Source organism: Dermacentor variabilis, chromosome 1 (assembly GCF_050947875.1).
Source record: "Dermacentor variabilis isolate Ectoservices chromosome 1, ASM5094787v1, whole genome shotgun sequence".
NCBI lineage: Eukaryota > Metazoa > Arthropoda > Arachnida > Ixodida > Ixodidae > Dermacentor > Dermacentor variabilis.
In genome coordinates, this window is record NC_134568.1 from 12,146,358 (window position 1) to 12,434,715 (window position 288,358).

At 45.0% G+C, this 288,358-nt stretch overlaps 3 protein-coding genes across 8 annotated transcripts; 1 reads left to right on the forward strand and 2 right to left on the reverse strand.

Moving 5' to 3' along the window:
• Window positions 1-7,815: 7,815 nt before the first annotated feature.
• LOC142575437 (serine/threonine-protein kinase Nek7-like) lies at window positions 7,816-52,989 on the reverse strand. 5 transcript variants are annotated; one of them, XM_075684832.1, is made up of 9 exons: window positions 52,788-52,989; window positions 52,507-52,708; window positions 52,137-52,199; window positions 49,492-49,602; window positions 38,503-38,611; window positions 36,415-36,522; window positions 22,283-22,377; window positions 16,405-16,518; window positions 10,409-13,537 (listed from the first exon to the last, which is right to left on the reverse strand). In XM_075684832.1, exons 2-9 carry the CDS (start codon window positions 52,681-52,683, stop codon window positions 13,337-13,339), a joined length of 978 nt encoding a protein of 325 aa, XP_075540947.1. In that variant the 5' UTR covers window positions 52,684-52,708; window positions 52,788-52,989; the 3' UTR covers window positions 10,409-13,336. The 5 variants fall into 5 exon arrangements, with proteins under 5 accessions (XP_075540954.1, XP_075540947.1, XP_075540939.1 ...); XM_075684824.1 differs by having other exon boundaries at window positions 10,410-13,537; window positions 52,808-52,988; XM_075684839.1 differs by lacking the exon at window positions 10,409-13,537 and adding an exon at window positions 7,816-10,383 and having other exon boundaries at window positions 52,507-52,979.
• A 2,192-nt stretch (window positions 52,990-55,181) lies between these two features.
• On the forward strand, window positions 55,182-163,867 carry ValRS (Valyl-tRNA synthetase). Its single transcript, XM_075684804.1, has 26 exons — window positions 55,182-55,620; window positions 58,055-58,127; window positions 59,427-59,527; window positions 69,409-69,536; window positions 76,701-76,865; window positions 80,804-80,885; window positions 86,136-86,255; window positions 93,497-93,605; window positions 96,624-96,809; window positions 102,983-103,107; window positions 103,711-103,814; window positions 104,771-104,852; window positions 109,392-109,468; window positions 117,720-117,810; window positions 122,185-122,290; window positions 128,557-128,627; window positions 129,184-129,309; window positions 130,354-130,458; window positions 134,344-134,491; window positions 139,259-139,386; window positions 147,436-147,591; window positions 148,715-148,924; window positions 151,582-151,693; window positions 152,408-152,583; window positions 155,947-156,096; window positions 163,674-163,867. Exons 1-26 carry the CDS (start codon window positions 55,456-55,458, stop codon window positions 163,740-163,742), a joined length of 3,165 nt encoding a protein of 1,054 aa, XP_075540919.1. The 5' UTR covers window positions 55,182-55,455; the 3' UTR covers window positions 163,743-163,867.
• Window positions 163,868-216,388: 52,521 nt separating this feature from the next.
• Window positions 216,389-237,766, reverse strand: LOC142575483 (DNA-binding transcriptional regulator BolA). 2 transcript variants are annotated; one of them, XM_075684891.1, is made up of 6 exons: window positions 237,401-237,766; window positions 228,830-228,880; window positions 227,419-227,470; window positions 225,606-225,670; window positions 221,154-221,222; window positions 216,389-217,654 (listed from the first exon to the last, which is right to left on the reverse strand). In XM_075684891.1, the coding sequence occupies exons 1-6, from the start codon at window positions 237,476-237,478 to the stop codon at window positions 217,565-217,567; spliced, it is 405 nt and encodes a 134-aa protein (XP_075541006.1). In that variant the 5' UTR covers window positions 237,479-237,766; the 3' UTR covers window positions 216,389-217,564. The 2 variants fall into 2 exon arrangements, with proteins under 2 accessions (XP_075541006.1, XP_075541012.1); XM_075684897.1 differs by lacking the exon at window positions 221,154-221,222.
• Between the last annotated feature and the right edge of the window lie 50,592 nt (window positions 237,767-288,358).

The following is a 288,358-nucleotide window of genomic DNA, read 5'->3' on the forward strand; positions in this document are numbered from 1 at the left end:
TTCAGCTTGAAGTTTGTTTTGCAGCCAACGATTAATTATTTTTATTTCTTTTTTAAATATCCAAAGTAACGAGTGCACAACACAACTCCCAATTCAGCACAACATCACATCGAAAGTGCATATTTATGTGATTGTTTTGTATAGGCTGAAACTGTATAGGCTGAACAGGCTGAAAAACGGGAGTGCATTTTTTTAATGCAAGAAAGAACAATTATAAAAAAATAAACAGGCAAACAGTTTTCATTTGATGGATGTCCAGATTAACATTGCCAAAATTAATGTGCACATAAAACACAAGAAATACTAACTTTGGGCATGCATAAAGACCTCTAGCAATATGTATATGCATGTGTATCCGTAGCCATGTGCGCGGTGTGTATTACATGGCCACGTGTGCAATGAAAAGGAAGTGAGTTGAAAGAAGCACCTTCGAAGGAAGGAGAAAATTTGAAAGGAGAGGAAAATGAAGATGGAGCCAGGTATGGTGGCCGACTAGGTGAACAATAGTCTCAGTAGAATGTGTGGTATATTAAAGAAGCTTTTGTAAGAAAATTAAAGCACAACTTTATGCTAATGTCTCACTGTCCGCTAGCACAGTGAGCCCCTGTGTGGAAATATTTCTACAGAAGTTAAAATTAGCGCTACACAGGTGTGTCTGCATAGCAATTTGTGTGCCTGACGTCTCCTAATGTTTACTTCACTTTAACTCCACATCCTAAAGCACCCTAAGTCATTAAGCTTTGCTAAGAGCACCCTCCTACGAATTTCCATTCTTTTCTCTTTCTGTATATGTAGTTCTGTGCCACTGAACAGAGCAAAAGGTTCCTGGCGCCTGTTTGCATTTTCGTTGATTTCCAGTTCACGTAGCATGAAGCTGTGCACATAATTGTATTTTCAATGTACCTCTGTGCATATCTGCTTGGATTTTTTTTATGGTAACGTCGTACTGTGCCTGTACTAAAGTGTGATACACAAACAAACAGAATCAGCTTATGTCCTAGCCCATAATTGCCGCTCACCGTAATATATGCTACCAAGTGACTGGTGGGGCTATTTGTGGCCTTTGTAGTGCAATTGAAGTGGTCCCATGTCTTGAAACTAAATTTGCAGTCCCTCTGAGGGCCCATATAGGTATGTCTTGCCTTGGCAGTGCATAGTTGTCAAAGATGGACTAAGGAAGCAGGTAACATCTGCCACTTATATGTGAAGTAAACATAAAATATATTGTAATGCACTGTTAAAGGTAGTAGTGACACATAATAAAGTATTGACCTTCATGAGAGCCATCTTGGTTTTTATTCTCTAAGACCCTTTGTGGCATGTAAGCTGAGTTGTAAGCGACTTTCACTTTCAGCACTAGCACTTTCTTTACTGTACGCCATATGAAGTCTCAGAACACAGGTTTCACATCCGATCTTTGTAGGAGTGCAGTTGCAGAACTGTCTGTGACCTCATTGTTGGCAACAGAACACTATATCTTGTAATGGCTTATACAGAATATCCACAACTTGTACGTAAGCAAAAGGAAGTCTATTGAAGAGAGATGAAAAGCACCACCTTAAATATTCCCAAGAAATTTTACTGGTATATTACTACACTTCGGAATTCATCATCATCATCATCAGCCTGGCTGCACACACTGCAGGGCAAAGGCCTCTCCCATACTTCTCCAACTACCCCGGTCATGTGCCAATTGTGGCCATGTTGTCTCTGCAAACTTCTTAATCTCATTCGCCCACCTAATGACCCTCGGTTATCTTCCCTCCTCACTTTGGAATTAAGTTGAAGCAAAGCACGTTCCCAACTTATATTCTTGCAGTTGTCTCCCATAAGTACAAAAGCATTTCATGGTCTCATTTTTGCTCACAAAAAGCTTCGTGTTCTTGCATTTAGTTATCTCATATGCACGTCTCTCAACTGCACATTTATGAAGCTGCATGCTTTGGTTTGGCCGCTGCAGATTTCTGAGCTACCTGCTTTCTTGTCATCTTTTCATGTAGGACTTATTCACCTCTGCTTCATTCACTTGCAATTTGCTGATTTGCTTTGATAGGCACTGTAGCAATCATTGCCAACATTAACGTGACCTCTTATTGTCAATATTCTGAACATGTTGCCCTTCATTCTCACATTTAAGCTACTTGTTAAGCTATGCAACTACCTCTGAAACTATCAGCTGATCAAAGGGCCCTGCACTACATAGACTTATCAGGTCTATGATGGCAGGAAACTATTTGAGGGGCGTCTGCGCAGACCGAATCCTTGCATGGGGAAAATGGCATCTGCCTTCCTTGATAGAACCTCGATATAACGAAATTCTCGATATAACTAAGTATTGAACTTTTAAAACCTCTCCTTCATAGAACATGTATTTACAACCTAAATTTAACGAAGTGTGTTTGTATGCGATTTCAATATAACGAAATTTCACTGCCGCCGCAAGGGAATGCCGAGACAATAAATGGAAACTTCCGCCGACGCAGATGGTCAGATAATTGAATTACAAGCGGCTGCTTGCAAACGCACCTCTCAAATCGCGCGCCGCGAGACAAAATGGACGGCCGAAGTGGAGCCGTATCGTGTTCCGTATAAAGTCCAAGTGCGATAAGATCATATCGCGCCCCGCGCACTGTGTGCTTTATGTGCGAGGGTGAGACAAGAAAAATGGTGGCTTCACGAGTGCCGCCTTCCGGCGCGAGCAAAAGGAAAGGGGGGAGAGGTGCGAGCAGTGGCGTAGCTAGGTCGTCTGGCACCCGGGGCCCATAGGTCTTCTGTCACCCCCCTCCCCGGAAGTAGCCGGCGGAAAGAGGGGTGTCTTCAGACGTATTTGACACCCCCCCCCCCCTCACTGGCCCCTTGCACCCGGGGCCCACGGCCCCCCGGCCCCCCCTGTTGCTACGCCACTGGGTGCGAGCTCGCGGTAACGCGACACAGTGCGCGCGAGGGGTGGGGTAAGATGGCGCGCATCGCAATTTCTCGCTCCGCGTCTCGGCCGTGGCTGCGTATGGCTGCAAGTGCGGCTGAGCGCATACGCATCCGCGCGCCCTGCTTTAGAGGTAAAGAGTGGGCGTGCCGAGACGACGTGGCATCATGTAAGATGTCTTACCGCGCGATTGATATTGGAGGTTGCGTAATGTCGAGTTTCAGCGACCCGTTGGAGTGGTAGGCAGACGAAGCATTCGCTCCCCGCTGCCGGCGCTTTTCACGATAGCAGTGTCTCAGTGCGGGCGACGTTATCAACCGCGGGGGCGGAGTGCACATGGCTGGCTTCGCTTAATCCGTACCGCCGATGCGAAGATATCGTCGACATGGCACGATACCGTATCTCTCGTCGCCGTCTACCAAATTCATCAAAATGAATTGTTTTCTCATTCATATTTGCTTTCTTCGACTGCCCGATAATTCGGAAAATTCTGTGGCCCCTTTCTGTACGTGTAGGAAAAATTGATTGGCGGCTGTACTTACAATTAAGCATAAAAGGTCGAAGTTCAATATAACGAAATTTCGATATAACGAAACAAATAGCCGATTTTATCTACTTCGTTATATCGAGGTTTAACTGTACTTCATTAATACTTTCCAAGATGGCAGTGGGGATTAGGAGACCCTTAGTCCAGGGCCTGTGCTGCATTGCTTTAGATGTTTTCCTTTGCCACTTAGCACATGTGGCACCACATTCAGTTCATGATCTCACACCTAACGAAGGGCCTCTCTGAAGAATGAGGCAAGAAAATGCTGGGATTCTGGGCTAGGATAATGTAATGATTCTATTCAAATTATTTTTTTTCCTACTTCGTTAGTGATGCGAGTGTTGCTCCGCCTGTTATCACTAGCATTGACCTGTCATTAAGCAGTAAAGCCCCTCCATGATATTAATTGCCAGAAACACTTCAATCAAAGGGCTTTAGCTATAGTAGTGGATAAGAGAGGAATATCATTGAGTGAAAGGAATCGTTGCATTATACTAGCCCAGATGCAGATTGTGAATCTAAAAGATGACGCTCAAGAAACTATCATACCCAGCAGCTCGTCCACTTTAGAAGTGCAAGGGTTTAAAAGAAAACTGCAGTATGCCCTGTAGTCTGCCAATTGACAGACTATCTTCTAGATGAAGTGTGTTTTGATTTCACAAAGGTTTTTTTGGAAGCTTCAATTCATGACACCATAGCACTACTGTGTTTCATTGCACAGGGTCTTGGGCATATGACATTGTCAACATTTGCAAAACTATGGAGTATCAGTATGCCAGTGAAATCATCAGTACTATGTCATATTTGTCAATAGCTGGCATTGATGGAGGCTGTTGCTCTCAGTGATTCTCATGGAATCCTTAACCAGTTGTCTGGTGCCAACACTGATGACACTTCCGTTATTATGAGAGATGCTCATGGCAGCTCATACAATCACATCTCAGGGAGCAACATAAGTGTCTTAGCAAATGGCACAGACAATATTCTTGGGACTTCAGCACACAACCTTGGTATTAAAGTAATAATACCTGTTGCAAACTTAGCAGCACACAGCTGCTTATATGCCATTGCCTACAATGCTCTTACCTGGATGAATTTGTTGCCAGGGGATTGTACCATATACCAACCTGTGGTTGTTTTTCAACCTACCATACAAGTAATCTTCTACTCAAGTTTTGCACACGGGGCACGTTAGTGTGGAAGGTCATCTACATTGGCAACAATAGGCCCTTTATGTCTGGTTTGGGAAAGCTGCAGCGAAACACTTCAGCACTTGTTTTTACAGTGCCCAGGCTTTAGCTGGGCAATGCCCAGCTGCTTATAGCTGCTCAGTCCTTGCTTTGTGCTGCTGAGATAGTTTCAAAAGCATGGTCTTCCATGATCTTCACTCAATTTACATCACATCTTCATCTTGTTTCAAGTCAATACAAGGCCCACGAAGTTGCTGTAGAATTCCTCTCAGTCGAAGGATTCCGACAATTTTATGTACTATCCTTCCTCTGTGCTTCTTCTTTCTTTCCTCTTCTTCGAGTGGGCAGACATGGTGTTCATTTCTAGAGACAGTTTTCCTGCTTTCCTCTGTCTTGAGTGGTTGTGTTTATACATTTCCATGCAAATAATAATAATTAACTCCAAATGACTTGTGGCCAGACAGTACGTGTTGTAGAGTAGTATAAACACTGGATGCAACAGATTAGACTAGAAAGTTCTAAGAGGTATTGGGTTATTACTGGTCTCAAGTACAAGCTAAAGCTTAGAATCCCAAAAAGAGAGAAAAGAAGTGCATTGTTTTGCAAGGCCACATAAGTGGTGGCAATGACTGACTATCTGGCAGAGAATTCATCTTTAAAGGGATACTGAACAAAACTTTTGCCGCCGAAATTTTTAGCCAAAATGAAAGCTTGGGTGCTGAAATTGGTTGACACAACCTTGTTTTCAAGCAGAAGCTAACGGAAAATAATGAATTTAATGAATTTTTTGCACAATACCGCATCTACCGGCTGCACCGTGAACTAGAGGAAGTGATACTTCCATGACATTGTCTGTGCCGGATACCGGCGTGCCACCCATCGCCCGTGTCTCTCCACCTGCATGGATGACGCAGGACGGCAGTGAATGATGTCCCAACTGCGCAGTTTCTCATGGCCGCATACTTGTTTACGCAAACGGAGCTTGTGCCCAAGTCTTCGAAATCGCCGTTCGTGTTGTGTGCTGCTTTGTAATGTGATCAGTGAAAGACGTGACCCAATGCAGGAGAACGCCTCTTCGCTGATGCGCGCAAGGGTGTGAGAAAAGTATCGTCGGGCGAGACACGCCATGTCATACCTTTCTGGCAGAGCCGAAGCTTTGAAGGATATGGATTCAACAATACCTTGGTTTGGGCGAGTTGATTCATCTTTACAGTTTTCATAAAAATGTGCTAAACACGAAGACAAAAGGAACACATACTTGTTTTGATTTGCAGGTTACACACTGCTGACAATTAACCTGCAAAACAAAAAGCACCAGAAATGCATGCAATGCCATACTAATCACCGGACCAATTACACCAAAGGTACTTCAGATGTTGTGCATCAGATACCCTTAGATTGTAGAGGTGTTTATATAGGACAAACTGGCTAGTGCTTCGACTACAGGGTTAGACAGCACAGCAATGATGTTAGAAAAGGATAAGGTAGTCACTTGACTGAACACTGCAAAAAGTGCACATGCACACTCACGTTTGGCAACACAACTTTCTTGAGGGAAGAAAAAAAAAGAAATGTGAAATAGTTGAAGCGTATTCTATAAGGAAGGCTGGTGGCAAGTCCATCAACTGTCCATCTTTGGCGTTGCAGGAAAAAAGTGTCATTTCTTTCAAGGTATCTAGTAACGTAAACTGATTGACCACACGTATGAACTCTATGATTTATGCAATCTTATGTACGATGATGCATGCATGATGTACAGGCGCCCAAATCTTTAACTGGCGTGCGCGAGCGGCGACTTTTCCGTGCGTCAGCGCCGTATGACGGCGCGCGGCTGGAAAGAGTCTGAGGCTAAGCGCATGCAGACAAAGCGCGCTCAGCTGGGCCCATCGTCTGCTAAGCTGTTTCCAGCCTCGCCTCGTCATACGGCGCTGACACACGGAAAAGTCGCCGCTCGCGCACGCCAGTTAAAGATTTGGGCGCCTGTACCTGATGCACAGTGCACAGACGAGTGTTTGAAATAAACGCCAGTTGGAGGTTCAGCGCTCGTTTTGTCATACGTGTTCCTTTCGTCTTCGTGTTTCGCACATCTTTATGGAAATTGTCAATATGGATTCGCACTGCATGCCCATCGCAGCCAACATGGGTGCTAACAGGAAAGTGCGCAGACTGCAAGCAAGCACTTGCTACCCACCTCTGTTGCTGCCACAGTTTCGCACAATAATTACTAGAGGAAACTCTGGCGCTAGTGCCTATAGGAGGTGCAACGGGGTCATTCAGCCAGCACGGGAATTATGGGAAGTACATTGATTTGCTTAATTACCTCGTCCTTCTGGCTTCAAATGGGTTCGTGACCTTGTAAACTCGTCATTTTCAACAAACTACTACGTAATAAGTAATTAAATAAACATTATCAAAATTGTCCAGCAGCAGGATTCGAACACAGGACTTCTAGCGCATAAGCCTGATATTGAAACAAGCATGCCACGGATGCATGTATCGACAAGAGACATAAAAGACCCATATAAATTTATCGTGGGCAAGCCAATGTCTTGAGACGCTTGGTGCAATTCAATTGGCCACCTTGACAAGTTTAATTGTCGCAATTAGTAGAATTTGTGCATGTTCGCAGCATCTTCTGCGCTTCGAACAATATAGATTGCTCTGAAATTTATGACAATGAAGGCATAAAAATACTAATAAAGCCACAAGAACGTCTGAATCCACAAGCATGATCAGACAAATCAATGTAGTTCTCATCGTTCCCGTGGTGGCTGAACGGTTGCAACACCAGAGGAGACTCTATGGTTGCTGCTGCTGCTGCTGCTGCTGCAAGCTTGCACAGATGATGTCACAGTGGTTAGCGTGCAGCTCTGGGCGTGCCGGCGTGCAGCTGCCATGTGCTCACAATCCTCCAAAAATACAGCCATCTGTTTAAAGATATGTGAAATAAACTGCGTATTGGAACAGCCACGTCTTCAGTGTCGAATTTTGATGCTTCCCTCATTTTTTCATATTTTTCTTCAGTATCCCTCTAATGAGTGGGTCTAGCTTTTGCAGGCTTTGAATGCTCACCCTCAACCAAAGGGGCTGTTTCTTCTCTGGAAACTAGCTGCACCTGCAACTCACCGCATACTGTGACAAAATGCAGCCAAATATGTATGTAAAACACTTTATTCATAAACTTCCAGAAAATATATTCTATAATGTCACTGTCGACAAAGAGCTGCTGAACAGTTCTACATGCTCCTGTGACTTCCTCAAGCAGGTACAGCCTCCTTAAAGATACACAATCAACATGTGCACATAAAAAAATGTATACTTCAAAAAATATATGTGCTATTTAAAGGCCCCTTCAATCTAGCTTGCATTAATATATCATACACAACATAAATTCACGGCACAATATCATAACAGTCGACTTGAGCAAATAATCATCATCTGGTATTTGGCTGGCAGATGGCAAATACATTCAGTTCATCACAAGTACAAATGTGACCATGCCATTGTAACAAATCTGCAGGGCATGGCCCCTGCAGCAAATGCAAATAAACACTTTCATATACTATTTGGGAGGTGTTGCAAGCATGCACTGAAACTGCCAGCTGTAGCATGTTTGTTGTTGTGCAGTGATACATATCTTTTTTTTTTTAACTAGGCACTGATGTGACATTTCCTGCCACCAAGTGACCTTGTCGTATTAGCATTAGACTGTCATATGTTAATACTGGCGATCGCAATCATCACTATGCTGGTAGCAACACCATCAGAAATTACCACTTTTCGACATTAACTTGCAATGCAACCTAGTGTCACTAGTGCAAACTAGTGCCATATTTATACACTAAAACGAAGGTTTTGCATGACTCCTTGACGCTCAACACAACAAGGTTCACAGAAGGGGGACTCATTGCCAACATGAAACACATTTTGCAAGCTTAACTTGCAGTCATGACATGGTGCCATTTCCTTTTCCATTGTTCCTTAGCCACATGAGGCTTGAAGACATCTGCCTTCTGTCTATTTTTGAAACACTTTCACTCAACATTTCTCATGTAGACACCAAGTGTAGCTTACTCCTAATCGCAGAGAACTTGCTGGCTCTGAAATGTGGCCAAATACAAGAGACATGCACTGCTAAAAAATTACAAGCAATACAAATGGTGGTCATGGCATCTATCGTTTCTGAATTTCTCCCCTCAAACAAATCTATGCACAAGATGAACCTCTTTGTGAGAGGTGGTCTCCAAAAGACCCATGTTTATTCTGTATCAGTGCTCAATGCACTTTTCTCACCAGCCCTCACCACTCAGTTTATTACTACGAATTTGCAACAACTGGTCCAGTGCAACACCACTTCAGCTGGTGTAGACTGTTTTAGTGCATGGTGCAACACCCCATGACCTAATTAAATGTCCTCAGGGAGTCAACTATGTAGAAGCTGTTCCCTATTAGATTGACTAGGAATGCTAGCACCAGACTGAACAAGGGCACAGTGAATAAGATGCACAGCTCATACAACTGAAAAATGACATCTCAGAAAGTTCAGACAATGCTAAAGCAAAAGTATTTCCAATATAACCAATAGCAAAACCAAGCTGCCAGCAGTTGCACATTTTCACAACAGGCAAGTACTCAGTGCTACACAATTTGCTTTTAAGAACAACACTTGACAGTTTCATCAGCATCTGCCACATTTGTGTAAAGCAGCTCTTGAGCAGCTGTTTAAACATAAGCTTCAAAATGGCATGGTGCAATTTTAGACTAACAAAGTAGATTTCTGTAGTCAGGAAAGTGACATGGTATAGCACAAAGCATTAAAACTTATCAACCCAACAGCACCTTAGATATGGCCAGGAACAAAAATAAAGAGTACAGGACCATTTGTTCAGCAAACAAAATGGATGAAGCTCCAAAAAACAATTTTGTTGTGGCTAGGTGTGTTGCCTGGAACTGCGACGCTTAACCATGTAGGCTGCATGTGTGTTCCATCTACGTGCCCAGGCTGCAAGAAAACACTGCGTTTTCATGGCTTCAGTATTAATCTTATATTGTTGAATCTACTTTTCCCATGCATTGCCTTGGTTTGTATGAAGGATACTAGCTTCACTGGCTGACCAAGTGAAGGTCGTCTTTACTAAAATGAAACAGCACTGGATGCTGTACAACAGAGATATGTGCACTGCATGTGTTCTACTAAAAATGTTTCATGCAAGAAAGCCTATCCTTCATTGTATCTTAATGCAGTTCCTGGATATCTGAAAAATGGTGTACCAAGACATCACCAGTCAGTGTTCTCTTGCATATTTTCAGAAGCAACAGTCACCCTTACAGCACCATGCTGCAAGGCACTGCAGTCGCTTCTTAGTGGCTAAAGATCCAGCTTCTAGCCATAACACATTTTATCACAAAGACAGCAATGAAACATTCTTCAGCACGCCATCTTCCATTCACTGTGCCCTTTCTGATTCCAGTCAATCAAGCAAATTCCATTGACAAGCTTATTTTGTACTCATACACATCAAACCATGAGTGTACAGTGCAAAAGACTTGCGCTGCTGCCGGTCAGCGAGATCACCATGTCACGTAGAGGCCAGTGCTTTTGCCCTGCATGCAGATGCCTGTACGAAGCGCTCGTACATTTGTGTGGCCACGGTGCAAGCGTAGCTTATATCCCGGCGCTTCATGGGGTTTGGATCCATGCAGACAGCAACCAGGGCACGTAGCTGTTGGGGGGGGGGGGGGCAACAGGAAGGGATGTGCTGTATATTTATTATTAAAAGAATGCCAGTGGCTCAGCACAGCAGTGGGTTACAAGCCACTTCTGTTATTCAGTGTCCACATGCAGCCTGATAGCTCAATCAGATGGCAAATCCAGTGCCACTTTGAATGAGTGCACTTCACTTCATAAGGTGCCATTTTGACAGCTTGGTGATACAAAAAAAAAAATCGATGTGATTATTAGTATTTGGAAAGGGGTCATTAATGTTGTTTCCTGATTATGAGAAACATGTCTTAAATGGAATTCCAAAAACGGTTAAGCATCACCATACCTGTGCAGCTAACCAATATTCGAATTTGCTGTAATACATGTAGGACAACAATACGACAGCAGCAGCAGCTGAAATTGAGCATAGGAAGTGGAAGATTATTCTTGATCTTTAGTCAATTGAAACAAACACAGGTGGAATCATCATCATCATAATCATCATCATCATCATACTTTATGTCCACTGCAGGTCAAAGACTTCCCCCAGAGATCTCCAATTACCCCCATCTTGTGACAGCTGACACAGTGGAATAATCACTGTGCAAAGATACTGCACCTTTTTGTGCATGCTGTTTTTGTTTACTCTTACAACTTATGTTGTCAAGATTGTTCACTTTGAAGGAGGGAGAAGGAGTCAAGAAAGTTCACCAAATGCGCTCAATCAGTTTCTTTCATAGTTTCACTTATCTTTGCTATCGTAATACTACCCGATTTTTGGCCTATCCCCCACAGTATATTTGTGCCATTCTTGAAGGAAATCATCATCAGCAAGCACCACTGAATGCACTCTGCAGTGAGTAGCACTACACTTTGTCGTGTGACAACCTCTGAATGACACTATAACGCCAAACGGCTCTCACATAAGGTGACACTTGTTCACAGTGACACTAAATTTGCCTGTCAGACAGGAATAACAAGTCACCATTCACATGCTGCTCGCTGCGTAGTGTTGCACCTTCCACACCACAGATTATGTTAGGGTCACACTTACTTTGTGTCTAAAGGACACACAAAAAAAGACATGCTATCATTGTTAAAAAACATAATAATAATAATACTCCAAAGTGGGCTTACACGGGTAAATACCCTATAAAATAAATAAATAAATAAATAAATAAATAAATAAATAAATAAATAAATAAATAAATAAATCCAAAGTTCATGGTTTCAGCAGTGCCAGAAATCTTGTATGTTATCATAGCAACTTTGTTGGCTAACATACTGCAAACCATCACTGTCAGCCTATGTTCATTGCAGGACGAAGACCTCTCCCAGTAACGTACTGTGACTGAGCATTTCTTTTTATTTATCGGGTTTTACTAAGAATTTAGGCTATAATTATATGACTGAAATATAATATTCTGATTCAATCTGTGCATGTGTGAGCTGAGGAACTGTAATCTAAGTATCGTTGTGCACATTAGCATGCACCAAGTGCCAGAAAAATGAGTCTCGACAACCATGCCAAGCACATGGTTACTATGCCAGCTATATTGTCACTAATAACAAATTCTTGACAAAAACAATATAGCATAAGCATGAAACTAAGATATTTTGTGCACAGAAGAGTTGGTTTTGCTACAGCTGGAAAGAAGTATGTATGTTTAATTATTGCAACACTAGACCTAAAAGACCAGGAAGCTCTGCCGCAATGCTTTTTGCAGAAGTTTTGGATGGTGATTGATTGGGGTGCTGCATAGGAGGTTGCTGATTGCATCCTCTCATGAAGCAAAGGCAGACAAAAGTAGCAGGTGATGTGTCCTTGCAGTGCCTGGGGATCTCCATCACGTAGCACAAAGTGCCGGTCCTTCGTGATTTATTTTTGGGCCGAATTGATAGGATTTTTGCCATATGGTTGCAGCGCACTAAGGTCATCAGGGTTTTCTGGTATGTTGACGACTTTCTTATTCTAATGAAAACAGGTACATAATGCTTCGAGCAAGAAGTCGTGCAGGTGCTATGCAATTTTGAAGACACTCTGAAATCTCCTGAGTAACTTATGAGCTTTCCGAGTATGACATGATTAGGAATCTGGACCTAAGGTTCTACCTTTTGTAGTGGTAGGTTTGCTAGTGCTAGTATGAGCCTCGTGCTCAGAAGCCTCTGCTGCTGTTTGGGACACTCAAAACTGGTGAAAAGAGGGATTGTGCACTTGGCCCCAAACAACACAAGGTTTCAGTCTTGTCACCATGACATGAACATAGAGTTTCAAATGCAAGTGTTGAGGCTGAAGAGGGCAGGGTTCTCTCAGGACATTGTCAAATCTATCACTGAAGGCTTGCTAAGGGAGGTTAAAAGCCCTCACGACAAGGAACTGAGTCTGTTGGAAAAGAGATTGGCAGGAATGAAGACAGCTGTTATTCTGCACCTGTACGAAGTATATCTTATAGGCTCAGAAAGATCACAAAGAGTACTAGGGTGTGGGTTGTTTTTAGCCCTGGAGAAACCGTCATGGCCTTGCAGACCTTCCTCAACGCTCCTCTAAATAGGGTGCATGATCAAACATAGGCACAAGTTTGTGGGCTGTGTGAAAGGCATGCATTCAATTCCTTTGTCATGCAGTAAGAGGTATGATGGTCAAGCTAGGTTCGGCCTTCCTTTGGAAGCATAATTATGATGTATGCAACTGTGTATCTGGTCACTTAGGCATTCCTGTGAGTGATTGTGAGTGTAAACCTAAGTTGAAAGCTTGTGCCTTGTTTTGGGAGAAAGTGCGAACCAAACTACTCAGAAGATCTTGGAAGCAGCAGGAATAGTGTCTAGGCAATAGTTGTATAAGTAAGGCAGATACAATTGACATACATAAAGAGCTGACACTCCTGTCACGGTCACAAGTAGGGTGTGGTTTGTGATAATGATTCTTCATCACGTGCTACCACACGCATTCTTTTCGTTTTCTTTTATTTCGCCTAGTTGACTTGATGTCTGTTGTCTAGATAACACAATGAGTGTATATATGTTTGCATGTGTATAAATAAGGTCAGTTGGAAGACAACACTCAGTCTCCTGGTTAGCCTAGAACAATGTCCACAAGTATTCGATGGGTCTTGTGGTGAGCCTTTTTGTCCGCAAGCCAGGACTGTAGCACTGTGGTGTGTCCTGAGTAAACCCTTAAGGACGGCAAAAAATGAAAAAAATTTGCAAATAAGATGGATTATTTTTTCCATGCAAATGGTTTTGATGATCATATAAAAGCAAGATCATGTGAAAAATTTCTGTCACAAAAGTGAATTTTACTAGGAAAAAAAAAAGCTTGCACTGCAACGAAGGTGCGCTTCACTGTACACAGGTAGAGTTAAACCTCAATATAATGAACTTCAATATAACAAAATTCTCAAAACAACGAAGTACTTAACTTTTTATAGCAATATAACAAAGTATACTTATCTTCCTGCCCATAAAACACTATATATTTAGCACCCCAATATAATGAAGTGTGTTTATACAAGATATTAATATAATGAAATTTCACTGCCACTGCAAAGGAATACAGAGACTATAGATGGAACCTTTCACAGATGCAGACGGTCAAATGGCTGAATTAAAAGTGGCTGCTTGCAAATGCACCCCTCAAATGGCAAACTGAGCGACCAAGACCAACCACCGAAGTGGAACAGCGTCATGTTCCATATATAAAGTCCAAGTCCATATGCGACAAGATGTTATTGCACCCTGCGCACTGTATGCCTTGCGAGCGAGCGAAAGTGTGCGAGGGTGAGCCAAAAAGGGTCATGGCTTAGTAAGCGCCATGTTCCTACATGAGCAAGGGGAAATGGAGGAAGGAAGTGAGCTCGCAGTAATGCGATCAAGCACACGCGAGGGGATGGGAGGGAGTAAGTGGAGTGAAGGTTTAGTGCACATCTCCATTTTTAGCACAACAATGGCTGTCAGCATGCCCGAGGCATATGCAGCCTGCGTGTCCTTTTTTAGATGTAATTTGCTGCGTTTGTAAAGAGTGGGCATGCCGAGATGTCAAACTATAATGTGCATTGTCTTCCCGCGTATTTAGCACTGGAGGTTGCGTAATCTCTAATTTCGGAGACGCGTTGAAGAGATAGGTAGACGAAGCATTCACACCCTGCTGCCGGTGCTTTTCATGATAGTGTCGCTCCACTGCGAGTGACACTATGAGTCGTGGGGTCGGAGTGGCCGCAAAGGCGTGGCTGGCTTCACTTTGTACCACCGATGTCAAGACATTGTTGACATGGCATGAAACCGTATCTTTTGTCGCTGACTCTCAAATTCAACAAAATTAATTTTCTCATTAAAATTTGCTTTTTTTTTTACTGCCCAATAATTAAGAAACTTTTGCGGCCCCTGCCATGAAAGAAAAATTTATCGGCAACTGTACTTATTTACATAAAAGGTCTAATTTCTAAGTAAAAAAATTTCAATATAATGAAGCAAATTGCCAATTTCACCGACTTCGTTATATAGAGACTTAACTGTATGTCTATGCTCTCAACTTCACTCTTCAACGGCTCCTTGTGCCATCTTATGTTATTTATAACAAACACAAAATAATTCGTGCCATCTGGAAGAAGCACGGAGCAACAAAGGAGCTTAAATTGTCTTCAGGCTTCCAGGAAAAACAAGGAAGGTGCTGGACGAGCTAGTCCCGTCGTTCATCTTATTTACAAGCTTGTGCTTGACAAGCTGAGCTCGTCTTCTATCCTTGAAGGGTTATTAAACCCAAGTTTATTGATGATCCGACTCTGCAGCCTTCTCTGCATCGTGTCTGAGAGTCGACGAACCCTGCCATAGTGTCCTTTGTGCACTGCGGTGCAGAGGAGTGTCATGCACATTCCTGACCATCACCCGTGGGGTAAGCCTTGTACAAACACATCTCCACAGTCTATGTTCTGCCCATTTTTGTTAATGTGTGTGTATGCTGCATTGAAAGCTACTGTGGATTTACAATTCCAACCTACCAAGATGAACACCTTTTAAGTTACTACCTACTGAGCTAATCAAGCAGCTACCAAACAAAAGCATGAAGGCAAGTGCATCAAGAAGATGAAGCACTGAAACACTGGCTAGCCAATTGAGTTGTGCAGAAATCCAGCGAGGTAGAGTTACAAATAACAGAAAGTCGCCAGCATCCACTTGAACGCAGCACGAAACTAGCACATGAAGCTGATAGTATGTGCCTGCCCCGGAAAGTCAATGGTACCAGGTTCAGTTCTTGGACTAGGAAAACATTATCTCCTCCTTGCCCTCCTCCCTTGCACATATGATATCAAGCCACCATTCCAGTCAGATCACATCCGCACACTCACCCTTGTACCTACAGCATAGGGCACGTGGCCACAATATAATCGCAGTTGGACTTTATACGGAACATAACGACAACGCTGACGGTGACAGAGACACTGCCGGTAGAAATTTGCCTGGGGTGTCCATATAATTGTTATTGCACCAAAAAAAAAAATTTCATCAAGAATCAAGAAAACCATTTGTTGCCAAGGGGCCTCACAATGATTAAGGTCAAGTCAATTACACAGTTTTGCAGCTAGAAACAGTTGTTATCACAAAGTCTCATAACTGGAAAGACTACAAGCCAAGTCAAATGCAGTGCTTGCAATTTTTATTATTGCTGTGATGTACGAATTGGCGACAATAGAACTGATGTAAGCACTCGTGCGACATCTTTCTTCTACATGCTTTCCTTTTTTCTTCTTGGAGGTCTGCGCACTTCTAAGTTCTCACTTTGCTCAGGGACCAAATGTATCCCATTATGTCCACTATAAAAAGCAAGTGCAACAAAATTCGATTATTTGCCAATGTGCACACTGTGGTGGTAATCAGCCTATGAGAGAAAGGCATGAAGTGTATCGGAAGGAAGCAGCAGTGCAATAGTTATTACCGCTTGTACACAATGGACTGTGGACAATATTCTATTGTGTTTGCTTCACCAATGTGATTCAGAGGCCCTCTCATGTCCCTGGACTGAGCAAAAAGACGGCTTAGTACTCACCTCATCCGAGTAGAGGTTACTTGGAATAGGCGGGTATTCACTTGCCACAACCTTCTTCACAAGAGAGTAAAGGTTCTTGGTCTCATTGGCGAATGGGGACTGCAGAGCTGCCATCTGGAATCATTAAACAGGACAACACATAACTTGAGTGACAAAACAAAGGCAAATTTTAAAAATTGCACACTTCTTGAAATCTAAGCCAACACTGAGACACGGATGGTAGAAAGAGAAAATAAGAGTATCGTTAAATGTGAGCCACAAGAAGTAGCAAAAGCAAGAATGTTTGACATAAAAAAGAGTATCTATTGGTGTTAGCACCTATGCCAGTATCAAGCATTGGTGCTAGCTAGATTGTTTGCCCACACACAATCACTCGTCTCGTTTGTCAGCACTCAATAGCTCACAACCAGCACTGTGTGCTCTGTCAGAGAGTTCATACGCACACAGCATGTGGAAGCACTTGTGCTGTTAGACAAAATGCTGTAATATGGCTTCTGATGGCTACAGCAGTAGCTCATATTAGTTACGACAGGCACTAAAAGGGCTGGTGATGTACGGTTTGCTGTGTGTGCTGCATTTCTTAACTTAAGCTAAGCTATGAATTTAATGCTGCTGCCGATCCTTATATATATATATATATATATATATATATATATATATATATATATATATATATATATATATATATATATATATATATATATATATATATATATGATGAGAAGCCAACAAACACTGACACCAAGGACAACATAGGGAAAATTACTTGTGCTTAATAAATGGAATGAAGAAACGATAAGTTAATGGAAATTAAAGTGGATGAAAAAACAACTTGCTGCAGGTGGGAACTGAACCCACAACCTTTGCATTTCGTGTGCGATGCTCTACCAATTAAGCTACCGCGGCGCTGTTTCCCCATCCACTTTCTTGGGTATTTATGTGTACTAGTAGAACCCTGGGCCCCTCGGTTAACCCCCTTTCTTCTTGTTTATATATATATATATATATATATATATATATATATATATATATATATATATATATATATATATATATATATATATATATATGTTCACCATGTTCATGGTACGAAGGACAAGCTGCACAACCGTCGACAAAGGGGAACAAATAGATTTCATTTGCAGGAAAACAAGCTTTGAGTACATATTAGGGGGCATGATGGACAGCAACATCATCACGTGTGCTGGAAAAGTTTATTACCATGACAGACATGGACATACAGCATGTCTAGATGACTTCGATTTGTTCTGTGCATATTACAAGCAGCAGTTCTGCCAGACTTTTTTTTCCCTAGTAAACGGGTGTCGAGTTCTGTCTGGCTCTTGAGACAGATGATTCATATTGTGTCCAATTTAAGTGCTTAACGGCAGCATCGACAGCATTTTGGGACGGCCCCAAAATGGTCTTCAGGTGGTCTTAGAGAAGCCTTGCAAGGAGAGGCTCTAAATCATGCAAGCAGGTAATGTTTTGGAAGAAAAAAAAATTACTAACTCTTTAAAATATTGTTACGAAGAGGAATCCCGATGCACAAACCTATGTACAAATATTTACATGGGGAAATGTTAGTAGTAATCGCGCAGGCTGCTACAAAGGTCACAGCTCAGGAGACAGTCCACTACTTCCTCTTCATCTCCTTTTTAAGCGCATGGACCTGTCTAAATGCACCGTAACATAACCCCCAGGGCCTGGAGTGCCATCCAGGTGCTTGTTAGAATGATAGCGAACTAGATGAACCGTACGGTTTTAAATGGGACACATGGACGACGTCAGTTCATAGCTGGGACGAGGACAGCATGTCTTCAACAGGGGCAATTTTGGAATTTAAGTGACCTAATCGTTGCAATACCCAGCAGGGCCCGGTATAGTGTGACAGCAGCTACCCTGGCAAGTCGCGGCCTGTGACATTATGGGACTCTTTCCCAGAAGCCGGCGAGGCTACCTCCACCACCTGGAGGACGTCCTCGAAAGGTTGTGTGTCGCCGGGTTGACTCTAAACCCGAAGAAAGCCCAAATAGCTGTGACTCGCATTTCCCTATTGGGCTTTACCATCAACAGGGGTCATGTTCTGCCATGCGAAGAGAAGGTGCGAGCTATCCTCGAATACCCAACGCCGGCGAACATTCAGGGCCTTAGCCACTTTTTGGGAATGGTGAACTATTACAGACAGTTCATGCCGAATTGCGCCACTCTCCAAGCGCCCTTGACCACACTGTTGAAAAAGTCGGCATGATGGAACTGGGGTCCTGAGCAGGAGGGTGCCTTTCATGCACTATCCCGAGCTCTAGTGGCCACAGCCGAATTGAAGCTGCCCGACCTCAACAGGGAGTTCATTGTCCAAGCTGACGCGAGCAACCTGGGCATTGAAGCCGTGCTACTTCAGGGTCACGACGCCGTTCTCCAACCAGTTGCCTTTGCCAGCCACTTAACGCTGCCGGGCGCAACTACAGCATGACTGAAAGGGAGTGTCTCGCTATAGTTTTTGCTCTCTGGAAGTTCGACTGCTATGTCGGCGGAGTGCCGTTTGTGGTGGAGACTGACCACATGGCACTCACCTGGTTTAAGCGCTTGCACGAGCCCTCAGGCTGCCTCGTGCGCTGGGCGTTGTCACTGCAGCGGTACAACTTTGCTGTGCGCTACAGGAAAGGGAGTTCAGACGTGGTGGCTGATGCCCTGTCGTGCACCCCCGTTTCGGCATCTGACCGTTTGGTCTGTCACTCCCATGAGCATTCGCACCATGTAGAGACCGGAGCCTCAGTCTCCCATGACTCGAATGGTGCGAATTCGCACTCAGTAGAGACCGGAGCCTGTGTCTCCAATGGCTCAAACGGCGCGACCCCCGATGGCGAAACGATCCTCAGTTTGCCAGCCTCGGGAGAGGACGTTTACCTGGTGTATTTCATTAGTTCCTCTGGTATCGTCTTCAGCAGGCAAGAACTTCTTAAGGCACAGCAGAACAATCCATTTTGTCGACAAATCGTTGACGGGCTCACAGAGACGGGCTCTCAAGAGGAATGGGCAGCAAAGCCGTCGGGAACACACGGGCAGCTGGTACTGCTGTTTGCACCGAGTGCGATACAGCTGGTATTGTTGCGGGCACGTTGGATACATATCTGCTTGACGATGATGCAGTTCTCCTGCGCTATATCCCATCTGAGGAGGCTCCCCAGGAGTCTTGCAAGGTGGTGATAGCCCGCAGTCTAAGGAAATCCACCCTGAGCTATTTCCACAACTCGTGGTTCGCCGGACATGCGAGTGGTCTTAAGAGAGTGCCAACACGTCTTGTATATAGGCGACGCAGTCTTCAGTGGACATCTGAACTCGTGATGCCAACTCTTTCCTGGAGAGGACCTTCCGACCCAGTGGTTTTCCAAAGAGATCCGGCAGCTCCTGCTTGCAAGTATCCCAATCATGGAGTTCTTCGTGGTTTTCAAACCATGCTCGTGCAGTTCAAACCAAGTAAAAAATTATATTTGTCAGCATCACTGTGGAATCCCATTTGTTGTGGCAGCTCAACCACTCATATATCTCCAGCCAGTCGTTGACATCGGCACCATTGGTGCCACAGAAGGTTCCTGGATCATGCGGATGCGTGAGTACGATAGTCGATGCAGTCAATGCAGGTGTTACAAACTAGGCACCCATCTCCTGCGACACCAGTGAAGAACCAAAGTGGTGGCCACTGAAAAGCTCCGTTCTGAGTCGTTACCCCGCACCTCCACCAAATATTAAGAAGAGGAAGCCCGATGCACAAATGTATGTACAACTATTTACATGGGAAAAAGTTAGTGGTAATTGCGCAGGCTGGTACAAAGGTCACACCTACCACTTCCTCTTCGTCTCCCTTTTGTATGCACCGTCGTGTCTAAATGCACCGTAACAATATAAATAGATTCCATCTGAATGCAACGAGCCTCTTTCTAGAAAGACAGTGTCACTACATAGTGTGGTGGTAGGCAACAATTCCATGTGGATTCACTGCAATCTTACTGTGCAAACAGCCATTTTCCTATTTGCTCAGTAAGGCATGGCGGCTGCATTTCTGAAGTTTGGGAAAGTAATGGTTGATGTGGGGGGGGGGGGGGGGGGGGGGGGGGGGGGGGGGCAAACGCCAAAAAATAAGGTCAAAGTGTGCCATACTGCTTCAATCATGTGTTTGTTTACGAGCACCTTGAGTGCATGACTCTATTGAGGCCAGTATATATGGCTTGCACAAAGAGATGCATGCACTTTTCATCTAGGAAAATGGTTAATTACTGTTTGCAAACAAGGTTTTATTTTTGTGTGTGTGTGTTGTGTGCGTGTATGCATGTGAAAGCTACTTTTACTTCCATCATATTACAAAAATGCGTAAGACCATGAAGTAGATTAGAAAGGTTGCAAGTGTGCTTCCATAAGCATAGAGCTTGTTGTTGCATGGACTATTAAGCCTTCTAGACTGGCTTCCAAGCTTGCCAAAGAACAGGGTGGAAGAATATGACAATAAGCACGATAATATATATGTTCTTCCTGCATCAAGTATAACCAAGTTCTCCACAACTTCACAGCTCCACAAGCTACATTATCATTAAGCCCAACGTTAAAGATAAGGCAAAACATCGATTTATTTTTATGGAAAAGTGCTCAGATTTGCATGCTTTGCTGTAGGGGATGGGAACATCTGTGATTGTACAAAACAATAATGCACTCTGCTTATGATTTGTAGCACTCCCTGAATAACCTGAAGAGTACCTATAAATATGTGTACATGGCACAGAATACTCAATTCTTTTTTACTTCACATTATGTAAGCTCATAAGAGTTGATTAATATATAGTCCCATATGCGTAGCCTCCAATAATGGACAAAAATGGTTATATGACAGCAGGGGTAAAAGGTCTAACCAGACTGCAAGTTTCACTGAGGCAATTTCACCAGTTACCTCTTTTGGGTACCTGATTGCTAGTAAGCACATGTGGCACATTCATAGCTTTCAAAAGATGAAGCATCAACAGAGACAGCACACCAATGAAGAAACATCAGTGACAGGACAAGGTGCTCCAAGCACCAATGCACCAGGCGCCTTGTCCTGTCATTGATGTTTCTTCATTGATGTGCTGTCTCTGTTGGTGCTTCATCTTTTGAAAGAAATGAACCAACTAGCCCCACAACGTGTTTACTGCTATTCGCATATTCAGACAGCACCCTGTTTACAGCTGTGAGCTAAAGTCAGTTTTGAGGACTACACTAGTCTTTAATTAGTTTCTCAGAGGATTCCATTATACACCTAAAATAAAAGTATAAATCACTGTACATTGCAGAGGACACAAGCAATGCAGTGCTATGAATCATTTGCATATACCAGCATTACCTTACACAACAACTTTTTGACCTGCCCATCAGTGGTACCATCGAGCTGCTACCAGAGATTTGCATACAAGGACAAGGACTTTGTGTGCAATACACGATTAGGGACTTCTCAATTATTAATCGCAACAAGAACCAACAGCTTCAGCAGGTGCTGTTTTTCTGGAACAGCGCATTATGTCCAAGTGTAACAGAGCAACCTGTGTGTGGCCAGCTATGCAAGTCTTGTCACACAAAACATTCTCCAGAGTCCTTAAATGTGATATCCTAACTTCTTAACTCAATGACTGTACAACTACTCTTTAATGCAACCTGCTTTCTACTATTTGACATAGTCATAGTTCTTAAGAGTAGCTGCTGGACTAAAAATAATCTACCTTAACTTGCATTCGACATTCCCATTTGCAACTCACAAATTCCAATGACATAGCTGGTTTGTGCTGTGAGCATCAGTGCACTCCATATGGTTTTGGAAGCCTACAAGTGACACTCAGCATCATACAGCTTGGCTTACCTCATAGAGAAGGCAACCGGCTGACCATACGTCTGAACGAAAGTCATACTCCAGCTCCTGAATGCGTTCAGGTGACATATAGAACGGTGTTCCCACTGGAGAGAAAGCATGCGGTAAATGCAGTGCAAACTGGATGGACCTCTGAGCCCTACACCACACATGAGGGGACAGAAAAAGATATGTGCAAGGCTGGCAGATCACACTTTTAAGATTTCTGGCATTTTTGTTAAAGAAAAAGCTGGCTCTACAACATATGAAATCACAGATGACAGCTAAACTACCTTTACTCAATTCCACTCACACTCAAGCCTCAGCATTGAAAATGCGAGCGCGTGAAATTACAAATTTTTGCAACCTTTTTATGGATGCAGGTTCTTTTTCTGCCTGGAGTCTACACAAGTTGCCTGGTTAAAGTGTTTTTTTTTTAAATACAATTTAGTATGCCCTGAAATAAAAAAAAATTAACTTTAACTACAATTTCAGCCACTTACTGCCACAGTATCTGTCATTCCACAGAGCTACTCCAGGAATTGGACAGTAATAACGACATCTGCCTTGCCCTTTTACATGATTTGGTATTGCACAAATCTCTGACGTTATAAAAGGTAAAGTTTTGACTTTTTTTAGAACTGCAACCTAGTCAGTATGGCTTCAATTGACATGTTCATATACCATATTAAAGGGGCCCAGCTGCAACAGTCTGAATATGGCAAAAAATAAAACTGTGTAACCATGAGATGATGCTGTCATGAACATTTGTCACAAACCAAATTAGCATTCTTGTACATGTAGCTGGGAGCCCATGATTTCTCTCAAAAGGCCTGCCCTGGGTTTTCCTTCAACTTTTTGAAACCACCGCCAGTTTTCTTTCCTTACTGTTATGCAAGAGTAAACATGACTGCTACTGGGTGGATTACTTGAAATGTCGCAACTAAAGAGTGCCTGCAGAAAAGGCAAAAGCCAGCAAACCTCATCACTGATAGGGTGCTGGCACCATCTAGTGGCAGAGAATACTATATTGTGCCAATACACATTTCAGACTATAAGAGTTACGGCTAATTAGCACAAAATCGAAACAGAAAGGGGGAGGGGACGAGGTGAGTGCCATGAATACTATGGTCTGAAATTGTTCAGTATGCGCTGTCTAGCCCAGCAACCCATACTAGTAAGTATGACCTCTGAGATGGACAGAATGTCAGAGGGTCACACCACACAATCTTAAGGTCATGCCTATATAAAAACCTTGTTGCAATGATCGGCAAACCATGGTGGGCATTGTTCTACATGGGTGCAGTGGCACACAGCTTTGAATTCAGTAGGAACTATGCAAATGAAGGAAAGACCATAGATTCTCTATGGAAAGACTGTGGATGTAGCAGTAGCAGCATTTGACTGCCAGTAACTACATTCATACAAGGTGCATCCAAAAACTTTGTCCTGGAAGACATTCATGAGCATGCCCTTTAATACTACCATGCAACTTTGACACCTCCAATATAAAATGTGTTGCAGCCCCCCCCCCCCCCCCCCCTAAAACAACTCTCCGAAAATGCTGTCAATACTGTACACATAGTTTCAGACTTGCCAACCTTAGGTCTTGAAATATACTGCAGTTGTAGCCCAAAAATATTAAAATTTGGTGAAAAATAAAAAAAAAGACAGTTTGACTACTCAAGTTGTTAGCTGTTTATTAAAGGTTCGCTGGGTTTGCTCTGTAGAAATGCTGTCAACATACGTCTGCTCTATACGTTTGCAGCTAGAATGATCTACACCACAAATGTTTATCAAGTGTTTTCATGAAATAGTCACCTAATGGAAGCCGAAATTGCAGTTGCTTTTATAATACACAGACTCTATAAGATGGTGTTGTTGCACACGTAAGTCTGTATAACTCAAAGGTATAAAAAATCAGGTTATGAGAAATCAGTCAGTGACTGCATTTGCATTCTTTCAGAATAAATTTTGCCCTATCATCATCATCATCATCATCATCATCAGCCTAGTTACGCCCACTGCAGGGCAAAGGCCTCTCCCATACTTCTCCAACTACCCCGGTCATGTACTAATTGTGGCCATGTTGTCCCTGCAAACGTCTTAATGTCATCCGCCCACCTAACTTTCTGCCGCCCCCTGCTACGCATCCCTTCCCTTGGAATCCAGTCCGTAACCCTTAGTGACCATCGGTTATCTTCCCTCCTCATTACATGTCCGGCCCATGCCCATTTCTTTTTCTTGATTTCAACTAAGATGTCGTTTACCCGCGTTTGTTGCCTCACCCAATCTGCTCTTTTCTTATCCCTTAATGTCACACCCATCATTCTTCTTTCCATAGCTCGTTGCGTCGTCCTCAATTTCAGCAGAACCCTTTTTGTAAGTCTCCAGGTTTCTGCCCCATATGTGAGTACTGGTAACACACAGCTGTTATACACTTTCCTTTTGAGGGATAGTGGCATCCTGCTGTTCATGATTTGGGAATGCCTGCCAAACGCACCCCAGCCCATTCTTATTCTTCTGGTTATTTCAGTCTCATGATCCGGATCCGTGGTCACTACCTGCCCTAAGTAGATGTAGTCCCTTACCCCTTCCAGTGCTTCGCTACGTATCGTAAACTGCTGTTCTTTTCCGAGCCTAGCCTGTTAAACATTACTTTAGTTTTCTGCAGATTAATTTTCAGACCCGCCCTTCTGCTTTGCCTCTCCAGGTCAGTGAGCATGCATTGCAATTGGTCTCCTGAGTTACTAAGCAAGGCAATATCATCAGCGAATCGCAAGTTGCTAAGGTATTCTCCATCAACTTTTATCCCCAATTCTTCCCACTCCAGGCCTCTGAATACCTCCTGTAAACATGCTGTGAATAGCATTGGAGATATCGTATCTCCCTGTCTGACGCCTTTCTTTATAGGGATTTTTATAGGGATTTTCTTTATAGGGATTCTTTATAGGGATAGCTAGGTACAAATAAAGAATATAGTAAAATTATTGGTGTAAATATCAAAACTGTAAGCAAGCTCTAAACTTCTGACATTTTTGGATAAAATCATAACAGTTAGCAGGTATGTAGTTTGCACACCATGACCCCCCTATCTTGAGAGAAAGCCAGACACAACTCAACATGACCAGCTTAACTTAAAAAACAATGGCCAAACACTCCTTTTCTGTAACGCTGTAATTCATCTCCGCCTTGGTTAACATGCGACTCGCGTATGCGACGACGTATTCTGTGTGGCCAGGTTGAGGCCTACACCGCTTGCATCGGTATGGATTTCAGTTGGCGCTTGAGGGTCAAAATGGCGAAGAATGGGTGGCGTCGTGAGAAGGCGGCGCAAGGTTTTGAAGGCGTCGTCACACGCTGGAGACCATGATTAGAGATCTCTAGCGCCGCCAAGGAGCTGTGTGAGAGGCGATATAATTGAAGCAAAATTTCGAATGAATCGCCGGAAGTAAGAGCAGAGGCTGATAAAACTGCGTAGCTCTTTCATAGTGGTAGGTTTTGGGAACGCAGTAACAGCACGTAGTTTCTCGGGATCTGGGCGAATGCCCTCCTTTGACACGACATGGCCTAAAATTGTGAGCTGACGAACAGCAAATCGACACTTCTTCAGGTTAAGTTGCAACCCGGCGTTGGTCAAGCAAGTGAGTACGTGCTGTAGGCGGAGCAGGTGCGTTGCGAAATCAGGGGCGAACACCACAATGTCGTCAAGATAGCAAAGACAGATTTTCCATTTGAGGCCATGCAGAACATTATCTATCATTCTTTCGAACGTAGCAGGTGCGTTGCAAAGTCCGAAAGGCATGACGGTGAATTCATACAAGCCGTCTGGTGTAACAAAGGCAGTTTTTGGGCGATCGGCCTCTGCCATCTGAACCTGCCAATAGCCTGATCGCAAATCCAGCGAAGAAAAGAACTCGGCTCCCTGCAAACAGTCCAGAGCATCATCGATGTGTGGTAAGGGGTAGACGTCCTTCAGCGTGATCTTGTTCAACCGTTGAAAATCGACACAGAAGCGGATGGAACTGTCTTTTTTTGTGACGAGGACCATACGGGAGAGGCCCATGGGCTTCGGGAAGGTTGAATGACGCCTCGAGGGAGCATGTCATCGACCTGGTCTGCAATGACGCAACGTTCCATAGCGGACATGCGATATGGTCTTTCTCGCAGCGGTGAGTGAGAGCCAGTGTCAATGTAATGCTCGACCGTCGATGCACGGCCAAGAGATGTTTGCGCAACGTCGAAAGAATGGCAGAAGTGCTGAAGGACTGTGAGAAGTTGAGATCGCTGCGAGTGCGTCAGATCTTCGGCGATGAATGGGCTGCAGACACCAGTCTATGTTGAGTCGGGTACGGAGAGGGCACTCAGTTCATGGTCGGCAGTAGAAGGCACTTCGTCGAGGACGGAGACAATTCGTGTTGAATCGACCGACTCGACGTAACCAAGGCATTCGCGGTGGAGCAGTGATAGCGGCGACAAAAGATGATTGGAAATGGGCATCGTGCTGACACCGGCGGCAAGGTCAAGAGCTGCAAAGGGCAAAGGAAGCGCTTTTCTGGTAACAAAGTGATGAGAGGGCATGAAGAAGACCGTCCCGTCGGATATGGTACTACAGAAGACTGGTACGAATGCTGAAGAGCACGGGGGAATACAGGTGTCTTCTTTCACAAGAATTTTAGCGGCAGGATGAGCATCGACGGAGGCCAGGTTACCAAAGTGGAAAAGTTCAATCTGAGCCCGAACGCAATTGATGATGGCATTGTGGCGTGAGAGAAAATCCCATCCTAGAATAACGGCGTGGGAGCACGATGAAAGAACTATGAATTTAATCGTGTACAAAACGTCCTGTATGGTCACACGGGCAGTACAAGCAGCGGTAGGACAAATGGGTTGAGCACTCGCTGTTCGCAGCGACAATCCAGACAGAGACGTCGTCACTTTACGAAGCAAACAGCAAAACCTGGCCTCCATAACTGAAATAGCGGCACCGGTATCGACGAGGGCGACTGTGGCGACATTTTCGATAAACGCATCAATTACATTGGCAGGTAAAGGAGGAGGACTTTGGCATGTCGACACTTGCGCAGTTCTTGCCTCAGGAACTGCGTCGTCTAGTTTCCCTCTTCGTTAGAGACGGGTCGTCGACACATAGGGGAAAGCGATCGGTGACGTGGAGAGGGTGAGCGGAGGCGTTCGAAGCAAGGACGGCGATCAGTCTGGGAGCGAGCTGGTGATGGGTCAAAGGGTCCGTAAGGCGCATTTGAATCAGGCGGCACATAGGGCGCTCGGCAATCGTCATCGAACGCCTGCGATCGGCGGCGGCAGAACCGTGCGACATGACCGGGACATCTACATGCGAAGCATATAGGGCGATTGTCCGGCGTACGCCACGGGTTAGCGATGGCAGTGGTGTTCCAGGGGTTGGGAGGGGGAGGGCGGTGCACAGGCTGCTGGAAGCTACGCACGGGCACAGTGCGAGGGGCCATTGCAGCAACTGTAGCATAAGTGACTGGTGTAGTCACGACATCTTGCTCGTGAACAGCCGGCAGCGCTTCTGTGACCTCTTCATGGATCACGTTACGGAGATGAAACGGTAAAGTGCTAGCAGACTACTGAGTGACGGACACCAGAGACTGCTGTCGTGCGACTTCTTCGCGGACAAAGTCCTTGATTTGGGTTATCAGGGAGGCTTGTTCTGGGCTGGTGGTCAGGCTGCAGAGTGACGCCGCATTTGGTGTGGGATGACGCCTTGTCAGAGCTCGCTGCTTACGTAATTCATCATAGCTCTGGCACAAGCTGATGACGTCGCCAACAGTGCGCGGGTCCTTGGCCAGAAGCATCTGGAACGCGTCATCATTGATTCCCTTCATGACGTGCTTGATCTTTTCCACTTCCGTCATGGCAGCGTTCATGCGCCTGCACAAATCTAGCACGTCTTCCATATAGCTGGTGAAGGTCTCACCCGTGTCCTGTGCCCGTGTACGCAAACACTGCTCGGCTCGTAGTTTCCTGATGGCGGGTCGGTCAAATACTTCCGTAATCGATGTCTTGAACGCCGACCACGTTTGGATATCCTTCTCATGATTTATGAACCAGAGACTGGCCAGGCCCGCCAGGTAGAATGATACGTAAGCCAGTTTGTCTGAGTCATTCCATTTGTTGTGAACGCTCACCCGTTCGTAGGACGACAGCCACTCTTCAACGTCGTTGTTGTCGGTTTCGCTGAAGATAGGAGGCTCCCGCTGGCGAACGGTGCCAGCGCAAGGGGCGGGTGGCGATGGAAGAGTCTGCTGGTCGGCGTCCGGCATGGCGGAGGGTAGCATCCGAGAACGGAGTTCCAGGATGGTAGAATGGAACGTTACCCCGCACCTCCACCACTTATAACGGAGATTTATTGGGGTTCCTAGCGACCGCCGGTCCTGGGATGCACCGAGCAGTTCCCGAGCTCTAGCCTCTGCTGCGCACTCGATGCTGCCGATGCTGCTGACTCTGTGCGCAAGTTCGTCATCTTCCTTACAATATTTCCGGTGACACTGCTACTCGAATTATTTTCACAGAACAAGCCAAGCTGCTGGATATGTGTGCGAGTCCGAATAAGTAACTCTGTCAGTGCATATGATAATGATGTTGCTGTGCAAAGTGTCCTTTGAAAAGCACTTGTGGTTCTAAGCTTAAAGAGGTCTTTAAAAGCATAAGACCACCTGCAATGCATCTGTACCCAATCAACAACAACTTTCGGTCCCAAACCATTTCTTTAGTGCTGCAAAAATGTGCTGCGTGACAATCTAAGACAGTGGAGGAGGCCAGAGGAGATAAAGCCAGTCGAGAGCTAAGAATTTAGAAAAAGCACCTGCTACAAAAGCATGCTGTCCCCACTCCGCTGGGTACTGTCACTCCGCTGTTAGTGTTCAGTGCGAAGGTCGGGTTGTATTATCTTGTGGCTTCTTTAAATAGAAGTTGTCATCGGTCAGTAGAGTTTGAGTAGAGACAGTTGTCCCCAAACTGTCACATACATGCGCACCTTCACGGCGCTGCTTGATTACTTGGGAGCAGCCGACTGTTGCACATGTCCGTACCACTGCGCCCCCTCTCTCCAATACCGCAGGCAAACTGAAGCCGACCGATAGGCGCAGCAGCTCCCCTGTTGGAACGCCTCCTCCTGCAGCACGTACCTCACGCTGGGCGCAAAGCGGCCTTCTTCCATTCATTTCATGAGCACTGCGACCCCGATCGCATGAGAGTGAGCATGCGGTGCCTCGGTTTCTTTTGGCACGCTGGCAATTGGCCGCGCTGGCTGAGCGAAGAAGCCCAACAGCATGGCGAAAGCGGGATGTCATGCATAATGGCAATCCACCTTTTGTGACACCTAACTGCGCATGCGCAGCGCCCTAGCAGCTGAGGACCGAGGTGATTTGGCAGGCACACGGCCGGACTCGACTCCCTTCCTCCGAGTAAGCCGAGTCCGGCCGGCCGTGGCAGGCGTTGCACTTGCCAATCGAATAGGGCGCAAGTCGTTTCTCTTAGACTGTTACAAACCGGCACATATACGTGTCTGGCCGTTCTACACAAAGTTTACCCTGACGTATATCATGACGACGCCTGCCCGTCCTGTGGGCAGACTTCCATTTTAGCACACATGCCCTGGGAGTGCAGGCCAAGATACCCCAAGTTTAGCAAGGAGGAGTGGGACTCGCTTCTGCGTAGCCCTGCTCTAGACAAGCAAATCTTGGCTGTCCGGCGTGCTCGCGACCGGGCCGGTGGGCTAGACCTACCGGTTCCGACGTGGGACTAGCCGGGTGCGCGACAAGTTCATGCCCTCGCCGGACCTCTAATAAAGTTCTTTCACTTGCTTGTCAGCCTTACCATTATCGCTGCCGCGCGCACGGAACGCCTTTCGAACATTAGTGCCATGGAAATTTGGCACAATGCCAATGTCGTGTGTCGCTTACGGCTGCACCTCCCGTGACCATCCCAGCAGAACAGTGCGATTTTTCCGATTTCCGTAGGTAAAATGCGACGAACAGCGCCGTGAAGCCTGGATTACGGCTGTGAAGTGGCAAGATGCGCAAGAACGTCTATGGCAGCTGTAAGCAGCATCTTGACTGTGCGAGAAGCACTTTGTGACAGGTATGCATTGGCATATGTAGTTTACCTCTCTGTTTTTGTCGTTATTGACTCATACGAATAATCTCAACAAAGACACAAATATATGTTTGAGCTAGCGAAACAAACGATCTCTGAGATTGTGCAAGCCAGCTGAGTGAAACATGTAGTGTGTGTGTTTTCCTTTCCTTTGCTATCGTCTCTGAGCGGCCACCACTAGAACGCCGTCATTTCGCAACTCCACACCCCGCACACTTACAGCTTTACAAACGCCCAGCGAATGCTTGTGATGTCGGTGTAGTTATCTGTCGGAGCCAAGCACACCTGCATTGCTGGGCTGATGTGGGAAACAGCTTGCACTGTGGAAGTAGCTGATGGTGCTAGCTAGCGATGGTTGATAGTTGTCCTTTCGTCATTCTTGTCGGCACTAAGTAATATTTACTTGAAGAAGGCTTATGTTCGTTTAGCGAATCATGTAGTAGTACGGTATGTACTAAGGCTCATTTTCCCATTGGCGTCTTCTGGAGTCGAGTGGCATGTCTTATTGCGTAACTGACACATTTCAGGGGCGCCTTCGCTGTCACCCAAACATATGGACTTCATACCGATGTTGTTTGTGAACATGGACCAGTTTTAAAAAATGATACCGTCGACCGCTATGTTCGTACCGCGGCACGTTCTAAGAGGAAGACAGGCACCCCACAAACAGGAGGTGTCACCGATTTTGGGCATTCTGACCATTTTCGGTCATTTTTGTAATGTACATACACTTCACGTGGGTAAATAGCATATGCAAATTGCCATTATGTTGGCCTCCCCACTGCCTGTGTATGTATGTATGCCTAGCACTATGGCACACCATAAAGCAAGACATGCACTCAGTGGTGAAACATGATATTTGCCCTAAGAACTACACCTCACGCCCCATTTGAGTCATGCGTTTTTGTGCATGCTCATACTATTTTATTGTGTATGCACTTTACGCCACAGATGCTGCGGTTTCAGGTCAAGAAGGAGCTTGTAAAGCGTTGCTGAAGCACTTTTTCCAGCTGTTCGTCACGCTGAAGAAACCTCCGGGTACAAAGCATTCACCATCAGGTTCCACGGCTAGCTGACGATGAAAAAATATGACGGTGTGTACACATTGTTTCGGTCTTGTCTCCCACGCAGCTTGTTTGGTTGCAAGTCTCACGTGGGGCGGCTGTGGCGGCGTGCAGCGGCACCTACCAAATTGTTTTTCGTGGCCATTGCACCATGGTGCCACAATGCATTGCAAAAGAAGGATTGTCCACAGCCATTCCACCAGTAGTTCCACTAAACTGCCAACCCATTTCCTGAAGTCGAATTGAGGAATCCGGTGGCGCGCTGCACCAAGACTGTTACCACGACGAATGGGAAATTAACGCGGGTGACCTCAGCAGCCCTGCCCCACCTTGTTGCTGCCGATGATGGATTGCCAAAGGGATTTAAGGTGGAACTGGCACATTGTTAATAGAGAGGGTTGCCACCAGCTGCCCCGTTGGTCTGGTGTGCTCTTCAGCACCACTACTTGTATGCTATTACCTGCTATATACGTACACAGTGTATAAAGCTTTCCGCCTCCTCTTTGTCGACTCCAAGAGTCCGTCTCTCATCCTCGACCCCAAGTCGCAATAATGTCTACAGCCAAAATGCTGGTTATTAACTCATTATAGTGCATTATATTGGAATTCTAGTATAGTTCCACACACCTGCCAGGGGTGGGAGATCTGCATCCTTGTCTGTTGACCTTTACTTCTTTTAATTATGTGTTTATGCAGGACCATATACCAGAACAAAAGATTAAGCTGTCAGCTAAGTGATATGTCCCAACACATTTCTCCAGGCTTGTGTTCATCTGGTCATGCCGTGCATGTGTGCTAGAGACCATGCACATTTAAGGTGTGCAGAATGTTTGTATGAACTACAATAGTCAAAACATAAGAAAAGTACTGTGCCTACAGCTTGTGTATGCACCATTTCTGAAGGCTGCGATTAGCTTCGCAGTACCACTTGCACGACAAGATTACTATTAAAAACGGCTGGATATAGAGCTCGGTAACGAGGATAAAGAGCCCAGTAACTGGCGACGTGCTCAGCTTCAGGAGTGCGAGAAGCACAGTTCGTAGTGTGCACACAGTAATTGCAAATAGGTTGTGCTTCCCGGTGGTGTGTCTCTCATTGGTCCAATGCGGTCAGTTTCATGACATTTGCCTGTCGACACCGCAGCCTTTCTGAAGCACTTAATGCCACAGGCATTGTTATTTGGCGCCATTGCAAGTAAAGCAATAGGCAACTTGTAAACACTGCTGCTACGTGTTTAAACTGCACTCCAGAGGCAACTAGTAGTCATAGGCTGATCCTACATGGAATAGAAGCCATGTGATGAAACTGCGTTGTTACCACAGACCGTCAGAGCACAAAGATAGAAGAATGGCAAAATATTGCCATCTTGTGGGGATGCTAGAAAGCTAGCGTGCTCTTTTCCTAACATAATTTCCACCATGTAGGTACACGCAAGAAATTCTTGCAGGAGCTCAACATATAACAGTTTAATGTTAGTGGCACCATCTGGCGTGGATGCTAGAAAACTAGCATGCTCTTTTAGCCACATAATTTACCTGATGTACGTACTAGCGAGAATTCTTGATTGAGCCTGGCATAAAACACTTTTGTGTTAAAATACTGGTTTGAGTTTGTGCTCAACTGCTTGCATTTCATTTTGGTTCATTTCTGGCTCCGAAAAATTTTGATTATAACGGCTCATGAACCAATTTTGTGGAATCCACTTACTCCTCCGCCTCGGCAAAACATTGCACAATGCTACCAACTCGTCCACATGCGCAAATTTTGTCAGAAGGAAGTAGAGATGGACTCTCTGGCACACATGAGAAAGCAATTGGTGTTTTTGCATGAATATCAGTTAAAGAAACTTAATAGAGCATGCAGCACACAGGGTAGCATCTCCAATGAGGTCGCTTTTTTTTTCTTCCTATGTTTGTTTTTATCTAACATCATCCATACTGAGTATAAGATCAATGAATTATACCAATTAAGTACTTGTAAAATGTAAAGAAAAGGTAACAGTTTTGCCCCAAAGGCAAAGCACTGATTGCGATAGCGAATTATTAGACAGCTATACAAAGCAAGATTAGTCCTCTTATCAGCTGCATAAACTGCTATAAACATCCGCTTACTGACTAAATTAACAACCATGTCGTCATGTCTGCACAGGCAAGTACGAGCATATCTCACTCAATGATCGTGGACACTCACTGTCAGAACACTGGCGTGATGAACAGCGGCAGCAGCAGCGAGCGAATTCCCCTTCGTGCTGCCTCTCGTTTCAATGTGAACACAGTGCACATGAAGCCATCAGCTACCTCAGGTCTGCTAGCCTCCGAAGCTGCTGCAGATTGTCTCCAAGATAGGACGCATGTGGCCACACTCAGCCCCAACAGCTGGAGTAGAAGAGGAAATGCCCACTAACCAGCCCCCATCTCCCCCCCCCCCATCTCAGCCAGCTTGTGCACATCTCCCTGCTCTTTCCCGTGCACATCTCCCTGCTCTTTCCCTTGCACACGCGAGAAGACACCGTGCACCCTCCCCACCTTCCTCTCTTGCAAGCACGAGAAGACACCACCACATCAAGCCAACATCCTTCTCGGCTCATCCTCGCAAGCTTTTGCTGGCGCCTACAGCATATTGCATGCGGTGGTGATGTTATTGCACATGTACTTCATATGGAACGCAGCGGCGACGATGACACTGGAAATTCACCTGAAGTGTCCATGTAATTGTTATCACATAAAAAGAAATTTATGTTGATAACTGAATTACTGTGCGGTCTTTTCCTTCGTAAATGCACATTGCTCGCCTCAATGTTCTAAAAGAGAGCACTTGAAACAGCATTCTGAAGGCCCGGTAGCTCCGCAGAAGCAACAGGACCATCATTCAAGATACAAATTTCCACAAGTGCAGATGCGCAGCATAGCCAGTGAACAGACATTTGCTAGCAGTAGTACTGAACACCAGCACCTCACCCGCACAATGCCTTGTTTCTCAAGGCAGCATGTGCCCTGAGAAACAAGAGTGGAGATGGGACAAGTGAGCACAGAGCAGGAAGAGTAAATAAAGACCAAACACACTCTGCACTCAGTACTGATCTCGCTCGCTTCTCATACTGCTGCTGCCATCAACTTAGGGTCATGCCACATATGGCCTTAATCACAAGGTTGAAAGGGAAAGATAACACTATTCACATGGCCCGCAATACTTTGCACTTGCTAGGGAACTTCCCTTACAAGCCTCCTTCAGCGTGCTACATAGATGCAAGGGTGCAGTTTTAGGAGCTAAGTGAGAAAAAGAGGAGAAACAGGGAAGGCATGGCGTAGGAAGTATGTCGTAATTTGGCACTATGAAATCTTGACTGAGTCGCTATTCATGCTGCTGGCATCCCGATGACTTCTTGTTGATACTAAAAAGGTGTACCAAAGTGTTTGTTTGTGCACGCGTGTGTGTGGTAGGGTAGGTTGCAGAGATCCCGAGGATGCAGAATGTAGTGCGTTGCTGTGATGTCTACAACATGAACAGTAGCCGCACAGTTCCCGGCTTCATGAATTTTGGTTCTCGCGTTGCTGTCATTGCTGTGACTTTAGCTATACATTTTTTTAAAAGCCAAAGCATGCCAATAAGAATAAGTGAAGACATTTTGCACTATGATGTGCAGCTTACGAATAGACTGTGTGGTTAAGAAGAAATTTTTAATGAATATATTAAAGACAGCGTTAATGAAAGTAAATTGCTGCAATTGAGTGAGGCATGCATAGCCTCCACACTTATTTACCATGACAGGGGCGCAGCCAATTAAGTTTCTCTTTGCTTCAGGTATTTACTAGTGGTACAATGGTGAGCGAACTGTATGCGTATGATCTGTGGTATCAGAGGTAGCACAAATTGACATTTTATTGCATAAAACTCCAAAGATCAGGTCTATAGCAAAGGAGGAAGTGAGCATTTGACATTTCGGTCAGTTTGTTGCTTTTGATAATTAATATAAGCAGCTGCAGGCACTGAGGATTCTGAAGGATTGACGAGGATGGTATGTAAAAAACCTCCTGTATATCTTTCTTCTTATGCAACTGCATGTGGTGCACAGTTTTGCACTGCTAGAGTAAAAAACAAACAAAAAAAGTCAGAAGCACGTACACTGTCGCCCGGGAATGTTTTGTACAACTCCGTGGTTGTTTTGCTCTGCTTGAAAGCACCAAGCATGCATCCAACCATGAGTCATAAAAGTGGACCTCGTGTGCCATTTACCGCCATGGATCCATGCACTGAGAAGATGTCAGCACTCATTTGCACCTTCAGTGTTACAGTTACAGGTGCACGTGACATGTTACTGCAATCATTGGTTTTCCCATCCATGAGGACACCCTTTCTTCTACTCCCAGTAACAAGCGTTTTTTTAAGTCACTTGACCCAATGGCCTAATTGTAAGATTCAACATAAACATGATTCTATGGAGCTTCTCAAACTTTGTTTCAGCTGCAGGGAACTGCAAGGGTCTTTGCCGAGGCAGTCGTAGTTACCAGCACGTACCCAGCATCTGTCCTCATTCTAGCCTACAGCCCAATTTGTAAGTCGTAAAGTGGGGTGCACGAACTGAAGAAATAAAGTTATATGCTTCAACTATTTCATTCTGAACAAGTAACCATTTACCATTTTTTTAGTTTAGGTTCAGGCACATTTCAAGAATATCAGCTAGGGAGGGTGTCCTTTCAGTTTCGGTTAAGGTTCCGGTTCAGTTACAGCTTTTGGTTCTCTTTTCGTTCTACATCCTGGTCATGCCTGGCATAAGAAGAGTGAGGTACTGATGCACTAGAAATACCATGACAAGTTTTTTGGTCCAAAAATGTCCCCATGCTATAGCTTCATCCCATGCATCGAAATGTTTAAATTGCAAAAAGACAGTAACTTCAGGTATAGAACAGGCCACTGACAGTAAATATGAAAGGACTTGCCAAAAGAGTTGGCAGCAACACTGCTGGGATTGAAGAAGCGTCCCAGTCCTAGGTCTCCCAGCTTGACCCTACCATCACTAGTGATGAACACGTTGGCCGGTTTCACATCTGCACATATAGGTTGCACGTAGCAAAACAGCAACTCTGAACTAAATGATTCTTGCATTTCCAAAGATGCATACACTTAATTTACACAGATATGTTCGCCGGGAAACCTTCATTCAAGCTGGCCTGTGAAATTCAGATAAGTCACAAGAAAATAAAAGAGAAATAGAGCTGTGAGAAACATATTTGTTGCATAAGTACACGCAACAAGGAAAATGGGCAAAAGGAAGAAATTTGATGTAAATATAACATGCAGTTGATCATTCTGCAATAAACAAACTGGGTGTACAAATGCCTTTTTTTGTTGTAGCATTTTGCTGCAGCAAGAACTACAACTAACAAAGAAACAACGGATTTGGTGACACAATGAGTTATCACTAATGAAGAAACAATGGTAGTGACTGTGCACCACCAGCATAAATTATAATGCAAAGAGAAAAAATGGATCAAAGCAGCCGGTATGCATAATTAGATGGAGGTGTGACACCCGATTTCTCTGCAGCCAGTTTTTAAGCGCGGTGCAGTCACAAGTGTACGTTTTAGAACCTGAGTTAAGCCAACGTTACAATGCAAGAAACGCTAGAAATGGAACAAAGCACTATAGCCTTTTGCCCAAGTTTGCATTTGAATTTATGCCGACAGTGAGTTAATATTGTCATCACCACTGTTTCTTCTATAGTGTTGTATTTTTTTCTTAAAGGGACATCAAAGAGAAAACTTATTTGAGCTGTATTAGTAAGTTATACTGCTGCAATAACAAAAACGTGGGTCAAACTGTGAGAAGAAGCTTGATACGGAAAAGACACAAAAACAAAATACGGGTGACAATGCCATCTTGAAGTTTCCACACCAGCCTGCCATGGTGTCATGGATTTTGGCAGTGTCTTGTAGAGCCTAGTTAATTTCTTATCGGTAAAGAAGGACTACATTGCATTCTTAAAGAACCAGAGTCTGAACTTGGCAAGTTGCAAGAACCTTTACTGAGCCCACAACAGTGAAAGATGAATAATTTGGAATCCGTGACATCACATTGATATGCTGGCGCTTGGGTTTCAAGGTGAAATTTTAAAAACTAGAACATTGAACTTCATTTTCTTTTTTAATAATCAACCTATTACATCGAAATAAATGAAAGACTACTTTATCAGCACGAAATTAGTTAGTGCTTTTCTTTAGTGTCCCTTTCCATTGCTCCTACAATCATGATCAAGCAGTATTTTCCTATGTGCAGCTTGCTCCCTTACCACCACCATCTTTGATCTAAGGAGCCAGAGGCTGTATAATCGATCAATCACTTTCGGATATACTATATATACGTTGGTTCCTGCATTCACCTTGTTCACGTTTTGCTCATCGTTTCGGATATACTGTCACTTTTGCATGATGTGGTGCCTGGCACAACACCTCACTGGTGTGACAGGTGTCCTACCCACTGGCTTAGCCAATCGGTGTCCACTGAAAGTGTCACTATCCCAAAAAGTGCTTGACCAGGTGCATAAGTACAAGTTTTGTTATGTTACCAGCAAAGTAGGCACCACCAATAGACTGATTCTCTTTTCCATCCTGTTAATAAACAAAGCTGTCTACGACAACTTTATTGATGCAAAAACACCTTCTTGAGGCAGTTACGCTTGAATGCAAAACTGACAAAGGTCACTAATGAGGACCAGGTGTCTTTAAATGCACAAGTTACAATGCCTCTGAAGATGGCTATGTAAGGATAGTGATTTCAAACGGTGGCGACTGGTTCAGGAAGGCAGTTCTCATCATGCTACATACATAGCGAGAAACGTTGTGCAGACCTGCTGTTGTGCGGCATCCATGAGGAAAAAAAAAAAGATGCCATACAATCTCCTTTGCCTATGCAACTGAAACTGCTACTGACATTAACAGCACTGTGTTTTCCTTACAGTAGGTCTTAATGCTCGTATGTTTGATTATAACCTAGCTCAGAATGCAACATGGAATGCCATGGCTGAATACCTCTGTGCATTATCCTCTTCAAGTGCATGTGCTTGAGGGCGGCACACACCTGTGAGAAGTACCTCCAGATGGTTGGCTCGGGAACCAGCTTACCATGCTGCCTGAAACACTACAGCCAATGCAGTGCATTTTCAGAGAAAGTGTCTCCACTAAACAAGCATTGCACTTTTTCAATGAACCCAAAACCAGTAACAAATAATGCTTTAGAGCACTGGGATTGGTTCTCATGTGGATGATGCACTTACACACCCTTTGTCAGCACAGTAATGATTTTACTAAATGGGATAATGATTTAACACACCCATAAGGAAGCTTCACAGGAAGGCCACTTGAGAAGAAAACAAAACAAATGGATGCATGCTTGCGTATTTTCGCTAGTGTTTTGCTATCCCAGTTTGAAACTTTCAGTGTGTGTTCCAAGTGAACATTCTCAATTACCATGTTTTCTGGCAGCACAGGAAAGAGTGAAAAGAGAGAAAAAAAGAGAGCAGACTTCGGTGATTCCTACAGCTCTGAACTGATTTACAGTGACAGCAGCATTCTCCCTCAGTGAAGACCAGCATTTCCTTCGTTTGTTTGTTTTCGTAGCCTGCTTCTCCCTCAAATAATTGCACTCATCCATTACAGGGAACTGGACAAGAACCCAGCAGTTATAGGGTAATTTGTTAGGGAGGAAGGGCGCCGTCATATAAAAACTTATAATTTAAAGTAAGATTTGAAAAGAAGAAATATTTATTACAATATTTCAAAGGTAACTGTAATTGTGTGATTATGCAGAAAGAATAGTGTTGATTAGAATGTTCTAACTTTTTTATTCTTTGTGATGTACTCAACTTCCTTTCTGTACGACATAGTTATGCATATTGTGAATTTATAACCATGTACAGGGAAAGACTTTAGCACTCTTGGACTCCCCCTGTCTAAGTAGGCTATATTTATTTAGTTAATATGCATTCCTTTATATAACATTATACACAGAGTTGGTTGGCCAAAGGGTTATGCAATAATGTTTTTTGTTCACGGTGGTTCAGCATTTTACTCCTTAAATATATTTATTTCAGGTAATAATGGTGCATCACGTTTATTTTTGTTTGTTTTGTGTGAAGCAGTCACATTTCTTTGTTTATATCGTTCAGTAGGACAATGTCCAAGTACCTACCTGCCCAACGTGACTGCAATATAACATTTGGGATGACCTTCAAATCAGAAGTCTCCTTACAATAATTCTTTAAATTCAATTTTTGCATAAATAAATATTTAGGCTGCTGGTGAGGAGACAGTTGCTGCGTTAAAAGCTTCACGCACAGGCTTGATGACTCGTTTTGGAGGTCCCACCTGAGGCTTTTCAAAAGCGTTTAGCAAAGCAATGAATGGGGCTAGTTGGTGGACGTTCATGATCGTGTTGCACTTAGTGTTACACTGATGGAAGAACTAATGCACGAACATAAAGGAACAAATTGTGGATGTACGTGGCGTAAGCTACCAACTCGTTTAATACTGTTTGAGAACACGCTTATATACGAGGTATATATACAAGGTTAGATACAACCAAACGTGGATGTACTTGCGCTACGTACAGCCACGTTTTGTTTCTATATGTTCATCCATTAGTTCTTTCATCAGTGTAACACTTAGCGCAACACAATCATGAACCTTCCAATGGATTTTGAGGCCAAAACTTCTACTACAACTGATGTCACAAGCAAAATGATGCAGTGCCACCTATGAGATTTAAGCACTTTCATTTTCTTTGCACATCTGCAGTACAAATATATAGGGCACTTGATGCTGTTGAATACTGTGAGCTACTGTGTAAGCTATGTGGCACAACTACTGCAACATCGCTGTTGGCACGCCTTTCATGTTTTTTTTTTCCACCAACAAGCTTATTCTAGACGTATCCTCTATTGTGGGTATGTGCCATGTTTGAGGCTTATCATCATTGTCATGTAGGCCTCCTTAGTGTCACCGGCACTGTTTTCACAATCATGACAACGAAGAATTGCACACGAACACACCATGAACAATTTCTATGTGATGCACATAATGCAAGCCTCGTACCCTGCAGTGTTGCTTGTTCTGGTTCTGCCACTGCTCTCAGAGTCTACGGGGAGCGCAACACTTCCCACTAATTGCCCAGCACTGTTGTGGCACGATAATTCAGTCCTTAGCGCGCTCGACTCCCAAATACACATTGCTTCACTGGCATGGGTTCAAGTCCAAGTGGAGGCATTTGTGAAGTTTTATTTTTCTCCACGCTGTGACAATGGTGATGCTGGGGAAGATGAGATGGCCTAAAACAATAAATCATCATTGTGTGTCGTCGATGATGACGGTCGGCATCAGCGTAACAGTGTGGACGGATGGGACAGAGAAACAGACAAGGCAAACCCAGTTTTGAGAACTTAACTGCTGTTGCAATAAAAGGACCCATGAATTTCCACATAAAAACATGCATCACAGGGTGTGCTGCACCTTTTATATATTAGTACTATTAAGTTGGATAGCACATACATTTGCTGGCAATATTCTCCCCATGGGTTCAAAAAAGGATTACCATATGCATTGCCATATGAATTGGCACACTCAAAGACAGATCAAGGTATCAACAGTAAGGCCATGCTCGTATCAAGTAGCGCCATCACGCAGTACATGAATGTTACATTACATACAGAAAGGCTAGATGCTGTAGGCTAACCCTGCAACTGCTGAAATGCTCCACAAAAAAAATAAAAGGCAGCATTTATGACACAAAGTTTAGCACGATTCAGACAACCACAAAGCCAGAAGTGAAGAACATGATACACAAACATGGACTACATACCCCCCTGTCTTTAAGCTCTATGAAAGTTATCCTGGACTTGCCGAAGAACTTCATATGAAGAGCGTTCTCTCTCTCATGCATAATAAGAAGCTCCACGGGGAGCCGTTTATGAAGCACCACTGACAAGTGACAAGGTGCGCTTTCCTGAGCGAAAGTGTACAAATCAGGGACCCTGTGACCAAGCAGATTTTGTTCTCTGCTTATAAATGTAACTTCAAATTAAGGATTGCAGTTCTAACATGCATTGGGAGCTTTCCAGTTCACTTGTCAATTTCAGTTTGTGCATCCAAATTATAAATAAAGGAAGTTTTTTGGTGAACCTGTGGTCTGCATATGTTTTCTGACAGGTGTGCATCTGCCAGACAGGATGACGTATGAATGACTGCGAGAGCAGGAGCATCAGTTGACGGTTTAAAACTAAAGGGGGTGGGGGTGGGAGGAGGTTTCATTTACCTGCACACTGCGATGCCCTTAGTGTGAGCGACAACTTGTGACAAATATTCTAGGAAGGAGCCAATTTATAAATGCACATGAACTACTGGACGCATACCATATCAAGATAGGAGAAACTGCTTGCACCAACGTGTCTGCTTGCATATTTGGCTCTAAAATAATATTTTTTTTTTATTGAGAGGTATGATGATGATGATATGTGGTTTTTTATGGCGCAAAGGCCAGGTTTGGCCAAAGAAGGCCATGACAAGCGGTAATGTTGACGATGTATTGTGGATGGCGTGCACAATGAATTCCTCACGGTAGATGTAACCTGGCTGTAAAAGGGCCTAAGACCTGTTGCTGTAAGTGGCGTAGAATATATAGGTGCTAAAATAATGACGCTGACTAGGTAGTTATGTGGGCTATGGCAATGGGCTTTCGTTAAGACATGATGCAACAAAACATAACAATGACACCAGAGTTTCAAGAGAGCCCTTGAATGCAGGGCTGTTAGTCACTTGCTAAAAGTTGCATGGCCAAATGGTTTTCAAGGTGTCAGTTTCGGCTAAGAAATCTAAGACTGTTTGCAGATTAAAAAGCGGTTCATCGCTAAGAAAAAATGCAGGGTGAACGGGTATATTCTCGCGATATGCAGAAGTGAAATACTTTTTCCTCTCTGTTTCTATTGCAGGGTACTGAATAAGAACGTGGAGGACTGTCAGACTATTGGCACACTTAATAGAAATCGGAGGATCGCCCCCAGTCAAGAGATAAGAGTGAGTACCGTATGTGTGGCCTATTCTTAATCGGCAAAGTACTTCCTTGCTGTTTTCCCACTTATCCAGTTCCCCAGTTTTGGTTTTATCATGTGAAGCTTATTCATTGCTTGTGTATCCCACTCGCCTTGCCAATGATTCCTCAATTTACGGCGCAGAAAAGGCTTTCGGTCTGTGGCAGGGATGGGGATATTTCCATCTTTGCCACTAAAACTCACTGACATAGCCATTTCGTCAGCAGCTACATTGCCTTCTATACCCCTGTGGCCAGGTACGCAGCATAAGACGATCACTTGGTTGCACATATTTGCGGAGCACAACAAGGTAGGTATATAGTTCATTCAAAACGGAGTTCTTGTGTTTTCGTAGGCTAATTAGGGATGGTGCGCTGCAGTGACCATAGGATGGTAAGAACTCGAATTAGCCTAGACCGGAGGAGGGAACGGAAGAAACTGGTACATAAGAAGCCGATCAATGAGTTAGCGGTAAGAGGGAAAATAGAGGAATTCCAGATCAAGCTACAGAACAGGTATTCGGCTCTAACTCAGGAAGAGGACCTTAGTGTTGAAGCAATGAATGACAATCTTGTGGGCATCATTAAGGAGTGTGCAATAGAAGTCGGTGGTAACTCCATTAGACAGGATACCAGTAAGCTATCGCAGGAGACGAAAGATCTGATCAAGAAACGCCAATGTATGAAAGCCTCTAACCCTACAGCTAGAATAGAACTGGCAGAACTTTCGAAGTTAATCAACAGGCGTAAGACAGCTGACATAAAAAAGTATAATATGGATAGAATTGAACAAGCTCTCAGGAATGGAGGAAGCCTAAAAGCAGTGAAGAAGCAGCTAGGAATTGGCAAGAATCAGATGTATGCGTTAAGAGACAAAGCCGGAAATATCACTACTAATATGGATGAGATAGTTCAAGTGGCTGAGGAGTTCTATAGAGATTTACACAGTACGAGTGGCACCCACAATGATAATGGAAGAGAGAATAGTCTAGAGGAATTCGAAATCTCACAAGTAATGCCGGAAGGAGTAAGGAAAGCCTCGGGAGCTATGCAAAGGGGGAAGGCAGCGGGGGAGGATCAGGTAACAGCAGATTTGTTGAAGGACGGTGGGCAGATTGTTCTAGAAAAACTGGCCACCCTATATACACAATGCCTCATGACCTCGAGCGTACCGGAATCTTGGAAGAACGCTAACATAATCCTAATCCATAAGAAAGGGGACGCCAAAGACTTGAAAAATTATAGACCGATCAGCTTACTGTCCGTTGCCTACAAAGTACTTACTAAGGTAATTGCAAATAGAATCAGGAACACCTTAGACTTCCGTCAACCAAAGGACCAGGCAGGATTCCATAAAGGCTACTCAACAATAGACCATATTCACACTATCAATCAGGTGATAGAGAAATGTGCGGAATATAACCAACCCTTATATATAGCTTTCATTGATTACGAGAAAGCGTTTGATTCAGTCGAAACCTCAGCAGTCATAGAGGCATTGCGGAATCAGGGTGTAGACGAGCCGTATGTAAAAATACTGAAAGATATCTATAGCGGCTCTACAGCCACTGTAGTCCTCCATAAAGAAAGCAACAAAATCCCAATAAAGAAAGGCGTCAGGCAGGGAGATATGATCTCTCCAATGCTATTCACAGCGTGTTTACACGAGGTATTCACAGACCTGAATTGGGAAGAATTGGGGATAAAAGTTAATGGAGAATACCTTAGTAACTTGCGCTTCACTGATGATATTGCCTTGCTTAGTAACTCAGGGGACGAACTGCAATGCATGCTCACTGACCTGGAGAGGCAAAGCAAAAGGGTGGGACTAAAAATTAATCTGCAGAAAACTAAAGTAATGTTTAACAGTCTCGGAAGGGAACAGCAGTTTACGATAGGTAGCGAGGCACTGGAAGTGGTAAGATAATACATGTACTTAGGACAGGTAGTGACTGCTGATCCGGATCATGAGAGTGAAATAATTAGAAGAATAAGAATGGGCTGGGGTGCATTTGGCAGGCATTCGCAGATCATGAACAGCAGGTTGCCATTATCCCTCAAGAGAAAAGTGTATAACAGCTGTGTCTTACCAGTACTCACGTACGGGGCAGAAACCTGGAGGCTTACGAAAAGGGTTCTACTTAAATTGAGGACAACGCAACGAGCTATGGAAAGAAGAATGATAGGTGTAACGTTAAGGGATAAGAAAAGAGCAGATTGGGTGAGGGAACAAACGCGCGTTAATGACATCTTAGTTGAAATCAAGAAAAAGAAATGGGCATGGGCAGGACATGTAACGAGGAGGGAAGATAACCGATGGTCATTAAGGGTTATGGAATGGATTCCAAGGGAAGGGAAGCGTAGCAGGGGGCGACAGAAAGTTAGGTGGGCAGATGAGGTTAGGAAGTTTGGAGGGATAACATGGCCACAATTAGTACATGACTGGGGTAGTTGGAGAGGTATGGGAGAGGCCTTTGCCCTGCAGTGGGCGTAACCAGGCTGCTGCTGCTGCTGCTGCTGATGATGATGATGATTAGGGTTCTCACTAGACTTAATGAGTCTGTGAAGACAATAGCCTTAGCAATATTTGTGAGCCTTATGTGTTTAATAGCCTTAAGTATAGCATATGCTTCCGCTGTAAAGATACTGGTGTGGGGGTTTAGAGCTCCAGATGTTGAAAATGAGGGTCCCAGAGCTATGTCAGAAACACCGGCAGGAGACTTCAAGGCATCTGTGTAAAATTCATCACAGAAGTACTCCTCCTTAAGTTCCAGAAAATGCGAATATATGTGTGCCTCCGGGGCTCGTTTCGATATTTCTAAGAAAGAGATGTCACATTGGGTAGTCTTCCACTCCCAAGGCAGTGGAAGCCATGTAGGAGCCATTGGGACATTCTCTAAAAGAGGGACCCCTGTTTTTTCTGAGAGAGCTTCCAACCGGAGGGACAGAGGAGGCCTAGGCCGCTATTTTGTAGCGATGCCTTATGCCTTATTTTATGCTATTCTTATCATCCACCACACACGGCCGCCTGATCTCATTGATAATGTGGGCAGATCGTCGCTCTGACCACTGGCCAAGCGCGAAAAGCCTGAAAAAGCACAGAATCGAAAAAGGCATCGCTACAAAATACCGGCCCTAGTGGCTGGGCGGTTACGAAACAGCCTAGCAGTGGACAAGTCGCAAATAGTAGAATGACAAGAATGTTTAATATCTGAGTTAACTTTCAGGGCGTAGGAGAAAGTTAAATATGTCCTTTGGTAGTGCAATGACCATTCGTTAGATTCGACATAGAGGCTTTGCACAGGGCTAGTCCTAAAGGCGCCTGTAGCAAGGCGGATGCCTAAATGGTGAATAGGATCTAGCATTTTCTGAGCAATAGGTCCAGCAGAATTGTAGACTATTGCTCCGTAGTCAAGCCATGTTAATATTAGACTTTTGTACAGCTTTAATATCGAGAGGTATGATACATGATAGAAAAAGAAATGTGTGCTTGAAAGTGTGGGTTTTCTTTGCACTTTAGTTTTAGAAGTGCTATCAGTGTTAACCTGTTTTATACCTTGCTTGAGATGTGCTCATAGCATCAGACTAATCTTAAGTCACAACTGTTGTAGCTAGCCACTTCCAGACAAACAGGCTTGGCTGATGTATGCAACGCATGTGGAACTTCCATAATTGTTGCAATGACAACGTCTAGAATGCCCGATGATGCAGCATAAACAAAGGCCGATTGTACACTATCCATCATGCTGTCTCTATTGGCTCTGCCAACCTGCATCTCTTTTTAGTAGGCACAACTTTACACAATAAGTTTCTTCAGTTCTTTTTTTAGATGTAGAAGCAGTTTGTTGTAGGCTATATGTATCCATCACTTCTATGCAACAATATGGAACTTTTTAATTAGCCTTGCATAAGGCACAAATGCCTGCTGCATTCATTTTTTGCAATTCCTAACCACAAATGTGTGTGAGCATTGTTATGCCCTAATTGCTCATTTCCAAAAAGAAACTAACAACTTCACTTATGAATGTTATACTATGTATACAGCAACTCACAATAAGAGAAACATCAAAGTTTGCAGCCAGCACTTCATAAACAACCAGCTTTTAACAATGCTTGCATCAATTCAGAGGGCTTGCTGTGAAGTCAGGCACTGCAAAACTTGCAAAAAAAAAAAAATTGTATTTGGTCGCTTCAGTAGGCAATTAATTTATTAATATCCAGTTAATTTGAGGGCTTATTTCACACTTTCTCATAGAAAGCATTATGGAAGGCAGTTACTCTACATTGCACTCCATATTTGATACTGAATTTGCTGTCCAGCTCAGTACAAGTGCCACATGCATATGTGAAATTTAAAAATTGTTATTAAAGCACAGAATATTGACCTTGCCCCTTTAAGGACAGGAAAAAAATTGCAATAACTGGTAAGAAATACCGGTTCCGTAACAATAACGTTCCGTAAACAATTCAGGTTAATTTTTAAAGCATAGCCACATCACGACTTTACAAATTTGTTCGACACATGTGTTTGTCTCTTTTATTGCATGTGGATGTTGCCACAAGTGCACCGCCTTACACAACAGCAACGACCAGCCAACCAGCCCACCAATATCTCCTCTACAAATCTGTACTGACTAAAGAGGACAAGACCACACCGAAGACAGGAAAACCGCTTCTTCACTGTGGTGTTCTCCTTGATAGCACAATTTATAGAGTATGAACCAACTAGACCAGCAGTATGCATTGTTAAGCTCCATTCTGCATTTTAATTAGCTCAGTAAAAAAATAAAATGTGACAAAAGGTGGGCTTCCCTATGTAGTCACCTTTTCTAAATTACATTTTACAACAAAAAAAGTATGCATAATTATGCCTTCCACAGAAATATAAGACTTTTGCAAAAAAATGAGCATTACCACAGTTACTCTGTCCATATAATAATGACCAACAAGAATAAGGGGAATGAGGGGCTTTATTTCTTTGTTACAATCATATGCAGCACACAGACAATGAAGCCAGAGAAAGCATCGAAGAAAATAACTATTATTTTTTTATTGAAATGCAGAAATAATAGGAAAAATGGAAATGAAAGTGGACAAAAACAGAATTTACCACAGGTGCGAGCAGAACCCACACCTTCTGCATTACATGCCCGGTGCTATACCAGTGGGCTACTGTGGTGGCTATTCTCCCATCAACTTTCTTGTGTATTTGTGTATGTGTACGAGATTAGCTCTTGGAGAGGTAGCCGGTGCCACTCGGAGTTATGGTGGTGGAATGTTGAACTTCCTTTCAACCACAAGGATTACCTTCAACCGCAACAGCAACAATTAAGCTACCAATGCCATTTTCCCTTTGTCAAAGCCTTTTTGAAAGGAACAAACAGAGACAATTGGCATCTTACAAATTAAAAAAAAAAACTGAACATGACATCAACATTTATGTTTTGAATCACAGTAATAAAGTTGAAAAACTGATATTCAATTATGGCAAAATATACAAGGCTACTAGTATAATTATTGTAGCCTGCGTCATTGAAGAAAATCTATGCATATAGTTCACTGGCTGCTTCAAGCACTTTTATAAAGGCGCGATTTGAGGACAGGACACAGAAAGAATGCACACAAGAAAGTCACTGAATGTGTATTCTTTCTGTGTCCTGTCCTCAAATTGTGCCATTATAACAATGTTCCATCAAGCCAGCAACCAACTAGCCCATCTACGCCTGTTAACTGCTTCAAGCACTTGTCAAACTTAGCTGGCCTTTCACCTTTCGCTCATTTACAAGGTACCCAGTCAAACACACTTACAAACTGCATTGTTTGTAATGGAGTATATGACTCAATTTTTTTTCTCATTACTAACTCCTCTCTGTTTTTTTTTTTTTAAGTTTCAGAAACACAGTAATACTCAGTGTCCAATTCGCTATTTATACACGTACCCCGATTAATTACACAAGTGCCACTTCAGTCACTCCATACTGACTGTCTTGTCATATCAGTTTGTGATGTCAGAGTCCTAATGTTACTTGCTTTAGCTATCTTTGTACAGCTCTCCAATTTTTTAATAACTTTGCAGCAGCATCGACCGGTATGATGGTAAATGTTGTGTCATGAAGCACATCTGCAAAAGCAGCAAGGGCAAGTGCATGGACTCAGAGAGGCCTCCTGTCCGAGCATTGTCTGCTAGGCTATTCCATTCAGCTCGACATAGTCGCTGATGCTTATCATTGCAACCACTTACTGCAATTACTGTGTGTGCGCAAGAGCTATGGGAGACTATGGTCAATCTCAGCAGATTGGAGTTACGCATTGCATGCTCAAAATAATATACATGCTTGCATTGGTAGCTGTAAGCAGCAGGGGCCATGTTGGCCTGAATGAAATAGCCTATTAGACGATGTTCAGACAGAAGCACATTGAACCTTACGCTTGCTACTCTCACAGGTGTACTCTGAGACAAGGCGCTGCGATTGTGCCAGTTAATTCACCTGTGACAGGATTAAAAATTGGAGAGCTGTACAAGGCACTGTAGCCTGCTTGGCCGGAAGGAAAAGGAACACACCCACTGTCAACAGCAGACAGGTTCTCACGCACAGAACAGATTGAATGGCCAGAGAAGCGACAAATCCAAACCATTTCCCATGGCAGCAAGCCAGGCAGCGCCTAGGTTTGCAGCAGACGATGCACTGAAGGCAGTGCCTATTGCTTTCTTCGCACTTTCACAGTGCATTGCTTTTGTAGGCGCTCAAAGAAGCTGACGCTGCACGAAGTGCTGGTGCAATGCTCTAATGTTCCCTTCATCCACATTTTACAGTGTACCTTCATCTCAGTTTTACTCTGTGAACCAGTCATGGCTAGAAGCACCAAGTGCGTAATGACAGAAAAGAATGTTTCATGTTTACTCGCCATTCTGCATGCGTAAAATGTGCAGTGAAACTTGCCTTTATAAACTGTGCCAGGTCACCACCATCTGCTAGCTCAAGTACAATGTTGAGTTCCCCATTCCAAATGAAGGAGCTGTGATATTTTATGATGTGTGGATGATCTAGCTTCTGCAGAAAAGAAGAAAAAAAATTATAATGTGGGAAGAAAGGCTGTAGGCTTGTGGAAAAGAGAGATTACTGGGATTATGCCACCTCAAAATATGGTTTACCTTGGTTAAATGATGTACTTATCTCCATCATAATCATCTTCACCACTCCTACAAGAGCCAGACACACATGCTATCACCATTCCATTGCAGCAAAATCAACATTTCTTGAGTGACGTCGCCGCAGATGACGACCACTTTGGTTTTATTGTGAATGCTAAATAATGCGGTAATAAACTGAACACAGTGCAAAATGCTACCTGTGTGAAATCTGGGTTGAAATCGAACAAGTGGTTTAGCTGGAACAGCCATGTATACCTGGTGTTCCTATTCATATGCAACACTCAGTACATCATGCTAAAACAAGATGACATTTTTATTTTCTGGCTTCATTTTACATTTTAAAAGCGTTCTGAACCTGACATTTTCGACTTGCATATTTTCTTTTTGTTCGTGAACGTTCGAACATTTTAAACCACAGAAAGAATAGCAGCAAGTGCAAGAGTGCCCCAAATAATTTGCTTCAATACTTGTTACTACAAGCCTACAAGCTAGTTTAGGTTTCTGTACCTAGGCGGTGGACTCGTCCTGACATCACAATACATTGGCTTGCTCCATTCCCACAATCCCTGCAGCTTCCACATGCAATTGCAGCCAGCACAAACACATACAGTACTCTTGCTTATTTTCTTTTTGTTAAATGCCATCATTAAATTAAACTCCATGGCTTTATGTGCCAAAGCCACGATCTGATTATAAGGCCTACCAAAGTGACCCTGAATTAATTCTGACCACTTGGGGGTTCTTTAATGTGCACCTAATTCTAAGTACACAAGCATTTTTGCATTCCACCTATATCGTATTGCAGCCACCGCAGCCAGGATCGAACCCACGATTTCGAGTTCAGCAGCGTGATGCCATAGCCACTAAGCTACCATGGCAGGTTGATAATGTCGTCATACCTATAGCCTTATTGCTACATGGTGTTAGAAAATCTTGCTCTCTGTCATGACATTATGATCATATCTATGATGCCAAGTCCAGCATTTCAAGACAGACTTTAGTATCAAATTGAAATATTTTGTGTCCGTGCCTTCATACTTGGTAAGCATCACTTTTCTTTATGTGCGAGAAATGGGTGGCAGAAATGCTACAACTTTGAAAACTTATGTAAGCACTTCTTCAAAGCAACCAGCTCTCAAACTGGCTAACTTTGTTCATAAACAGCATGCAAAACACTGCAAAACTGTTGATAAAAACATGCAGGCACATTGTTGTAACACTGCACACAGAGAGGATCTGTCAGCAACATGTAAATTCATATTGTTTCTAAGATTTCTGATGTATGATAAGCAATGCTCATCATTGGCTGCATTGGTACAAGCTCTGAAGTATAACTACAGTAGTTTGTGCTAGGTCTCACACCAGCCAATGTTGTAGCATGCCATGGATTACTAATTAAGCAAACTTCTTTATCAGTTTCAGATCACTTCCTGCTGTTTGTACGAGATTCTCTAAATTTTTTTTTCAACTGAAGCTTCGAGAATTCAGTACGAACTTAATTGTGTGTGATCAGTAAAGCTAATTCACAAGCCTACAAACATATAGCTTAATACTATCACCACCATTTATAATTTGTCATTGGTTACTGGGCCATTTGAGAAAAAAGAAGAAATGTTCCATTTCTGCTGAGTACAACAATGCTTCAAGAAATGATTGAGGAGGTTCACATAGTTAACCCATGTATGAACAAACTTAACAAAATTATATAAGAAAGTAACCGTCAGAAACTACGAAATCTCAAGGCGCAATGAAGAGTCCCTTAGCAGTTTTAGCACTGCTGCTGTATAAACATGCTGACGAAGTGTGCTAGTTTGCAACAGCTATTCAAGCATTTAATTTATCCGATATACATGTATGAATAAATCAATTCTGAAATAGTATTGCAAGCATGAAATTAAAGCCCATTATAGTATGTGCTGCAATGCACAGCTGCTGAATTTTTAAGAACCCTGTATATGGGTCAAACTTGCTTCGGCACACTTCTTAAATAGACTGCTATAAGACCTGCTGAACAGAAAATTTTGAGTTTCATGCATGTAAAAGCAGAAAGTTAAATGACAATGAGAAAACATAAAATAAATGCCTATACCAGTTAAAGTTAATATCAACTAATATTACTTAAAGATCGATGCAAATTCCAAATAAAGGTGATGTCAGAAAAAGCACAAGCTTCGTTCCTGCGACACTTTGGGTTGGTTTTCATAAAAGCACTGCCTGCTTCAAGATTCTCTGTGAAAAGACATTTATCCATAGTAGCTATCACGCTTGCTCGCAAAATTTTTTATATTTGGAGACATCATTGGTGATCTTTGTAAAACGCGCGCAAGAAAATGAAGAGATCGCCTTTCGGCCAAACATCGCGCTTCGCTCTTGCTGATCAAAATGTAATCGCAAGTGACATACATACAGTATGCAACTACTATATGTGTTTACCTGAAGAAGGGCTATTTCCTTCACGCAGTCATTTTTGGCCTTTTCGTCACGCATGTCTTTCACCTGGAAATGAGCAAAGTGGAAGTTTACGGAAGGCGCTCTTATGTGTTCAAAGCGCCAGGCAAATTACAGCAACTCAGAAGAAATGCTCGACAGCGCACGTACCACACCGCGATCGCACATATATAACAATCAGGAAGAGACAAGCTGAAAAAAAAGCATGCGAGTATTGTGCCCAATGGCCCGTCAAGTGAAGATGTGAATGGCAATCAAGCGCAAAGGAATCGTAGCCGTTTGACAAGATGGGACTCCCTTCCCAGCTGAGCAAAGCGTGAAACATGTGTCAAAATTGATCGCGTGATGCACGAACCTTAACTTTCTTAACAGCCACAAGTGCGCCGTCTTGGATAGTTCGAGCTTTGTACACCACGCTGAAGCTGCCAGTGCCTATTTCGTCGAGGAGCTCGAAGTTTCCCGGACCACTTCCACCACAGCGCTTTAAACCGGCGCCCAACGGCTGCAATCCAACCGCGGCTGCATGGGCCATCTCGAAACGCCTCGGATGCGCGAAGCTGCGATAAACAGACGTTGGAAGTCGTGCTGTTCAACCAGGGAACAGAAGCAAAGTTGTTACAGATTCGTCGCACACACCGCCCCTAACAACGACTCGCCTGTCGCGTTCGGCTGCGGCGGAACTTGTCAGCTTCTTTCTGCTTTCACATGGGTAGCCGGCCCGCCCCGCAAACAGCGGCAGAAGAAAAGCGAAACAGAGGCAACAGAGGAGAGTTAACAGTTACGCATCCAGTTACGAATTTTCGGGATTGGCTGAGCGGATGGTCACGTGCTGCGGGCGCCAACATGTGCTCGCACGCTCTCACGACCTACTGAACTCCAGACCTGCACAGATCTCCCTCCTCCAGCACGCCTAGTCTAGTTCGCCCCTTTTGCCGCTAGGAAAAGAACGTACGAGCAAAGTGGCGCTAGTTATAACCTGTTCGCTGTCGTCTGCTTCTGCGTTCTGTTCAGCGCTTGTCTTGCCATTTCGGCAGGCACAAAGCGCTTCTATTGGCGGTAAATGAATAAATTCACAAATATACAAAAGAAGACATATTTACGAATGCTTTGCGTTTTAATAGTGAAACTAGAAGAGGAGGAGCGGTGCAAGAAATGTAAACAACGAGCATAGGTGGCCGCTGCAATGCTAGATCGACAGCATAAATTTCCCTTTCCTAGCCTCCTTAAGAGACTGGAAAAATTGTTTTAAAAAATTCACAGGATAATCTAGCCTTCTTTAGTTGATTACAGACAGCCTAATGTCGTAGATGACATTAGGATTTGCTGCTGTGTGCAGTAGTGAAAGGCAGATGATCTGGTAAAAGTATAGTAAATGTATTCACGAATAAGTCCTCCGCCCGATATGTGCAATAGGCTGATCGATTCTGTTTCAAGGGAAGGTGAGCACATCTTGTTTTTAATGTCGTTGGACGTCTAGCTCAGTAGAAAGCTTGCAAGAAATTAAGCGATCCCAGTGCTTTAAAACGTGCTGCACTGCAGGCCTTAAAAATCGTGTCACGGAACTCTTTTCAAACTGTAAAGCTAGCTTTTCTGCGTGGTACGGCGGCAGCATAACGGTGGTGCTCAAGATACGTACGCAGTGAAGCTGTGTGCATAATTCACATTTTCAACTCGCGACGCATTCACGGACAAGTTTTAAGAGGTAAAATGAGTGGTAATCGTTCTGCCGTCGAACATTACGGTGGCTTCAAGTTTCTAAAGAGCGCAGAAGCGAATTTTACAAGGTGTACAATGAAACTGTTGTGTACGTTGCGAACTCTATACACAATGTGATTTATAATAATCTGCATGAAAAAGGCAATAGGAGCGGCTATTTAACGCTATTTTAGAGAGCAGCGGACTACACGCTCCGACATTTTCTAGGTTCGGGCAGTCAACTTTTGGAGCCAAGTAACCGATCAAAGCCTTGTGACATCACTGTCACTGCGTTAGCAAAAATCATCAACTAGAGAAGCAGGTCGTCACAACACAACAGCTGCCGTACTAATTTCAACGCCGCACAGCCGCCCACCGCGTAGCAGACGAACAGGTTATAAAAGCGCCACCTACGGCCATCGGTTGAACGAAAGTGGGCGCAAGCTGCTCCCATAGAAGGCGGATATCTGTGCAGGTCTGGAGTTCCAGTAGGTCGTGCACGCTCTTCGTGCGCGTCTGCGGACCGCTGAGACTTGGCTGACAGCGTCCTCGCTGCTGTCGTCTTTCTTCAGAGCGATCAGCTTATGCGCTTGCAAAGGCGACGCGACCCGCGTGCTGTTCGCGTAGCGTAAGCGCTATATTGCTGCATGCGATGGATTAGCCGCGCTCGAAGCCCTCGAACTGCAAGATGCAGAAAACGCACGCCAGCTCTTGCCACGGTAGCTTAGCGCTTCCACGCTGCAGCTGTAAAAATCAAGAATTGAAATGCTTGACTACATGTATTAGTAAAAAAATAAAATGAAAGAAGAGCATTTGTTGCAGATAATTTAAATAATCTTGTGACACCGTTACAACCAAGGAGGTCTTAAAAAAAAAATCCTAAATTTTTTTGAGCTCTTTTTCTAACATGGCAAAACTACTCAAGTTAGTACATTCGTAGAACTTCCCAGTAAAAGCACCGAAATTTCTCTTTGAGGGGACATCTTCACACATAGATGTGCGTAAAGCGTCATAAATTTATACCCTAGGCCCTGGGCTTACTACAAGAGCTCTTTCTTTTCCCTTACGTTTTCCCTGTACCCCCTTTCACCGGTCCACGTTTTATCCACGTTGGTCAGTCATGGGATGAAAAGAATAGACAAAAAAAGTGAGATAGTAAAAAAAAACTGCACCAATTTTACTAAAATAATTTACTTTATTAATAGGGTGTAGTTCTGTGATAATATTTGCTTACAAAAGTGTGAAGGGGCCAAGCATAGGCCAAGTATGAAGCACGTATGAAGTGAAGCGGCGAACGTACGGCCAGTACGGCCCTACTGAATCAGCTTCCTTCGCTCTCCTCCCACTTTCGCACTTTCGCCAGTTTGTGAGCTTTGTGCAGCGTTGGTTTGTGACGGCGCGTTCTTCAGCGAGTGAGGTGTTGCGTCAGGCGACGTGACAGTAGCCCGCGTGCATTTCGCCAGGAACGCATTTTACACTATTCGTCGTGCGATCGCGTCCGTTTGGCAGCTTCGCTGCGTAGCGCCAGCTTTTTTTGTCAGCTTTGTTTGAGCCTACGTGCGCGTGAAGGCTCTTGTCTAGCGTGCCGAAAAGAACATATCGTGAAACCATGCCGCAAGACGTCGAAATGACCGAAAGCGACAACGCCGGTCAGTCCGGCGAACCCGGTCAGAAAAGCGCTGTCCAACTCAAGAAGGAGGCCAAGAAAAAAGAGAAGCTGGAAAAATTCAAGCAGAAGCAGGAGAAGCTGCAAACTGCTCAGCCCAAAGCCGACGTAAGTGGGACAGTATTTTCCCTTCCCATATTGATATTCCGGAGCGATCGTCACGGACAGGACCTTGAGTCAACGCGGCCGTTCGAAACCATGAGCCGGTTTCATTCATTCCTTCACAGTGCAAGTGCCGCGTCTAACGTGCGGCGTCCTTAATAAACGCTGCTCTCTTTTCTCTTTCTGGTCGCGATATGCCGGTATCTATAGCAAAATAGTTAAAAACGGCGCTTATTCTGAGCTACCGAGAACACAGCTCACAGTACGTCCGTCTGCCTTGAGTGTCAGTGAACATTGGGCGCCCGAACTTTTGAGACATCCATTCTGACGCTTTATACATCTTTTTTATTTGCTCCAAACGCAGCGTTCACCGCGGAAATAAACGTCTGTCTGTTCGAGCTAGTCGTTTAGCCGGCCGTTCAGAATGGGTCATTGAGATCGTTAAACCTACTGGGCACGGCTTTAATGACACACCAAAAGCACTATCGCCCGCGTTATTGTTCGGGAACGTCGCGCTCTCAAGCACGAATCGGGACTGAAATTCGTACGGACACGCGGCCGTAGGCGCCTTTACTAAGATAACGCAACTCCGTGCGAGCGTTTTCCAAAAGTGGCACCTACCCACCGTCGGGGATCAGCCAAGAATTAGGCGGTTTGTTCAAAATGAGTAGTTGAGACAATGAAGTCTGTTTTGCTGGGGAAAGACTTATCATTGCACAGTATTCGTAGCGGAACGGCCCTATTACTGTGTGGAATAAATCGAAAATTAAAAAAAAAATTATAAATTAACTTCTAAAGGTAGACGATGGGAGGCAAGAATAAAGTAATTTAGCACATTGCAAACATTCCATTGGCTGTACCCCAACATAGAAGCTTCGAAGGGAAGCAGGACAAGGACATTCATGCAGAGGCCATGCTTGCTTATAAGGACCTCGAGAAATCTTACGAAGAAGTATCACCGATAAGCAAGCAGAAAGTGGTCATTTGCTTCCGATTCCCCACAATATATACACAAAGGAGATTCTGCCAAACCATACCTGTGCAGATAGAAATTTAGTGCTAAGTTACGGCAGTGTAGCCTCAGTTATGCACCCTTTAATTTGTTTGTTGGGCAGAATTTGTGACTCCAGGGGAATAGTAGGTGGTGGTAGTCAGAATGCGAGGTCAGGCTAAATTTATAATACTCGTCCAGCACCGTTACTCCAAAACCTAGCAGCAGTGATATAGGCGGTCGGGCCAAAAACAAACTGCAGGGCCATCCAGGGAAGCCTTTGCCTTTGAGATGGAAGGAGGTGCACTCATTCAAAGGCAAACCTTTATGCCAGGTACCAAAATTAAGCAGCAAAAACTCAAATGAGAAGGAGCCAATAGATGCAATGCTTGCAAAACTTTGAAGTCTCTACACACTGTAAGAGATGAACAGAGTGTTGGTGATAATAGCTAGTGATGAAATAGAAGGGTTCAATTTGCACACTGCTAATACTACAACCGAGAATTCTGCTAGATAGATAGGAGTAACATCAAAAAGTCTAGTCGAACAAGACCACTCTAGAGAAAGAGAAAAAAAATTTCTACACCTGCCTTTTCATTATATCTGTGATGCAACTGTCGCTATTTTAGCAGTGGTCTGAAGATGCATCAAGTGATCATCCAGATAAATCATTGAGAATTCATGAAGAAAGAAGCTTAGCATTATGGGGGTAGGTATTCTCAAAATAATTTTGAGGAAGATGGGGGTATCATGTGCTGGTGTTACTTTAAAGCTTTACACTGACAACGAGAACAAGTTGAGAACAAGTTAAGGACTGCACAAAAGGCAATAGAACGAAGAGTGCTAGGCATAACTTTAAGAGACAGAAAGAGAGTGGTTTAGATCAGAAAACAAACGAGTATAGACAACATTCTAATTGACATGAAGAGAAAAAAATGGCACTGGGCAGGTCATGTAATGCGTAGAATAGATAACTGTTGGACCATTAGGGTGACAAAATGGGTACCAAGAGAAGGGAAGCGCAGTAGAGGATGGCAGAAGACTAGGCGGTGCGACAAAATTAGGAAATTTGCGAGTGCTAGTTGGAATTGGTTGGCACAGGACATGGGTAATTGGAGATCACAGGGAGAGGCCTTCGTCCTGCAGTGAAGATAAAATAGGCTGCTGCTGCTGCTGCTGATGATGATGATGATGACTCAAAGGCTTGAGTAGCGCTTGCACAAAAACCACCTGTGGCTTACGAAAACAGGGCCAGTCGACATTAAGAAATGAAGTTGGCTGCCTTATAAACACTGTCCGGTGTCTTCTGGAATGAGATTCCTGCAGTCACAAAATGGTTTGGAAAAAGAAATCTTGCCATTAACAAAGGCACTCATACTTCCAGGTAAAATATGGCGTTTGCTATGGACTTGTTGATAATTTGCATGTTTTGACTTCGTTGTCCCCCAGAAAAAGCCCAAGGAGAAAAAGGAAAAAGAAGTTATCACCTATGACAAGCCAACTGCACTGGGAGAAAAGAAAGGCAAGCAGATTCGCCATATTTTTTTTGCATTGGTGCACGAAGTAGCCACGTAATTATATATTTTGTTTCATTAGTTCACCAGCCCTTCTATATAATCAGGAAAGAACCTACATCCTGTCCCTTTTTATTAATTCCAATCTTGTAGCTACAAGCACTCAAAAACATGCACTTGAACAGGTACTTCATAACACCTGAATTCGAAGGATATATAGCGTATCTATCACTTTCCACTTTGAACAGGTTAAACAATTCTAGCCTCTGACTGATGATTGTAACAAGCTTTTCTAAAAGGTTGGTGCTGTTGTCTGCTGTTTCAAATCTTTAGCTGTGGGAACTGCAGAGTAAAGCATCATTGCTACATTGGTATTGCAGTTATATCTGAAAGTTAATGGTAAGAAAAAAGCTGCGTTTTGTCATATGCATGTTACAGGGCACAGGCAGGCACAGAATGTGAATAAACTTTAAACAGTTCATTTGGTGAACTTGTGCCCAGCAAGGCAAGAACTCAAATTGGAACAGTCGCGGTAAGCATAGTTGTCAGTTATCGAATCTAAACTCGTGGGTCAAGTCTATTCACTATTTGTGTATGTATTACTTTACATTCCAAAGTAAACAGTGGTGCATGTGTGCATTTAAGTATGCACAACACTATTTGTGTCACGCATGCAGTATTATTAGGCAAGACTATTTCGTTCTAGAATTGCCAATAATGGGGAAGAAATTCAGGATATAGTAGGTGCGTCTTGCAGCAAATGATCACTTTGTAACAGTGATGATCTGGTCGGAAATGGTTACTGGCAGAAAATAAAACAACACATGTGTGACAGTGCAGCTAACCATTAAAAGTAAACATCTTTGACATGAATCAATCTACAAAAATGTTCACGTATCATGATTTTGGTGCACGTTAGAACCCCTGGTGGCATAATTAATCTGGATCCCTCAGTTTTACAATGTTATATCCCTTGAATCAAGAAATAGATTAAATCTGTCTGACATGGTAAAACCTAAAGAAGTGAACACTTCTCCAGTCAAATTTGTATGGTCATCCCTGAAGAAGAGGTCAAATCACTCTCGAAATGTCGAGCCACTTGTTATACAAATGTGGCTGGCGATTTCACCTCCTCATACCTCATTTGTCCATTACAATCTAATGCACTGTTGTTGCTCAAGTAGCCATATTATTGTGAACACACCAAACCAAATACTAGCCTGAAGGATACGCAGCCACCTTCTTGAGGTGTTGTCAAGGAGTAGTCAAGTCTATGTTCTGATGCTGATGATAACTATCCTGTGCAGACACATCAGGTCCAATGCCAGATGCATACAGCCCACGATATGTGGAGGCTGCCTGGTATCCTTGGTGGGAAAAGAGCCAGTTTTTCAAGCCCGAATATGGGGTAGGTTTTCACTCGGTTTGGCTAAACAGCGATTGATGTCGCTACTGTTATGGTGATCTAATGCTTTGTAGAAGCACTTGCTACTGTGCGCTCACAACTTGGCGTCATTGTGCTGAGTACGATCGTCTGCGAAAATGTACAGCTACCCATGTTTCTCCTTTAAAAATGTCTTTTTCTTTAATTTGTAGTTTACTGCATGTTTTCTTTTTTTTTTTGCTCAGATTTCGCAGCAAAGATCAGATTTTATGGTTCCATGTAACACTTGACACTTTTACTTGCCCGGTGGTTTGTCATGGGAAAAAAAAATGTGAATTTGCCTTTGAGCCCCTCTTGATTTCCACATGCACTCCCAGCGATTAATGGAAACTAATCTTGAAGGCCATGCTTTGTCATATTGTGAATGCAAGAAGTGCCCAGGTAATGGGACCATAGCCATAGCGTTTTGGACATCACACACTGCTAGGGGTGCAGATGAAGGCAAATTCGCATTATTTTCTTTACAAACCAGCAAAGTAACAGTGCAGAGTATTATACTGAACGATCCAGACCATGAAAGGCGGTCCTGCTGGAAAATTTGAGCAAGAACCAAGTAGGGGTAAGGGGAAAAGCCTTTCTTTACAAAATTTTAAGGGAAAAATGCAGTTCACTGTATGTAGTATGAGAGTTGCGAGAGAGAAGTTTCCTTACAGCTAATACGTGCACTCTAGAATTAGCATCAGTGTGTACTTGTGTGTATGGCTACGACACAGCACCTCTCAGTTGCAAGCTGCACTTTCAAGGAGAAGTGCAGCTTCTCCTTGGATAAGGAGAAAGGTTTTCTTTTTCTTTCTTCCAGGTTTGACAACATTTTTCTCTTTACACAATGTTATGCAAAGTGCAGTAAATTTTGAAGGCTGTGTCTGGCAGTATATATGCTTTTATTCTACACACACTTGCCATTCTGATTGAGAGAACAGCAGGGCTGAATACTAAGACGCATTGAGCCTATACAGAGTGATAGCTAACATGAATAGCAGTTTATAAATACATTGCTTCTGGGTTGCAGTAGGTTTGGTTGCATCAGTCAGTGGTTTTTGTTTTCTACACTGGCATTCAGTATTATAGTAGCCTGTATAACAGCTTGAGCTTTGAAATGTTGTCACCCAGATTAGGCGATACTCTGCTCATTGCCTCATGTTAGGCAAACAAAAATTTGGGAGAATGAAGTAACAGGGTCTTCTTTACAGGGTATAAAATAGAAAAAATTATTAACCTGCTGGAACCTATGGGCCCTTTACCAGTACCGCTAACAAGATAGTTTACCTGCACAGCAAAAATGCTACAACTAGTGGCACAGGCTGGGCTTGGCAGAGGAAGTACTAGTGCAGCATGACATTTTGTAGTGGCATAGTCATTCCCTCAAGACACCTGTACATTTTCCAGTTGAGGTGCGTGATCTTGCTAGCACTTTTCAGAGGTGTAAGTGCAGCGTTGCCAGTGAAAAGCCAATGTGTGGCAGAGGCCTGAAATGACCTCACATGCGTCTGCCTCATGCTAGATGCAGCCTGTGCTGCACTAAATTTGAACCTGAGGTTCTACTCCACAGCAATCATAGAAAGAATTTCTGCTGTTCATGGAAACCAATTTGGATGCTTCGCAATGGGCCCATGGCTAGCTCATTGCACTGGTCCATGAAATCAGTCTTGCTGTGCAATATCATTGCCTGCTCTCTCTTCCTCTTCTAAGACACATTCTGCCTTGTAGTAAATTTATCCGGTCAATTAGGAGCAATTTTTTTTCTCTTTTGTTGATAACAGTGCCATTTCTTGGATTGGTTTGGTGCAGAATTGCAGGTTTCAGGTGGTATATTAGAAGAGGTTTAGTTTGAATTGTAAGTAAAACATTGGATTTTACACCAAATGAATTGTACAGGAATGCCTTCTCGCCAATGGAACTAGGAAGAACTGTACCAAATCATCCAGTGAAATTCACGATTACTTTCAAAAGTATGGTAAAGAGTGGAGCTATGTGAGCTATTTCTGGCTGCAAGCAGAAAAGCAATGCAGCCAAGAATGGCTGAGGAAAGGGCAGACAAAGCATGCCTATGTATGTTATTTAAGCCACTGTGTGCATTGACAGGTGCCATTACAAGACGGTGTCCCAAACCCATTTGTGACTATGGTCCCAGACTTGCACCTTGTAGTGATTCCCTCTGCCTTCTCTTGTTTTTCACAGAGTATCATTGGTTTGATATCTGCACCCAATATCGTGTTGCATGGGAGGTGGCATAATTATGGGCTGCGATATTGTAGTGATGCCTTCTACACAATTCTATGTCACTCTTATCCACCATTCATGGCTTGCTGATCCCATTGATTATGTGGCCAGATAAGTCACTTTGACCACTGCTAAAGCGTAAAAACAAGTAGCATTGGAAGAGGCATTGCTACAAGATTATATCCACATTCATGTGAGAACTGGCTAGTTCTGTTCTGGACCATATCTTGCTTTAGTATGTGTATTTTGAACATCTGATACACAAAATGTCTAATTCCTAGAAGTTTGAATTATGGCTTGGCAGCTGTGTATATATTTTTTTATCTTTTATATTGACTGAGAATAATAAAGTGAATCTGGGACATTCTTTTAACTGCCAACCATTGCAGTTCAGATGTTCCTTGCACTGTTCTGAGTTGAATGCTTAATTAAAGAATGACAAATAATGGATGTGGCAAAAGAAAAGTTAGTGAGCTTATGAAGTTCAACATAGAAGCAGGTGAAAAAACAAAGTATTAGTGAGCATGAAGTCGACTGCCATAGAAAGAAGTAAACAGGACAAATGCTCTTGTTTGCTTGTTTCTGCCATAGACATCGTCTTTATTTTACACTCATTAGTCTCTACCAGTAGACTCTGAACCAACTAGCTCAGCAACAATTAATTATAACTTGGCAAATGAAAAGACAGGCATTCCCTTTTGATTAAATCTGTGGGTCTCACTTGCAAATCTCATCACTTGCCCAATAATGAGATGTGCATACTATTCAGAGCAGCACTGTCTGCATACATAGAAGGAGCTTCCATTTCAAAGTAGCTCTGTTACTGTGGCTGTCACCGAGACTTTTTGAAGGTGTCATTTTTAGTGTGCCGGCATGGCATGGCCAACAGCATAGGAAGGGCAGATGTGCATTTTGCAGAAGTTTCTGGTTAACTAACCCAAATGTGGAATAAGGGGAGAACAGTGATGAAATAAGAAAAACAACAAACAAAATACGAAATGGTGGTAGCCGCATGAGAAACTGAGATTGGTCTGTTAAAAAATAAATCAAAAGGGCAGGTATCTGTCGAAACCTGAGTCTGCCTTGAGTTGAAGTGGCAGGCAGTGCTGTTAGTATCCCTTCATACTTTTTTTCAATAATGTAGTGTTTGCTTTTTGGGCTTGCTTTCCTGATGAAAAAGTTGCGAAACTTGTACATGTTTGTTATAACTGGTTGACTGGCCATCCAGCTAGGGCTATGGGGCAAGGTGAGTGAGCGCCTTGCATAATAATCTGCCTTTTTCATGGTGCGCTGGCGCATGCGCCCTGCCCTAGCAGATTAATCACAAAATGTTTTGGAAGGGATGCGCGTGTAGCCCGATTTCTGGGGAAAGTCCCCTGGAAAAAAAAATGCACGGATGCTTACTATTGCAAACACTCATGCTGTGTACTGCGTTGTTGGCGCTATGTCGGTGCGGTGCTGAAAACGTGCATAGTGAGACTGCAACTCTAATTTAAAACAGAAAGTGGCCAGGGCTTCGTCCAGACTGCACCGTGAACCACATAGTTGCTGCCTTTCATTGATGGCTAGCAAATTTATCGAAAGACCCCTCTGTTACACTTGGGTGATACTTCAGAAACATCACATTGCTGACAAAGTTTTCTTGCAGCGTGGACCCTCTTGCTAGCGGTGGCAGCGCGTGTCTGACTTCACATACTCGTTTAAGGTGAAGCAGTACTGAGTCGATACAAGACCGAGAAGACGCTGATGCGAACAATTGACCAACTATTCAGCACAGTGTTGCGGAGACCATTTTATCATACCAGGCCAACAACAACGCAGCCGACGAGCGTGAGTTATTGTAGTGCGATGGGCTTTGTTGTCGACGGCATTGTGAAAATTAGCGGGCCGGCCATCATTCAACCAAACGCCACACGATCAGCCGCTGAACCAACAACACCATAGTCACAGTGCCTTCACTTGTACTTTTAATTAATCGCGCTCAAAATGAGTCGAAACTTGCCTTCAAAGTTGAAATGCATTAGCTTCAGCCCTCGCAAGTCATGCACATGAAGTTTGAGCCAATGTTGATCCTGTTTAGATGAACTTTTGGCTTGGCGCCGTTGAGTTCGTACACCCACTACTAGTGGACCGAAACTTAAAGATAAGTAGTTAGGACTGAGGAGACTTTTTTTTAAGTTCTATTCTGGCCTTAGCAATTTGATATCAATTACCCTTCACACGGTGTGTACGCAATAAGCAGCAAGTGGCAACAGAGTGCTGTGCCAACATTTGTACGTCGCCATTCCTGAAGGTCGCATTAGCTACCTAGATGGGTGGGTCTGTACACGTTGTTCTGCTGACACATTTCTTAATGTCAGAGATGCATTGTTTTAACACTGCATCAAATGGAAAACAAGAGATGGTACATTCGGTACAGTAGCATAAACAACCGCCTCGCTCAGCTACCAACGGTGTCAGTGATGGTTTCAGCATTTTCACTAGAGAACTACACAGCCTATAAATGAGCGCTTATGCTGAGCTCAGTTTTCTCTAATAATACTTTATGGCAGTATGGTGAAGTTAAAGAAAAGCGAAAATCGGTAATAACAGCCCATAATGTATGTGTCTGGATCACAGTTTCCATTGTTTAAGTGGCTCGGTTGCTCATATTGACTCGTCTCGGGGTGGAACAACGTGTGTTATATGTGCAGATATGTATGTTTTGCTACGCTTTGACATTGTTTCATATCAGCGGTGTGCCATTTACACAATATTTGAAGCTAGCAACTATCTATGGCTGTAGATGTCGATGTAAATTAATGCACTGCTTTGGTAAGGCCGACACTGAAGGCTTCACGTTAAGACGTCTTGAATATGCGAAATGTCGAAAAAAATGTGTAAAAGGTATACAAAAAGTGAGGTACAAGAGCAGAATTCAGTGATGACAAACTCTAAGGCAGCTGCGTTGGAACTCTGCGTGACTTTTTCGGCTGCACTGTTAGCACAACACCGCACCCAGACCTTCTCAACCAGTAGTCGGTGAGTGCTACGGGGCTTCCAGGTACGACATGCTGCCCCAGAGAAGCCATTAATAGTTAATCGTTATCCATGAAATGCACAACCGACGCACACTCAACATGCGTGCAGGTACACAAATCAACCAGTGAAAGCCCCGTCACCCTTCCAAAATGTTTTCAGTGGTGTGCAGCAGAGGGCAGCACAGGAAAACGAAAAAGACAGATTGCATGCAGCTTTCACTGTTAAAGACTTTGTGTTACTCTAAGACCTTGTGGAATAACTAAACAGTGATAGTGGATACAAGGCATTACAGAAAAGAGCACAGGAAACATGCAAACACAAAACAATATGCACATGGCAGTAGCATGAAGCCGTTGTGTCCCATAACTGTGAGAAGAGGCAGACCATAAGGATTTATTTATTTATTTATTTATTTATTTATTTATTTATTTATGTATTTATTTAGTGATGTGGTTGTGTCCTAAAGTAACCAAGGGCTATGGAAGATGCCACAGTGAAACAGTGTGGATTAATTCACGCTATTTTGGGATTCTTTAACACAAGTACACAAGCACATTTGCATTCTACTGACATTGGAATGGAGCTGCCACGGCTGGTAATCACATGCGTCACCTCGTGCTCACCAGCAGATTATCACATCCACTGAGTCACTGCAGCGTGCCATGTCGGAAGTCGCAGAGTATCTTATCCTTCTGAGACTTGCAAATGGAAAATTTTTATACTATATTGGAGAACAGATTCTTGGGTGCTACTAGTATGCAAGCAGCTTTCAGCCTGCAGAAAACTGTTAGTCTGAAAATGCTACCAGGACTTATATTATAGTGTAGCAATTATGGTCGAAGCCTCATTGTTTCTTACCTCACCAGAAGCTCTTGAATTATTGGCATTCATCTCAAACGTGTTCTGCGACACCTGTCAAAAATAAAGCACATCAGCATGTATCTACACAGGCATTTATTCCGTGCATAGAAAACCTTTCCTGAGGGTGAATCAGAAAGTCTTTGCCCCTATATTTTTTTTAGCCTAATTATGGCTGTAAAGGCGAAGTCAACATATCTATTCCCAGCAGGGGACCTTTCTTGGACTGGCCCGGCCTTATTTGCCGGTAGCTCTGTGGCACGGTGCTGCTGTCAGTTGAAGATGGCAGTTGTGCTTCACACATCCACAGTGTACGAGCAACGAAGTGTGATTCGTTTTCTATGGAGTAAGGGATGAATGCCTGTTGAAATGCACAGAGAAATGCAGCCCACGTAAGGGGAAAGGTGTAACGCTTTGAGAAGTGAGGTGGTGGGGGTGTGAGTTCGCAAATGGCTGTGAAGACTTGCATGACAATGAGCATCCTGGGAGACTGTGTGCCTTGCTGACTGACGACAGCATTTCTCAAATTTAGTGCTGCGATGGGACAAATGTCTGAACTGGTGTGGGGACTATGTGGAAAAATAGCTTAAGGTATGTAGAATAGTACGCATATTTGTAATTACCTATATGTACCTTATTTTGGCTAATAAAGAATAGGGGCAAAGGCATTCTGATTCACCCTTGTAGATCATTTTTATCACTAACACACAGCAAATATATCACATAAATGCATATTTTAGCATAGAATGCCTTTGTTAGGTCAAAAAGGCCTCCTAGAAGCCTAATGTTCAACATATTGGACGGTGATGTGCATAAAGCCAATGTTGTTTAGAAAGCAAAAAAATACCTTCATTGACAATGTTTCAGCATACAAATTACCATAAAATAAGCATTTAGCAAAACCTGGCAATTGGACCTCAGGTCTCTGGAGGTTGTGGAAATGCAGATGTGAGGAGATCATGAAATGCGTTTTTATACCCTTTAACACTATTGGGAAGATTTAAATTGGATTTTTTAAGAACTTTGCTATCTTCATGCTCAACCGCTGCGATTACACAGCTTTTGGGCGTACATCATTGGACAAAATGAGAGTGGAAATTTGTGTGATAGTTGGGTACATCAAATCAATTGTGTACTCTTTACAAATAATATTTGAACTGCACTGGACCCTTTAGACACAAGAACATTGCTAGAAAGTGTGTACAAAAACAACGCCTTATTTTCTACATGTGCACCAAAATGTAGGAGAACTGCATGAAAATAAATGGGAGTTTTAGAAAATGCCGAAAAAACTATTTGTGTCTCACGTTTAATGACACCAAATAATAATGGGAGGGGGACTGGAGATGCTTCTCCTTATAGGGATCATTTGGCAGTTTCATGAACATTCCAACATTCAAAATGTTGACAGCTCTGTAACAGCATAATGGACGTAGATGGAAAGGAATACATATGACAGACAGCTGCTGATGTATGTGTTCCTTCCCGTGTTCGTACTTTGCGCTGCTAGAACGCCGTCAGCTAGATGAACCAACTTGCCCACATCAAGGTATCGTTCATTTAAAATGTATTGTGTTTTGCATATAAAACAGTCAACGGCTTTTTTTTTTCTTTTTTATCAGTCACCTACAAATCTTAATGGCTCTTTCTTAAAAAGCTTTCTTTCTTAGATATGGAACTTTACACCACATGGGTTCGCTATTCAAGTATAAAGCCATAAGTTGCTTGTTACCTGGTGCACTCTTATTGGTTGCTTCCAGAAAAGAAACAACTATACATGCGCTGAGAGCTCAAAGAGTGCAAGCACAGTATTTTTTGCAAGCTGTGAAACTGGAAGAATTTATGGACACTTGGTGCCATGATTACCATGGCACAATTAATTTGCCATGATGAACGAGAATTGTACAGATTCTTATGTGCATCAGGAAATTGTCCCTTTCCTGGTTTTGAGAGTGCTTCTTTTTACCTTCTTTTTTGTTACCCTTCACCCTTCTATAGATATGTCTGAACCAGAATAAATTCATTGTTTGATCTCCTTGTGTGTCCAATGTGTTCCTCATGCGTAGTGTTTAAAATCTAGAAAAAACAAACAGGAACCAAATAGCCGCGTACATCTCTACTGTGACGATATTTCTACATCTCTGTACATCTCTACCGTGCGCATCATTGGACGTTTTCACACTATGGACAATCCCTTGAGATTTGGCTTTTCTGCTATACACTTGCAGACTTGGGAAGAGACTAATGATTGTTAGTTTCACTAATCTACATTAAAACAGAATCCTAGGCTTGATCAAACCAGGCATGTTAGAGATTCAAGCTGAAATCACCAAAGGTGTTTTGTGTGTCATTTGTGAATCACTCGTTTTGTTGCCACAAAAAGCATTCTCTTAATGAAACAGGACTGATGTTTGTTGACAAGTGTAACATAGAAGTGTCATCACGTAGCAGTAAGCTCCAACTTTGTCATCACGAAATAGAAGCTCCTGATTCCACACATTGGGCAAAGAAGTGAGGAGCTTATTTGTTCAGAGAAGTGTGGCCGAGAAATTTACGTCTAGCAGAAAATTGTTTGAATTTGCTGTAGTAGGAACGCTGGCTTGTACAAAATTTGTGTGATAGGGGGGATGATGCACAATGTATGATGTAGGTGATGTGCTTCACCTTATACATGCTTTTTCATTTACATGTGTGTTTCTGTCCTTTGCATTACAGTAAACTCTCACTTCAGTGAACTTCAAGGGACCCAAGGAAATAGTTCACTTAAAGTTTACTCAACTGAATATTCACTAGAATATTAGACAGCCTAAGGCACAGCAGACATCGACTGAGAAGTGTGAAATGCAATTTATGGAGTTATGTAAATCAATATATGCGATGTGCGTAACAGTCACATTGCTGCCTATCTCATTTTGAAAAAAAAATCGAATTTTTGTTTGCACTGGTGCTCCTAAAGCGCAAGAAATAACAAAGCTGTCCGGAGAGTCTGTTTTTGTGCACTTGCTCTGGCACAGTTTGTTGCTGAGACACGGAAGTCTCACAGCTTTCCAAGGCATCCTACAGCCTCAACTAGAGTTGCAGGATTTGAATCTGCCTCTGCCATTGCATCCTCCTCATCACACTCTTCTTTGAGACGAACACTGGAAACAATTTCCAGGTCTGATTGTTCAGCACAGGTAACAAGCTCACTGTCACACTGCACATAATCTTCAAACAAAGTGTTGCTGTCAACATCCAGCTGGTGACAGACCTCTGTCCACATCCTGGGGTCGATCACCTTGTTACGCTGTTTCTCTTGCTCACTTTCATTGCACAGGCGGGAAAGGCAGGATTTATGCCAGCAGTTTCTAATTGTAGCCGGTGTTACTGTTACGCCACTAAAGGGGCTATTTGGGGGCGATGAGCTGCAGAGTGTAAAATGTTGTTAAACTGATTTTAAAAAATGAGCGTAGGTCCACTGATCAAGTTAGTTTAACTGAAATATTTGCTGTTCAGAAAGTCGTATAACTGAAAAATTTTTGCATAGAATACATAGGAAAACCACCTGGGTTTTTCTAAAAGTTCATTATTCTGATATATTCATTAAACTGACGTTCATACAGCTGAGAGTTTACTGTATTTTGCATAACTTTAGTGCAACAGTAGTGGGAGTTTCGGTACTGCTTTAGGTTTCTCACTCTGGTGCAATGCACTGTTTCAAGACTTGTCACTTCACTGAATTTGTTTACTCTGCTGCATGTGCATAGGGAAGAGACATCTTGGCTGAGAATCCAAAAGGGCGCTTTGTGATGGTGATCCCGCCTCCCAACGTCACTGGCACCCTACACCTGGGACATGCTCTCACCTCGGCTGTTGAAGATGCCATAACCCGCTGGTGAGTGCTTGCTGCTGTTGCCTTTTTATCATTTCAACCTGCGGAGGAGAGGCTCCCCGTTGATTCCATGTCATCAGATGATGTCGCATGAATGAAGCACAGGGAAAGTTTCAGAGCAAGGAGAATTTATCTGAAGAAGGGGCAGACTAGGGAAGCCTCAGCCTGGAGCCAACATTGTCACAGTGGGGACTTATTTTGGCTACTACCTGCTTGTTTTCCACTGTGCCTTAGAACATTTGTGACCATAACTGACTGCAGCTGAGAGCTAACTTTCTACTTCCTGTTTCTCCTTGTTTGACCTCATGTCCTGGCAACCTAGTGTTGCTTTGTTATAACCTCTTGCAGAATCGTGCATTGTTGAGCCACTGAAAGTGGCAGTGGGGAGAGGTGTGGTGCAGATTTAGACAGGAAAATGATTTCTTGGTCAACATTGCACTGTTGTGGCTATCAGAGTTGTCTGTGTGGTTTGTACTTGAATATATGGCCATGTCTTAAATTCTGTCCTCAAACTCGCAGACATCAAAATTGCAGCTTTTTTCTTTAAATGATAGAAATGTCATTATTTATAAATAAATAAATTTAGTATGGAGATACAATATTAAAACGTGCACCACTTCTGGTGTTGTCAAGGTTTTTAATCTGCATGGTTTGCCTGCCGTACAAATTTGTTGCTGTCAGGATGCATCACTTGGCTTGGCTATGTACTGTGGACAAAACGGAACATTATGGCATGGCAATAATCAATTGTCTGAGAGAACATAGTCGCTATTTGTCATTTGCACATGAAGCAAGAGTGGTGTTTAACAGCTCTGTAGAAACATTAGGCATGAAAGCCTAAGCCTACGAGTGCAGGCAGCTTTTGTGTGGAGCACCTCACCTGACTTTGGAGGGCGAATGCGTGTTCATGGGAATCATGGCACAGTGAATTGAATGTTGATCTGGACAACGTGGTTGTGCACTCATCGTGCTTCATTAATGTGTTGAGGCAAATTGTTAAGTAGAACCCTTTCAGCTGTTGTAAACATTTTGGCAGCTGGACACCAACGTCTGTTTTTTCTAGAGTACATGTTCAGGCGTGCATTGGTCGCAATGTATGCCCTGTCACACTAAGGACGATGAATGAGCAAAATGAGAACAAGGTGAAAGCAGGAGCCAACATTTTGACAAGTGGGCTTGTCTTCTTCAAGGCGACGCATGCTTTCCTTGCCACAATATATATATAATATAGGTGGGGCTCTTCTAGAGGGGAAAGGGCGTAAGGCGGGTGGGTGTGGAAACGAGCGAAGGTGTGTTAGTGGCGAGGGTGTCGAATTGAGAATAAAGGAGGGCTGTGCACAAGGCCAGGGACATGGCCGTCTATCAATCACATGTCAATGCCCGTGTGTCAGCCGGCGTGTCAACGCAGCCCTCTATTACCTGTTTTGCTGGTGGTCGTGGGCTATCATGTCTCCGAAAGAGATAATAGAAGGAGCAGCAGAAACCGATGCTCATGAAAACAAAAACAAAACTGAAATGGAATAATAATACAAAAAATGGAAAGAAGAAAAAGAAATGCTAAGAAAGCAAACTAAGCCAGATACCTCTGCCATAGACCGTCTCCCTAGTAACTTGGCACCCGGCCCTGATGGAACATGCCCTAAATTACTCAAACTAGCAAAGCCTGTAATATGCCCCATCTTAGCCGCCATTTTTCAGCAATCAATAAATACGGGCTGTGTACCAAACTACTGGAAAATTGCGCGTGTCATACCCGTTTTCAAATCGGGTGATGCTTCTAACCCGTCAAATTACAGACCAATTTCGTTAACCAACATAGGCTGCAAATTACTGGAACACATAATCTCATTGGCCATCATGAGCTATCTGGCGAAGCATAACTTTTTTTTTGCGAATCAGCACGGCTTCCTCCATGGTCGATCTTGTGAAACACAACTGTTCGAATTAATTACTGACCTTCATTGCGCTGTTCATGCTCTCCCTAAAATAGACGCCATATTTGTAGATTTCGCCAAACGTTCGATAAAGTTCCAAACATACGTCTAATAGAAAAACTTGACAACCTGAACATTAATTCGATGGTTATATTTTGGATTAAAAAATTTTTTGGCCAATCGCTACCAATCAGTCTTTGTTAATGGTCATTCATCAGCGCTCCCCAAGTTAAATCTGGAGTACCACAAGGGTCTGTACAAGGGCCTACCTTATTCTTAGTTTATATTAATGACATAAGCAATAACCTGAGTTCTACGGTCAGATTGTTTGCAGATGATTGCGTGATATACAGGCAAATTAATCAGCCTTCTGATTCACTTCAGTGACAATTGGACTTAGACAAGATTAACTGGAAATTAATACCTCAAAAACAAAAGTCGTGACATTTACCACAAAATCTGACCCCCGAACCTTGCCATTACACTCTAAACAGCATGACCGTAGAATCGGTACCTGTCATAAAATATTCAGCATCCATTTAGCATTCGACCTTTCATGGAACATTCACATAGATACAGTTATTAACAAGGCTTCTAAGACACTTGGATTTCTCAGACGCAATCTGCATTTAGCTAATGCAGACACTAAGATTTTAGCATACACCACATTAGAGTGCTCGCAGTTGGATTACGCCTCTTTGATTAGGAACCCGTACCAAGCATACTTAATAACAAAATTAGAGTCTCTTCAAAATAAAGCTGTTCGATTCATATCGACGAACTACTCGCGTACGGCAAGTGTGACTGAAATAAAGGAAGCTCTCAAGTTACCTCTTCTTGAAAGACGTAGAACGCTTTCCATTCTGTCCTTTTTCCACAAATTATATCACAGCCACTCTTCCTTTGCTATGTCCCGTTTCACGCCGGCGCATCACATATTCCCATGCATTGACCACCAACTCAAAGTCGAACCCATCTTTGCTCGCACTAATCTCTTCTTTCATTCGCCTCACGTCCTAGCTAACCGTCAATGGAATCTTCTGCCTGGCACCATTGCATCTGTCATTGATTACGAAGCATTTGTAACCAGCCTGAAACGTCACCTTGAGCTGTAACCTTCATCCTTCCCCTCCCCCCATTTTATATATGTGTGCATATATAACGCTACTCTCTGTAACAGTTGAATGTGTGTTGATGATTGTTGCTATGGGTCTTTATATTTTCAGTTTTTCTTTTCAACATGCTGTTAACGGTCAACAACTTGTGTACACATCGTAGTGCTGCGTTGCTTTGTGCTTACTGTTGTTCCCCCCTTATGTAATGCCTGCCCGGGCCTTTAGGGTATTGGAATAAATAAATAAATAAAAAAACTGTTGTTGCCTATAGCTTGAAATTTAACATAACGAATAGATTCTAAAGCTTGACACGCTCGCCGCTAACACACCTTCGCTCGTTTCGGCACCCAACCGCCTTACGCCCTCTCCCCTTTAGAAGAACCCCGCCTACATATACTGTAGCGAGGAAAGCATATGTCGCCTTGAAGAAGACAAGTCCACTTGTCAAACGTTGGCTCCTGCTTTCACCTTGATCTCGTTTTGCTCATCGTCTTGAATTTCCATCTCCTGCCTTCCCCATGTTTTCCCTGTCACACTAAAATATTACGAAGCACATGCTACCACATAACATGTTGTCATTTACGATACAGCAGCTTGCAAGAAACAAAAAATAAAGGGTTTGCACGTGGCATTGTTTGTGCAGGAACAATAAGCAAATTGAACTTAACAAATCCTTTCTAAAATTTATTCTTGGAAGCCTGTAAGGTGTCTTACTTTATTATTATTATTATTATTACTACTACTACTACTACTACTACTACTACTACTACTACTACTACTACTACAACAACTACTACTACTACTACTACTACTACTTACTACTACTACTACTACTACTACTACTACTACTACTACTACTACCACTACTACCACTACTACCACTACTACTACTACTACTACTACTACTACTACTACTACTACTACTACTACTACTACTACTACTACTACTACTACTACTACTACTACTACTACTACTACTACTACTACTACTACTACTACTACTACTACTACTACTACTACTACTACTACTACTACTACTACTACTACTACTACTACTACTACTACTACTACTACTACTACTACTACTACTACTACTACTACTACTACTACTACTACTACTACTACTACTACTACTACTACTACTACTACTACTACTACTACTACTACTACTACTACTACTACTACTACTACTACTACTACTACTACTACTACTACTACTACTACTACTACTACTACTACTACTACTACTACTACTACTACTACTACTACTACTACTACTACTACTACTACTACTACTACTACTACTACTACTACTACTACTACTACTACTACTACTACTACTACTACTACTACTACTACTACTACTACTACTACTACTACTACTACTACTACTACTACTACTACTACTACTACTACTACTACTACTACTACTACTACTACTACTACTACTACTACTACTACTACTACTACTACTACTACTACTACTACACCACTACTACCACTACTACCACTACTACCACTACTACTACTACTACTACTACTACTACTACTACTACTACTACTACTACTACTACTACTACTACTTTTCTTTAGCTGCTCACCCTCAGTAGGATCTTTGCTCTGAGGATGGAGCAAGGAAATAGTGTTTCTTATAAAACTTCACTTACCTGTTAGTACAAAACATACCTGTTAACACTCTTTTCCTTGATTTTGAAAAAGCATTTTATGAAGTTGCACATAAAAGGCTTCTCATGAAGCTCTACTATCTGAATCTAAACCCTCTTGTTATAATTTGAATAAGCAGGTGTTGTTAGTCCAATTTGGTTATGCTAGCAAACGCTACTCTCCAACTCCTCCAGATGCTTGAGGTGTACCCTAGGGCACTGTCCTTGGTCCATTGCTCCATATAATTTATATCAGTGACTTACCTACCAGCATTTCCCCTAATATTTAATTATTTGCAGACAATTGTATTGTTTACCGCCCTATCACAAGTAATTCAGACTGTGCCCTGCTTCAACGAGACCATAACAGTATTGAAGTTTGGTGCAAGCAATTGTTAAGGAATCTGCATCTCAGCAAAATACGTCTACTTTCTTTTCACTGCAGGCGATTGTACATTTCATGTAAGTATAGTGTATTTGGCTCTTAAATATCTGTCTGCTCATGTAAGTACTTAGGCGTTACAAATAATCTTAACTTGTTCTGCCATATCGTGAATATTGCCCATGAATCCAACCAAGTCCTTGGTTATTTGTGTCGCTTTCCTTGCATGGCATCTTGTTCCATGAAGCTACTAGCCTACCTCACCTTTGCCTGTATGGAATGGCAATATGCATGCGCAATATGGGACCCCCACTAGGCTAACGTATGCAAGGTATTAGAATCAGTACCAAATTGTGCAGTTCAATTTATTACTCCTGATTGCTATTACAATACCAGTGTATCTAGACTAAAAACTGAAACAATTCTTCTTAACCTTGGAAGTTCTGCAAAAAGTGTCTAGATTATGTCTTATTAACAAGTCCTACGATTTGCCCTTAAAATAGAATCAGTTGTGTCATCACCAAACCATTTTTCCCTTTATATAAGCCATGCCATGTACAACCCTGTGGCACAGACCACTGCTCACCTGAAATTTTTCCTGTGAACTGCTTGGGACTAAAAATATCTGCCTATCAATGCCACGCACCACACCAATCTGCTTAACATTTCAAAGATGTAATCAAAGTGGTTATCCTCTAACTGCAGGTCAACCCTCATGTAACCAACCTCATGGCTTGGGGCTTTTGAGGATAGTCCAGCCCCTGTGACACTAAGTGCCATGTTCAGCACATTTGTAGGATATATTTCTCAGCTAGTATGCTCTGACCATGCTGCCCTATGAAAGGCATATCATAGAAGAGTTGTGTAGCGTTCAAATTTGATTTGGGCTAAAATTTCAATGCTCATGCGCACACCTCTAGTCCTTGGGCAATATAGGAAATGACACAGCATATGTGAACATAGTTGTTCCAACTGACAGATAAAATGAAAGCTAGTGGTTTTTCTGGAGAATTATTTTGGTGTTCCATTTATAAATGGGGCACAAGTTAGAGCAACTGGTCCTGCTTATTCACAATAAATTTAATTTGTTGAAAATTGTTGACAGTGTCTTACTGCAGAGAAGAATGTGTGACCGACCCTATACATAATAAAGAATTCAAATGCTTATACCTTATGTTCACTGTTTTTGGCATAGCTGTGATACTGGCACTTCTCCATTCTTCACCTTAGTGCTCATTTATGTGGCCAACTTGAGTCGACTGACTAGGGTCACCATATCAGTGCTGGCAGCATCCCCTGCCCTTCTTTTTCCTTGTATGCAAGCTACGCCGTGTGCACTTAATTCCTTCTCTGTCCTGCTTTCCATTATGCAGAGAAAGGCAGGCACACTAGGGGCTTTTACCACTTGACATCTGAAGCGCTTCCACCCGCAGTTGCCATTTATTCCACTAAGAATACTGCTACTGGTGGTCTGTGTGACAGCTCTGACATGATGACGATCATCCTGTCATGAGCTCCTATGATTCAGGGATATAGCAGGAGCAGCTTGAACTTGCCCCCACAAATTAAAACAAATTAGCAATGTGATGACATATTTACAGTCATGCCTGAATGAAACACAAACATGAGAAAGTGAACTTGAAGGCAAATTTTCTTTGCACTTTCACTGCTGTGTATAACACCAAGGCGATTCATTCATAGTGGCTTAGTTTGGAGGCCAGAGTGCACTTAGCATCCAGCTAGTCACTGCAATCACACCTCTCACTTTGAAGTAATCGGGCGTAAGAGGTGTTCAATATTTCTTCCTGTTAGTGTTTTGTTCCGGCGTGATGGTACAGTCACAAGTGAAAATGTCAACCACAGATGTTAAAAATTTTCTTTACTTCACAGCCTAGGCATATAGTCATTGCATAGCCCTTGTCTGCCTTTTCAACTAGTTCAATGCATTGAGTCAATCTCGTGTTGCACGGCTATGCTAGAAGACTGAATTTTTTTTTATGCAGTGATCTCCGAACTTTTTCTCCCGAGAGTTCTAAGTGTGGCATTTGATATTACAATTGTGTTAATTGCAGGAACCGAATGAAAGGGCGTACCACGCTGTGGAACCCCGGCTGTGACCATGCGGGCATTGCCACTCAGGTAGTGGTCGAGAAAAAGCTGTGGCGTGAGGCAGGGAAGACACGCCACGACATTGGCCGTGAGGCTTTCGTGCAGGAGGTCTGGAAGTGGAAGGAAGAGTATGTGTGTTTTGTTGTTGTTTGTTTATTTATTAATTGGTTGTTTTTGATGTGTCCTATTTTCACCTAAAACTGTCGAAAATTGGGCTGTTCGTAGGTGCAGTTGCGTTCAATATAAACTGCAACACAGTGGCTGTGCCCTAATGGCCCCAAAGATGGCACGGCGCTGCCGTGCAGTCTGGGGCTCCTTCGGCCATGCCCACCTTGTTGCAGCTCGTATGAAACGCAACTGTACATGTAGAAGCTGCCAAAATAAGATCATCGCTTTCATATCTTAAAAAAAGGCATAAAAAACTGAAACAGTACAATTAGTACAAACTGCCATAAATACAATCAAGCCTCATCATAGCAAAGGTGCGTTTAACATAAAAATACCTTCTTTATAGTTAGTATTCATTATAAGGATACATAGTGATATAGAATTATTAAAAAAATTGTTTAGGAAAATATTCCATGGTCACATCTATGTGAAAGAAACGCCAGTGTGATGCCTCCTGCAGGCCAGCAAAGGTTCTCCTGTGGACTCTGGCAGCCTGTTGGTGGGCTGCTGCATCAAAATGTGGCACTTAGATACTAAATTAAAAACATACACTTTGCACTGCTATTAACGCAGAACTTTTTATTGGGTGTTGTCACACGGGATCAGCATGTTGGCTTGCTGGCTGTGGGCCAGCCAAGCCAAATCGCTGGCCAACATACACATGCATGTCTACAATGTCCCGTTTCAAGTTGATTTTGCAGAATATTTTACACTTTGGCTACAAGGTTGAGCTGTGAACAAACAAATATTCACTTTGCTGTAACCAATATTGTTTTAGTTCTTTAATTTTCGGTTTCGTTAATGATAAGGCATGGCTAAATAAATTTTAGATTTATTTCATTACACTTTAGTAGTCATTATTTGTGTTCATTATATTGACATTTGACTGTACTGCCTAATCAGTTTAATGAGAATATTTTACTGTACCTAGTTGACATTACATTTGGTATATTAGATACCAGTTATATTAGAATTCTATGGACACTTTAGTTTTTATGTGGTGCACTGTGAACTGCTGTTGCATCATTTATAGCCCTTCTATGTAAAATGCAAGGCTACATGCTGTTTTAGGGGCAGCATACTACACCTTCAATTGTGGATCATAAAGTACTCTTACACAAAAACATACACTTTGCACTGCTATTAACGCAGAACTTTTCATTGGGTGTTGTCACACGGGATCAGCATATTGGCTTGCTGGCTGTGGGCCAGCCAAGCCAAATCGCTGGCCAACATTCGCTGGCTAACTCAAATTTTGTAACTATTTTCTTCTGCGTTTGGGTAGACTGCATGCATATTAATGTACATGGTGAATCAATAACACCAGCCAGATGCAAGAACAGATAGTTTTATTTCAGAGAGGAATATTCGAAGTGAACCTTTTGGTGGCTGCTATTAGTACCAGCTTCCCTTTCCATTTTACATAACTGACCATCATTTTCTGGCTTGTTCTAAATAGCAGGTGGAATCATAGAGCGTCCAAGCTTCTGCTTTTCAATATCTTTCAGCATAACATCTGTCTATTGAGAGAAAAAAAAATTGTGATGATTTGAAACAATAAACTGACCAGCAGCACAATATAATCAACCTTCATCATGAGAAGGCCATAGAGTAATACAGTCAAACCTCGATATAACGAGGTTGTACTTGCAGCGAAAAACTTCGTTAAATTGCAAATTTCGTTAATTCGAGGTTCTAATGTTCCAGCAGTGAAAATCATTTCACAAATTCTCAGAACATTCTTGCTGGATAGTATCTTGTCAGTAATCACTTATTAAATCCCAAGAAGCTTGCGCTCTATTAGCATGGTTATGAGCGCCAGCGCACACAGTGCAGATTGAGCCAAGAGCAATGCATCAGCGTGGCTCAAGGCGCCCGAGATTAGCATGTTGCGTCGCGTGACGCCGTAAGTCTTGGATACAATGGCTTACCGTGCTTAGTGCCTACAGCCGTCATCAGACAGCGCCCTCAAATTAAAAACAAAAGTGCAAAACGATACAGATTAAAAAAAGAAAAAGAAATGTCTCAGTTTCACCAGATAGGCAGAGCACTGATGGCGATAGCAAGGAGACAGCTACTTGAAGCAAGGTTTGTAGTTTCATCGGTGTCACGCACGCTCAGGCGAAGATCACTCGATGACCAAAAACACTCGCTCTCGCACTGTGAGCAAACACTTTTACACCGCACCTCAGATACTTGAGATTACACTTCCACCAACACTAGACGCGGGAACAGAATGTGCATAAAGGCACCAACCATTTCGGTTCAGCCTTTGCACTTGCCGAAGATCACCTCCAAGATGCGGAGCGTGGCCTGCATAAGGACAGCCATGTGCAGCTACGGCAAGGGTAAAGGAGTGGAGGTGCACGCGCCTGGGGAAGAGGGCACATAAGCACGTGTTCCCTTTCCCCCCTAGCGCATGCTTGATCACGTTACCTCACACTCACCCCTTCTCCACTCCCCTTGCGCTGAAAGAATCATCAGCTCCCGTGTTTCTCTGTACGGTCCAAGCCACCTTGCGCCTGACCTCCGCAAGTTGTTACGTGAGAAATGGCGCAGTGCTGTTTCTTGTATACTGTGCTGTGGCGTGCACACTTCTACACTGTTTTTGTCTCTCAAACTTTTAACGCGACAGCGTTAAGGAGCTCGTGTCGCAGAAAAGCTGGTGTCGACGTCGGCGGCGTTGGCCATGAGCGAAAAATCCCTGCAGGCAATTCATAAATAAAAACAACTTGCAAGATGGGCTGCGTGGGAATCGAACCAGGGTCTTCGGAGTGTGAGGCGGAGACGCTACCACTCAGCCACGAGTTCGATTGTTCAAAGTTGGACAAAAACGCCTCTAGTGAATGTGGTGTTGCCTTACAAACGTGCCGTAGAAAGCTATACTGCTGTGTATATCGGTAATTATGAGCATGTAAATTACAGAAGTCGCAGTTAAACGCGTAGCGAAGTACGTTTCCGCTACATTTCTTCTGCGCTTTTCGCACACGTAGAGCCATCTTGTGGCAAACACAGAAGACCCCCTCCTCTCAATGTACGGCGCTTCCCCGACAGGTGGCGCGCCACGCACGCATTGGGGCTGCGCGGGGACCGGTGCAAGGCGCGTCGCGGCCCCGACTCCCTCTCCCCAGACAATGCTTTGCCCTGCTCTCTCTCGGGTTGCAGAATCAAGCGTCCTTCCTTTCTTTAGATCACTATCTATCCATCTCTCTGCCCGTGCCGATCACGATGTTTGGCTGGCATAGATCGTTTCCCCCTCCAAGACACCGAGTTCTTTGGTTCATTCCGCTTGCTCAGGCACACGTTTCGTTGCCGCACCGAACGCTGCATTGCTCGACGCTCACCGCGTGATTGGTGGGTGCAAACTCCGATGCGGGGCGCCTCGTAAGTGATCGCTGCGCCGTAGCGCATTGTCTTACACCCCTTGGCGGGTCGACGGGAACGCTGTCATGTTCCGCTCTTGAAGGCGAAGCTTAAGCGTCCTCCAATTTTTTTATATGGGACGATGCTTCAAGATAACTTTGTCCTTAGCAGACATTTTATCATTTCTTGCCAGATTTACCAGCCATACAGTCTCCAATTACCCGCTTGAAATGGCCGAAAATGTCGTTAAATCGCGAAAGAAAATACACAGTTTACAATGGAACTAAGAGAGGGAAATAAAAATAGTTAGTTACATCCCAAAATTCGTTAAATTGGGATTTGTTATATCAAGGTTTAACTGTAGCATATGCATAGCATGCATGCTTTAAACAGCCTGTTTATCTCGTCTGTATTTAGTGGTCCTAAGTATTCATTCCTGTGTGCTGTGGTAGAAGTAAAGAGAGTGACAGTTATACAGTAGCAGATTTGGTATATATTTATCTTTTGTGCTGATGGTTACACTTTGTAATTTCAGGAAAGGAGACCGCATCTACGAACAGCTGCGCATGATGGGTTGCTCAGTTGACTTTGACCGTGCAACATTCACCATGGACCCTGTGAGTATTGTATAGTTACTTTCCTTTTGAAGCCTGTCAGGCTCGCTTGATCAAGGAGCTATGATTGCCAATGCATTGCACAGATTTTGCATTGCTGTTGCACAGTGATGCTCTTTATCATCAATTCACGGCCCCATCAGCTACATTCCAGTGAGGGAGGGTGGATTCGAGTAGAAATGTGCCTAAGAATGTTGGGCACGGTCATTGTGTGTTAACATGTGAATACCGTTTCACAGCATCAGTAACTTTCACACAATGCTGTGAAAACTGCGACTATTCATTTAGGGTAGAAAGCCCCAGTGGTACGCTTGCTTGATCTAATTGGTTGCCTGCTTAAACAGGAGGGCTGAAAAACAATATTTTAGTGGGAAATAGCAAAATAGATGCAGTGGTGACTGGTACTACAATTAGTGTTTTATTATTTGTCTGCATCACCTTAAAATGAAAGACTCAAAATGATAGGTGCAAAATATACTTGTAGCCTAGTTGCAGGGCAGCTTGGCTAAATTTGCCTATGATTTGGCTACAATATATATCTTATTTTTTTATTTAGGATATGCTGTGGTCATTAAAGACCAGGCAGGAGGGGAGAGGAACAGATAATCAATTATGCACGCATCAAAAGCAATAATTAATTATACAAAAATATGCAATGGGTGATCAATAAAAAAAAGATGAAAGGGAAGGGACAGTAAAATAGTGAAATTCAATGTCTAGCACATACACACATAAATATATACATATACCTACACACATATATATACACACATATACAAATCACTTCGATTATACAGCCACATTCAATAATTACAATCTGAACAATTATCCCTGCAGATTATACAAAAAGAAGTAAGATATTTTGAAAGCAGCACAATAAATAGTGTAAACAGAACACAAAAGCTCGGGCTCAGTCACTATTCATACCGAGCAAAGCTTTCTCGAAGTCATCAGTACAAACGACATCTGATGACAAATTGTTCCACTGAATAATTGTTAGAGGAAAAAAAAAAGAATATTTGAATATGTTTGTAGCAGTGTATGGGAGCAGGTTATGCACATGACGATGCCTGGATGCAAGTTGTAAGAACGGCTGTATGTAGCTCTGCGCAGGCATATTTACTTTCCCATTATAAACGGAATGCAAAAACTTCAGGTGTGTGATTTTGCAGCGATTTTCAAGCACAGAAATGTTATTTTCCTTCATTAACTTGGTAGGAGAATCTGTTGATCGAAACTTGCAAAAAAAAAAAAAAAAAAACGTACAGCACGTCTTTAGCCCATCTCAAGTTTTTTTAAGATCTTTTTTTTTTTTTTGTAGAAAGGGTCCCAAACCACTGATGCATATTCTAGCTTTGGTAAAATGTACGTTTTATGTGTGAGCATTTTCAATTTGGGAGGTGCTTTCTTCAACTTGTGTCTCAGAAAACGCAAGTTTTTGTGAAGCTGATGCGCAGATGTTTGTTATATGCATGGCCCATGAAAGTGTGTTTGGTTACTCCCAGATATTTATATTCATTTACTTCATGTACTGGTGTTCCGTGTACGTGGTAAGTAAACATGAATGGTTGTTTTTTCTTCATCACGCATAGCAGGACCGTTTTATCGGGGTTTAGTACCATTGACAACCGGGTACACCATTCACTAACTTATGTTAGGGCGCAATCCAAGTCAACCTGATCTTGTTGACAGGTTACTTTCTTATATAGAACGCAGTTGTCAGCGAACAATCGAATATTAATATTAGAATCAACCATATCTGGTTAATAGTTGATATATTATTAGGAAAAGAATCAGCCCTAGTACACTTCCTTGCGGAACCCCTGAAGATACTGGTAATATGTTAGAAGCATTTCCCCTCACATCAACGAACTGAGCACAATTTGAAAGATACGCATCTATCCAATTTATGATGAAAGATGGAAGATTAAGGTTTCAGAGCTTCAGGAGAAGTTTTCCATGAGGGACATGATCAAATGCCTTGCTCAAGACCAAAAAAATTAAATCTACCTGACCAGACAAATCAAGTGTCAATACAATATCATGGACTGTTGTTACGAGCTGCGTGCACGTTAACTGTTTTTGAAAGCCATGTTGAGCTGAAGACAACAGGTAATTATTTTCAGGGAAATCGGTAATAAAATGAGCAATAAAATGTGTTTGAGTACCTTGCGGAACGTCAGAGAAATTGGGCGGTAGTTTTCTTTCAGCTGGTGATCTCCTTTTTTGTGCACAGCTACAACTCTGGTGAGGCGCCAATCATCTGGTAAGGTCGCCGTTTTGATCGATTCACAGAAAATAATAGTTGCGATATGCGATACTGGTTCTGCATATCGATGCAAGAAAGAGATAAAACTCCGAAGCCGGGGCACACCACAAGGATCAGTCTTATCTCCCTTTCTTTTCAATGTAGCTATGATTGGCCTGCCAGCAGAATTAGAAAATATAGAAGGATTACAGCATAGCCTGTACGCCGATGATATCACCCTTTGGGTAACAGGCGGAAGTGATGGGCAGATTGAGGAAATCCTCCAAACAGCCATACATACGGTTGAGAAATATGTCGTGGATAAAGGATTGAGATGCTCACCGCAAAAATCAGAATTACTTCTATACCGAACGACACACAGGGGCCGTAAGAGTTCTACGGACAAACCAAACATCACGCTTTTTGTAAATGGCAACCAAATACCTATTGTCGACAGCATTAGAGTCCTCGGACTCCACGTATCAGCGAACGGTCACAACGGGGAAACAATCGGAATACTAGAAAACAGCGCACAACAAACAATGAGACTAATTAAGAGAATAGCTAATCGCCATTATGGGATGAAAGAGAACAATCTGGTACGATTAGTCTAGGCTTTTGTCATCAGCCGCATAGTATATGTAACCCCTTACCTAAATCTCCAAGTAGCAGAAAAGACAAAAATCGAAGGCATCATTAGACGATCATACAAACAAGCCATAGGTTTACCGATAAACACATCGAATGACATGCTCCTAGCCTTAGGCGTCCACAACACGCTCGAAGAACTCATAGAAGCCCATACAATAGCGCAATATGAAAGACTCTCACAAACACCTACTGGCAGACACATACTTAACAAGCTTAGAGTAACATACGCATCACAGTATGGCACTAAAGTAGACATTCCCCACGACATAAGGAAGCAGCTTATTATTCCACCGCTACCCAAAAACATGCATCCTGAACACCACAGGGAAAGGCGGGAGGAAAGGGCAAGGGCTCTACAGAGGAGATTCCAACGCTCTCAGGACGTGGTGTACGTCGATGCGGCAGAGTACACGACTAATCAAAATATGTGTATCATTGCAGTGAACTCGGAAGGTGAGCGTAAGGTCAGCGGATCTATTAAAACCAACAGAGCCGAGGTCGCTGAGGAATCGGCCATTGCTCTCGCAATGGCTTCCACACTGGCCACGATAATAGTCAGTGATTCTAAAACCGCCATTTTAAATTACGCAAAGGGGCGCATTTCGCCGGAATCACAACGTATCCTGGCAAACTTCCGCGGTGAGCGGGTTGTCCATATCATCTGGGCACCTGCGCACTCCTCTCTCTCCGGCAATGAGGCGGCCGACACCGTGGCTCGAGGACTCACAAGCCGAGCCACCGGGGCACCGCGGCTGGGGCTGACAGGGGACCGGATGGTTGGCTACAGGGATATAACTAATCGTTACAGATTGGGGAGGGTGCGTTTTCCTCCCGCACACCCATCACTTAATAAGCAGCAGGCGGTGGCATGGCGCCTCCTTCAAACAAATACATATCCAAATCCGGTGACTTATAATCATTATTACCCAGACCAATATTTGGCCAATTGTAAATTTTGTCAAGAAAGGGCGGACCTGGATCACATTATCTGGGCCTGCCCTCGGGCGCCCCGACAGGGCCAAAAAATTCAGGATCGGAAGCAGTGGGAGACCGTGTTGCTCAGCTCGGCCCCCGAAGACCAACTTTTGGCTGTCCAGCAGGCCGAGGATGCCGCTAGAGCTCAAGGGCTTCTGGCCGCCATCTAGGCGGGGTTGGCTCCCCCACCAATCTGCCGGCTATATAAATAAAAGTTATTTCTCTCTCTCTCTCTCGAGATGCAGATAATGCGCAAGAAAGTTGAACTTAAAGTTGTTGAATGAGGTCACGATTTTTGTTTAATCTCTTTTTGGCTTTCTTTAGCCGTCGTGTAAAGTGTAAAATGTAGCGGGTAATCCAAGGGTTTGTTCGCCTCGTTTTAATACAGCGATCAGGAACGAAGTTATCTAAACAATGCTGTACAGTGCTCTTAAAAGAAAGCCACAAAGAAATGGCATTAGTTTGGGGTAGCTGGTCAACTAGCCGCCGCAATACGTCAAGAATGGATTCATCATCAGCTTTTGCCATATCCTTCACCGTTTTCGAAACTCTTTTTGGATTTTGCATAAAATCAACAAGTTTACAAGTGACTAGTATCAACTTGTGGTCTGATACACCCTTTTCAACAGCCACATCGCACGAAGAAATATCTCTGCTGAGAAATACAAGATATAATATCAAGCCATGATTGGCAATTACCCGCGTGTCCTCAAGTACAACTTGCTCCAAGTTGCAGGAAAACATAATGTCAAAGAGAGGACTATGAATAAGATGTAAAGCAGACTTTTTCGACCACTTGATGGAAGGTAGGTTAAAGTCGCCAGCCATTATGATGTGACGACACTTTAATGACGACATGTAATCGATCATAGAGTAGTGATAGGAACTCGGGAGGGGAAGACGGTGGCCGATAGACAGCGCACAAGGCAAACATATGGCCCCAACAGTTTACATTTAAAAAAAGGCTTTCGTGGTCATTTATCTGTGCGAGTACGCTGACGACAAAATTATCTTTGAGTACTATCGCCACCCCTTCACATCAACTGGTGCAATCGCATCGAAAGATTTGATATGAAGGGGGGATTACATTCACATCACCGATGTCACCATGTAGCCACGTTTCAGAAACTACAGTTATGTGGGGATCATATTTAAAAAGAAGTTGTTCGAGCTGTTCAGTCACCCACAATTCAGTATACCTACAATTTTACTATGAGCTTGCCCGTAATTTCACTGAGCAACTGAACTATTCAAAAGCGAGTACCATTCTTTACTAGACATGTTGTGTTTTGGGTTGCATGAGTTTCATGGGGAGCGGACTCAATTTAAAGCTTTTTCTCTTGGTTCTGTGTGCTGACAGTGGTGCTTTGCTTGTGCAGAAAATGTGCAAAGCAGTGACGGAAGCATTTGTGCGCCTGCATGACCAAGGGCTCATCTACCGCTGCTGCCGACTCATCAACTGGTCTTGTGCACTGCGCTCAGCCATCTCTGACATTGAGGTGTGCACTACTTTTGTTTTTCCGGGGTTGTCCTATACAGTGGTTTGCTTCAATATTTAGTGCCCGTCATGTGTTTTGTCCGAGGGCAAAGTTATTCGCATACAAACCACTCAACCAGGTGAGCCAAGCTGGAGCATTGTTATATTGATAGCACGCATACTGTGCTCTTACAAAACATAAATTTTTATTTATTTTATTTACAACATACTGCGGTTGAAAGACCAAGCAGGGGGGGCGTAACGAAAGCAGGTGACAAAAGAAATTCAAAGAACACACACACAAAAAAACAGTGAAACGGCAGAACACGGTATGATACATAACTATAATCAAAAGTCAGCAGGATAGAGCAAAAGTGCAAAGCAGAGCCAAACAGATATGCAGTATGAAAAAAAAAAAAAAAGATACCACAGTTTGTATCATGTGGTCACAAACAGAAAGGTACAAAGCTCTCAAAGTCAGGATTATCCCCATCACGAAACACTTCCAACAGTAACGCATTCGATTCGTTTATGGTCCGTGGAAAAAAAGAATACATTAAAAAATTTGTGCGCGCAAAGTAAGACTCAAGAGTATGAACAAATTCGGTGTGTTAAGTAAGTTTCAGGTTTAATGTTAAATTTACCAAAATATAATGAGTGGAGAAATTTCAGCCTAGCAATTACTCTTCATTGTTGTAAAACAGGGATGTTATTACTAGCCATGAGTGTTGATAGTGAGTCATTTCTCTGGTAAGCATGAAGCATAAAACGGACCGCCTTTCGTTGTACTATCTCAAGTTTCTTAATGTCTTTCTTGAGATATGGATCCCAAACAACACTAGCATAATCCAATTTAGGTCATATAAATGCATTATAGGCCAGTAGTTTTATTTCTGATAGAGCTGTCTTTAGTTTGTGCCTCAAGAAACCGAGCTCTTTAGAAGCAGGTGAGCACGTTTTAGTAATATGACTTGACCATGTTAAGCGGTTTGTAATCGTAATACCCAAATATTTATATTCATCAACCTCCGTCAAAGGACAATTATTGAGAGAATACGTGTAATTAAGAGGGCATTTTTTGTGTGTAATGCAGATGAAGACTTATTTATCACTGTTTAGTTTTATAGAGCAAACCTTACACCACTTGGAAATGGCACAGAGGTTAGATTGTAGGAATTATGACTGCGAGTGATAACGGTCTTAAAAAGTATGCAGTCATCTGCAAATAGCTTTATACTTACTTTTAATGTATCTAAGGAGGTAACAATGTCATTTATGTACACTAAAATAAGAACAGCTCCAAAAATGATACCTTAAGGGACTCCTGATGCTACAGGCAGAACGCCAGATGTGCAGTCACTCACTTGTATGTATTGCTTACGATCAGAAAGGTAGGGACGGATCCAGTTAACCAGGTTAACGGGTAGGCCTATACCTTGTAATTTCGAAATGAATTTTCTGTGGGTGACGAAGTCGAACGCCTTACTAAAATCTAAGAATATAGCATCAATTTGATTTCCCATATCAAGCGATGCGGCGAACTCGTGAGTTGTTGTGGCCAGTTGTGTCGTTGTTGATAATTGTTTCCTAAAGCTGTGCTGGAAAGGCGACAGATAGTTGTTTTCTTCAAAAAAGGAGGTGATGTAATGTGTGACTATGTGCTCTAATAGTTTAGATGTCGTTCAAGTTAAAGAAATAGGCCTGTAGCTTCCGACGTTCAGACGATCGCCTTTTTAAACACTGGCACTACACGTGCCGTGCGCCAATCATCAGGAATTAAGGAATCTTCGAAAGAAAGATGGAAAACGTGTCAAAATATCTGCAACTGGTTCGGCATACCTGTGCAAGAATGTGTTCGGAGTATTATCTGGACCAGCTGAGCCATTGCCCTGTGCTTGGAAGTGGTAAATAGGGAACAGAAGTAAGGGTTAAGCTGCTCAGCAATTTTTGAGGCATCATTAACGAGACAACTGTCAACGAATATTTCACATGGTACAGCATATGTCTCTTCTAAATATCGCCAGAATTTATCAGGGCTTTCTATCAAGAAGTCGGGCAATGATTTAGCGAAGTATTTAACTTTGGCATTGGAAAGTTTAGTAACAAGCTTGTCTTTTAGGTCAGTAATTATGCTCAGGGATTTGTTCTGTTTTTTAGCTCATTTTAGCCTACGGCACAAATAGATAATTTCTCTGGTCATCCACGGATTGCTTTTGTTAGTACGAACATATTTGTCAGGAACGAACTTGTCAATGCAATAATGAACAGTCTCTTTTAGGGCATCCCAGAGTGTCATGACGCTGCCCATCACAAAAGTCCCACAACAGCCCAATATGGCAGGGTTGTCAGCTTTAGTAAAATCCTTAATTAGCATTTTTTTCTTGTCTTTTGTGCTACTTCGTAACTCCTAGCGGAAAGAAGAGACACACCGCCTTATGATGCGAGATGCTGTCAACCACAGCCACAGTGTATGTAGATATGTTGTTACTAATAAACATTAAATCAGCTGTTGAACAGGCACTGCCTACTTGTCTGGTATACTCTGTAACAGTTTGTTTCAAACCACACGTGATAATAATACCGTATTTACCCGCGTATAACCCGCCCCTGCGTATAACCCGCACCCCTAACTTTGAACTCGGCGGAAAAAAAAAAAGAAACTCGCGTATAACCCGCACGTTTACCTGAAAAAAAAAAAAAAATGAGCGCTAGAAAGATGCAACTCACACTCAGTGATCATTTCGTTTTCAGAACATTTATTCGAACGACCGCCACCACGTCACTGGTTATCCGATTCTTAATCGACGCCGCTCTCACTACTGCCATCCGAGGCTTCATCGCCACTCTCAAAGACGTAGTCGTCCTCGGAACCATCCAGACTATTACTGATCGCACATTTTTTAAAGCTTTTGCGCACCAAATCGGCCGGTATCGCTTTCCACGCATCCACGATCCACTGGCACAGCAATGGAATATCAGGCCTTCGCACGCGTGCCGTCGGTGTGAGGGCGTACATGCCGTCGGCCATCCACTGGGCATACAGCCGCTTCACGTGTGCCTTGAACGGCTTGTTCAGGCACACGTCGAGTGGCTGTAGCATGGACGTCATGCCGCCAGGTATTATGACGAGGTCGGTGCTGGTCTCGGCAAGGCGAGCCTTCACCGCATCAGTGCAGTGGCCTCTGAAGGAATCTAGTACGAGCATTGACCGGCGTGCCAGCAAGGCACCTGGTCTTCGCTCCCAGATTACTCGAAGCCAGTCACCGACTAGGCCACTGTTCATCCACGAATTTTCTTCCGCACGCACAACGATTCCTGGGGGCAGTGGAATGCTAGGTAGCGTCTTGCGTTTGAAAATCACATACGGGCGCAGTTTCGTGCCGTCAGCCAAAGCGCATAGCATGACTGTGCAGCGCAGCTTGGCATTTCCGCCGGTCAGCACGCTGACTGATTTGGAGCCCTTTTTTTCCATGGTCGTGGCCATCGGCATCTCAAAGTACACAGGTGTTTGATCAGCATTTCCCACCTGAGACAGCAAATAGCTGTGCTCCTTCCGAAGTGCGATCACATATCGTTGAAAGTTCAACAACTTTTCCTCGTAGGCTTCAGGAAGCCGCTGGCACATGGTTGTTCGCCGCCGCATAGAAAATCCATGTCTTCGCATGAAGCGCTGAAGCCATCCACGGCTTGCACGAAACTCACGTGGAATGTTCAATTCCCGGGCCAACTTCAGGGCTTCCATTTGCGCCATCTCAGTCGAAACAGCGTGGCCACGACTTCTCTGCTCCTCAATGAACTTCGCAAGCTGCGTCTCGAGGTGGGGGTACGCGCCAGTCTTCGGACCCCGAAACGCTCGCCTGTTCCGGTTCGTTGCTTCGAGACTCTCTTTTTTTCTTCCTCCAGTCGCGAATGCACGACTCGTCGACGTCATGCTGTCTTGCAGCAGCTCTGTTGCCGATTTCTTCGGCAGCGGCTATAATCTTTAGCTTCTCTTTCGCTGTGAAACACTGCCGTCGAGTCGCACTCATGATGCCAAAACAAAGCAGGCAAACAGTGCAAACTGGGGTAAGTACACTAAACAGCGCCTAACGCGAGGCTCAACAATGCTGGCCTTTCGTTGGCCCTTCAACGGCTTGACAAGCGTCGATGACGATGGGGATGGCGGACTACACGGGGAGGCCGCCGCACATTGCGGTGAAGCCGACCCCCCCCCTCCCAAGGAAAAAATTCGCAGATAACCCGCACCCCCACTTTTTAAACGCGTTTTTTCACATTTTGGTGCGGGTTATACGCGAATAAATACGGTATTCGCTAACGGGGTTGCGTCAGCATCAAAGAATGAAGTGGGGTTACGCCAGTCAATGCAAGGAATAATAAAATCACCAGCGAGTATAACCCTTTTATTAGTAAACAACGCCATGTGATCGCATAGTTTGGACATGTATTCAGGAGAAACCAAAGGGGGTCTATACGCAGCACATACAATAAAAGAATTCCCCAGCAGTTTATCCGTAGGAACAAACTTTCGTGACCATCTGTTTGGTTCATAACCACACCAGACAATGGGTTTTTTAAGACTATGGCTACGCCACCACCCCTAGTGAGGAGATCTCAGCAGAAAACAGTATAGATTGGAGGACATAAAACTGAACCACTAACGTTTTAGTGTAACCAGGTTTTGGTGATTATTGTTATATGTGGGTGATGTTCAAGAAGTAACAGTTTAAGCTCTCCTACTTTATTTACAACGCTTCAAGTATTGAAATTTATTATTCTTAAGTGTTTTGTCTCCGTACGTGCATTACATCAACGTGGGAAGCCCCGTTGTTTCGGTAGTGCTACATGTTTGTTCCTAGCGTTGCCCCATGCAAACAGTGTACCATCAATTTTCAACTTATCATGTATAAGAGATGCGCGCTTCTTATTCTCTCAATCATGTCTAGCGCTCTCCCAAAGAAGTTTATGCATGTGCAGTGTTTCCTGGCTGTAGTCGCTTTGGATGAAAATATTTGTTCCTTTAAGCTCGCTTGCATTTTGAGTGACGGCTTGTTTTTCAGTGTAATCTTAGAAATAGGCAATTACTGGGCAGCGGCCTCGATGGCGGCCAAGACGGTGAATACGGGCTATAGATTTGCATTTAACTGCGAGCTTTTCCTCAAAAACGTCATTAACAACACTTTTTCTTAAAGATGCATCACTTTCTTTGCTCTCTTCAAAACTGCCATAAACATTAACATTTGACCTTCGACTGCGATCTTCGATGTCAACAAGTTTTCTGCTTTGCAAAGTCACCATATTCTGAAGGGACACAGACGATGATTCAAGTGCTGTAATTATCGGAGAGCTTTCTTTTGATTCTTTCATAAGTTGCTCTAGTCATCGTAGACTTGAGTTGCGATCACGAATGAGTTGCCCACACTTGCTAAACTTCGTTTTCATCTCAACAACATCAGCACGGATATTGGCTTGCCCCTTCAGAACATTTTGAAACATTTCAGCTGTAGTGGCTCCCGGGTTGGATTCAACATCACCACAGAGCAAAATTGTAAGAACTATGTAACATTCACAGGCAGTACTCAAACAAATGCCTGGGCAAGGCAAAAACCAGTAAGAAAAGCTCATCTCTGCACCTAACTTTAAAAAAAGGACAACTGACCTGCATAATGAAAACAAATTTCTTGGTCAGCAGCATGGTTGAAGCCGTTTCACCGCGCCCACTTGTGAAGAAATCCTGTGGTCGTGGTTTTATACTGTCCGTGGTGCATGACATCACGGAAATGCGTATATTTTGAAGGGGTGTGTCCAGCGTGCCTTGCTTGAGTGATGATCTTGATTGCGGCCGTGTGTCGGGATTTCTGTTGACTTCGAAGTGTCCTCGACCTACGTCACATGAAGTTGTTGTACCGGCGATCATCAGCAGAAAAACCTGCATAACAAGAACAAATTTCTTGGTCAGTGGCATGGTTGCAGCCATTTCGCCATGCCCACTCTAATAGCAAACTGGGCTGCATTTTTATTTAATAAGGAATATAAGTGATGGGCAGATAGTGAGGACTGCCACTTGTGAGGATTATGCTCATACTGTTCAAATGGTCAGAACTGTGTGAGCAGCCACAAAGGTCAAGTCTGGGATGGAAAGTAGCATACAATTCTCTTTTCATAGCCCATCTTGCATATGAACTTTCATGTTCATGTCTGGCATCATGAGGCTGCACAGTACACAGCTTTTGGTAAAATGGTGAGATTTTATCTGGTGTTGATCATTGCTTTTTCACATTTTCTTGCTTTGATTTTTTTCTTCTTCTGAATTGCATGCCAAACCATAACCTAGCACACGAATGTTGGTTCCCTGCTACAATTTGTAAGCTGGTACATATTGTTATCTGGCACTTCAAAGCACTGTGCTAGTTGTCGTATGACTTTAGAGATGGCTGCTGCTGTTTGTTTATATTTGTTACTTTAGCTCTTGTTTACTGGTTTACATAGTATGTAATTACAATGAACAGAGTTGGGAGAGAACTTGAAACAGCTTATCATAATTCTGGAGAATAATGCTTCTAACACTCTTTGTGATAAAGCTGAAGGAATGCTGCAGTTCAGTAGTTATAACCATTGTTTTATAATTGCTATTATAATGTGAGCATTAGTGTGAGTACAATTATAGTGGGCAATCCAAAGTGAACTCAGCAGCCCATTGGTTGACTGAGCCATCATTTCTATGATGGAATTTTCGCCTCAGAATAAAACTGTGCCTGTTCACTAGTGACTGCATGGTTGAGACCGTCCTCGATGTATTCATCTGTGTGAAGTGGTGTTGAAGTTGGCCCAGGGTGGCCCATGCTTGTGACTATAGGCCAAACTCCTCACCATTCACTCAGGGGTGCTGTCACTTTTGCATGGTGTATTGTTCAATTTGATGCCTCACTTGAGTGCAAATCCTTTTAATGCAGGTGAGGGTTCCCACATCACTAGAATAACTGGTGGGAAGTATCCCATTTCTCTTGGCACATTCCCACTACAGCGTGCCTCATATTCAGAGATCTTGGTTTTGGTACGTAAGACTTCAGAAAGAAAATATGAAAAGAACATTCGCCACTTTCTTGAGCATGATTGATGTGGGCAGCTGTACAAATTGTCACTCTATGTGCAGGTGTATGCATTGCAGCTAGTAGGTGCCCAGAGCCTTGCAAGTGTGCATCCTGCAGTTGATGAAGTAATGAATGTCTGCCTATCTCTTGATGCTAATTTTTTTTGCGCCTACAGGTTGATAAAAAAGAGCTGCCTGGACGCACTCTGCTCCCTGTGCCAGGCTATAAGGACAAGGTGGAGTTTGGTGTGCTCATCTCCTTTGCCTACCGTCTGGTGGATTCGGGTCAGTGCATTCCCATTTGCTAATTGGAGCTAAGGGGATCCGGACTGTGGTACATGTGTGCATCACATGCACTGGCTGACAACTGACTTGTGAAAATCAGCTGACGATCGCAGCTCATATCGCGTGCGCGAGGGAGGAAGGTGGGGCTGGAAACGCGCTGTCTGCTTTCACTTGTGAGGCACGGGTTGGGGAGGCGAGAGAGAGGGGTTCTATTCCGGTGGCTGCTGCTTACGGCGTGGCCGCCGTATCTTGAAAGCGATCCGTGATGTGGACAAAGTGTGCGCCTGCGCAGGCGCTGTATCTTGAAAGCGGTCAGGGATGTGAACAAAGTGCGCACCCGCGCGAGCTTCATCTTCAAAGCAATCTGCGATGTGGACACAGTGTGCCCAGTGCTGGTAACTTCATATGCGCTGCGCTTTCGACATTGAGTTTGCCTTGAAGCGAGAGACAGCATGAAGGTCTATTCGCTCACTGCTGCTGCTGTGCTTATCTTGCTTAATTTGCTAACGCAATCGATGCTTCGCCTTTCTGCCGAAACTGCGACTTTTCTTGTTTGTTTATTACTTTAAAGGTTTGTCACTCAGTTTTTGCAATAAAGTTTTAGACATTGCGACGAAAGCTTCGGAAGTAAGGCGTTTCGGATATTATGGACTTCGGATAAAACAGATGTTTGTTGTTGGATTATCAGGGTCCGTTGCTAGGAAAGTCGACTGCATTTTGGAGCAAAGGTCGCACTGTATATTACATTCTGACCCGAACTTTTGACTTGTTATAGCTACGTTTAACTGTATACATATTTTTCAGATATTTGTGTGTGAAGTCACACCAGCTAGCCCCTTTTGCAGCTTTACTAACTAGTTTTGTAAGACTGGCCTAAATATCCCTTCAAGAATTCAAGAAAGAATAGTTAGACCAGTCTTACAAAACTAGTCAGTAAAGCTGTGACAGGGGCTAGCTGGTGTGACTTCACAGCTGAGTGCGCTGTCTCAAGTTTTGTTGAAAGGCTGGGGAAAGAAAACATACAGACAGGGTGATGTGCGAACTGACAACTGGTTTATTTTCATTCCGCCATTAACCTCATATACAGAATTTGAAAGATAATAGCAGAAAACAGGGCCCCAGAAAAGGAAACAACAGATTCGAACCACACAGCTCTCTTAACATGAACATGTATGCTTGTCACATGCACTTTTCTGGTTTTGTGTGGATTCGCGGGTTTCAAAAATTCTATATTTTTTGATAGAGCAAGCGAAGGTGTGCTCACACATCAACCACTGACATGCATTTGAAACACCTCATTTATCTCCCTTTCTGTCTGGCCCTTTGACCGTATGATAACTTTTGTGTCATGGAAGTGCAGTTCCGAACAATGACCAAAAGAAGTTTGTTGATTGTTCCATTTGTGTCATAGGCAGTATACCTCTATCCTGTGGCGGAAGTTATAGTGGCCAAATGGGAAGATGGGGGGGGGGGGTATCAATAAAAGGCTTAGGAAACATAATTTTTCTTGCAATCAGATCTCACACCCTGGAAATTTAGCTGTGCACTGTGCAAGATGCATGTGTGAACCGTGCTTCCATCACAGAAAAGTTATCACACGGTCGAAGGACCAGACAGAAAGGGAGATAAAGGAGGTATATCAAATACATGTCAGTGGTGGATGTATGAGCACGCCTTCGCTTGTTCTATCAAAAAAGAAATAGAATTTTTGAAAGCTTGAGCTCATGTTGAGGTTAAGTGAGCTGTGTGGTTTTAATCTGTTTCCTTTTTTTTTGGGCCCTGTTTTCTGTTATTGTTTTCAAGGTGGTTTGTTGGCTTTCTGAATCTCACGCGGCGGCTACTGTGAATAGATCTGCATCGATTCGGCACCAAACCGCAACTTTAGTCGCCAACGCCCAAAGAAGCAGTGCCAACTAGGGCTAATAGCCTAGGCAGTGTGGCCGTGACGAAAATTCGCCGCTTACCGATATGGTAACCGAGCGCAAGCCATTGCAGAATGCTTGCTGCTAATGTGTTGGTAAAGGCTAAGTATTATAGGTGTTCTGTGGTAAAGGGGACTCATCAGTGATCGTTCCTGAAATAATGTGTGCGGGTTAGATTGACGGCTGTTGAAGCGACGTGAAGTTCGTTGCCGAGTGTCCAACATGACCCGCTTGCCCATCGGCGGCTGATCAGCCCAATCTTTGCACATGCTTTCACACTTTAGAAAATACGTACACGCTGCTTTTGTTGCTGTTCCCTATGTTCACGTCGCATTATAATTTTGGTTGGTCTGGTCGACCCGGCCGAACCTTGTACTGAAAAAGGCGGCCCCGGCCGACGCGGTGCCATACTATGTATGTGTGATCTCTTCATCGGGCTGACATCCGGGTGCGCTTGCAGTGACAAAGTGTGTAACCGCCTATCTGCGGCGTGCTCAGCGCTCCTTTTGTACCAAAAATGAAGTGAAACGCTCGGTTGGGTGGAATCGAGCACGAGGGGCTCTGCAGAGCACGCGACACCACATGGCTCTCTACACTGAATATATTGAAATTTGAGAAATTGAGTAATAGATACTCGATTCGCAAATTGAATTATTTTAACATTCACTATTCGATTCGTTTCGATTTGGTGATATTCTAGTATTCGCACACCCCTAAAAGCATACATGTTAGTGGCAAAATGACAAGGTAAGCAAGTGATTGGTATATCTACAGTGTTGAACAGAAGGATGGAAGTGTAGGTGCACAAGTATCATTTTAGATGCACATAGAAAACAAGAAAGTTAATTGTGGAACCCAAAGGGACTCGCAGAGCTCAGTCTCGGGACAGTCGGAGTAAGAGGCATTGGATCTCTAATCTATACCTGGTTTTGGCTCATTACACTGGTGATAGCTGCTACAGCATTAAAATGCGAATTATTCTTTCTCCTTGAAGCAACGGGTGGTGTGCAAATGAACATAATGCCTTCTGAACACATTGCATGGCGACACTGCTTGCGATGCCTTGACCATTTCCTCCCTATTTGATTTGTCACAGAAACGGATGAGGAAGTGGTGGTGGCAACAACGCGAATTGAGACCATGCTGGGCGACGCCGCTGTGGCTGTACATCCGAATGACCCACGGTACTTTGACTTGCTTGGAAGATACGTGGTGCACCCTTTCTGTGATCGGGAGATCCCCATTGTCACTGATGAGTTTGTCGACATGCAATTTGGCACAGGTGAGTGGGAAAAATTCGTCGTAGATGACTGTGTGTTTGTCTCTTTCCCACCATTGGCTACATATCGTTTAGCCTGGGTAAGAGACATACTACCATTTCATTTAGATACAGACAGAATGGCAAAAACATTGCAGGAGTAAGAACCTCAAAATATTGTTTTTCATGGATTAATGCGCCTGCAAGTACATTCACAAGTAATGAATGCAGGAGAGGCTCCTCTCATGAAAGTGTCACATTTTCTTTTAAGTACCTCTGTATTTTCAGAAACTAGATAGTCCTCTTATTGCCAGGGTGTAAAGTGGAGGCACCCCAGTGGTACAGCAACAATAGCATGACGTAGTCATGCACCACACATTTTAACACCCAAGATAGGCATATGTGGGAATGAGGAAGACAGCTCAGAGCACAAGCAATTGCACTCAAATTTTGGGAGTTGGAAAAGGGATTTGGAGATGGGTAATGATGACCTCCCATTGAAAGCACCACCTCATGAGCCCTCTAAACAGAAAAAGGTGCATGCCGTAGCTGAGAAAATGCACCATGAAAGGCTGAGTGGCTGAGTTGGCCCAGTTAATGGGGGAGGCTACCCTCGGATACCAACTTTTTTGTTTATTGAGATATCTTAATGAAATTTTCAGGATAGACTCATAGCAAAAGCATTAGTAGAACTACAAAATGTCATGCAGTTATGTTCACTGGCTCTCAAGTTACAGCAATATGTCAGAATAGTGCACATGGTTTTCTCATTCCAGGCCTGGAGAATTTACAAAAGGTGCTGCAACTGTGAAATTCACTATGATGTTTGCCAGATGGATACCTCAGGATAAGACAGAGCCCTTCTTTTTTAAATTTCCTTGCTGAAAAATTTTTGCAGACGACCGAATTTAGTGTTGGTGATGAAGATTTTATCAATCAAATTTTGATTAAATATCACAAATCACAGACACAATATATGTAAAAAAAGGGCTTGTCTTGCCCTCAGAAATTTATTCAGATACACAATAAAAAAAAAAAAACTTGGGGAACCTGATGAGTGGTTAAGAGATATGGCTGGAACAAGCAGCCTCACCAGCCAAAAAAGTCATTTTGAGAAAATGAGCTTTGAAAGTTTTGAGCACATATATTGGTCTAAGTTGACCCTGCAGCGTAACTGGAGATGTCCTTAGGTACACTCTTCTTTTGCCACCTTTCCACCTTCTCATGCGCTTGCTTCTTGGTCTTTTTCAAGCGCATAGAATCTTTCTCGGCTGTATGGCCAGGTGACCAGGTGTTAGCCCCACTGATGAACATAGATCTTGGGTGGCCCTGTGGCAGCCAGCATTATATCTTAAAACTGCCTCATGCAGTGCTGTCTCCACAGCAATCAGCAACGCATGCTGCTCTTTGGGCATCAGGGGCCACAACACGGAGTGAAATGATTCTGATGCATTCTGCGTCTTTGCTCCCAGGCAGTGTTGTAGAAGAAAAGCCTGTGAGAGGCGCTCATAAACAGGTAGCAGTGCTTCTGCAACATAGCCTGGAAGATTGTACCAATGCTTCGGAGGTGGCACACCATCATTCTTGCTGGCATTATGACGACACCAAGAGTCTGCACCCTCAGGGCACAAGTCGGGGTGAGGATCCTCGTCCGTCGATGTCACGTGGTGGTACGATGCCATCCCTGCACACTGCATTGCAGCCACATCGTTGGAATTGTCCGTAGGGCCCAGCCATAATAGTCTATCAACTTGTCGATGAGGGCCTTTGTCAGCCTGCCCTTCCCTCGTGAAGCCTTGTCACTTTTCTGCACAAGGTTGCGCAATGCTGTCCCCATCCTCTTCCGGGCGTGGTTCAGGCATTCCTCTTTCGAAATGGGGATCAGTCCATAAACATTTTCTTGCACAAGTGCAGAGAAGGTGGCACTATCTCCCATCAGACACGAGCGTTATGTAACGGAGGTTGTGCTTTGGCATCGTACGTGAGAAAAGGATGACAGCTGCCTCAACCTCCATCCTCCCAGACTTAGAGTCAGCGTTTTTCTGGCACACGTGATCCTTCTGCCAGCTTGCGTAGCCTGGGTCTCCAGGCTTTGGTCCTACTTGGCAACCGAGGCACTGGTTCAATACTAAAACAATGGCATCCAAGATGAGGCCCATACGATATTCAATTATTGCAACAACTCCAATATGGGACGTGTGGCCATGCTTGTGCCATGTTCCATCAAAGTTTACTGTGATATCCCTGCTGAAATATGGATCCACTTCCTTGTAGGTGGTTTTCACAGCAGAAGCAGATTCTGCATAGAACTTGTCTATGCACAGTGTCTGCGGTTACCTGAATTTCTTCAAGTGCTTCTGAAAAGTCTTATGATGCAGGCCACGATGGGACATGTTCATCGCTGTCCAAAAGTCATTGAGGGCTGTTTGTCCCTTCCCTATCTGTTTTGTTGCCACAATGGCTCTTATATTTATGTCAAAGGCCATTGAGTCATCCTGACGAGCAGAACTCCATGAGCTTGCAACTACTCCACAATGTAAACAGCAGCTCAAGCTTTGTTGCAAGTCCAAGTTGGGTGCCTCCTTGAACCTTCATCTCAGTCGCGAAGCATCCATTTGCACAAGGAGAAATTTTTCGCCTTCACTAGCGGTGGCACCTTCAGGGTCGTGCTCCATTGCTTGAAATTTTCGCTCCATCGTTGACATAGCGACAAGTCCTCGTTGCACACCAGTGCATTCTTTATCCGCCGCCTCTTTCTCCTCACCTGTTGGGAAATGTGTTTTCAAGTGCACAGTGGACGACGCGATCGCATTGTCTGAGGCAGATGAAAGAGAGGATGTGGAAGCCGCTGTCGATGAGCACGAGACACCAGGAGGGGTATTCTGTAAGAGTCCACCTAGTGGACTGTCCATTTCGGCCTCTGCTGATTGGATGGAGATGTACAAGCGAGGAGGAGACGAGTGGCCCCAGCCAGTCAGCGGCGGTTGAAATGGACAGTCCACCAGGTGGACTCTTACAGAATGACAAATTTTTTCGCCGGTGGAGCAGGAGTCTTGTTGCTAAAAGTGTCGACACACCCACGCTTTGCGTAGATGAAGCAGAAGCTGCCCCACAGGAACCATTGTTGCGATCATAATCGGCATGCGAGCGAGCGGCAAGCTTTGTCATGCGGGCGAGCTTCATAAAATGCTTCCTTGCACTGGACGCGTGTAGCGTCTTGAGTTTCTTTGGGCGCATCGTGGCCGACTGCACAACAATCGGCAGGCTAAACACAACAACGGTCTCGTAAAGACGGTTGAAAATTGCCTCATAAAGACGGTAGAAACTTGTAGGATATGCGAACGGTTGCAAAGATAGACGATGGCAAGCGGAACACACAAAGGGCACCGGCGATGGAGGAGCCGAAGCAGACAATGGCCAGGCGCATTATGCAGGAGACCACAGCTGCAGGGCCTCTTCAAGCTTCGGATGTTGTCCTTTCTGGTAATTTTTTGTAGTTTTGCAGTGTGACTGGTGGACTGCAGACAAGACCTTTTCTATGTTTTTGACGTAATCAGACAAGGTCTGTTTGGAGATATTAAACTCCTTCGCGACATCGACTTGGGTCCGTCCTTGCTCGATAAGCCTGATGATGGCGGCCTTCTTGTCCAGCGTCATGGTTGAATATTTGTATTGGTCGAATATGCGTCGTCTCCTCCGCTTGCCCGAGCTTTCTTTCTCGGGTGCTGTCTCAGGTTTTCTGAACCCATGCACCGTAACGTGCGCACTCTGCGCCTTGTCATCTGCTAGCTTACTGTTTCGGCTGCCGTGAAGGATACACGGAAATCTAGGAATTCCCAGATTTAGGAATATTATTTCGTAGTACTGAGACATTGTTAACATCGCAGGGAAGTTCGGTATTCTGAAGTTTGTACAACTGAAATATTTTTACATTGAAAGTATAAGGAGTCAGCAGGGGGTTTCTGAAAAGTTTGTTAATGTGGCATTCATAGTAACGAGGTTTCACTGTACTTGCCTGCCCGTGTCGCATGAAAATGCCAGCACGCACTAAGTTTCTTCATCCGGTACTAGCAAATCTCCTCTGTGGGTTGTCGCACATTGCATTCACAGCTCTCGCCACCAACCCTATCAGTTTCACAGCACGTTTGGCATAATGCCATTGGAACCATACAGCACGCTTTCAATAGGCAATAACTCAAATGCACCCCGTTCCCAGCTGCAGGTGGCACGAAGTGAGCATCATGTTTTGCTCTGGCAGCATTGCATTCTGGCGTCGTCCACCATCTTGATTTCATTTCGGTTTCCCATTGCTGTCTTAATCCTTTCAAACGCTGAATTATTTTGTTGATTGAAAACTTAATTCCACCGCATTTTTAATCTTCAGAATCGTAAAAATAATACAGCTACAGAATAGATAAAGAGTTTTCAATGCTTTAGTGAACTTTAGTGAAGTTTACAGAATGTGGTATCCATGTGAAAACTCACTACGGGAACATCAAAAATGATAACATAAACTATTTATATCCAACAGGCTTGAAAATTCTCTATGCAGCCACTTGAATAATGCCTGATGCAAAATATTGGTAAAAAACAATGAAAGAGGTGAACCTGTTACGTACAATGACATACTGACTCCGAGCAACAACACGCAACCATGCACCTTCCCATTCGTTGTACTAAGATGTTTTCCACATGCTAGTATTCAAACTAGCAGCACTATTCCAATTAAATGTGTTTCGAGATGTATGCAACACATTTTAAGTATCATTATTTTCAACAATGCTTTTGCTGTTCGTGCACAATCTTGGTGTACACAATTGCGTACACAGTGCCGGAACGCGTTAAAACACTACGCAATAGAAAACGACAAAGTGCATCTCGGGTCGCTTGGGCCTACCCGCCTGATGTGCGAAGCATCTTGCACCGCAACTCGAGGCATCTCGATTCTGGTGGAGTGGGCACAAAATGCCAGAATGCCCTGCCTGAAGAAGCTACTGACCCAGGCCAAATTTGGGGAGCATGAATGTAAGCTTGCCAAAGCTGCAAAAACGAAATCGGCTGCATGAGTCTCACCAGCTCGGCATACGTTGGTGTATCGTGCTGCAACAATTTACACGACACTTAGCATTGCATAGATGGCGATGACAGTGAGGTGTGCTAAATTTGTAGTGACTTCGGATCATATGTTTTCCCGGTTGGTAAATTTTTTCTTGTGTTCTTTCTTTTTAAAAAACATATGAATGAGGTTCTACTGTATGTACCTTCGTATAAGCAATAGCATGTGGTGTCATGGAACTGTTGTCTGTGCGTTATGCCACTGCTGTTAGTAGGAGACGCTTTAGGGTTAGTTGCCTATGGCTTGTTTGTTGTTTGTTAGCCGAGTCCCATAGCCTGTCAAGGTACACCATGTCTTGTGAAGTATTACACCTTTAAGCAGTGTCATACATTCGTTCAATGCATTCTTGTTACTGAGACTAACTGAATTTACCCACCTCATGAATGCACCCCCCCCCCCTTTTCCAATCAATAAGGGCTTTTTTTTTTCTTTTCCTCACACAATGATTGTACCCCGAAGTTACTGCCGTGAAGTAGGAGACACAGTACGACTCGGCGTGTGTGGTACTGCATCTGACGCGCTGGAACGGCAGCCGGATTCAAGGCGTTTTGCCGTGCCATAGCGCCTGATTGTACGCCCTGCATGTGACAAAAGTACGAGGCACGCGGCATGATTTGGCTTCCGATACAACATCCGACCCGCTGGAAATGAGGCATCTTGTAGTAGTTTAGCGACGAATTGGATGCCTGCGCATGCCAGGCATCTGATCTGGTGCTACAGCATGACAAAACGCCTCGGACGTGGCTGCCGTTCCGGTGCATCGGACGCGGCACCATACCGTGTGTCTCCTACTTTTTAGAGGCTGCCATGAAAAAAAAAAAAAAAGAATCGCTCGAAATTTTACCCAGCATAATGAACGCACCCCCCAACTTTGCACAAATGTTTTAGGAAAAAAAGTGTGTTCATTATATCAGTAAATACGTAATATATAATGTAATGTTCTGTCAGTTTCAGTTCAACATTGACCTACCAACTGCAGTTCACCAAAAATTGCAACGTAGCAAGATTCTGATTGGTTTTTGAGTTTTTGTCTCAATCTGACTTCTACTGCAAATCTGTGTGTGTGACCTCTGCTGTACAGGCGCAGTGAAGATCACTCCAGCACATGACCACAATGATTATGATGTTGCCATGCGCCATGAGCTTCCTATCATCTCAATATTTGAAGACGACGGCACCATCTCGTCAGGCTGCGGAGAGTTTTCGGTGAGCTCTGCATCATGCAAGCTTTGCTTCATTTAGATGATCGTAATAAATGGGAGCATATTTTATTACTCAGAAAATAAAAGGCCGTAAGTACGAAATAGAAATACTGTTATAAGTGCCTTTGCGCAAATTGTGACATCTGTAAACACAGGGTGCACTGAGCATGCAGAAATGTGTGCAGGATGTGCCCGATTCACTCTATGCTGGGCAGGCTTGATGCCAGTGATGATGAATGTGGCTAGTGGGGCCTTTCCTTAGGATTTGATTTTAATGTGTATCTCAATTTTAGTCTGTTGCTTCCCCCACCCCAAAAAAAGTGCTTGTTAGAATCAAGTACATAAGCCCAATATATTGGCTCATAGTACCATTATGCAGTCAAACCATGCTATAATGAAGTTGGATTTGATACGAAAATACCTTCGTTATATTTGGTATTCGTTAAGCATATATTTGTTGCATGCTGATATAAAAGAAAAATTATAAATTTGCTTTGTTATATTTAATATTTCATTATTTCTGTGTTTGCTGTACTGAGATTCTACTTGTTAATGTTTTTAATTGCTGCAACTTGTGAAAAAGTATGCCATACTGGGCATGTTATAGGGGATGAAGCGGTTTGAAGCCCGAAAGGCTGTCCTGGAGGCCCTGAAGAAAAAGGGGCTCTACCGAGGCACCAAGGACAACCCCATGGTTGTGCCCATTTGCAGGTACTCCTGACACTCTCCAAACTACTGTGATTGAACGAGGCTCCTGTCTCTTAATACTTGTGTTCGGAGAATTCCAGTAAATTACTTGTTGAGCACTGTCCCTGTTTTATTACAGTCATATGCACACTTTCTAGGACCATAGAAAGCAAAGATTATTGATATCCATGAGCTCCATTGTCTCCCTTCTGCAAGCTCGCATAAAGGAACCAATTATGTTTGAAAATTTCAGTGACTTCTGGTTTCAAGGTTCATTGAAAGTGAGTGTGTGGCTGCATCATGACACACCAAGATTCATTTATACCTTTAGAGAAACATCACACTGATGCTGTGACATTGATATAGGTGCAAGCTCAGTGCAGAGTTTTAGCTGAACACTTAGGGTGGCATTTCGCTCAGACTATCATATCCCAGCAACTGTCACACAGCCGCTCATGGGGAATGCTAGTGCGCACGCACGCAAAGCTCATGCCAGCGGCAGAACGTAAAACGCTGCTTTTGCTCTACTAAAAAGGTGACTGGGCAGAGCATGACGGTGCGTCCACTTGGCTTTTTGCCCAAGCTGACCATGTATAGCTCATGTCTCAGGGAGACATTCTAGCTTGGGCATTTTCTACCATTAATGCTTCTTCATACACGGACCACTGCCACTTGAGTAAAAATGCAGATTGGAATGGCTTCAGCTCTCGCCCATGTGCCATGTAACAAAAGCAGGTAAAAAAAATAAAAGGTTGTGACTGAGGCACTCTGCTCCGATAGAAGGAAGGAAGGGGAGGAATATCACTTGCAGATGGCTTTGTATAGGTGGCGAAAAAGCTCTTTCATCTTAACTTTGACTTTATTAAAGATGATAGTGTGCAAATTTAATTGAGTTTTTCACAGGAATAAGCAGTAACCTTATCAATAAAAAGTGTAATTTAAGAGATGCATACATTATAATAAGCCCGATTTTCTTTCAGCCGGTCCAAGGACATTGTGGAGTATATGCCGAAAGTCCAGTGGTTTGTGAGCCTTTCAAAGATGGCTGCCGAGGCTGTTAAGGTTGGTCTATATACAATATTCTGTGTGCATGAAGTACAGCAGTTACGTTTAATTCGATCTCTACAGAAGGTCCTGGCTGGCACCCATGCATTTGTATGGTCCAAAACTTTTGTTATTTCGATCATGATGTTGACTTATTCAATAATTCAAATTTGACCTGTCAGCGTGCACATGTGTGGCCTCAATAGTTACCAAAATGGCTGCAGCACGTCTGCATTGAAAGACAGCGAATGTGTCAGAGACTCATTATTTACTGCTGAAAATGTCAGTTTTTGGCAGATTTCTAAATAAAAATGCAGATCACAATGAATGGTTGCCATATTTACCTGATCCTAACCTTTGCCTTTTTCATAAGAAAATTGGTCCAAAAATTACCTGCTCGTTTTAAAATTGCCTGCTCACGCATTGGCTGGGGCTACAGATGTGCACCTGCCACAGTTTGGCAGCCCAGGCCAGGCTTGACGCCAGCAGAAAGTGGTCTGCCCTCCGGACAATCAACCAAAAGCGGGTCGCCCAGGCCCGGCCCGTATCCACACATTATCTCGTTCATAAGTGCTTTTTAATTGCCATCATCCGGCAGCTGTCGCTATTCATAGATCAGGCATCCGGATCGGCTGTAGTTTTATCTTATGAGCAATTCTAGCATAAGTAACTTTTGTGAATAGTGGCCCAGCTTAAAAGCGAGCTCCCGCCATCAGATTAGGCCGTCAATGAAGGCAGATAAAGTGCTCCACAGATAACGTGCTCCGCTTTTTGCTTGGTGCACCTGCATGAAATGGCTTGAATTTTGATACGTTGCATGTTCACTAACGTAAGGTGGGCGAATACCACATGCACTTTTCGTGTACGAATCGAATACGAATAGTACAGCAAGTATTGAATATCGAATCGAATAGCGAACTGCCGATGCATATATGGGTTTACAGCAGTAATATTTATTTCTGCATGTGTATGTACCATGCCAGTACTGAATAGAAAAAAAGAGAGAGAGAGGCAGCAGCTTACCATTAAAAACTGTGCTCATTAAAAACTGCACAAATTACGTCTCAACATCTTTAGAGTCTGTTAGAAAAGAAGCTTTAATGACTGGCAGCTCTATGGAGTGAATTAGAAATACACTAAATAAATGGTTGCCAAAAAAAATCTAGTTGTAGTAAAAAAAAGACACTGCTGAAGGATTTGTGTGCGCCATAAAGACATGTAAAAGAACCACTTACAAGAAAAACATCTTTGGTCATAGCGTAAAAGATAAAAATGCTACATGACTACACAGCCGAAAACATTAAATGACAGACTGCAAGCAACACTCACAGGTTGTCATGTAGGCCTAACGCCGCAAAATCAAAAACAAAACTTCAATTGTCCATTGTTTCTGCATTCCTTCGACTATGTTTGTCGTTTCACTTCTGATAACTTGAGATACCATATTTACTCGTATAATGATCGCACTTTTTTGTAAAAAAAAATTGATGCAAATTCAGGGGTGCGATCATTACACGGGTTAAATTTCCCACGAAGAGAAACATTTTCTTTTTTCATCCCGCATTTGCTTCGGGATGACAAGCAGGTGGCTGCTGCTGTCAGTGTGGGACACCAAAACAAAAATGGCGGCGGAGCAAGCCGAATGCGCCAAACGCGATTATTTTTCTTCTCGTGAGTATATTACGTGCATTGAAACAGTTTCTTTCGTATCAGTAATGAATAATATTGTTAATATCGGTAAGTTTGCGACAATAACGTAGCCATGTCCACTTTGAGAGGACAGAAACAGAGATGGGCGCACTTAGCTGCCAGTGACGTAGAAACATATGCGGGCATGCTGCGGAAACTGTAGCATTTGTCTTGACTGCTATCCTAATACGGCACGTTTCCGCTAAGGGTAGGCGAATATCTCAGCTGCGTTACAAGCGTCGGTGTATGAATAGGGTACACTTCTAACATATCAGTGTAAACGTGGCCACTATCGTTGCCGCTCGCGATTTGTTGCGTGCCCACGAGTGCAGATGAGAAGAATTGAAAGGCGCCCTTTATGCTGTTGTTGTTGACCAAAACCATTAGAAGCCTGCAAATAATAAAGCTGAGGCAAGTTTGGTTATAGCTTTTTTTTTTTTTCATAGAAGTGCGGAAAGTGATGAAAGGAATGAAATGGGGCATCTGCTTAAGAATGTGGGTGCATGCAGACCGCTCGGTATGTCTTCAAGAGTCGTTCGCGTAGCATTTGACAGATGGTAAGCGCAATCATCATTAGCTAGACTTGGCACACAACTTATCGCTACAACAAGTTCAGGGTGTGATCATTACACAAGAAAGAAACAAAAATCTGAATTTTGATGACAAAATTCAGGGCTGTGATCATTACGCGAGTGCGATCATTATGCGAGTAAATACGGTACTTCGTTTAGTAGATGGGGAAGACTAACAAAACAGTCGGTTGTTGCAAAATATTTGGTCCGTTTCAGTGCTTGAAGATACAAAATAGTTCCTTTTTAAATATAAGTATTTAGTTTGTAATATTCTATTTGTATTTGAAACTTTGAATATTCACCCACCCTTAACAATAAATGAAAATGAAAGGGACATGCACAACTATGTCCTAATAATATCTTGAAGAGCAAACAGAAGAAAATATGCGAAGAAAAGACGTGTTTGTTTACTTTGCATATGTCGGACAGCTGCAATCAGCTTCGTATGACCTTTAGGGAAATCGATAACATTACACCTTTGTCAGCTTCCAGGTGGTGTTTTTGTAGCCATTGTGGCATCTATGCGCAACCCAGCACTACACAGAAGTTTATTTCGAACCGCATACACATGTTCATGTAGCTAGGGGCCATTTTCACCCATGTGTGGCGGAGATCAGAGAAAACAGGTTTTTCACCGGCACTCGCTGCAGTGGCGCTGCATCTGCGATTTGAAACAGCAGTGCATGAGACCTATAACTGGTATACCTATAACCGGTATGCCTATAACTGAGACCTATACCACTTATAGCTCAGCTGTGCTTTAAGTGGTATGCCTGTATATGGAGTTCTATGGGAGGATAAACGATAATCGGAAAAGATCGCATTATAGCCAGTCCTGTACTATAAGTGGTTACGTTATAAGTGGTCGAATCTCTTAGAATGAGCCTGCATAATCGAGGGCTGAAAGCGGTGCATTGTCGTTGAGCTATGCAAGCATGGTAGGTTAGTTGCAATCTTTTGATGGCAATAGTGGTGACACTGGCTCTTACGCGTTTTTGGTTTTGTATTTCATTGCACCACACAGGTAATTTTTGGACTAATATTATTTGAAAAATAAATAAATAAAGTGCACTTTATGATTGGGTAAATACTGTAATTATTCAGTTTTCACATGAAAGTCATCCTGTGGCAGGCTGAAAATGGCCGTTTTCAGCAGGGGATTTTTTTTTTTTTTAGCATGTGTTTGACATATTCACTGTCCCCTAAGCTCCGCCAAGATGGATGCTGGCACTAGAGGGCTCACCATTGGTGTCAGGTGCATGCTTGCTGACCATTCAAGTTCGAATATCCAGCAAATTTAGGATGAAAATAATAAAAGTTTGGGCTCACAGAAATGTATGCGCGCCGGCCGGAACTTTCGCTAGGGATCAAATTAACCAGGAAGTCTACTGTAATTTGTTTTTTTCTGTTTGGCGATGTAGCATTTTCACTGGAAGGAAGCAAACCCAAATAAATGGCACGACTTGTTCAAAAGTAACCTAAAGCAAATTGAATATCTTATTTAAAGAAATTATATTAAAATCTGACTCGGTACATTCATTTCCATGTACATTTTGAGAAGTGGCCAGCTCTCTCAAGAAAGGATGACCAAAACATGGTTGCCATTGTTTATTGCACCACCATAGAGGTCTACCTTACAATTGCACTAAGCAAATGATGATTGCTGTTAGGTTGCTCTTCTTGTGTCTGATGAAAGTTGTGTATCTAAAGCATGAATGATGTGGGACACATTTATCACATCTTTAAAGTGAGGCATCACCCATTGGTCAGCACATCCATATTCAACTTCACTATGAGCATGTGGTGACTCCAGCAGAGATGTGTTTGGTTTCATCACTTTTTAAACTAGATACCTATGGCGTGCATTGTAACCTTGGTAACAGTATGGTTCTTGCACAGCATGAAACAGATGTGCCAATGGTTGGTCATGGGACACTGAAAATATGTTTCTTGGGGCTGGAGGGCCCAAATTAATCTGCCAGTTTGGAATACCTGATGATTTGAATGCACCAGAAGGTGAGAGTGTTTGTCAAATCACCAACTTTTCACTGATGATTCTCGCAAGTGGCTCAGTGAAAAGGACGAGCCTAAAACTGCCTATAAAAAGTGGAACTGGTCACTCTGCTCTGTATTCTTCATTGGAACGTTTGAAGAAATTTTGAGAAGCTGATTAGCTTTCATAATTTTTGTTATCTTGCTTTTTTTTTGTCGTATCTGTGTGTGTGTTTCCATCACCATGCCAGGCAACTTCTTGTGCCCCACTAAACTTGCTCTTCATGTTTTTTTTCTCTTACAGGATGTAAGGGAGGGCAACTTGAAACTGATCCCTGACCACCACATCAAAATCTGGAACTACTTTCTCGAGGACGTTCGGTGAGCCTCAGCTTTTTGTAGTACTAAGTGGAGTATGCACCGCAAATGCAATGTCGAGGAGTGTTCAAGAAGTTTAAATAGATAACAATAAAAATTTGGTTGTGGGAAAAAAAAAAGTGCCCAGAATCTGTCTATGCTGCCTTATGACTATTTCCTGTGGCATTGCTGGCAAAGTGCTTGTCCGCTTGACCTTGATCAGGCATGAACTACAACCTGCAGCTAGATCTGTAACACTGCCACCTCCACACTTTCCTGCAAAGTGCATTAATTTATAATTGAAGAGGTCATGCCACTATATTTCCGCACTGCAACTCTTTATTTCACTGTGTTCTTTGTACATCATGTTATTACTCTGTAAAATGTGAGTGAATTTGGTGGTCTAGATATCCTTAAAACAAAAGTTTTAATTTATTTGTCAATGCCTTGCCGTTCTAGAAACTCCACATTCGCAGCTGCTGAAAGGCATTAATCACAGCCAGCTGCTAATGCTATTTGCTGTAGAAGCTGCTGACGTTTGTTTTGCTTGCATTATGTGAAACGCAAACAGTGTTTCACTGGAAATAACGCGGTAACTTAACAATACAGTCGAGCCTCGATAGAACGAGCCTGGATATAATAAATTATCGAAAATTGTCTGCTAATGTGTAAGCATTGTTTTGCTTTTTCTAGTTTATGCGAGTCCACCCGTGGCTTTTCCGGTGGCATAGTAAGCTTAGGCTTTAGTAGACAGTTGTCAGATTTTTTCGCAGGGCACGAGCGTGCCTCGATGGAGCAGAGCAGTGTCACAATTAGGTACAAATCTAAAATGTTTCTCCCCAATAAAAAAACAAAACAAAAACATTCGAACCTGCCACAAATAAAGCCAGAGACAACGAAATCCTTGCCACAGTGAAATATTTTTGTATCCCTGGTGAATGCCCATAGGAATCAATGCATTTTGTATCTCTTGACAATGAAACTCCAGTAAAGTGCAATCTCGTATTAAAGACAGTTGCTGAAACGCTAGTCCCCATGTTATCTATCGATGTAACGCACGCTCGCGAAGTAAAATAAAAAAGAAAGTGCCAAAGTGCATTTTCTGCCACTTCAGTTACGTAACATACCACCACGGCTGCTGTCATTTTTGTTTACGGAATCAGCAATTACCGGAAGCGATCGCAGGTGTTAGAAGTATGTTGTGGCCACCATCTTGTTTGCCGATTGCCAATTTTAAGTGGCATGGCTGCATTGCCATCGACCTGTACTGATGATAATTTGTGTACCATGTGCAGTGCATGCATACTCTATGGCTTGGTGTGCATTGAAGTTCACCTGTGGTGCGCAGAAAAAAACAAAGTGCAGTGAAAACGAATTCAACGTCTCGCTGATGTGGACTTCTTTTATGGCGCTTGAGACAATGTGGCTATTGCGTGGGCTGCCATGCCTTTGGCCATGATTGAGAACTAGGAATGCATTATCTCACCGAAAGTGGTCGCGTGAGAAATACCGTTTCTGAAATATGTGCCCGTTACAATATGCTTGTTAAATGGCCGCTCATCATATGTCGGCAACGAGTCAACCAGGCAGATGCTGTTAGATTAGAAAGTGGCTTTTAGCCTGCAGAACACTCAAGTCCATGTCCACTGACCATGTGTGCCTGTGAGTACGAATGAAATGTGTTCAGTGCAGACTGTTCGCCCGCGAATCACAGAGAGAGTCTTGCGTGCCGTTTCATGATAGTCTTTTCGTGGTAGGGCGGATGTGATATGCACTGATTTTCTTAAATGCAAGCTGCAATGTAAAAATCTGTCCAAGTTGGGGTCAGGATCAGATTCATTTTGGCCGCTCACGGAAGCCTAAAATAGCGTTCACTGAAACTCTACAAGACAAACCCGGCGGTGCCGACATCTCCAGTTTGGCATACAATGCCCAGAGTCATTCAGTGAAAAGTAGAGTGCCATCCATGCATCCTTACGGAATGCACATATCGGACCAGGATGCTTTTTGTGTTCTTGGTGATCCCTTTTCCAATAACAAACAGCCGCAGGTAGTATGCTTCACTGCACTGCAGTTGTTCCTCTATTAGTATGCTCCACCACATTACATGGTTGTGTTTTGGTGAAGCTTACTAAAGCAAAACCGTCATTATGGAGGGCAATTATGACCCTTATTGCACCAGCCATCCATACTTTGAAAGATGCAACTTGCTTACTTTTGCTGTTGCCCTTCAGATTCAATGTGACAGCATCGGCCAAAACAGTGCCGTTTCATTGACACGAATACTTGTGATGAAGCTATAGTCGGGTGCAACTTAAGAAGACAGGAGAAGCTCCACCTAGTTGACCGAAGCGCTGCAGCCGATTGCCTCCGCTACTAAAGAAATAGTCCCGCTGACACGAATTGGCCCAGTTCGAAGTGTGGGCTGCCATGTCCTCCGTCGGCAGGGTCACCGGCCATCCGGCTCATGACGTCAGTCTAGAGTGCGCGCCAATTGGTGGAGGCTTGTGTGCATTTGCCTTTGAGGGACAAATGCCACTGCCTTGTAAAGTTGTACCCGACTATAGAAGTGGTCACGGTACCATTAGGAGAAGCGCACTTGCAGGGGCACGGCACAGCGCTCGATATATCGAATGTGGCAGTGAACGGGAGCTTGATATACGCCTAGTACAGTGCTATACTCTTACATGGAGTTTCCAAGGGGGTGGTACAACGGTTCGATATAGACAATAATTCGATATATCTGAGTTGGATATATCTGGAATCGACTTATTTTTACGGTTCCATGTAAGAAAAATCTGCCGGGAACTGTATTTATTTGCGCAAAGGGTCAAACTTCAGTATGGCGAAATAAAGTGCCGATTTTACCTACTCCATTACATCAATGTTTGACCCTTTCAGGCTCTATGTACACAATTCTGTACATGAGGGTAGTGTATCAAAAGCAAAAGCAGTGATGCAATTTAACTAATATTTAAAATGTGTTGCAGACATCTTAAAACACTTTTGATTAGAGCTGCGCTGCAAGTTTTAATAATTGATTGATTTATGAATCTCTACTAGAAAAGGTCTGGCTCAAAGGTCTATACAGGAAAGTGGAGTAAATAGGAGAGGAAACATTCACAAATTATGGTTTATCCCCGTCTCATATTTAAAGTCCTTGAGGGACTGCAGCATTGGGCAAGCTGGTCCGTCACTGTTGGGTAATGTCCAATGCTTAAAAGTCCTAATGTGCAGCTTGAGGCATTTCTGCCGGGTGTCCTTGTAGCCAGGGCACTCCCACAACATGTGTTTTGTCGTCGGTCGAGCTCGTTGTGTGGTACGTCCAGCGGGTGATCATTGTTGTGGGGGCAGCATCATAGTCCAGCAAGAGTCCTTGGCTTTGTTGACTTCCATGCCAGAGCTGTCTGGTTTGTTGCTGCCCAAGGTGTTAGAGCGCCCTTTTTGTGAAGGCACCACTACCATAGTGCCCCCACTTGTGCAAGCCCCCCCCCCCCCCCCCCCCGAATTTCACTGCTAATTCCAATTTTCCGTGCCATTCTGGGAAAGCGCACCCCCTCCCCCTCCGCTCCTCGCCCTTATCACACACCGCACCCAGGTAACACTGGCCTGCCACATCCAATTCACGAAAAGAGGTTTCCATGGCTTTTTGGTTGTTCGTTTGTTTGTTTGTTTGTTTCTTTTTTTAAAGCCATGCCCCCGTTAGCGACACGGCAACTTGCCATACGCCGTTCGCAGTTCGTCGACCACCGACCGACAGTGGTCTTGCTGGCAAAAGGCGAGATCTGCCTGTCACACAGTACAGAGGATCTCTCCGCGACAAAGCGACGTGGGCACTCGGCGACAGAGTGGTCGCGGCTACGCTGTGGTACCCCGGGCCTCACCGCTGCTGATTACTCGTCGCCGATATTGTCACTAGGCTTTTTCCGGCTTACTTCGAATCTGTAGCAAACGGCACTTCAGAACGAACCTCCGAAGCTCCCAAGCAGCAGTGTTTCGTTACCGTTGTTGCCACTTTACCCTCTCGCAATAACTTTACACAAAGAAGGAAACATGCTAATGTTTGCGGCACCGCCAGCATGGCCAAGCCGCAGTTCACTATCCGCCGTCGGCAGCCATGCACTGCAGCTGAGCTTCACTTGTATCTGAACTCTCGTTAGTGCTGAACTTTTGACCGTGGACTTGAAGTGGAATGCTGCAAACGTTTTTTTGCGACCGACTCGGACGAGTCTTCCGATAGTTTTGAGAGTGATGAACAGCACTAACAAATCTTTGGCTTAAAAATTTCATGTTAAATAAAATTTTAAATCAATGCCCACTGCACCTTTTTTTCTTTCTGGATTTTGTCATTGCCATCTTGCATTTTGGTGCTGTTCTGGGGTAACGCCCGCTCACACTTTGCCGGTAATTTCAACTTGCTTAAGAGGGGTGCGCTTGCTCAGAATTTTACGGTAGGCCAGCACTTCCTCGGTCAGAGAAAGCACTGGCCTTGAGCGCTGTGGGGTAGGTTTTGTGGCAGCGAGCGGTCATTTGTTGCAGTTTGCGCCACCAGAGCACTCCTCCTCTTATGTTTGGCCACGCTGACGTGTTTGGCCGAGTCTGGGTTGTTTGGCATAGGTACAACAGGGATGGCCAGGACGGAGTGATCTATTGCCTCAATCTCGCTTGCTAGTGCATGAACAGCTCCGTTACCAATGCCGCCCGCTTGTCTCGGTACCCAGTCCCCCAGCATTTCAAAGTTATGGTCCCTGTGGAGCCTGCTGCCCTAGATCGTTATGTCCCTGAGTATGGTTGCAGCTCTCCGGATGCCTGTGAGTTGCTTCAGGGCATCCCTGCCTGTCTGTTAAAATTATCACTTGACCTTCTGGATTTCGTAGGCCTTCTAAGGCCTCTTCGTGAATCGTGTGGATAGCGGTAAGAACAGTGCACAGTTCGAGTTGACTGGAGCTGGGTTTGTGTGGGTGCTGCCGTACTGGTGTGGGATTTTTCTGTTGCCATGCTACGTCACCACCTCTAGCTTAGCTTGTCTTGTGGTAGGGTCCCATGCCGCATCAGCGAATACCGCATTCTCAGTGTGATCCGTGCGTGAGCCATTGCTTTGCGCTCATCCTTGTGTTCTTGTTTGTGGCACTTCCGCTTCAGGGCCTTGGCATTCTTATCAAGACATCCCTGCACAGCTCAAGGAGTCTTGGGATTGGTTGCTTGACAGGTGGTCGGTGTCTGGGGGATTGTCGTGGCCGAGGCAGGTTGGTACGGGAAGCAAAGCAAGAAGCCTCTGGCCGGGCTCCGTGTTCTGCCTCCACACGTCATGCCTCATTGCTCTGCTGAATAATTGCCTTGAGCAATGGTAGGTTTGCATATCTTTAGAGCTTGGCGGTCTGCATGTGCCATGGCAGGCCAGTAATGACTCAGGCACTGAAAATAGAGGACTTCCAATTGCTTCAAGTGTGTACCATTGAGCTGGAAACGCACAGCTCTGTAGCAGGCCCTGGAGGTCAATGTGGCCAGGCACAGCGTACAAATGGTGTGGGTTCCCGCACCACCAAAGTGGCTGCCGATGGACCAGATCAAGTGAAACTGTTTGTGCCAGGTGGGCTTAAGTTGCCGCAGCCATTCCTTTGGTAGACCACTTTTACTCAACGGGACACCCAGAGTCCGCACCCACTGCTCAGCTCGACACTCCATAGGTTGACCAGTAAGGCTGAGGGAGATCTTGGGCCTTTCATTTTCATGGCCACCGACGAGAAGAAACATTGTTTTTTCAGAGGAAAGCTTCATGCCACTAGGTAGTAGTTAGGTATCAATGGTGTCAAGTGCCATCTGTATGGTGTCGCAAAGTTCCTTGGTAGTGAGGCTGGTGTCTTTTGGGTCCACCCATGATGCCAAGTGATGTCAACGTTGTAGAATCTCAAGTCGAGGTTTGGAATGCACTGAAGTTTCGTTGCCAGGCCTCACATCACATTGTTGAACAGAACTGGGGACAGAATGGCTCCTTGTGGTATGCCTCCAGCGTTAGGGGACACCTTGGTTGCCTTTGAGCGTGGCTTGATGAAGACAGACCAGTGCAGATCTTGAATGTGCGGTTCGCTAAGAACAACTGCATGACGTTTACGATTTGAGTTCCGGCACGAGCCTTCTCAAAAGCTGTCAGCACTGCTACGTGTGTCACCATGTCGAAGGCCTTCTTTAGGTCTACAGTGACGAGGACCTCTGGGACCCTGAGTGGCCGACCTAATCGATCTCCGTCAACAAGACGGCGCAGCAGGTGGAGGCTGTCTTGCGTGCACATTCCCAGTCATAAACCAGTTTGGACCGTGTCAAACTAGTCTGGGTTCTCTTCCTCCAGGTGGTAAACAAGCTGGGTAAGCACCATGGACTCAAGAAGTTTGCGCAGTGTCGATATCAGTGAAATAGGCTGAAGGTTGTCGATAGTGCTAGGCTTCTTTGAAGGTTTGGGAATCAGGTAGATGGTAAAATGTCTCCATTCCTTCGGAAGTTCGCCCGTGCACCATATGTCATTGAGCTCTCCGACTAGTGCTATCTTCTCCAGCTTGTCGAAGTTCCATATCATTTACCACGTGATACTATCCTTGCCTGGTGTGCTGCACATGTTCGCTGCTTCTATTGCAAGAGTGAGCTCTTGGATAGTGTGTGGCTAGTCTTGGCCAGTGTCACTGGGTGGAGGCCTGGTGTTGTAGAGTGTCGGCTCTGGCGGTGTTAGTATAATATGTGCAAAATGTTTTGGTAAAATGAATCCGAAGGAAGCCATCTGGGTGTTTGCGTTCGTTCTTCATGTAGCGGGTTCACTTCTTTCATTCTTTTACATCTGGTATATATTTCAAGTGGCTAGATGAGTGCTTTCCAAGTTGGCGAGACAATAAATAATTTATGTTCTCATATTTCACATTCCTGTAGAAAGTTATCGCATGGAGTCCACATTCTGTAAACTTGAAAAAACCCATTGGACAATGCAAAATTCTTAATGTGTTCTGCAGCAGTACAGTTTTCATGATTTTGAAGATGTAGAAAACGAGGTGAAACAAAATTTTCAATTGACAGAATTAATTGTTATCAGCAGGGGTTAAGTGCAACAAATAAATCTGGGTACTGGGTGTCTGTGCCAAAAGAAAAAGGACTCTGAAATCCTGGAAAAGGAAAGAAAAATGCAATATGTAAGTCACCTATATTAATGTGGTCGGCAGGATGAAATGCTATTATGCATGCTTCTTCTGTATTCTTTAATTTGACCTACTGGACAATTCAATTGGTTTCGTTGGTCCTGCTAAGGTCATATTAATGGAAGTCAGTTGTACTGAGTTGTGAAAACTTTACGTGCCAATTTAGGAGCTCAATCCTCTCCACCCGAGCTCTCTTCTGCTGAGCACTTCATTGCCTCTGCAGATGCTCACAGACCTGCAACGAGTTAGTTACGTGGGGCCTTTGCTCTCGTGACTCCTCGTTCTCGCACTTGGTGAATCACTACCCTGTTAGTTCTAGCGCAGCGGGTGCGCATTCTCGATCAGTTCTGTGGTGAGCCTCCGCCCATAAGCACCGCGAGTGTTGCACTGTGCTGTACCTTGGGTTAATAAATCCGTGCTTGTTTGTGATCTGATTCCAGAGCCTTCTCTGCAACACGTTGCAGAGTCGACAAACCCCTTCATAGCATCTTTGTGCATTGTGGAAGGGAGGAGCGTTGTGCCCATTTATGACTGTCACTTGTAGGGTGAGCCTTGTGCAAACCCATCTCCACAAGTTTTACTACTGTATGTTTGCCTCATTGGTATATTACCCGCCGTGGTTGCTCAGTGGCTATGGTGTTGGGCTGCTGAGCACGAGGTCACGGGATCGAATCCCGGCCACGGCGGCCGCATTTCGATGGGAGCGAAATGCGAAAACACCCGTGTGCTTAGATTTAGGCGCACGTTAAAGAACCCCAGGTGGTCGAAATTTCCGGAGTCCTCCACTACGGCGTGCCTCATAATCAGAAAGTGGTTTTGGCACGTAAAACCCCATAATTTAATTTTTTTTTCATTGATATATTGTAATCAGTGGCTTGTAAGCACTTATAATTATGGTGCACCAGGTGGGATCTTTGCTAAGGAATAAGGTTTGTGTTCCTGTCCATGGACTAGGTTAGTGAACCCGCATTGTTGATGTAGATCTCAGAATAATCCCGTGATACCTTGCACCTCCAACCAGGTGAAAAACTTCTGTAATTTTTTAGCTGGATGGTGATGTCGCATGCTCTGATTTTTTTATCTGTGAACTTTTCCAGGGACTGGTGTGTTTCACGGCAGCTGTGGTGGGGACACCGGATTCCAGCCTACTTTGTCAGCATTGAAGGGGAGGGCTCGCCGTTTGGAGCTGTAAGCCCTTCTTTCTTTCTGCTCTGTTTATTCTCATCAGGGTTTCTGCCAACTCAAAAGTTGGGAGATGTCTTGGAATCTTACAGTTCGTTGGGGAAGAGACAAAGTTCGTGCCATAAGGGGCCCTAATCCGTCACTGACATTTTGAACACATTTTGAATAAACACAAGCATCATGTACAGATGCTTTAACAGACATGGTTGTGGGGAAACCACAAACTCGGAAAACAATTCCATGCTCTTCTTCGAGCTTTTCTGGTCCCATCTTCGCAGATTGTGATGCCAGGAGGGTCATGCGCATGATGTCACCAAGGTAAAAGCTGTTAATTGGTATATCGACCAGGAATGACAATGTCACTGCAATGAACTATGACTGTGTGTTCCATCAAGGGAGGAGGGCTTACCCACTGTGTGCCGCTGATCCTTTCTTGATGCTTTCATTCAGTTGACATCACTCGGAGAGCAATCAGAGGCAGACAATGAAAGAGCCTTTCTTCTACTTCTATATTTTGGTTGGCTGATGCAATCCATAGCTTTTGCTGCACTGCATGTAGTTGATGAGACAGAGTACAGAGAAGTACATGGCGAGGAGAAGAGAGCACCCATGGGAATGGTAGCGAAGGCGAGTCAGAGACCATGGCAGCCATGTAGTCAATCAACAAACACCTGTAGCCTTGCTGTTATGGCATCATTTTGAAAAATCTTTTTCAACTATTTGTGCATTGTACACTGGTATGCAGCTGCCACCATATGATACCGGTGCCACATGTACACTTCTCATCACGATCAGGGCCGATCTGGATCGAGCTTGATCCAGATCGAGTGTTGTTACATGGTTGTTTGCGATTGCAATCATGCAGGGTCCGGATCCAGACAATTGCAATCCGTGTATCATGATCACCTCAATTGTGATTGCAGGCTGACATCTCCACTCTCTGGTGCAGTATTCTGAAAACGCTACAAACAAAAAGTGAAGGCAGCTCAATAAAAACCTTTTTCATCAGCAATAGTATGTTATAACAGTGAAATATTGTCCAAATTGAACTATATTTTGCAATTCTTAATTTGTGCTTAATTATGCAGTTCTGAGAGTTGCCGGCGATTAGTAGACAATAATAGTTCGATACGGATTGTTGGACCATGTAGCAGCTACCATTGTTTATGGCGATCACAAAGTCGGATCTGAATCGGCCCTAGTCACGATCAGAAGTGTATATGTGACACCGGTATAACAAATCTTGGAGCTCTGAGTGGTTTGGGGCCCTTAAATATTAAAACAGGTAACACACACATGGTAGGTGCCTGAGTTCTGGCTGTGCTCAACTAATAACCTTTCTCTCACTTATGTATATTAGCTAAAGTTTGTACAGTTGAACCTTGTTGCAACTGGAATTAAATTAGCTTTAAGAAAGCAATATGTATAACAAACAAAACATAGCTTCCCTTGAAGGCCCCATAGAAATGACTGCTTGTTGCATAATTGAAACGACGAATTTTTCCCATCAGTGGATGTAACAAGCTATTTTTCTTTTCCTCGAAGCTGAAGTTAAGTGGCAATCTGGTGACATATGGTCACTTTGTAGTGTTTGTAGTGAACTGTCATGCTCGGCATTTGAACGATTCTGGGTCATGCACTATGGAGTGCAAAGTCAAGTATCCCCCACTTTGACACTATGCATGACATGCACAGCTGTCCCGAAAGAAAAGTGTATACTTCCCCTCTGTTGTAACCAGGGTATGTAGAATCCCTTGAAATCCTTGAAAACCCTTGAATTTAGAAAAGATTTAAGGGCCCTTAAACCTTGAAAATAAATGTGCACCTTGAATTACTTGAAAACTGGGGTTGGAGTGACTTTTGAACACTTAAAGTAACAAACTCCACATAGGGGCTATGCCATGGACACTGTCTATTGGGAAACGATCCTAGATATTTTATTTCCAGAGTATTGATAAGCTATGCAATGCTAGAAATGCTTGACGGAAAGGAAGTTCCTGCCATTTGGCTATAGTGGGACGAGTTTCTTTGGCTGAAGCTGGACACTACTGACCATCCAGCTAGAAGCTGATTGACATTTGTTACAGTGGGAAAGTAAAACTTGAAAAGCCACTTGAGAGATTGAAGCATATATTGTACTCAGCATCTGCTTAGTTGCAAGAAATTGCAGCTAAGAAGAATGACATCTCACTATTTTCCTGTGCATGTCTATGAATAAGGTTTGTTTCCCCCTCCTTGAAATTTGCCTTTATCATCTTTGGAATCCTTTAATTGTCCTTGTATTTTGAGTCAAATGTTCTGTATGAACCCGGGTTGCAACACTTTACTGGGTTTTCATTGATTCAGTGCTTACCACTCACCAGACTGCCAACACTTTGTGCGTGCATTTGTGCAATGTTCTGTCTCCTTCGTGCCTGTGCCTTCTGAAATGTATGCAGCTGCAAACAACAAATTAAATTGCTAACATCCTTCCAGGGTGTCTACCAAATGGGAAAACGGGGAATTCTCAGGGATTTTGAATAGTCTGGAAATACTCAGGGGAAAACTCGGGGAATTTGTGCTTCTATCAGGGAAATTATCCAATGTTATTGAAAGGGAATGAAAGTCGCGGTAATGGTGGCTTGAGTAACAGAGAGGAATCTTAACAAATCGTTTTTGATGCTGTGTTGACGGCTGGAGTCGCCAGTGCGCAGTCAATGAACGACTTTCCAGACGCCTGATAATTCGGACTGCTTCGCGGCACCACCAACGTACCCCATAGAGTCAGTGTTTAAGAACGTCTGAAATTTCGGGCACTAGAACCCTTCGCAGACCGATTTTCCAGACTTTTTGCCGTGATTGCAGGTCCGAAACGGCAATTAAGGAGGCAAGCCTCCTTACGTGGCAGAAAAAAAAAAAAAACACCTTAGTCATGTTCTCTTTGACATGTCACTGATAGCAGTCCCAATGGTTGCAGCTAGTGCATTTATCATTTGTAGTTTGAGAGCATGTGCAGTGCCCAAAGTTTGGCACATTGTATGCAATGGACTTCAGCTAAAGAATATTATGAATCGATGGCATAGCAAAATTTATACTAGCCATGGTTATGTCAATGAGATCCTATTGTAATTGCTTTCAAGTAGGGGTGCGCGAATATTACAGTTTCGAATATTATCGATTATATTTTTAATATTCGTATTCGATTCAAAAACTAAGTATTTGAAACAAATCGAATATATTCCTATGTGCGGATACGAACATGGTTCTTAGCGTTTATTTTTATCAAAGAAAGTGGGTCTGCTTTGTGCTGCGTTTTGCAATAATTTCATGCTGCTGGCACAATTTCGCCTGTAAAGCACGCTTAGCCACGAGACGTCTAAGCTCTGTAAGAAAGCCAGCCTCTCAGTAGCAAGGGGCACGAGTTTGTGAACAGCGAGGGTGCACTCTTTTGCAGGTTCCACCTCCAATCCTGAGCATACTACTTGACAGCAAATGCGATGAATTACAAATGGTTCAGGGTCAGATGCCTCTGAGTTTATGGGAAATTGATGCGGTATAGTAAGGCGCATGTTTGTGAGAACAGGCAGCTAGCAGAAATTATTCAATTTTGCAAAGCTAACATGAGCCAAATACACAATCTTTTAGTATAATGGCTTACTAGTTCAATTTTTTTTACTAATGACAATGTAATTGCACCGTTCCAACATGTTAATGTAAACCAACTCGCTAATAAATCTGTGTGCATATTATTATTCAATATTCGATTCAATATTCGATGCTAAGTATTCTATCTGTATTCGGAAATTTTGATATTCACACACCACTACTTTCAAGGTTAATTAACCACATTGCAATGCAACATACTTGCAGTTGGTATTATCTAAAAGAAAGTTGCAGGTACAAAGGTATGGATTTTTTTTTTTTTTTTTGATAGCTATAGGTTAGGGAAGCAATATTCTTGGGCATCGCACATTGCCAATGCATTGTGGGGTGGAGTAGAAATATATTCAGCACTTGCTTTATGTGTAGGCTGTGAAAGGTGAAAACAGGAAAGCAAAGGTGTAGCAAAAAGTTCTTGCAGTGCTGGTGGTTGTGCTTTATTGGTGCTGTTTTATAAAGTGACAGTGGTAGCTTCCTCATGCTGGTAGTCTTCTATTCTCACCTAAAACACAGTTTCATTTTTGTCAAGTTGAAGGGAATGTCACTCTCTTTTACACAACAGGCCACCATCAAGAACCAGTAAACTCCAGTGTGACATATTCGTCTTTAACTGCTCTTAGGTTTCAGCAGTGTGCCCTTGTCAGATCAGCACCCTGATGCAGTATGTTAAAATGATTTCTAGTGCATGTCCTGTTTTTTCAGCACTTGAAATTTAATTGTTGCCTTTGTTGCTATTTTTAGGAAGCTGACAATGACCACTGGGTCAGTGGCCGCACTGTAGATGAGGCAGCAGAGAAAGCTGCCAAAAGGTTTCATGTGCCCAAGAGCAAGATCATCCTAAAACAAGGTTTGCATAGCTTTTCGTCTCTAACATGTTCTGACCATGATCACATCGATATACCTCTTTTTGCAAAGGTAAAAGTAAAAAAAAAACAGAATTGTGTAGCTTTTGCATATTGTTATGCTTACTCCTAGGTAAACAAAGCCTTGTGAGAACTCAAGAAAAGTTGAGCAAGGCTGCTCCTAAAATAATGTTATCTGGCCTCCGAGATGGTCATAAGGCCAATTCGCATTGGATATGGAGAAATTGTGTAGAGAAATCGTAATAGGCAGAAGGGTATCTACACAGATGTTGGAAAAGTTTTGCTTATGTCAAGGTTTGTGCACACTAAATATTACTGTTTTGTTTCTGCAGCATGTCTTATTTCAACAAGTTACATAACAATGAACATGACAAGAGGGAAGACTTAAGTATGTGTTAAAGAAATGTTTAGAGTGCATTACAATTTTAACTTATAATGCACAATGTCAAGCACAGGAGCTAAAGCTGATGACCCTGAAAAATATAAACAATGCTCACAAATACGAGACCCATACCAAAGGTAATTTTAAAAAATCAGTGATGCTTTCTGAGGGTGCTGTTTGACACATCTTGCAGGGGAGCGTTGTAACTCTCTTGCTCAAGGTCAACTCGGGGACTTTTCTCTGCTACAAGGGAATGTAGCAGAGCTTCTGTGATGTGCAGTAATCCAAGAATCAGACGTAATCGTATTGTATAGCTAATGGCCTTTAAGGCAATGGGCAAGGTTATTTTGTAAGTACTGTCCTTTCTGTCACACAAGCACCTCAAGTTCTGAAAAGAAGTAAAGTTCTCCTTATCTCAAGAAAGATGCATGCAATGTCACATGGGGGCCTTCCTTCCTCTGAGAGAGCTTTTGATGGAGGAACTTGGTGATTTACCTTGATAAGTTCACAACTGAAGCAAGTGCCTTTATTTCCAGTTCACTTGAGTGATAAGGGATTAATTAATGCTGTCTGTAATAAATTGACCTCTACGTGTGATTAAAATTTGTTGCACAACATAAAAGTTCAATGAACAATTTTGTGCTCGCGATTGCCCGACTCTGTGTACCCGGCATCTTTTACTACTGCTAGTGCTCGATTTTGGTTAAGCTGTTTAGATTATGCAGGCTATCTTAACTTCGTTGCTTTTCACGTGCATTTGTCACGCTGATTTGCCTTCTTTTGAATTCTACTTTAAACAAGTGAGGCTTGTTAGTGTTAGTGACATTCTTAGATTCCGCATGTTGGTGCAGTGAAAGTTGACTCTGATGTCAAATACCATGAACATGTAAAATTAGTTGTAACGTACAATAGCACAGGCCAGAAATGGCAGCTTTTTCTTGTGGAAACAACCTAGTTGGTTCAAGCCTGTTTTATTTTATTAGGATTAAGATGCGCCCCATCACCTTTGTGCAGGTATTTGCCTAATTTTGCCGTCCCTGCGCCTCTCCCTTTCCTACCTGCAATAACATTGAGTGATGGCCTGGCTGTCACTCATCCGTCACTCCACCCTGGAGGCTCTATTTAGTAGTGTTCCAGTAACCAGTTGTGGGGAATTGTGCTCTCGCTCTGGCAGCTGCACATGGCGCAACTGGAGTGATGCGCAATGATAAGGTCGAGTACAGAGGGAGACTCTCACTGGAACCACACAAGATGTGTACCAGTTTTTCCTCTTGTCCGCCGGTGCCTTTGGGCATCACTCGGAGTTCAGACTTGGACTCATCTACGACACCATGCACCAATGGCGAGCGTGTACTGTCTGTCACTCCTTTCTGAACACTAAACCCAAGAGTGGCGCCTTGCACCCATGTGTGGTTGTACAGTCGTCGACCAATAACTCGGACTCGACGGGGACTGCCAAAACTTCTAAATAATTGGAAGTCCGAAATACCAGATTCGCTTTATTCCACAAGGGGCCAAATATGGTGGACTATGTTCTCGGATCGTCACTTACCTATAATTTAGTCAGGATCGTCAGATACCTTTAATTTTGTGTGACTAGCACAGGACGCATCTCTGCATCTAGGAGCGGCATCATTCTTGGCACAGTGCCAAGCATGCTCTCTATCACAGCGCGAAAATGCTGCCGCCCTTTGATGTGTCTGGTGCTAGTCATGCAAAAATGAAAGTATCTCAAAAGTGATTGTCCAAGAATGCGCCCCAGGTTTGTCAATGCGTGTTGCTGAGTGCACATATACTTGTCCTTGGCCTAGACACTCTGTGGCGGCAATCTTCTAGCGATGCCTTTTATGCTATTCCTTTTCACACTTCATCAGCGGTCAGAGCGACGTTCTGTGCGCGTTATCAACAGGATCGGCCGGCCATTAACAGTTTATGATAAGGGTGCATAAGAATCTATCAGCAAGCATTGCTACAATATTACGACCCGTATCTCTATCATTGCCATGCTGTCGCTGCAGATACGTGGAAGTATAGCCATTGCATGCATCGATTTCTCAGCAGCGACTACTAGATCAACTGGGCTTTGCTTGTTTCAGTTTCACGGAGCACCAGTGGCATTTCAAAAGTGAAAATATCGGTGTTTCTGCTTGACTATGTGGCCATATTAGCTCACGATTAGCTCACGGTCATACAGTTAGTCTGAAATATTGCACAACTCGCTTTAAGGTGTCCGAAATTTCGGTCGTCCTTATATATTAAGTCTATGGGGCTAGTGGCAGTGCTGCGGGACTGTACTATGTGGAGCCATACACATCTGAGGCTCACGCTGATGGAGATTGTCTTGGCTCTCGTGACCAGGCCCATTGGTCACTGCAAGAGTATGCAGCAGAGCCACGGAGTCACTTTTTCCTTAGCAGCGTGTTGCGAGGAACCATCCTCTTGCAGCGACATGCTAGCAACACCCTTTCTGCATTTCACCTTTGGCACGCGAACGTCTGCTTCCATGCTGCTTGTGTAGTGGTAGGTGCTGCCAGAGGCAACAAACCTGTCTTGGTGCCTTTTGCAACACTTGGTGCAACACTTGGTGCCTTTTGGAGGCCGAGCCGTGCAGACAGTGGCCAGCTAGATTATGTGAGGCAATGACTTACACTGCCCTGTGGCTTGCTAAGCCCTAACCTGTATGGTTAGTGCTCCTGTCAGTAGACGAGACAGGTATACTTTCCTGTGATTTTCTGTGGTGTGCTCTCTCTCATTTCCCCTACAGAGCAGGAAATTTGCTCTTGATCACAGAGCTCGTTGCTAAAAGCTTAAAGTTAGAGCCCCCCAGCAGAGCACGGAGCATTTAGAGTTTTGTTCATTATTGTACGTCGGCAATTATACGGACACTCGAGGTGAATTCGTGTCAATAGAGCCGTGCTGTGTGGTATTCATGTGCATGTGCGGGCTTGCATGTGAAGAGATAAAAGGTGCAGTGCATTTGGCTGGCAGATGTGACAAAGCCAAGCCAATTGAATTCACTGTCGCACTCCGCTCAATCTGCTTTGCTGGAGCCAGGGCAGTGTTCTAGCTTCCGCTGCTGGCATGAGCGTTGTGCTCACACACATTAGCATTCCTGCTGTGGAGCTGCATGCATACCAGACAATAGTGCATACACTGGTCTGAGTGCAATGTACAGGAACCATCAAGCTAAATCTGCCTAATCCTTTCTTTGACCACTGACAGACACCTACAGTTCTCTGCCGGTCTCATCTTATGCACTACTATTGAGGTTCGACGCCTGCAACACAGATGGTGGTGCTCATCATCATGCCAGCATTCTGAGACACCTCCAGTGCAATGCTAAACCTTGCTCTTACTTTCAGTGCTTTGCCTTCAGGTTAAACTGCCAATTTTTTTTTATTCTTTCCCCACTATGCCAGTTTATGGTGCAAGAGTGTGTACAGTTCATATGCAGTGAGGATGGTACACCACAGATGTGTCCTTAAGTTGAGTGCACAAGTATCACCTCTGCATGACAAATATATGTTGATGGATGATTGCGTGAAGGGAAAAAGACTGTAGTCTCTGTGATCACAGTGAATAAGCTGTGCTCATTTTTTTTTCTAAAAAAAATTACAGATGCAGTAGACCGACTCCCTTGAATGCTGTTTAGCATAATTATGTGATGCGCTGCACAGCTTGGGAAATTCTGTTTGATTTCTCACATCTGCATTTCACTTCTGATGAAGTTCTGATAGGATGAGCTCATTTCGAAAGTTGTTCATATTAGAGAAATTCTTTTATATGCTAGTGCTAGGAAGTCACGCAAACACACAGGATGAGCATGCCTACAAGCAGTAATCCAGCAGCGGCTAATGCCTCAAGCAAACAAAGCAAATCTGTAGCATTGACTAGGCAAACTGTTGCTTAGAGATTTGAGTAAATTATTGTGGGGAGAGGCATTGCTGCTGGAGCCATCCTGAGAAAAAAAAAGGAGGTGGATGAAGTTAATTGTTGGCTGAGCTAGAGCAACATTTCGTTGCTTCACTCAAGTGGACATTGTGAAAAAATATCTATGCAGTCAGTTTACTTCAATATGCACGTGCCTCTCCTTTCAGTTGTCTTAAGGCAGTATGGTGGTGACAGGCTTTACAACTATAGTACTGCCATTTGCCTTTGTTGCCAGCACTGATAAAGGTACTATGGCACATATAGATATTGCTTCCACAATTTGTGCATCTGTGCCAAATATTATTGCACTGCTTGCAGCAGGAAACTTACAATCTCTTGTCATAAACAGTGAAAAATTGCTTGCGTTTGCCTCCGCAATGTCGTCATGTACCATTATCGCAAGCAGTGATGCCCACCAACATGTAATTGCTGATTTTGAGTTAGATAAATTTAAAATATATGTATTCAGTCTCAAAAAGACAGTAAATGATTTTATCTTTGCTCTGCCAGTATACACACGACAGTTGCGTGTAGCTTGTGGAGACCTCTATCTCCTGTTCACATGTGACTTAGGCCATTCGCCCTCGCGATCGCCGGGGACACGCAGTTCAAGCCTTATTTTGGATAATGTACATTCCCCGTGGCCCCTGGCACCAGCGCGACGCGGAGCCTGCTGCTTGCGCGCGGCTCACGTTACGCCCTGCGCCACACGTAGGAACAATGCCTGAGGAGTGGGCCCCTCTCGCCCTCTCTCTCCTTCAGCATCGAAGGTACGCAGGCGTTTTCACCGAACAGATTGACTTTCGGTGCTCTTGGCTGTCAGACGTGCAGACCCACTTGGTCCCGCGCCCCTCTGAGCAAGGTGGCCCCTTTCTGTGTGGCGAACCTGTTCGGAAGAGCCAGCATGGCAGAGCGTGGCAGTACAGAGAAGCGTGCTGAGTGCGTGGCAGAACAATGCCACCTAGAGGAAAGTCTACGTGGCTTTGAGTGAAGTGGGTAAGGAGAAAGGAGACAAAGCATCGTAGAGGAGGAGGATAGGCAGAGGCACGCTGTGTTGGCCTCCTCTGGCAGTTGCTACGGGTTCTGTGTGCACTGTGGACATACTGGGTTCGTCTCATGATTGAGAGGCCGAGCAACGAGCGAGAAGGACAGAGCAGCAATGCAAGCGGCGGCAGGCTGAGCGCAAGTCTACCGACCCCGAAGTTGTCGCCAAGGGCCGGGCATGAACTGAACAAGTCCGGCAAAAGGCACCGCCTTGCTGTGCCCAGGAGACTCCCAAGGAACGTGCTAGGCAGCTTGCGACAATGCGTGTGTGTCAAGCAAGACGGCATAGTTTGGAAACTTCAGAACAGCACCAATATGCTGGCGCGTAACCCATGTTGACAAAGTGAAACGTCACTATAATATTTCTCTTTCATCTGTTACACTTGTGTACAGAAGTGGCAAGTGCAACAAGCTGCATTTTGCATATGGGGCCCTTTGTTGAATAATCAGCATAAATTGAAATATGAAAAATAAAAATAACAATTAGGGTGTATTTTAATTGCAAAAACTTCAGGCTGTAACATGCGATTCCTCTGTAGTTAGTTTGTGAACATTCTGCAGTTTTTAACATGTAGTTCTAAGCTCTGTGTAGGACCCTGAAAGTACTAGTGAGCACGGAATGGCAAAAATATCTTCTTTCTGATCCTTGCTTGTCTGCATTTCAGTTTATGTTGACAGTACTTTGGCTTTTGCATACATTCCTGCTATGTTTGTCACAAATTCTGCACTGACTTTCTTTATATTATTTTAAAGGTATGTGGGTTTTGTAGAATATAGTACCAGGATACTTATCTGCAGGCAATGTATAGCTTCTGTAACAATATCTGTTTGCAGTGAAATAATGAGCTTATATGTCTTTCTTGTCTTCTCTTTCTCACGCATTCCAAAAAGCAGATGAAGATGTCTTGGATACATGGTTCTCTTCTGGCTTGTTCCCCTTCTCCATCTTTGGGTGGCCAGATGAGGTCAGAAGTTTACATCATTTGGACTTCATGAAAGTTATTCACACCTGTTTCTGTGACACTTATGTTAAAGACTATGGTCAACCTGAGTGAGTGGTTAATTGTTGTCTTTATGTAGCCATGAATGCAGGTAAATTATTTTATTGCACACAATGGGATTATTTTTGAAGTGGAAATTGGCCTTCCTTTGGCTTGTATTTTACTGTGCCTCACGTTTTGATAACTTTGTAGGACTGCCTTCATTGTAAAGACAGATGTATGGGCATTGAAACAGTTCTATAACTATGTAAGGACCTAGCAAGCGAAAATGTTATGTAGGAAGTTACAGCAATCCCTTGCACTCCACAGGCATGCAAAAGCATATAAGAAGCTCAAGTCACGTGCTTTGCAATAGGTGGAATAATAGAACTTCTAAGCACTATGAGTGAATTGCCTAGGCAGTTAATTACGAGCTCAGTGCTGACAACCCATGCAGCCGTTTCTTCTTTCTCCCTACAGAATTTCTCATGATAGTAGGCATGGCTGTTGCCAATTGCTTGTTCTTTGATGCCTCGTGCAGACTGCTGATTTGAAGGCCTTCTACCCGGGCACACTCCTGGAGACAGGCCATGACATTCTGTTCTTCTGGGTGGCGAAGATGGTCATGCTGTGCACAAAGCTCATGGGCAAGCTCCCTTTTACGGAGGTTTGTTTGCATTCAGAATTGTGACCAATAGTTGCGTTGAGAGCAGTTGAGCACATGGCTTTCACCAGTGGAAAGGCAAAAGGGTTTTAGTAGGCAAATAGCTGTTGTAAAAAAAAAAAAAGTAAAGAAGAAGAAACCATATATTCAAGAATGGTAAAAATGCACACAATATAGATGCTACAAGCACTGATTCGCAACTTGGTTCTTTTTAAATTATTTTTTACCACATACATATGTGCATCAATATCTTGGAATAAGATAATCCAGGAAATGGTCTTCTTCATCTACCGATAATACAGTGATAGGTGTATCTGCTAACATGAAAAAATAGGCCGCTATAATTTCACTTTAGTTTATCATTTGCCCCTTTAAGAAGCTTCTGTTTAAAATATGGAATGCACTTACATTTTGTGCAAAGAACCTGAAGGTGTCTTCCTGACCAATAGTTTTTGTCTAAGTCAGCCTATCTTGCAAAGAGTATGGCAAAGGCTGAAGCAAAAGCAAAGTATGGAAATAAAGGGGTCATCTGGAAAGAGGCTGTGGGCAGTACATAGCCGTGAATGTGGAACAAACACAGTTTCGGCACATAAGTGGCTTTGATAAGAATTGTATGCCACGGTCACCATATGAGATGGGTTGTAATAGTACGTCATCTCGGGAAGATGGCTGTAGTGATGACGAAAAGCAATCAATGTCCGTTTTGGTTATGCACGCACATTTCATGCCATTGCAGCAATCTTGTGGTGGCAAGGCTTGATGTGCTGCTCACTTTGGTCAGTCGGCCATAATAAAGAGAAAAGGAAGGGGGGAAATATGGAGATGCTGCGAATTGATACTTTGCATGTCCAGAAACAGCATTTGTGTTGTCTTATTTGAGAGCCATTGTAGCATCTCTGGTATCTTGAGCATTGCTTTAGAGCATAAAACAGCGGAACAGTAGGCATTGATGGATAGTTCTTGTATGAGAGCATTTTATCAACAAAGTAACTTACATCACTGCAATATTTTTTCTTGCTTTAATCCTTCTCATTTATTACACTACAGGTGCTACTCCACTCTATTGTGCGCGATGCCCATGGTCGCAAGATGAGCAAGTCATTAGGCAACGTCATCGACCCCGTCGATGTCATCCAGGGCATCTCTCTGGAGGTGTGTACCCCTGCCTGCTCATTCCTCAGACAGGTCTTCTGTGATGGGAGCTCTAGTAATGGCCAGTGGCTACGTTTGGGGTTGTGAATCTTTCACTCTCTCTGTCTCTCACCTCTCTTATTCATCACAGAAAGCCTGGGTACATGATGTAGTGGCCAAGGAAGGCTTTGCTGTGTCCTCATTTGGTGTACATCTTGCATGAGTATGAGACCAATCATGACAGAGAACTGACAGCTATTGCATTGCATTGATGCAACAGGGTCATTAGTGGTGCTTCAGATTGTCAGCACAACTAGCCATGTCTCTTCCTGCAGTGAGATCTTAGTGACTTAAAGGGGCCCTGAAACACTTTTTGAACATACAGTCCAACCTTGATGATGTATGAAACACGGATATATCGAATTATTGCATATATCGAACACTTTCTAGTTTTTATTTTTTATTTTGAACAGGGTCGGATGTAAAATAGATATATCGAACTCCACCACCCCAGACCACATGTGCTCTGTTGACAGGCGGCGAGCTTTCCCACAACACCCTCCAAAAAAGCAGTGTCCTGGCTCCTGCGCTTTGTGGCTGCACACATCGATTGCACCGAGGGCACCATTTGAATGTAGCGGCATATGCAAGCGGCGGCTTGGCTAGTTCGACAACGTCAACAATGCCTTGCATTTTCCTCACTGACTCCTCCTCCGTGCTGCGCTCTGCGCCTGCCACGCTTTGTGAGGAATGGTGGTTTGCTTCCACAAAGACGCACGACTGCGCGCATTCACTGGGCTCACTGATAGACCCCATGGCAGACACCACTTAATACTTTGTTATTGACACTGTTTCAAAATGCTTTGATTGATGGATGTGGAGAGAGAGAGAGAGAGAGAGAAACTTTATAGAATTAAACAAAATTTGAGGTCCCGTGCTTGGGGCCCCTAGTCCATGGCTCCACTGGCACGAGCAGTTTGCTGGGCTTGGTCTACGAGAGCCAGTTGGCTATCCTGGCCCTCGTCCGTAAGTCGACAGGATAAAGACCTGACAGCCACCTCATCGGCCTCACATCATCACGCAAGTACTCAACACCACACCGTGAACCCCGAGCGCACAGCTCCACCACCGACACCGACCAGCATCATGACCGCATCACTGCAAGCCTTGGACATACCCAAGTACAACAGATCAGTGGATGATGGGCCCATAGAAGACTGGCTCCGCCTCTTCGAGCTCCACGCATCCGCTGGATCATGGTCGGAATGTAATATGATCACCTACTTCAATGACTATGTCACCGGTGAGGATCGGTAGGTCTGCGGAGGATGCGAATGCATCCCTACACGGGTGGATGACACAACTCCAGACGGATCTCAAGGCAGCAACACAAACGGTCACCACCAACCTCGAAACTGAGAAGATGGACAGTAGACTCGCCCACATGCTAGAAGCCAAGCAATCGTTACTGCAAAGATGGAAAGGGCAACGCCTAAACTGTCGGCTGCGGAAGAAGATTGCGGAGCTAAACCGGAGCATTGAACAGCACTGCTCCACACTAGCTAGGCAGCAATGGGACGAGATCTGCAACATGACTGACGAGCAGGTACGCAGAGGCCTTCTGGAACCTTCTGAAACACCTCTTGGATGGCACGAACACCAAGACCTCGCGGAGGGACGCGATGAACAAGCTGCTATATGAGGCATGCAAGACCGAAACACCGGACGAGCTCATAGCAAGGCTGACGGCCAAGTACCTCCTCGTGGCAGATGCGGCAGCTCCAGAGGACGCGACCTCCCAATACTCGGGTCGACCTAACGCGGAGCTTGATGCCGACTTCACCACGGAAAAGATTATACAAGCGCTAAGAGGTCTCAACAGTCGATCCACACCGGTGCCGGATAACATCACCAACAAGGCCCTCCACAATCTGGACGAGGGTGGCACGGAACAGCTCACTGTGATAGTTGATGAGACGTGGCATTCAGGCAAAGTTCCCATAGAATGGAAGACGGCCAAAACCCGGCAAACTTCTCAGCATGGACAATCTGTGTCCAATCTCACTTACGTCGTGCGTGGGTAAGACCATGGAGCGTGCAGTGCTTAACCATATGAAGCCTTACCTGGAAGACGAGATATATCCTCACAACATCATTGGCTTTTGTCGGGCTGGCGACGCAAGGCATTATGAAGCTGGTCAAAAGTCAGATACTAGACAGCACAACAAGAGGCATCAAGGTCATCCTAGGCCTAGACCTAGACAAGGCCTTTGATAGCATACGGCACTCCTTCATTCTACAAAAAAAAAAAAAAAAAAGTGGAAACTGTAAGCCTGCTGTTAACACAGGTGCTTACTAGCTTAAAGTGCTAAAGAGCAGTACTGCACCTCTAAGCATATCATGCTGACTGGGCAATGTATCTTTTGGGGCTTTATTTTTTTTTGGACGTTAGTCTGCCCTTTGAAATAAGAAATTTGTTACACGTGATTCTGAACCTCTGTCTCCTACAGAAAGTAAAAGAAGAAAGAACGAGCAGAAACGTAGTCCATGAGTCCAGTTGAGCTTGTCTGTCGGCCGGTTAGAATGAAAACCCACATGTTGACATCGTCAACCATGACTTTGTGTGGTTTGACCGGCAAGCGACAAAAAGTGCAACAAATCACGTCACTCATCACATAAGCTGATGAGCGATCCTCTGCTTTAGTTGTTGATTGAAGTGTCAATTTGAAATGAATCAGCGTAAACTTATGGGCTGAATTTCAGCTATACTGAACAACTAGCAATATGTGTGCCATCTATTTTGACACCGTTAAATTCTATATGTTTATCTTCTGACATCTTATTGGAGAGTGTAACACCTGCACTGCTTGTCTTCCTGTGTCATCTCATTTTGTGCTATTTTATCTTCTTTGCTTGCACAATCTCTTTTTTCCTGTAATAACTGAGATTACGAATGTCAGTCTGGATTTAAGTCAGCAGAGCTACATCAGGAGCTGCATCAAGAGCTTCTCAATGTTTTGCAAGCTTGTGGTAGAATCTCAGCAAGTGGTAGAATCTGAGGAGGACTGGAAATTTGGTGCATCTATCAGGCAACAGGTTATGTAAAGATCAGCAAGAACTTTCACATGACTTCAATAAAACCACTTCATGTTCAAGTGGCACACATTCCAAGCCAGAAACTACGACAATCGCTCGTCAATGTTAAGGACAAATTACCAAAAGAGAAATTCCCAGGTGTTGCGTACGTTGTCCCATCCGTGGATTGTGACAATGTGTATATTGGCAAAACTGGTGACTTTGAAAGGTGTCCTAAACTGCACAATTACGACGTGAGAAAAGAAAATGTGAAATCTAGTGCTTTGGCTGAGCGTACCACTTCAAGCGGTTGTGCATCGACTGGGGGAAGGCACGTGTCCTTGCCAGGGAAAAAAGGGCTATGTCGACGCCTTTATCTTGAGTCGCTCATGATTCAGACTACGCCACACACACTGAACAGGAGCGATGGCAGTCTGCCGTCAGTGTATGCAAGCTGCCTGTGTTACGTGGTCAAGACTATTTAAACGAGCTGTTCAAACACCTTTGTTTATTTTACCTGTGAACAAGGCTCCCATGTGGGAGCCGAAACGTCTTCTTTTCTTTTAAATTTTTCTTTAGTTGGAGTAGCGCCCTGGGTTTTGTCTACCTTTTCACCAAAACTACTTCTGCAAGTTGGGCCAATTAATGTGTAATGGTGCAGCACAAAGCTAAGAGAAAAAGAACGTCACAAGCAGAAACACGTCAGTTCTATCTGGTACTTTTATTGTTCATTGTAGTCATATTGGTCCTTGATTCATTTTTAATGTTTTTTAGCTCACTTTTGGCTATTTCTGGCCTTAACTTTGCTCCCGGCCTATGGATACTTTGCAGGACCTGAACCAGAAGCTCTACGACTCCAACCTAGACCCAGCTGAGATAGAGCGTGCCAAGCAAGGCCAGAAGACTGACTACCCACGAGGCATCCCCGAGTGTGGCACTGATGCCATGCGCTTTGCACTCTGTGCCTATATGTCCCAGGGTAGGTAGAAAGCATTATTAGGTCTGGCTTTCACTTTAGACAATTCCTAGGGGGATGCAGGTGGCAGCCTGTGGCAAGCACAGTAGACTTCCATTAATTTCACTCCAATTAACTAAATCTTTTGGTAAATTCAATCCCTACTGAAGGTCCCGGCTGGTGCCCATGCATTTTTATGGGTCCAAGCTTTCGCTATTCCAATCTGGTATTGGGCTTCGCCGAATAATTTGAACATGACTAGTCAGCATGCACGTGCCTTACCCCAGCAGCTATCCTTTTACTGGTAGTATCTGTCTCGGTGAAAGTAAGGGGACATTGAATGCATTCAACACACTGTCTCCCCTCGAAAACACCTATTTTCTGCGTGCCCTAGGAGGATTCAAGCAATAACAGCAGCTCAAATTGCTCGATTACGGTATATACGTGATTCTAACGTGCATTTTTTCTTTTTTTTCCCCCAGAAAATTAAGCCTAAAACTGTGTTTGTGCGTTTGTATGCTTTGCTGCATTTTACCGTTGCATTGTGGTGAAGCTGACTGAAAAACCGTGCGGCGAAGCCGACTTTATAAAACTGGCTGCTACTGTGCAACACATAGTAGACCCTTGCCCATTTTTCTTGCTAAAAAAATCGGGTGCGCATTAAATTTCAACTTTGGTTAGGGGCCTTAATGTTACCTCTATGTTAGTCTTCTACTTTGGACACACAGAAGTTTGGTTTGGGGCACCTTAGAATCAGGCAAATACTGCTAAATGAATGAGCTGTGTGTTCGTAAGTTTTTTCTGCATCTTGTTTAATTCGACCTGCCGAATAACTTGATGAGGAATTTTGTCGACCCTGTCAAGGTCGAATTAATGGAAGTCGACTATAAAGCATGCACACCAGGGAGACCTGCTTGGTTCTACCACTAGTAAATTTTGGCCACGCTGAGAACTTCTGCAATGGGAATATGTTGAATGATTCTCCTTCAGTATATCAGGTGGTTACATGCTGCACTGAAAAGCATGTGGCCTTTCATATGAAATTTCAGTTTTTTTCGTGTTGCACATTATTGGTGTGGTATTTTGTAGAGACGATCATGTCCACATGATGTTTGCATAGCGCTTCTAGCCAACACCACTTGGTCAATAACTCAGTGGTTAGCACTATGGGCTGGCAGCAACACCTAAGGCCTCATAGCCAGGGCTTAGTCCTTGCCTCTACTGGCAAATTACGTTTTTTCAAACTTGTACATAATATGAGTTTGTGACTAGCACTGGATGTCTATTCGACCATGATTATTTGATTACTCTGACCTCTATTTAGATCTGCATGAACTCGTGCTCTGTTATTCACATTAACTTTTGTTGGGTTGTGGATTCATGATCCAAACCTTCTCGCAGTTTGGACAAGAAGCATTTTATGCTCAAAGGGCTACAATTTTATTTAGGATCCTTTTGGACAATAGTCAAAAGAATTTCAAAGCTTTATTTGTATCCACTTTCAAGTATGAAAGCTTTGTATGGTATGCCTGGCTATTATTACTTTGGCACTAACCATATAAATTGTTTTATAACCTCTATGAAATACTGTAGAACCTTGTTGATATAGTCCCATTACGTATGCTTTCCTGGTGCTAACGTTCGCAGTCGAGAACAAAAAAAAAGTGACCCAATTGCGTTCTGCTTATTTTTTACTTGAAAATAAGATTTTTTGGCACCAACGTTCAATATATAGGCAAACTGTGATCGTATGATATGTTTTCCAGCTGCTAGACGCCATGTAAACAAGAAAATGTTCAAGTCATGTGCGATCGAGAGCAGTAGCTGCCTACCGCGGCAGCTTCACCACAATACTTGCCTGCCTGTCCCACGTGAAAGTGCCAGTGCACACTCAGTTTCTTATTCTGGTGCCAGCAAATCTCCACCTGGATTGTGGCACGCCACATTCATAGCTATCACCGCCTACCATATTGTAATAAGCATCTTCACCTATCTGTTTCACATAATATGGTGTCATTGGAAGCATACTGCATGCTTTTCATAGGCAATAACCCAAACATGGTGCCATTCTCTGCTGCAGACTGCGACAGTATGATATGTTTTTCGGCTTTTATATCCTGTAAACAGGAAAAAGCACGAGGCGCGCGCAGTTGAGAACAGTGGCTGCCCATCTCATGGGAAAATGCCGGCATGCGCTCAGTTTCTTATTCCAGTACAGTTGCACCCACTTATAATAATATTCAAGTGCTATGAAAATTCCATTGTTATAACTGATAATTATTATAACTGAGTTGCTTGAAAAAAAATCAGAATAGGGGGATTGCAGAGCTGCTGTGAGAAAACTTTAATGGCAGGGAGGCCTGTGCCCCTCACCACAACCTTCCTCCATCTGGCTGCTGATTGTATTTGCTCATTTAACTATTTAACTCTGCTTCCTGCATCCTAAAATTGCGTGTAACAAGCCGTGGCTGTCAGCGTTCAAGAATGGCACTGCTATAGCAATTGCAAAGAGGGGTCTCGGGCGGCAAGTGATATGGGAGCTCTGCCGAGGCATCACGTTGGTGGCCCCAAAAGGGGCCTTCTAAAGATTTGAGAAGGTGCTACAGCAGCCTGTCAGCTTGAGAAATCCAGAAGAAACGCTGGGGTGAGATGCCACAAGTATCTCGCCACCCACATACTTCTCACTGGCTTGCACGAGAAAATCCCATGTCCTTTGGCTTTGCTTGCTTTACGCAAAGCTAGCAGACATTCTTCTCCAAGGCATCCATGTGTTCCATGTAGTGCAGCAGAAGGTTCCTCGTGAAAACGAAGCCCTAGAGGGGACTGAATCATCTGCCGGGCGTCCTTTGAGGACCATGTTTAGGCCTGCCATACCACGTCATCGCCGCTGTCGTCTCGATCGCTATCCGATGCAAGCAAGTTTGCAGTGATCGCCTCATCGGTTAGAAGCACTTAGTTTCCAAATCTATAGCAGTGTACTTTCATTTCACCAGCAAAGTCATGCATTGCTGATGATCAGGGGGCAGATCAGCCATCTTCCGTTTTGGCGATGAGTCAAACGAGGCTGAGAAACCACGTGGCCAGAAATGACTTCGACGCAAGCAACAATGACGAGCGTGAGCAACCTAATCCATTGGCAAGACTGTGAAGAATGAGGGGCCAGCAAGCAGTATGGGAGCAGTGCAGTTGACATGGTCCATTTGTGTTTTGGAGGGTGGCATGGCATATAGCTATGGGCGCAGCCCATTCGTGTTCGAAGGGGTGGAATGGTGATGGGAGAGTGGTGCACGAGGCTGGCGATGTGAAGAAGGCTGGAAAATTAGCGCGTGGTGGCTGTTGGGCCAGCGGGCCATTGTGTAGCGGCTCGAATTTCTTCTTTTTTCTATTCGAGGATTTCACATTTAATGTTACCTTTCGGCACGGACACCCACTAGCCAGACTTTATTGTTAACCGATAATGCGGCATGGAGCATTGTAGTAAGTAAGTTATTTCACCATAGAAAACATACAAAAGTTGAGGGTGCAGCAGCTTCTCATTGTTATAATCAATATATTGTTAAAACTGGTATAATCGTAAGTAAGTGTGGCTGTACCAGCAAATGTCGTGCTGCGTTGTCGCACGTGGCATTCACAGCTATCGCCTCTAGCCCTATTGTGATAAGCATCCTCCCCCATCTGTTTTACAGTGCGTGGGGCGTAGTATCATTGGAAGCGTACTGCATGCTTTTAGTAGGCGATACCACAAACGTTCCGCAGTTCCTTGCTGCAGGCAGCGCAATCTGAGGGTCATGTTTTGCTCCAGTGGCATCTGCCGTGGCCCACCAGGTCGATTTCGTTTTGATTTCTAGTCACCGTCCTAAAGCACTATGCAATAGGAAAACTAGAAAATGCATCTTGGCCCTCCGGAGCCCCACCAATTTCGGAAGCGTGTTGGCGTCTTGTGCCGCAGCGTAGATTACATAGGTACATTACGATTACAATTACATTATGTACAATTACGTAGATACATTACGTAGATGTCATGCAACTAGAGTTGAGCCTGTTACATTCTTTAGTTGCTTTGACTCCTACATTTTCCTGGTTAATACATCTTTTCCCACATTTCTTTTTTCCAAAAATGTATGAACAAAGTTGTACTGTAAAAAGCGAAAGAGAAACAAAGGCTTCTTGAAGCACTGTCTAAATTCTCCTCAGAAAAGAGTTCTGTTAATCTTCAAACTCAGTCTGTAGAAAGGTGTCTTCTTTGTTCGCTTTTGCCTGTACCATAAAAAACAGGTCTGTGTATTCATTTTCCATACAATTTATGGTCACAAGCTGTTTTGTGCAGTTGTGAAATCAATGGTGAAGTCTGATAAGCAGTTGTCTGCCTTATTTCAGCTGAGAAGCACATTATATATTTTTTATTATGTATGCTTTGTTACTGCTTGCTGAAAGACTACTTTAGTCATCAACTTACAATATTTGGCTTTGTTCCTTTCTCATCTGTTTTCCCTCCTCCCCTATATAGGGCAACCAACCAGATGTTCAGAGTTAGCATCTCTTCCTTCCATTAGTTACTGTCTTCTTTCCAGGAACTACTGGCCTGTAAGCTCGTGCAGGTTTTTTTTTTTTAATAGACTGTTTTAAAGACACCATCATATTTAGCTGCCTACATAGTACATACAGCTATGCTCCACTGTGCATGACCTATATCATAGCCTTTAGATGCCATTTGAAGCTCCGCAACTATAGCTGCAGACACTCTGCAGTGTTCAAACCATTTTTCCTACATCTGGCTTTATTAAAACCCAGGTCGTGACATCAACCTGGACATCAACCGTGTGGAAGGCTACCGGCACTTCTGTAACAAGATCTGGAATGCCACACGCTTTGCACTCATGTCCCTTGGTGATGCCTTCAGGCCAGAGGCAATTGCCCCGGTTAGTGGTACTATTTCATGAATGCAAGCACTGTTGCATGAAAAGTCTGTGAGAGTCGTCGTACTAGTCTGTTCATTGTGTAGATTTACTGCAGGGTCAATGGATGATCAATGTCTGCATTCTCTTTTTCACATAAAGCTGTATCGTCAACAAGCTCTCAGGAGCTCTAATGTATCAAAAATAGACAGCCATGTGACATTCGGTGCATTCATTTACCTATGACCAAAATATCTGCACTGGTGTTGCCTCCTCTCCTGAGTGCTCAGCTGGAACAGCACTTCCACTTAATACCTCATCCTTAGCTGTGCCTGCTGCTATTGTGCATGCTGTCACTATGCCTGTGCACTCAGGAAAGCATTCATGTGTACAATTTCACAATTGTTCTCTATCTCCCTTTGCGCCTTCCTTGGGTGTTAATTATGTGCATGCCAAATTCATTCTTATTACCAACTTTCTTCACATTTACGCCTGTCGAGAGGGTCAGCCATAGGAACTGCACCTCAACCACTTGTGCTAGCCTGCTTTCTTTGCCCACTAATAAATTGGCAGTACCCACCATGGTGTTGCAGTGGCTTTGGTGTTGTGCTGCTAAGTGCGAGGGTGCGGGATCAAGTCCCGGCTGCTGTGGCTCAAATTTGATCACGTGCCTTCGGGCTTAGCATCAATACGAATGCGCAATACAAGTGCACTTAGCTTAGCGTCGATGTGAATGTGCACTGCTCTGCACTGACACCACACTTACCAGTTATAAATCTTATGACCTCTGAAATCAGACTGCGCGTAATGTGAGATTTTGTAGGCAATGACTAGCTGAATTCGCCAGTACTGACAAAAATGCTACTTTGCTTCATCAGCTTCTCTCTCTCATGCAGCATGTGATTTAAAAGGTGCATCCGCAAGCAACCGCATGTAAATCAATCCTTTGACCATCTGCACTCATGGCAGTTTCCATTTATTGCCTTGGTATTCCTTAGCCGCGACAGGGGAATTTCATTACGTATTAAAATCGTGTGTAAACACACATTGTTACTTGAGGTTCAAAATAAATCGTTATAAAAATTGATTGCAGGTAAACATCTATATAGTAAAACCTCGTTAAACCGTACCCACTTAAATAGTAGTTCCGTTTTAAAAGTAGTAAAATCAAATCTCTGACTCAGCGGCCATTGACCATAATACGTTTTGTATCTGCATAAACCGTACCAGCTTATTGCATACGTATCGGTTAACACGTAGTGTTTCCACTTTTCGTCACATAATCACAGTGGTGTGTCGTCCTCATTGGGTGGCCTGTCAGAACAACAAGCCTCAGAGATCGGAACAACGGCCTCCAAGCGCCCTGTGCATTTGCACGTGAAGCCACATCAACATCATTTCGGCGTTGTGCAAGCAAGGTCTTGTGCCATGACGAAGCTCGGATAAAAAACACCGGGTGCTCAGCGTAGAAGAAACATTGGACATCATTCGTGCTATCGAACGTGGCACGAAGGCCGCGCTGGACTATGGTGTGTGGCACTTGAAATGCGAAGTTGCTCGGCAGCGCTGCTGTGACCGCGAAAAGATGCCGACTACGAGGTTCGACTTTTCGCCGTCGTTGTCTCTGTTGCCGAAGTATTGCCTATTGCCTAACAACAGTGATGAGGACGACATGGAATGCTACAGCCCGGGCGATTCAGGCCTGACAGTGACAGAAGCTGCACTTTATGTCGGCCCCATGAATGCAATCGTTGCGACGAGAACAGCACTCCGCAATGAAAAAGGCACCCCGCGACTTCTGCAGCACTACCGCGCCCGTGCACAGAGAATAGGCAACGCCAACGAGGAATCTGCCATGCGAGTATTTGCCGGGAAAATGGGGCTGGCTGAAAAGCTGGCTTGCAGCTTCAGTAAGTTTGAGGCCTCTGTCATCGCTGCTAGGCCGCCACGGCATCAAACGAAAAAATAAGAGACTTTTGTCGCGTGAAGTGAATAAATACTGCACGTTTTTGCCCTTTCATCGCACTCTCTCCGAGTTCCATTTTAGACAAGTAAGTGGGCGATCTCATGGTATTTTGGTTAAGCAGTACTACCGTTTAGTATGTACTTTTTCCAAGCTCCGGCCAACTACGGTTTAACAAGGTTTCATTGTACAACGAAGTCGTAAAATCGGTAATTTGCTTCGTTATATCGAAATTTTGTTACATTCAAATTTGACCTTTTATGCAAATAAGTAACTGAATTTTTTCACACGGAAGGGGCTGCAAATTTTTAAAAATTATCGGCCAATCAGAAAAGGCGAATTTGAATGAGAAAAAAATTGATTTTCCTGATTTTGATAGTATGTAATGAAAGATATGGTTTCATGCCGTGTCATGATATTTTCACATCGACAGTACGAATAAGGTGAAGCCAGCCATGCTTTTGCGTCCACTTTGCCCCCGTGGCTGATAATATCGCCTGCAGTGGGACCCCACTGTCACGAAAAGCACTAGCAGTGGGGGAGAAATGCTTTGTCTACCTCTCCCTTCAGCACATCTCTGAAACTAGAGATTATGCAACCTCCAATACTACAGTGCAGTTCACTTATAACGATACGACATATAACAATATATTGGTTATAACGAAGAGTTGACTTACTATCAACTTATGCACTGGGGCTATGAGAAAAAAAAAACACACAATAATGTTTTATTCACAGCATACCGGATATAATGATCCAATGTTGCCTTCTGGATGGCATTTTTCATGCAAAATCATCGTGACATTTGCGTTGCTTGTCCCTTAAACGAACAATGCCGAGACAGGGCGAAAAGTTTGCCTACGTGAGTTTATATCTGCTGCAATTACCACACAATGCGTTTCGCTTGTGCACTGATTTCGAAAGCCACGAAGAGCATCGCGAGAGGGCTCAGTGCACCTCAAGATGGTGCCAGCCGCATCGCATCCGTGTTGCCCGCGATTGTGCTTCGCTATGCTATGGAACTGTGCTCCATGCATGAGCAGAGAGAGGAAAAAGAAAAGCAAGAAACGAAGCGGTGCCCGCCTTTTCTACACTCTCCGAGTGAGTGCGGAAATGCGCCGCGGAAGCAGCCCCGAAGCAGCGGACACCCCAGTTAGTAGAAGATGGTGCCAACAAAGTGCAGAGCTGTGTTGTTTGAGACGAAGCTGCAAATTTTGCAAGGCTGAAAGAAGTACAAGCCCATGCAGGCGCCCCGTGATCATGACAGCTGCAATCAGGGGCCATGCCGATCTACTGAAAAAGCGCACTTTGTGCTCCAAGGTAAAACTCCCCATGATAGTTAACCCTACACGGTGGAAGCCGCTGACATTACTGAGCCCTGGGAGCACATCGCTACTGACGATGAAACAGGTTGTGCTTCGATAGAGGAATTTCTGAGTGCCGATAGTGCTGCCTCATTCTGCAGAGAGATCTCCAACGGGGGTGATCGTTGTCGCGGCGGTGTTGTGCGATCGGGGGGGGGGGGGGGGGGGCGACGACAACACCGGCAGGGACGACGAGATTGGACCATATTTGACGCTGACCCCAATCGAGTCGCTCATTGATTTCATGCAAGCTAAATTATTGCCGCCAGTGTTTGCACAGCAGCTGGACGCGAAGCGGCACCTGCTGGTTCACAGTTGTGAACTTGGTTCAGGTTCACAACCATTGTTCAGGTTCAACCATTGTTCAGGTTTCAGGTTCATGGTTGTAAACCTGAAGCTACCACGCAAGCAAGTGCAGCTTTCTGACTATTTCAGCACGCCTAACGCTTGACACACTGTTCAGATGTAAAAATAAACATTTTATTTTTACTGCCGACTTTGTACGTCTATCTTTAGTGGTGGCAAATTTGGTTTCAAACCTTCAAATGTATGTTCAGTAAGTTTTTTCTTTCCTTCTTTTTTTTTTAAGCGGTAGTCTAGATATAGCGATGATCGGTTATAATGATAGGATTTTTCGTTCTTAATATTATTATAAGTGGACTGCACTGTAAACGTGCGGGAAGACAGCGCACATGAGGCTGCATTATTTTGCCACGCCCACTCTTTGCACATGTGGCAGATTACTTCTAAAACAGGGCGCATGGGCTGCATATGCGCTCAGCCGTGCTGACAGCCATGCGCAGCGATGGCTGCTCTAAAAAGGGAGGTGTGTGCCAACTTGCCCCTCCTTCTCGTGCACACTTGATCGCGTTACTATGAGCGAGTTCCACTCTCCCCTTTCCCCTTGCTCGTGTGGGAAGATGGTGCTCATCAAGCCAACATCCTTCTCGGCTCACCCTCGCATGCTTTTGCTCGCACACAAAGTGCAGCGTACAGAGTGCAATAGGATCTTCTTGCATGTTGACTTTATATGGAACATGACGCTGCTCAGCTTCGACGGTTGCTCCTGGTTGTGCGGCACATGATTTGAGATTGAGAAGGGCGTTTTCAAACAGCCACTTGTAATTCAACAATTTTACCATCTTTGCCTGCGGGAGTTTCCATTTATTGTTTCAGTATGCCTTTCGGGCAGCATTAAAATTTCATTATAATGAATTTGTGTGTAAACACTTCGTTACATTGGGGTTCTAAACATGGTAACATGTCCTTGGACAATCGCTTTCGGTGATACTATCCCTTTCGCGTGACATAGTGCTTGTCCAGTCAATGGGCTCATCCGGTTTTGCTCAACCAACCAATGAGCGCACACTGAAAGTGATATTGGCCATCCAAGAATACGTCCCATTGTGTTCTATAGACAAGAAGTTATAAAAAGTTAAATACTTCATTTTTAACTTCTTTATATTAAAGTTTGTTATATTGTGGTTAACTGTAGGTAAATGCAGTGCATGGCTGCATGCGCACATTGTCGCAACAAAGTATGTTGTATTTGCACCATTTAAACAAAATTTGTCAAAAAATTTTTCTTTTGTAGCCAATAATCTGTTGTAGCTGGGTCCGTTAAAAGTGCATTTAGTTACATTATAATATATTTGAATTCAAGTGAATTCAAGGGTTTTACGTGCCAAAACCACGACTTTATTATGAGGCACGCCGTAGTGGGGGGCTCCGGATAAATTTTGACCATCTGGGGATCTTTACGTGCCTCCAATGCATGAGAAATGGGCGTTTTTTGCATTTCGCCCCCATTCAAATGTGGCTGCTGTGGCCAGGATTTGATCCCCTGAACTCGTGCTTAGCACATTGCAATATAGGCGGACCAAACAAAGTGAGGAGAATAGTCTGTTATATCCGAAATTATCTTGTATGTGGATTCGTTGTAACGGGCATGGACTGTACTTTGTTTTACAAAGAATTTCGTTATACGGAAGTTTATTATATCAAGGTTTAATTGTATAAATTTGTGAAAAACAGTGTATAGATAGTATGGAAGCTTTATGGAGTAGATTAGTTTTTGTACACTTTTCTTGAATTCTATGTCGCTGTTGCTGTCTGTACCTCTTCCCTCGCCCTATCAAGCTCTGTTATATGCCATGCGCAAAACACCGACAATGCCGCCTGTCGCCAAGGCTATGAAGCGTAGGCGTATCTCGGGCGAGCACTGTTCCTGTCAGTGCCTGTGCGCGTTCTGTTATGTTTGCGTTTTTTATCCTGATTTAACACTTCTGCCAGCCTTCAGCGATGTCTTGAAATAATTGTTGCATAGTTGAGTGCTTTGAAAAATACAAAAACTCACGAGGCACACACTTAGTTTCCGCTGCTGCTTCACGAGCAAGAGTGACGGCGGCAGTGGATCGCGGCTGTTCGACAGAGAAGATGAGCAATCGCACTTCGTTTACTGCAGTTTTATAGCAATTACTATGTTTTATTTTTTGCTTTATGTCGCTGCGCTTTTAGTGTTAGATTAGATTATTAGATTATGGGGTTTTACGTGCCAAAACCACAATCTGGTTATGAGGCACGCCGTAGTGGGGGACTCCGGAAATTTGGGCCATCTGGGGTTTTTTAGTGTGCACCTAAATCTAAGTACACCAGTGTTTTCGGATTTCATCCCCATTGATATATGGCCGCCGTGGCCGGGATTCGATCCCATGACCTCATGATTAGCAGACCAACACCATAGCCACTAAGCAACCACGGCGGGTTGTTTAAACTTGGTCGCCTCGTCTACAGTCCATAAAATACAACAAACATTAGGTTGTTGTTACTGATGAGACGGCATGCCCCCTTTGAAAAAAAAGAAAAAAGAAAGAAGAAGAAAAAGAAAACAGGTAACAGAAAAGGCATTTACAGGCAATCACAGGTGTTCACACAAGCTGGTCGATCTCAAGAAGCAGCACTTGCACGGCCTCGTGATGCGATGTTAAGTCGCATCTATGTTGTAAAATTTTTTCTTCCGACAGAGGCTGGTCGTCCAACTGGTTTAGCACAACGGAAAGCGATTGTCTTTGCACACTGTACTGCAGGCACTGGTATAGAACGTGACGAGTGGCAAACATGGCGAAGCTGTGAAGCACTCATTTTGTTTAAACGCTCTGAACAAAGGGCTCCTTATTAAAAAGCAGGTGACGGCGCCTTCAAAAAAGTGTCACGCAATCTCCCATGCGTTGCACAGAGTCGGCTACTCTGTGCAATGCATGCACAATGTGACCTACGATATAGAACGGCGTACGCTTGCCTCGGCTATCTGTGTGTTGACTGTACAACCTGGCTTCTGTGAGCATTAAAGACTTTTGACAGGGCATTCAACCTCATTTTGAACACCTTTTAATATCACTTCGCGGTAGTGGGAAATGCCTGAACTTCGAAGCCCTGATGTCTGCAACTAATGCCGATTCACTTTATTCCAGCTGTGTCATGCGTTGTGGTCAATTCTGAAACCTTCATGTTTATTTTTTTTTTCTTGCTAGTGGTGCTAGCGACTGCTTGTTCTCTTTTTCTTCTTTTGCATGAAATGGGCCAATATATGTTTATGTTGCTTCACTGTAGTTGTCTCTGTTTTGAAAATGATTTCAATGTAGCACGAGGTTTACAAGAATATCTAATGCCATGCTTTGTATTTGCTTTCAAACTGTTAATATTGTGTCAACATACTCTTTTACCTAATTAAAATGCATTGCATTGGCTATTTACTCGGGGCATTACAACGGGCGATACAACATGCGGTTTAATTCTGTATTTAGGTGCAAGGGTGATCCTAGTAAGAATGGTGGTGACACTAAAAAATAACATAAAATAGAAAAGCAATATGCTCTTGACTGACCAGGGAGGAAAATTTTCAGCTGTGGCGTCTTCTGATATCTCACTCACATGCTCCCGTGAAATCATTGAAACGCTCTGCTTGTTTAACAATGGAACATGTGAAGTCCATGCTATGCAGTGGTAAGAAGCAAGCATAAAAACAATCAACTCTTAATTATTGCCAGAGTCCTATATGTACTGTTTTCTTTAAGTTCATCGTGCTAGTTTGCAAGCTTTACCATTGCTGGCTTCTCATGTGGCCGCACCTGTATGAACCATGCATTCGCAGGCGCGACGGCGCTCCCACAACCTACTATAAACATACATGGCATGTAAACGAAGCAAGTGTGCGCATGAAGAATGTTGGTTCACGAGCCAACAAACGAAGCCATTAGCAGCCGATGCATTATAATGAAAGTGGCATATTGGCGATAAGCTCCACTTTGTAGGCAAGCTTGTTGATACTCGTCTGCGGCAAACACTTGGCGCATAAGGAGACAATGTCGTCCCAGACAGTCGAGAAATTGGACACATGTCCAATATTGTACAGTGCGATCTCCTTGCGCACACTGACACCACAGAAGTAACTATCTGGGACGTGCACAAGCAGCAAATTGCACGCACGCCTTCAGTCATGCATGCATTAAAAGTAGGCGTCTCCGGCTTAAGGCCCGCTTGCGGGTCCAACGGCCGCTGCTATGCGGCTTTCAGTGGTGCCCTTATAGGCACGGTGCATAGCGTATTACAGCTTCATTGCCAGTAAGGCCATCAACATTGCATTGTTTGGAAGTTTTGTTAATAAACATTGAATAGTTTTAGAGCCTAACAGTTATCTATCCTGGTACATCAATCAAAGCTTGTCCTGCTCTCATTCATTACTACTAGGCCCCCAAGGAAGAAGCACTTATGGACAAATGGATCCTGTCTCGGCTGTCGGCGGCTACAGAGCTGTGCAACAGAGGATTTGAATCATATGACTTCCCACAGATCACCACTGCCATCTACAACTTCTGGCTTTACGAACTCTGTGATGTTTATCTGGTGAGAGCTCTCACTACCCAAGAATTTGCCTGCATTTTGGGAGGTCCTGTTCGTTTGTGTTATCAACTTATACTACTTGTCTTTGCTTTGTTTTATTTTTCTCTTATTGCATATGGAGTCATTAAAATTTTTCAGCCGTTATGACAGTGCTGTGTTATAGCTAGGCATAGGTATATCTGGGGCACGAATCGCTCTAGTATACCTTAAGGCCAGCTGCAATGACATTTACTTTAGCTGACCTGGTTATATATAAGTAGTACTATATAGTACTATTAAAACTATCTTGGCAAAGTTACAAGGCTGGCAAATGTCTAATTTTCTTATTAACAGTCTTTAAATAGCATGTAACCTGACACAAGCACCCAGTGGTAAGTGCATATGATACCTATCCCCTTGATCTCAGAGTTCACGCCCAGCCGCTGTGCTGGTTCTCAACATTCTAGGTGCTTTGTCATTGTTTGCAAGTCATAATGGCATTTTCTTTTTTTTTCTGTCTTTTTCGGTTTCGGTATCAGAAATGTCTGTTTTTGCAAGCTTTTTGTGATGCTTCCACTCGTATATCAGACACAAAATTTTGCATGGTAGTTACTTTACATCTGAAATGTCTGAAACTAGGCTTCTTACGCGGTCCAAAATGTCTTTCCAGTTGGTTTTTAATTTCAAAATGTCATCTTCTGTTTTCCCTCAATTAATTGTAGTAGTAAAGTGTGTGTGCTGTTTTGTGGCTGATTGAAGCTCTCTGTTCATGTTTCCTGAGCAAGGCAGTGTGCAAGGCAGACTAGTTGTGCCATAGACTGCAGAATCCAGTCATCATAACAAAATACTGTAGAGGGGTGAAAAAAAAAAACATGGAGAAGCCCTGACTTTGCTCCCTGTGGCACTGCACTAAAGCTCCTCTACTTCTGAGGCAGCTCCTTCTCCTCCCCCTGCTCACAGCTGAGTGTCCTCTCCCTCTATTCCTAACCAAAACCATTTCAACCGCTGCTGATGTGCTGATTGGATGGAGCTGTGCGAGTGAGCGGGAGACGAGCAGCCCCAGCCAATCAGCGGTGGTTCAAATGGACAGTCCACTAGGTGGACTCGTATAGAATACTCCCCCTGATCTACTGCTTTACCCATGCAGGAATCTCTGAAACCCGTTTTTCAAGGGAGCGATGCGGAGGCCAAGCGTCTTTCTTCTGAGGTTTTGGTGACCTGCCTGCATGCAGGCCTGCGGTTGTTGCACCCATTTATGCCTTTCTTGACAGAAGAGCTGTACCAGCGGCTTCCCCGCAGGCCTCGTGCCAACCTTGCACCCAGTATCTGTGTCGATGCCTACCCTGAAGTGGACGAGGCAAGTGAAGCAGTCATTTTTTATTCTGGAATGCTTAAGCATATTATTCTGTGCAGGTTAGGTCCATAGGGTCACCTTTCAATGTGCTGTTTCGTGGACATTTACAGTAAAACCTCGTTAGATTGGATATCGCGGGACTGAAAAAAATGTTTGAATTAAACCAAATGTCAAATTATCAAGGGTATCAAGAAAACAATAAACAAATTCTTACTATGTCAACGCTTATTTATTTACTGAGTGCTATTTTTATTTTGCACAAGATCGGTGCAGAAGCTACAATTCTTGTCATCTCGTGATTGATTAGTGCTATCAGCAGCAAAAGCCTCACGACTTCCTTCTCAGTGTAGCTGTGGCTCGCGTCTTTAGCTGAGACATGCTTTTCACTACTGCGGTCACATCCCAATAATTTTTTTCGTCAGTGAGCTGGTCGCCAACAGATCATCCGCCCATAGCGATGTAGCCGGTGCTCTTCATCCTCGACAGCTTAGCACCGAGTCAAAGTGAAATCTTTTGGCCGCAACCCCTGCATATGAAACCATGGCACCTATCGATGCGATCATAGATGGCGACCTTGCGGTTCTAAATGCACACAGCTGACGCCCGCACCGAGTCAAAACGAAACTACCGTTTGCTGCAAGAATTGCTGACGAAAGCATGGCCGCCATTGATGCGATCATATATGGCGACTATGCAGTTAGAAGGTGTGTGGCAGGTGTGTGCACCGAGTCAAAACAAAACTACTGTATGCCACAACCGCTGTGTATGAAACCGTGGTGGCTGTCAGCGCAATCATGATGATGTGGACTTCGCCGCTCCGTTTCGGTTGTACGCTCGCACCATTTTTGCTCTTTTGCGTTGCACATTTGCAGCACTCTGGGCTTGCCAAGCTCAGAGAGTTGTCCAAATTAATCGATGTGCGGCCAAATACGTCCGAATTAAGAAGCGTTTGATTGCATTAAATAATGCGTTTGCTTGCCAAGACCAGAGGATGGTGTTTGAATTACCGTATTTACTCGATTATAACACGCCGTCGATTGTAACGCGTGCCCGTTTTTCGCGGCCAAAAAGAAGGAAAGAAAAAACACTCTCGTCATTGTAACAATTTTTTGCCAGGACCTAAAGAAAGAAAGAGTTCTTCAGAGTACCGCGCACTGCATTCTTTCATACAGAAATACAACTCTCTCTCATTTGGAAAAAAGATTTACTCCCAATGCAGTAAAGTTGCAGTAAATAAAAAAAGTCGCAGTTTTGCCCAAAAGGTGAAGCATCGATTACGATAGCAAATTAGTAGAAATCAAGGGCTGCACTTTGCTCTTGTTTGTCAGGCCTGTGCATTTGGTCCTCTCATTTCCAGGCTCCATGCCAGCACTACAAAGAAATTTATTCTTTTAGTGTATTCCATTTTCCAGCTACGCGTTAATGGTGCATTTGTTGCATGCTTCACTGACCAGATCCAGTGATACATTGTCAAAAACTGAACTTTTCCTAGTTTCGGTCTATTGTGTTGTACAGGCCTGGGCCACGTGCTTGGGCAGTACCGCATGCAAGCTCCATGACACATGAGAGGCTGTCTGAGCTTGCTTTGCCCAACATTCGCATGCTTAGGTACCATGCCCAGCATAATAAATTAATAGTTGAGCTCTTTGTTTTTTGCTTTCTTTGTGCACAGTCGAATCTTAATGATATGATCATGGTTGATCTGAATTTCAGGGTGATACGAATTTTGAAGAAGTCCTGGCCGTAATTCATTAAGCACAATATGTTATGTTTCCGTGTGACTTGAATGCTCTCCCAGGTTGCAGTAGATGATATGAATATCTGAGCAGCTGCGAGACCTCTCGCAGAGGTACGGCCATGGTGTACAGTTGTGAAGTCAACTTATGCATCTACCATGATCCTGACAGAGACCTGTGCAGTTGAAAAACACTCACTGCGGCGTGTATTGAAGTCTGGCAACGTGGGTGAAGAAATGAGCATGAGATTCTGCGCATTTCATTAGGACATTCTCTAGAGCATTGAGCGGATAGTGGTCCAGAAAGTAATCAAGGAGTTTTTCAACTAGAAGTAATTGTCATAAATAAACAAGTATATATTACCTGAACTTTGGTGTTGTGGCTATCATTTGTTATAGCTAATACGAATTTCACATGATACGAAAGTCTAAAGATGACCCAAGAGATTTGCATTCTCAATATTTTACTGTATCTCTACTGGAACAAAGTGTGAGGCATGTAACAGACAGAAAAAGATATAGCTCTTGGTGAGTGGAAAACATCTACTTCAGGTAGATATTTCAGGTATACTCAAAAATTCATTAAACCTTTAGGTACATCACGTGCACATACAAATATATATATATATATATATATATATAATAACAGTGAGCATGAAAGCATCATTATTTCAGCTGACAATGTAATATTGAAAGGAAAACAGCTAAACAATGGGAAGGCCTTGGAAACAGTGTTGGGTGCATGTACAGTTCAATAGCTAGTTGATACATCCTAAACCATTGACTCTTTCTTAGCAGCATGGCATGGAACATTAATATTTTATTGACTGAAATCTCTTATGTCCATATATGTAATGTTTTCAGTAGGTCTATATTTAAAGGACTCTCTTAGTCATGCCTGCATTTTTAAAAATTTATTTGGCAGTTCCCAGCAAGAAATGAGTCCTTGGAAAAGGAGGTGAGCTTCATGCAGGACCTTGTGCACAAAGTACGGTCTCTACGTGCCGACTACAACCTCACCAAGACTAAGGTCCACTGTAAGTGCCTGAGCCATTTTTCCTTTCTTGCGCAGCAGTGCCTTTATCTCTGGTTGAAAGGACTATGCATACATTGCTTAAATTTATTCCCATCTGGCCACATATTCAAAATTTTTTCTTTACTTTTACTGTTTTATTGTTAAGTGTGTACATGTGTGGGCAGTGTCGAAAATAATTACTAGATTAGGATTGTTGATTGGCATCACGCAAACATACCTGTATTGCTAAATAACTTGTAAGTAAACCTTGTGCACATTATGACTAGGATAATTACAGTGACCAACCAGTTTTCGGTGTGTTTGGTTATCTAAGTAGTCTTATAATGCTAGAGGGTGGCTCACTGGAGGAATACGGTGGGCACCATAAAATTTTTTTCAGCTAGTCACTGGTACATTCCGTAACTAAAATGGGGTTGCAATCATAAATGCAGTAATTCCAGCATGAAATAATTTAGGTTGGCAAAAGTTTGACAATTGCACCATGCTGACAAAGGGCTCTGTAGGTACGAGCAGATATAGTGTGCAGCGCACACGCTAAGAGAGAAAAAAGAAGAGTAGAAATTTGTGACTGTGCTTTCTGCCTCGAAACCCACTGCTTATTTGTGCCATTCTATGCACATGGGAACACATGCTTGTAGAATTCTTTTGAGCTGCTTGCTGAACTTGGTAGGCAATCGGCTGAGCCTGTCGCCCTTTGTTCTTGCCTCTGCCTCAGTGTACGTGCAGTGCAGTAGTCCCAGCAACCGGGAGACAGTGCGTTCACTGGCAGTGGTGATTGCTGCGCTGACCTCATCATCTGAGGTGGAGCTCCTCACAGAGGACGCTACCATGCCAGTTGGGTGTGCTGTGACCACGATCTCGGACACCTGTCAGGCGTACCTCATGCTCAAGGTAAGGCACACCATGTGTCAGTGTAGCACCTAAAATTGTGTTCATAGGGAGGATCAATTCGCCAATGCTCTTCTGACTGTTGTCATGGTCTTTATCATTTGGAAGAAAAGTGTGTGGTCTTTTAGGTTGCTGCCATTGCACAAGTAGTTCGGAGCTAGGCATGTGTGGTGTTGAAACATTTTGCCACATTCTCATTATTCATCAATGGATGCATTTGGATGCTCTATAGTCATGGGTGACAGCTGTGGTTGAACTGATGGCAGACATCGCACTACTTCACTGTGACGTTGGCACGCTCAGTGCAGATTATATTTATAGAAAATGCACTTTTGGCAGCTTGTACTTTAATTTGCCCCCATTTTAATGTTTGGTCATCCAAATCTTGAGTTAACTGACACACATTGTGGCGAGCAGTTAATTGTACAGTAGACTTCGTTAATTCAACTCCGGTTAATTCTATTTTTCAGTTAATTCGACCCCGAAAGAAGGCCCCAGTCGGCACTCATGCATTTCTATAGGCCCAAACTTTCGTTATTTTAACCCTGAAATTGGCCTTGACCGGATAATTCGAACTTGACCATCAGCATGTACTTGCCTAACCCCTGTGGTGACTCTAATAACGACCCCTTTACTGGCACTGTCCGTCTCTGCAGCGCTTAGGGGACAGTGAATGCGTTGAACACATGTAATCTCTAATCGAAAATGCCTATTTTTGGCTTGCCGTAGGAAGACGTTCAAGCAGTTACCGATTAAGTTATTTACCCGATTCTAACAGGCACCTTTCTCTCCCCCCCCCCCCCCCCCACTCCCCCGCCCAAGAAATTAAGCTGAAAACCGCATGTGTGGCGTTCGTATGTTTTGCCTTATAACACCGCTGTATTGCGGCGAAGCTCACATTAAGAATTCAGTGGCCACTGTGCAACACATATGAGACCCTTGCCTGTTTTCTTACTAAAAAATCGGGTGAGCGTTAGATTTCTGCTTTGTGTGGGAACTTTTTAATGTTACCTCTACATTAGTTTTCTGCTTAGGACACAGAAAGCGGGCATGCGTTAAATTTGGAAGTGTCTTAGAATCGGGTTAATACTTACTGCCAAATGAATCGGCAGTGTGCTTTAACATTTCTTCTTCATCTTGTTTAATTTGACCCGCAGGATAATTAGATCAATTTTGTGGGTACCATCAGGGTGAACTTAACAAAAGTTGACCATATACTTCCTCTTTGGCTTAGCTGCCCAGCTTAATCCAATTTAAAGTAGGTTAATGCAAGTGCAGCTGTAACATGGTACAATGTTAGTGCTCATTATATTACAGCTGCAGTATTTTGCATCTAAATGCTGGAGCTGTTCTAGACCAGTGTTTCTCATATCTGAAGCCACCACCAACTCTTGAAACACGCATAGGTCAAGTGAGATGCCCTTGAGTACATGTTCACTTTTACACAAACCAAAATAAGGTCAACCTGCAGGTATGACAACTTAAATTAGGTATTTTTGCATTTGTTCAAACCATGACATTGATGCCTCGTGTGCAGCTCACAGCCTACAGTCGATGCTTATGCCGAGAGTCGTACATTTTGTATACAAGCGACAATGCTACCGTAGAACTGAAATGAAGTTGAAAGTCTGGTTAAACAACAAGCCTATCTCATGCTTTCAGTTTCCTCAAAGTGTTTCTTGAGGACAGAAGTTCACACAGGAAGCTTGCTGCGAAGCTCTCACCAGACATTTCATCACTCTTTTGACAAATGATGCTTGTCAGCGGCACCAGTCTTTACAGCAGTCCCAGTGGATATGAGGAGGTCTAAGGGCTGCGTATTGAAAAACATTGCCCTAAACATGATTTGCACATTTTCCACAGTTGCTTTATCGGGGATCAAGAAGGCGGCAAGTTCGGCCAGTTGGTTAGGATTCATTGTAAGGTTCATAACAGCGCAACGTAAGACACGGACAAAAGGAAGTGCCTTATCATCGTTTTTACGTTCCTTTTGTCCATGTCTTGTGTTGTGCTGTTATGAACATTACAATGAAAACTTTATAGGGGTCCTGAAACTTTTTTTATGAAAGGTGCAGTTTCTTAGCTCTGTTGCGGTCTCCTACCCCTGATCATTGAAGGCATGTTGCATCGTAGTCAGCGTCAAAAGTTGATAAACCATGGGATCTGAGAAAACATTACCAAGCAGTTCATGACCGTAACCAGTAAATCTGTACCAGTAAACCAGTAAATCTGTACAACACTGTGTTGTTTGCGTATACCTACTAGCAGAGACAGTTAACGCGAAAGCCGGGCTGCATGTCCAGTCTGCTGAAATACTAAGCAGCTTCTCAGATCCTCTGGCTTGTAGACTTTTGATGTTGAATGTACACGGAGTAGGGCTGGCGCCAGACTTGCACATAATGAATGATGTATAATTAATTATGTTACCTTTTCTTTAGTTTTGGAATTGATCAATTACTTTTTTTTACTCAGTAGCACTCCTTGTAGTTGAGCACTTCTTTCAGTAGCAAATTACAGTTGAACCATGCAATAACGAAATCTGTGGGTAACATGAAAAAATTGTGTCGCAGCTCTCTGTAGCTTACACAACTGGAACCCATAATGTTGGCCAAACATTGTGGCATTGCATAATTCCAGGAGGCCACATAGTTGAAAAAGTTCATGCTCTCTTCAATGCTGGAGGCTTTCTCCTTCACCACTTTAAGTAATGTCAGATACATTTCCTGATACTTAAGTCATCCACGAGTTGGTTGGTTGATAACTGCAGCATAGTGGGTAACAAAGTCTCAACGTAATGTATACTTTTCTTAGTAGTAGTTTGCTTTTCCTATGAAAAGTAAATATAGAAAGGTAAACTGGACAAACCAAAGTATAGTTGTGCATTTTTCAAGTATGGTGTCAGTCTTGCTGTTTTGCTACTAAACAAATGCTCATGGTCATGCCTGCTATTTTTTTTTTTCTTTTCAAGAGAGCAGTGCAACTGGCTTACACTTGCAGCTGATATGGTAAAGTAGTTCTGCCTTTGATTAAAAAAGTTGACCGAATCTGTTTTCACCTTTTTTTTAAGTGATATGCTATTGTGGTCACCTATTCTGTATGATAAGCATTTGTGGAAACTCATCACAATCTGAAGTGAATAGAGCATCTCTTCAGGCTTGCATAAGTGCTCACATTGGCTTGTGTCTGTCTGATCATTGTCATTCACAGCCGTGTTGTATGAGGGTGCACATATTACACATTTGCTGCTGCAATAAGTCTTCTCTGGAACGCTCGAAGGAAACAAAAAGCTGTAATGTTGGGGCCATCAGTACTCATTAAATTTTTGTTCTCATATGCCATGTATGTGAACTTGGAATGTATATGCAGGGTGTTGTGGACCCCGCAAAAGAAATGGAGCGCCTGTTACAAAAGCAGGAGAAGCTTGAGACCCAGCTAACCAAGTTGAAGACTGCAATATCTGCTGCGGATTACACTACAAAGGTGCCAGCCGAGGTGCAGGCCACAAACTTTGACAAGGTGAGTCTTGGTGGCAGTAGCATGTTTGAATTGCTCACTCTCCCTCTTTACCCGGTTCATATGTGAACATGAGAAGTGTAAAAATACCTGATTACAGTAGAACCCCACTGATACTTTCCTCACTTGTGCATTTTCCCGGGTGTAATGACGCTAAAGCCGAGTCCCAACAGAAAGTTCACAGACACCTATGTGTTAGAATCCTCTTTGATATGTTGTTTCCAAAATGTTCCCACATAATACATTGAGACTTTGGCTTATAAAAATATCAAGTGTGCCATCTATGACGTAATAAATGTTAAGAAAAACGTCAATTGCACTAACCCCCTAGCTGCGCACTTCTGACCACCACTAACATGTGCTTCTGACACGACACGTGCACGGCCTTGGTGAAAACTTACGAAATTTCAGACACCTTACAACATGCCTTTCAATATTCAAACTCCACCTGCATGACCGTATGCCAATTTTACCACCTGAACTAGTGAAGATAGCGATATTTTCTTTTGAATACATCGCCGGCATGGTCACTGGTCATGTTGCCAGCTCCTCCTCGAAACCTAAACTAACAAAGCCTATAGTTGATCCATTAGCTCTAGACCACACCTAAACTAAAACCGCAGGACAAGCCAAGCCACTAAGTGCTGAAAAGCTGCATCGGTTCTATTTGCCGTTTGTAGCGTTAGTTTTGTGTGTCCAGTGTTTTTCATTTGCATGATAAATAGTAACCTGTTCCATGGCGACTTCTTCAAGCAATTTCAAGTGGCGCCAAATCCACTCTTGATGCCTGCACCGATGAGGGCAGTGATTAAGTGAGTGAAGCGCCGGACAATGACTGTTACGAACATGGAGGAAGAAAAAAAAACGGGGGAGTGTCACGTGACAATCCTGGAGCCCAGTCATAAAAAATATAAAGGAAAAGTAGGCCCTTGTCACGTTATAGGCAAATGGTAGCTTCTAGTTGGCTACCTTTAAACGCAAATTGATAATGTATAGCCTCTGAGATTTGGCAGTGCACCTGGCTTGCCAAGGCTGTTGCAACACTACGGAGGTCATGTTCACCTAATACAGTTGCCCTTCTCAAGTCTAATGGGCCAAGAAACTGAACATGGGCCTCAAAAACAACGCCCACTTGTAACTAATACTTTACTGTCAAAGCAGCATGGCTCAAATCTAAAGCAAATACAAGTATCTGTTGGGAGCAATAAGGTGAAACAGTGCAGAATGACGACCTGATAGATCCAAAGTGGATGCTGTCGTCTCATAAGACAATGCGTAAAAGTTACCACATACGAAGCAGTCTCTTGAATGCTCTAGCAACCTTGTGGACCTATTGGTTCTTGAGAACCACTGTACACATGGAGGCCCCGGAGAGAAAGGCGGTGTCAGAGGAGGTCGGCTTGCTCAGGCTGCCTGAGCGAAGTCATGCCCTTTCCTAGCTTTTTTTTTTTTTTTCCTTCTTCCGTGGTTGCAAAGAAACCAGCAATCATTTGGCTATCACAGCTCAATTGGCTTTGGTTTTGTTGCTAGGGGAAGAAGATTCAGTGCATGTATTCACTATACTTTCGTCTATCTGTAGAGACAGCATGGACAATGGTTGCAGGCAAGTGTAAGTGCACGCAGCAACATGTTTACAGACTTGGGCTGTTTTCTTAGTGCTCACCTTCGAAGATACTGCTATCAGTTTCGTAGCACTGGATGCATTGACGAGTGACAGTGATCCTGGCACCGGGGTAAGACAGCGTGCTTGGTACTGTGCCAAGGATGCTGTCACTCGTAGACGCCGATGCGTCAGGCACTAGTCACTTGAAGTTTTCTGAAAGTGAAGGCATTCCTGAAAGTGGTCATCCAATAATACGACTCGGCTTTTCTGTAGACACCGATACTTCGGACTCCCAATTATTTGAACTTTTAAGTGGTCCCTAACAAGTCCAAATTATGTGTCAGTGACTTTAAGTCCTTCAGAGGCAGAGCCGTGCATAGCGTCATTGTTTTAATGTTTAACAGATAGTTCTCGTGATTTGAAAAGCATATTCGTGTAATATGCTTGTGGATATTACGTTTCTTTTCTTGTGGTCTCATGGAAAACGTATTAGAGGAGTTCTGCTTATACAGTAAACACTTGTGATGACTAATTTGTCAGAAGGGGAAGTGGACTTCATTTATAAGCAGTATTTACTTAGAAAGTGATGAACCACTAAAAGAGCGGCAGTAACATAGTACATGCACTCCATTGGCACGGGAGATCATAAAATGCGTACGTATTAGGGGGGGGAAAAAGCCACTCTCGATAGCACCAACATGATAGTGGCAAAGAAATATTGACGGCTGTGAGCAGCTGCGTAGTTTCTCATTCGTCATTGCCTGATACAGTCAATGCCAAGGAGCTCCCTCCATGTGCCACAGTGGCCTTCACAGCACTCATTGCCACTCTATGTTGAGACGATGAAAGGCAAAGTTCCACCTTGTATGCTGCGTTGAGCAGTCGCCAGGGGATTTTGCACTTCGGTAATGTGGTCAGAAATGCACACATTGCAGTTGGTACCGTAAAAAACTTTGAATAAAGAAATATTTTAAATAAAATTATTCTGTTTTGAATCACGACACATGCAAACCGTAGGCCAGAGTGAAAACATTCTTTTTTTTTTTCCATTAGTTGTTTTGTATTTTGAGCCCAAACACTGTCAAATATGGGGTTCACTAAAATTTACCTTCCTGAGAGTATGGAACTAATGAAAGCACATTGCGGCTTGCAATTTACTTTTAGGAACCCATCTCTGATCCCCTTTCAGTATCTAAACCTGCAATGGTGGTTCAATGTCTATGGCATTCTACTGCTGAGCACAATGTTGCAGGTTTGATTCCTGGCCATGGCAGCCACATTCCAATGGAAGATGGATGTAAAAACGTTTGCATACGGAGCATTGGGTGCACGTTAACACTGTCAAACTTAATTCAGCAATTCCATTCCTGCACCAATTGTGCCAAATGGGATTGGCTATGCCATCCTGATAAAATGACTAAAATTGTGCTGAACTGTGCCAGAACGAGTTTCAGAATTTGATGGCATCTACCACCAGCAACTGCACTGCCACCATGACAAAACCTGCACAGCCTCACCAACTCTGTGCAGTGCATTTTTGTTAATCTTCCTTTTACCTCCTAAATGCTTTGTTTCTTTGTAGCTGCATGATGCTAGACAACAGGATCATAAAAGTTTTAAAGGCAAATGAAGTAAAAATCCTCCTCCTATCTCGGAGTAATGAACAGTCTGTTCTAGCTCTCAGGTGACTGGTGCAACATGGTTCTTCTGCACGATATGGTACTCTTACTCATGATGATGATGATGCTTCTGGCCATTGCCTTTGTAAAGTGTGATTGACGGTATTACCCGGCTTTTGTTCAATTGCCGACAGCTCTGTAGCCAAAGAACCATGAATGAGGGAAAAAAACTAGGACGGAGCGTCACATGACGATCTTGAAGCCTAGTGATAAAGACTAGAGGATATAAAGCAGAAATAGACCCTTCTCACATGATAGGAAAGAGGCAGCTTTCAGTTGCCTCGCTTTGGTTGCATCTGAAACAAGTCTGTTTTGATGAACTAAACAGTCTCTTAAGTAGTCCGGCAAGCATGGGGGCATAATCATTCCCCAGAACCATTCCAGAGCCACCGTGCAGATAGGCCCCCGAAGAGAGGGAGGGGCGGTGTCAGAGAATATGCTTGCCGAGGCTAGCTGAGTGACGTGACACTCCCTCCATGGTGGTGATTGAATGCGGCCAAGGCTGAGACAAATGTCAGTCTTGCTTAGAGCATGACCAGGCTCGGAGACATCAAGCAAAAGCTGCAGCAACTTTAGAACTTGGTGGCGAAAGTTCTGCATGTCAACAAGTATGCCTTATGTGATGGCTAAGGGATATTAAATGCAATATTTTATTAGGGTCAAGATTCTCATAGTTTTGGGACAGGAACTCTGCATGTTGACAACCACATTTTAGGTACTTTGAAAGTGTTATTCCTTAAATATAATGTTGAGTCAGTGTCCTTTGCCTATGTATTTGTGTTGAGAAAATACCTGAGGAAGTTATACGTGACTTTCAATGTATGACTTGCTTTTCCTGTTTTTGACATTATTGGGGCAAAATATATTCAATGCTGCTACTTCTGCCCAAGAACATTATCTGTGTGAGATCTGGTTTGGCTCAAACTGTTCTATCTAGCCCCTTATAACTGCTCTAAAATAAGTACTGAACCGCTCTTAAAAGTGTTTAAAATGCAACTTGCTCCTCCAAGGTACTCCGAATTTCTCCAGAATATTAAAATTAGCATCTCTAAATTGTTCTAAATTACAAAATAAGCTAATACAATGTGCTCAAAAATGCAAAGTGAGCTTCTCTAAATTGCTCTAAATCATGGGTTCTTGAAGTGGGTTCTGTGGAACCCACGAGTTCCACAGGGTTCCCCTGTCTTGGCCGGTGGCTCTGGTTCCGCAGGCCACTGATAATTTTTCTTGGTTCCGCACTCGCCAAGTGACTAGACGGTGAACACTAGGTGCGCTTGATCCTAGGAACCTCCATTACCCATGGCCGAGTGTCATAAAGCACACCACAGTGCATAACAGAAACGCACGAACTGCGCAATAAATCCGCCAGCAGCTTGTAGCCACCCAGCCTCTGAAAACGGGCAGTGTGCCTAAGCTTTTGCACTTGAATCTCGGAAACCGTAACTTCCGTTTGTAGATAGGTGCCGCTAACGTGTGTGCTGACGTTGGAGGATTTAAAAAAGAAATGCGCGGCACTGCTCAACTCATTTGGTTCTAGTATTGCAGCTTGGCTAGTGCAGAGCACCGTATGTTTGCAGTGCAAAAGAGCCAAAAATGGCGCTAGCGTCCAACCGAAATGAAGCGGCGGAGTCTGCATCACCCTGGTAATCAGCAGAAATTGTGTGCTATATGTTACTGACAGCAATGCCGGAATGCTTCGTGCCTAATTGTGTCCTTAAAGCCTTTATTCTTGCATTTATCGCCGCGCATAGCACCGCGTTCACGGCTGGCCGCGTGCCTTCCTAAGTGGGTTGTTAGCCACCACGGTTGCGGCAAACAGTAGTTTCGTTTTGACTCGGTGCGCACGTCGGCCGCCTGCCTTCAACACTGTGTAGTCACCATCCATGATCGCATCAATAGCAACCACGGTTTCTGCCGCACTTGTTGCAGCAAATGTTAGTATCATTTTGACTGTGTGCGTTCGTCAGCCGGCTGCCTTCAGAACCGCTAGGTCGCTGTCCATGATCACATAGACTGCGACTGCGGCTTCGTCCGCAGCAGTTGCAGCAAACAGTAGTTTCGCTTTTACTCAAGGCAAAGCTGTCGAAGATGAAGAGCACCGGCTACATCATGATGGGCTGACAATTAGTTGGAGACCAGCTCTTTGGCGAAAAAATAATCTGGAGGTGTTTGCAGTAGTGAAAAACGTGTCTCAGATGGAGACACGCGGTGCGGCCATGCTGCAAAGGAAGTCACGATGCCTTTGCCGCTGCGAGCGCTAATCAGTTACTAGAGGAATAGAATTGCAGCTTCTGCACTGCTCTTGTGCATTATAGAAACAGGATTTGCCGTTTAATTCAGTAAATAAAAGTGCGTTGACGTAGTAAGCATTTGTTTGTTTTCTTGATACCCCCGATAATTCAGACATCTTTTTTTTCAGTCCTGTGAAATCCGAATTAATGAGGTTTTACTGTACTCAAATTAGACCAGGCACTAATTTTAAGACTTTGCGATGAAATGGCATAAGTGTCCCCGTGCGATAAGCACTAAATACTGCCATTATTTCTCGGCACGCCTTGGTTTCAATGCTGCCCTGTCTTGGCTCATGACGATTGCACCCAGTTTGGAATACGTGGGTTACACATCGCCATCAAAGTAGCCTGCCCAACACCACTGTTGGCACCCAACGTGTGCTATGGCTAGCCTCTCTAATTGGGAGGTGGGAAGGCGAACAGTTCCTTGGCACTTCATGGAGCTTAGCAGGGTTCCCTGTGACCAACATGCTTGAGGACCCCTGTTCTAAATTGCAAAATTAGCTGATCCAAAGTTTGCTCCAAATCACAAGTCCTCTGTAGCACCACTGTTAATGCAAGGTCCTCCACATCTCTAATAGCCCCACATTGATATAGGACATGAAACCCCGCCTGTTAATCAAGCAAAGGTTGCATTCTTGTTCACATCTCTGTCACTCTTGATTTTTACTCATCCCAGACACTGCTTGTGGACATGCATCAATTTCTTGCAATAACTTGTAACCTTGAGCAACCTGTAACTACAGGTCAGTGCGTACAAAGGCCAGTCTAGATGGTTCACACCCCTTCAGACAAAAATGTGGTGTTACTAGTGGCTGGGTAAAATTTTGAGATGCATTTGTGGACACTTTTAGACAGCAAGTATAAAATAAGCCATATATTCGCATAGGTGTAGGATTTTTGCAATAATGTATGTGCTGTTGATAATATTAGTTTATAGTAAAACAGCACATTTGAGTTAATACACATTGTGTGGGGCTTTTTACTGTTAACACATACTATTGTAGTAAGATGTTTTTGTGAACACTGAAAAGTTGTGTCAGAGGCTGTAATCCTGTAAGTATAGCCATCGTAAACCATCATTAAAAAAGGCGGTCCATTCAACACTTAGCTAATTTAGTGTCCATGACAGCAATCTCTCTGCAGTAGATGAAATTTATATAGAAGCCATGGCTTTCGCCAGAAAAACTGCTCATGAAAAAATAATAAATTAACGCTCTGTGATATTCTTGTGGCTGCTTTACCCTTTGAGTTGTGAATTAATTCTCTGCAGTGAAAATTTAGTTTCACATTTTTTGTATCTACTGAATTTTGAAAAGCACACAGCTTCAAGTTGAATTTTAAAAATTTTCAGTTTTTGGTGACCTTTTTAAAGTTACCACAATGTGGACTCCATGCTGGAACTCTCTACAGGAACGTCAGATATGAAAACATCAACTATACCATGTCTAGCATACTTGGAAAGCACTAATTTGGCGACTTGAAAAAGAGATGCCTGTTGTAAAATGTTGTGAAAAACAACGAAAGAAGTGATGTTACTTCACGACGACAGTGACACCCCGAGCAAAAAACCAGATGTCTACCTTCCAACTAAAACAACCTACAAATATAATTTAAGCATGCAGTGCAGGTTCACTCTGAAGTGTTTTAAGAAGTATGCTACAGGTTTAAAATGTCATTATTTTAATTGAGGATCTTGCTTTTGATGCAGTAAATTGGCTTCTACAATTCTGCACACAGTGCCCTGAAGGCGTTCAGCTAATATAAATTTCGGGGCACTTTTTGCAGTTTAGTAGTTTTCTGCATATTTGTAATTTCATTAGTCAAGGACTGTAAAAGTATGCATAGCGAGCCACTGTGCATTCACCACTCATTTGTCAAAAGACACCAAAAGCTGCAGATGCATTGTTGCAAAGAAGGAATCCGTAAAACATGTCAACCTTGAGACATGACCTTTGCTATTCTTTTGTTGTGTATGACCCTGGTTTCACATTTCATGTTTTTCAGGTCCGCCAGACTGAAGGGGAGTTGGCAAGGATTGCTGAGACAATGTGTACATTGAAGCTCATGGACTAAACTAAGTTAAGATGGATGAATTTTTCATGAAAGATGGTTCTGGGTACATTTTGTATTTCCACCAGTGTGCACTCGCTTTGGCAGTGGTTATTTAAATAAAGCTGAATACTCTTGTTTTGCACGTTTATGCTGTCAGCCTTTTTGATTTCGCCATTTTTCAGTTATACCGCTCCCCTCTGGTGAGTGACTTCCAGTATTTTTTTAATGTTTGTGTGACATTCCTTGCCTTTAGATGGCACTGTGTGGTCCATGGTATCTTGCAGGAGTCTACATTTCTTCAGCCACCAACTGTGTATCCTAGCAAATAGTATTGCAGAGCAAATGTTTAACCGCAGTTATTGTGATATTCAGTATGGGTGTTCAAATTTTGTTGGCCGGTTTCTCCGCTCGAGGCACTTTGTGTGCATTTGTAGGCTTCTTTCACACTCGAAAAAACACTTTTATGTAACACATATTGAGCAACAGAAAGCTGTATTGGGATTTTTTTAACAACTTGACTCATTCAGCTTGATTCATCTTGAGTAAACTTGAAGCAGTGCAAAGAAGACCAAGACAACAATCTAAAACACACAGAATGGGATGAGCGCTGTACTGCCAACTGGAAATTTTATTGAAAGATCAACCAGCTTTTGTAACATGTCAAAAAGCACCAGCAATAACCAAAAGGTTAAAAGGCATGTGTACTGCCTACAAGTAGAGGTGCTTATCTAGAAAATTTACCTCAAGTTTTGTTAGGCTGAGTGACGCTGTGCTAAGGCATTTATCTCCTGCTTTGGTAATGTAGTAAGCTTCTACAATTTCTCTTTCCTTTTTTGCCCTTTGCATGCTTCAGAAACCTGGTGTCATTGAACATTGGGGTACATGAGCATTTGTTGCAATGCGGAGCTAAATGGCTACCGTACCTGTTTTTTACATTGCTTTTATGCAGCCTAGCTCTATCATTAAAACATTGCCCGGTTTGTGAGATGTGCACTTGTCCACAATCTAAAGGTATCTTGTAAACGATGTCAAAAGTGCATTTGGTGAATTTTTTTCTCGTGATTCGTGGTGCATTCCTGGCATTTCCAATTTTTGATACCATTGCGTAATTTTAAAAGTTTACAGAGGGCGGAAAACCATGAAAACGCTAAGTTGATTTGGTGCCTATTGGCCACTTTCTTAGGTTGTGGGATAACTTGTAAACATGTGGTATTACATGAAAAGGTCCCTTCTTTTTCATGCTTTTTAATTTTCTTCCTGAGTGCTTTGTTTTTTGCAGGAGTGTTTCACACATGGCTGTGATGACAAGATGCATACCCGGCTATTTTAAGACATTCTGTCTGCTGTAGGAGGCTGTATGTCATTTGGTGCTCACAGGATTTGTTCATTGCAGCTTGAATAGAGGAGATGGCTATTCCCCTTTTCACGAGTTTTGAATGAGCACTGTCATAGGGAAGCAGGCCCAGAAAACATGGTGGTTTGAAGCAAATGAAAGATTAATATCTAAGAATTAAATGTTAGTTTTATTCAACAGTTCAAAGGTGAACTTTAGTCCCCCACCGTGCATGCTAAAAATTCTCTGAATATTTTTCATTTCTTCGTCAAAGCAATAACCAGGTTGCTGCTTTAGAAGAAACAGGTAGTCATCCACGTAGTCATAAATGTGCGTAACTGAGGAGTCAACTAAAGCAGTGCAAATGCGTTTGTCAGGGCTAAATGAAAATATATCGCTAAGCATGGGTGCGATAGATGAACCGATACAAGTACCGGTATGTTGGATATAAAAATTTCCGTCATGATTGATGGCTGTTGACTGAAGATGAAATTATAAGAGCGTTATGAAATTGTCAACGTTTATGCCTACTGTGTATCACGTACAGCAACTAGCAAACTGTCACAAGTCGATAAAACAGATCTACATCGACAGAAAACCCGTTGATGCTATTCAAACACAAGGTCCCCTTAGTTCACTCACAAATTCTTCAGAACTTTGTACTTGGTAAGGGCCATTCACCGGCAGGTTCTTTAGATGGCCTTGCAAAAAAACATCCAACTTGCAACTGTCATGAAGTCTTTTCGGGTACAATAACCCTTAATGTGTGGTTTTGTTTATGTGTTTTGCATGTAAAGAACACTTCTAGAAACCCAGATTTTGCTAGTGAGCTTCTTTAATGGTTCAAGATTAAGTTCTGTAAGTAGCTTGAGATTAGCTTTTCTTTGCTTTTTTGGATCCAATTGGACTGCTTTGAAATTCTTTGCAATTGCTTCCGCGGCTTTTTTCTTTTCGGAAGAATTCTGGCAGCAAGATGAACCCTCCTTCCTTGTCAGACTGCAGGACATTCATGCTGTTGTCCTTCATCCAGGGCACCACTTGTTTTAAATGGTAGTTTATGTGCCTTCCTGTGATGCATGTTCTTCATAATGCAGTCAATGCTTTCTCTGGTTACGTGGTCCCGTTCATGTTCATTGGCCTTGTCTGCCATATCTCTGGACATGGCCAGAAACTGGTAAGCAGACAATTGCGGTTCATAGCTAAATTTTGGCCCTTTGCCGAGAACAGCCTTCACGCCATCGGGAACACTCACTCCACCCAGAGTGAGGACATTATTAGGAGGCCTTGGTTTCAGATTTGGTTTCCCCAAGGAAAGCCTGATGCAATTCAGTTGACTGAATTCGATCATCTCCGTTCTCCTTTGATTGCACTTTCGTCTCGGAAAATGGCGTATCTTGACAGAGTTTAAATCGCAAGAATTTCGTGTGCTCTGTAGGTATGTGGCTATCATTATCAGCATTGCAAATGATATTCCAGGTTTTTTGCTGATCATTCACATATTGCACATGGTAGCACCCTATATATTTATTCCTTCATTGCGTCATAAATAAACTGTTGTAAGACAGCACTGTGTGTGTGTCACTCTCTCGTGTCCCTGTCTTTTTTGTGCTGTGACCTTTTTCCAGTTGACTGCTCGGAAAGTTTCCTGTATTCTTGCAGAGAACTGGTAGGGTAGGCATTTAGCTGTGCATTGCAACAAATGCTCGTGTGCCCCAATGTTCAATGACATCAGGTTGCTGAATCAGGCAAAGAGCAAGAAAGTAAGAGAAATTGTAGAAACTTACATTACCGGAGCAGGAGATAAATGCGTTAGCACAGCGTCACTCAGCCTAACAGAATATTGCATATTTTTAATGTTTGGCTCAGGTTAAGTAGGACACCTTGTATATACTCGCTTGCTTACTCTGTGGACTGCCATGAGACGTTCAGCTTCGAACATTTGTGTGTAGTTGCCGTCACCTATGCTTCAGCACATTGATTCAAGTGAGCACCCATTTATTTATTCTTTATACCTGGCCGATATAGTGGGCATAACTTTGTGTGTGAGTTAGGGTGGATGTCTGTAAATAAAGTGCGAGAAATTTGCTATGCCAGGAAGCGGTGCTCTCCCTTTGTCACTGTACGTACGTAACGAGCGGTACTCACTTTTGCCAATGTTCCAGGTCTGAAGTGCTTTCTTTGGAGGTTAGCTATCTAAAGCTGGCATAATATTTTTTTTTCAGTCCTCAAGAAAAGCTGTGCATCGCGGAGGGTGGCCAGCAACATAGGCAGTCCTTGTGTAGCAGCAGCCCGTGGGCTTAGTCCCATAGATTCATTCCATTCATTAATATGCCATTCACTATTTTTGTGGCCAATCACTCCACACGGCTTCCCTCTACTGTTTCACATTTTGCAGCATGAATGGAGCCCAGTGCATTGGCAAACACACAGTTGCATTTTCGACAGCTGATCCCACAGTAGCAGGACGGAAGCAGTATTGATGTTGTTTTTGTTCGTTTTCGCTGAGACAATATGTGGTATGCTGCCGAAAGCCTCATCTCGTTCCTCTAGAGAAAACTGCTCTGCGAGAAGGGTCTGTAGGCCAGTTTGCTACCACACTGCGTCAGTTTCTACCTTGCAGATATTAAAAGTGTGTGCACTGCCCGCTTGCGCAGTGCTTTCAATATTAATAATTGTTAATTTTTTTCCACTAACTTTGGCAATGACAAAAAACGAGTGGTGAGTAAAGAGTTCCATATGTGAACAGAACGAGGGAATTCTATTTCAAGATATTTGTGTGGTAATACTGTAGAAGGGAGGGGGTGAAAAGGTAGTGACATATTTACTGTCAGAGAGAGGGCAAGTTGTATTAGCATAATATTTTTAAGGATTCGGCATAGCAGTGACAAGAAAGCTATTAGTAGGTTTCCTGATTAGAGAGCCATTATTGGCAAAAATTGTGATCATACTCACTGAAAAAAAAAATCTTATTTTGTATGTCCTTTCGACAATTGATTGCAAGTCGCATTTTCAAGCATATTTCAGTATCAGATAGACCAAAGTGTTGCATAACAGTTTACAGTGCCTGCTGAAATAAAATGGCAACGAAGGTAACTCAACGTTTTAAAAGCTTTATGACAAACCTGAGAGATGTATTTGCACTACGAAAAGTTATTGGTTAAAACAGCAAACTTAGACAGCTGATTAGAGAGTACTGGATGACATTTTTTTACTTTTGATCATTTTTTTTTCTTTTTTGCCTTTATAACCTCAGGGCTCCTTAAATACTTTACGATAGCTTTTCTACGAACATTTTTTCAGTTTCATTTTTCGGGAGTAGCATGCCTCATAATCATATCGTGGTTCTAGGACATAAATCTCCAGAATTTAATTTCCTCTGGAGGTGTATGTGTCGTGACGCAGTCAGTGGTTACGTGTGAGCAGAACGATCGCAACATTTTGTCACTCGTTTCAGCTCGCTATTGTTTGCTATGCCGCTCCTCGTTGCAGAACCTGATGTAGCAGCATAACGGACAGCCAATCGAGCTGCAGTTGATTAGTAAAATATCACAATCATATTTCATTCCTCCATGGTCATGAAGTTCTTGCTCCCACATGACCACCTTCTCTGTCATGATTATGTGGGGTTTCGGGCTCCCGCGGTGATTGTGTGGAGCCATTGCACTGTGTTTCTTGGGGCTCCGTGTCCCTCTCCTCCCTGCCTGGACGGAATGGCAGCGGGTCATAAAACTTTGTTGCTCGGCTGTCATCCCGCCCACGGGAAGGTCAACGGGCTTTCCCCATTGGCCGACATTTTGGCGGGATTCGGGCCCTACTTGCGTGCGCCCCGGGTACGCGCGTGCAAGACGGGGGCCCGGGGAGTCCACATCGGGGCGTCGGAAGGTGCCTACTTCTCTGCCGGCGGCGACTCCCTTTGTCCGCCGCCGGCCGATGGTTACTTCGCCTCGGCGGGCGCGTGCACTCTTCCGTCGTCTCGATATCCTGAGGCAGTGTCTTCCGATCGTGCCCCCGTCTGTTCGTCTGTCGTTTCTTTCTGACTGAAGGATAGGCAGCCTCTTACTGCTGGGTTCTTTGTTCTCTCTGTCGTGGGACGCCGTTAGCGCCTCCGGCGACCATTTGGCCATGTATTGTGTCGCAATTAGACTTAGATTCGGACGTGTTGATAAAACTGGTGCTTGTATCAAATCCCAGCTTAATAAATGTTATTTCTTCCTTTCCGAGTGCTTCGCCTAGGGTCTCCCTTGCTCCACGCGCGGTCTCGCCTTCCCCTAGCTGGGGCCGGCAGGCCGCGTACCGGCATATCAGAGGCGCGTCGGCACACGGAGCGGGCCGGAGCAAGTGCGGACGCGGCGCCCTGTATGCTTGGCGGCTCGGAGTGCTCGAACCCGCGGTGGTCGTGCCGCGCGTGCGATATCGGAGCGTGCGCGCCGTGAGCGTAGCGAGGAGACCACGACGTGCAACACAACCCACAGGCGCCAACTATCCAGAGATTGTTCATGATTCTCCCGAACGAAAACTCTCGCTAACGAGGAATCTTGTGGTGATTGTGAACACATGCCGCTCGTCCTGTCACCGCTCCTTTGTCGCTCTCCAACATTTTTGTCAGATGACAACCTTGAAGGGTTGTCGTTGAAGTACTTACCGAGAGAGGGGCGACGGGGGGGAGGGGGGGAGCGCTGTCAGAAGAGGCCGGAGGGGCATAATAACAGTAAGGGAGGGAGGGACAACAACAACAGTAAAGGGGAAGAGAAATGCATCCATAATATATGAAGCACAGAGTGCTATGGGGATACAATAGGTACGTGGTGAACTGGGGTATGTGGAAAGGTGTGGTTCCAGGACTTACTTTTGGGAATACGGTTGTTTGCCTGAAATCAGGGGTACAATCGGGACTCTATGGGGACGAAAGGTCAGTGGGACGCCTCGCATTGGGCACCATGGGAAGACTACAAATGAAGCTGTGCAGGGTGATGGGCTGGACAAGTTTTGAAGCGAGGGAAGCTCACAGTAAAATTGATTATGAAGAACGACGGAGGAATATGGAAAAAAATAAATGGGCTGGTAGAGTGTTGAGGTATTTGCACAGCAAAAACATTGATTCACAGTGGAGGAAAAGAACTAGGAAGTTTACCAGCAAGTATGTGGCCTGTAGGGTGAGCAACACAGCAACAAAGAAAGTCAAGTGGAAAGTCGGAGCGGCTGATATAATCTCATGGGTGGCGGCAATGGAAAATAAACCTGCCATGAGTAACTAAAGAGGAAAAAAAACGAAATCGGGAAAGAAACAATTTATGATAACCCAAAAAGAAGCTCATTACTTTTCGAAGCGAGATCAGGATGCCTTAGAACATGCAACTATAAAGCGAGATGTAAGAAGGAAGAAGAAGCATGTGCTTGCTGCGGTTAAGCTAGAGAAACGATGGAGCTTGTTTTATTAGAATGTGAAGATATCTGCCTAGCGGTCGATTTAGGCACCACTGGCCTCCTTGAAATTTCAGTTTGCGTTTCTTCCATCATGCCCAGTTTTTTAGGACCGCGTAGTGAATACACAAAATTAGCTTGCTATATTTAAGGTAAGAGTGTGGGATTATAAAGTATTATAGTCAGCTGCGCCCAACAATGGCCTGCCTTACGGCATGAATTGTCAGAGTAATATATATACACATACATACTGGGTGTGCGAAGTATTTGAGGACACGGCTCTGAATTGCCATAGACATTAATGTTCTCGTTCTATGTGTCTAGGCACCTAACATCGACCACACCAACCCCTCTGTCACCTAGCTATCTAGCACATTTATTCCAGGCTATCATCTTCCACTCTAACACTGGAGATGAAGCAGCAGCACATTCCGCTAGTCGCCTTGCACGTCAGCTGCTGCAATGTGGAGATCACCACCTTCTTGAATGTTGTGAAATCATTTGCTTTGTTGGCGAGGCAAGAGTTCATGGCCAATTATCATCTGTGACAAAGACAATTAAGCACTGCCAGCGGTGAGATGTCATTCAGGTGGGTGAATTTCACCAGCAGGTGGAGGTCATGATGAGTGAGAACCCTGAAAAGCTGATTATGGCCACCAACAATCCATTTAGCCTTCAGAATAAAAAATAAAACTTCCTGCACATGACTTTATTAGGTGCCACTTCTAAGTTATGGATTTGCTTAAGCAACCACAGTGCCTACACCACCTAAGAATGTCCGGTTGTGAACTTCAGCGACCAAGTCATCCTCAATATGGCGTCTTAGTTCCAAATATCTAAACCCGTACGATGCTATGTATGGCGGGCATCACTGAGAGAAAGACTAACGCACAGCCACGCAATAATAAAAACTTGATAAAGCTAGCCTGCTATTGTGGAAACACTGCCCAACATCAACACGCACTATCCGATCAGAGTGTACAAACATTATCGAAGCCGAGTTCAGTCATTAATTGATGCTGAAAATGGTATTATTTAACCGTTTTATAAAAAAAGCAGCAACAGAAACTACAAAATATTTGGAATGAGCATACCGAATCTTGTCAGAAATATTGATGCTATTCCTGAGATTGCTGTTATGTCCTCAAATACCTTGCGTACCCAGTATGTCCAGAGGCTGTCGAATTTCTGTGCAAAATCACCACGTATTCTAGCTATGCTGAAGAAAATGATATTCAGTTGGGCGACTTGATGACCTTTTGGTAACGGTTGTCCTGTGTGGTCATTCTGAATTTTTTTGTCGTGTTTTGGTATTGTTCCCTGGCAGAAGCAAAAAAAAAAAAAAAGAGATTGCATATTTTGAGGAAATGGGGCCCGCTTCTTGGGTGATATATATATATATATATAAGCCAAAAGTTTGAACTGTATAGGCTACCTATGTGCTTTGAAAATATTTACTAAATATCTACTTTCTCCCAACTCTTATGTGTTATACAAGGCACTTTGTTTTCCCAGTTTCCTGGGTAAACTATGTGAGGCACGATGTTTATTCGTATTTCGTTGAAGTATAGGAATCGTGTTCTCAGTGACGAGTGATAAGTGTTTAATCTATGTGGGTTTACTGCAGCCTTTGTAGAAAGTTACTTAGTGAAGAGTTCCAATAATGTGTTATACTGCCGTTATTCCAAATGTTTCCCAGACTCCTAAAACAACTGCACGAGGTCGAACTTCAAATTACGTGAAAATAGGGATAATTTTTATTGTAATGCACTGCTGAGCTTTCACGCACTTGCTTTAAATGTAACGTTGTAAATAATTATTGAACTCTTGTTTTTTTCCTATTTTTATTCTTCATGTGAGGCTTGCAGTTTGTTTCTCAGGTGTCTTCGGTGAACAAAACAAGATACGTATCTTGTTAATATCTGGGGAAAATCAGGAGCACAGTGTGGGTAATATGTAGGCAGCGTTCCAAATAGGCGGGTTAAATGCACCTTTTTACGATAGCTTACGTATGTTAGTCGTCCGAAGCGTTATTAATGTTTTGCGAACAACGTAAGACTTATACTGCTGCCCTGGCACCGTTAAAATTGCAGCTGAGGTCAAATTTCGCGAACTTTGGGGGAATGCTATGCCAAGCCTGTGTGCAATGTTAATGCGAGTTGATCAAATACAGCTTTTGGAAAAAAAAATTAACAAAATTTTAAAAAATCTTAAGCAAGCATTAGAAAGTGCCAAGTTTCCGTTATCAGCTACCAAAATTTAAAGAGAAACCTGCATTTCACAAAGTTAATGATTAGAAGGAATGGCTGCAGCTTAAAGGACCCTTGAAACGGTTCGGACAAATTTTGTAGACACGTAGGGTACAGCTAAAGTTAATCATTTGCACCACAATTTGTGTTAAGCCTCTCATATTAAGAGAGCTACGGATGATTACAAGTTACCCTCCTCCATAGTCATGCATTTTTTCTTCAGCTCGTTCGCCAAATGATCGTGGCTAAGCTCCGCCTTCACTGGCTCTGCGTCATGATGGCATGTTGCGTTGTCAACTTCCAGTTCCCTAGGAGCGAGTGCACGAAGCCTCTCCAAACTCTCCACCAGCTGCTTGGCAGTCGACCCCAAGCGAGAGCTATCAAAGCAGTGTGCGTCGTGAGCATTCTGTTGCAGTGCCGGAGGTTTCTGGTATCCCGGTAACCACAGGTGAGCTGGGTGTTTCGACGGATTGGTGGAGGCATAAACTCAAGCTGATGAAGCAGCTTTAGTGCAGACATACGTGAGCGGCCTGATTGGTTTGCACGGTCCAGCCACCTGTTGGCGCAGAGCTTAACCAGTCAAACAAAGCACTAATATTGCTCTAGACAAGTGTAAAACATTTTAAACCTTTACAAAAACAACGTGTTATCTATTACACTCCTGTGAAAAATTTACACCAGCAGCAAAGAAGAATACCTTTTGTTACTGCTACTGTGTGTGGTTGAGCTCTGTGCCACCAGGTAGCTGCACCGTGCAGACAATTCACATTTGCGCTTCTGCTCATCCCGTGAAACGACACGGTCAAACGGCCAGGCCCTGTCCCCTTGCGCTTGCGTTTACCCTAGTACCGGACTCGCGAAACGCTATTGCGTTAGTAATCTTCCGGTGTAAAGTGACGGCCACAAACGCGCAAATCCTGGCGCCGATCGGATAGCGGCAGTCCGATGCGCTGCAACTCGTCTGCTGCCTTGCAGAGGGACACGATGTCGCAGCTTGAGATAATACCAGTCGCTACGTTTGCAGTCCACAACGCAACAAAGTCAAATCATAGTGCTCACGATAAGACTGAGACCGACTCTGACCGCGGAGCTCTCGTCAAAATGGAGCACGTTGTAACACAAGCAGACGACGGACCGGAAGTGCTTAAGTGTAGTGAGAAATTGTTCTTGTGCATTCTCTTTCTGTTACTTTCTTTTTATAGAAACAAATTAACTAACATTACAACTATTACGAACATCATTTGATCACCGTAAAGGTGGAAAAATTATCGATGACGCGCACTGGGCAGCCAATCGGATAGCTCGCCCTATATACTGACGTCAATTGGGTGATTTACGTTATATGGGTAGGGGCGGCTGAAAATTCCGCCGAGCAGTGTGCTGCGATCGGCAGCGATGTACATTTTAAAACCTTATACTAAATTACACGCTTTACGCGGAGCACTTAGATGTGTCAATTAATGATCAAAATTAAGGACCTACGCTAACGAGTCAGTACGTTTGTACAAAATCGTCAAAATCGTTTCAGGGTCCCTTCAAGTGCAATGTGTCGCGAAGTTTTAATGTTTCTGGCTTATTTAGACGCGTTACGAATAATATGGAACCTTCGCTTTTTTCTTTTCGTTTTTTAATGAATGATACAAATATTGCATGGGTTCGCCTGGTGTCCTCAGTGAACTAAACGAGGCAGATTCTTTATGTTTGGTGACAGTAAGGATGATCGAGGTAATGGGTGATGTGTAGGCGAAGTGAGTGAGTAATTGAGACTGTGCTAATAGATTACGTATGCAAATGCTTTAGAGCATATGTGGGTGTGTCTAACGAACGGGGCAGAATTTAACCATGTCCTGGCAGAACTACGGATGCCACCGAGATCAAATGTAGCAAAAATGGGTGAAACGTACGCTATGAATATCTTTGTGCGTAGTTAAATGAATGGCTAAAACACAGTTTCTGCAAAAAAAAAAAAACAACAACAACAACAAAAAACAAATGCCTTAATCAAGTTTTCTGTTTCACATTGTCCCGACGTATAGCTATAGGTTATAACATATCTATATTTCCTGGAAATGGGAGGGGTGGTCATGGTAAGTGCCATGTCTGACAATATGTTTTACGTTCGTGGTCCAGCTAGAAGCGTTGCAAATAATTACCGAAGCCTCGTTTCCTTTCTTTCCCCATATTTTAATACGCCATAAGACGTTCGTATTTGGTTTCCTTAAGGTCCTCGGTGAACTAATCTGCTTAATTGGCTAGATAAGGGGCGTACGTGTTATGGGTAATATGTAGGCTAAGTTCAAATTGAGGGGACAAGTACGACACTTGCAGTAAATTACGCATCCAAGCGATCCGGAGCTTTATCAGTGTATTTTACGAACAAAGAAGAATTTATCTAGCTGCTCTGGAAGAATTGGGAACGAGACCGAGATTTAATCTAGCAATATAGGGGGAGGGGGGATGCTATGATTAATGCTCTGGCGAAGCAAAATATGCGTTGATGAATTACAGCTTTTTAAAAATACTTAACAATAAGCGCTCGAAAGCGTTACATACGGGCAATAATTGAACTTCTTTAAGTGTAATTACAGGAGATGGACTCTTTATTTCAACTGCTCGAAAGAAATAGCTTCGCTGGAAATTGGTGTGTAATTCTACAAGGTCTCAAACATCTGTTGACGTTTTCTTCTTTTTTTTTCTTGTGAATATTGTGTCTTGTATGTTGACTGTACTTTGTTGCGCATAACCTTACGCTTTAACTCGCTATAAATTTGTTCTGTAGACTTGTACGCCAGTGGTATTGTTTGCTGAATTAAATAAAAGTTTAGCAACTGTCTGTATTTATATGCGCTATGTACTGCTTGCTATACTGTGCGGGATCAGGGACTTCTGTCAGGCACGTTGCCTTTTGTCACTGCATCACCTTGAGATTTTATATAATTTCAGGAAATATACTCAAATAATTTTTGGTTCACCATGGTTCACCTTGTGTGACTGATAATTACGTACATGGCTGGTAATGATAAAATTACACTTACAGACGCATTTACAGGCTTTTTCTATTCATTCAATAATAATTCGAAAGACACACACACACACACACACACACACACACACACACACACACACACACACACACACACACACACACACACACACACACACACACACACACACACACACACACGCACGCACGCACGCACGCACGCACGCACGCACGCACGCACGCACGCACGCACGCACGCACGCACGCACGCACGCACGCACGCACGCACGCACGCACGCACGCACGCACGCACGCACGCACGCACGCACGCACACACACACACACACACACACACACACACACACACACACACACACACACACACACACACACACACACACACACACACACACACACACACACACACACACACACACACACACACACACACACACACACACACACACACACACACACACCACGGGATGTGAGTAAGTGAATAAACTTTTATAGGGTCCAGCAAAACGCGATAAAACGCGCACCCGGCTAATCCCACGACGGGACTGACAGAACTATCCTGCCGGCACGATCGCGGGCGCGCTGGACGGCCAGGATTTGGTCCTCAAAGACGGGGCTTCGCAGGAGCGCGTCCCACTCTTCCTTGGGGAACTTCGGGCCCAGCGAGCCGGCCGCACTCCCAGAGCATACGAGGCAAAGTAGCAACCTCACCACAGGCCACGCAACAACAATTCGGATAAATCTCGGGATATATGCTGTTAAGGGACGCCGGATTTGGGTAGGAGTTCGTTTGCAAGAGTCTGAGTGAGACCACCTGCGGCCTGCTTGGCTTGGAGTGAGGCGGCGGGAAAACCCTTCTCCCTAAGTAAAAGACTTTATTAAGTTCATTGTGCGTGATAGGAGCGTCTCTGTGTCCGGGGAGAGAGATGTTCTTGTAAGTCCGCAGGCCGCTCGATAGAAGACCAGTAAAACGGGGCAGTCTCAGCCGGACAGCGATCGAGCGCACACTATGGTATGGTATGGTATTCCTTATGCGATGGCGCACACCCACTGTGGGGGATTGGCCAAGATTTGGATGAAATTAGGCTATCTTTATTAAAAAACTGAAAATGGTAAAGCTAACTGGAGGAAATGAACAAAAATAAAATGTTTAAGAATTCAAGACAATCTCTTTGTAGCAATTATAAAATCCTCCACGGTTGAGCAAATATCCCTGTGGCACTGTCCAAGAGAGGAGGCTCCTAGAGAACGGATATTTATAATTGAAAAGCTCAAACCAAGCTGTGTAAATCTTGATTCTAGATTTTTTCTTAAAGAAGTGAAACGGCGGCAGAATATGAAAAAATGATCTATTGTTTCATCTTCTCCACAGACTGGGCACAGAGGGGAGGGCACCAGACCTGCCCTGTGACGATAGAAGTTTAATTTTGGTATTCGACAACGTAATTGGGTAAAGATGACTTCAGTTTTTCTGGTGTGAAAGGAATTTTTAGGCCAAGGGAATAGGAGGTGTCGATATTCTGAAAAATTTGCTACAGCTGGGTTCAAGAAGTCTTGAGTAATTGTATATCTCCTGAATCTAGTAGTCGTCAGGTAAGCTATTGTAGGAAGTAATGGTAATACAGGGCCACTGAGGGCCGCTCTCGCGAGACTGTCAGCCATTTCATTCATGACTAATCCTTTATGTCCAGGCACCCAAAGCAATCTAATTAAATTTATGTGGGCAGGCACTAGAAAATGAAATGTACGTAAAAGGTTAGTGACACCATTTGCTGTGAGCGAGGAACATAAGGATAAAGAATCTGTTATAATTACTACCGCCGATGTTGACAGATTTAGTTTGCGTAAGGCTAGGACTACAGCCAGAAATTCAGCCAAAAATACGGAATAAAAGTCCGGAATCCTGATTGCAAATGACCAGTTTAGAGAGGGAGAGAAAATGCCAATTCCAGATTTTTCTTCACACTGTGAGGCGTCTGTCGCAATTACCGTACTTATAGCTAAACTCAATAAATGATCCTGTAATAAGCCGTTTAATATATTATAAGGGAGATGTTTTGCATTATTTGGGTAGATGTCATCAAATATAATTTCTAGGTTCTCTCGCACATCACAAATAGGCGGTACCTCCCAGAGACGTACATTTAAGGGATTTATCAATGTTTGTACGAAGACGACCTGTGGTGTATGAAAACGATGCCAGTGTACTCCGAAGAAAAGTGCAGGCTGAGAAATGAATATGTATTTCAATCTTCTAATAGGGGATTCATACAATTTCAAGACTGTTTGCACCGTCAGTAACCGAAATCTACACAATATTGAAGGCAACCTGACTTCTTGGTGTAATATGTTATTGGCAACATATTTCGGTAATCCGCAACACAGTCGTATGGCTTCCCGCTCAAGTAGAACAAGGGGACGTAATTTATAAGCTGGGGCACCAGAAAATAAAACACATCCAAATTCTAAAATGGGCCGCACATACATCTTGTATATCATTAAAAGTGGATCTGTCCGCATTCCGGACCGACTATTGCACAGCTTACGTAGCATACCAACTGCTCGTACTCCTTTTTTAACGATATGGTCAATATGGCCGAGCCAGTTGAGGGAACCGTCATATACTACACCTAAGTATTTCACCGACTCCACTTGAGGTATAGTCTCGAGGCGATAGGATATCGATATATTAACGGGATTGTTAAGAGGGAAAACCAATATCGAGGATTTTCTAACGTTAAGTGAAAGGCGAATGTTGTTTAACCAGGTTTCTATGGCGTTGAGGTAGTTTTGCAGTCGATAATATAGAGAGTGAATATCACTGTATGATGCGAAGAAAGCAATGTCATCCGCGTATACGTATGTTTGTACATCTTGATGAAGAGGAATGGAACACATCAGAATATTAAATAGTAATGGTGAAGTGACAGCTCCTTGAGGAACACCTCGTGATTGATTATATATACTCGAGGAAACGCACCACTTCCCCGTGCCGGCGCCGACGATCTCCAGTACTATATATATATATATATATATATATATATATATATATATATATATATATAATCTGTGTGTGGTGTGTGTGTTGAGCGAGAGAGAGAGAGAGTTCCACTCGAAAAATACTTTGTACACCACTGGCTATAAGAGCACCGCGGAAAGAAAGAAAGGTATCCACACCATATCAGCTGAGAGGAGACGTGTTGAGTGGGGCAGTATAATCAGATCCTTTTCCAATATTTCTGCGCTAATATATTCAAGTACAGTGATCTCTGATTAAAGAACAGTTCGTTGACGAGCTCAGGTATACGAGCGCTGAAGTTGAGGTTGAGATTGCTAGCAAGCAGATTTCGCGAGTTAAATATATTAACTAGCAAAAATGGCGACGTGATGAGAAAAAAAAAACGGAATTAGTAATAAATGAAACACGTGATAAAGTAATGGACAGAAAAAACCCGGCCTGTATGTCTGCCGGCTCGTAACCTTGTGTTTTATTGAACTGCATGATGGAACTTCAACGCGGTAGACAGCATGTCATCTACATCTTCTTCCGAGAACGCCTGTCGCCGCACGTCTAAGTGCACATCATCTCGGTCTCCTCGGACGTCTTTGCCGGGACGTTGGCAGCGTTGTCATAACCCGCAAGCTGAGCGTTGACGGTGGTGTTATCCTGCTGCGAGCACGTCGGATCCGTGTTCTTGCTCATCGAACTGACCATGGGTAGGTAGCCTGGTGCCGTGGTAAAGAGCCCTGGCTTGACTTCCTGTGTCTTCCCAGAAGCCTCTCCCAACTTCTCTCCCGCGGTGCTTTCGCTGACGCTCAACAGGGCAAACTGGCAGCGGATCTTCCGCAGGCGCCTACGCTGGCGCCTACGGCGTCGGCGGCGCTTCTGAGGCCCTGATGATGCATGGTGGTGGCTTTCGCTATTTGGGTCTACCTTCAGTTTCTTAGTCGCCGGCTGCAGGTCGTCTAGAGCTGGATCTTGCTGCAGTTCCATGTTGTCCACCTCCGCAATGTGCCAAGTCTTTCGAGTTACTGGCAACTAAGCTTCAGGAGCCTCAATGGACCGTTCACGTTCTCTTGATAGAACACTACTTGCTTCGTTCAACACAAGTGGCACATACCCACTACGAGAAGCACGAACCGGAAGTTGAAAGCAACGATCTTCTTCTTCTTCCTTGTCCAACGCGGCGCGTTCCCACAGTGGGTTATTTAGCAAGTACATCTCAAAAGAAAACTGCGTTGTAGCTGGTGTTGCGATCGCCACGCCGCACCAGTTGCTGCTACGTCATGCGGCGCAAGTTCACAGCTCCCCTATATATGAACCCATTTTCTGGCCGTGGAAGTGCTATTTCGACTGCTACCCCAAATCGACGGATGTTGCGACTCTGCAGGACATTGCCCATATCTACCGAGATGCAGCATTTGGGATGTTACAAGGAGGAGGAGGAGGAGGAGGAAAAAACTTGATTTTGCTAAGGAATTTGGGACCTCCCAGGGCCCCCTGGGTCCCCGCATGACCCAGCTGCACTCAAACGTTCATGTTTAACATGTCCATGACGCTGGCAGCCCGGCTGGCGGCGATCTTCTGCCTTGCCGGGTCCGTGGAGCGTAGTGAGATCTCCCAGTCCTCCCAGGTTTGGAGTGGTGTCGGCCCGCCGGGGGGAGGAGAAGCCGGGCAGGCCAGAAGTGAGGTTTGCTTTCGGCTCATTGCACAGAGGGCAAGAAGGTGGGATGGGTCGGTAGTGGGATAGGAGGGATGGAGTAGGTAGCGTGCGCGTTTGCAGGCGGCGCCATAAGTGCTCCCTGGTAGTGAGGGGAGCGGGGGGGGGGGGGGGGCATGAGATCCGCCTGTGCCCGGTTTCTCGACCCTCGGGCTAAAGAATCGGCGGCCTCATTGCCGGGGCTTCCCGAGTGCGCGCGCATCCAGATGAGCTCAGCGCTACGGGAGAAGGGAGGGTTCTGGGTCATTATGTGGAAGGTGGTAGGGTGGACTCAGCCCCTAGCATAACTTAGCAGGGCAGTTTTATAATCACTCAGGATGTAGGTAGCACTGGAGCTGCCGAGCGCTAGCGCTATAGCGATCTCTTCCGCTTCCTCTGGGTCTGTTCCCGGGGGTAGTTCCTGTATTAAGGGAGGGGTGTTCGGTGTGTAAGCAACCGCTATGGCTCTGTGCTGATCACATTCAGCATCTACCCATATTGCATTCTGTTCATCGCTGTACCGTTTATGAAGGGCTGCTGCTCTGGCTTTTCGTCGCTCGCGGTTTTGGTCGGGGCGCATATTACGGGGGAGCGGTCGAATGCGTAGCGTTTGACGAATTGCCATGGGAAGGGCTTTTAGGGAGTTATGATTAGCAGGAATGTTAATTTGAAGTTTAGAAAGTATATGTATTCCGGTAGGGGTGCTGGCTAATCGGAGATATTGCGCCTGTAAGTGTGCTTCGGTGAGTTCTTGTATGGTATTATAACTCTGCCAGGCGTTCGTTACTGGTGTTTTTGGGCAGACGGAGCGCTGCCTTGGTAGCTTGCCTGATTATAGAATTTATTGTTTGGGTTTCGTTGCATTGAGGTTTAGATAGGGGGCGGAATACAATACTCTACTCATGGTAAAAGCTTGTACCACTTGCAGAGTATCTGATTCACGCAGGCTGTGAGCTTTATTTGTTACTCTGCGTATTAGCAAGTCCTATTAGTCAGTATTAGCAGCTACAAAAGGCCACAAAAGCTCTGCTGCGATATTTGAAGGCTACTGGATTGAGTCAGCGACTATGATCCGGACTGAGTGACTGAACGATATCCCCGATGGACTTTCTCTTCTTCTTTTAATCTTTCCGTCCCCTTTTCCCTTTCCCCAGTGTAGGGTAGCCAACCGGGCTCAGTCCTAGTTAACCTCCCTACCTTTCCTTATCATTTGCTCTCTCTCTCTCTCTCTGCGTATTAGCTGCGTGGTGGCTGCTAGTGTGGTCTTTAAACGTTTGATTACATGTTTCAGTATTTCTGCCATCTTGTTGCAGGTAGAGGCCCAGGATTCGAATGGTGTGGACCTGTGAGACCTCTATATTGTGCACGTAGATTCTGATAGGAGTATGATACGTTTTACCCTTTGGCGGGATCAAGAAAAGTTCAGATTTCTCCGGTGAGCAGGTGACTTCGTCCTGTATTAGCATTGCGGGTTATTTGGGCGTCTGATCCATATGTAGTCCACAGGGTGATGTCATCCGCGTACAGAGTACGGTTAAGATGAGGAATTTGCTGCAGCTTCTGTGCGACTGGAATAAGCACTTTATTGAGAAGGAAAGGGGACAGCACGGAGCCTTGCGGTGCGCCCACATTCGCTAGAGTGTAGCGGCGTGTACGAAGGTTGTCTACGTACATGCTGGCCGTTCGGTTCTGCAGGAAAGCCCTTATGTAGTTGTATGCTCGTTGGCCAACGCCAAGGTATAACATAGCTTTTAGGATGGCCTCGTGGGTGACGTTGTCGAAGGGACTGTTGAGGTGACTCGCCAGTACCGCTTTGGTGTGCGTAGGTATGAGGGGGTCCAGTATAGCTATCGTGAGTTGAAGCACGGCATCTTGTGTGGATAGGCCAGATCGGAATCCAATAATTGAGTGTGGGTACTAACCGATGTCTTCCATGTGGCCGTGCAGTCTAGCTAGGATGACTTGCTCAAAGAGTTTGCCTAAGCTAGAGGTAAGGGAGATGGGACGCATATTTTCTGGTGTAACTGGTTTGTGAGGTTTGGGTATTAGAATAACCCTTCCATGCGTCCACTCCTCTGGCAGTGTGCCGCTCTGCAAATGCTTGTTGAAGATACTGGTAAGTTCTAGCAGGGAGTTGTCATCGAGGTTCCTAAGAGCGGCGTTTGTTATGCGATCTTCGCGTGGCGTGGTGTTGCGGAGTCTATGAAGAGCTTCTCGGACTTCTTGTGTAGTTGTGTCCCTGTCCAGTTCAGTATTTGGTGGGCCGGGGAACTCCGGTAAGGGATTCGAAGGGCTCGGCGAGGTATGTAGGCTCCTGAGTGTCTCTAGTAGCGCCAGCGTGTCATATTTATGGTTGTGTGTAAGTCGAGCGACGATATTTCTAGTATGCTGTTGACTACTACGCCCTTTTTAAAACTCTGGCATTGGAACTGTCGCAGCATACGTCGTAAACGAGAAGCGCTAATCCAACTCATACTGAATGAGGAACACCCGGCAGTCCTAATTCTGCTACAGGACCCTAAACCATAAACCATGGGACCATTTAGATGTTTTAAAAGATGACATGCTCGAGCGGTACTGAGGTTGCCTCTGAGACCTTCGCATATCTGCTGCCAATTCTGCCTACAAAGTTGTTGGCTATAATCTTGAATTTGCTTTGCAAGCTCAGATATCTTGTGTTGGTGCTTCTTATTGGATTTTTGCTGAACCTATCGTTTCATGCAGGCACGTACCCAGGATTTTTTTCGGGGGGGGGGGGCCACCACCTCCTCCTCCATCATCATCATCATCATCATCATCATATCATCATGTTTTATGTCCACTGCAGGACGAAGGCCTCTCCCTGCGATCTCTAATTACCCCTGTCCTGCGCCAACCGATTCCAACTAGCGCCCGCGAATTTCCTAATTTCATCGCTCCACCTAGTGTTTTGTCGTCCTCGATTGCGTTTCCCTTCTCTTGGTACCCACTCTGTAACCCTAATGGTCCAGCGGTTATCTAACCGGCGCATTACATGACCTGCCCAGCTACATTTCTTCCTCTTGATGTCAATTAGAATATCGTCTATACCTGTTCGCTCTCTGATCCAAACCACTCTCTCTCTCTCTTAAAGGGACCCTGAAACGCTTTTGACGATTTTCTACAAACGTATTGAGTCGTTAGAGTAGGTCCTTCTGATCATTAATTGACACATCTAAGTGCTCCGCGTAAAGCGTGTAATTTATTATAAGGTTTTAAATATGCACATCGCTGCCGATCGCAGCGCACTGCTCGGCGGAATTTTAAGCCGCCCCTACCCATATGACCGAAATCACCCATACGACGTCAGTGGGGCGAGCTATCCGATTGGCTGACAAGGGCGCGTGATCGATAATTTTTCCAACTTTACGGTAAACAAATGATCTTCGTAATAGTTGGAATGTTAGTTAATTTGTTTTTATGAAAAGAAAGGAACATAAAGAGAATGCACAAGAATAATTTTTCAGTACACTCAAGCACTTCCGGCACGCAGCATGTGTCATCTGCTTGTGTTACAACGTACTCCATTTTGAAGAGAGCTCCGCGGTCAGAGTCAGTCTCAGTCATTTCTCGAGCACTATAATTCGACTTTGTTGCCTTGTGGACTGCAAACGTAGCGACTGGCAATATGTCAAGCTGCGACATCGTGTCCCTCTGCAAGGCAGCGTACGAGCGAACTGGCTGCTGCGCATCGGACTGCCGCTATCCGATCGGCGACAGGATTTGCGCGTTTGTGGCCGTTACTTTACACCGGAAGATTACTAACGCAATAGCGTTTCCCGAGTCCGGTATTAGGGAAAACGCAAGCGCAAGGGGACAGAGTCTGGCCGCTTGACTTTGCCGTAACGGGATGAGCCATGAGATGAGCAGAAGGGCAAATGCGAATGGTCTGCACGGTGCAGCCACCTGGTGGCACAATGCTCAACCATACACAGTAGCAGCAACGAAGTGTATTCTTCTTTGCTGCTGGTGTGTATTTTTCGCAGGAGTGCAATCATGAACACGTTGTTTTTATAAATGTTTAAAACGTTTTACACTTGGTTAGAGCAATATTAGCGCTTTGTTTGGCTGGTTAAGCGCTGCACCAACAAGTGTATGGACCGTGCAGACCGATCAGGCCGCTCACGTACGTCTACGCTAAAATTCCTTCATCAGCTTGAGCTTATGCCTACAGTCATTTGCCGAAATGACCAGCTTGCCTGTGGTTACAGGAATACAAGACACGTGCTGCGCTACGACAGAATGCTCGCAACGCACGCTGCTTCGATAGCTCTCGCTTGGGGTCGACGGCCAAGCGGCTAGCGGAGCGGTCTCGCGCGGGCGGGGGCGGGCTCCAAAACAACCGGAAGTGGACGAGGTGACGTCGCATCGTGACGCTGAAACAGTGAAGGCGGAGCTTAGCCCCACTCGCTCGGCGAACGAGTTGAGGAGGAAAAGCATGGCTAGGGAGGAGGGTAGCTTCTAATCGCTTGTAGCTCCATTAATACGTAACGCTTCACTTAAATTGTGGTGCGAATGTTCTACTTAAGCTGTACCCTACACGTCTACAAAATTTGTCTAAACCGTTTCAGGGGCCCTTTAACATTATGCCTAGCAATCTTCCTTCGATCGCTCTTTGCGTGGTCCGTAACTTGCTCTCAAGTCTCTGCCCCATATGCACTGGCATAATGCACTGGGAAATGCACTGGCAAATGCATTGGCACTGGACATATTGCACTGGCAAAATGCACTGATTGCACACCTTACTTTTCAATAATAATGGTAAGCTTCCAGTCAGGAGCTGGCAATGTCTGCCGTATGCGATCCAACCTATTTTTAGTCTTCTGTGAGTTTCCTTCTCATGATCAGGGTTCCCTCTGATTAATCGACCTAGGTAAACGTACTCCTTCACAGTCTCTAGTGGCCCACTGGCCATCCTGATCTCTTGTTCCTTTGCCCGGCTATTTATCATTATCTTCATCTTCTGCATAATAATATTCAACCCCACTCTTACACTCTCTCTGTTAAGGTCTCCAATCATTTGTTGTAACTCGTCTGCATTGTTGTTGAATAGAACAATGTCATCGGCAAACCGAAGGTTGCCGAGATATTTGCCGTCGATCTTTACTCCTAAGCATTCCCAGTTTAATAGCTTGAATTCTTCTAAGCACGCAGAAAATAGCTTTGGAGAAATTATGTCTCCCTGTCTGACCCCTTTCTCTATAGGTCTCTCCCTGCTTTTCTTGTGTTGAATTAAGGTAGCTGTAGAACCTCTGTAGATATTCTAACGCGAAAGACGAGTCAGTAAGACGAGAAACTATTTACAGATTATATTTACAACAACGGTTGCAGCGCTGACCGGTTAGATTCACAGCGCGAGCCCAGTTCGTTCTTCCTCTTCTTTTCTGGAGTGATGGCGCCTACGCGCCTCGTTCAAACAAATAGCTCACGCATGTAGCAATATTTTCCAAACTTTTTACGTAAGCGTTCTGTACTCCTTGATTATGTAGTGCCTCTACGATTGCTGGTATCTCTACTGAATCAAATGCCTTTTCGTTATCTATATAAGCCACATAGAGGCTTATTGTACTCTGCAGATTTCGCGATAGCCTGATTGATGACATGGATGTGATCCATTGTAAAGTATCTCTTCCTGAAGCCAGCCTGTACCCTTGGTTGACAAAATCCAGTGTTAAACTTATTCTATTGGAGATTATTTTGGTAAATATTTTATATAATACTGGGAGCAAGCTAATGGTCCCATAATTGTTCAATTCTTTAACGTCTCCTTCTTTTTGTGGATTAGTATAATGTCTGCGTTCTTCCAGTTTTCTGGGACCCTTGCAGTCGATAGACACTTCGTATAAAGAGCCGCCAGTTTTCCAAGCATTACGTCTCCTCCATCTTTGATTAAATCGACTGTTATTCCACGTTATCCTCCCGCTCTTCATCGTTTCATGTCTTGCAGGGCCCTTCTGACCTCATCGCTAGTTATAGGAGAGTTTCTGTATACTGTTCATTACTGTTTCTAAGTGAACTATCGTGACTCCTCTGGGTATTGTATACAGGTCAGCTTAAAATTTTTCCGCTGCTTTTACTATATCTTCGAGATTGCTGATGATATTATCCTTCTTATCTTTTAGTGCATACATCATGGTTTGTCCTATGCCAGGTTTCTTTTTTACTGATTTCAGGCTGCGTTCATTTTTTTCGGCTTCTTCAGTCTTTCTCATGTTATAGTTTCGAATATCAGTTATTTTCGCCTTGTTGATCAGTTTTGACAGTTCCGCGAATTGCGTAACGCTGTGCGGCCGCCAGTCCCATACAACCGCGTAAAGCGCAGGACTCTGCGTTTCTAGACGTTCTGCGCTCACTGCGAAAGGTTAGAAAAGCACCCACATAAGCACAGCAGAGAAGTGGCTACGTCAGGCGGTTCGACCGATAACTGTAGAAGCGTCATTCAAAACAAGTAATTGTTCTCCACTTCCGGCGGCGTTTTCTCTACTTCCTTTTTAAATAAAAAGATGTTGATCCATAAATATACTCATATACAACGGTTAACTTTTTTATTATTCGCTTTTGCTTGCAGTTTGGTTGTTGCCTTAGCTCTCTCCCTTAGTAGATCGCTTAATTTCTCAACTCCTTGCTATTTTTGTTTCCAGTTGCCAATTTTGAACGAAAAGTGCTATACAGTTAGGGAAAAACAGACGAGGGAACGGGCGACAGTCATCTTGCTTATGGGTTTGAGGGTTATTGCAGGGTTTCATGATGGACGCTCTTTCACATTATCTTATTTCCCACCTTATCTAACTCATATCACGTGTATGTGGTTCCAGGCATCTGCCAGCGTTGCGGCGAGCCGTAACTCAAGGAAACAATGAAGCAAAGGGATAAGTTAAACGCAATTGGCGTTTTCTCTGGCCGCAACTCGTTCCATGAGAGTACAGACCAGCTGAGTAACAGCCGCATCCCTCTCCTGGTCCCAGGATCAGCCTAAACAAAGAAGGTTGAACTAACAAAAGCAACAGCTATGCGCGTGACGGTTGAATAGATGGTGACAACTGAACGTATCTCGAGTTAATCGCGCGGGTGCGGAATCTACGAGAAAACTGTCCTTCACATTACAAGAGATGCCGATCACTACCACCATCTAAAAGGAGTGAAAAAGGCAGCATAATGCTGACCGATGAACAGCTGCGAAGTCTCAACATTAATCTGGCGGCGCTTTAGGAATGTGTGAGGAGTGGTGGCGTGGGTGGGGATGGGGGGGGGGGGGGTATGCCACTTGATTTCGGGGGGGGGGGCGGGCTTCCCCGGCCCCCCCCCCCCCTGGGTACGTGCCTGGTTTCATGATACTTTCATGTGCTCCTATCATATTTTGAGTCCATAACTGGGACTTGTTGTTCTGGACTATATTCCTTGGTACACGCCGCTTGATCCTCGAGGACCTGTGCTGTCCACGTTCGCGCATCCACCGGCCCAGTTTCTTGGTTTGTTTCCCGTTGTTTTCTAAATTTATCCCAGTTGGTCAGCTTATGCTTTATTCTCGTACGAGGCGCTTGGGGCCCTGAGACTTGAGCTTCGATAATATGGTGGTCACTGCCTAATTAAAGTATGTGTTGTTCTATTCCATTCCAAATTGTTGATGCGTCTGCCCATCGTGAGGTCCGGACTTGTGTCCATCATTCCTGTTGTACCTTGTCTGGTGGGGCAATCGAAATCATTGTACACCGTGAGCTGAGATTGTTGAGTTTGCGTCATAAGAACCTCCCCTCTGCCGGAAGTTTTCTGGTGGATTGGTGCCATTATGATTGGTGTTTTATTTGCCGCTGTGGTTATTTGCGCTATTAGGTTAGCGCAGCGCGTTGCTGGCATACTCGGTGGATTATAGATATTGGCGATCAGCAAGGAATCCTATTGAATGTTGTGGGGATGCGTGACTCTCACGCGTCCCCTGATATCTTGTTTTCCCGCATAGCTCCCGTCTCCTGCAATGCGGCTTCGCCGCGTGGCCTGGGGCCCGCGGCGGTCGGTGTGGTTGAAGCGCAGTGCGAGAGATGGCGCGAGCGTAGCGCTGCTAACGCCGCCTACAGGCGGGGTTACTTGGGCGCGGAAAGGAGAAAGCTCTTCCTCTTTGGTTCGGGACGACGAGCAGTGCGGTTGTGCTTCGCGTGCGCCGATCCATGCTTCTGCGAGACCGTCTCGCGTGGCCTCCTTCGAACGCGCCACCATTCGCGTGACCGTACGCGCGAACGACCAGGCGTTGGGATCCAGCATGGGGCGAACACATTCGCTCGTTATCTGGTTGCGGTGAGTCGGACTTATAGATTTGTCGCGCGCCCATCGGCATGTTTTGTGGAGAGCAACTCGGCTAGCAGGCATTGATCTATGAAAGGTGCAATAAATGCCCTTGTGTTTGTTTGCACTACTGTGTTGTCGTTCCTTTGTCCCAAGAGCACGGGAGGAGAACTCCACAATGTCGACTGGGATTACTGTGCGTGCCTATATGAATCGCTTGATAAAGGTGGACACAACTGGAGCACTATCATTTGGTGAGTGATAAGCAGTATATCCCGGGAGCGAAACACAAATTTTAGGGTCCTGTAGCAGAATTAGGACTGGCGGGTGTTCCTCATTTAGTATGAGTTGGATTAGCGCTTCTCGTTTACGACGTATGCTGCGACAGTTCCAATGCCAGAGTTTTAAAAAGGGAGGAGTAGTCTTAGATTTAGTTGAATCACTTGCCATTTTGCTGGCCAGAAGTTTTGTAAGTGGAAAGGGGGTGGGTGATTTGGGGTAGGGACGCCGCCTGCATTTGGTTGGTTGCCTCCGCCACCATTAGGCTCATTTATGTGCTGAGCTGGGTACAGAAGGTATCTAGTTTGTTCTCTAAAATTTTGAAGCGTTCGTCAATGAGGCAGTCCATGCGAGTTTTGAGTGTTGGAAATCGAGGATCGAGTGTTTGTAGGCGATTTTCTAGGAATTGCTGACATTGATCGCGCATCTGCTGTTGGAAGTCTGCTAGTTTCGCTGTTAATTTTGCCTCAAGTTTGGCTTCAAACTGAGCCTCCATCTCAGCTGTTTTGTCTGATGGTTCATTCTCAGCTGTTTCGTGTGACAATGGAAAAACTTCTTTTGTTTTTTGTAGGTGGTGTGGAGGTTGAGGTTTGTGCGGGACATGAACTCTAGGGATAAAGGGTGACCAGGAAGTGGGTGCGAGGGCTGGGTGATGGTTTGGGTAATGGGTGAGGGGTTGGATTGGGTGATGGCCTGTCGTAAGCCTCTTACCTCCTCTCGAAGGTGGGCCAACTCCTCGTCCCACGGATCTAATTTGCGGGCGATTCGTTCTGCCCATGTGAGATCCTCGGGGGCCTTCGTGGGGGCTGATGGATTCCGCTCTGGGAAATCTTTGGGATGTAGCTGCCGTCTTCCGGTTGTGCTCTTGTTAACTGAAGGATTCGTTGTTTGTTGTCGCTGTGTTGCTTTGCACCATTCTGTTCCTGTGAGGTGCTCGCCGCGGAACAGGATGCATCGGGGCACGCACTGACGCCTTCTGTCTTCGCCGCATCTTGCACATCTCGGTATTTTCTCTTGTGGGCACACATCATATCTGTGTCCTGGGGCGCGACAGTTCGTGCAGGCCTCTGGTCGCGCCCTATGTGGCGTGCACCAGGTGCACTCCCCCACAGTAAATAATTCTACGGGGGATGGGTCCCTGGGCAAAGATTATAAGGATGGAATTAGACTTGTCCATGCGTCTTGCTAGTAGGATGCCTGCTTCTGGATTTCTCGCGTGTAGATCTTGTAGAAGCTCTTCTTCCGTTTCATCCCAAAAAGCATTAGCAATCACGCCCTGTACTGTGTCCGCCGCAGGGAATATGTGCGCTGCAACCCCTTACGCTTTTACGTTTAGGGCAATGCTTCTGATTTTAACCAGGTTAAGGGCTATTTCCTGGTTAGTGGTGGCCACTGTGCACATGGTGTTCGTTGGGTGCATGCGTAGTTGCACTTCTGCTCCTATCGGTATCTTCGCCGCTTCGCAGAGGCAGCGGAGCAGCAGCTGCGGCTGTATCTTGGGTAAGAAGAGGCCTCTCTGCGAGCGGAAAACTATCTTTATCGTATGCTGCGACAATGGAGCCGTTTGGCGACTTCTGCGCGTGACTTGCTGCGTTGCACGCCCCTGCGCCGAGTCCGGGCGGTACCTCGGGCGCCACGTCGACGCGGGGAGCGTTTCGGTGCGTTCCTGACATGCGTTCTGCTTTCCGCGTACCCTGTTCATATCCTGCCTTGGGGATTTTGATTGGGACTTGCCTTCATAGGTTCCGATATTAGTGGTCCAGTCTGCTGGGCTGTAGTCTTCCTCCCGGAGGGTAGTTCCTTCGACTTGTACTTCCATCCATCATTCTGGGCTTTCTGTGTTTCGCCGTGCTTAGGTCTCGCGCCTGGCTTGGCGCGGTCTGTACGGCGTGTCGGTCTACTCTGGCCGATAAGTCGGGTTTGTTCGGCGATAGGGTCACCAAATTTGCAAAGTGGCCTCCACGCACCTTCCGGTAGCTGTACAGCAAGATTGATGAAACTAAGTGATGATTTACTAAGCATCGGTTTTACGGAGCCGCTGGCCGTTCCGGGAAGCGTCTCCCCGAAGCGAAGAGGACCTAGCGGCCAGTCCCGAGAAAAAGGCGGTCGGTGGGAAACGGCGTGAAAGCCGCTTCCCATATGACTCCCGGCGAAAGCGGCTCGGGCAAGGGCGGTCGGTGAAGGTCTCGTCGTCTCGGTGGTTGCGGAGCGCGCCGACGACACGTCCGTTCACTTCGGCCGACTGATTGGAACTCCCTGTCACAAGGCAGTGTCGTGGGTGACATCACATGCTGGTTACTAAGCTCCCACTGGCTCCGACGGAGATGTATATACATATATATATATATATATATATATATATATATATATAAAACACAATGTTCTGCTTCCCTGCAGGGAGCATGACAGCGCGTTAATGGTGACACGCTCCGCCAATCCGTACGACAGCTTATAGTATGGAGCTGAGGTAACTTGACGAAGAATCGCTCAGTCACTGAACTGGTAACTTGTGGCCCACTGTGTGAGGCAGGCCAAAACGTGCAAGGATACCCCACACAGTACTTCAAGTGTAGTCTCTACAATCGGTATCTTAAGGGGCACTGCCTCCAGCCATTTGGTTTCTGCATCAACTACCACCACGATCGTGTGTCCCTCAACCGGGCCCGTAATGTCGACGTGCAGGCGAGACCAGCGTTCGCTTGTTTTCGGCCAGCTAGATGAAACCTGTCCAGAGGGCATGGGCCGAAACTGCAAACATTGCGGGCAGCTTCGTACCAGCTTCTCTATATTGTTGCGGCGTCGGAAACTCGAGGGTCAAAAGCACTAGTCAGCAGGAACAGATAACAAGAACGGACTGTCCAATGCCTCGCGCTAGTCACATCTTGTTGGCTATGTTTCCTTTAAATACCGATACATCTTCTTATCGTCATCGTCCTTTCCGCACTATATAGAAGTGACATTTGCTTCCCTGGACATGGTCCAACCCGGTATACCAATATATCGTGCGAGCAAGGCTCGTTATTGCCGCCACGCCATGGGATGGTATCGTGAAGTTCTCGCAGAATAAATGACAGCTGTTACGTTTCGCCTCCGACGTGCGGTATAGCAGGCGCGGATGCAACGGACGCCGGGGCTTCGTTCACAGCGGCGGACATTTTGGCCAGTTCAGCGCTGTCCCAACGTCTCCTGCTGAGCGCGTCCAGGCATGTTTCAATGCCACGTGTCTTCGTGTGTGTGTGTGTGTGTGTGTGTGTGTGTGTGTGCGCATGTTGGTGCCCACGCTTGTCAAAGCGCGGCAGCCGGGAAGAGGAACTCCCCAACTGTGAAGAGAGGAGGTCTGACCGGCGCCGGCCCGGCGGATACGTCACTTCTTGTCACAGCGTGTCCGTGCGCCGCCGTCACGTGCGCCTCTTGCGAGCCGTTCCTTCTTGCCCTCGCCTCCGAGAGTATAAAAGCAGCTGCCCCCGGACGCCAAGAGAGAAGCTTCGATTTATTCAGTCGAGTAACGTGGTCTCCCGTTTCTCCACTTCGGTCGACCTGACCGGCCGCTCTTTTGCGATGCTAGAATAAACAAGTTGTTCTGTTAGCAGTCGGCTCATCCTTTGCCAGGACCTTCGGATGCTTCCAGCTGTGCCCCAGGCCGCCAGGCCAACGCTACCCTTGGGGCTTGCGACCCATTTGCAACAACTGGTTGCCAGCGGTGAGATCGCGACAACGGAGGCCAGCAGCGAAGATATGCGGTCGACTGTATGCTGAGCAGCACAACGACCATCCGGGAGCAGTGCAACGAGCCCTGTGTGATGACTGGTTGCCTGCAGCGGAACGACTGCGCTGAATTCTTGGCTGCGAGGTTTGGTGAGTGTGGGACTTTCTTCTTCTGAGTTCTGCCAGGCTTTTGTTAGTGTCAGAAACAGAGCTGGTAATTGTGGTTGTCGTTGCTGCCGGGTTAGTTTGCGGCAGGACAATAGTAGGCAGTAGAGAAAGCAGCATTCAGAGCAGCCATGGATTTGAAGTCGTTGCGCAAACCGAAATTGCTGGAGCTTGCAAGAGAGTTGGGTCTGGATGTCTCAGACAAACTCAGAAAACCAGAACTGCTAAGGGCTATTCTTGAGTTAGAAGCTGAGGATGACGAGCTGTCGGAATGCCTTGAGACCATTGAGGAGAGGGAGACGGCAAAAGGAGAAAGACAGGAGCGCGAACGTAAAGAGCAAAAAGAGAAAGAAAAAGAGGAGCGCGAACGTAAAGAGCAAAAAAAGAAAGAGGAGCGCGACCGTCAACATGCTTTGGAAATGAAGCGTCTCGAGGTAGAGATTGAACGCGCTCGTAATGGAAGTCAGGTACACGGTGCAGGAGAACGGGTATCGTTCAAAATGACTGACCTGATACGGCCGTTTAAGCTTGGAGAGGACATTGGTTTGTTCCTGGTTAACTTTGAGCGAACGTGCGAGAAGCAGGGGTTCTCTCGGGAAACGTGGCCACAGCGCTTGCTCACTTTGTTACCCGGCGAGGCGGCCGACGTAGTCGCTCGCTTGAAGAGAGAGGAGGCAGAGAATTTCGACCAAGTGAAATCGAGTCTGCTAAAAAAGTACAGGCTGTTCAGCGGAGGCTTTCCGTCGGAAGTTTCGGGAAAATTAGAACGGCAGAAGTGAGTCATATACAGAGTTTGCCTACAGGCTTATGTAAAACATGCAGGAGTGGCTCAAAGAAGAGAAAGCGTTTGGTGACCACGAGAAAGTTCTGCAGTGTTTCGGGCTGAAACAGTTTTATAGTCGGTTACCTGAGAACGTGCGGTACTGGGTCATGGATAGGCCAGACGTTAGTACGGTGGCTAAAGCCGCCGAGCTAGCCGAGGAGTTTGTGACGCGTCGGGCTCGCGGAGCTAAGGACGGTCAAAAGGGTGAATTTGGCTCCAAGTTTGAGAGGCCGAAGTTCACGCCCATGAGAGCAAGGGGGACACACGTAGTGCGGATGCGAGTGAAAGCAGTCCGACCGAACGTAAGGAGACGGCGGCAGCCGAAGCCGAACGCAGAAAGCGGTTCGAGAAGAGGCAAGCGCGCGTGTGTTATACGTGCCAGAAGCCGGGTCACTTTTCGGCGCAGTGTCCAGAAACAAAAATAAAAGTCGTGTTTTTGTCATTATGCAGCACTGACGAGAACATGAAGCTCCTCGAGCGTTACATGCGAGACCTCCTCGTGAACGGGAAAGAGTGCGGAGTGCTTCGTGATTCCGCAGCTACAATGGATGTAGTTCACCCCTCTTACGTAGAACCCGATATGTTCACGGGCGAGTGCGCATGGATCAAGCAAGCCGTGGAAGCTCATAGCGTGTGTCTGCCCGTAGCAAAAGTGCTTATTGAAGGACCTTTCGGAGCACTTGAGACGGAGGCCGCAGTGTCATCTATGCTGCCCCCTCAGTACCCGTACCTATTTTCGAACAGGTCCGATCACCTCCTGCGCGAGAAGGGGCTTTTGTTTGGTGAGGCTAGCGTTCAGGCCTTAACCAGATCGAGAGTTCGGGAGCTCGCTGCAAAGGTGGTAGTTGCGGGGCCGACGTTGTCGAACAATGAGAAAGGGTCGGAGGCGCAGCAAGCTGATATTCAGAGCACGTCCGAACTGAATAAAATTGAGCCTGTAGCGTTGAAGGCACCAGATACTGGAGAGGAAATGCCCGACACGGGAAAGTTAGAAGAGCTATCTGCAGATTTTCTCATCGCGCCTACGTCAGATGGACTTAATAGGTTGCTAAAAGTCAGCCGGTCGGCTTTGATAGCCGAGCAAAAAAAGGATGGCAGCCTAGAAAACATGCGATGCAATGTCAAGGAAGGTATCGCCAAGAAAAATGCTCGTTTTGTGGAAAGAAGTGGGGTCCTGTACCGGAAGTATCTAGACCGCAGGGGAGTGGAGTTCGATCAGCTGGTCGTGCCTCAGTGCTACCGTTAGGATCTGTTGCGCTTGTCGCATGGGGGTTCGTGGTCCGGACACCTAGGAGTTAAGAAGATTAAGGACCGTCTTTCTTACAAGAGTTTCAAGGTCAGTTCTCTGAGAGGCCTGGTAGGACTTCTGTCCTTACTTATGAAATAGAACTTACCTCCCCAGAGCCAGTACGATCCAAGGCGTACCGGGTGTCACCCCGCCAGAGCGATGTTATGGAGGCTGAGGTAAAGAAAATGCTACAGCTCGGTGTTATTGAGGCGGGTGAGAGTGATTATACCTCCCCTTTGATTTTAGTTGTGGTACCGGGCAAGGAACCTCGTCCTTGCGTCGACTACCGCAGGCTTAATTCCATCACTAAGGATCAAATTTATCCGATCCCTAACATCGAGGAGCGCCTTGAGAAAGTTAGTAGCGCTCAGTTTATTTCCACCCTAGATCTTGTCAGGGGTTATTGGCAGGTTCCACTTACAGAAGAGGCTAGTAGGTGCGCGGCGTTCATTTCACCAATGGGAACATTCCGTCCTAAAGTTTTGAGTTTTTGTTTGAAGAACGCGCCATACTGCTTTTCAAGCCTCATGGACAAAGTGTTGCGGGGACAGGAAGAATTCGCTTTACCGTATTTAGACGACGTAGCGATATTCTCCGCATCCTGGTCTGAGCATATGGCACACTTGCGGGCAGTGCTAACCCGCCTGCGCGAAGCGGGCTTAACAGTCAAGGCTCCCAAGTGCCAGTTAGCACAGGCCGAGGTTGTCTACCTCGGTCACGTGATTGGACGGGGTCGTCGCCGCCCCTCTGAAATAAAGGTGGCCGCTGTGCGAGACTTCCCGCAACCGCGCACGAAGACCGATATTCGGTCGTTCTTAGGTGTTGCCGGCTACTATCAGAGGTACATACCCAGGTACTCTGATATCGCGGCTCCCCTGACGGATGCTCTAAGAAAAACAGAGCCCCAAACAGTCGTCTGGGACGAGACAAGGGAAAGAGCTTTTAGCGCCCTATAAAGAGCGCCCTAACAAGCCAGCCTGTGCTACGATCGCCAGACTACACAAAAGGGTTCGTTGTTCAGTGCGATGCTAGTGAGCGAAACATGGGCGTTGTACTGTACCAACGGGAAAATGGAGAAGTGGAACACCCCGTCCTGTATGCTAGTCGTAAGCTGACCAGTCGTGAGCAGGCGTACAGCGCCACCGAGAAAGAGCGTGCGTGTCTCGTGTGGGCCGTTCAGAAATTGTCATGCTACCTAGTCGGCTCGAGGTTTATCATTGAGACGGATCACTGCCCTCTCCAATGGCTGCAGACCATCTCTTCCAAAAATGGCCGCCTCCTGCGCTGGAGCCTCGCTTTGCAACAATATTCCTTTGAGGTGCGTTACAAAAAGGGGAGTCTCAACGGTAACGCCGATGGCTTAAGTCGAGGCCCCTAACGTAGGAATCAGCCTCAAAGTTGTTTGTTACTCATGTTTTTCTTCCTGAGGCAGGATTTTTAACATATTGCTTTTGTTTAGTGTTTCAAAGTCATGACGTGCTTTCTAATGCAATTTTCCAATTTGTGGACGCGTTCTGAGTGCTGCTAGACTACTGTAAGGAACTAGGCAGTAGTATAAAAGGGGAAAGAGCCTGGCATGGCTTAGTGAGGGTTGTGTCGTGCTTGCTGACTGAGCGGTTGAGTTTCGGCGTAGTTCTAACGTTTGCTGGGAACGAGAAAAAAAATGGCAACACTCCCGAAGGCACTTTGTAGTGTCCTTTGTGAACCTGAACGTGAGAACGAGGCCTTTTCTGTGCGCTGGGCTCAAGAAACGCCGAGGGACGACCGACTTCAGTTATGAGCATCATCGAGCGACATCCCTCCGGACAGCGGATGCAGTCCACTGACCATCGGGATCTCCTTCTCCCGGCGGGGCGGTCTGTTACGTTTCGCCTCCGACGTGCGGTATAGCCGGCGCGGATGCAACGGACGCCGGGGCTTCGTTCACAGCGGCGGACATTTTGGCCAGTTCAGCGCTGTCCCAACGCCTCCTGCTGAGCGCGTCCAGGCATGTTTCAATGCCACGTGTCTTCGTGTGTGTGTATGTGCACGTTGGTGCCCACGCTTGTCAAAGCGCGGCAGCCGGGGAGAGGAGCTCCCCAACTGTGAAGCGAGGAGGTCTGGCCGGCGCCGGCCCGGCGGATACGTCACTTCTTGTCACAACGTGTCCGTGCGCCGCCGTCACGTGCGCCTCTTGCGAGCCGTTCGTTCCTTCTTGCCCTCGCCTCCGAGAGTATAAAAGCAGCGACCCCCGGACGCCAAGAGAGAAGCTTCGATTTATTCAGTCGAGTAACGTGGTCTCCCGTTTCTCCACTTCGGTCGACCTGACTGGCCGCTCTTTTGCGATGCTAGAATAAACAAGTTGTTCTGTTAGCAGTCGACTCATCCTTTGCCAGGACCTTCGGATGCTTCCAGCTGTGCCCCAGGCCGCCAGGCCAACGCTACCCTTGGGGCTTGCGACCCATTTGCAACACAGCTGGCCCAAGTTGAAGGTATCAAACACACCATCTACGGCGACGACATCACGACCTGGAGCACCGGCGGTAGCGAAGGGCAAGTGGAAAGCGCCATGCAAGAGGCCGTAGACGTCACGGCGCAGTACCTAGTACCCACCGGACTCAGGTGCTCCCCAACCAAATCCGAGCTTCTGCTTTGCAGAAAAGAAAGAGGGGGCAGACCCAAGGGCTGGAAACCGGTCTCGGAAAGTGACATTCACCTGCTCACTCGGAGCCGCGACTCGATACCCAGGGTCGACCCCATCAGAGTCCTGGGTATGTTAATCGAATCAGGTGGCGGCAACGGCACTGCGTTGCGCAATATCATTACGAAGACCGACAACGCTTTTCGCCTCGTGCGAGGGGTCACGAACAGACATCGTGGCCTCAAGGAGAACAACCTGCTTCGGATAATCAAGGCCTTTGTGCTGTGTCACTTCACCTACACGGTGGCCATGCACAAATGATTCAGAGCCGAGCGGGACAAGCTCAATGCCCTCATTAGAAAATTCGTCAAGAGAGCACTCGGGCTGCCCGTCAGAACGCATACCAAGGACCTCATCCGGCTCTGCATACACAACATCCGGCTCTGCATACGCAGGAGATAGCCGAGGCTCAGGAACGGGCCCAGCTAACTCGGCTGTCCACCACGCCGGCCGGCAGGCGTATACATCCTCGAGGAGATCGGACTCGCCCCCCACCAAGAACTTGGCGAACAACACCCAAATCCCCAGAGAACTAGCAGAGAAGATCGTCGTCGCCCCGTTGCCCCGCAACGTTCATCCCGTTCACAACGCAGGTCGTCGCAAGGCAAGAGCATCGAATATACTGGAGTAAATATACAAGTACAAGATCGAAGCAAGCTTCGTGGACGCCGCCGCGTAACGAGATGGCAAGGCTTTTGTGGTTTCCGTCGTGGACACGCTGGGCAAAGTCATCAACTGTGCTTCGCTCCGGAAGACGGACCCCGAGGTGGCCGAGCGAGTGGCCATTGCACTCGTCATGCAAGACGGTCGGGGAGACAGGATGTATAGCGATTCGAAGACGGCCGTCAGGGCATTCCAGAAAGGCCGGGTAGCCCGGCAGGTTCAAATTCTGAAAGGCGCCGAACACGGCGACAGCTCCGTACACTCCATCCTTTGGTTCCCTGCCCACGTCGGGGCGATTGAGGGAGCTCCTCTGAACCTCAACGAGTTTGCCCACGATGCTGCGCGTGACTTTACCGACCGCGCTGCCCTCGGATCGGGCGACTAGCTCTCTCCCCGGACACAAAACGCTCCTATCAGGCACAATGAAATTACTAAATTCTTTTACTTAAAGAGAAGGGTTTTCCCGCCGCCTCACTCCAAGCTAAGCAGGCCGCAGGCGGTCACGCTCAGACTCTTGCAGACTAACTCCTACCCATATCCGGCGTCACTTAACAGCATATATCCTGAGATTTACCTGAATTGTTCTTGCGTGGCCTGTGGTGAGGCTACTACTTTGTCTCACATGCTAGTGCAGGTCGTTGGGCCCGAAGTTCACCAAGGAAATGTGGGACGTGTTCCTGCGAAGTCCCGTTTTTGAGGACCAAATCCTGGCCGTCCAGCGCGCCCGCGATCACGCCGGCAGGCTAGATCTGTCAGTCCCGTCCTAGGATTAGCCGGGTGCGCGTTTTATCGCGTTTTGCTGGACCCAATCAGCATTTATTCACTCACTCACTCGCCTCACGCGGTTGGCCCCGCGCCGTCGTCGTCAGCCGCACTCGTCGGCGCAACCTTGGGCCATTCGCGTGAGGCGAAACTGAACGCAAACTGAACGAGCGTTTCGAACAACGATCTCCGATCGCGCCCCAGTATTCTATATTATGCTGCATGGTACGCTGATAAAAGCAGCGCCCAGCGCTGAATCCTTGCCACCACTATTTGCAGAATTCGTTTCTTGCGATGAAACAGCCCCTTCAACGCCTTCTATTAGGGCAGCCTTGGGAGGCCATCCTCGCTCTTGCTGACCTCGAGGCCCAGAAGGGCCTCCTGGATCAAGCTGGGCGGGTCGCGGTGGCCACTGGAGTCTTGGAATAGGGACCCGCCCTGCACCGTTCCCTTCCCACATTTCCTTTTTTTTCTCACCAATAAATGTTTATTCCTCCTCCTCCACATATAAGCAATTTTGGGCTAGAAATGGTGCGGCGCCTGTCGCGCGAGCGAGCCTCCTTTCCCAAAACCCGTTTTCCGTGTGACGCGCGCCGCTGGGAACACGATCTCAACATTTCGAAAAACACGCGAGCGACAACCAATGGCGGAGCGCCTTGAGCAGTGACGTCCAGATCACGTGGCAGGGGCGCGGCCGGCCAGAATCACCTATAGACCGTTTTTTCGTAGGCGCCGCCATATTGTGAACGCAGTGGCGCCGCCTATGAGCAGCGCCATACTGGCTTGGGTCAAAGCGGTCTTTTGCATGGCAAGTATAGGCTTGGCGGTAGGTTCTGGCGTTTGTTTTCGCGGTCGTGCGGTCTGTTTAATATGACGTGCGTCTTCTACGTGGTAAACGGTTCTGTGAGACGTGCTGAAGTGGTTTAAGGCGTCATGGCCGGAATTTCTGCTGGCGTTGACGTGGACGGAACACGCAGCGCGATGTGTGCGCGCATATTTGAGCCTACAATCAGCCTTGGAGATGAATTGTGTATTTCTCAATGTTCCAATCACTGATGTGACCTTATTGCAGTATTATCCTGTATTTCTAAGCTGCGGTTTAGGAGCCATGAAAAATACGCGACGATCGTAACAGCGTGGGCATCGTTCTGCTACAATAGGAGCTGTGCTGTTATACTTTGACAAGCGTTCAAACTGTTCGATGCAGGTTACATTACGTGACTACTTGGTTGGATGGGTGAGGTTTCCACCCATGAATAAAATAGTTTTGGCTAGTAATAGCAGCATACCTTAGAGTCTGAATTAAGCTTGTCAAGCAAAGCGACCGTTGACGAACTGCGCGAGCATCCTAAGCAGTAGTAGGTGCTGGGTTACAGACATATTTGTTCTATATAGCGCGTGGTCCAAGCATGCGGCATCAGCGGTTATATATTTATAAACGTTGTGCGGCGTTAGCCCGTTTAACTTGCTTTTTAGAGAAATAAGATGATAACCGAATTTTTTTTTTCGGTTGTGTTCGTTCAGTTCTCTACGACGTACTGACACGTATTACGGAAATTTTGCGCTCAAAAATAGCCATCGCATTCTTTTTATGCGAACCCTCTCATTTACTATGCCTGTATACAGGCCATAAAGGCAATACCGAAGCACACAGCTTATGTATGTATCGTGCTGGCTCACCAACCGCCGTGATCGCTGTGTTGAGCAGCGCCATGGGCCTCATGCAGCAAGGCTAGCGTAGACATATGGTAATTTCAAGCACACTAGACTTGAAATGCGTGAGAACGATGCCAGTGTATCACAAATATTTGATAGCGCCTGCCGCTCAGATGTTTCGTGGTTGCCTTAGGTTGGCCGTGCACGAGCATGCGCTGGTATGTTTTATGTTTTACTCCCTACGCTAATCGATCAGACAGTCAGCTGATTTACCATTTAATGCTGGTAATACAGAGAAGCCGGTTTTCTTTGTTGAATTAAAATCAATATTAGCAAAATAGTAAACAACTCATACACGCACCGCGACTGATAATGCGCGTACACCGTGGCTGATTATGCACGTCACATTTTTGCGCCCCCAAGACATATTTCCGCCTACTGTAGTTACCGATGCACCGAAAGGCTTCCCTGACGACCTTATATGAACGAACATGGCGTAAATTTCCCAAAGTAAGATCTAAAACATCTCGAAATCGTTCCGCAGCACGCGACAGCAATACTTTCTAGCAGCGCCGTGCCGGATCGCCCAAGCCGGAGAGGAGGAAAGGCTCTCCGCGCGCCCTATCCTCCTCGCCCGATGAAACGGTCTATTATAGACTAGGAGAAGGCCTCGGCACTCCTCCCGTGACGTCACCACATTCAGCCCGTCCGCCTCCGCTTGAGGTGCCATCGAAAGAAATAAAAAAAGCACAATACTGCAGCATGTTCGAGAGTATACCTCCGGAATTTATTTGCATCCAGTACATATTTAGCACTGGCGTGATTTAAGGAACTAAGACAAGTTCTTTCCACGTCAACTTCGGCATTTGTAGCAAAGCTGACAATGGCCCCCATAAAACAAAATGAACTACACAGTTTGGGTCTAGAAAGATCCGGAAAAACATCTTTCTTTTTTCAGTCTGTCTCATACAGCTCTACAATTCATATCACACATTTTATTTGGCATTGGTTTCCACTATCACAGAATGACATTCGAACACACAACACTCACATCAATAAAATATGACATACATCAACTTCATTAGCTTAATAAGAAAAATCTGCTGAACTTCACAATGCTGAATAATTTAAAAAAATTCCAGAGAAGTCAAGACAACATAACACACAGTTCATGTATTGTATGTATTGTAGCATACAGATTCGCGAAAACAGCACACATCATTTTCACTTGAGGGTAATCAACTTTCTGTTTTTCCCATTATTCTTTTCTTTGTTTATCTTGTCGTTTTTGAAGGCTGCGTAATTCTTCAGCAGAGTGTTTACTGTTGGATTAAGGATGTTCTTTAACATTGACTCTTGACTGTGACCGGTTGCACAAATGTCAAAGTCTTCACTGTCACAGAGCAAATACTTCATCACACTTTGAAGTGCGGCTCTCTGATTACTCTCTGCATGAAACATATTCTCATATTCTTTGCCTGTAATATGTTCTAGCACGATCTTGGTGCACAGCACCACATGAACGACACATGGCTGTGGAAATTTCAAGCGGCCTCTGCTCATCTTATCAATCAGCACATGCTCACTGCGTTCAAGCTCTCTCTCAGTAATTGCGAATAAATCACAGCATTCACTGCAAGGTTGGTGCTTCAAAGCAGCATAGGCACAGTAGCCAGCGATGTACACCAATGCCGGCATGTCTTCCCGGGGCTTCTTTAGGTCACAGCTTCTTAGCTTTATGTTATATTTGTCAATCAGCATTTCAGCACACGTCTCTTTGCAAGTATCAGTGGATGCTGGCATATCTGGCAAGATCAGTGTGTTCTGGAGGCGGATCTTTGCCTCAGCTTCAAATACCTGTGTGATCGACACATTGTAATGGGACCCACACAGCTTCCGGTACTTTCCAAGCCGAGTTTCGAGGGGATCGGTTTGAAATTTTCCAAGGAGAATGTACGTAAAACCGAGCTCCTCCAAACAATATCTTGACACTTCGATCAAGGCGTATGCGGAAAGCCGGAGAGCTGAGTGGGTCTCCTTTGTCAACGCACCTGTATACACACAACTACTTTTCCAGCCGTCGAGCCAGGTAACAAATGTGTCGAGGAACTGCAGCTGCTCAGCATTGATTTCACGTACTGGCTCTTGCCACACATCTCTTACTCTGTGTCTCTTATGGGGAGTCTTGACGTTGACGATGCTCCACCATCGCACAATTAGGTCAATGAAATCTACAGTACCATCTGCAAGCGTCAGATGCAGGGTTTCGCCTCTTATCCTCAAAGCAGATGAAACAAAAGAGTTAAAAGTTTGCAGAGCAAGTTTCACGTTCTGCTTCCCAAAATTTGTGGGATTTAATGCTTTATACGTTAGCGCAAAAGCCACTTTCACATTATTAGATTGTTCAGCTTCATGAAGCTTTCTGAGTGATGTAAAGGAAGCACCCTCCATTTTCTTACTTTATATGGTTCCACAGGGAAAAGGTGGGTAATATAGACATTTGTCAGGATCTTTTGGTTTAGCGAATTGTTTCTGATACATTTCAGCAAATGCACAGAGTCAACAATATGAAAGAGTGGCTGCTGCGGATTATCTGGATGGGGGTAAACAATTTAGAGCTCCTGGGCCTTACCGAACATAGTCATTACTTTCCGGTTAATGGAATTGTTGTCTGTGATGACTGCAACGATATGAAGGTTCGCTTCTTCAAGTCTGAAGACTACTTTTTTTAGTTTCATGCAGTTCCTCCGCAGTAATTTTTGACACTGGAAGGATGTGTGCAATGTCTTTGAATGGTGTCAGGAGAGACTGCACCATAAATACATGCGCTGTCTTAGCAGGTTCAGAACAGTTCGCAGCAGTCCCTGTTATGCTGCCACCCTTGTATTCAAAGAACTGCTGTAAGTGTATTTCATCTACCATTAACGTTGCATTTCTTTCATGAGCTTTCAGCAGACTTGCCCTCCTTTTCATATATCTTAGGAAGCCCTCTTCATTTTGCTCCTTTAAAGGACTAACATCATGTGCACCACAGACACGCTTGATTGTTTCAGTATGAGGCAACACCAACTTTCCACTGCTTCTAAAAACTTGTAGCCATGTGGTGAAATAGTGTACAAAATGCTACACGACACCAAAAGTTCCGCAGAGTACCGAACAGCATTATTCCTCTTAATGAGGAGATGACACTGCTTTTTGAGGAACATCACAACGCCCACCTATTCGTCCTCCAGGTCTCCACTTGAAATGCCATCAAGAAGTGATATCAACAATATCAGTGCAGCCTTTCCTTTGTCCACTTGTGGTTCTCCTTTAGTGCAGTGGTCCTCGACATTAGCCAAGAGCTGAACACGGAAATCGTGAATATGATCCGGGATCTCAAAATATTTGTCGGATGTAAGACGAGCACCTCTCCAAAACACACGTACAAACATATCTGACGACACAATCACTGACACCAAAATCTCGGGAGCATCTGTTGTCACTTTGATTTGAGCAAAGATGATGCAGCTGTCGCAATTAAGGTACCGCTGTCCAAAACATTTTCTCTCCTAACTTGTGCAGGCGTGAACTGATGTCTTGAAGGCTGTTAACTTTGTTTTCTCGTTCCTCGTTCTCGTGCGCTAAAGCTGACTGCTTTAAGGTCCTTTGAAGCTGTTCGCTCGCCACACGTGTTCGCTTTGCATCAGGGTCTTCTCTCGACTGGTGAGAATCCGAAATATTTTGCGGGCAGTCGGAATGGCACCAGGAATGGCCTCATATATTGCGGGCAGTTGTTGGAATGGCATCAGGCGTAAGCCGGGTAAGCTTCATTTGAACCTCGATGGTTCGTCCGTCGCAGTCCGTGTATTTTGATGTTGTACGTAGGTGCTCGAGCGGGCTTGAAATGTCGTTCACAAACCTGCGAAACAACCAGCACCGTCATATTATGAACACACCTTAACGCCTGTAAAACTGTGACATACGCTTACAAATCTAAGCGCGAGATCTGTGAAATGCGCATTTTACTGACCCATGAGCCATTCAACGAATGAATATACACACACCATCGCAAACACACGCGAGCCCACGTGGTTTACACGTGTAAATAAATGGTCACTTGAAAACGTATTTATATAAAAATGGAATATCGTAGTTTGCACTAATACACTTTCATTGTACATTGTTTATATACATCATCACTGCACGAATTGCAAAGCGAGACAACGCTTACCAGCGGATCTTTCAGTTTTCCAACGCCGGCACCGTCCCATCGCACTGCCCGCTGCCATTTTTTCCTTCGTTCGGTATCACTTGGCAACCCAAACAGCCTGACCTTTGGCCCGTTGTCGTAGTTTCCTCTACAGTTTGGCACACAACATCGGACCATGACATCCAACAGAGCGCACGTGTACACAGAGGAATAAATGCAAAAAAGCGAACCACGTGCAGCGACGTTCTCCTGCGGTGTTTTGACGGCGCAGGATATGCGCGTCACGTGCGTCGCCTAGCACCTAGCGCCACCTGGTGCTCAAGGGCGACACCACGCGCAGTGGAACGGCTAGGGCAGACTGGGGTGACGTCAGAGGATAGGTGCGTGCGAGTGCGGAGGCCTTCTCCTAGTCTAGGTGCATGGTTCTGGGCCGGCGCTGGGAACCGGGGAACACGCCCGCTCGAGCAGACGGTTCTACCGTTCCAGCAGTAGGAAGGAAGGAAGCAAGGAAGGAAGGAAGGAAGGAACGAAGGAAAGAAACTTTATTTTTCAAAAAGAAAGTTAGGCGAGTGTGGTTGGGCCCTTAGTCCAGGGCTCCGCAGAAACGAGCGGTTCGGTGGGCTTGGTCAGAACCACCTAGACTAGTCTCCTAGTCTAGGTGGTTCTGGCTTGGTCCAGGAGAGTCACATGGCTCTCCTTTCTCTCGTCCGCAAGCCACGCCTCCCATTGCCCATTGGTGGCGAGGACTTATACGGAGTCGCCATCTGTCGGAAGCGCCTCCCTTGCGTAGTATGAGGGATCACGCGGCGCTCTCCTCATAGGTTTCGCTTGCTGCGCTGAATAAAAACACCATGCGGCAGCCCTCCTGGACACTTCTGTAAGTACTCTCAAAACGAGGTAAGTTTTTGACTGTCGAAATAATAATCTTGGGCAGACGAAAGCACAGAATCGTTTACAGACGCAATCTCTTTACCAAATACGTGCAGTGGACACCAGTGCGCGCGGTCGCCGCGATGGAGTCTCCCAAACCGGCTTCTAGCGTGAAAGGTAGGCAAACACTGAGATAAAACTATGTGAAATATGTTCTTATAGAGGGCTGTCTGTATAAACAAACGGAGCACATCAGAATGAAGCGTCAATGCAGCGATCAATACAGCTAGTGCTAACATATATGTTAGCACTAGCACATTCAAGAGTGTGTAGGACACAATTTCTGTTATAGTGACTCAGTTCAAGGGCTCCATGACGAGCACGGTGTCGTCTGCACATTAGAAAATTCCTTAGGTGCAATTTACTACTACCGAGTTTCCTACATAGTTTCATGTAGCATTTACTGCAGCATATGATGGCTAAGTGTCACAAGTGTCACGTCTGTGAATTTATGATGACGCAGTAAACCATTCCTGTGCAAGTATAGAGCTACTTTTGCTGCTCCACATAGGCTCATTATCCATGATTCCCAATGAAGGCCTTTCAAAATGACGCATGCAAATGAAAGTGAGCAAACTTAATGTGTGGTGAAGCAGTGTGTCTAATGCTCCTGCATAACTTTTTCTGAGATGACACAGCAGCAATTATGCCTACTGCACAGCATGGTGAAGGAGCGAATGGAAACCTTCATTTGCTCTTCTGTAAGTAATTCCCTTTTCAGAAGTTTCTGGAAATTGCAGACTGCTTTGCATCTGGCTGCAATGTTGAGTTTATGCATTTTAGTTATAAATGCTTAGAAAGCATTGTACATGCTATTGTGGGCAAATGAAACAAACAGGAAAGCATTAAGTAAAAAACACCTGAGCTGTAGGCAACAACTGTCAAAGTCACTGTGTATGCTGCCTCAAAAATTGTGCGGGTCCCGAGGCAAGTGTACAACCCTAAATCATGCTGAGATCACATGGAGTGACAAATGTTGAAGCAAATAAACGCATTCTGGTCTGCCCTAGTTTACTGTTCGTTTGTCTGCAATGGTACATCTGTGAACTATTCTGAAAATCTAGGCAGCTACTTTTGGCCATGAGAGAGTGGCTTAAAAGGTAGAGATCGGCAAGTTGTTGATATGAAACCTGCAAACTGACGAGGACCAAGGCAAAAGGTGATACAACAAATGCTGGGCTCACAATTGTTTCTTTTCTCAGAGGTAACTAACATATGAAAGCACCACATCACTGTAAATGTCTTAAAGTTTGGTCATTGCTTTTGATCACAGAGAATGACACAGTACACTGGCACCATATTCCTGCGTGGAGCCGTTATTTTTTTAAAAAGTAAGATATGCTTCTGTGAAGTCGCATCGCATGTTTTCTCACCATTCGCACATAATTACACATTTACAACCTGAGCGGGCAGTTGGCCATTTACGGTTCTGGATGATGTGTCAGTGCACCGTCCTGTTATGCTCATTGATGAAAATTGCAATGATCAGGAGCAGGCCTGAATGCTAATAGAAAGCTTCATCACAAGGGCTGATATCTAAATTCCTGGGAACGGCAACATAATTCTTCTCGGCGATCACCACACTGATCTTGATATAGTTGAACTGGTCTGGTGCATGTATAAAATGTTAGCTTGTAGTATCTTTTGAATAAACCAAAAAATGAAAGTCCAGCATCTGTACTATTTCCATCTTTGCCTATGTTCTCATCTCTTTCGGCTAGTTTCATATATTCATGGCTTATCATTCTAGAAACACTGCAGTCACCGTCACAACGAACATTTTTGTGCTAGTGTGTCACTTTGTGGCACCCTGCTGTGGACCTAAAACTGGCGGATGATGGCGTAGCTTGGTAATATAAAATTATAGATAGAATTCTTACATATTCGTTTCCCGAGTTCTTGCATTGTCAATGCAAATATTCTTTTATTGCACATAGCATTCTTGGTATTGTCAGAACAGTTTTCTTTCCATGTGTCTACGCATTTTCGTGAAGCACCCAGACGGAAGTGGTGATGCTCTGGCAAAACTACGCACTGATATTTAAGTGTTGAATAAATTTTAAATAAGGGATACGTACATGAAAATTATCTGTATTGTTTCGATTAAATAAGTTCATTTAAATGTAGGTAATTAATGATTTACGTAAAAGAAACTGCTAACCAAGTGATAGTGTGAGGGCTCCCTCAAGCGCAGTTCTACTGTGTTTGGGTTGCTTCCAGAATGCTATAAAGATGCACATTGCACTCGCCCTGCCCTAGGCGCTTGAGGATTTTGAATATGTGGGTCGTTCCCATGGTTATGTGCCCTTGGGAAGGTTTGTGTTATTTTATGCTTCAGGTATATTTCCTTACAGAGTATGTTGCAAAGTATTAGCAATAATACTGTTTGATTGAAAACAACGTAGGTCTCTTTAAAACCATACCGTAATGTCCTTTCTGTAAATTATAATTTGCATTTAATTTCTTGCAGGACCCAGCAGTGGTGCATTATGTGCCCACTGTTACATTTGAGGGTAATCTGTTGGAAGCAAAATCATTTGCTGTCTGCATTGAAGGGCTGAAGATTGAAGAAGGCAGTAGCCACCATAATGGCGCTGTGCTGGGCTTTCAACATTGTTTGAATCAAGAAAGGCCAGAAGACGCTCGATTTATTGTGCCGCCTGATTCAAGTGGATAGGGGTGTCCCAGCGATACCACTCGTCCGTGTATCGCACAGCCTTTTTTGTTGCAATAAATTGTTCCAGTGAAATGCTTGTGGTTTTGTACAACCACATAAAGGCGCTAACAGACGCGCTGCCAGGCTGAGTTGTCCCAAGTCTGTTGAAAGCTTGTCAAAAGTGAGCCTAAAGGGACAAGTGGAGCAACGGTTAATCTCCTGGATGAAACGCTATTGGATGAACATTTGCGGCAAGTGGAGAACTTGTGGGGTTCAAAAGTTAGCCTTTGTGGCAGCGTTGGAAGGAGAACCTGTTAGTCCCTTCGTGAGCTTTGGAGGCATCCGTTAGTCCCTTCAGGAGTACCTGAAAAGGTTAATAATTAGGCCTTTTGGGAGCATCCCTTAGGCCATTTGGGAGTAACATGAAGTATACACTATTAGGCTGCATCCATTAGTCCCTTCCGGAGTATCTGAACAGATTAAATGTTAGTCCTTTTGGTCCCTTCGGGAATAACATAAAGGATGAACTGGTATTCTCTTTAGGTGCATCCGTTAGTCTCTCTGGGAGTAACTGAAAGGGTGAGCTGTTGGTCCCTTCGGGTGCATTTCTTAGTCCCTTTGAGAGTAACTGAAAGGATTAACTGTTGGTCTCTTCGGGAGTAACTGGAAGGATAACCTGTTAGTCCCATGGGGTCTAAATGCAAGGGGACTAACAGTTCATCCTATGTCAGTTAGTCCCCAAAGGGAATTACCTCTCTGCCCCTTTTAGTCCTTTTTTTTTCTTAGAGTGTATTGGTAGACATGTCTTTCGCCGCAGATGCTGCCACTCTTGCTGCTTTTTAACTAATGATTTTTTGCAATTCATGATACTTTTTCTGTGCCTTCTTGGTTCCTGTTTTTGCTTTTTTGTGGAATAAGCACTGCGCTGCTTTGGTTGGCGTTCAGGTGCCGGTGGACGTAATCTGAAATGAGTGATCTCAGCGCTACCGATTGTGCAAAGTGTGAAAAGGCTATAGAAGCTGACTGTCGATCGTTAACTTGCAGTGACTTTTGGGGGAAGTATCACGTTCGTTCCTGTTCTGGCGTGTCAGAATCTAGATATAAATCTAAAGGGGACGACTATAAGCAGTCTTGGAAATGTACGGCGTGCCGCAAAACCAAGAAACTGTGCCCAGTTCGAGGGAAACCGATGATAGCACTGTCACGGCGCTTCTGCTCGACATTAACGACAATAATTAAATGAGCTGCTTCCTCTGAAGAACACTGTAAATGATATGGAGGCTTTAATAAAGCATATGTCCGCCCAGTATGACACGGTACTCGCCACCGTCGCAGAGCACTCAGGCGAAATTAAGCAACTAAAAACTGAGTTTCAAAACTTGGAGTTAGAACACGCTGAACTCAGGAGAGTGTCTGCTGCTGTAAATAACCTTGAATACCACAGTCGAAAGCTGAACCTTGAAATTCATGGGCTGGCTAAACATGAGAAGGAATGCCTCATGAGCAGAATAAACAACCTCGCTGACAAACTGAAACTTGATCCTCTTAACGAGCAGACCCCCCCCCCCCCCCCCCCATCTCCGCCATTCACCGTCTTCCTTCACAAAAAGATAAGACACCAACCGTGCTTGTTCGCTTCACGCGACAGTCGACAAGAGACAAATGGTTTGAAGACAAAAAAAGGAAAGCTATATCAAGGGTAGAATCTGATGCCTACATATCCGAAAACCTAACCGGGTATAATAGATCGTTGCTCAAAGTTGCAAAGGAATGGGCACTCGTAAACAATCTCAAATTTGTGTGGCATCGCTATGGAATAATATTGGTCCGGAAAGTAGAACATGCCCATGTACATGTAATCAAGACCACAAATTAACCGATCTCGAAAATCTGAAAGTGTGCTACTGAAGTGCTGTCCCTACGTTTTCCCGTTTTGACATGGCTTCTGTTGACTCGTTATCCCCGTCTGACTTTTTTCACTTTGTTGGACCAGACCATGAAAAATCCACTCGATGCTTCGATCTCAACTGCCAGGCAGTGCGAAACAAGCATTACATGCTCGACCTTTTTTTCAGCAGCTTGACCTTTCAGTTTGATGTCATTATGCTGTCTGAAACGTGGTATGACCAGCACTCAGTCGTATGGCAACTGCCTAAATGCCTTTGCTTCAAACTCTTGCCTTTGCTTCGAGTTGTTGACGAATTCGACTTCGCCCTGCCATCTGCTAGACGCCTAGCTGGTTAGCTCAAATGATAGAGCGGCTGCCCCGGAAAGGCGGTGGTCCCGGGTTCGAGTCCCGGACCCGGACGAATTTTTCAACTGCGAGGCTTTTCTTTCGAGGAACCCGTATGGGTTCCCTTTGTAGCAATTGCTACGAACGGGTGGATGGCTGGCTTTCCCTTTATTAATCATATTCTAAAATTATTAACTATTCAGCAGTTTTGTTTACGTAAAGCTAGCCAAATATTCCGCAATAACCGAGTGTTAAAGCTGTTACTGTTCTTCGTCTGCTAACAAAGTATCACAAATTATTAGAAGTGAAACAACACATGATATTGAAGCAATGCAGAATCAAAATGGGTTATGCAAGCTTTGTTTTTGGTTTCATGGTGGAAGGCTACATGACAACCCCTGATTTTTTCTTACTGGAGGTGAGCTCCACCACTGGAAAAGCTGGCGCCACCGTCGGCGTGACGTGGCATGAGGGATCACGTGGACATAGCGGCCGCGTTGGCTGCTTCGGAAGCGCCGAAGCGACATGAAAACGAAAGTTTAAAAGTACCACCTGTGCTGCGGTTCTGATTAAGTGGTGAGGCTTTCCCGCCTTGGGTGTCTGCTTCACAACATTTGAAATCACTATAATAGGTCGTGGCTTCCTTTGGATGCGTGCAACATGGTAGGCTACTGTTCGGTGCCGCAGTGCCGGACGTACGCAACGGAGCCCAGAGTCAGCTTTATACACACGTAGCCGCAGGAGAAGGTGCGTGAAGCTTGGCTCGCGAAACTTAAAACCGGCAAACAGCCGTCGGCTACGACTGGGGTATGCATCAAGCATAGACGCGAGCAAGATTTCTGCTACGGCACCGGGACTGCTATGTACGGTGAGCTCTGAAAACGCGCGTTGAGACGCTCCCCTGCGCTCGGCTGCCCGGCTAATGCCATGGCGGTTTGGTCTATGAACTTGTTGATACTAGATACTGGCAAGTTCACTGGAATGGAAAGAAAGCGGTAAGAATCACATTAAAAAAAGGCGTGGCATGCGGTCATGTTTGTGTTTTGAATAACGCACTGGATTACGAAAAAGAAACAGCGGGAAATCGCGCGCTCAGAATACCGATAAACATACAGTGCTACGCAACTTGGGAAATAATATTGAAACGTCCAATTAAGAAAAAGAAAAAAAAAGGTTGAATCGGCGCGCGACCGCACCTTACAGAAGCCGCAGGCCTCAAGGTCTCTGTAACGAAATTATTTTTGAACAATTCTTTATAGCGTCCACGCAACAATGGTTGCTAGTGTACTGTCAAATGCTCATATTCTGCGGCCTAAAGCTCACGGCACGGTGCGACAACGCGCTCGCAGCGAAAGAGAGAGAGGGCTCTTTATTAGAAAAAACAGAATTTTGCCGGCATGCGTATATAATCGCTGGCATGTTACTCTGTATTGGCGGCGAGGAGTTACGGAGTCGCCATCTGTCGGAAGCGCCTCGCTGGCGTAGTATGAGGGATCACGCGGCGCGCTCCTCATAGGTTTCGCTGTCAGCGCTCACTGAAAACACCCCGTGCGAGCTCTCCAGGACATTTCTGTAAGTACTTTCGAAACGAGAGAAGTTTTTTACTGTCTAAATAATAATCTTGGGTAAACTGAAAGCACACAAACGTTTACAGACGCTATCTCTTTACCGAAAACGTGCATGTGAACGCCACTGCGCGCGGTCGCCACGATGGAGTCTCCCGAACCGGCTTCTTGCGTGAAAGGTAGGTAAACGCTGAGCGCAAACTATGTGAAATATGTTCTTATAGTGTTTGTATAACTAAATGGAGCGTAATAGAACGAAGCCTCGATGCAGCGATCGCACAGATTCGCAGCGACCGACTGCGCGTCTGCATGCTTGTCCGCGCACTGTTCCGCTTTCGCCGCGTGCGCGTTTTCGCACCATGCCATGAGCTTTAGGCCGCAGAATATGAGCATTTGACAGTATACAAGCAACCATTGTTGCGTGGGCGCTGTCAGAGCTGTTCAAAAACAATTTCATTTTATCGACTTCGACGCCTACGGGGACTGTGATGTGCCGTCGCGACGATTCAATCTTTTTTTTTTCTTCTAAATTCTTTGACCTTTCCATATTATTTGTCGAGTTGCGTCGCACTGTATGCTTATCGGGGTTCTCAGCGTGCGATTTCCCGCTGCTCCTTTTTTGTAATCCAGTGCATTAATGCATAACATAAACATGACCATGTGTCATACTTTTTATAATGTGCTTCTTACCGCTCCCTTTCCACTCCAGTGAACTTGCCAGTATCTACAGCATCGACAAGTTCATAGACCAAACTGTCATGACATTAGTCGGGCAGCGGACTCGGGCGAGCGTCTCAGTGCGCGTTTTCCTAAGATCGCAGACCTGGCGCCGTAGCAGCAATCTTCCTCGCGTCTGTGCTTGCTGCATACGCGAGTTGTAGCCGATGTTTGCCGGTTTTATGTTTCGCGAGCCAAGATTCACGTAGCTTCTCCTGCGGCTACGTGTGAATAAGGCTGACTCCGGGCTCCGTTGCGTACATCCGGCATTGCGGCACCGAGCAGTAGCCTACTATATTGCGCGCCTTCAAAGGCAGCCACGACCTATTGTAGTGCTTTCAAGCGTTGTAAAGGAGACACTCGAAGCTGGAAAATTTCGCCACTTAATGAGGACCGCAGCGTACGAGGGAATTGAAACTCGTTTTCAGCTCGCTTCGGCGCTCCCGAAGCAGCCGACGCGGCCGCTATGTCCACGTGATCCCTCCTGGCACGTCACGCCGATGGTGGCGCCAGCTTTTCCAGTGGTGGAGCTCGAGGCCATATGGAATGCAGCGAAAGCGAAACATTGTGCGCGGACATGCATGTAGACTTGCAGTCGGTCGCTGAAAACCCGTGCGATCGCTGCATTGAGGCTTCGTTCTTTTATGCTCCATTTGGTTATACAGACAGCTCAAAGAACATATTTCACATAGTTTGCTCTGAGCGTTTGCCTGTCTTTTACGCAAGAAGCCGGTTCGGGAGACTCCATCGCGGCGACCGCGCGCAGTGGCGTTCACTGTACGTATTCGGTAAAGAGATAGCGTCTGTAAACAATTCTGCGCTTTCAGTTTGCCCAAGAGTATTATTTAGACACTAAGAAACTTCCCTCGTTTTGAGAGTACTTACAGAAATGTCCAGGAGGGTTGCCGCGTGGTGTTTTTATTGAGCGCCATAAGCCAAATCTATGAGGAGCGCGTCGCGTGAACCCTCATACTACGCCAACGAGGCGCTTCCGACAGATGGCGACTCCGAAAGTCACAGCTCCCAATAGTCTATCATTTGATATTACTGGCAGTCATGTAAATTTTTTATAACCAGTGATTATTTCATGGTACATATCCGTTTACGTCTCCTTCCAGCAAACAAGTCCTTCAGCGGCTTTTGTTTTCCTTTTTCACTACTTATATTTTTTTTCTTTCGGCAGCCATTTATTTAGCACTTTTTTACAGTTACTCGATACAGCAGCTTTCCATTCTTAGAAATCTTGTTTGCCACCAGGCTATAAAAATTTCGAGAGGCTGTTTGTGCGGTTTTTTGAATGACAATTAGTGAACTTGTTTAAAAATAATCCTAATCTTCCCCGATAGTTAGCAGTCCTTTTTATACTAGTCAGTACAAGCATGTTGCTTAAGTCCAAGATAAATATGCCGGCTGTAAGTGTATGCATCTGTGTCCGACTATTCAATACTTACTATTCCTATTAGAAAAATGTGATTTGCCAACCAATTATTTGCATTGAAGTAGTGAAGAGTTTGATAGAAGCCTGTCTGGTCTGGTCGAAAGACGCATGGTAAGTAGTTTAAAATTGGGGACGCCAACCACAAAAATGAAAAATAAGAGATGGTTCAACTGGAGCTTTGTTCATTATCATTGTGAACAAGGCTCTCATGTGGGAGCCGAAACGTCTCATATTTTTATTTTTGTGGTTTGCGTCCAATTTTCAACTGCTTACTATTATTATTTGCATTCATCTGGTTAGGTGGCAATCTATTTGGAGTACTAATCCTTGCATTGTTTTTATTGCAGAGTTTTTTTTTTTAAATTTAGCTTCATGCACCACAGAGGTACAACTCATATATTTTCAATATTTCAAGCTCATCACCACTAGTGGAGGGTATGCTTCTGTGCTAGCATAGTTATTTTCAGAGATTTCCAGTAAACATGTAGTCCTCACAAACAGCACCTAACAATTTTAGCATGTGCAGTTATTTATCAACCATGTATGCTTCATCAACTTCTGACACAACTGTTTTGGCAAACTTGTGAGTTGACAAATTTGAGCATGCAGTCACCCCCCTCCATATTTGTTTCGATGAAGGCTTCCCCTCTGGTGCTACTCTGGATCCACCACCGTTTCCTGTGGTTACCACTCCGGGCTTCAAGGCACACGCCCTCAGGAAACCCACCATGGTTGCTCAGTGGCTATGGTGTTGGGCTGCTGAGCACGAGGTCGCGGGATCGAATCCCGGCCACAGCGGCCGTATTTCGATGGGGGCGAAATACGAAAACACCCGTGTAGTTAGATTTAGGTGCACGTTAAAGAACCCCAGGTGGTCAAAATTTCCGGAGTCCTCCACTACGGCGTGCCTCATAATCAGAAAGTGGTTTTGGCATGTAAAACCCCATAATTTAATTTTAACCCCCAGGAAAACTTTTCATACACAAACCTGGTGCTTACACTTTTGCTGACAAAGACAGACATTGAAAGCAAGGGTGGCATAGCAGGCATGTTGGTCACAGAAGTACACTGTTAAAGAGCTGGGGGAGGGGGGGGGGGTTGTACGCATTCACTTAGTGGACATGTCCATTTCTTCTGCTGCTGAAGTGCTGATTAGTTGGGGGCACCTGTCTCCTTTTTGTGCATACCCCAGCTCAGACAATCAGAACTTCATTAGCAGATGAAATTGACATTTCTGCTAGGTGGACACTTACAGAATAGATGCCCTTCTCCATGTATTTTACTCAGTAAACTAAATGTTCAGCATGTTGGTTGCCTTAATCAATCTTTGAACAGCTCAGCACTTAAATAGGTATGCATTACACTGAGACTACACTGGCTGTTCTTTTACAGACAGCAACAACACGAATATATTTCATTGCTGCTTTCATGCAAAAACCCCAGCTCAACATACTCTATTGCGATGAGCATAGGTCAGTAAAATAAACGGAACTTGCTCAAACTCACTCACAAATTAGATTTTTTGCTCAGGGCGTCACTCAGACTCCTGAAAATTTTACTAAGCCGGGATTATTCAGACTCAGAGTCACCAGAATGTTTCTCAGCCAGCCTACACTCAGACTCACTCTCCAGAATCAGACTGAAGCAGGTCTAATTGGCCTACAGGCTTGCACAAACTGAAGCTTTCTACTGAATTGAATACATCGATGATTATAAAAGAACTGATCATATGAGATATACCATGTGTGCCACGTAACTTGTGCCAAAATTTTAAAAAATATGCAAGTGCTACGTAGCTGGACAGAAGCAAGGTAACACTGTTTGCCGTCGCTTGGAGCAAGTCAGACCATCTACTTTTTTTGTATTTTGCCTGGTCACATAATTACTTATTAATAATAAACTTCTCAGATACTATATTCAAAGTAAAAGAGTTTATTTGAAAATTGCAGACCACCCTGAAATATTCCCCGTTCGCGATTTCTGTTGCTCAATACGTGCTACATAAGTTTTTTCCGAGCCTGAAAAAGCCAATGAAATCCGGCGAAAAAAGTGCCACGGGTCTAGTCACGTGCAGCTCTGCTCAGTTTGGCCATATGGTTTGACTCCCTCTAACTCAGACTCACGGATGGGTATGAGTGAGTTTGCCGTACTACGTCGACGACTGTATAGAGTAGCCTTGCATTGTATTTTGTGAAGATACGGCGTGGTGTGAAGTGTTCTGTATTTGCATTTTTCCCACGACAAGTCATTTGGTAGTTACCAACTTCCTGTGTTTTGAAGGCACTTTCAGAAATGTCCAGGAGGACACCCATGTGGTGCTTCGTTAATGCACCGGAAGCAAGACTATGCATGAGGAGCATGCCACATTATTTCTTGTACTGTGTCAGCAGCGCACTCCTGGCAGATGGAGCCCCCATATGTCCTTGTGCCTAATGCAGAAAGCAAATGAAATGAGTGACGAATGTCTGCTACAAAGAGACCTATATGAAAGGTCAACCCTTATCCTTAATTAACAAGCAAACATTTCGTGAGTAAAGCCAATTTGCGCAGCCTTCTTTTTTTTTTTGACACCTTTGCATGCTCGCTCAACCATGAAGTTAAAATGTCACTCCTGCAGTATACGTAAGGTTTTTATCATCATAAACAATACTTTGGTATATAGTGCACTCGTTGCCACATAACATACACTGCTTCCTGAAAGAATTCAAGCTCGGTGCTCGGTGCATTTTCTTCTTTTTCGAACTGACCTTTCAACATGCTCATATACAATAAACTGGAGTTGAAAGAATTTTAAGCGATATCAAGAGAGTGTTCACTAAAGCAATAATTCATTCACGGCAAAACACAAATATAATGGTTCACTATCGACGCTGCAATTCTACAATTGTTCGTTAAACGAAGACATTTGTTTGTCATTTTCAATTGACTTTAGTGCAATAATAAACAGAATGAAGGCACTATAAAACAATATAACCATTAACGGAAACAACAAGCATAACTATATAATGATCACATGCCCTTTTCTTCCCTTCTATAACAGACGACCAGCGTTCTCTAGAGCTATGTGAACAACCATGGTCGCTACAACTGCTTCAGTCTTTGTCTCGGCCTTCCCTCTTCATTCCCCCAAGGCAAGGTGGTGATTTTCCCGTCTTCGATTGCCACTTGTCCGGCGTCGATGTCTGGAAGCAAAGGTGGGAACATTGATTTAAAGAAAAAGAAAGAAAGAAAGAAAGTTTCACACGAAAGACGAAGCATTCATAGTGTTGCAAAGCATATTAGACTGTTACATGAGGTTCATAGCTTTATTGGCTGTATAAATTGCAGCAAACATTTGCTTACTAAATTAGCAAGCATGATGTCATGCGCGCAGGTGCAAACATGAAGCGATCTCACTCGATGATCCCGAACACTCACTGTCACAACAGATGAGAGTGAATGCTTCTGCTGCCTCTCGCTTCAGCGCATCTCCGAAACTTTAGATTACATGACCTCCAACTATAGGCACGTGACAGCGTGCATGCAGCCCCCAGCCATTTCGGCCCGACTAACCTTTGCGCCTGCTAGATACCACCTACATAGGCTGAGCCACCTACTATACCTACCACCTACTATGGCTGAGCGCATACACCACCTGCGGTGGTGTAGGCGCTCAGCCGTGCGGACAGCCATGCGCAGCCACGGCCAGGCTAGCGAAGGATACGTGCGGTCACTTGCCCATCTCTCACGCCTTCTGCACACTTTATCATGCGACCTCCAACATTGGGCACACGTCAAGCCACCATCTTTCTCGGTTCATCCTTGCATGATTTCCTTCGCATCCACAGCAGATAGCGCATGGCGCAATACGATTTTATCGCACTTCGACTTTATATGAACCGTCACGGTGACAGCGAAAATTTGCATATCGTAAAAGAACACCATGCCATCAACAACAACTTAGTCATTACAACATGAAGCGCTAATGCAACAAAACGCACTCAAACAAAGCTCACTTTAATTCCTTCATTTCATATATAGCAAATGTTCGCACACAATTTCATACATTCTAATAAAAATGTTTATAAACCTTAAAGGGACACTAAAGGAAAATATTAAGTCAAGCTAAAGTGATAGACTGCTCAAGAATCTCTAAGGTGTCAATATCACGGACAGAGCTTTAATAATCGAGAAAGTGAGGTAAATGCAGGACATGATTAGAGACTCCCCCAGGACATTCAAGTACTTGCCCGATGACGAAAGCACTCCTCAATTAAATTTCGTTACAAGTACTCAACAACTTGTTGCAAAAAAACAGCCTTGCATTGTAGTATACGACGAAATAAAATGCTACTTGTACAGTGCTACTTTCATTTTTAGAAAAAAGACTAATTGAAATTACCCTTGACAACGATGCGGACGGTCAAAAAGGTTTCATTTTAGTTCGACTCTGCGTTGTGCACGCTTTCGCGTATGCTGTGCTGGCTTTTCTGGCTTGCGAAACTTGCGCAAACTGCAAGTAGCAGAGAATTCAACTTCCATGTGATGTCGTGGGATGCCCGAACTGTTCACGCCACTTGACCAAAAAGCAGCTGCAGCGGCGAATCCACCGTTCTGTCTTGGCTCGGTACCGCCATCTGTCGGGCACTGTTTTACTCACTGACGGCAGCAAATGGTGGTGATGGCGTATGCAACGTCACTGCTCCCACGGATGGGTGGCAGGAGATTTGAATTTCAAAAAGGGTATTCGGACCCTTAAGATGCAATTTTCTCGTAAACCAAGTATTTTCTTAGCAGGAAACAAGCGTTGCGAGGTTTCTGAAAAGGTATTTAAACAGTCCACGTAGAGTTAGTATTTGCCTTTAGTGTCCCTTTAAGCAAACACACACTTGGCATTCAGCAATAAAACGACGGACACCGGCCAAAAGACGTACTAAAAATAAAGAAATCTAAATGTGTTGGCTTCCCTACGAAAGCCTTGTTTACAGTCGATTGTGAACAAGGCTTCCTTAGGGAAGCCAAAAAGTCCCTTAGATTTTTCATTTTCATTACTTCTTTTAGTCAGTGTCCATCATTTTATTGCTTCATGCTTCATCCCGACCAGACGGGCTTCCGTTGAACCCTCGACTTCATACTTGGAATTTGACCACCGAAGTCTAGAATTGAGAAATTCATCCCTTATTTCATGTCGTTCGGTAGACTTGCTTGCTAATCAGCTTTACAGTGTATACATAGGTGTTCTTACCACCTAGGGTGCCTCGCTAGGCGGCGCTGACATAGAGGCACACTACTATCACCCCTCCCCCCCTTCATCTTTGACGGAAAAAATAAATAAATAAGGGTATCCGTAGATGTGTCACAAACCGTGACTGATAAAACAATGATGCACAGTGTTTCAAGAGAAGTTCACATGGGCTAAGTAACGAGATACACAGATATATGACAAAGTGGAATGAAAAAAAAAAGGAAAGGAGATACAAACACGAGGGTTATCACGACAGCTGATAAGCCATTGATATGATTCTTGATTACTGAGAGATGAAAGCTCATGGAGAAATCTATGGTTGCAATGATGGCACACACGTGGTTGACGTCTGTGTGTGATGGGGTGTGTCATGGGTGCGAGCTCTGGTGTGCTTGTGAAAGCCCATACCGTGTGGTAAATTATTGCGCATTGATCGCAGTGTGGGCATTTATAAGAATACAGTGCAGAGTATATGCCGTTTTAGAGACTGAAGTGTGGATATGTATTTGTTCGGAGTTTCCGCCATACTACGGTGTTCCCTCGCGGGAGAACATTATGAGGCAGTGGTAGTGCTCTCTGTGAAAAGTGATAGTGCTGTAGGATCTGTGTGTAGATTGATGGTAGTGGCTTGGGGTGGAACTGCTTGGCACGTCCCTCTCGCGGCTCCCAGTGTGCACGCGCTTGGACGTAAGTGTATGCCTGCTGATTGCCATGTAAGGACTCATGACACTGTCCACACGATTTGTATGTACGGTAGAAGCTAATGCGCTCCCCTCAAAATGCGATGTGCGACTCTGAAAATTTTGGCCCTGAAAAAATTTTTGCATATGGTCTGAGTCTGTCAGAACTTTTACGCACTCTCAGTGCGGTCTCATTGTGATGGCTAAAGCTGTCGCTAGTTCCTCTGCCTCGGCAGCGCTCACACCAGAAACTGAAAACGCATTTATTTTGGTCCCATGATTGTTGACTACGCTGGTGACGAATGCAGTGCTTCTTGCGGTGCTGGCCACGTCTATGTACAAGACATTGGAGTGGTTCTCATACTTCCTCATGAGCGACTGCCCTCGGGTTTGTGGCCATCCGATGTGGAAGTTCGGGTGCATGTTCTTGGGACTCGGTGAGACGTGCATAATTTCCTGTATTTGTGTAGGGATTTTTGTCGGTGCATTGGTATTCCGTACGGCATATAGACGCCAGCAGACAATGAAACCTGTGTTTGCTTGTCAGTTTCGTATGCTTATTACTAAACAGACCCAGAGTTCCACTGATTCTCAGTCTCATTCAAGAATGCTTCTTGCCCGTTACGGTTGACCAGTATCACAAGATGTCGCCACCAACACTACCGTCCCCAGATAAGCCTTCCAGTACTCCCGCACACGACTCAGCCTGTACTGCTACGCTATGAAAAGAACTCTAATATCTCTAAGCGTTGAGAAACAAATCAACACTATACCAACCTCAACTGCGAGAGCATGAACCGGATTCTTCAGCTCGTCTTTCAATGCAGCGTACACCATGGCATGTTGCTGCGACGTATGAATAAGAAGAAAAGACAAACAGGATAGCTATGACTAAGCAGCTGAGTGGGACTTGCTCTTGGCCTGACCAATTTAAACCCACATAGATGCACATAGTGCAAGCTTCCGGGACCTCGAAATCCCAGAAAAAAAACATACTGACAAACTTCAGTGCATCCTAAATAGAGGTGGCATCAAAAAGTTCCAATACTGGTTCAGTTTTGAAGAAAGCAACTTATTTACATCCATTCAAACACTTTCACCTTCGACAATAGTCCCCTTCCACAGCAATTTAGCGCTCTCAGCATTCCTGCCAGTTTCCAAATATGTCCTCGAGGTCTCTTCTCCGGAACGAGTCGAACATCCTTCTGAGATTTGAGCATGATTCAAGGAATCGCTTTGAAATGCCAACATTTCAGCTCAGCTTTTAATTTTGTGAAGAGAGCGAAACAATAGAAAGTGAATCCTTATGAATGACCTGGCTTTCACATCCTAGATTTTACTATAGGGACCAAACCTAGATGCACAGGTTTGGTCCCTGAGATGAAGCAAGTCGTCGCACGTGATGATGATGAAAATGTTTATTGAGGGAATAAGATGGTCTTGGAGATCCTATTGGTGGGGCCCCTGGTCCTGAGCTCCACTGGCCTCCGCTGCCCGCCGGACTTGGTTCAGAAGCCCCATCTGCACCTTTGGGTCTGAGCTGGTGCATTGTACCTCCTATTGCTCCATTCTTGGGGTTAATGGTTTAACCATAGTTTACTTGTAGTTAATTAGCTAGCCTTATGGGTTTCCTCTTGCCGTTGCAGTGGAAAAACCCAACGTCTGCACGACTGAAAAAAAAAAGAAGGCTAGGCATGTCCGCTGCTCGACATAATGCATGCTCATCGCATTTTTCAGCGTTGACAGTATATTGTGCATCGGGAATTCGTCCTGAACGGCCAGACTATGAACAGTGAGTTTTACTGCCAAGTTTTAGGGCGTCTGAGGTAGGCCGGTTGGAGTAAACGGCCCAATCTGGGATGCACGAGGGGTCCGATGCTGCACGACAACAATGCACCCTGTCACGTACGGGTATGCGACAAAAAATGTACAAGCAAGAAAGAAGGCCGCGAATTCACGAGAAATCGCCGTGCGTGACAATTTTGAGTGTATTTGCGGACTTTTTTCATGCTCAGAAAAATATTTTATGTAGCACGTATTGAGCAACAGAAAGCTGTATCACGAGTTGTTCATGTTGCTCTATAATTTTCTCCTTGACACTTTTCACCTGATTATAATATTTGAGAAGTTGATTAATTATTTAAGACTAATTATGTAATTAGACAAAATGCAAAAAGTACTCTAAGTATCTCGAAGCAACGGCAAACAACATTACCTTAGTTCTGTCCAGCTACGTGGAACTTGCATATCTTTAAATCTTGGTGCATGATAGTTGGGACACCCTCAGCACATGCAAGTTTCTCGCTCGAAACAGCACGGTTTGTACCTACATATTTGGCTCCCACTTATTTCACTCTCTTCCCCAAATTAAAAACACAGCTCAAAAGTCGCCATTTCAGTGCAATTGCCATAATGAAGCTCGACTCGCAGAAGGGCGTTAGACTCCTTCCAAAAAAAGACGTCCAGGAGATAATCGCAAAGTGGCAAGAACGTTGGGAGCGCTGTGTTACTGTGTATGGGGACCATTTTAAAGGTGATAGTGTTTCAATACACCATAAATAAATTACTTCCTTCCAAACAGAACCAGCATCGAAAATTTTTGATACCACCATGTGATTTAATATAATGCACTCACTCTGGCCCGTAGGGTCGTCTGCTATGGTGCTACATTGAGCCTCACACAGAGTAGCATCATAGCAGACGATCGAGTGGGCCGGAGTGAGTGCCAGAAGGTTGTGATGTCTTGCTCCCGCGTGACTACTTTCTGCGTCACACGGTCACCCCCTGGGAAATGAAGTCGAAACTGGCTGCAAGGAAGCAAATATATTAAATTACTTAGGGCGCTCTGAGGCTTGTCAGTATTTTTCTTTCTAAAGTTTCAAGGTCCCGGACCTTCATGTAACGCAATAAATGAATAGTAGAAAATATATCGCGTCAGCAATCGTTTAACACAAATTTATGTAGCACCATGATGGGAACGATGAGGACTATACATCGATAATATTGACTGCACCAACAACACATCTGACTAACAATTCGAGAAAAGTGCCATCTTCCCCTGGAGGAAACAATGAACCCCCGAGTTTAGCCTTCTCGATGCAAGGTCCTATTCTCATGTATTTTGCATTTGTCTTGGACCAATTCATTTAAGGCTCCTTGATGCACGGATGAAATATAAACTAAATGATAAATTTCTTGCCAGTACACACAGGCATTTTCATTATGTGAATACAACATCCGCCGTGGTGGCCAAGCGGCTTTGGTGTTGCGCTGCTAAGCACGAGGTTGCGGGATCGAATCACGGCTGCAGTGGCCGCATTTTGATGGGGGTAAAATGCAAGAATACCCGGGCTGTGTCCCATGCATTGGGGGCATGTTAAATATCCCCAGGTGGTCAAAATTAATCTGGAGTCCCCCAGTACGGTGTGCCTGATAATCCAATTGTGGTTTTGGCACGTAAAACTCCAGAACTAATTCATTCACATGAATGCGAATGGTTAACTTTTACTAAAAAAATTTTCAACTGTGTGAAAGCCGCGATACCCTGCGCTGTCATGCAAAACACGTCAGAGAAATAGTCCAGGCTGTTTTGTACGTCACTATGGCACTTGACCACAAGTTTTCAAAACTGTTTCGTGGCATGAGTATAAGCCTAATCAGCACACGGTGAAGAAGAATCGGAGGATGAATGCACGTTATTACGAACAAGAAATTGTGAAATCCGACCATGATGTCCCGATTTTGACGTGGGTGTGGAGGTCTCCAGTAGGTGATATTTCCTTGATGGGTGATAACTCAGGGATGCTCTGGCGTACATGTATACCGTTGGATACAAAACGTCGGAGACAACTATTCTGCATTGCGATGTCCACGTCGTCAATGACTTCTATAGCGAGTATGGCTGCAATATTCATGCGTAGAATAAAATAGGATGGAAGGCAACACCGAATATGCATTTTAAACCGTTAATTGCCCTTGTTTTTGTGCTGAAATCAAGGAAGCACAATGGTGCAGATTATTTTATCTGCAAGAATGAGTTTAGTTATCAGCAAATGAATTTTTCGGAATTCGCATGCATTTGCACAGATATTTACCTGGAAGCTGATTAGGTGTTCTCTTCCACAATAGATCACCCTACAGCCATTAATTTTATTGAGATCGAAAGCTTGTAACTTTGCACCCAGCCAGGCTAAAAGGCAATCCTTATTTGCTCACATTCATCAAAGCTGATCATGGAGTGAACATGATTGGATGAGATCGATAGCCACGATATAGTGTTATTTTACTTCCAACACTTAAAATAAAAAGAAAAAGCCTTCAAAATTCACTCGGGTGATGTCACTACAGATGAATTTCTGCCCAGGCAGAGATCATTTGCAAGAAAAACTAAATTAATCAATCATCTGAGTAATTGTATATAAGCTTTTATTACAAACTTAAGGCGCATGCTTATATTGAAAGTTAAACGAAATCGTCATAAACGTCTTGCTCAATGTTTCTACATGTCACAGTAGCCATGTAAACCTAAATAACTGCCGTCAAATTATTCGCTTCATTTATTTGAACACGTAGGTGGCACCATGAAGTGTGGTATAGTGGGGCAGCGAAAAAGGAAGCTTTGCCATACCTTGCTATCTGGTGGTTCATCTCACGCCCCTGCTGCTGAAGTGACTACGAGCCCAATCGGGAGTTGCGCAAAGCACCAATCGGTTCAGCTAGTGGAAAGAGGCAAGTGCGGGTTCCTTTTACGCCACACTTTTACGACACAGAGGGGTTGGATGGACAGCCGCGCTTAATTCACGGTGCCTTGTGCGTAATTGTGTAAACGGAGCGAATAATTTGACGCCGTTTATTTCGGTCTACACGGCCATTTTGAAACGAAAAGAACACGTAACTAGGTTTCTATGACGATTCCCTTTGACTTTCCAATATATACATGAGGCGTAAAGTTTGTAACTAACAAGTTAATTATAGGTAAAACAATAAATTCCAGAGTTTTACGTGCCAAAGCCGCAATGTGATTTCAAGGCTCGCTGTAACTGATGGATGAGTTTATTTTAGTAAATGGCTCGGTTTTTCTCACTAATGGCATCCGTTTGGGCAGATAATTCATCCGTAGCAACGTGATTTGAGTAAATTTTGTAGATTTTTCCTAAATAGAAGTGTTCAAGGGTAAAAAAAAGACAGCTGTGTAAATATATGGACAAATGACTGGAGAAGCAACTTTACCTGCACTAAACTTTTACCCTCGAACATGGACGACACGACAGTCACCCGGAAGTGTGTTTCAGATCCTGTAAGTGGGAAAAGGAAAGCGCTGATGAGAAAGCGCTAAGCAGCCACTCTCGATCGGTCATGCGCATTTGTACACGCTGCCTGGTCTCAACTATACAATGCAGAAAGTGGTGCTGTGCACATCGTGGAGAGAGAAAGAGAAAGATGCGCATATGCTTTTAATGCAGCTGACGACATTGACGCAAAAATAGTCACAGTTTCGAAGCATTGATTGCTATATCAAATTATTATATAGAAATACGAAGTAAGCTTAGTCATTTTATTAACCGCATAATATGCTGTAAAGATTCGCTTAATTACTAACTAAATTAGCAAGAACATTGTCAGGAACGCACAGGCAAACATGAACAAATCTCACTCGATGACAGCAGACACTCGTCAAAACGGTGGTGGCATGATGAAGAGCGGCAGTGTGTTGCGACGCCTGTTTCTCGAACCTCGACCAGCGTTACTATTGGGTAGCACGGCGTTGTCAACGGGCTACAGGCGTCCGGTAGACCATGGCTATCAGGCAAGGACGAGACGATTTCTAGTGCGAAACTTGCACTGTTTATTCAATGGTTGGTGAAGGATAAGAAGAAGAGAATGAATGAGTTGAAAAAGTACATTGTGGGGCCCCTTAAATAGCCCACTAAAATCGGAAGCAGGATCTTGCTCATGTCAACGTCATGTGACATGCACTGAGTCCCTTGGTGCTTGGCGGCTGCTCCCACTTTCCCAGGTGACGTTGCACTTGCTTGCCTCCTCTGGCAGCAACCCACGGAGTCTGGTCGAGGATGGGCGGCCGATCCATTCTTTGAGGCAACGTTGCACTTGCTTGCCTCTCTGACGGCAACCCATGGAGTCTGGTTCAGGATGCGCAGCCGATCCTTTCTTCGAGGCGGCGTTGGTTCGCGGAAAGGGCCTCCCCTAGAGTTGGACAGTTCGTGGAAAGGGTCTCTTCTAGAGTCGCACAGTTTGTGGAAAAAGTTATCTCCTTGGTTGCACACACACAGAGGCCTGTAAACACTGCAGAGCATCCGCCAGACTGGCAACCACTCGAGACAACCATAGCAAATTAGGAACCCAACCTCCGTTTCGGATGAGCAGGGTCTTTTGAGCATCCTTTTTGCTCAGGGTGTTACACGTCAACCGTAAGAAGCAGCAAGCGAATTTCTCTTCGTGCCGCCTTGCTTCAACTCAAACTAAGCATGCAAAAACACAGTGCACACGAAGCCATCATCTATCTCAGGTCGGCTAGCCTTTGAAACCAGTGCAGATTGCCTCCAAGATAGAATGCGCATGGCCGCGCTCGGCTGCCGCAGCTGGAGTACATGAGGAAATGCGCACTAACCTGCCACCCTTCCTTCTTCCCCTTCTAGCGTGCGCACATCTTCCAGCTCCTCCGCTACCCCGCTTGCACGTGTGAGAAGACGGCGTGCAGCTTCCCCACCTTCTTCCCTTGTGAGTGTGAGAACACATCTCCGCATCAATCCACCCATCCTTCTCGGGGCTCACCCTTGCAAGATTTCGCTATAGCATACGGCACATGGCCGAATGTTATTGCACTTGGAGGTTATACAAACATCACAGCGATGGCAAGAATTCACCTAGGAGCGTCCATGTAATTGCTATCGCAATAAAACAAGCCATATATGGCGACTGCTGAGAAAGTAACTGCCTCGGGTAGCATGCGACAGGTACCGCCTGCAACTTTTGGGCCAAGGTGGGTGCCTATCAAAGAGTGCATGTGACGGGCAGCACATACCTTTGGGAACATTGTGCATGTAGCTCTCGTTCTCAACCAGGAGCTCTTGCGGCTGCGGGAAGTGAAAACGGGATAAAAGTTATTACACCAAACCATGATCTATACGTGAACTATACGTAACAGCACATACTCGTGTGCAAGTCGCCCGAGAAATCTCAATTGGTGGTTGCAGCCCTTGGCCCTCAACCACCGCTTGCGGCCAGAATATTTAATGAGCTGGAATGTCCAATAGTGGACACTCAGACTAGTTGGCCATTCCGTCTCCTGTGGACATTCCGTATTGATGGACATTCAGGCTCTGAATACCCAACCACTAGAAGTAGGGGAACACGGTTAATTTATATCAAGACATGGAAAAAGGGGGGCCCCCCAGGGTGTTATTAGTGTCGAGCCCCCAAATCTTATTTTTGCCTGCACGTACTGCCGGCAAACAAAGAGTAGTAGTAGTAGTAGTAGTAGTAGTAGTAGTAGTAGTAGTAGTAGTAGTAGTAGTAGTAGTTAGAGCACTGCACGGGCCAAATTTTTTGGCCCAGGCCCGGCTCGGGCCCACTTTAACACGCCCGAGACCAGCCCGCCCAGGGCCTGGGCATTCATTACTAAGCTTAGACAGGGCCCGCGTATGCAGGACCAGGTGCGGCCTGTAAGTAAAAAATATATTCTTTTTTTACTTACAGATTGTACCGTATGTGTCAGCCTCACCTTCTAGGGGTCTAATCAGCTACAGTGTATAAGCAATAAAAGACCAAAATCTGTTTCTCCCATGGGAACATCGGTGATCTGGCCCATTGCATGTGCTGTTATTTTTTCGCTGGGGCGCATGAATTTACCTTGATCGTACGATTTGGTCCTATAAGGTCATTTAGCATGTGAATATATATGTATATACATATAAAACAGGCAAATTCACGAGCATACAGCATAAAATATATGCACAAGTAGAAAGAGACACCCCTTAGGTTACCGCAAAGGCGGTAACAGGGAAATGATTTGAAGAGCGGTTTTTTGTGTAATTTATTTTTCCTTACGCGAGAACAATGTTCGTTTTTGTGGAAAAGAAAAAAAATGAGAACTTCATCTGTTTTTCTATTTTTTTCGCAAAGGTACACTAAGAGCCAGCTCTTTCCACACGTAAGTTCAACTTGGCACAGAATGCCTTGGACCATGCAATGCATAATGCTCGCGTGTGCTCGAAGGCACGATTTAGGCCCTTTAATGAACGGGCCCGAGTCGAGCCTGGGCCCGTAGCTTCAAGCTCGAGCCCGGGCCCGCCGAAAAGCAAGGTCCGCCCAGGCCTGTGCAGTGCTCTTGTAGTAGTAGTAGTAGTAGTAGTAGTAGTAGTAGTAGTAGTAGTAGTAGTAGTAGTAGTAGTAGGAGCAGCAGCAGCAGCAGCAGCAGCAGCATGAAAACTCACGTTGAGGGCTTCCTTCAGTTTGTTGAGTATCTTCAATTCTGTTGGCCCAGTCTTAGAAGAAAAAGAAGAGGTTGGTTATTGTTTCACAAGTCAAAGTGCAGTCATCACATACTTCGTCGTTCAGGAAACGCACAATTTGGTTTATTTATTTATTTTCTGAATGGCACAGAGATCTGAAATTTGCCTTCTTTACACATACAGAACCTAAACCTGCACATTTCTGGTATAAGGCTACCTCCCCCCCCCCTACACACACACTTTTTTATAATGTTTCCTTTATTTATAAGCAGTATTTCATCAGTGACATTCAGTAGTAACTTAGACTCAGAAGCTAATCATCCAGATCTTAACGGAACAAAATTTCTAGACATATACAGCCAAGTAAGTAAGCGTGCTTATGTATTTTTAAAAGTAAGTATGGATGGTAATAAATGTTGGTGCTTCTTAAACAAAATTAAATGAACTATTAAATGAATTTTATATATTGGACACAGACATTTTGCTAGTTAAACAACCTGATTTGGCTGCACTATTCATTATGTAAATTACTTATTTCTGTTGTGGGGATGCACAACTCTCACGTGTCCCCTGATATATTGTTTTAGCTCCCATCTCCTGTAATCAGGCTTCGCCGCGTGCCTTTACTGCGCAGTTGGTAGCTTGCAGGGTAGTACAAGAGATGGCGCGAGTGTTGCTCTGCTAACACCACCTAACAGCGGGGTTACTTGGGCGCAAAAAGGAGAAGGCTTTTCCTCTTTGGCTCGGGACCGGTAAGCGGCGCGGACGTTCTGCGCGCACGCCGATCCATGCTTCTGCGAGACCGTTTCGCGAAGCCTACCCCGGAATGGACAAACACGATCGTTCAAACGCGTCACCGTTCGCGTGACCGTATGCACGAACGACCAGGCGTTGGTGTCCAGCATGGGACGAACATATTCGCTCGTTATCTGGTCGCAGTGAGTCGGACTCTCGCAATTTGTTGAGCGCCCATCGGCATGTTTTGTGGATAGCAACTCGGCTAGCAGGCATTAGTCTATGAAAGGTACAATAAATGCCCTTGTGATTGTTTGCACTACTTTGTTGTCGTTCCTTTTTCACAAGAGCACTGGTGAGAACCCCACGCTGTTTATAGAAATTGTTTTTGAGTGCTTTTGTCAGGTACTTCTCTGTGCCATACCGTGTTTTGTTATTACCCCTGCTTGTTTTTTGTTGACAAATTTCACTGCATACCTTATAGATTTCATGTATTTGTCAATGTACACAGGAAGAACAGCGGTGTTTCATGTATGTGCTGACATGCTACACCCAATTTATGCCTTTATTGTCTTTTCTGCTTACTATTAGTTTTCTTTATTGCGTGTTTTGCTGACCTGTCTCGCTGCAATGTGTTGTCAGGGGATTGAGAGTTTTCAAGCCGTCTCTTTATGACTATTTTTCTCGCCCTGCTCCATTTTCTAAGAGAAATAAAGCTTCATTCATTCATTCAACTTACATTACTGATTTTAACGCCCCAAAGCAACTCACAGGCCACAACAGATGATCTTGTAAGTGGGCTGCAGATTAATTTTGACCACCATATGGTTTTTTAACGTGCTGCATGCAAGTCCAAGCACACAAGGGTTATTTATTGTCGTCCCCCACTGAAATGCCGCCACCGCGGTCGTAGAACAAACCTGTGGCATCGTGCTCCGAGTGGCATTGAACAACAGGCATGCTGAGTGCGAATTACATTAACACATGTGCTATGCAATCTGCGCTCAACGTTCCTGTTGTTCAAGACCACTACACAACCCAAATTCAAAAGTGTAGAGGTACAGGCCAGTTGATGCAACGTTGTCAAGGATAAAAGCAGCTCAATAAACACAGGACAGATAGCAAGATGAAGCAACACAAGCGCCAACTTGCAACTAAGCATGGGACACCTTCCCTGTACTCAGGGAGTCCTCTTAGTCGTTTCAAATGCCATTAAGCGAGCGAGGCAGCTGAAGGAGTCTTAGTATAAAGATATTTGTAATGTGGTAATGTGGTTGTATCTGGACTAGTACAACTCCACAGGCATGCATTTTCTTTTATTCTGGTTAGTTCTTTATTCACCACTGATTGTTTACAGAATGTAGTGGCTTCAATGGGGGATTCGAACTGAGGACCTTGAGTACAGGAACTGGGTGCTCTTGGGGTTACCACCTGGCCGGTTTTTTTCCTTCACGGTACTGGCACGATCCCCACACCAGCATGCTATTTGCCAGTTTTCCAGTTCTTCACAAATCGGAATGTTATAAGCTGCATCGCAAGCAAGCGTGCTGTCGGGCATTCGTATACATGGCAGACAGTTGAACTGTCATGACCGCATTCATATACTTAATTTCTTTCAACTTTTCTACGTCGTGTAATTCCAAGTTGAGAGATTGATACACACACGCAGACACACAGGTTGCCCCACATAACTTGAGCCAAAGTTTTAAACATGAAAGGCACTCCGGATGCGAGTTGAACCGAATGCACAATGTTGGCACTGGCCTAGAATTACTCCAGCTATTTTTTATTTTCCCCTTACCTATCGGATTAGTTATGTTTAATTAATAAACTTTTTAAGTATTGGCTGCAGACCCCAAGTGTGATACGCAAAGTTGTAGAGCACCTTGAGAAACCTCTCAATAAATTGTTTTCAACACGATATACCTCATGTGGTCCTTTTTTTTCCACGAAATATGAAAAAGTGCCACGTGACGGGGTACTTGCGTACTGTTATTGTGCTGCTCTCAAGCGCGCGATGGATAAACAAGGTTGGCTGCAGTGAGACTGGCCAGCAACAGGCCATTATGCCTAGTGTAGGTATCTGGGCATGCAGCTCTTACCGCATGACGGTGCAAATGCTGAACATTTACTAAACCAGTCACAACGTCGATTGTAGATATGTCACTGTGGCCCCCCTACTTAATTTTTGTTTTAATAAAGTAATGCACTCAATCACAGAGGCCTTTCAGAAAGCAGTTTTTAAGTTGCTTTACTTTGTTCTTACCAAAGTGAATTGTCGCCAAGAATAATTCAGTCCTCCGCTAGGTGCTCGCAAATGCGAAAATCGCAGCTGCCGCACTCTGTGCACGTGAAACGAAATGCAAAGTTGGCATTTGCGGTAATCGTAGCAGCGAAAAACGCAGTGTAATATTGCACCATGTGGACTGGGCTTTAGACCTGTTTTAAGAAAGAAATAAGTTCGATAAATGCACATGGAAGCGGTGCACAGAGGAACGTAGGTAAGGCTGAGCATATAAAATCTGCATTGCGGGAGCGTGTGGCATTTGCAACCATGTCATGGGACCGAAGTACATTTTCAGTGCTTAAAAAAAAGTAGAAAAGAAAAACACCGAGTGCGTTGTCGGGAAGGCACGTATTCACTACAGGCTATATATATATATATATATATATATATATATATATATATATATATATATATATATATATATATGCTACACATTGTGGTGCAGAACGTGAAGCATATAGTTCCATGCACAAGACCTCTGCGATGGGAGAAAAACAGTTCCTTGCGCGTAGTTAGGAAATAAAATTGCACATGTCATTGCATCTGATATTTTTAAAAAACGAAGAAAAATGGAGTGAGTGCACCGTAATTAGCAAAAACTTCGAGTATATAGAGTTAAATATATTTGACTGACATTAATTCTTCGAAATATAAGGGATGAAAAAGAAGAACAAGAAAGAAAGGCTCAATGAAGTGTCGACACTGAAGACGATCGAAGCCGACATACGTGGAGGTTCTAATGGGTCTATGATTATATATATATTTGTATATATAGTATCTTTTTGTCTTTCATGTTTATTATTCACACATACCGTATCCTATTTTATCATATCTTACGCACAATTATGTCGACCTTTTATTCTGTAGCATCCACATTTCTTTGACGCTTCCTTTCGGCCAAGGCGCCAGGCACGGGCCAATCCTGGAGATTGTGTAGTCTGTGGTGTAATGTAGCTAATTTTCGACTATACTTGTGCCAATCTGCCTTTTGTGATGCCGAACTGCACATGCACAGCGCCCTAGCGGCTGAGGACCGAAGCGATTTGGCAGGCACACTGCCAGACCCAGCTCTCTCTTCTGAATGAGCTGAGCCTGACCGTGGCAGGCACTGCACTTGTCAGTTGAAAAGGGCGCAAGCCGTTTCTCTTAGACTCTTACAGACCGGCACATATCCGTGTCTGGCTGTTCTACATGAAGTTTACCCTGACATATATTGCGACGACACCTGCCCGTCCTGTGGGCAGACCGCCACTCTAGCACACGTGTGCCCACGACCGGGCCAGTGGGCTAGAACTGCCGGCCCCGACGTGGGACTAGCCGGGTGCGCGACGAGTTGGCATCCTCGCCGGACCTCCAATAAAGTTCTTTCACTCACTTGTCAGTCTCGCCATTCTCACTGCCGCACGCACGGAATGGCTTTCGAACATTATTGCCATCGAAATTTGCCGTGATTCCAATGTCGTGTGTAGCTTATGGCAGCACTTCCCGTGACCATCCCAGCAGGACAATGTAGTTTTTCCAATTTCCGTCGGCGCCGTGAAGCCTGGATTAGGGCTGTGAAACGGCAAGATGCACAAGGGCGTCCAAGGCAGGACTTTGTGACAGGTATGTATTGTCATATGTAGTTTACCTTCTTGTTTTTGTCGTTGCTGACTCATATGAATAATCTCGACAAAGACGAAAATGTATGTTTGAGCTAGCGAAACAAACGATCTCTGAGCTTGCGCGAGCAGGCCGAGTGAAACACAAAGTGTTTTTTTTTCTTTCTTGCCTCGTCTCTGTGCGGCCGGCACTAGAACGCCATCATTTAGCAACTTCCCACCGTGCACACTTACAGCTTTATAAACGCTCAGTGAACGCTCGTGATGTCGGTGTAGTTATCTGTCAGAGCCAAGCATGCCTGGGCTGACGTGGGAAACAGCGTGCACTGCAGAAGTAGCTGATGGTGCTAGTAAGCAATCGTTGCTTGTTGTAGTTTCGTCATTCTTGTCGGCACTAAGTAATAGTTACTTGCAGAAGGCTTGTTCATTTAGCGAATCGTGATGTAGTATGGTGTGTACTAAGGCTCATTTTTTCGCACGGCACCCTTCTGGAGTCGAGTGGCGCATCTTATTGTGTAACTGACACATTTCAGGGTTGCCTTCGCTGTCGCCCAGACATCTGGATTTCATACCGACGCTGTTTGTGCGAACGGTCCAGTTAAAAAAAATAGGAATAAAAAAAATAAAGACGCGGTCGACCGCTATGTTCGTACCACGACATGTTCTAAGAGGAAGACAGGTTCCCCACAAACAGGAGGTATCACCGATTCTGTGCATTCTGACCATTTTTTTTGGCATTTTTGTAGATGTACACCCACTTTTTGTGGGTATATAACATATGCAAATTGGTATTCTGTTCGCCTACCCGCTGCCTGCGTATGTACGCCTCGCACTATGGCACACCATAAAGCAAGACATGCAGTTGTGAAACGTGATATTTGCCCTAAGAACTACACCTCATGCCCTATTCGAGTCATGCATTCATGTGTGTACTCATACTGTTTTATTATTTATTCACTTTACGCCACAGGTGCAGCGGTTTCAGGTCAAGGAGGAACTTGTAAAGCCTTGCTGAAGCGCTTCTTCCAGCCATTCATCATGCTAAAGAAACCTCTGGGCACAATGCATTCACCAGCAGGCTCCATGGCCGGCTGATGATGACAAAATATGACGGCATGTACACATTGTTTCGGTTTTTCGGTCTTGTCTCACACGCTACTTGTTTGGTCACGAGTCTCGCGTATGGTGGCTGTCGCGGCGCGCAGCGACGCCTGTTTCTCGTGGGGATTACGCCTGTGACGTTAATGTCACCTACTCTGCGACTAGTTCTCACTTCTTGTGGGCACTGGCAAAGCAGCCACCCAGACACTGCCTAGCGCGAGCCCTGCTCAGTCCAAGCGAGAGAGAAATCTGGGGGTTTTTGCTTCTTGAATATATGGCTCTGCCTAGGCAGTATGGAGGAGGTTTCTTAGTGCATGTTGTACACGTTTGTCCTCTAGGCATGCCGGCATTATGGAGTGGGGTGGAGTTTGTTTACGCTTCGACGCTGGCTGCCCACGCGGTGAGGCAGTGGGCACGGACGCCCCATTTGGTGATCGCTGTGTCTGAAGGTACGTCGGACAGACTTTTTCGTGTCTGCAGCACTAGTGCCGAGTCAGTCATGCCGGATTAAACCTTTCTTGCCCCTTACGGCGTCTCACTTGCACCTTCAAGAAAACACAGATTTGTATGCTGCTGTCCGCAACTTTTCAGGAGCATTTTTGAGTGGTCCCTTTGAGTGAAATACACACAGCGCCTTAGCAACCGCGGTGGAATGCCACTGCCTGATGTCACGCCGTGAGGATTATTGGCTTCGCGTCTCGCCCACATAAGGTTAGGTTAGCTTAGGTTAGGTTACGTTAGCGTAAAAGGCATTAGGGTGGCTGGGCATATTCTCACTGCGGTTACACTGTGTGGAGGAAATGATGTCCCGACAGGTACCTAATAAAGAAATAAGAGACAAACATTTTCTGCCAGCACTCCTTTTAACTCTTTTGGTAACTCTAGAAACATGCTCATTTTTGGTGCTTTTATGTTTTGACATTTTATTTCAAGACCTAGTAGTTGCAACATATACCGCGATACATAAAATTACAGCCCGATCACTGGCGCTTTAGAATGAATGCAAAGGAGTAATAATTGCTCAGACAGTTTTTGAGAATTCTTACGTGAAATTTCAAAGAAGCACCTCCAGAACACGAATGAAAGTAATAACTTGCTATTTTTGGCATACGTACTGAGAGTTTAAAAAAGAAAACTGAAATAAAGAAAATATGCACCTGGCTCCTGGTTCCCACTTCTTTTTAAAAGTCAGGTAATACTAGCCATAGTGATGCCCATGTTATGCAGGAAAGCAGTAGCTTCACAAATGTCCAAAAGAGTAAGTTCCTATTGCTCGGGGAGCATTTGTTTTTACTCATTACAGCAGGCACCTGGTTAGTTTTTTAATGCATTCTTTAGGCTCACGAAGCAATGGCTGTCAGGTCGGGGAGCATGCAGAAGCTTCCTCATACTTGTTTATTGCGCTCACTCAGCTCTTCTGCGCAGGAAAGTGTGCGTTCAACTGGCGTTGGAGCCTCCACATGCTTTGTTCAGTTCCCGTACAGTGCTGTACAGTAATGTGGAGCGTTGGACAACATTGTACAGTAACAAATAAGAAACGCTGATACATTAAAGCAACCCGAGGTGGGAAACCAAAGTTGCACTGGATGCTGGCACTCATTAGCTTCTACCGTTGTTTGAGACATCATTGAAACAGCCTATACGTCAGATCAAAAAGTTGACAGACCGAGAGGAGCTCCTGTGTCTTAACTAATGCTGTCATTTAAAAATATTGTCGCTGAGTCGACCAAAGTGCGAATTTTGCATCACTTTATTGAGAAAGTGATAGGAGCACTGGACGTTAGCTTCGATGGTACCTTCAGTCGAAGCTTTACATTTCTAGACACCTCAATCTACCAAAAGTTGTAAAATCTGACAAGCAGTTGAAGTTCAGTCATCATTTGAGACGGTGCATGATGTTACTATTAGAATTCCAACGGAAATGTTTAACAGTGTGCAGAAAAAACTGTCACTTAAAGTTAATTGCTTTCTGTAGGCGCAGTAACGAAAGAGTTAAAACACATGCAGTAGTATGGCTTTGTTCACAGCGCAATGATGTCCTCAAGCTATTGTATATGTGCACGATAGCTGGAATTGCACCTGAAAGGAATGAGGGTGAGCACTGTGGAACTCAACAACATGCTCAACAACACCGTGCCCCAGTCATTCGGAGCACTTTTGATCGCGATCAAGCTCGATCGAAAATCCATCGTGTCACACAAGTACGTTTTCTGTCTTGCCATAAGACAGTCGCGGTCACCACTGCCAGAGCTGCTCCGTTGGTGGCAAAATGTGCTCAAAGTTCGATAACATATATATTACATTTATAACTTCCACAGAGTTCAGCTGGTTTGACCGATGGTATACTTTGTCTTATCAGTATTGGTTAGAAGTTATAACGTACGTACGACGTTCTACATTGTTGCCACACAGGCTGACACTTTTTGTTTTCCCTTCCGTGTACTGGCAGAAGCTGCTCGACTAAACTCTGCTCACGTGCGTACAAAGATAAAAAAACAATTATAAAAAATAAAAACATCCACTACACGGTGTTGTGGTGGACGCAATATCACTGGACTTTTCAGTTCTACTTGGGCAACATGCGGTTAAGTTTAGTTTTATTTACCGCAGCGCACATAAGAGGCTGTGAGATTTATGCCTTCTTGCGTAGCGCTTACCAGAAAATGAAGGCGAAAGCGATTCGAAACTAGACGTAGCCACGTTCAAATTGTTAACCCCCTTGTTTTTTTATACACCTAACTTGACCACCCGATTCATGGCCAGTTCCCCACTGTGGGTATATGCGGCACAACCACTCAGGTCAACAACGACAAAGATAAAGAAACTCACTGACGCTGCTCTTGTGGTATTACAGGTTACGCCACAGGTCAGCAGATTTCTCCTCGCAAAAACAAGCCAACGCTGCATTACTGTAGGCTCGCAGTGAGCACAGCGTAAGGGTCTCTTCAGCGCATACGTGCCAGAGACAGGAGCACCGTGCACAATATCTTTACTAGCTGTTGACAACGTAATCAGGTGTCAGAGCTCGCTAACATTTTCACAGATAAAAGCTTCAAGCTTGAACCGTACTAAAATTTCAATTTTGACCATAATTCAGACTAGTAAAAATTAGAAACGGTAGTTTCAACTAGTTTTAAACCAGACAGCGTACAACAAAAAATATTGGTTCTGGAGGCTGCCATACTGCGATGACGGTGACAGTGGAACTATACCGATGCAAGGAGGCGCAGCATATGGGCACATTTTGAATAACAAAAGAGGCTCAAGTACAATAAAACACAAAAATATTTAGCCTATCTTGCTAAACATTGAAGCAAAAATACATACTCAGCGTTGCAGTTTCACGTAAGAAGTGGTTTCGGTTTCGGTATCCACGGCTGTTTGCTCGCAATTTTGCCTGGACAAGGTGTATGACCTGGACGCAAACAAAAAGAAAAAGAATGCGAAAAACCGAGGACGAATACAAAGGTAAATTTGGATGAACGAGGTCTTCCAGCGATTGAACTTCGAGTGTACACTTCTGAATAAGAGTATTTCTCACAAGGTAAGTGTGTACCGGAATACAATGGGGATGCTGTTTTTGCAGGAACTGGCGTGAATTCTCGCTGTTTATTTGTGTATACTAAATGCACATTTACTGCATGTCATTACCAGCCTCGTCACATTACCTGCTAGACCTTTCTCACCACGTGAGGAGTTGATACAAGTGTCAGATCGAGACGTTTCGTTGTAGATTGCAAGGAAGCAGTGGCGTAGCTAGGTCGTCTGGCACCCGGGGCCCATAGGTCTTCTGTCACCCCCCCCCCCCCAGGTGTAGCCGGCGGAAAGAGGGGTGTCTTCAGACGTATATGACACCCCCCCCCCCCTCCACAGGGCCCTTGCACCCGGGGCCCACGGCCCCCCGGCCCCCCCTATTGCTACGCAACTGCAAGGAAGTCGGGGCGCGCGGTACGATACCAATCAACGAAAGTGGTTGTTCACAAATACACGCAAACCAATGGTCAGGTTGCTGGGACCGTTCGCGTCTACAGCTTGGAGATATTCGTTGCTCTAGTTGTACGACGAAACCGGAATGCAGTTTGCTCTTCGTGCTGTACATATATGTCTGGTTTTTGCTTTAAAGTGCTATAGCGTTTATCACCTGTTTCTTTTTTAAATTTTTGTGCGTTTTTGTGGAAGAAATTTAAAAGCTAATGAGCGAGACCGCAAGTTATTAACGTGACTGTAGACTCACTAGAATATTTCTTGTTATACATGTTCGCTTATGGATCAAATTTCAGGTTTAGATCTTACATTATAAAATAGATCACATATAGCAACTTGAGGTACATTTTATATATGTGACACTCATCTTTGTACTTGTGCCTTAATTCTCCCAGAACTCACCATACTTGAGAAGGGTGTTGGCTCATTAACGGAGCGCAGTAGCAGCCTTGTATAATTTTGAAAAAAAAAAGTCCCTTGGAGCAGTAGCCAAGACCGTGCTTTTTAGCCTGCAAGTTTCCATATGCTAATAAAGTCCCACCAGCTCCAATGTTTGTGCGTGATATGCTTACCCCTAAAGAAAGATGAACGAAATAAATACGAAGGATGGCATGGATAGTTACTTCCAACTATTTTATTCAGGACAAAGATGCAGGTATATACAAAAGAAAATGTCTCATGCGCAGGATGCAATGATGAGTTTGCATGTCCAGATATTCTAACGGAGCAACCACTTGTCAAAGAAGCTGATCTCCATATCACACAATGTATTCGAAGTGTCACTAATACAGTTTGAACATGTCTCAGGTTATTCAATGTAAAGTAGAATACAGATGACTTGGCACACTTGCCTACACACTGCAATGACTGCTCGTGTGAGTCGTGTTGCCAGGAATTTAAGATTCTAGGTAAAGAGCAAAGATAGACTGCATGCAAACTAATGAAAGCATATCTTATAAAGGAGACAGATTCACTCTGTATCACTCACACTTACATTAGGTTGTATGATATGGAGGTCAGCTTCTTTGACAAATGGTTGCCCCATTATAGGATATCTGGACATGTAAACTGATCATTGTGCTCCGTGCGTGTTAAATCTGTCCATACCTGCATATTTCACCAAATAAAATAATTGGAAGCTACTGCATATGTTGTTCTTTCTGTTTATTTCACTGTCCTCATCTTTCAAGGTGGTAAACATGTCATGCAGTAAATGCCAGTTAGGCCAAGTTCTTCTTACCCTCATTTGTGGCATATATGTGAGCATAGCTGTGAAGCAGGTCATGTCCATGCTGCATTTATACCCCAGATGATTTTTATTTAAGCTCACTTGGAAAGGTTAACCATTGCTGAAGTGTAGCATTTCTTAAATAAAGCTGTTAGGCTGCACAAATTATTAGATAGTGTGAGTGTCAAACATGGAATAGGAACTTCCATATGGGGTTTCAAAAAGGAGTTGCTGCAATAACCTGCATTTATTGTTTGCTTATCATGGCAAAATTAATTTTGGCTGATCTGGTGAAGATTTACCGGGTAAAGATTTACAATGGAAGTGAAGACATTCTGAAAATGCATAGAGATTCGTACAATAATTATTAGAGGGAACTCTGTGGCCAGTGTCTACGGGAGCTGCAATGGGAGCAGTTGAGCGAGCATGGGAATTATGGGAAGTACATGGATTTGCCTAAACTTCGTCCTTCTGGCTTCAAGCAGCTTCGTGACTTTGTAAGCTCGTCATTTTCAACAATGTACTGCGTAATAAGCGGTTAGATAAACATTAGTAAAATTGTCCGACGGCAGGATTCGAACACAGGACCTCTATAACATAATAGTCTGATATTGAAACCATTATGCCACGGACGTATGCGTCGACAAATGATGTAAAATGTCCTTACGAATTTATTGTGGGTATGCCAGTGCCTTGAGACGCTTGGCGGATTTTGATTTGGCCACCTCGACAAGCTCGATCGTTAGAATTAGTAGCGATTGTGCGTGTTTGCAGCGTCTTCTGTACTTCGCAGAGTATAGATTGCTCTGAAATTTATGCATATAAAGCATATTAAACAAAGCCACAAGAACGTATGAATCGACAAGCACGAAGATCAGACAAATCCACGTGCGTCCCATCATTCCCATGGTGGGTCAACGACTGCTGCGCCAGAGTTCCCTTTAGTGTATTGTAGGTAACTCAATGTGAAAATGTATCCTCTTTGTAAGGCACTCAGAAGGTCGGGCTGAGATGAGTGCCAAGCTCTGATCTCAGTGATAACACTTCACATGCACTCCGCATAGCATCTAATGCATGGGTTATTTAGACCCTAAAGAGTAATAGCTAATCGCTAGGAACACTAGGACTTCTGCAAGGCGATGTCTTGAGTCCCACTCTCTTTAGCCTTCTACTCATTGGTCTCGTGGAACGACTGCCGAACGCGGTCAAAGTATCAATGTATGCCGACGACATCTGCGTCTGGGCATCTGGTGTGACACGGCCGCAGGTGTGCGTAAGGCTTCAAAAAGCTGCTACGTTAACACCAATGTACCTAAATGAACAAAGCCTTAAGATCTCGCCAGAAACATGCGCATTGGTCGCGTTTAGCCGAAAGCCAATGAGATCAAACAATGTCTCTATCGATGGTCAAAGCATACCTTATGTCAAAACGCACCAATTCTTAAGAGTAATCATCAATCGTTACCTCTGCTGGAGTCCTCATGGGGCCTACCTAAAGAAGCGCCTGACGGATGTTTCTAATGTGTTCAAATTTCTTGGAGGAAAAGCCTGGGGTACTTCAGTACATGCAATGACGCAACTATACAGGATGCTCTTTCTCTGGTATTTGCGATACAGCTTGCCTGTGCTGACCAATACCTGCAGAACTAATATCCGTACACTCGAAAACGTCCAGGCCTAGGCACTTAGAGTGTGTCTTGGATTGCCGTGATGCTTCTCAACAGCTGAAACAATTGTGATTGCACACGACTGCCTAGCCAAGACCCATATAATCATGGAAGCACTCAGAGCACACGTAAGACACCTTGCTCGAGCCCCTGCCCATCATCAAACCTCACTGCCAGAGGATCGACTATGTGCCTCCTTTTGTCAGACAATCCTGTCCTATCATGCATACCTTCCATCAGGACAGCTCCAGTGAGAGTTCCGTTTCCCCCATGGTGCTTGGCTTAAGCAGAAGTTTGACTAATGGTACCAGGAATACGAACAAAAGCACAGCTCTCGTCTCCAGCGCTCCAGCTGCTTTCACTGCTCTTGCTGTACAAGACATACAACGAGCATCACCATCTATATACTTACGCTTCAACCACAGTGAATGAGTCAGCAGCATCGGTGATCTTTCCTGCAAAAATGTCCACCGTACAGATTCGACTATCTCACCAGACTACACCGACTGCCACGGAACTAGTTGCTATTTGTTGTGCACTTCGAGTAATTTCTGATGAACTGCCCAGGAAATGGAGCGACTTGGAGTGACTCCAAGGCTGCTCTTCTTTGTTTGGTTTCTGCCTTACGCCACGCACCCCATGAACAACTAGTTCTTGAAATCGGACTGCTGCTTCACAACCTCGTCGAGCAAGGACACGACATCACGTTAAAATGGATTCCAAGCCTCTGTGGCATAATGGGCAATGAATATGCTGATGCAGCAAGGGCTTGCAAGACTCAATACCATTCTCAAGAACAGACGCAGCAATGAAAATGAGTGTGCTTGCAGATGAAGCCATAAGATCTTTATGGAACATACCAAGCTTGAAGCGCACACGTCTGCACCAACTGGACCCATCCCTTCGACTTCGATCCCCATCTGGACTCTCTCGACTCGAGACAACAGTACTTTGCCGACTGTGGCTTGGTGTCATTTTCACAAGATCTTTTGCCTTCCAAGTCGGTATGGACGAGAGTGCGGCTTGCAGTCTAACATTTCGGCCGAGGTGGGGGATTCCGTTGTGGCCAATGGGGTTATTTCTTGCTGCGGGCAGATCGAGTTCACGACTGCCAGGGCCTACCTCCTTTGGTAGCGCTGCCCAGTCGCCTATGCATACGCAGCCGTGTCAGTGTAGTACATACTGTACCTAGGGTTATTATAGAGTACATCGATTGAATATGTTGTGTGCGTGCTTTGCGCATTTCCTTGTTGTACTCGGGATGCATGTTCTTTGGAATTGGAGTTACTGTAATTTTGGATCTCACCGAAGGAGGGAGAGGTATGGCCTGTTCGGTTAGATTAATGGGGTATGCTGGGATAGCGAGTTGATACAATATCACCATACCAGTTCTTGTGAAGCTGAGGCGTGCTTTCTGTCGCATCAGAGTGGCCTGTCAGAGTTCTTCGATAGTTTATGTGCTCCCGTAGCTAGAATGTGCTCCGTGGAGGTACATCTAGGTAGGCCCAGAGCCTCCCTGAAAGCGGTTGAAATTATTGTATTGGCCTGCCTTTCCTCTTCCCTGTTCATGATTTACTAAGGTAAGCCATACGTGATTCGACTAATCAATAAGGCCTGTACGCGCCTTAGAGTATCGTCTTCTCGCATGCCCACCTTTCGATACGTCACTCTAGAATCATTTGGCATATGTTATGGGTTGCGGATTTGAGAGTTTTGAACATCTGTGCTGCTCTCCCGTCGCTCTGAAGCCAGAAACCCAGGACCCACATCGTGGGTACTTCTCGAACTGTTTGCCCCCTCATTTACGATGTTAATCGACCTTCTGGATTTGTAGCCTTTCGCATGTATCCGGATGACCTCGGATTTTTCGTGTGCGTACTTCAGCCCGCTCCCTCTGAAAAATTTTTCCACCGTTAATACCGCGATATGAAGCGTATATTCTTTATCCCCTCGGGAACCTCTGCTCGCCCATATCGTGATGTGGTCCGTGTAGAGTACGTAACCTAGGTCGGGTATCGGGTATCCGATCCAGATCGTGCGAGGCGACACATCGTCCCGTTGAAGAGCAGACGAGATATTGCTACGAGTTATACGCGAACGTCACGTAGTCCAGCGTGGCGTCCTAGTCGCGGTGATCGTTGGAGACGTACATCGACAGCATCTCTGTGATTGTTCGGTTGATACGTTCCGTAAGACCGTTTGTTTGTGGGTGGTAGGCGGTGAACAGCTTGTGCTCAGTGGCACAAGAGCGGAGGAGCTCGTCGACAACTCGAGACAAGAACGAGCGGCCGCGGTCTATAAGTAACTGTCGAGGTGCACCGTGGTGGAGAATGACGTCGTGGAGGCGAAAATCGGCGACTTCTGTTGCGCAACTATTTGGCAACGCCTTTGTTATCGCGTAGCGTGTCGCGTAATCAGTAGCGACGGCGACCCACTTATTCCCTCTAGTTGTCGTCGGAAAAGGGCCAAGCAGGTCAAGGGCTACGCGAAAGAACGGTTCAGAGGGAACTTCAATTGGATGGAGTCGTCCGATAGGTGGCAAGGGATGTTTTTTCCGGCGCTGACACAATTCGCAAGTTGCGACATACTCGCAATTGACATAATCGCTCCTTGAGGTGTTCCTTTGCCAGACACTTCAAATATCTCCGACGTGACTGGGCCAATTATGATGCGCGCCTCGCGGTTGGAAAGAAACACCCTTATGTAATTGTGGGTGCGCTTATCACAACCGGCCCGCGAGTTCGAGTTCCTCGAGTATTGAGGCGTGAGAGACGTTGCCGTAGGCTCCTTTGAGGTCTAGTGCTAGAACTGGTCTTTCGTCACCGTAGGGTATATTAGCTAGAGTTTCGTCTCTAAGTAGGAGGAAAACCCGCCGTGGTCGCTCAGTGCCTATGGTGTTGTGCTGCTGAGCACGAGGTTGCGGGAGCGGATCCCGACCACGGCGGCCGCAGTTCGATGGAGGCGAAATGCGAAAACACCCGTGTACTTAGATTTAGGTGCACGTTAAAGAACCCCAGGTGGTCGAAATTTCCGGAGTCCTCCACTACGGAAATAAGAAAGTGGTTTCGGCAAGTAAAACCCCAGAATTTAATATTCGCACGCGTGTTAATAGGACGAATGCGTCTTGATGCGATAAACCCATGCGAAACTCTATCATGGAGTCCGAGAACCAGCTCCGCTCTTCCAGGTATCGCTGCAGTCTGCTATGGATCACCCTCTCATAGCGCTTATCTGGGCAGGACGTGAGCGATGTCGGCGGGAGTGCACATGTTGATCGAGGGATCCTTTTTTGATTTGAGGATCATGATTATTTTAGCCAATTTCCATTCTTGGCGCAAGTCTCCCTTTGCCCAGTACTCGCTATTGAAAATCATTGTTATTTTGTTAGGGCCGCCGAATTCGTATTTCGAATGATTGAATTTGTGATCGAGTCTGGGCCCGGTGCCGATTTTTTAACTGCGGCTTGTGCCGCCTAGCTCGTACACTTCAGCGTGCATTATTTCTTCGCATAATTTAGGGTTGGCTTCTCCCGCGTATGGTCTCGGCGTGTAGGGCGATGCCGTCGCGAGTGAGAGTTCTATGTATTTGTTCTGAATGGCGTCTAGTAGTTCTTGGTCTGTACCCTCGAAGTTGTCTGCTATAATTTGGAGCTTTTTGTTATTCTCAGTGCATGTGCTCATCGGGTCTAGCATGCTCCGTAGTATTTGCCGCGTACTGGTCGATACCAGAGACGGGGGGGGGGGGTCAGCCCCCCCCCTGCCGTGGCCGGAGCCTTTCCTCCCCTCCCCCCATCTAACGTGTCATTGGCAGATTTTTATCACTCAGATCATTTGAGGTTTCTTTTGACTTGCCTCCACCTTTTCACTTAACATTTTCTTGTGGCTAATAGCTTATTGCATCATTGTTGGCGTGGACGTGCGTGGATCTTAATTCATACTTTGCTTTATTTCTGCAAGTTCTGACAATAGGAGAACAAGCGCATTGGAAGTACCAGCGGCGGCTGCCTCATCCATATTTTCTCACTTCAACATTGCTTTAAATTTCCACTGTAAACACCATGCACATACACAATATATTTAAACATCTACACAGGACAAAGTTTATTATAGTTTTAAAGAGAAGGAGGTAACCAATTAACAATTATTTCTAAAGGTATGGATAGCTTATGCCTAGAGAAGACCCGCCGTGGTTGCTCAGTGGCTATGGTGTTGGGCTGCTGAGCACGAGGTCGCGGGATCGAATCCCGGCCACGGCGGCCGCACTTCGATGGGGGCGAAATGCGAAAACACCCGTGTGCTTAGATTTATGTGCACGTTAAAGAACCCCAGGTGGTCAAAATTTCCGGAGTCCTCCACTACGGCGTGCCTCATAATCAGAAAGTGCTTCTGGCACGTAAAACCCCAAATATTATTATTATTATTATTATGCCTAGAGAATGAATATGCTGCAATATGTTCACCTCGCTTCAAAATGCTTTGCATGCATTTATGATCCTGATAAAAACTTGTAGACTTTAGTGACCACTTCAGCAGTCTTTTATCAAAGTTGTGTGAAGTGAACGTGAATGATATGTGTCTCAGTATCGCTCCTCTTTCCAGTAAGAAAAGCTGACTGATTAAAAACACTTTTAATAATCTATAACATTTATTAAGGATGGAAACATCGTCACTAGCATGCAGGGGCCATAAATATATACGGGGTCTCACAATTAACTATCATGCGCCAAGATTTTTAACAAAGCAATGCGTTACTCGAAGAAAACCTAGTGCATATTGTTTCCAGTACAGTGGAGTAGCTGCGAGTATTTTTTTCGTTAATGAGATTTAATTAGGTAATTGTAATTAATTATCTAACTTGAGGCGTACTATCATAATTATCAAATTGTCAATGATGCATTTGTAGACACAGCCAAGGGACATTTAGCTGAGGTATTTTCAGCGACGTACTAATTTTGCACTAATCTTTTCCGACTGATAAATAAACCCTGCGAAGTATATGGCGAATACCACTTGACTGCGCTCCCATCCGCATCATAAAGCAGCGCCCTCGAACAGGCTTGGCCAGAACGAAATGAAGGAAATAAAGAAAAAAATCCCCGCCTAAGCACTCCGTACAGATGGTTAACCAGCGAAGCTGAAATATACGGCCCTGGTGTTTATTACTGAGTCAATCCTGACATTTCATTAAACGACGGCTTGGTAAGGTGCTGGATCCTCCGCACGCAGTTACTGCTTGCGCTCGGCTGCACGAGCCTGTTCTTGTGCCCTGGCTGCAGCATCGGGATGGCGTAGACGAGCTCATTCCCGGATCTGCTCGCGGCGTTGTTGATCGAAAACTGCCTGCTCCTCAGGAGTACGTATGACGCGTGGCCTACCCATTTCGGAGTCGGAGAGAAACTGCTGCGCCCTCTTGCAGTCAATCGCGCGCCTCTCTTTCGCTCTTTTTATTTTCGTGCATTCGCATGAGGTTACGTCGGAGGAGTTTTCGGCGTACAGACGGACGTACGGACGGACGGAAGAATCGGTCAGCCATATACAGCTTCGCTATAAACATTGTGATCGAGCTAGTGCCTTATCTGCCGCGCCTCGGTCAAAGTAACACGTTGCGTTCGGTGTTAGTTGGAAACAAGCTGTGATAGCTGTTTTCTTAGCGTACATGAAGTGCACAGATGGTTCTTTTTTTTTTGCCACAAAACATTTGACCACAAAAGCGAATTGACAACGTCACTGAAAATGTTTAAAGGTGCGTTTTGTTTCGTTCCAGTCGCCATGTCTTTTTCTAATGAGCAGAGGGTAAAATGATCCTTGCCTGGGAGCTGCAAGTGACAACAAGAGGAAGGCCGCAAATATATATCAGTCATGGAAGTGTGGCGGTAGACCAAACGCGTCGACTATATCATCAGAAATGATGAAAACCTAAGACAAACCACCAGCTTCACGAAATAGCGGCGTAGGACCCCATCTACGAGTCCTAGCCTACGCACGGATGTTCTAGCATTTATGGCCTCAAACCATCATGCTAGCGTGCGAGACGTGGCCGCCCAGGTACACCAATTTCCAAGTAATCAGTTTGGAGCATTATAAACGACGGCCTTTCACCCGTACCACCTTAACCAGCCCCATTGCTTGGAAAATATGGACCTCTAGAATCGTCTATAGTCGGATACAACTTCAGAAAAAAGGGGAGGACCCGCCCAGATGACCGAAGCGCGACAGCCGATTGCCTCCGCGACTAAAATAGTCCCGCTCGAAATATTGTGCTCCTGAAACGCGCGATTCTCGGTATAAATAAAGACTTTTGTATTTTGATGACTGGTTTAGTAGAGCTCTCATGTGCTACAGCACATGCCGGATAGTGACAGAAAAATAACCCCGTGCCTTCTACAACGCTGCACGTCGTCTGCTCTTTAGCTTCTGTGCAAGTGACAAAAGTAGAAAGAGCAGCTCTGCATGACTTTTGCGCTTGTTCGCATGTACATTGCGTATCTACTAATCGTTTTCCAAGATTAAATTGAATCAGTTGCTATTGAAAACGTATTTATATAAAACAATGCATTTATCGCTGAAGCACACAGCTGACGCGAGTTGGCCCAGTTCGAAGCGCGGGCGGCCATCTTCTTCGTCTGCGGGGTCACCGGCCGTCCGGCTCATGACGTCAGTCCAGAGTGCGTGCCCATTGGTGGATGCTCGTGTGCATCCGCGTCGGAGAAGTAAACGCCCCCTTTTTTCTATAGTTGCATCCGACTATAGATTTCTCGAATTGGGTTCTCACAAAAGCCGGTGAGTCACAGGACTTTTTGAGCAACATCATGTGCCTAAATGAAGCCAATTTTCACAGAAACGCCCAAGTAAGTTTGCATAATGCACACTACTGGAGTGATTACAATGCACACTGCGTAAAGTACAATCGGCACCAGTACCAGTGGTCGTTTAATGTGTGGTGCGGAATTTACGCCGGTGCTATAATCAGTTCCGTCTACTTCGATCACACACTGACTGGAGAGCGTTACGTGGACGAAATACTTGAAGGAGTGGTGGATGAGTTCCACAGCGAAGTCCCGCTTTCACGTATTCCACTTCTGTGGTATCAGCAAGATGGAGCACCAGCACACAGCAGCAGCCGAGCACGAAACTGCAGCTGTATGTGACTTTTCATGCGCAATAGAGTATAAAGCACGGGCCCATAAATTGGCCGGCTAGGCCACCTGACTTCTCTTCACTCGATTTCTTTCTTTGGGGTTATGTGAAAGATCGTGCTTACATGATCGAGACGGACCTCGGATTACCTCAAGACAAGGATAACAGATGTCTGCCGTAGAATTCGAGCGTCGGTAATCGAGAAAGCCACTGCAGACGTGATAAAGCGGACTCAGTACTTCATAGCTGCAGAAGGAGACCTATTCGAACACGTCTTCTAGGCAGCAGCTAGTGTTCAATGGCGCTTATGAATTCATAGATAATAAGTGCACACTGAAAGCGTATATATATATATATATATATATATATATATATATATATATATATATTTGTTGTTTTGTGCAGGCGTCTAGATTTCCAATTCAGCTCATTTAGAAGTGGTTATTTACTTCCTTGAACGCATCGGCTTTGCCTTTGCTTAACACGTGGGTCGCTTCCCGGTTTGTTTATTTCGCTTTTATTTTATGCAATGAGCCTGCTTTTGCAGCACGTATACACTCTCATGAAACCGAAAACCGTCACTTTAATTTGGCTTTGGCCCGAAGCAAGTTTCTGGCGCGAAATATATATTTGCGCGCGCGCTCTGTCGATGCGGTGCGAGCAAAGCCAGGATCTTGAAACATTCTATGCCTGTTACGTTGCTTCTCGCGTTTCCTGCGTGGTCAGAGCGGCGCTTCGGCCGCGTTATCAAGGGGCTTTTGCTATCAATGTGATCAGTCGGCCTTGAGAGACAGATAATAAGTGTGACATAGAGAGGAAGGAATAGCTGCAAAGACGCGCAACCTGTTGCTCTGTTTCTTTGGGTTTGCGACAGGCAATACAGTTGCTTTCAATCAGCTTATTTGAGGGAGCTGCTTTATGATGCCGGTGGGCGCACAGTCGCGTAGTATTTTTCATATTTCCTGAGGTTTGTTTGCTAGTCAGAAAAAATTGCTCGAAATCAGTACGTCGCTGAAAACACAGCAGTTAGATGCCATTTGGGGGTGCCTGGGGGTGCCTACAAATGCCTCATTGACACTTTCATAATCAGGACAGTACTTCGCGAGTTAGATAATTAATTGTAATTATCCAATTAAATCTCATTAACGAAAGAATCACTGGTGGCTACTCCACTGTACTGGAAAGAATACGCACTAGGTTTTCTTCGAGTAACGCAATTGCTATTTTAAAAAGTCTTGGTGTCTGACAGTTGGGGCACCCAGTATAATTCACCCAGTAACCGAAATGAGGCCAAGCCAGATTCACTCGAAATCCGAATCAACAGCAATCATGAAATGTTTATTAAACCTGCCTCTCCTATCCGACCGCCGAAAACACTCACGCATTTCTCTTTTTCACAAAATCTATTATCATAACACATTTTTACACACTCTTTGGATCAGGCCAGCACCTTTCATTTCTTCTCGCCGTGATCATAATCAGAAAGTTAGCATATCGCATTTCAATACTATCATGGGCGCGAATTCATTCTTACCAATGACTGGCAAAGACTGGAACAGCTTATCCCCTTCATTAACAGGTATAATTAATCCACTTATGTTTAGAAACGTACTTGAAAACGAACTTTTGTAATATACTTACCATTTGTCTTGCCTATGTGTATGTACCTTTCTCTATCGCAGCATTTCCATCAGCATCATGATCAAAAAGTTAACAATGCATTTTGTAAATCAACTGTACATAATATGCTTTTCGAACCTCTTTACCATTGTGTACATCAGATTTGTATCTTTTGTACCTCTTTTTGTTATCATCGGATGTCAACTCAAAATTTGGAATTATTACTGCTGTTATTTATTTTGTTTGAGTTACTTTTACCGATGTTTACTTCGTATTCTCTTAGCCCTCCCCCTCTATAAAAAATTAAATTCTGGGGTTTTACGTGCCAAAACCACTCTCTGATTATGAGGCACGCCGTAGGGGAGGACTCCGGAAATTTCGACCACCTGGGGTTCTCTAACGTGCACCTAAATCTAAGTACACGGGTGTTTTAGCATTTCGCCCCCATCGACATGCGGCCGCCGTGGCCGGGATTCGATTCCGCGACCTCGTGCTCAGCAGCCCAACACCATAGCCACTGAGCAACCACGGCGGGTTCTCCCCCTCTATAATGTACTATGTACCTTGAGGGTAAAATAAATGAAATGCGCAGGAGCACTTATACTCGGACTCGCAGAAAAAAAAAAAGACAGCAGAGAGACTGCAGTTTCGCCGACAGGGCGAAGAATATTAGTGATAGCGAAGCATATCACAATTACACGAAGGAAGATTACACCATTGAGAGATGCCAGATTCTTGGGGGTGGGAGAGGACTCAGGCTGTGAAATTGAACTGCTTCCTACTGTAAAGTCTTGTAAATTCTCATAAAAGCCGTCACTTCAGTGAACAACTCTTCGAGGTCACACCAAGTTTCTTGCTTGATTCTTGATTCGAGACCTTCGTTATGTAATAAACCCCCGTTCATCTCGTTTGTATATATATATATATATATATATATATATATATATATATATATATATATATATATATATATATATATATATATATATATATATATATATATATATATATATATATATATATATATAGGGTTCAGCAAGCTGGTCGGGCCTCCGCCCCCCCCCCTCCCCCAGAAAAATGAAAACTTTCCGCCTATGGCTGTAGCAGTTGTCTCGTGTTCGTGTGCAGCATCGTGTCATGTCGCCTCCGCGTGTTAGAACACCGTGTGAGGTGCCCGAGCTCAACGCTAAACCTTGATAACGCCAGCGTCCTTCAATACCTACCACTTTCAATGCTTCACCTTCAGGCGAAACTGCGAATTTTTTCTATCATCGGAGGCAACCGGATATCACAATTAAGGAGTGATAGGCGGTCGTTTCTTTATGGTTCGCTGTAAAAGGTTCCAGAAATAAAGTGTGTCATGACAAAGAATGGCGTTGGCGTTTCTTGATCAGATCTTTCGCAGGAGACGAAAGATCTGATCAAGAAACGCCAATGTATGAAAGCCTCTAACCCTACAGCTAGAATAGAACTGGAAGAACTTTCGAAGTTAATCAACAAGCGTAAGACAGCAGGCATAAGGAAGTATAATATGGATAGAATTGAACATGCTCTCAGGAACGGAGGAAGCCTAAAAACAGTGAAGAAGAAACTAGGAATTGGCAAGAATCAGATGTATGCGTTAAGAGACAAAGCCGGCAATATCATTACTAATATGGATGAGATAGTTCAAGTGGCTGAGGAGTTCTATAGAGATTTATACAGTACCAGTGGCACCCATGACGATAATGGAAGAGAAAATAGTATAGAGGAATTCGAAATCCCACAGGTAACGCCGGAAGAAGTAAAGAAAGCCGTGGGAGTTATGCAAAGGGGGAAGGCGGCTGGGGAGGATCAGGTAACAGCAGATTTGTTGAAGGATGGTGGGCAGATTGTTCTAGAGAAACTGGCCACCCTGTATATGCAATGCCTCATGACGTCGAGCGTACCGGAATCTTGGAAAAACGCCAACATAATCCTAATCCATAAGAAAGGGGATGCCAAAGACTTGAAAAATTATAGACCGATCAGCTTACTGTCCGTTGCCTACAAACTATTTACTAAGGTAATCGCAAATAGAATCAGGAACACCTTAGACTTCTGCCAAGCAAAGGACCAGGCAGGATTCCGTAAAGGCTACTCAACAATAGATCATATTCACACTATCAATCAGGTGATAGAGAAATGTGCGGAATATAACTAACCCTTATATATAGCTTTCATTGATTACGAGAAAGCATTTGATTCTGTCGAAACCTCAGCAATCATGGAGGCATTACGGAATCAGGGTGTAGACGAGCCCTATGTAAGAATACTCAAAGATATCTATAGCGGCTCCACAGCCACCATAGTCCTCCATAAAGAAAGCAACAAAATCCCTATAAAGAAAGGCGTCAGGCAGGGAGATACGATCTCTCCAATGCTATTCACAGCGTGTTTACAGGAGGTATTCAGAGACCTGGATTGGGAAGAAATGGGGATAAAAGTTAATGGAGAATACCTTAGTAACTTGCGATTCACTGATGATATTGCCTTTGTTGAAATCGCACCGCTGGCACGAGTTGTTGGGAACTCAGCGCTGACGCCCGTTGTTGCACCTGGGTCGCAAGCCCCAAGGGTAGCGTTGGCCTGGCGGCCTGGGGCACAACTGGAAGCATCCGAAGGTCCCGGCAAAGCATGAGTCGACTGGTAACAACAAAACAACTTGTTTATTCTAACATCGCAAAGAGTTGGCGGTCAGGTCGACCGAAGTAGAGAGACGGGAGAGCACGTTACTCAACAGAAGAAATCGGAGCCTCTCCTTGACGTCCGGGGGCAGCTGCTTTTATACTCTCGCAGTTGAGGGCAAGAAGGAACCCCTCTATAGACGAGCACGTGACTGTGCCGCTCGGGCACAATGGGAAGAGAAGGTGGCGCATACGTCGTGCCGGCGCCGCTCGGGCACAATGGGAAGAGAAGGTGGCGCATACGTCGTGCCGGCGCCGGTCAGACCCCTCGCTTCACAGTTGGGGGAGCTCCTCTCCCCGGCTGCCGCGCTTCGACAAGCGTGGGCACCAACATGCACATACACACACACACGCACATGAAGACACGTGGCATTGGAACATGCCTGGACGCGCTGGCAGGGAGGCGTAGCGGCGGCGCCGAACGGGCCAAAATGTCTGCCGCTTTGAACGAAGCCCCGGCGTCCGTTGCATCCGCGCCGGCTTTACCGCGCGTCGTAGGCGAAACGTAACAGACCGCCCCGCCGGGGAAAGGAGATCCCGATGGTCAGGGGACTGCATCCGCTGTCCGGAGGGATGTCGCTCGATGATGCTCATAACCGAAGTCGGTCGTCCCTCGACGTTTCTTGAGCGCAGCGCACAGAGAAGGCCTCGTTCTCTCGTTCAGGTTCGCACAGGACACTGCAAAGTGACTTCGGGAGAGTTCACATTTTTGTTCTCGTTCCCGGCAAGCGTTAGAACTACGCTGAAACTCAACCGCTCAGTCAGCAAGCACGGCACAACCCTCACTAAGCCCTGCCAGGCTCTTTCCCCTTTTATACCACTGCCTAGTTCCTTACAGTAGTCTAGCAGCACTCAGAACGCGTCCACAAATTGAAAAATTGCACTAGAAAGCACATCATCACTTGAAAACACTACACAAAAGCAATATGTTAAAAATCCTGCCTCAGGAAGAAAAACATCAGTAACAAACAATTTTGAGGCTGATTCCTACGTTAGGGGCTTCGACTTAAGCCATCGGCGTTACCGTTGAGACTCCCCTTTTTGTAACGCACCTCAAAGGAATATTGTTGCAAAGCGAGGCTCCAGCGCAGGAGGCGGCCATTTTTGGGAGAGATGGTCTGCAGCCATTGGAGAGGGCAGTGATCCGTCTCAATGATAAACCTCGAGCCGGCTAGATAGCATGACAATTTCTGAACGGCCCACACGAGACACGCACACTCTTTCTCGGTGGCGCTGTACGCCTGCTCACGACTGGTCAGCTTACGACTAGCATACAGGACGGGGTGTTCTACTTCTCCATTTTCCCGTTGGCACAGTACAACGCCCATGCCTCGCTCACTAGCATCGCACTGAACAACGAACCCTTTTGTATAGTCTGGCGATCGTAGCACAGGCTGGCTTGTTAGGGCACTCTTTAGGGCGCTAAAAGCTCTTTCCTTTGTCTCGTCCCATACGACTGTTTGGGGCTCTGTTTTTCTTAGAGCATCCGTCAGGGGAGCCGCGATATCAGAGTACCTGGGGATGTTCCTCTGATAGTAGCCGGCGACACCTAAGAACGACCGAATATCGATCTTCGTGCGCGGTTGCGGGAAGTCTCGTACAGCGGCCACCTTTATTTCAGAGGGGCGGCGACGACCCCGACCAATCACGTGACCGAGGTAGACAACCTCGGCCTGTGCTAACTGGCACTTAGGAGCCTTGACTGTCAAGCCCGCATCGCGCAGGCGGGTTAGCACTGCCCGCAAGTGGGCCATATGCTCAGACCAGGATGCGGAGAATATCGCTACGTCGTCGAAATACGGTAAAGCGAATTCTTGCTGTCCCCGCAACACTTTATCCATGAGGCTTGAAAAACAGTATGGCGCGTTCTTCAAACCAAAACTCAACACTTTAGGACGGAATGTTCCCATTGGTGAAATGAACGCCGCATACCTACTAGCCTCTTCTGTAAGTGGAACCTGCCAATAACCCCTGACAAGATCTAGGGTGGAAATAAACTGAGCGCTACTAACTTTCTCAAGGCGCTCCTCGATGTTAGGGATCGGATAAATTTGATCCTTAGTGATGGAATTAAGCCTGCGGTAGTCGACGCAAGGACGAGGTTCCTTGCCCGGTACCTCAACTAAAATCAAAGGGGAGGTATAATCACTCTCACCTGCCTCAATAACACCGAGCTGTAGCATTTTCTTTACCTCAGCCTCCATAATATCGCTCTGGCGGGGTGACACCCGGTACGCCTTGGATCGTACTGGCTCTGGGGAGGTAAGTTCTATGTCATGAGTAAGGACAGAAGTCCTACCAGGCCTCTCAGAGAACAGACCTTGAAACTCTTGTAAGAGCTGGTGTAGTTCGGTTTTCTGCTCAGGCGACAGCGATGCTTTACTGATTAAGTCACTAATGACTTGATCGGTGTCTTCCCTGTTCGTCACTGAGCCTAGTCCCGGAAGCTCGACCGGAAGCTCTTCAGGAACGTTTACCATCATGCACACCACTGCTTCCCTTTGTCTATAAGGTTTGAGCAGATTACAGTGGTAAACTTGCTGTGCTTTCCGCTTTCCTGGCAGACTCACCACGCAGTTAACGTCCGACAGTTTCTGAACAATTCGTGCTGGGCCCTCCCACTGCACGTCTAGTTTGTTGTTTAGCGATGTGCGAAATATCATGACCTCATCGCCCACCTCAAAACGACGGGCCCTGGCTGTCCGATCATAATAAACCTTGGCCCTCTGCTGGGCCTTTGCCATTGCTTCACCTGACAACTCCTGTGCCCTTCTTAAGCGTTCGAGGAGCTTGAGCACGTACTCCACCACGACTGGGTCGTCGCCCCTGCCTTCCCACGATTCTCGAAGCATGCGAAGCGGAGATCGCAGCGAGCGACCGTACACCAGCTCAGCTGGCGAAAACCCCGTAGCCGCATGCGGCGCGGTCCGTAATGCAAACATCACCCCAGGCAGACACAGCTCCCAGTCAGTTTGATGTTCAAAACACAAGGCTCTCAACACGCGCTTCATGACGGAGTGGAGCTTCTCAACGGAATTCGACTGTGGGTGGTACACTGAGCTGTGTAACAGCTTTACCCCACACCTTTCGAGAAAAGTTGTCGTCAAAGCGCTTGTAAACACTGTGCCCTGATCTGATTGGATTTCCGCAGGAAAACCAACTCGCGCAAATATGGACAGTAGTGCATTGACTATCTCAACTGAGCTGAGTTCTTTAAGCGGCACTGCTTCAGGGAACTTTGTCGCTGGGCAGATCACAGTCAAAATGTGTCTGTACCCCGTGGCTGTTACCGGCAGAGGTCCCACTGTATCAATAACGAGCCGTCTAAAAGGCTCCGTAATAATAGGTACCAACTTCAACGGCGCCCTCGATTTGTCCCCTGGTTTGCCCACCCGCTGACAGGTGTCACATGTCCTCACGAAATGGTCTGCGTCCCGAAAACACCCTGGCCAATAGTACTCTTGCAAGAGACGGTCCTTAGTTTTCTTAACTCCTAGGTGTCCGGACCACGAACCCCCGTGCGACAAGCGCAACAGATCCTGACGATAGCATTGAGGCACGATCAGCTGATCGAACTCCACTCCTCTGCGGTCTAGATACTTCCGGTACAGGACTCCACCTCTTTCCACAAAGCGAGTATTTTTCCTGGCGACACCTTCCTTGACATTGCAGCGCACGTTTTCTAGGCTGCCATCCTTTTTTTGCTCGGCTATCAAAGCCGACCGGCTGACTTTTAGCAACCTATCAAGTCCGTCTGATGTAGGCGCGATGAGCAAATCTGCAGATAGCTCTTCTAACTTTCCCGCATCGGGATTTTCCTCTCCAGTATCTGGTGCCTTCAACGCTACAGGCTCAATTTTATTCAGTTCGGGCGTGCTCTGAATATCGGCTTGCTGCGCCTCTGACCCTTTTTCATTGTTTGATAACGTCGGCCCCGCAACTACCGCCTTTGCAGCGAGCTCCCGAACCTTCGATCTGGTTAAGGCCTGAACGCTAGCCTCACCAAACAAAAGCCCCTTCTCGCGCAGGAGGTGATCGGACCTGTTCGAAAATAGGTACGGGTACTGGGGGGGCAGCATAGATGACACTGCGGCCTCCGTCTCAAGTGCTCCGAAAGGTCCTTCAATAAGCACTTTTGCTACGGGCAGACACACACTATGAGCTTCCACGGCTTGCTTGATCCATGCGCACTCGCCCGTGAACATATCGGGTTCTACGTAGGAGGGGTGAACTACATCCATCGTAGCTGCGGAATCGCGAAGCACTCGGCACTCTTTCCCGTTCACGAGGAGGTCTCGCATGTAAGGCTCGAGAAGCTTCATGTTCTCGTCAGTGCTGCATAATGACAAAAACACAACTTTTGTTTTTGTTTCTGGACACTGCGCCGAAAAGTGACCCGGCCTCTGGCACCTATAAGAAACGCGCGCTTGCCTCGTCTCGAACCGCTTTCTGCGTTCGGCTTCGGCTGCCGCCGTCTCCTTACGTTCGGTCGGACACTGCGCCGAAAAGTGACCCGGCTTCTGGCACGTATAACACACGCGCGCTTGCCTCATCTCGAACCGCTTTCTGCGTTCGGCTTCGGCTGCCGCCGTCTCCTTAGGTTCGGTCGCACTGCTTTCACTCGCATCCGCACTACGTGTGTTCCCCTTGGCTCTCATGGGTGTGAACTTTGGCCTCTCAAACTTGGAGCCAAATTCACCCTTTTGACCGTCCTTAGCTCCGCGAGCCCGACGCGTCACAAACTCCTCGGCTAGCTCGGCGGCTTTAGCCACTGTACTAACGTCTGGCCTATCCAAGACCCAGTACCGCACGTTCTCCGGTAACCGACTATAAAACTGTTCTAGCCCGAAACACTGCAGAACTTTCTCGTGGTCACCAAACGCTTTCTCTTCTTTGAGCCACTCCTGCATGTTTGACATAAGCCTGTACGCAAACTCTGTATATGACTCACTTTTGCCTTTCTCATTTTCCCGAAACTTCCGACGGAACGCCTCCGCTGACAGCCTGTACTTCTTTAGCAGACTCGATTTCACTTTGTCGAAATCCTCTGCCTCCTCTCTATTCAAGCGAGCGACTACGTCGGCCGCCTCGCCGGGTAACAAAGTGAGCAAGCGCTGTGGCCACGTTTCCCGAGAGAACCCCTGCTTCTCGCACGTTCGCTCAAAGTTAACCAGGAACAAACCAATGTCCTCTCCAAGCTTAAACGGCCGCATCAGGTCAGTCATTTTTAACAATACTCGTTCTCCTGCACCGTGTGCCTGACTTCCATTACGAGCGCGTTCCATCTCTACCTCGAGACGCTTCATTTCCAAAGCGTGTTGACGGTCGCGCTCTTGTTGCTCTCGCTCTTTCTGTTCTTTAAGTTCGCGCTCTTCTTTTTCTTTTTGCTCTTTAAGTTCGCGCTCCTGTCTTTTTGCAGTCTCCCTCTCCTCAATGGTCTCCAGGCATTCCGACAGCTCGTCATCCTCAGCTTCTAACTCAAGAATAGCCCTTAGCAGTTCAGGTTTTCTTAGTTTGTCTGAGACATCCAGACCCAACTCTCTTGCAAGCTCCAACAACTTCGGTTTGCGCAACGACTTCAAATCCATGGCTGCTCTGAATGCTGCTTTCTCTACTGCCTACTATTGTCTTGCCGCAAACTAACCCGGCAGCAACGACAACCACAATTACCAGCTCTGTTTCTGACACTAACAAAAGCCCGGCAAAGCTCAGAAGAAGAAAGTCCCGCACTCACCAAACCTCGCAGCCAAGAATTCAGCGCAGTCGCTCCGCTGCAGGCAACCAGTCATCACACAGGGCTCGTTGCACTGCTCCCGGATCGTCGTTGAGCTGCTCAGCATACAGTCAACTGCATATCTTCGCTGCTGGCCTCCGTTGTCGCGATCTCACCGCTGGCAGACAGTTGTTGAAATCGCACCGCTGGCACGAGTTGTTGGGAACTCAGCGCTGACGCCCGTTGTTGCACCTGGGTCGCAAGCCCCAAGGGTAGCGTTGGCCTGGCGGCCTGGGGCACAACTGGAAGCATCCGAAGGTCCCGGCAAAGCATGAGTCGACTGGTAACAACAAAATAACTTGTTTATTCTAACATCGCAAAGAGTTGGCGGTCAGGTCGACCGAAGTAGAGAGACGGGAGAGCACGTTACTCAACAGAAGAAATCGGAGCCTCTCCTTGACGTCCGGGGGCAGCTGCTTTTATACTCTCGCAGTTGAGGGCAAGAAGGAACCCCTCTATAGACGAGCACGTGACTGTGCCGCTCGGGCACAATGGGAAGAGAAGGTGGCGCATACGTCGTGCCGGCGCCGCTCGGGCACAATGGGAAGAGAAGGTGGCGCATACGTCGTGCCGGCGCCGGTCAGACCCCTCGCTTCACAGTTGGGGGAGCTCCTCTCCCCGGCTGCCGCGCTTCGACAAGCGTGGGCACCAACATGCACATACACACACACACGCACATGAAGACACGTGGCATTGGAACATGCCTGGACGCGCTGGCAGGGAGGCGTAGCGGCGGCGCCGAACGGGCCAAAATGTCTGCCGCTTTGAACGAAGCCCCGGCGTCCGTTGCATCCGCGCCGGCTTTACCGCGCGTCGTAGGCGAAACGTAACACCTTGCTTAGTAACTCAGGGGACCAACTGCAATGCATGGTCACTGACCTGGAGAGGCAAAGCAGAAGAGTGAGTCTAAAAATTAATCTGCAGAAAACTAAAGTAATGTTTAACAGTCTCGGAAGAGAACAGCAATTTACAATAGGCAGCGAGGCATTGGAAGTCGTAAGGGAATACATCTACTTAGGGCAGGTAGTGACTGCGGATCCGGATCATGAGACGGAAATAATCAGAAGAATAAGAATGGGCTGGGCTGCGTTTGGCAGGCATTCTCAGATCATGAACAGCAGGTTGCCATTATCCCTCAAGAGAAAAGTGTATAATAGCTGTGTCTTACCAGTACTCACCTACGGGGCAGAAACCTGGAGGCTTACGAAAAGGGTTCTACTCAAATTGAGGACGACGCAACGAGCTATGGAAAGAAGAATGATAGGTGTAGCGTTAAGGGATAAGAAAAGAGCAGATGGGGTGAGGGAACAAATGCGAGTTAATGACATCTTAGTCGAAATCAAGAAAAAGAAATGGGCATGGGCAGGACATGTAATGAGGAGGGAAGATAACCGATGGTCATTAAGGGTTACGGACTGGATTCCAAGGGAAGGAAAGCGTAGCAGGGGGCGGCAGAAAGTTAGGTGGGTGGATGAGATTAAGAAGTTTGCAGGGACGGCATGGACACAATTAGTACATGACCGGGGCTGTTGGAGAAATACGGGAGAGGCCTTTGCCCTGCAGTGGGCGTAACCAGGCTGATGATGATGATGATGATGATGACAAAGAATGAAACGCGGTCTTGTTGCACAGTCTACAATGCGCACTTCAGAGCAGAAGCTCATTTCTCACGAAGAGAGCATTATACAGACAACGGGGAAGTGTGATGCTTGAAGAAAAATGGTTTTGCTGTCGGCGACACATAAATGACGTGGATACGCACAAAATACATCTTGACCAGATACAGACAAACACGGCAAGTTTGGCGCATCGGTAAGGGACAGCACGCACAAGCACAACTTGTAGTGCCGATGGCACTGAATATATATACTTTAGCGAGAATCGGGCTTGACGACCGTGACTCCCAACCATTCATTAGCGGCAAGGAGGGTGGGGGGGGTGACTTTTGCAGGGGAGCGAAAGGAGGAAAAGGAGGCATCCGGCTCCCAAAATTTCATCAACGCGTCCACGATAGCGACTCTGTGACGATGATGACATGACAACGGTGGAATGATCACGATTGAATGACGACAGCGTGATGACGATAGAATGACGAACAATAAGGAATGATTCGATGAACCGACGAAGGCGAGAAAACGAAGGCATCACGACAATGGAATGACGCTACTGAAGTGAAGAAGATGGTAAAACGACAACGTGGCGACGGCGGCATGACGATGACTGTTTGACGACGACGGCATAACGACAGTCGGACGGCGAAGTTTGAATGACGACAAGGGAACGACCATGACGATGAAATCACGACGGTGGTGTGAAAATGAACGCACAACTGTTGACGACGTTCGCATGACGATGACGGCATGACGAGAGTCGGGTGACAAAGCTGGAGTGAAGACGGCGCAATGACCACTACGGCATCACCACTAGGAGCACATTCCTGGCGACCAAATTATGCTATCAGACAAAGGTCATTATAGGTCAAAGGCCACTGGGACACTGGAAGGGTCACTGGGCTGGAGTAGAGGACATGACCGGGGTAGATGATGACATGACAAGAGTCAAACAACGAAGCTGGAATGAAGACGATGGAATGACCACGACGGCATCACGACCACGAAAGCATGCATAGTGATTCAAGCAGGTAGACAATTTGGACCTCTGGGTCGGTAAAAAGGATAGATAGATAGATAGATAGATAGATAGATAGATAGATAGATAGATAGATAGATAGATAGAGAGAGAGAGAGAGAGAGATAGATAGATAGATAGATAGATAGATAGATAGATAGATAGATAGATAGATAGATAGATAGATAGATAGATAGATAGATAGGCAGGCAGGCTCGAAACGGCTCAATTAGGCAAAGAATGCCAATTGTATTAAAACCAGAGGGACACATGCTGTTACTTCCCTACCGCAACACATGCGGTAGGGAATAAGCAGGACAACCACCCGCCCGTGCTTAGGCGCAATATTGCTCACCCTGAATAAGGGGTGATGGAGGGAGAGGTGTTGGAATAATGTTCACCAATTAGGGATCCGACTTGGAACATGGTTTGAAGTGAAGTCCAAGCATTATTAGGTGACCTGTGTTGCATTGTGCATCCCCTTCCTGGCTTCAATATGATGGTCGTTGTAAGTAGGTGCGAAGGATTATGCAGTAAATGCGAAGGTATCTCTAGAAACCTTCGCTAACGGAGCCTGTGTTCCTTTAACAAATAATCTGTGGTTCTGCCGAATTCGCTTCTTTTTAATGTATGTGTTGGCATAAAGGGTAATAACTGGTATTTCCGTAATATTCTGAAACGAATCAACACATCTTAGCAGAGGTCTATACACTGCCTGGTTTTGTTCTTCATGCGTCTGTGTCGCGAGATTCACGGCATTTAAGGAACGCTTATTCTGGTGCTATAGCTTATCCCTTATTTTTCGTTTTCTTTTTTGTCGATAGAGATGATGACCTATCTGTTCCAAGCTGCTCCTCACATTTTCTTTCTTCTCTTCGGTAACTTTCTTTCGTTATTCATGACATAGTGAAGAAGAAAAATTATAGCGATAAAGCATTGTTTCCACTGAGAACCATGACCAATCCACCCCTCGTGAGTACGTGCCAAAATTTGAAGGAAGAAGCAGAAGAAGAAACAAGCAAGCTGAACATAGATGTTGAGATATTTTCGCTGTTCGGCAGCGGCAAGACATGTCCGACGCGCGTTAGCTCGAAATAAAAATTAAAGTATTCTCATGAATATCTGAACGAGTGCAAGGTACTCTGGAAATCATATAAGATTAATGCAAAGAAGTATACCGAGTCATCGAAGTATTTAAGGGAATAAGTTGTAAGTTCGTAATGTATATAATGAAGGTACAGTATTTTGAGATGAAGTGACGCATTACTGCGTTGATTTCTGCCCTATTGAATTACGTTAACGTCCGATCATTGAATATCCGATGGAAATTCAATGTAAAAGGCAAAATAACATGTGAGGTTTATAAACGCCTCAAGAACACCCGCTGTGTCTATCTTACGGCCAAATAACAGTCGAAACTCTGGCATAATCAATCCTGGAAATGAAATTTATTTGCATATCGTCCTCAGTCATGTGGCAGGATAATTTATATTAGGTTTGTCGGAGTTGAGGTTGAGGCGCTTGCAGGCTTCGTTCCGGCCTTCACCGACCCACGTCGAGGTCAAGCCACAAACGGCGATTTTAGTGATAGCTGTCGCATGGTGAGCCCGTTTCACAGATCATGATCGAATCCATATGGACATGGCCTTCCGCACCTGGATTTACTTGCTATTTCTTCCATGGGCGCATGAACTGCTTCAGTCGGCAGCAGCACGGACGGACTCGCACGCAAACGGTAGCAGGGATGCGGCGCAGTGGTCGCGTCTTCCTCGGCCTACCATGGCGAGACGGGACCGTCGAGTTGCTTGCGGCCTTCCGCGCCTTGGCCCGCCGAACTTTGCGTATCGGTACCCCGCTAATAGGAGTACAACGACCGGCACTGTGGTTCTTCGATGTGCCGGCGACGGCGGCCAACGCGTGCTTTGCGGCGCGGCGTAGACGCTTTATCTCTCGAAGGGTCATTGAGCTCGTCACGGACGAAATACTGCTAGGTCGGCGCTTGTGGCCAGTCTTCTTTGCGTGACAGCTCCCGCTGCTGACCGTGCGCATCTGCGATTCGCGACTGCTGCGGGACGAGCGCGGCGATGCGCTGAGACCATGCAGGGAATCCAACAAATTATCGAGCTCGTCGATGCTGGGCGAGTGACGGCGACGTTTCGGACTCTTGCCGCTGGCAGAGATGGCTCGGCTCGGCGACGATCTCCTGTGCGTTTTATCGCGATTCGCCCGCGAAGCCTTGCCTGCCAGTCCCTTGCTGGTCATAGGGGCGTTGTCGTCGGCTGCCGCCGGGGCATCCGCGGCTTTTGTCGTCTTTCGCGAAATCGTGGGAGCGTCCGCGGACGTGGTTGACTTTGCGGATTTCGCCCTCCTTTTCAGGTTGGCGTCGTCCTCGATGGACGTTCGGCGCATGCGCTTCGTAGCCGGTCCCTCTCGAGCATGGCTGGCGCCATCGTCGGCGGCGATGGGCTGCTGCTCCGCCCGCCTGGCCTTTGGCGGGCGCGCTTCGATGTCGGTAGCCTGCTTCCTGTCCATGAGCCCGGGTGCGGTGGTTTCTCGGCGTCGAGCTCCCGTCCGCGCTCGCCCCCAAGCTGCCCGACCGTCTCTAGCCCTCCTTGGCACGAAGGGGGCCAGCGGAGCCGGGCTTCGGGGCGGAACGCGAGGAGCCGGTAAGAGCGCGTCCGCTCGGGCTGTTCGAGCGCCGTTCGAAAGCACAGCGCGTGACGGCGCGTGGAATGCCGGTGCATCATCTTCCTCGGTGCCGCCAGTCCCCCTGAACTTAATTGCGGTTTATTTTGGTCTGGTTGGCGAAGTGCTTTAACTGATATATGTTATACAATAAATACTCGAGTCAAGGTGCCCTTTCTTTATGCATGCTATAGCGTCAAGAAACCTAAGTAACATCACTTTGAGTGTACGTGAAAGATGTACAGAGAAAAAAAACAGGACGAGGATAAAGCTGCAGATTTTCTAATGAAAAGATCTTCGAAATAAGAGAGAGAGGCTGCAGCATATAGGGCATCAGGGACGAGAGAAGAAGAACTGATACGCGGTCTTTCGATTTCTGGGAAATGAAAAGGTCCTTCCGACACAAATAAACGTGAACTATGTGGTTCCAACACCCAGCGAATTGGCCAAATTACTGGAAGATATTGTTAATGTTATTGAATGTCGCTTAAGTAGATTTTGCCCTATCACGCTACGCCCCTATTCATTATGAATACTTGGAAGACGTTATAGTTTTGGAGCTGAAGAATGTACTAAGCTAGCTGCCTAATTCAGCGCCAGGCCCAGATGGCCTTACTACGGCAATAATAAAAACTTTCTTTAAGATATCGCCTCACGCATTATTTATGCCATGGTATTCCATTCTATTAAAAATTCGTGGATTCATCTGGAATGGAGACTTGCAAAAGTAATCCCAATTAAAAAAAAAAAACAGAACACACTTTATCGAGTCTAAAGTGTGAAACGGCGGAAGCCAGACACCATTAGCAATGGCGATTTGTTGCGTCGGAAACATGACGGAGGCACACAATTCGTACTGTTATGTAAATGTTTGTTTGCTTATTAAATGCCTGCAACGTCGTTTACGCCTATGTCTTTCGTTTCGATGTCTTCTGAGTCCATAATTTCAAATCTGTCATCTGGGAGGATGTCGGCCTGCAACTCATGGCCGGTGAACTCCTTGTGCTTTAGTTGGTCCACATCCAGGATGGCTGCTTTGCAGCGCCGAACTGTTGCAGCGCCGTTTGTGGATCAGGAGAAGACGCATCTTCCATGGTGGTGTCGGGGTGTAGTTGGCCATCCTCATCATCCACTTCGCTCGATTGACTTGTACTTGCTCGGCTTACCGCGGCAAGATGGCGGTCGCGGCGCTTTCGAGCTTCATTTGCCTTGGTACCCGGAGATACAGAGAGTCGATTGAAACGTATTGCCGCTCTTGCGTTGGCCTGTCGCGTCCCTGGACTCTGTGGTGTCGGACCCGCCTCGCCGCCCTGATGCATGGGACGTATACGGTCAGCCTCTTTTGAGCACCGCTTGCGTTCAGCGGCTGCCGCACGTCGCGTGTTGGGAGACACTGGTTTGGCGAGACAAGGCGTCCTTCGCACACGATACCGCAAAGTAAACTGCCGCCACCGGCGCCGCCACACCACACCCAAGCAGACGGTCGCCACGCGCGCCTCGCGACAGTGACGTCAGGCCACATAGCGGCCAATCGGGAGGCCACCTCAAGCACCTGACGACAGGGACGTCAGGGCGCATCTTCGAACACAAGGTCGTCACGCGTGCCGATGTGATGAGCCATACCGCGCGGCGCCGAACCACCCCGACACCCGCACTTGACGACAGTGACGTCACCCACACGAGCCAATCAGGAGGCGCACATCTGTGCTTAGCGACAGTGACGTCAAGACACAGAGGAGACCAATCAGGAGACCGGAAAGCTGTGACAAAGCTGTGACAGTTTCTGCTAACGGCAGATGACCTTGACAATGAGCAATTAAAGGCTTTCCGCCTTAAAAGAAGCAAGCTGCCGGTTACGTCTTAGCATTAGGCCAATATCTCTTACATCTAAGCTAGTAAAGCTGATCGAAAGAATCTTACACGACCGCATAGATAATTGGTTAATAGAGAACATGATATTGAGCCCAGGTCCAATTGGCTTCAGACGTGAGTGCTCGATGTGGTAAGCCCATGTCGACCTAGAAAGTTGTATTCAACTAGTTCGATGTCAGAAAAAATATGCAGCCTTAGTGACTTTGCACATCGCTAAAGCATATGACAGTATAGAACATGTTTCCATTCACGCATATTACATCTTCCAGTGAAGTTCCAGTGAAGTTCCAGTGAAGTTCCAGTACACCAAGCGAAGAAAAGCAAGAACAGACGACAAACTGTTCCAGAGCGAGCGCGAATCTTGTCTGTACTCCAGCTTTAGCGGCCCGCTGATACTTTTTACGTTTCGTATATTTGTACATGCAATAACAAATTGTCATCGTTAAAGAAAACCTGTTTTTATGTAATAATAAAACTAAAACAGATTTTCGCTTGCTGTTTTAGTAGCAAATTTATCATTGTGAAAGACGGAACGGTGCTTGCTAGGCGCGTCTTCAACGTGTCCCTGCTCTCCGAGAACGATGCCAATCTGAAGTCATAATATACCAGCATTGCCATGCATACCAGCGCGCAGCAGCGCCAGATTTCCCTCTAGGCAATATAGTGCTAAACTCCATGAAGCCAGCTTCCTAATTCAGCGCCAGGTCCGAGATGGCATTACTACTGCAATAATAAAAACTTTGTTTAAGACATCGCCTCACGCATTACTTACCAGTATAAAGTATTCTAATAAAAATTCGCGGTTTCCTCCGGAATGGAGACTTGCAAAAGTAATCCAATTATTAAAAAAAGCAAGCTGCCGGCTACGTCTTAGATAACACTAGGCAAATATCTCTTTACATCTAACCTAGTAAAGCTGATCGAAAGAATCTTACACGACCGCATTGATAATTGGCCAATAGAGAAGATGATATTGAGCCCAGGTCATATCGGCTTCAGACGTGAGTGCTCGATGTGGTAAGTCTATGTCAACCTAGAAATTTGTATTCAACTAGTTCGATGTCAGAAAAAATATGCGTCCTTATTGACTTTGCATATCACTAAAGCATAGGACAGTGTAGAATATGTAAGCCTAGCAAACGCGTTTCAGAATGCAGGTCTGCAAAATTATTTTGTTGTTTGGGTTTATGAATTCTTCAACAGCAGGCGATTTTTCCGCTATCAACGCGGATTGTCTTGATTAACGCATAAGCGGTCAAGAGGTCTAGAAAAAGGATCAGTCCTATCGCCATTGCTGTTTAATGCCTTATACAGTACTCAGTACTGTACCTTCGCAACAGGATGTGCATGTGTACGTACACGCCGACGACATCACATTTTCTGCTGCATCTGTAAATTTAAATGCTTTTGTGCCTAACTCCACAATCCTATATGAGTAGCCTAGAATTGTGACTTGGTAGCATTAACAGTGTTGGTCCAACTGCGCCATTTGCGTCATTTGGTTGCAATTCGACTTGCCTGCTTATGGCTCAAGTTCAATTTGCGCCAACTGCGCAAAAGTGCGGTATTTTCGCGTTTTCACGGTAATGAAATGTTTTCAGTAATGTTTGTCAGTGACCGATTTTCGGGACACCCCATTCTTCAGAGATGCCCGATATTTCGCATGCCTTCGCGACACCGCTACAGTACCTCATAGAGTCAATTTATGAGAACGTCTGAAATTACAGACGCGAAAACCCGTCACCGTCCGATTTTCCGGACTTTTTTTGCCATGACCGCAGGTCGGAAACGGCATTGATCGGAACCACCACCGTCGCCATTTTGATAATCTCTTGGCCTTAAATTGGTACTCTCGCCCGCAGATCCGCTAGCAGTAGTAGCCACCACTGCGGCAACGCTAGGCCTAGCTACTTCGACGTTCGTTAACAAGCTTCTTGCTGTTGGTGCTCTTCATTGAAGCAGTTCGTCGCTGTTAGCAATGGCGCCGACTCCGCCTTTGTAATCCTTGCCAATGGCTTCGAAGCTCGGAAGCACACGACGCGTTGAATAATGCCGGTTCCTGAAAGTCAGCTTCGCCTAAGTACACCTTTGTTACGCGATGAAGCACACGCGAAGTATTGCAGAGAAGCAAACCAGAAGTGGGAAGAAGCTGTTGTCACCGGACAGAGAATGTATCCCTTAATTATATACGCATGCAGTCGCCGTCTCCTGTCACATTTGGAGTACCGATACGCCTAACAGTTGTACTGGCAGGCCTTCAGAGTTATTTCGGACGATTTGAGCCCTCGGGGTAGTAAAAGGTGGTGCTTCGAAAAGTCGGTCGGGTACGGGCGACAAAAGGTAACGGTTTGACGGCGAATCCTCCAAACTTGTGACGACGGCGACTCCTCATCGCCTTCAGAACCCCAAACTTCTACGGTCTTGCTCCTCTGGATTTAGGCACACACTGATGCCCCGCTCGCGGGCAACGAGCCGGCCCACGCCATGGCTCGAGTTCTCACACGCCGAGCTGCCGCGGATTATGTGGACGCCGCCTCCGCCCCCGAATGCTGGGCATCGGATCTGGCGTATCGGGACACTACGGCAAAAATGCAGCAAGAAAAATCACAGTGGGCGTGGGGCGATCGCCTAACCACGTTGAGAGACCTCACCCAACACTACAGACTCGAAAGACGCACATTCCTGCCACCGCACGATAAATTAAGCAAAAACGAGGCCGTAACTTTACGCTTGCTCCAGACACGCACCTACCCTAGCCCTGCCGTCTTACATCACTGCTACCCGGGTTAATATCCAGCAGATGCGTGTAAAGCTTGCGGACAGAGAGCGACGCTGCGACACATGCTCTGGGAATGTGCCGGCAACAATGGTGCGGAAACCAGCTCGGTTCGCGACGCGTCCATAATCGCTGCAGCCGTTCCGACGGCGGGCGCCACCGGGGACCTCCTCCATCGGCGTCGCCGCCACAGGGAGGTGGCTCTCAAAAGTTCAGAGTTGGCAGACCTACTCTGACCGAATCCACGGACTTCGAGCCGCCGCCTTAGGCCACGACAACAAAAAATGCTGGACCATTCCTTAGTAAAGTTTCTTCTTCTTCTTCATATCTACCGAATCGACTCATATCTATTCACAGAGGCCACATGACAAACGGGAAGCCAACAAACCGCCTCACAACGAAAGTGAGTCTACAGGATGGCACGAACATTGTTCTCGACCGCCATCACCATCTTTGCGAAATACCGTACGGAGGCACCTCACCTTGGCGCTGTTCATAGACACATAGTCTCTTGTCGAGCTTCTGACGTTGTTACTGGGCGTAATAGAAACTTTGTCAAGTGAATTAAACATATCAAAGCACATCCGTCATTTGGAAAGAACATAAGACATTGGCCATCACTTTTTTTCTATTTCCTATCAGCTTCAATTGTTCCAGCTCATTTGTAATATTATGTCTGTCTTGTGCCCAGGCGCGTATCTTTGTTCTCGTTAGCCTGAAAAATTTTATTTAATTGTTTACAAAATTAAGTTCCTTGCCTACTCATATAGAAATGGTTTCAGCACACCGTGCACGGTATACCTTCCGTGGGAAGGCAGGCTTAATTGGTTGCTGTGGTCTTTGTGACTTGCTTCATTGTTGAACACCACTTAATGATTGCACAGTAATATTAAGCTTCGCCAAATGGCTACGTTTTACACCTGCGTTACTCCAAGTGTTCCAAAAGGACCCATTTTTCTGCTTCGTAACTTCTCCAAACGCCTGGTGTCACTGCTCTGAGACTGCTCCAGAACGGCATTCTTCCTGCTGCAAAGATTGCTCCAAATCCTGAATAGGCTGGACCACTATTGCATTAACCTCTCTCTTAACAAGAGAAAAAGCGCCATCCTAATATTCCCTCAAAGCCTTCCTGTGAAAATTTCCATTCTTTATCGGGAAGAGAGTATTCCGCAGGTAAATTCCCCTAAATATTTGGGTGTAATGTACACTGAGAAGCTAAACTTGAGTTCGTGTATAGAGCATACTACCTCAACTGGAGCATGCTCAGTAGGAATGCTGCATAGACTTAGCAGCAATCGATCAGGATTGCGTCGGTATGCCCTCATTATGATCTATTGCATATATGTTCGCCCAATAATAGAGTTCGGCTGCGTTTTGTTTCTTGGCGGACCTGCACTCAAAATTCGTTCTCTTGTTCTTTCAGAACAAGAGGCATTACTTTTATGTCTTGGGCTTCCTAATTTTGTCGCTAATGATATTTTATGTCTAGAAGCACGCCTGCATTCTCTTGCGAATTCATATTCTAACACAAACTTTCTTAAAGCTATACGAATCACCACAGAGGAGGTCGCAATATATCTTCATTAATGACTCGGCCTCATTTTTTAACAATCAGTGGTATCGCTCACGTTTCCCTCAAGTTGTTTTCGTGCAGAAACTGTTGGACCCAATGAATGTTCACCTATTGCGAGGTGGTGTTAGTAAATTCCTGTGTTCCGATCGCTAAAATTGAAATCGATATTTTGTAAGCAATGTTAAACATTCGCCCTATCAGTATCTGAATAATGCGCGTAATTTGGAAGACTACCTTACACACCTGGATACTGATGCTGCTCGAGGCAGCACTTGGGTCAGGAATCCACCAAGCCTATCGACGAGTACGTCCCGTGATCAGAATGAAGGAAAAAGGGTTTGTTTTACATTATTCACACTGGCTCCAGACATGGAAGCTCACTCCATGCAGGAGCATATAAACGCCTGAGCTCACATCGGGAAACGTCAGCCATCACCCTCACTGCACCAAAGGTCTACGGTTTTAATACCGTCGTTTTCCCTAGGTGAGTAGACTAGGGAATCTGATGACCGTGTCGCGGCCAAGCACAATTGTCGAATCGTTCGCAATATCCTGCCCATGATATCGCACCAGTCTGTCGAACTCCGCCTCCGACTTTGTACCTTCGCCCCCGCATATTTAGCAAGCGCGTAGCAATCTGGAAATCGGAGGTCGAAGCCGTTCCCAGGGTAGCATTCGACGTTGGGCCTTTTCATCATTAGTTCAGGTTGTAAGGTGCTGGTGGTGGGGTCTTTTGTTGACCCGTCAACTGAACTGGCGTCAACGCTGCGTCGACTTCTGTATGGGCGCTGATAAATGGTGGTGGCGGGGGGGGGGTGGGGTGTTGTGTCGTGGTAAACGTGTAATTAATGCCCTTGGCAGTGTTGAGACGTAACATTACAAAGACCGTTATAGGAACTGAAGCTTCCGTCTGTGATGGGAAGGCAGGTGTGGGCATTGTATCACTATATCTACTTTGGTCTTTTTCCATTCGGCTGCCTGACTTCACACCTTTCCTTTAGGCGGAATTATTGGCTATTGTCTTAGCTTTACGCAAGTTACCATCATCTCTGTCATCAGCCGTAAATTTAACCGATTGTCTGTCTGTATGTCGGTGTCTATTCTTCCCTAACCACGTTGAAATTGTCAGATTCATTAGAAACTGTCTATTCTCTCGTCTCAAGACGTTTACCTCTCGGTCGTTTAGTGTGGGTGCCAGACCACATAGGTTTAGCCTTTAATGAATATGCAGATGCACTCGTAGTAGCATCCCACAATGGTCGTATAATTTCTATTTTACCTACGTCAGCTGTCATCCCTGCGGCGTGACTCGGAAAATATACTACTACAAATAACTTCGCGCAATCATCGTTGTCAACATATGATTTCCCGCATCTAGATTATCCTTGGAAGAAATGGTGCTCCACTAGAAAATTGAAGTAAATGATTGCGAGACTAGGCTGCTGAGTCCCCCACTGAACATTTGCCTCCATAGATCTGGCCTGGCTAAATCACCTTTGTGTCCTTTATGCAAAGAGAGTAAATCTCTGCAGCACTTATTTTTGACATGCCACCGGTTTATTGTTCATACGATAAATTTTTTGGAAGAAGCCTTCCTAAACCGTCGCTTGAATTCGACTTTTCCAACAGTTCTTTTCTTTGGTTCTAGTATGCTGGGTTACAGCCACAGGAACGTTTGTGAAGCCCTCTGCATCTTTTTGCGTGAGACAAATGGAATTGCATGCTAAAATTCTAATATTAATACTTATTGCGCTCGCATAACCTTTGTAATGCCCAGATATTTGATCATTTATATCTGAAACCGTAGACAATTTAAATTCCATTTTCAAGATTCTTATTTCATCTCACTTTAAAAAAAACGGATAACAGTTTTTTTTTGTTCTGGTGGTGGTGGTGGTGGCGTTTCAGCAGGCGGGTTTAGTCTGGCATACATAGCCGGCAATTTTTCCGCCTGAAGCCTGCTGTCAGTGTCACTGTGTGCGTCACGAGGTGTCGAAGGGCCCCTTGTATCGCATGAATCTTTGGCGCTCTTACTTTTGGGACACATGTTAGTGCCCGGCGTGCAAGAGCGTCAGCTTTCTCATTTCCTTCAATTCCTGCGCGGGATGGGATCCATTGAAATTTTACGTTAAATCCCTCGCTCATTAAAACTTTGATCAGTGGCAGAGATTGCCTTGTAAACTTGTCTCGAGGCAGGCTATGGTGTAATCGTTGTAACGATGATTTTGAGTCCGTCAGCAACACGACGCCACGTGCGGAATAAGTGCGTAGTTTTCGCAAGGCCGCAGTAATGGCGGCACTTTGTAGCGTTGTAAACGACGCTACGCGATCCAGGCGGCCTGACCATGGAACATAAAGGGAGGGTATGCAGAATGCCGCTGCGCAGCTGTCTGTCTGTGCACACACTGACCCGTCTTTGTACACTTGTAAGTGGCTTTGAAATGCTGTGCTCAAGTGTTCTAACACAAGAAATTTTCCTTCAGCAGTTGAAATGGTGCGTTTCACCGGTAAGTAGGGTACACTGAGGCTGCACGTAACATCAGAAAAATACCACGGTGCTTCAATACGAGACCATTTAGGCCACTCCCATCGTAAAAATCGAAAGGTGTTCAGCGCCGCATGGAAATGGGAGCGAGTCCTTGCTCTTAGCCGCTGCAGAAGCGCCGCGCCGGCGGAGACTCGCCCAGCCTTAATAGCCGCGTCATCGAAGGCTGAGAAGCAAACAGGCAGAGTGGAAGAGACTCCGCTTGATTATTAACTTTCTTGTTCGAAGCCGCCTGAGGAACTCCCATCGCCAAGCGAAGTCCCTTTCTGTGCACTCCCTCCAAGCGCTCGAGTTGGCTTGGTCATGGTGATATCAGCGGCAGCTGATGAAGATTGCGGCTTTTTATTAATGCAGCGTTCAGTTTAAGCATGGACATAGGATTGTTTCCCCAAAGTACACCTGTCATGCGACGAAGTGCGTTGACTCTTTGCACAGATGCAGCCACTACATTTTGAACTGCGTGTAGCCATATAGCTTGCTGTCGATGGTGTTGCCCAGGACTCGAACACTAGTTGCATGGAGAATTGGATGACCTCTAATATTCAGCGACAGGCGAGTTGACTTGCGCCTCACTCCAGGGAAAAGCATGAGGGCAGAATTTTCCGCTGATACAAATAGGCAAAGCGTCGATAAGTGACGATCGATGACAGAGATTGCGCCCTGGGCTATCCGTTCCAAGCGTTTGTGCTGGTACCCCGAGATCCAAATGCAGATGTCATCTGCGTAGATGGACATTTCAACAGCCGTCCAGCCTACTTTCAGTGCGTCTGGAAGGGTGGCCATGGCAAAGTTAAAAAGCAAGGGAGACAGGACATTTCTTTGTGGGACGCCGAGGGAAATGCGTCGCTTTTCGCTCATTGTATTTCCGAGCTTAACCTGAACATGTCGCTCGCTAAGAAATTCATGGACGAATCGAATAGATTTTCCAGAGACACGCAGGGCTTGGAGACCGTTGATGATGCCAGTATGAAGCACACAGTCATATGCTTTGGCAACGTCCGTAAATATGGCGAGTGTCGAAATGCCGTCGACGTGAAGGTGCTCGATTTTGGCTTTGTAAGCCCAAGACACTCTCCTGAGCACTCAACTCTGGGCTTAATCCGGTCATACACGATGGCAGTCTATTTCCTTGCTCCAGATACCAAATTAAACTCGTGCATATTTCCATCAACTTTGATACGCATGATGTTAGCGATACTGGCCGATATGAGGCAAGGTTAGCAGGATAATTTCCAGACTTGAGCACTGGCACCACCCATGCTGTCTTCCACGCTTCTGGGATCTCTCCTTTGCTCCACACGCGATTAACTATGCCCAGAAGAGCTCGCCTTCGCTCGTATGGTTGACTTGCCATCGTTCGCCACGGATAAGTCAGCAGCATCCGCGGTGACGACAAGTTCTTTGCCGCGCAAATCTACAATCTTATCTCCCCAAAGCGAATGATGTGCGTTAAAGTCCCCACAGATTATTCTAGGCGAGGGGCCACGAATGCAAATGTCCTTTAGAAACGACTCCATGGAGACTGTCCTTCATGGACTTGCATACACCGACACTACACTGAGTTTTCGATTTTGGCACACTTGCACAGCGGCGACTTCCAAGGAAGTAAAACAAAGGTCTTGCACTGGAAGGGTGACGTAAAGTATTTCGCGCCTGATGTATATCATTGCATCATCAATTTCCGACTGGTCGGACCAGTCGATATCTGCGTTGTGTACAGCAGTCCGAGTTCGCCATATACTATGCAGTATATACGTGCTTGATCGAGGGTTGCAAGAATGACCAGAATGATCTGCAGAAATGCTATAAAAAAGTCAAAAAGATCAGATGTGGCGAGAGAAAAAAAGAAAGGAATAAAAAAAACTATTGGAAGGCGATTTCAATTTCTGGTTGACGTAGATGAAAAGTGACATATTGCAGAGCGAGTTGTGAGTGAGGATGATGTGTATTTTGAGACGCGCGCTCAGCGTCTCAACAACACTCTCTCAGAACGCTAGCTGTCACGATGGAACAATGCGAGAACTCTCCCCTTACCACTGGTAGTATCGGTGCTGCACAGTTGTACCACCAGTACCACTGGTACCGGTACCACCCCGAACACCTGTACCAGCTACGTCTCCGCGATGGGCCCAAGAAAGGTGCTAGAAACACGTTAGAAACAGACATACCTGATACTAAAAATTGGTGGTAAAAACTAACAAGGAATATTGTTTCAATTAACATACGCTCTGCACCTGAGTAAGCAGCACCTCTCGGAGGGAAAGAGCGTGACCGAGGTGGCTCAAGGTGCCTGTCGATCACTGTATCACGCGACAGCTACATAACACATTGCGTTGCGCGCATACTAAACATGGGCATTGCTGCTGAGGTGCTGTGCGCATACCGCACGTGGTGCGAAACGTACAGTAAAATTCAAGCTAAATATATCGTAATTTCATTGCGCGCCCACAAATGCCGACAATGTTCCCGTCGGTATCATTTCGCTCGCTATTGAATTAAGTGGCGCCGCTACCGGCGTTCTTCATCGCTGCAGCACGCTGTTCGCGTGCTGCGTCGTGCCATGTCGCCTCCGCGTGTTAGAACACCGTGTGAGGTGCCAGAGCGCAATGCTAAACCTTGAAAACGCCTACGAATTTCAATGCTTCACCTTCAGATGAAACTGCCAATTTTTTCTATCATCGGAGGCAAGCGGACACCACAATTAAGGGACGATAAGCGGTCGTTTCTTTATTGTTCGCTGTAAAAAGTTCCGGAAATAAAGTGTGTCAAGACAAAGAATGAAACGCGGCCTTGTTGCACAGTCCACAATTCGTACTTCAGAGGAGAAGCACATTTCTCACGAAGAGATCATTTTACAGACAACGGGGGAGTGTGATGTTGAAGAAAAATGGTTTTGCTGTCGGCGACACATAAATGACGTGGATACGCACAAAATACATCTTGACCAGATACAGACAAACACGGCAAGTTTGGCGCATCGGTAAGGAACAGCACGCACAAGCACAAGTTTTAGTGCCAGTGGCACTGAATATATATACTTTAGCGAGAATCGGGCTTGACGACCGTGACTCCCAACCATTCATTAGCGGCAAGGAGGGTGGGGGGGGGTGACTTTTGCAGGGGAGCGAAAGGAGGAAAAGGAGGCATCCGGCTCCCAAAACTTTATCAACGCATCCACGATAGCGACTGCGTGACAACGATGACATGACAACGGTGGAATAATCACGATTGATTGACGACACCATGATTACGATAAAAAGGCGAACAATAAGGAATGATTAGATGAACCGACGATGGCGTGAAACTGAAGACATGACGACAATGGAATGACGCTACTGAAGTGATGAAGATGGTAAAACGACAACGTGGCAACGGCGACATGACGATGACTGTTTGACGACGATGGCTGACGACGACTGCATAACGAGAGTCGGACGGCGAAGTTTGACAGACGACAAGGGAACGACCATGACGATGACATCACGACGGCGGTGTGAAAATGAACGCGCGACTGTTGACGATGTTTGCGTGACGATGACGGCATGACGGGAATGGGGTGACAAAGCTAGAGTAAAGACGATGCAACGAACACTACGGCATCACGACCACGAGCACGTTCCTGGCGGCCCAAATGTGCTATTAGACAAAGGCCACTATATGTCAAAGGCCACTGGCACAGTGGAAAGGTCACTGGGATAAAAGGTCACTTTGGAAAAGGTCAGTGGGCCGGGGTAGAAGATGTGACGATGATGAGATGACGAGAGTGAGATAACGTATAGCTGGAGTGAGCGCTCACAACTGAAGTAGGGCTGATGTAGGGGCGAGGTGTTGAAATACTGTTCAACAATTAGGTACCCGACTTGGAGCATGGTTTGAAGTGAAGTGCAAACATTATAGGTGACCCGCGTTGCGTTGTGCATCCTTTTCCTGGTTTCAATATGATGGTCGTTGTTTAATAGGTGTGAAGGTTTATGCAGTAAACGCGAAGGTTTCTATAGAAACATTCGCTAACAGAGCCCGCGTTCCTTTAACAAATAGTCTGTTGCTCTGCCGAATTTACTTTTTTTTAAATGTTTCTGTTGGCATAAAGGTTAATAACTAGTACGTCTAGAATATTCTGAAAAGAATCAATGCATGTCTATACACTGCCAGGTTTTGTGCTTCATGCGTCTGTGTCGCGAGATTCAGGGCATATAAGGAGCGCTTATTCTGGTGCTATAGCTTATCCTTTATTTTTCGTTTTCTTTTTTTGTCGATAGATAGAGATGATGACCTATCTTGTCTTGTATCCTAAACAGTGGCGCATACCAACTATGGGTGATTGGCCAAGAAGCAGGCGGTTTTCCGTCCGCTTAGAAGTAAAGCAAAACTAGATTTGGCTAGTAGAGCGTGGAACTATAGGACTGTAATTTAGAAGTGTAATAAAAATATTGTTTAGAATATTGATAAAATAAGTTAACGTAAATAAATAAAATGATAGAAATTATTGATAGTTTTAGAAATTCAGCAAGTTAAGTCTTTTTGTCTCTCTAATAAAATTGTAAACTGCAAGAAAAGCATCCCTGTGGCTGGATCCCAGTGAAGCCGCCCCAAAAGAAAAAAATGGTTGGCGAGGTTAGCGATATCCCAAGTTTGATAAATGAGTTGTCTAATAGTTCTTTTTGTCTTATAAAGCAGCGCCACGAGAGAAAGTAATGTTCGATAGTTTCAGGTGCACTGCATAAAGAACATAGGGGGTACATAGCGAAACCAGACCTGTGTAGTAAAAATTGGGAGGAGGTATACGACATCTCAGTTTTGTAGAAGAAACTTTCATTTGCCTTGAAGGACACCGATCATTATACCATGGGAAGCCAAGATGGTGGAATTCAATAGACGGTGTTAGCATGGACATTGCAGAGTTTTGCCATATAGAGAAATTTCTGTATAGCCGCGGTGACAAGCTGATGTCGGCACAACAGATATGATAGGGCCGTTGAGGGATGCTCGTGTGAGTAAATCAGCCATTTCGTTCATGTTTAACCCACGATGTCCTGGTAAACAAAGCAAACATACTTCCGTAAGTACGGAAGTACCATCGAACGAAATGTTCTTTGAATTCTTGAACATAAAGATGCAGTAAGTGCTGCATATACAGATAGCGAGTCGCTCACAATAACAGCTAATGGGTCATTTTGGGGGAGTGTTCCTAATGTTAATATAATCGCTAATTATTGTGCCTGAAATATGGGTGTGAAGTCGGGAAGACGAAGGGAGTAAGACCATTGAAGATATTCAGAGAAGATCCCCACTCCTGCCTTCTCATTGCACACAAAACCGTCGGTAGATATTACATTGTCTGTTCCATCCTCAGGTTGTTTTCTTTCTTCTCTTCGGTAACTTTCTTTCGTTATTCATGACATAGTGAAGAAGAAAAATTACAGCGATAAAGCATTGTTTCCACTGAGAACCATGGCCAATCCACCCCTCGTGAGTACGTGCCCAAATTTGAAGGAAGAAGCAGAAGAAGAAACAAGCAAGCTGAACATAGATGTTGAGATATTTTCGCTGTTCGGCAGGGGCAAGACATGTCCGACGCGCGTTAGCTCGAAATAAAAATTGAAGTATTCTCATGAATATTTTAACGAGTGCAAGATACTCTGAAAATCGTTAAGAGTAATGCAAAAAGCATACCGAGTCATCGACGTATTTAAGAGATAAGTTGGAAATTAGTAAAGTACATAATGAAGGTAGAGTATCTTGAGATGAAGTGACGCAATAATGCGCCGATTTCTGCCCTAGTGAATTACGCTAACGTCCAACTATTGAATATCCAATGGAACTTCAATGAAAAAGGCAAAAGAACATGAGAGGTTTGCAAACGCTTCAAGAACGTGCGTTGTGTGCTTCTTACGGCTAAATAATTGTCGAAACTCTGGTATAATCAATGCTGGAAATGAAATTTATTTGCCTATCCTCCTCAGTCATGTGGCAGGATAACTTATATTATGTTTGTCGGAGTTGAGGTTGAGGCGCTTGCAGGCTTCGTTCCGATCTTCACCGACGCACGTCGAGGTCAAGCCACAAACGGCGATTTTAGGGATAGCTGTCGCATGGTGAGACCGTTTCACAGATCATAATCGAATCCATATGGACATGGCCTTCCGTGGCTGGATTTTACTTGCTATTCCTTCCACGGGCGCATGAATTGCTTCAGTCGGCAGTAGCACGGACGGACTCGCACGCAAACGGTAGCAGGGATGCGGCGCAGTGGTCGCGTCTTCCTCGGCCTACCATGGCGAGACGGGACCGTCGAGTTGCTTGCGGCCTTCCGCGCCTTCGCCCGCCGAACTTTGCGTATCGGTACCCCGCTAATAGGAGTACAGCGACCGGCACTGTGGTTCTTCGATGCGCCGGCGACGGCGGCCAACGCGTGCTTTGCGGCGCGGCGTAGACGCTTTATCTCTCGAAGGGTCATTGAGCTGGTCACGGACGAAATACTGCTAGATCGGCGCTTGTGGCCAGTCTTCTTTGCGTGACAGCTCCCGCTGCTGACCGTGCGCATCTGCGATTCGCGACTGCTGCGGGACGAGCGCGGCGATGCGCTGAGACCATGCAGGGAATCCAACAACTTATCGAGCTCGTCGATGCTGGGCGAGTGACGGCGACGTTTCGGACTCTTGCCGCTGGCAGAGACGGCTCGGCTCGGCGACGATCTCCTGTGCGTTTTATCGCGATTCGCCCGCGAAACCTTGCCTGCCAGTCCCTTGCTGGTCATAGGGGCGTTGTCGTCGGCTGACGTCGGGGCATCCGCGGCTTTTGTCGCCTTTCGCGAAATCGTGGGCGCGTCCGCGGACGTGGTTGACTTTGCGGATTTCGCCCTCCTTTTGTGGTTGGCGTCGTCCTCGATGGACGTTCGGCGCATCCGTTTCGTAGCCGGTACCTCTCGAGCATAGCTGGCGCCATCGTCGGCGGCGATGGGCTGCTGCTCCGCCCGCCTGGCCTTTGGCGGGCGCGCTTCGATGTCGGTAGCCTGCTTCCTGTCCATGAGCCCGGGTGCGGTGGCTTCTCGGCGTCGAGCTCCCGTCCACGCTCGCTCCCAAGCTGCCCGACCGTCTCTAGCCCTCCTTGGCACGAAGGGGGCCAGCGGAGCCGGGCTTCGGGGCGGAACGCGAGGAGCCGGTAAGAGCGCGTCCGCTCGGGCTGTTCGAGCGCCGTTCGAAAGCACAGCGCGTGACGGCGCGTGGAATGCCGGTGCATCATCTTCCTCGGTGCCGCCAGTCCCTCTGAACTTAATTGCGGTTTATTTTGGTCTGGTTGGCGAAGTGCTTTAACTGATATATGTTATACAATAAATACTCGAGTCAAGGTGCCCTTTCTTTATGCATGCGTTAGCGTCAAGAAACCTAAGTAACATCACTTTGAGTGTACGTGAAAGATGTACAGAGAAAAAAAAAACAGGACGAGGATAAAGCTGCAGATTTTCTAATGAAAAGATCTTCGAAACAAGAGAGAGAGGCTGCAGCATATAGGGCATTAGGGACGAGAGAAGAAGAACTGATACGCGGTCTTTCGATTTCTGGGAAATGAAAAGGTCCTTCCGACACAAATAAACGTGAACTATGTGGTTCCAACACCCAGCGAATTGGCCAAATTACTGGAAGATATTGTTAATGTTATTGAATGTCGCTTAAGTAGATTTTGCCCTATCACGCTACGCCCCTATTCATTATGAATACTTGGAAGACGTTATAGTTTTGGAGCTGAAGAATGTACTAAGCTAGCTGCCTAATTCAGCGCCAGGCCCAGATGGCCTTACTACGGCAATAATTAAAACTTTCTTTAAGATATCGCCTCACACATTATTTATGCCATGGTAATCCATTCTATTAAAAATTCGTGGATTCATCTGGAATGGAGACTTGCAAAAGTAATCCCAATTAAAAACAAAAAACAAAAAAAGAAAGAACAGAACACACTTTGTCGAGTCTAAAGTTTGAAACGGCGGAAGCCTGACACCATTGCCAATGGCGATTTGTTGCGTCGGAAACATGACGGAGGCACACAATTCGTACTGTTATGTAAATGTTTGTTTGCTTATTAAATGCCTGCAACGTCGTTTACGCCTATGTCTTTCGTTTCGATGTCTTCTGAGTCCGTAATTTCAAATCTGTCATCTGGGAGGATGTCGGCTTGCAACTCATGGCCGGTGAACTCCTTGTGATTTAGTGGGTCCACATCCAGGATGGCTGCTTTGCAGCGCCGAACTGTTGCAGCGCCGTTTGTGGATGAGGAGGAGACGCATCTTCCATGGTGGTGTCGGGGTGTAGTTGGCCATCCTCATCATCCACTTCGCTCGATTGACTTGTACTTGCTCGGCTTACCGCGGCAAGATGGCGGTCGCGGCGCTTCCGAGCTTCATTTGCCTTGGTACCCGGAGATACAGAGAGTCGATTGAAACGCATTGCCTGTCGCGTCCCTGGACTCTGTGGTGTCGGACCCGCCTCGCCGCCCTGATGCATGGGACGTATATGGTCAGCCTCTTTTGAGCACCGCTTGCGTTCAGCGGCTGCCGCACGTCGCGTGTTGGGAGACACTGGTTTGGTGAGACAAGGCGTCCTTCGCACACGATACCGCAAAGTAAACTGCCGCCACCGGCGCCGCCACACTACACCCAAGCAGACGGTCGCCACGCGCGCCTCGCGACAGTGACGTCAGGCCACATAGCGGCCAATCGTGAGGCCACCTCAAGCACCTGACGACAGGGACGTTAGGGCGCATCATCGAACACAAGGCCCTCACGCGTAACGCTGAGAGAAAACTATGTGAAATATGCTCTTATAGTGTTTGTATAACTAAGTGGAGCGTAATAGAAAGAAGCCTCAATGCAGCGATCGCGCAGATTCGCAGCGACCGACTGCGCGTCTGCATGCTTGTCGGCTCACTGTTTCGCTTTATCCGCGCGCGCGTTCTCGGACCGTGCCATGAGCTTTAGGCAGCAGAATATGAGCATTTGACAATATACAAGCAACCATTGTTGCGTGGGAGCTATCAGAGCTGTTCAAAAATAACTTCATTGTAGAGACTTCGACGTCTACAGGGACTATGATGTGCCGTCGCGACGATTCAATCTTTTTTTTCTTCTAAATTATTTGACTTTTCAATATTATTTTTCGAGTTGCGTCGCACTCTATGTTTATCGGTGTTCTCAGCGCGCGATTTCCCGCTGCTCCTTTTTTGTAATCCAGTGCATTAATTCATAACACAAACATGACATATATATGCCATGCTTTTTTTAAATGTGTTTGTTACCGCTGCCTTTCCACTCCACTGAACTTGCCAGTATCTATAGCATCGACAAGTTGATAGACCAAACTGTCATAACATTAGTCGTGCAGCAGACTCGGGCGAGCGTCTCAGTGCGCGTTTTCAGAACATCGCAGACCGGGCGCCGCAGCAGAAATCTTCCTCGCGTCTGTGCTTGCTGCATACCCTAGTTGTAGCCGATGACTGTTTGCCGGTTTCATGTTTCGCGAGCCAAGCTTCACGCAGCTTCTCGTCCTGCGGCTACGTGTGAATAAGGCTGACACCGGCCTCGGTTACGTGCGTTCGGCCCTGCGGCACCGAGCAGTAGCCTACCATATTGCGCGCCTTCAAAGGCAGCCACTACCTATTGTAGTGCTTTCAAGCGTTGGAAAGGAGACACTCGAAGCGGGAAAATTTCGCCACTTAATGAGGACCGCAGCGTACGAGGGAATTCAAACTCGTTTTCAGCTCGCTTCGGCGCTCCCGAAGCAGCCGACGCGGCCGCTATGTCCACGTGATCCCTCCTAGCACGTCACGCCGACGGTGGCGCCAGCTTTTCCAGTGGTGGAGCTCGAGGCCAATAGCATCCAGGGACGAGACAAGAAGAAGACATGATACGCGGTCTCTCGATTTCTGGGAAATAAAAAGGTCATTGCGTCACAAATAAACGTCGACTATGTGGTTCCAAGACGCAGCGAATTGACCAAATTACTGGAAGGTATTGCTAAATGTCTAGAATGTCGCTCTAAATCGATTTTACCCTATCACGCTACGCTCCCTATTCATTATGAAGACTTCGAAGATGTTCAACTTTTGAAGCTGAAAAATGTGCTAAGCCAGCCATAAGGCTGTTTCACATGACGCGATTGGGGAGAAAAAAATTGTTGTGCCGAGCACATCGCAGAGCGATTTTCGCGCACAGCTTTCACATGCGTTTGCGGCAGCGCGATTTCCGTCGCAGCGATGCGCAAGGTTGCTGCCTACGTCGTTAAATAAATACAACATGAAAACTAGTCAAATATTCGAATTTTACTATTATTTTTCGGTAATAGCATAAATACACAATTGTTTAACGTTTAAAAGCGTGAAGACTTTACGACAGCTTGCAGATGCGGTGAGTGAGACGCTGCGCAACACCACAGGTGTGAGCGTGCGGCTTGTGCGTCGTCGTCGCGGTGTTTCGGTTTAGTACAATCTAGTTTCGTTGTTACTATGAAAGCCACAACTTTTTTCCTGGATGAGTATTTGCTTTCGCAGAAGAACAAGCTACTATTGAGTGTGCATGTATAAGCAGCTGGCACAAGTTGTAGCGATTAAGAGGTTGACGACGGTGGCGATCGAGTGGATACGTGCCTTATGTTGAAGTGGCGTCCTTCTCCCGACCTGAATAGCGTGCAGCTTCTCCTTTTAAATGAATTGTGTAAGCGGAAGAAAAACAAGATGTTTATGAAGCTCCTAAGCCGCAGGCACCATGGTGGGTACGCCTTACTGAAACAAATAAATCTGGTGCGCTACATTGCTTCACAGAGCTACCGACGCGTGGTAAAACAGGAAAGCGCCTATTTTGACGGCGCTTTGTTTCGTCACCCAATGCCCCTCCCACATCGCGCCGATCGCTGCTACTCAGCGACGGCGCGACCAACTTTTTGGAATCCAGTCGCGGAGAGCCCACGACGTCGCGGCGGTCGCTGAGCGACGGAATTCGCTGTGTCGCTGACTAAAAATCGCGCCATGGGAAACAGCCTATAGAGTTTCTCACTATAACACATAAAGGGAAACCTGGCGCCAGCGTCTATGGTAGTTTGCTAAGGGGCGCTGTGCCGCCATGGGAATGACGGCATATGTGTCCGCGAGGCTTGTGTTGGCTGGTGTTGTAAGAGGCTTCGTCTAAAATGTGGATATGGCTACACAAATAACGCGTTGTTGAAGTAAAATCTTCATACAATATTTCCATTCACGCATATTACATCTTCCAGTGAAGTTCCAGTGAAGTTCCAGTACACCAAGCGAAGAAAAGCAAGAACAGACGACAAACTGTTCCAGAGCGAGCGCGAATCTTGTCTGTACTCCAGCTTTAGCGGCCCGCTGATACTTTTTACGTTTCGTATATTTGTACATGCAATAACAAATTGTCATCGTTAAAGAAAACACGTTTTTGTGTAATAATAAAACTAAAACAGATTTTTGCTTGCTGTTTTAGTAGCAAATTTATCATTGTGAAAGACGGAACGGTGCTTGCTAGGCGCGTCTTCAACGTGTCCCTGCTCTCTGAGAACGATGCCAATCTAAAGTCATAATATACCAGCATTCCCATGCATACCAGCGCGCAGCAGCGCCAGATTTCCCTCTAGGCAATATAGTGCTAAGCTCCATGAAGCCAGCTTCCTAATTCAGCGCCAGGTCGAGATGGCATTACTACTGCAATAATAAAAGCTTTGTTTAAGACCTCTCCTGCTTTCTCTCCATTAAAATCTACTCCTCCTCCTCCTTGTTTAAGACATCGCCTCACGCATTACTTACCAGTGTAAACTATTCTAATAAAAATTCGCGGTTTCCTCCGGAATGGAGACTTGCAAAAGTAATCCAATTATTAAAAAAAGCAAGCTGCCGGCTATGTCTTAGATAACACTAGGCCAATAACTCTTTACATCTAACCTAGTAAAGCTGATCGAAAGAATCTTACACGACCGCATAGATAATTGGCCAATAGAGAAAATGATATTGAGCCCAGGTCAAATTGGCTTCAGACGTGAGTGCTCGATGTGGTAAGTCCCTGTCGACCTAGAAATTTGTATTCAACTAGTTCGATGTCAGAAAAAATATGCGCCCTTATTGACTTTGCATATCACTAAAGCATAGGACAGTGTAGAATATGTAAGCCTAGCAAACGCGTTTCAGAATGCAGGTCTGCAAAATTATTTTGTTGTTTGGGTTTATGAATTCTTCAACAGCAGGCGATTTTTCCGCTATCAACGCGGATTGTCTTGATTAACGCATAAGCGGTCAAGAGGTCTAGCAAAAGGATCAGTCCTATCGCCATTGCTGTTTAATGTCTTACTCAGTACTCAGTACTGTACCTTCGCAACAGGACGTGCATGTGTACGTATACGCCGACGACATCACATTTTCTGCTGCATCTGTAAATTTAAATGCTTTTGTGCCTAACTCTACAATCCTATATGAGTAGCCTAGAATTGTGACTTGGTAGCATTAACAGTGTTGGTCCAGCTGCGCCATTTGCGTCATTTGGTTGCAATTCGACTTGCCTGCTTATGGCTCAAGTTCAATTTGCGCCAACTGCGCAAAAGTGCGGTATTTTCGCGTTTTCACGGCAATGAAATGTTTTCAGTAAGGTTTGTCAGTGACCAATTTTCCGGACACCCCATTCTTCAGAGATGCCCGATAATTCGCATGCCTTCGCGACACCGCTACAGTACCTCATAGAGTCAATTTATGAGAACGTCTGAAATTACAGACGCGAAAATCCGTCGCCGTCCGATTTCCCGGACTTTTTTGCCATGACCGCAGGTCGGAAACGGCATTGATCGAAACCACCACCGTAGCCATTTTGATAATCTCTTGGCCTTGAATTGGTACTCTCGCCCGCAGATCCGCTAGCAGCCGTAGCCACCACTGCGGCAACGCTAGGCCTAGCTACTTCGACGTTCGTCAACAAGCTTCTTGCTGTTGGTGCTCTTCATTGAAACAGTTCGTAGCTGTTAGTAATGGCGCCGATTCCGCCTTTGTAATCCTTGCCAATGGCTTCGAAGCTCGGAAGCACACGACGCGTTGAATAATGCCGGTTTCTGAAAGTAAGCTTCGCCTAAGTACACCTTTGTTACGCGATGAAGCACACGCGAAGTATTGCTGAGAAGCAAACCAGAAGTGGGAAGAAGCAGTTGTCACCGGACAGAGAATGTATCCCTTAATTATATACGCATGCACTCGCCGTCTCCTGTCACATTTGGAGTACCGACACGCCTAACAGTTGTACTGGCAGGCCTTCAGAGTTATTTCGGACGTGCCTGTAACGATTTGAGCCCTCGGGGGTAGTAAAAGGTGGTGCTTCGAAAGGTCGGTCGGGTACGGGCGACAAATGGTAACGGTTTGACGGCGAATCCTCCAAACTTGTGACGACGGCGACGAACATTGTTCTCGACCGCCATCACCATCTTTTCGAAATACCGTACGGAGGCACCTCACCTTGGCGCTGTTCATAGACACATAATCTCTTGTCGAGCTTCTGACGTTGTTACTGGGCGTAATACAAACTTCGTCAAGTGAATTAAACAAATGAAAGCACATCCGTCATTTGGAAAGGACATAAGACATTGGCCATCACTTTTTTTCTATTTCCTATCAGCTTCAATTGTTCCAGCTCATTTGTAATTTTATGTCTGTCTTGTGCCCAGGCGCGTGTCTTTGTTCTCGTTAGCCTGAAAAATTTTATTTAATTGTTTACAAAATTAAGTTCCTTGTCTACTCATATAGAAATGGTTTCAGCACACCGTGCACGGTATACCTTCCGTGGGAAGGCAGGCTTAATTGGTTGCTGTGGTCTTTGTGACTTGCTTCATTGTTGAGCACCACTTAATGATTGCACAGTAATATTAAGCTTCGCCAAATGGCTACGTATTACCCCTGCATTACTCCAAGTGTTCCAAAATGACCCATTTTTCTGCTTCGAAACTTCTCTAAACGCCTGGTGTCACTGCTCTGAGACTGCTCCAGAACGGCATTCTTCCTGCTGCAAAGATCGCTCCAAATCCTGAATAGGCTGGACCACCATTGCATTAACCTCTCTCTTAACAAGAGAAAAAGAGCCATCCTAATATTCCCTCAAAGCCTTCCTGTGAAAATTTCCATTCTTTATCGGCAAGAGAGTATTCCGCAGGTAAACGCCCCTAAATATTTGGGTGTAATGTACACTGAGAAGCTAAACTTGAGTTCGTGTATAGAGCATACTACCTCAACGGGAGCATGCTCAGTAGGAATGCTGCATAGACTTAGCAGCAATCGATCAGGATTGCGTCGGTATGCCCTCATTATTATCTATTGCATATATGTTCGCCCGATAATAGAGTTCGGCTGCATTTTGTTTCTTGGCGGACCTGCATACAAAATTCGTTCCCTTGTTCTATCAGAACAAGACGCATTACTTTTATGTCTTGGGCTTCCTAATTTTGTCGCTAATGATATTTTATGTCTAGAAGCACGCCTGCCTTCTCTTGCGAATTCATATTCTAACACAAACTTTCTTAAAGCTATACGAATCACCACAGAGGAGGTCACATTATATTTTCATTAATGACTCGGCCTCATTTTTTAACAATCAGTGGTATCGCTCACGTTTCCCTCAAGTTGTTTTCGTGCAGAAACTGTTGGACCCAATAAATGTTCACCTATTGCGAGGTGGTGTTAGTAATTTCCTGTGTTCCGATCGCTAAAATTGAAATTGATATTTTGTAAGCAATGTTAAACATTTGCCCTATCAGTATCTGAATAATGCACGTAATTTGGAAGACTACCTTACACACCGGGATACTGTTGCTGCTCGAGGCAGCACTTGGGGCAGGAATCCACCAAGCCTATCGACGAGTACGTCCGGTGATAAGAATGAAGGAAAAAGGGTTTGTTTTACATTATTCACACTGGTTCCAGACATGGAAGCTCACTCCATGCAGGAGCATATAAACGTCTGAGTTCACATCGGGACACGTCAGCCATCACCCTCACTGCACCAAAGGTCTCCGGTTTTAATACCGTCGTGTTCCCTAGGTGACTAGACTAGGGAATCTGATGACTGTGTCGCGGCCAAGCACAATTGTCGCATCGTTCGCAATATCCTTGCCCATGATATCGCACCAGTCTGCCGAACTCCGCCTCCGACTTTGTACCTTCGCCCCCGCATATTTCGCAAGCGTGTAGCAATCTGGAAATCGGAGGTCGAAGCCATTCCCAGGGTAGCATTCGACGTTGGGCCTTTTCATCATTAGTTCAGGTTGTAAGGTGCTGGTAGAGGGGTCTTTTGTTGACCCGTCAACTGAACTGGCGTCAACGCTGCGTTGACTTCTGTATGGGCGCTGATAAATGGTGGTGGCGGGGGAGGGGCGTTGTGTCGTGGTAAACGTGTAATTAATGCCCTTGGCAGTGTTGAGACGTAACATTACATAGACCGTTATAGCAACTGAAGCTTCCGTCTCTGATGGGAAGGCAGGTGTGGGCATTGTATCACTATATCTACTTTGGTCTTTTTCCATTCGGCTGCCTGACTTCACACCTTTCCTTTAGGCGGAATTATTGGCTATTG

Coding starts and splice junctions, on each gene's coding strand:
- LOC142575483 (XM_075684891.1), bottom strand. CDS start 237,478: ATGCAGCGTTGGCTTGTTTTTGCGAGGAGAAATCTGCTGACCTGTGGC. Junction 227,471..228,829: donor AACTGAAGGAAGCCCTCAAC/GTGAGTTTTCAT, acceptor CACTTCCCGCAG/CCGCAAGAGCTCCTGGTTGA. Junction 221,223..225,605: donor AGGGTAAAAGTTTAGTGCAG/GTAAAGTTGCTT, acceptor CATACGTCGCAG/CAACATGCCATGGTGTACGC.
- LOC142575437 (XM_075684832.1), bottom strand. CDS start 52,683: ATGGCCCATGCAGCCGCGGTTGGATTGCAGCCGTTGGGCGCCGGTTTA. Junction 36,523..38,502: donor GAAGAGGATAATGCACAGAG/GTATTCAGCCAT, acceptor CTATATGTGCAG/ATGTGAAACCGGCCAACGTG. Junction 22,378..36,414: donor TGTTGCTGCCAACTCTTTTG/GCAAGTCCTTTC, acceptor CTTTCTCTCCAG/TGGGAACACCGTTCTATATG.
- ValRS (XM_075684804.1), top strand. CDS start 55,456: ATGCCGCAAGACGTCGAAATGACCGAAAGCGACAACGCCGGTCAGTCC. Junction 76,866..80,803: donor GTCTGGAAGTGGAAGGAAGA/GTATGTGTGTTT, acceptor TTGTAATTTCAG/GAAAGGAGACCGCATCTACG. Junction 122,291..128,556: donor CAAGATCATCCTAAAACAAG/GTTTGCATAGCT, acceptor TCCAAAAAGCAG/ATGAAGATGTCTTGGATACA.